General features: G+C 41.5%; 15 protein-coding genes and 2 long non-coding RNA genes across 34 annotated transcripts in view; 8 read left to right on the top strand and 9 right to left on the bottom strand.

Annotated features, from left to right (window-relative positions):
• The window catches only part of LOC137872964 (electrogenic aspartate/glutamate antiporter SLC25A13, mitochondrial), a 44,058-nt gene extending 35,094 nt beyond the window's left edge, over positions 1-8,964 (bottom strand). Inside the window, exons 1-4 of the mRNA XM_068711502.1 lie at positions 8,930-8,964; positions 7,892-7,945; positions 7,582-7,733; positions 2,059-2,174 (exon numbers count right to left, since the gene is read on the bottom strand). Coding sequence (XP_068567603.1) covers positions 2,059-2,174; positions 7,582-7,733; positions 7,892-7,945; positions 8,930-8,941 — 334 coding nt within the window. The 5' untranslated portion in view covers positions 8,942-8,964. The remainder of the gene's footprint in view (positions 1-2,058; positions 2,175-7,581; positions 7,734-7,891; positions 7,946-8,929) is intronic.
• A 14,832-nt stretch (positions 8,965-23,796) lies between these two features.
• Positions 23,797-25,855, bottom strand: LOC137872391 (uncharacterized). The gene is made up of 3 exons (XR_011102874.1): positions 25,727-25,855; positions 25,085-25,178; positions 23,797-24,002 (listed from the first exon to the last, which is right to left on the bottom strand). It is a non-coding gene; the product is annotated as an uncharacterized lncRNA (long non-coding RNA).
• Positions 25,856-53,477: 27,622 nt separating this feature from the next.
• LOC137872390 (uncharacterized) lies at positions 53,478-58,546 on the bottom strand. The gene is made up of 3 exons (XR_011102873.1): positions 58,457-58,546; positions 56,797-56,928; positions 53,478-53,632 (listed from the first exon to the last, which is right to left on the bottom strand). It is a non-coding gene; the product is annotated as an uncharacterized lncRNA (long non-coding RNA).
• A 1,541-nt stretch (positions 58,547-60,087) lies between these two features.
• dlx6a (distal-less homeobox 6a) lies at positions 60,088-62,641 on the top strand. The gene is made up of 3 exons (XM_068710599.1): positions 60,088-60,740; positions 61,393-61,586; positions 61,849-62,641. The coding sequence occupies exons 1-3, from the start codon at positions 60,434-60,436 to the stop codon at positions 62,086-62,088; spliced, it is 741 nt and encodes a 246-aa protein (XP_068566700.1). The 5' UTR covers positions 60,088-60,433; the 3' UTR covers positions 62,089-62,641.
• Positions 62,642-66,106: 3,465 nt separating this feature from the next.
• Positions 66,107-68,325, bottom strand: dlx5a (distal-less homeobox 5a). The gene is made up of 3 exons (XM_068710598.1): positions 67,745-68,325; positions 67,153-67,337; positions 66,107-66,958 (listed from the first exon to the last, which is right to left on the bottom strand). The coding sequence occupies exons 1-3, from the start codon at positions 68,100-68,102 to the stop codon at positions 66,644-66,646; spliced, it is 858 nt and encodes a 285-aa protein (XP_068566699.1). The 5' UTR covers positions 68,103-68,325; the 3' UTR covers positions 66,107-66,643.
• A 2,294-nt stretch (positions 68,326-70,619) lies between these two features.
• ago2 (argonaute RISC catalytic component 2) lies at positions 70,620-88,826 on the top strand. 3 transcript variants are annotated; one of them, XM_068711043.1, is made up of 21 exons: positions 70,620-70,840; positions 72,093-72,140; positions 72,803-72,829; positions 73,112-73,292; positions 73,381-73,501; positions 73,613-73,794; positions 74,176-74,312; positions 74,400-74,534; positions 74,807-74,894; positions 75,124-75,271; positions 75,369-75,488; positions 76,451-76,573; positions 76,707-76,840; positions 77,112-77,296; positions 77,714-77,873; positions 78,006-78,096; positions 78,213-78,407; positions 78,618-78,752; positions 79,177-79,278; positions 79,434-79,633; positions 79,725-88,826. In XM_068711043.1, exons 1-21 carry the CDS (start codon positions 70,822-70,824, stop codon positions 79,831-79,833), a joined length of 2,640 nt encoding a protein of 879 aa, XP_068567144.1. In that variant the 5' UTR covers positions 70,620-70,821; the 3' UTR covers positions 79,834-88,826. The 3 variants fall into 3 exon arrangements, with proteins under 3 accessions (XP_068567144.1, XP_068567146.1, XP_068567145.1); XM_068711045.1 differs by lacking the exon at positions 72,803-72,829; XM_068711044.1 differs by lacking the exon at positions 72,803-72,829 and having other exon boundaries at positions 78,612-78,752.
• A 1,029-nt stretch (positions 88,827-89,855) lies between these two features.
• pals2b (protein associated with LIN7 2, MAGUK p55 family member b) lies at positions 89,856-109,844 on the bottom strand. 3 transcript variants are annotated; one of them, XM_068711039.1, is made up of 14 exons: positions 109,737-109,844; positions 103,468-103,530; positions 100,208-100,471; positions 96,692-96,810; positions 95,964-96,116; positions 94,644-94,796; positions 94,203-94,430; positions 93,230-93,361; positions 93,031-93,127; positions 92,618-92,686; positions 92,365-92,526; positions 92,066-92,268; positions 91,766-91,894; positions 89,856-91,022 (listed from the first exon to the last, which is right to left on the bottom strand). In XM_068711039.1, exons 3-14 carry the CDS (start codon positions 100,344-100,346, stop codon positions 90,846-90,848), a joined length of 1,761 nt encoding a protein of 586 aa, XP_068567140.1. In that variant the 5' UTR covers positions 100,347-100,471; positions 103,468-103,530; positions 109,737-109,844; the 3' UTR covers positions 89,856-90,845. The 3 variants fall into 3 exon arrangements, with proteins under 3 accessions (XP_068567140.1, XP_068567141.1, XP_068567142.1); XM_068711040.1 differs by having other exon boundaries at positions 96,710-96,810; XM_068711041.1 differs by lacking the exon at positions 100,208-100,471.
• Positions 109,845-111,292: 1,448 nt separating this feature from the next.
• Positions 111,293-113,326, bottom strand: npy (neuropeptide Y). Its single transcript, XM_068711042.1, has 4 exons — positions 113,224-113,326; positions 112,752-112,939; positions 111,663-111,752; positions 111,293-111,573 (listed from the first exon to the last, which is right to left on the bottom strand). Exons 2-4 carry the CDS (start codon positions 112,937-112,939, stop codon positions 111,552-111,554), a joined length of 300 nt encoding a protein of 99 aa, XP_068567143.1. The 5' UTR covers positions 113,224-113,326; the 3' UTR covers positions 111,293-111,551.
• An 8,038-nt stretch (positions 113,327-121,364) lies between these two features.
• Positions 121,365-125,248, bottom strand: fam221a (family with sequence similarity 221 member A). 5 transcript variants are annotated; one of them, XM_068711034.1, is made up of 7 exons: positions 124,392-125,103; positions 124,129-124,302; positions 123,829-124,019; positions 123,656-123,729; positions 123,409-123,541; positions 122,637-122,723; positions 121,365-121,409 (listed from the first exon to the last, which is right to left on the bottom strand). In XM_068711034.1, exons 1-7 carry the CDS (start codon positions 124,454-124,456, stop codon positions 121,402-121,404), a joined length of 732 nt encoding a protein of 243 aa, XP_068567135.1. In that variant the 5' UTR covers positions 124,457-125,103; the 3' UTR covers positions 121,365-121,401. The 5 variants fall into 5 exon arrangements, with proteins under 5 accessions (XP_068567135.1, XP_068567132.1, XP_068567131.1 ...); XM_068711031.1 differs by lacking the exon at positions 121,365-121,409 and adding an exon at positions 125,191-125,248 and having other exon boundaries at positions 122,136-122,723; positions 124,392-124,613; XM_068711030.1 differs by lacking the exon at positions 121,365-121,409 and adding an exon at positions 125,191-125,242 and having other exon boundaries at positions 122,136-122,723; positions 124,392-124,665.
• On the top strand, positions 125,124-128,922 carry ccdc126 (coiled-coil domain containing 126). 4 transcript variants are annotated; one of them, XM_068711037.1, is made up of 3 exons: positions 125,124-125,213; positions 127,418-128,125; positions 128,300-128,922. In XM_068711037.1, the coding sequence occupies exons 2-3, from the start codon at positions 127,888-127,890 to the stop codon at positions 128,548-128,550; spliced, it is 489 nt and encodes a 162-aa protein (XP_068567138.1). In that variant the 5' UTR covers positions 125,124-125,213; positions 127,418-127,887; the 3' UTR covers positions 128,551-128,922. The 4 variants fall into 4 exon arrangements, with proteins under 4 accessions (XP_068567138.1, XP_068567137.1, XP_068567136.1 ...); XM_068711036.1 differs by lacking the exon at positions 125,124-125,213 and adding an exon at positions 125,358-125,517; XM_068711035.1 differs by lacking the exon at positions 125,124-125,213 and adding an exon at positions 125,358-125,643.
• Positions 128,923-130,510: 1,588 nt separating this feature from the next.
• tra2a (transformer 2 alpha homolog) lies at positions 130,511-135,668 on the top strand. Of its 2 annotated transcripts, none has more exons than XM_068711028.1 (9): positions 130,511-130,663; positions 132,056-132,189; positions 132,336-132,471; positions 133,065-133,121; positions 133,701-133,889; positions 134,297-134,412; positions 134,599-134,757; positions 134,848-134,918; positions 135,029-135,668. In XM_068711028.1, exons 1-9 carry the CDS (start codon positions 130,628-130,630, stop codon positions 135,037-135,039), a joined length of 909 nt encoding a protein of 302 aa, XP_068567129.1. In that variant the 5' UTR covers positions 130,511-130,627; the 3' UTR covers positions 135,040-135,668. The 2 variants fall into 2 exon arrangements, with proteins under 2 accessions (XP_068567129.1, XP_068567128.1); XM_068711027.1 differs by having other exon boundaries at positions 134,599-134,763.
• A 7,000-nt stretch (positions 135,669-142,668) lies between these two features.
• Positions 142,669-163,675, top strand: igf2bp3 (insulin-like growth factor 2 mRNA binding protein 3). Of its 3 annotated transcripts, XM_068711026.1 has the most exons (16): positions 142,669-143,175; positions 144,137-144,197; positions 149,773-149,821; positions 153,600-153,651; positions 153,898-153,961; positions 154,720-154,998; positions 156,581-156,715; positions 157,167-157,289; positions 157,483-157,618; positions 158,253-158,384; positions 158,579-158,633; positions 159,467-159,612; positions 159,754-159,831; positions 160,099-160,230; positions 160,346-160,459; positions 160,650-163,675. In XM_068711026.1, the coding sequence occupies exons 1-16, from the start codon at positions 143,001-143,003 to the stop codon at positions 160,749-160,751; spliced, it is 1,833 nt and encodes a 610-aa protein (XP_068567127.1). In that variant the 5' UTR covers positions 142,669-143,000; the 3' UTR covers positions 160,752-163,675. The 3 variants fall into 3 exon arrangements, with proteins under 3 accessions (XP_068567127.1, XP_068567126.1, XP_068567125.1); XM_068711025.1 differs by lacking the exon at positions 158,579-158,633 and having other exon boundaries at positions 159,493-159,612; XM_068711024.1 differs by lacking the exon at positions 158,579-158,633 and having other exon boundaries at positions 159,490-159,612.
• A 607-nt stretch (positions 163,676-164,282) lies between these two features.
• On the bottom strand, positions 164,283-172,664 carry gpnmb (glycoprotein (transmembrane) nmb). 2 transcript variants are annotated; one of them, XM_068710596.1, is made up of 12 exons: positions 172,508-172,664; positions 170,963-171,118; positions 170,721-170,882; positions 169,847-170,020; positions 169,588-169,749; positions 169,136-169,459; positions 168,446-168,508; positions 168,032-168,247; positions 165,949-166,054; positions 165,212-165,432; positions 165,007-165,097; positions 164,283-164,858 (listed from the first exon to the last, which is right to left on the bottom strand). In XM_068710596.1, exons 1-12 carry the CDS (start codon positions 172,575-172,577, stop codon positions 164,705-164,707), a joined length of 1,899 nt encoding a protein of 632 aa, XP_068566697.1. In that variant the 5' UTR covers positions 172,578-172,664; the 3' UTR covers positions 164,283-164,704. The 2 variants fall into 2 exon arrangements, with proteins under 2 accessions (XP_068566697.1, XP_068566698.1); XM_068710597.1 differs by having other exon boundaries at positions 170,742-170,882.
• A 6,021-nt stretch (positions 172,665-178,685) lies between these two features.
• On the top strand, positions 178,686-184,387 carry LOC137872679 (polypeptide N-acetylgalactosaminyltransferase 15-like). Its single transcript, XM_068711022.1, has 10 exons — positions 178,686-179,559; positions 179,701-179,867; positions 179,959-180,163; positions 181,088-181,255; positions 181,815-181,932; positions 182,937-183,131; positions 183,238-183,369; positions 183,530-183,631; positions 183,717-183,860; positions 183,963-184,387. Exons 1-10 carry the CDS (start codon positions 179,027-179,029, stop codon positions 184,152-184,154), a joined length of 1,956 nt encoding a protein of 651 aa, XP_068567123.1. The 5' UTR covers positions 178,686-179,026; the 3' UTR covers positions 184,155-184,387.
• A 7,418-nt stretch (positions 184,388-191,805) lies between these two features.
• kcnh8 (potassium voltage-gated channel, subfamily H (eag-related), member 8) lies at positions 191,806-243,353 on the bottom strand. The gene is made up of 16 exons (XM_068710595.1): positions 243,278-243,353; positions 225,397-225,630; positions 222,237-222,368; positions 219,345-219,472; positions 217,210-217,447; positions 216,717-216,874; positions 212,879-213,083; positions 210,218-210,427; positions 207,558-207,757; positions 205,865-206,114; positions 201,327-201,541; positions 199,991-200,029; positions 197,776-198,077; positions 197,373-197,488; positions 197,021-197,100; positions 191,806-192,546 (listed from the first exon to the last, which is right to left on the bottom strand). Exons 1-16 carry the CDS (start codon positions 243,351-243,353, stop codon positions 191,956-191,958), a joined length of 3,174 nt encoding a protein of 1,057 aa, XP_068566696.1. The 3' UTR covers positions 191,806-191,955.
• Positions 243,354-250,900: 7,547 nt separating this feature from the next.
• satb1a (SATB homeobox 1a) lies at positions 250,901-264,134 on the top strand. Of its 2 annotated transcripts, none has more exons than XM_068711020.1 (11): positions 250,901-251,306; positions 251,918-252,147; positions 252,242-252,418; positions 252,502-252,628; positions 254,079-254,202; positions 255,478-255,589; positions 256,102-256,640; positions 258,008-258,205; positions 259,358-259,513; positions 261,117-261,320; positions 262,101-264,134. In XM_068711020.1, the coding sequence occupies exons 2-11, from the start codon at positions 251,931-251,933 to the stop codon at positions 263,007-263,009; spliced, it is 2,763 nt and encodes a 920-aa protein (XP_068567121.1). In that variant the 5' UTR covers positions 250,901-251,306; positions 251,918-251,930; the 3' UTR covers positions 263,010-264,134. The 2 variants fall into 2 exon arrangements, with proteins under 2 accessions (XP_068567121.1, XP_068567122.1); XM_068711021.1 differs by lacking the exon at positions 250,901-251,306 and adding an exon at positions 251,367-251,556.
• Positions 264,135-265,998: 1,864 nt separating this feature from the next.
• tbc1d5 (TBC1 domain family, member 5) lies at positions 265,999-284,958 on the top strand. 2 transcript variants are annotated; one of them, XM_068711018.1, is made up of 23 exons: positions 265,999-266,082; positions 270,830-270,881; positions 271,392-271,510; positions 272,308-272,365; positions 272,591-272,699; positions 272,908-272,997; positions 273,345-273,419; positions 274,390-274,457; positions 274,566-274,668; positions 275,306-275,394; positions 275,539-275,589; positions 275,811-275,880; positions 276,851-277,023; positions 277,123-277,265; positions 277,806-277,912; positions 279,544-279,629; positions 279,953-280,263; positions 280,426-280,488; positions 281,287-281,495; positions 281,687-281,786; positions 282,498-282,577; positions 282,703-282,969; positions 283,379-284,958. In XM_068711018.1, exons 3-23 carry the CDS (start codon positions 271,411-271,413, stop codon positions 283,661-283,663), a joined length of 2,637 nt encoding a protein of 878 aa, XP_068567119.1. In that variant the 5' UTR covers positions 265,999-266,082; positions 270,830-270,881; positions 271,392-271,410; the 3' UTR covers positions 283,664-284,958. The 2 variants fall into 2 exon arrangements, with proteins under 2 accessions (XP_068567119.1, XP_068567120.1); XM_068711019.1 differs by lacking the exon at positions 280,426-280,488.
• The last annotated feature ends 1,298 nt before the right edge of the window (positions 284,959-286,256 follow it).

Here is a 286,256-nt window from a genome sequence, read left to right as displayed (position 1 = left end):
CTTCTCACTTATATTCCTCCGCCTGAACCCTCTAAGCCTCTGCAGCCAGCGGAGTGGAGAGACACTGAACATGAGTCCTAAATTACAGCCTTACTAAAGAAACAAAAACAAACCAATAGAGCGACCTGTTTCTTATTACCAAACAAGCCGCGCTGAACGAGTGGAGAAAGGAAAGGAGGAAAGAAACTATTTTTTTATAAAGACAGACAGACAGGGAAAAAAAAAAAGAGTGAAAGAGAAAGGTGATATTTACTTCAGCTCAGCCTTACCTTCTAAAGGAAGACAGCTTGTGCATTGTTTTTTTTACACTTTAATGAAGCAATAAATATACAGCCTTTAACTCTTTAAAGGAGAGGCCGCTCCAGAGCCCGCCGTTTATATTATCAGCTTTTATAGACCTGTCAGCACTCAGTCCTCTTTCGTTTTTTTTTCTGTTTTTTGTCTTTCTGGCTGACGCACAACTGCATTTCACATGCCATGTTATGTTGCAATTTTTATGAACTCCACATTCCACCAAATTATCCATTTATTTTTGTAAGTGCTAAGAATTCAGAGCACTGTGCCGCCCGTACTTAACAGAAATTACTCGGGTTATTATCAAATAAAAATGGCTTCATAGAAAATGACATAAAAAGAAATCAGAGTACAGCCATTTATTACATGGGAAAACAAACGGGCCTTTAATGCGACATAAGCCTGAGCTATTAATGTTTTTAATAGGTAATAAAGGGGAGTTCTTTATTTTGTGCCTTGGTGAGGCTCTTTAATCTGAGCAAAAGGGAGAATTCTAATAAAGTAACTAGTCTATAATCTCAGTCACACGTTATTTGCTTTTGATTAAATGGTAGCCCAATGCAAGTGGCAGACACTGTAGTCAGTGTTTGTGCACGGCATGATGTGTGGTATGTTTTTCATGCAATTTTCCACTTGTGTGCGAGTCTCATAACTCACAGGCATTGGGATATTCATTAACCTTTGGGAGACGCAGGAAAACAGCAGACCTTTTAATTGCCACCAAGACAACGTCACTCTAATTGATCCTTTTAAATATGAAAATTTACATATGTGCATATATAATCACCCGCAATGATCTTGCACCCTGTCGACAGCAACAATTAAAATGAAATTCACTTACTTCCCTGTTTGTTCGCGGGATGTGTGCACTGCATTTCAAATCAAGCCTAATGTGCTGACGCCTCGCACACCTACAGAAGGCTGGCATTAGACTTGTTTAAATCAATTAGGCAAATGTGAAATAAGCAACGAGTACAAATGTCTTCCCGTTTCACCTCGGAGCTTCCAGGCATCAGAGTAATGGTGCCAATCATGCACATGGAGCAACCCACCCCCTCCTCCAGCTTCATCTCCATCCCTTTAGTTGCCACCAGCCCTCTCCACCTCCAAACCTAACCTTATCTTCTTAACAAACCAGATACCGTACACCACGTACAGAATTTTTTGTTTGTGGATGCAAACAGAACAGAATAGATGAGCGGAGGTCAGACCCTCACATAAATAAACGAGGAGTTTGTATAAAAACTTTTTCAGAGGTGCATTTAAGAGGAGCATGCTCTGCGCTCTGTCAGGATTGGCTGACTAAGTATTTGTTTAATGTCAAACGCAAAGAAACAAAAGCAGTGTTGAGACTTGAACTTACATAATAACAGTGAAGTTATTAATCTTTTAAAAATCTTCTCACATTCCTTTTTATAATGAAAGAATATGCATTATCCTTATATGCTTGGTTTCTCTGGTCTTCGCAGCGGAGTATGAAATAGTTCTCTTGATTTTTGAAGAGAGATTAACTAAAGACAAAGTAACAAGCCTATATAAGGATATAAGAAAACAATGCTCCCAGAAGAGTGGAGGAAAGACATAATAAAAACCATAATACCAACATTTGAAAATGAGCACGAAATATCTTTATGCGACATAAGTGATCATGAGGTTCTGTGGTTTGAACTTTTCAACTACCAACACATAACTCCAGGTCCCTTGTAGAGCACATAACAGCACCTACCATAAAGATGCTAATTGTTCAGTAAGACGCTCACTTACCGAAGGTGGTCATTCCACTGCCTGCTTTATCAAACAGCAGGAAGGCAACCATAAAGAGGGAGTCTGGGGCACACAGCACCGACTCGAACGCGACAAACTCCTGAAAGGAGATCAACCTGAGAGAAGAGGGAAAGAAGATAGGGTAGGATTGTGATAAACTGGTAAACGCTGTCATTTGAGTTGATTTATTAATGTGGTATTCATGTTTCAAGGGCCCTGTATAAATACTTAATCAGTAACACATGTGAGAGAGAGTCTTTCATGTTCATTTAGTCATTTAATACATAATAAAGAACTTACTTTGCACTAATAAAATTAAATATTAAATTTAAAAAAAAACAAGCTAATGTGACAGTGCATTAAACTACAAACTCCATTGCAATTACTGGCACACAGTGGCAAACCGGCACACTTAGACAACCTATCAGTCTGTGCGACGCGCAATTCAAGAGGCCTTTTATCCGGTAGTCTGTTATTCCATATGTAATGTCATAAACTCATCGAGTGCGACAGCAAGAAAATAAAACAGTTTAAAAGGCTCAGTATGTGTTCCCAGTCTGAGCTGGCAGCTGGTAGAGGCAGAGAGAGTCAACTTTACACCAACAGAAGAAAAATGATTAAATATGAAGTTTTACATTTTAGTGGGCCATTTTAAACAAGTAGACAGGAGAGGAGGGAGTTGGCTGCCACTTAAGGAAATAAAACTCCATTCAATATAAATGTAATACAATATGAAATTTAGAGTGAATGTCAGGTTGAGCAGCCAAGGTGGAACATTCTTTTTGAATGGGGAACAAATCTGTCTGCATCAACACTGAGATACAAGCTACAAGTTGAAAGTAAACAGATCAGTTTTCCTATTACCACTAAACACCGCTGCCTCTCTCTCTCTCCAAGTTTGTCAGTGTTTTGATAAATACTATTTAATCTCCTGTCTCTCCATAGTAAAACACAAATGCCCACATGCATCATTAACAAGAAAAAAATAAACATCGCTATTGTGTGAACCCACTGAGAGCTCCCGTGGGAGAGTCCTGCTGTGGGGAACTGGACCACGCAGTCTAGCCTTTATTTTAGGCCCTGGTCCACTGTTGCCACAAGACCATTATGAATATCACAAATGGCTCCGATAATTACAGGAGGGGTCAGTGCTAATGAGCGGTCCCTGCGCATCCTTCTATTAAACCTGTTTCAATTTCCATGGGGGGGGGGGGGGGGGAGTACAAAGGAGGTGGGGGGAGCAATGATTACATTTTTAATTAATTATGTTACTGACAAAATGTAGATGTGTTTGTTTGGAATTTGAGTGTTTCAGATCTGTATGTGCATCCTCTTGTGCACTTATATGCTGGAAAAAGATACTGTATCGATGAAAAAGAGTCTCAGTCTTCCTGTCCTAATCAGAAGAGCCGTGCACTGACAAGAGTATTGTTTGTCAAAATAAAACCATGACTGCCAGAGATACCTTAAAAAGCATGTTTAGATTTTTGTCTTTGTTAGTCTGCAAAGATGTTCACGAAAAAAGACACTCGTAAGACGGCAAAACAGTCAAAATAAATGACTCAGATCAACGCTTGCTTTCAATATGTACTGGTATTATGCATCAATACCCTTACCGAAAATAGTAGACGTGTGTGTCGGAGAGAGCAAAAGAGATACTAAGAGAAAAACAGTGAGCACACAGTGGCAAATTAAATCAGCTGTCGTTTTAAAGGCATGATTAAAGGTTTTATTAACTAAGCAGGTAGTGCTTAAGAGCGGGGCCCTGCTGATGGCAAGTAGGTGGAAGTTGGCACAAAAGCGCACTGCTGCGACCGTGGATCCACTGCTAAAAACAAAGCTAATGCTGTTGCCGCTCATGCTGCTGGAATACTATCAAACTCTCCTATAATGATCATTCTTTTGTGACAGATAGTGTACACACAGAAATTAAACCTCAGAGAGACTCTAAAGGAGATTAAGCAGGAACCGGCTATAGTGTGAGGACTCCGAGAGCACTAGTGTTCCCAGACAGAACTGAGGAAAAAAAAAAATCAAGATTTCTTCTTTTTCACACGCATCATTTTACATGCACGCTGGTCTTCCCGTCTGCGTTTTCCCAGACGAGGATAATCAGCGTATTAGTGTAACTGAGAGGGAAGCTGATCACGAAGGGATTGGACCATGGTTTAGACCAGGGAGTCCAGACAAGATCCAGGGGGCATCTCCATAACACACAAAAGAAAGAAAAAACATTCCACGTACTCGTAAGCATTCACACACAGCTCCGCAGCCGAGGACGGAGCTTATGATGCTTGATTAGCAGCGCCATGACGGCTGCAAAATGATTACCGTGAGAGGGGGGGAAGCAATCGTTTTTGCTATGCGGACGCAACCCGGAACGAGACACTCAATAATCAAATCAACCAACAGCATCTCCCAACCATCAACTGTTATGGCACGTGTCCAGGGTGAGCCGATCCATGTATGCAGCCTGGGATGAACTTGGAGGAGACGGGGATAATGTGATACTGTAGTCTGGCATCTCTTCAGTGTACTGTGTACTTGCTTTACTCCACTGGATTGTGTTAAACCGTAAAACAGTCGCTGACATATCCGTGACATGTATCAAACTAGAGATGTAACACACAAGACGTAAACAAAGGCTTAATTCTAGCATGTGCCTCGGCAGATGACAGCTGAATGATGTTTTTGTTAGGATGCCAATACAATGCAATTTAAACTGTCTTCGGTACGTCTGTCTGGAATAAAAACTCCACCCTATATTCCATATATTTTTGGGGGTTTTATCTTATCTTCGCCACCCGGCTTTTATCTCTGTCTCCTCTCAGCGGGCATCTAAATACACTCCTCTGAACCAAAAATCAGGCTTGGAGACATTGTTTACAAGTAACGTAAATGCATGGTGTTGGTTAGGCCCAGCTGATAGAAAGACAGCTCTCCTTCGTTGATAGTAGTGGGAGAGAGGGGCCTAGAAGGGCTTCAATAATCCCTGTCCCTGGCATCTTGGCATTGTTACTGACAGCCTTCCACCCACCTAGAGCGTGCTCGCATACCGACACACACACACACACACACAGACAGACGCACCCCAAAAACACACACACACATACATGTACACACCAAGATGAATGCTAGCTGCCAGTATCAGTTCGTTTTTTCTAAGAGTGGACACCCACCAGTACAAGTCCAGAATACCCACAGCAGCTGGCAGACTGCTATTTTCCCAGCACGCTCCCTTAACAAAGTTATTTATTTTTTTTATTTTTTTTCAAACCTCCAAGGAGGTTTAACTTAAACTGAAGTGGTGTTTCTTCACACTTGAACAGATGCTTCTATCAAAATATCAGAGGGAAGAAGGGACAGAGAAGCAGAAAGGTAGGGAATCGGAAGGAGCCCAACTGAAACGGAGGAAGCTCAGAATGCATTATGGTATGTGAGAGGGTGTAAAGAAAGTGATGAGAGCGGAGGAATGCAGAGAAAGTCAAAAGCGAATAGAGGGGACATAAATAAGTCGAGTGAAAATCTTCAAAGCGTCTTGCAGCTCCGTATGTCAGTGCATACACAAAACATTTGATTCCTGGAAATTGAGACGTCTCCTCCATCCTCCAAAGTCTCTCTTCTATCTATTTATCTATCTATCTGTCTCTCTGTCTCACTGGGAGCGGCGAGAATAAGAGGGAGAAAAGTGATTTCCACATAACAGATTGTTACGACTGTCACTATATCTCCTGATTTACACAGTCGCAGAGAGGCAGACAAATGCATTTTCACTGTTTACATCTCCACACATACACACCGAACCACTCACATACACATTGGCATCCAAGTCAAATTTCTCTCACACAGATACACTCCAACAGAAAAGTAAACGAGCATGCTGGCTGCCATCCGACCCCCTGCTAAATCTATTACCCCCCGACTCATCTTGTTGAAATGGAGTCCTATCTGGCAAAAACAGCATCAGGCACACTAGCTTCGAATACACTGTGCTCATGTACCAAGCAGAACGTATTGTTTCACAAGCATATTTGCATGAGATCGTGCAAGCTAGATGAAAATACAGTCACTAAAGTGGTTTGTTTTGTCTTGCGCCCCGTTCTTTTCATAAGGTTTTCACAGATGAGCGCTTGAAAAACAATGCATTCGCGTTTCCAGCTACCACGAACGTCGCTGATGTTGCCACATCTCTACTTTCTAGATCCATTTGTTTTGTGTTCAGACACAGGTTTGCAGAATAATCATCCAGACTCTTTTGTCTCGTCAAATCATTTATCTATCAAAGTTCAGGTGGAAAATAACACATCACAAAATATGAGCAACATGAGGCCTTTACAAAGTCAACTGTAAAAAAAAATAAAAATATGAATCACATCTAAAACTAGGTCTAAACAGACTTTTTTTCCCCCTGTTTTGCCCCCATATCATTTCCATTTCCCTCCACAAAACCAAAATGAGGTTTAGATACAAAGTCTGGGCCATGGGTTCCTAATAGATTTACCCCGATGCCACGGCCACCATTTATCCTGCTCCAAAGCCGCACAATGCAACGGAGTGCTCCTGAATAGCACGGGCAATTACAGTGCATGTGTGTGTTTTTATGTGCATGTGCGTGTGTGTGTGTGTGTGGGGGGGGGGCTTGCTTTCTCTTTTTTTCAATTCCTAAACCCCCACTACTCCATCTCACCGTTTTCGGCACACGCACACACACACACACACACACACACACACACACACACACACACGTTAGAGCAGATGTAATAACATGAAGCTACACAGCCATGTGCACTTTGCTCTTTGTAGAAGCCCAGGTGGTTACCATGGCAATGTGTTTAAAAAAAATAATTCTTTTTTGACTTACCCTAACATTTTATTACCCATCATTATGTATCATTAAATACATACATATTAATGTAAAAAAAAAAACAGGGGTGATGGGGATGGGGGAGGAGTAAGTGTGACATGGGGGGGGGGTATCTACAAAGAAGGAAACACCTGAAAGGGGCCTTTGGTGGTTTGATGTCGCTTTGCTATATAATTCAAGTATGAACATCCTTCTTTTCTTTTTTTTTACACCAAAGGATGCAGTCATAGGTTTGTTTATAAAATGCAAAATACCACTAGAAAGGTAGTTGCACGAGATCAAAGACATAAATAATACATGTTCTGATAGCTTTGATAAGAGTCTTTCATAAGCTTACTACTTAGCAGTTGGCTTGATATTAATCAGCATAGCAATTTCACAGTCAGATCAGCAACTTCTGCCAGAGATATTTTCAAACAGTACAATCCTCACGAGACACTCGGTTGTCGATCCTCTATTTTCATAATTTTGTAAAAGAATATATGCTTATATTTGTTGTCTATCTATCGCAGTATGAGTGACACATCCTTGCACTTATAATAGCAGTTATTCCAGTACACCCTGCAAGGTGCCATGATTATCTAAAGAATTCTGTCTCCAAATTCAGTGTACCAACATCAGATCACCTAATATTAAAAGAGAAATGTCAGAACACCAACCCATCTTTCTTCTGATCCACCACTCCAGCCAGCAGCTTCGTGGCCTCGTCCGAAAGCTGTGTGGTCATGTAGTCTGTGTGGGCATGTAGGAAACGTCTCACAAAGTCCTGCGGTGACATGAAGCACTCGTCATTCTTCTCGACGCTGGCATACTGTAATGAGATAAACAGATGCAGACGTAAGGACGCACGCTGAGCTTTAGAATTTGACAGAAACAAAACAAACATAAATCGGTGAAAACATGAAAAGCTTTTTTTCATAAGAGGCAAAACACAAAGAGGACACAGTAAATATGTGGGTAAAATCTTACCTTTTCAAAAATGGCTTTTAACTCTGTAAGGTCAGCCCTCCTCGGCAGAACGGCCTGCAAGACAATAAGTGAACATCCGTGAGCACAACTTTCAGACACAATGCTCCACTCTGCATCCTGTATATCGTTTGAGGAACGCCGTTCAACAGTGGTTGAGATTGTTTTATATAAATACTTTTAGGAGCCTGAAGATGTAAACGTATCCAGTGATGATCACAAACAAAGAGAAAGACTACAAAAAACAATTACACATTAAACATAATTTTGAGCTTGGCCACTCACTCATGACCTTATTATGAATAGTATTTCTATCCACAATACAGTCACTGAAAAAGATGGCAGATTTAGAGTTTGTAGATTTTTTCTTGTAATTTTTCATCTCCTGTTAATCTCACAATTCCTCGGATTCATATTGTGACCACTTGTGGGTCCTGAACTCTTGGTTGGGATCCATCCTGTAGAATACAATGCTGTTGCTGGTGAAATAATGTTAAATAAATAAAAACAGAAAACAAAGTGGCTGCATAGGACTGTATAATGATCCAGATGAACCAGTTTCTGCCAGGTTCGATACAAACAGTGACAGTACCACCATGTTGAAAACGTCTTCCCAGTGGAAAGTTGCGTTCACCTGGATGTGACAGCGTGTAGCATGCTGCTAACCAAGGTTACCTGTGATTACAGGCGGCTTTTTTTAGACCCAGCAGTAAACTGGAGACGAGGCCTGAATGGAGCAACGTGGACAAAAAAGCAGCAACAGCACCGCGGCTGTGACTTTTCATCATTGTTGCAAAATGACAGTTCGGTCAGTGTGACTAAGAAACCGTGAGCCAACTTACACATCAAACTAGTCAAACGGCTACAGTAAAGCCACAATGTCATTGTCGTATGGACAGTGTCAACCTCTGTCACATCCTCTTAGCAGACTAACCGGCATTTAACTTGACCGGTGCACAGTTCCGAGGGGGAGAGACGCTCCCGGGACAGGGCACTTCTCCCCGGAAAGCTGATAAAGTGAAGTGGAAAAACTCAGCTTACCTTTGCTGCCATGCTAAGCGAGATCACTGTCAACCCGGTCCCGTTCACTTCCTCCTGCGTGACGGTGTTCCCGTGGAGGGACATGAAGGAGGATCAGCTGAGCACGTGGTGTGAGGCGCACGAGAGGTCAACTGGTCAGAGGCTTGTGGTATCAGATCCACCGATAAACCCACTGATCCAATAAGATGTGTGTGTGTGTGTGTGTGTGTGTGTGTGTGTGTGTGTGTGTGTGTGTGTGTGCGTGCGTGTGCGCGCACGTGTGTGTTTGTGTTTTGAGAGAGAGAGATCATGTTTCCGCGTACCTGTGTCTTTACCCATTCAGCGCCATATAATCTATCCTTCTGTGTTTAAAATGTTTAAAATATAGTCTGCATGTCTGTCCCATCACTGAGTGCTTAAACCATTATGGATGGATACAGCCAAGGGGCCTCTGTGGTGTCTCAAATCCTCTATTCAAAGTGACTGTAATAAGCATTTATCACCAGGACTCACTCTGTTTAATCATGAGCCTTCAGTGTTAACTAGTCTCATCTAGTATCTATCTCTTTTTATCATAGGCAATCGATACTTAGGCTACAGTAAACATGTATTAAAACTAGTAAAGCTAAATGGCTCTGCTATAAGAAATCTACAAAACAGGTTTTCTTTTGTTGGTTTCCTATAATATTTTTAATGGTATTCAACCAACGTTTGAGCCGAGAGTTACCAGTAAAATACAACGCAAAACATGCAAAGTGAAAACAAACAAAGTGTGGGGTTGATCTGGTATTAAGAGATGGGGCCTTTTTTCGCGTCTGTGCCAAGGAGCCCATTATCTCAGATCCATCCACGGTGATCATGTACACAACCACTTTCTTCTTGAAAAACTTCTATGGCAATTAATTATAACTCCTATATGATGTTGGATTTTTGCCCCCCAGTAGCAGCAAAGTATTTTAAAGTAGTAACTGCAATATTCCCTTCAAACTTTATTATGTATATTAAATGTGGTTATCTCTGTGTGGGTTTATTCTTATGCACATTGAGTCTCTACTGTAGTCTACTTAGGAACAGAGGTCTAATGGACGTCAGAATAAAAGCCTCAGTTCCTTCCTCACACCGATTCTTTTGTCGCTGTAAATGGTTCCTATACTTTATTTTCCAGCTTTTCCAGCCCATCTGTGCTTTGTGCCAGGAGGGAAAAAGGTGCAGAGAGAATTTCATGACTACAAAAGCAAAGGTTAACATTACTCACAGCATAAAAACAATTTAAAAGGGAGCAAAAGGGCTCTAATGGCCCGACAGTCTTCAAAGAAAATGTATTTTGCGCTCAAAATAATTCATAGCTTTTTGCCGGTGGCTTTTCAGCTTCCCAGAGACCCAGCATGAACCACTGTATTTTTCCCAGCAGGCTCTCTGCTCCTCGCAAAATGGCCTTTACTAGGGCATACCTCGCATCCCCTCCAAATATTGACAGCACTGAGTCCATCGCTTATTGGAAAAATGGCTGTAAGTAATGTTTTATCAGCCGATGCAATCTCCACACCTGTATTTTCCCCTGTCATATGACAATATTTGACAAGATTAATGATTTGATCCCGTGACATTTTATTTCCCATTGCTGTCAATCTGCCAGCAAACAACTCACTTACTTGTGGCATTTTGTAGGAAGCATGTAGCAGCATTTGCTTTGCTTGTGTATTATTCATAAGTGGCAAAATGGTCTTGAGTCATGTAAACTACAGCGTCCAGCAGCTTTTACCTACAACTCTTGGCTGTTTATGTAAAAAGAATCTTTAAAACTTACCTTCAATGCAATTATGTTTTTGTTTAGAGCATGTCTTTCAGCCCCTTTTTTAAGCAATTTAAACAACGATGATTCTGTCAGCCGCCACAGAGTAAGTGGGTAATAATGATAAACCTTGCGACCTTTGAACTTCATTGGCTTGAGGGGTCTCCTGCCTGCTTCCCCAAGGGCCCACGCGTCCTGACAGCTTTGAGCGATGAGTGGCGGACGGCTGTCTCAGTCTGCCGCCTCCTATTTTTAACCCACACTAAACACAGAGCTTCCAAAATAGAACCAAGCTCTAAACAAATGATTAATAGGGCACTTAGGGTCTCCCCACTGACCAGCAAGTCCCTATTAACAGCCAATAACGGAGGCCCGCCAGGGTCAAAAGGTTTAAAGACTTTCTAATAAAAGTAACAGAGACATGGGGATGTGTTTTAAAGGAGAAAAAGTTGTGTCTCAGTTTGAAATGCTGACAAGTTAATAATCCCTTCTCAAATGGCCCTACCGCAGTAAAATGGCCAGTTTGTTCTTACTTTTATTGCTATCATCTGTCAGTCACTCACATCTTTCTCTTTTTTTGCTGCCTCCTCTTAAGTGGACTGAAAGAGCTGTAACAGCTTTACAGTAATGTTCTTGATGGGGCTTTATTCTCATTCCCCACCCATTCTTTGCTTTTTTGGTTAAATGTGAATTCCTATTGTAGTTTTAGTCAGGAAATGCCTAATGGATTCCCAAAGACATATTCATGACATGGTAATGAAATTAAAATTTCATTTTTGACCTGAAAAAAGAGGCCAATTGTGGCGATGGCTTTGTCCTGTTTTACACAGCTCAAGAATACAGTTTCACATTGATTGTCACTATTCCTAATGACATTTTTAAATGTGTGAGATGGAGATACAAAGCCAAAGAGTTCAAATCTGGAAACAACTGAGGAATATACTGATCTGTCACTTACTGTCAAAACAGGTTGATGCAGAGCATGGGTCATGAGCAATTTTATTGGTATTATATTGTTGCACTCTCATCCTACCATAAATGTGTTGTTTTTAAGGTGCACAATGTCTTACATTTTTCAAAATAATATAATGTAAAACTTTGCAAAATTAACAGTAGATCACTGTTATAAAATGTTTAGTTTGTTTTTTTAAAAGCAATTCTTTCTTAATTATAATAAATAACAATACATTTAATTTAAAGCACCTTTTTTTAAGTGACTCAAGGACACATTATATAAAGAAAGCAATACCAGAGAAGTGGTTATTAGAAAGCAATTGTTAATTTCAACAGATGAAAAAATTAGTCAGTCCCACATACACCGCCCTGCTGCCGAAAATACTCCCAAAAAATTGTCCCAGTCATATGCACTGTTAAATATAACTCTTTGGGATTTTTTTACAATAAGAATAATATAAGATAATATCAAATGTATGTCTTTAAAAATTAGTCAACAAAATGTGGCAGATGTAGAACAAAGCAGAAAGGTTGTTAAAAATAAATAAATGCCAGTATGCAGAGTCGTGTCCAATCTACCTTCAGGCAAACAGGAATGAGACATGTTTTTAATTAGCTTGTTGGCCATATTAAGAGCTGTAGAGACAAAAAGTATGACCCCTTGAGTGACTTTGATTGAAAGCTCTGTGGGCACACAGAGAAGAATTATTCTCGAAAAGTAAAAAATAAAAAAAGTTTAAGAGTGGAGTGCGTTTTCAGATTTTATTCAAATTTTATTTTATGTCCCCAATTTGGGTGGCCCTGACCTAACCCACATCTTCCAACAATCACTTTTTTGTTTTGCACAATTTCAGCTGATGTTCTTATTCAGTCTTGCTCAAGGACACATCAGCAGGGCACATGGCTGTTGATGGACACAGTGGCTGCAAACCTGCAGCCACTTGATTATAACCACATTACTTCCCCTCTAATTAAGAATGTTTCATGTAAGAGCCAAGATTGATGCCAGAGTCGTTCCAGTTGTGCTCAGCATTTGAAAGATGCAAATTCGGAGATGAAAACGCCCCTTGTGCAATGACAAACCATCGCAAACTTCACACTTGCCAAAGTGGGAATTTTATATAACTTAGAAGTGTCCCCAAAACCACACAGACTGCCTGCCCAGATAGCGTGGTCCAACTCAAACAAATCTGTTTTGCATGAAGGACAAGAAGTTGGTGAGAAGAGAAATGATGGAAGAAAATTAGCCTTCTGATACATCCAAGACAAAAAAGTGATTCGTATGTCTATTTTGATGTTCTGTGCATCTTTTGTGCTTCTTTATGATGGACTACCTCTTCCATGAGAAAAACATAATTTGTGCTAATACATAAAAGCTATTAGCAAAATAATAGAGTTCTCTCTGTATGTATAGTCTCTGCTGTCTGTGTAACAACAAAACACTGCCTATTATAATCTACTTTCATTTCTTCAATCAGTTGGTTGTCAAACACTATCCTTAATCATCATACATAACATGCACTGCATTAAAGTGGCATTCTTGTAAACACCATATCTGTAATAGCGTGTGACAAGCCACTTTTGTTTACACCATAATAACTGGGTGTTTGAATAACTTCTCAATGACTTTAAGTAACCAGCCAGACTCACTCTGCTTCCATTCAGCCGTGCAGCCTGATAACCTGGACTGACGTTTGGCATGGAGTGGACTGCGGATTATACCAAACAGTAGGGCTGACTTCTCAGGGCATTTCACCTGCAATCTTGAGACATGGGAGTGCATTTCCTGCACACACATTGCGGATGCAGTATACATCCGCTTGTCTCATTATGCAAATGTTGACGTGTACATTCATAAACATGTGAGACACGTAAAGTTAATATCAGCCCCGCAAACACACACACACACACATTTATTTGAAGTACCAGCTTTGCTTCCTCTGCAGACTCTCCCTCCTTTCCATCTGTCAACCTAAACCTCAAGGCGGGCTGTCTTCTCTGAGGCTTCTGGATGAATCTGTTTAGTATCTTTCAGTTCAGATGAAGCGCTACACTAACCATGCTTCGGGGCATCTGGGATGGGCCGTGGGCCTGGCGAAGCATGGGAAGGGGTGGATGGGAGCTTTGAGATGGTCCAGACGGGATAGCGGGCAGGCTCAAGCTCTTCTCTTCCACAACAACAAGGACCCACACTGAAGCATGCTCAGACCCTGCAACCCGAGAGGGCACAGGGGTCCTCCAGCTTGCCTGGGTTGGGGATAAATGAACCCAGATGCTTCCCGCACATGCAGAGCGACCAGGCTGATGGAATGAGGGCGGGGGGGGGGGGGTCTTACCTCTTTTTTTTTCTCCCTCTTCTTCTCCGAGTTGAGGCAGTTATCTGTCTTGTGATTCCTGTGCTTTCTCATAACCACTGATCACAGAGGCCTCCATGCAAGGAGCATTGTGGGAAATGATCAGAGGGGCATTTGTCTTTGAAGGAGAATGAGAGCAGCAGCAAATCTTTAAGTCCTTTCCTGTTTCTCTTCCTGTCAAGCTGCCACCTGGACTGAGGGGAGAGGGGGGGAGCGAGAGAATGGTTGCATTCGTCTAAATTACTTAATTGAAGTTCAAGTTGGCGCAGGAAGTTTTAGAATGTAACATGAATAGTGTGATTAATTGCCTTTGAAGGATTTCTTGTATAGATAGATGTGGGTTAGGTGTTCATCTTAACAGCCCACTTGATCCAAGACGCTAAGCTGTCACTGCTATCTATAGAATAGCACCTGTGTCAGGAATAGTCTGTTTTTAGCAGAGAGTTAGATACCACTTTCATATCTGTAAGGTAATAATGATGCTTAAGCTAGCAGCCGGTTGGCTTAGCTTTGCACAAAGACTACAACAACATGCTGTTTTGTTTGTTTTGAGATATAATGTGTTAATTAGTGAGCTTTAGAGGTGCTGATAGGTAGATTGTGTTACCTTTGGACAGAGCCAGGCCTGCTGTTTCCAGGCTTTATGCTAAGCTAAGCTAACTAGCTGCAGGTTACGACTATTACTTTGAAACAACTATGTTTGTTTAGTATCACTCATGATCTCAATGTGCTGATTCCTCTCTCAACTGCACTGCATATAATATATAAGTCTTTCCATGCAACCTAACAGTAGGGGTTTACATTCAATGATTGGGGCATGGGCATCACTGTGCAAACATATCTTGGTTTTCTTTTCTTGACTGATTTTCACTTGTTTGTCATTTGCAAACTAACTTTCATTAGTGGTCCACCTGCCAAGTAGAGCTCTATCTTCAGCCAAAGGTGGGTGTTGCAATAAAAAACTAGCTGCATGAAAATATTGTAATGCAGATGCCTCCTTTTACTGAGTGGCGCATCAAAGCTCCTTTTCCACTGCAGACTACGGCGATGTGTTTCTCACCAGGGACCTCAGGAGTAACCTATGTCACTACCAATCTGCCAGCCTCACCTGATGCCATCCAGATGCCCCATCCTGGAACACACACCGGCCTCTTTGTTTGCTCCACTTGAGGTTTAAGGCCCTTTTTTTTCACCACGTTGGACACTAACACATATACAGATGCACATAGGCTTACACCAAAAATACACACTTTGAAACTAACACGATCTTTGGACACACTCAACAACACATGTGCACACACACCCACACTAACAAACCACCCCCTGTCTGAGGTAGATGCAGCAATGTGAAATGAACGACAAATTTCCTATTTTGTTTCATTAAGTCTTGCCTGCTTTGCCTCACTCCTAAACTGCTTTGCCATGTCGGAAGACCAAGAGTTAAATTAGAAAGGACTAAATTTCCTGAAATGAAATGACTGTCAACTCGACTTTGCTCCATCATCCCAGAAGAGTGCAAGAAAAATACCCCAGTCCTTCCATTCTGTTTTTGTGTAATGAACAGCAAACAGAGTTTGAAATATCAAAGGCAACCGTGGTAAAAGGCATCGCTCTCAAATGAATTACAAAAGAAAGTTGAGTTGTTTTAGTCTGCTTTTGATCTCGAGGATTTAGTGAGGCAGCAACATGTAGCTCCTGTATATGTCATCATGACCATTAAGAAGTGCTGACATCTATCTGATTAGGATAACAAAACAGCAAGCACCTGTGTGTGTGTGTGTGTGTGTGTGTGTGTGTGTGTGTGTGTGTGTGTGTGGCGTGTGTGTGTGCATCGCCAAATGTTATTCCTATCTGCTGTTGAAAGTGTCAATGCATTAACATGTTGTTTGCGCATGCATCTTTACGCTTTGTATGGATACATTTTTGTACATTTGCATGTATTTGGAAATGTGCACTTTTGTTCTTGTTCTCCCACATCTGTGAGTGTGAGGATGAGAGAGTGCATGCCTGTGTGGTGTGCTGGCTGGCTGTCCTGCCTTGAGGGGAGATAAATGGCTGAGTGTTGTTGTTGTCCAGAGAGCAGACACTCAGACAGCCGCTCACACATGATTAATTGTTTCCTTGTTGGGACTGGGACCAGTTGACTGTGGCTGGGCCAAGGCCTCCCACCCAGCCTTACCAGACATGTGTGTGTGTGTGTGTGTGTGTGTGTGTGTGTGTGTGTGTGTGTGTGTGTGTGTGTGTGTGTGTGTGTGTGTGTTTGTGTGTGTGTGAGAGAGAGAGTTATGATGAGAGTGATGAAAGGCAAAGACATAGACAGAGAGAGAGACAGAGAGAGAGAGAGAGAGAGAGAGAGAATGTTATGTCCTATTTTACTAGTTTGTCTGTCATTGTACTCTCTTTTTAAACATATGCGATTGTTTTGAACTTGGCCACACAGTGAAGTGGTGAGGTTTTCTTGGTCGAATGTGGTGAAAATGATCGATGTGAGTTGAAGGGATGATTTGTCCTGCAACCTTTTAATGTTCCTTATATGGATCGTGCAATGTTAAAGGTCTTAAATGGACTGCAATTGTTTCCCTCCCTTATGTAGTTACAATGCAGATACTGTGACATGTAATTTACAATGCTCTAATTACTTTATCAAAGTGAAGAAAGCTCTATAGCGTTTGCTTTGAATCATGGCCACACATTGACTTCACATAGGTTAACACTGCTCAGGTTGATCAACAGGGATGCTGGGTTTCATTGGGAGTGCATGAGTGAGCCTGATGATTGATTAATTACAATTATCAGAGGCCTGATAATTCACCAGAGATGATAATAACATCAAGTGTGCTTTACTGCTCTGATGGAAAAATCCTCTCTAGTGTCTAAATTGCCCCCCCCCTATTCATTTCTCTTCTCTCACTGTCCAATGCTTTTAAGTGCAGCAGGACAGGTGGATGACTGTTACGGTGTGTTCAAATATTGGAGGTTTGGGGGTAAAAATAAAAAACAAACACCCTAATTGCCAGGTATCATGGGTGTACGGGAAGGAAACGCAGTAGGGGGGTGTTGTTGCCACAGACGTCACAGTTAAAAACACACTGCCATCCTTGCAGGGCCATTCGGCTCGGTTGCACATTGTGGTTTAATGATGGCGTGAGGATGACTCACATGCAACACTGATTCCCTTTACATAAGTCTCTTAATCACAACATGTATACCCCCAATGTCCTCATAGAAGTACAAGACTCCACAAAACTTGTGTTGAACATTTACTGAGAATTTCAACATATGTGTTATTTCCAGTGTAGGCTGGTTGTAGACTATCAGCGTGGTTTATGACTGTAATGGGTTGCTTGTGGATGAATAAAACAGTATTAGTTTTGTTGGAGATATTACCATGGTCCCTACAGTGTAATTTTTCATAAATGCAGATCACATAACTCATGTTACATAACATGAACTGCATAAGAGTGCTGTAACTACAACAGTGAAGTTCAAAAAAACAATGTTAAAAGTTTGAGGGCTCTCGAAATAAACATTCATTTTTAATAATTGCAGCAGACCTTACATAAACCCTAAAACATTTAGATACTGCACTTGATGTTTGGACAAATGGAAAACACATAGCTCTTGCTTCTTCTTCACCTTTCTTGTTCATTTGAACAAATTACCTAGTTAAAGAAATTCACATTTAATTAAATATGTTTAAATATGGGATTTAAAGGTGGCCCGATCTCAAATCATCAGAGGCTGCAGAGAAGGCACTTACTGCTACTCTGCTAAGCTAGGTAACTTTAAGCAGCACTAGTCTGGTGTTACTTTTTTTGTTCAACTATGATTAGATTTCACACCTGTCTTATTTATGAGAAATAACCAAATGACTTACTAAGATGCCGGGGCATCAAAATTGTTTTTCATTTGCAGGAAAAAAAGAGTAGGTTGGTAAAACAGCTGTAAGGCTATCTAGATAGCCAGTCATTGTTTGGGTTTTTAACTTAGTTTTACGGTTCTTACAATTTATTTAAAAAATGGCAAAAGAATTACTCATTTCTGTGGCATAATGTGTTTTAGGTCGGACTTTGGTCCATATCCAATTGATCAAATATGTCGTTCTGGCTTTGTAGCACAGTGCAGAGAACTATATACATTCTCTGTGTTCTGTTTTTCGTCTTTGCGAAATTACACATTTATCTGTCAAAGACCTGCGAGATGGATCATGTCATAAACTGCTTGGCTGAAATAGGGCACTCATAATCCGTCCTGACATCAAACCAAAGCCTTGTGTTTTCATAGTGACTCAACCACCACGGATAGCGTTAAACTGAAACATACCCATCTGTTTCTTTCTCTATGCCAACATGTCAGATTGGGTTAAAATTTGGGCAGGTTTAAGTGACGGTGAGGCTGTGGCGTGATCCCATAGTGTCTCAAATGTCCAGTGTCATGTCCACATGTTCAAATGGCTTTATCCTCATTTTCAGCTGAGCTGTGATGACTATATCATAAAAACATGAAATATAACCCAAACAAGTTTTAAGGTTCAAGGTTATTACTGTCATTGTCGAACACACAACAGAATGCAGTTGAAGTCCTATTATGCTATATAAGAAAAACAAAACAGCAAAACTATTTTTACGTTGTAGTGTTAAGAAAGAGTTGATGAGTCTCAGTCTGAGTAAAGAAGCTGCTCTGTAGTCTGGTGGTACCGGCAGCTAATACTTCTATATCTCTTGACAGATGGCAGCAGGATGAACAGGCTGTGGCTGGGGTGGGTGTTGTTTTTAATATCCTTTGGGCTCTGCGCAGGCACCTCTTGTCACCAATACTACTGATGCTCTGTCGTCGGTGGATTCAAACACCCTATGTAGAGCCCTCCTTTCCTGGGTCGTGCACATCCAAAGCCAGTATGTAATGTTTCCACTCACGATGCTTCTATTGCTCCTCTGTAAAAGTTAAGAAGAACTTGGCATCAGGTATGTTAGACATTTCTAACCCAGATATTGTAGCTATCTGTTACTTACATATAACCAGGTGAAGTCAATTATTTCCATTTTATATATTTATGCTCCCCTCAACCACAAGTATAACATTTTAGGTTAAAGTGTAGTGCTCTTGCTCACTGAAGACCAAGTTAAGACTTATTTAGTTCTCTAAATAAACATAATAGTTTTTTCAACTTGTGTTTTTTTTTTTATTAGTGACTCAGAAGTTTGATACATCCACCCTCATATCTGTTTGTTATGTATAAGATTACAGCCAGTTGGCTTAGTTTAGCACAAAAAGTGAAATCAAGGGGAAACAGTCAAATGGTAAATCCACTAGCATCTTGAAAGCTCAAGGGATTTGTTTAATCCGTACCAAAACCGTAGTGAAAAAACAAACAAGTCCAAAAAATGTTCTGTGCCAGACATTTCTTTGGCAACAACCAATAACTTCTTGGTATCTTCGCTGATGTGTGGGAACTCAGAGCCAAGATAAAGTGTGACTGATAACGCCCCAAAAAACATTTGGAGATTATACTTTTCAAAAGGTGAGCTTTAGTCAGGCTGTTTCTGCTGTTTCCAGTCTTTATGCTTAGCTAAGCTAAGCATCTTCTGGCTGTAGCTTCATATTTAACGGAACAATATGAATTATTTTTATGCAACTCTCCACCAGAAAGTGAGTAAGCTTCATTCCCAAAATATTGAAATTCTGTCATACCACAAAACTTAAAGACTTATTTCCATTGTAGTCCTTAAAGATAGCAAGGATACGGGAGTTCCTATAGCAACATCAATCACACTCTATAGTACAACATGTAACCCCAGGGCTTCAGAAAGGCAAGTTGTCTGGATTTTAATGTATCTATTTTAGGAGAATATCCACGATCACAGACACCACATGGTATTATTGGTATGTTATCAGACGATACATATTCTGGGTTTCTTTTGATCCCATAGAAAGGGGGAGAACCATTCAAGACAACACGGGATAATTTTGATGAGAATGAATGGAGCTGAAAAAGTAGCCTGTGGTCAATCCATACTGGTTAATTGAGGCAGTTAGGATAGAAGCGACTTAAAAGCCCCAGCCCTCCTTGACAGTGATGGCTGTCCTATAAGGGACCCTCAGTAGGGCCCTCAGGTCTTTTGATAGGGTATTCGCCATCGTCCTTTGGGGCTGTTTCACCCCCCACAATAAACAGGCAGCTCTTTGTCAACGGGAGTAGGGGGGTCTGAAGGGTTGCTCCTCGTTATTATTTTCTAAAGTAATTATACCTTATTATCTGTGTTTACGTTAGCGGGGGTGCAAGCGTGCAGGTGTGGGCCATTCGGCAGTGGGTTGGCAGTCTCACTGGTGAACCGAGTGTCTTTTTTTTTTTTTTTACTCTCTCCCCTCCATCTTTACTTGGACGTTTTTGGGGGTTTTAGGCTAGTATTGTAGCCCCGCCGCTAATTTCAGCCCAACAAAAGAAACGTGCAATTAGGGCTATTATAGTAGCAGCTGCATGCTTCCTAGCTGTGCAGAGACAGCGTCGTCTTCTCCCTGGCTTAGTGGTGAAGGGATTGGAGAGGGAAGAAGTGGAGAGAGCAAGGCCTGCAGCAGTGGGGAGAGAGTTTGAATGGTCACAGTAGCTTCCAGTGTCTGCAGGAAAGAGAGGAAAATATAGCCTGGGAGGCTGATGTGCTTCCTCGGTGTAGACACAGCAGGGACTCTCGCCCACAGGCTCGTGGGCCTTGAGAACAATGGATCTGCCATCTCCCAACATGAAGTGTTATGAAATAGTCTTCGCCACAGTTCCATTGGCTGCTCTCTCGCATGGAGTCATGTGGTCTCAGAACTGCGTGGGCCGAGGGAAAACGATTAGCAAATAGGAAAATGCTTTTTGAAGAATCTAGTCTTTCATAAAGGCAAGAATCAGTTTACAGAATTTGCAGCAGTAGTAGTTCCCATACAGACTCATCCAGAATGTCATTTGTTGGTAGTGTTTTACATGGCATGGATTTCTGTATGAAGAACGTTGCCACCAGTAACACAAAGATAGCCCTTTTATAAAGTTATCCATTGTATACAAGATTTACAATAAAACCTTTCAATAAGGTCAAAGTATTCATTCATTATTCAGGCCTCTGTAAGTCAGTCAATATCAGCCACAGCGAGCCTTCTCGTACATGTCACGGGGAATCATGTGGGTCACAAAGGAACAACAAAAATCCTTCCACAAATTAAAGTCACGATTAAATGGGATCAAGGAAGAACTAATGTATAGACAATGAAAAGCCTGTCAGTCTGTGCAAGGTTGAATATTGAGGGCCCATCGAGGCCCTCATGGCGTCAAACACAAGGGACCAATCTCATGCTCTCAGCACAAACAAAATGGTCACAGGTCCTCCTCTGTTACTCTCACTTACCGATTTTCTCACTTCACCGACTTCCCAACCCTTAGAATAATCATCTGGCCCAGGGCCCTTAGTTTCAAGGGCATAAACAGATCTGAGTATCCCCATGTATGAGTCACAGCTCTTTGAGTTCACTTGATGAACATCTGACCTTGCTTTATTTTCCGCAGCATACTTGCGAACAAAATGTTTATCTTCTTTATCGACAGGTATATCAGTAGCAGCTGGATCATTGTCTTTCAATCCCAATATGGGCCCAGGGGAGCTGTTGGGCTGTGATATGCAGCTGATTGGGATAATAACTAGTAAACAGGGAGTTTGCATTTTCCCAGAAGAGAATGAGAGACTGTCAGATGCTTGTCAGTGTGCTTTCATTGGCCAACATTTAAACACTTGACTTGAACTAACAGATTTCCACTTCCACCTTTTCCAGCCTTAAATGCCAAAATCTGAGTACAACACTTTGAAGTGCAGAATGACTCGTTCCAAATATAAACGGATGATAAACAGCACATCCTGTTGATAATTCAGCACCATGAGAGGAAACGTGGCAGTGGTGGAAAAATGATTCCAAATGTGGCAAAAATGAATGGAAACATTATAAAAAGTCATAACCGGTAAGAAATCGGCAGGTTATAAAGATTTGCAATGTCAAAACTGGTCGTATCACTCAACACATACACATGTGGTCTTGTACCCTTTGGAAGCAGGAAGTGATGTGACACACAGAATAACAGCTTGGCTTAATTCACAACATTCTATACTGGATGACTAAGGCTAGACTTTTCTTATGGAATCAGATGAGAAAACAATCATTACAAATGGAGTACATTTGTTAATTGTATTATTGTTTCAGATATTTTGCTTAATCAAGTTTCTGCTGGAGTGACTTGTCTACATCTGTCATGTTTTAAAATACAGACGCTCAAGTTTTGGAAAATCCTCGGGACAACTTGATTGTTTTGGTAACCAGTTTAAAGTCTCTCACTGTATGGCATGACATTTATTGATCAGATGGGGGGTTTCTAACAACAAAATGTCAGCACAACCCTGTCACACACTGCATAACATTTAGGGAAAAAAAGCATTATTCAAAGTAACTAGTAGCTACATAAACTAGATATAGTGGATTAGAAAATTACATTTTCATCACAAACAAGTACAAAACCTATACGTAAATATAGTACTTGGGTAAATATATTTAGGTTTCTACTTCTAGGGGCAGAGGATGAATGTTGTTTAAGGATGAAAGCTGCTCTTGCAGCCTTGGTCTTACTGGCATCTATTTCACCTCATTAGGACCCTGGGACTGAGAGTCGACAAAACACTGAGAGAAATCATTTTGCCGGGGGAGTGTGGCGGGCATAAATTGGCCTCTGGTTCAGTACGAGAGTCCCTGCTGTGCCAAGCGGAAGAGAAGGGCCTGGCTGGCAGTAGGGGCAGGCCCAGGCAAGGCAAGCTGGGAGGCCCCATGCTGAGACCCCCTCCCTACCTCTGACAAACACGGCAGTGGATAATCTCTCCTTCAGGGACTCGGCCCAGCGCTGTGGGGCTGAGAGGGAAGGGGGCTGTTATACAGCACAGTGCAGAGGAACTGCCTCTGTATGTGTGCAGCATGCACCACAAACACACACACACTTGTAAGTATTGTGTGTACTTCCACTGCGCACTCTTATGTACATCTCCATTTCCCTGTGCACACTTTTTTTCACTCTTCCTCTTTCATGCAAGCATCACTTTGACAGTTTCAATAAACAGAGCCTTAAATAAAAGTATGGTTACTTCAAAATGATCACGAATATCTTGGATAAATTATGTTGAGCACACTTGAACTTGAATAATGTCATGCAAAAATCATGTAGCCCAAAATACATGTACGACGTGTCAGAGGGCAATAACAAGCCTTCCATTACAGGTAGATTGTGTTGACTTGGCAGGTGTGCTTCTGCAGAGATCAACAGCTCTTACAAAGACTGTAATTTGTAGATATTTTAGCCAAACCTTGTGTCATCTTCCATACGAACATAAAATAACTGCAAAGATGGATTTAGTTTATGCAAAGAATAAGAGTCGTCCAAGGACTAGATGAAAAAGAAGCATGCGTGCTAGATTTCTGGTAATGAACATTTCAGCATCAGGTTAATCTAGCCATTGACTATGTGGCATTAATTGGAGGTATGAAGGCAAATATGATGTTTTAATTTACCAATATAACTTGTAGAATTTCAGCAATGTTCCTGTAATTACTAAAGAAATGCAATCCAGTTTTTTTTCTCAATTTTGACCAGTCTGTAGATCACATTAAATATCACTAAGTAAAATAAACTAAAATCTAATACATAAACAATAGCAAAAGAAGTACCTATAAATGTCATCTAAATATTTGCTGTATAATCTGCAAGTAAAAACACTCAAAGAAACAGTTTTCCTCCAAACAATTTACTTCCATCAATATTTCTTACAAAAAAAGAAACAAAATAACATCCTCAAATGATTTCCGGTGGCGTGTGATCAACCAGTAATATTCAAATATAAATGTCCATATCCAATGTCATCGAATCTTGAACGGCCTCGTTAGCCGCTAAGACGTCTCCATCTTGTAGCCATGTTTTTCCAGCTCAGCTCTGCAGGGAGGAACAGGAAAATAGAAAGATCAAGTCAGTGGAGATGATTACAGGTGGGCGGTAGAGGCATAAGTACCCTCTGCTATTGATTGCGAGAACCATTAAGAGATGGGAGTGAAAAATACATAAAATATTGCATAATGTGTGAAGCTATGGATTTGATGATTACACATATATAAAAATGTATGTGGCAGCTGTGCCCTTTAACAATAATGATATCTTTAAGAAACAACTTAATAGCATGGCTGTCATAATTGGTCTAAATAAAACAATAGCATATTACGGTCTAAAATGTACTCGAATAAAAACAGACCAGCCACTTATTTATCATCCGTTATTGATTATCCAATAAGTGTGAATGTAAGCATGACGGATCTTATGATAACTTTGATGTGTAATGCAAAGTGTTAATGGCATAATGTCAGATACAAGTGAAACACGCAACAGCCAACTGTATTTAATAACCAACCTAAGCTATTAAAGAGAAGCTGCAGGACGGCTACAAAGCAAGAAACCAAGACAATTCAAGGTGTAGATTGGAGAAAACCCTCCTCCTCCTTTAAAGAGACCATAAGCTCTGCACAGGATTTCATTCCTGTATCATCTGGAGAGTATAGCAAGAACTTCAAAAGCAATGTTATATTTGTTTAAAACTATGTCACATTACAAGAGCCAAAACAATGTATTCAGTAGCATTTGTTTCCATTGGAACTGCAACAGTATATGTGGGCATATCTTGTTTAATTTCTTAGTAACATATTCAAGTAAGATATTAAGAGCAATAATTTTTACAGATGTAATTTAAAGTACTTTTAAGTCAATAAAAAACAAGTTAACACATGACACTGAAGCTAATCATAGAGTGATATTAGGAAGTCTTTTCAAGGACCAGTATCCTGTCATTCCATTACTGTGGTGCAAGTTAATAATGTAAGAGGATTTGGCCTCTATTGCATAAACTACTTAAAGCTAATTTTAAAAAATCCATCTGTGCCCAGGATGTTGACTGCTGACCTGCTGTACTAGATACACTGACAGCCTCTGAGGGGCTGCAGCTCAACATTGTGTATTTTAGTGATTACCTCAGTTGATTGGAAAAATCATCCTCTACGTTGTCATCATCCCAGTTGTCTTCCCAAACATGAGCGTCTTCATCTTCATCCAGCCCCGTCCAGTCTAGACATTATACAGTGGGATATCACCAAGATTAGTAAACAAAGTACTGTAAACAAAACCTCACATTTCAGGAAATAAAGAAAACATAATAGGTGCTATAGACTGTCAACAGCTTAACGCTACTGTCTACCTGAACGGCTAACACATTAGTTAGCTTGTCGGCTAACACATTGGTTAGCTTGTCGGCTAACACATTGGTTAGCTTGTCGGCTAGCATTAAGGGAGGGAGCTAACGCATACACGCTAGCAAAATAACAAATATGTACGTCAACTGCGAAGTAATAAAATCACAGTCTATGAAATCAGAAGACAACGAGCTCCACAAGTCGACTAATTCGGTTACGTTGGTTAACATTAAATCACCTGGCTGTGGCGTGTTACCAACAAACTAACGCTAGTTAACTGCTAGCTAACGCTACAGCTAGCATGGCTAGGCTAGCTGAGTCACTGTTGTAGGGCCCAGCACCGACAAAAACAAGATACCGACAGTCGGTAAAAAAAAGGTAAACAAGCGTAGTGTGACTTCAGACATTATCTGTAGGATTTACCCTCGGCTGGGAATTCTTCAAACTCATCATCCTCCTCCAGTAAGCCCAGGTCCACGGTCTGTTTCTTGTCTGACATGTTAGCTGTGTTGGCGCTGTGTTGCTGTTTGTTAATGAATGGCTTTCTATCGCAGGACGCCGAGGATGTTCAAGCGGCTCTAGGTTGCGTTGACTGCGCAGAAAAGCGCAGCATTCAGCGAGGCTTTTTTTTCCGCATGTAGCTCATTTGATTAGAAGTAAACTCAATGTGCTTTACATTAATATGAACGTGCACTCACTCAGAGAGAGTATTAAAATCGCCAAGACACCTTTTACACAGACAGACACACACATGTATTAATGTTATTAATAGCATATTAGTAGTAGTAGTAGTGTTATTAGTATTATTTAAATTTGTATTATTTTATTATAAAATACTGTAACTATTCAAAAGTTTGATAAAATGGAGGGCATTACAGTGTATAAACTACTGATTTTTTTAAGCCAGGTATCCCCTGACCTGTACAGCATTTGTGTATTCTTATGAATGTACCTCATTGATAAAGACATTTTAAAAAGCATGCAGAGTTTCATCAGTATAGTAAATTGCAGGTATAGCTAAGGCTACTGTAAAGCAAGTTTCCTTGTTCCCTTGTCTTCAGCATGGATGGATTTCAATAACAGTTGTTTGACATTGAAAGGGTAGAGCAAAGCAAAGCTTCAAATCTTTTTTGGGAAAACTATTTCTCTCTGCCCCTCTGAATTTCTCCCTGAAGGCTGTTTCACTCTCTCCCAGGCACACTTTTTCTCTCCCACACCACCACAAAAGCCTTGTGCAGTCCTCAAAACATATGCACACAAGTCAGTCAAATTTCAGCAAAGATTTTTCATTTAGGAACAAATGCACATTGTAACCCATGTGGCCTGCTCAAATAATGAAGCGGCAGCCACAGCTTAGGATGTATTTTAGATAAATGAGAGTGCACATTTCCCACAAAACCACTCACACCACAATGAAAATTGCTCTGCAGCTGTCATATGTTGACAGATGGAGCAAACCTCAACTTAGGCTCTACGTACTTATTCTATTTTCAAATTATTTTGTAATCATCCGAAGCCTTTACACATGACAATGCCACAACATTTAGAGGAAAGAGGAACAAGACATGTAGAGAAAGTGCAGGGAGTAAATGCCATTGTCTTTAAATAGCTCCATTATAGTTAGACATAGAAATGCATACTTAAAATTACAGGATTTAGGAATAACAGATCATAAATCAAAAGATCACGTCTACTATGAATTAAGACTTTTTTATTTGAAGTAATGAATGAAGAAAAAAAGTATGACATGTTTAATAATATTTTTCAGGCTGCAACTCACGGTTATTTTCATCACTGATTAAAATACAGATAACTTTCTCAATTAAATGGTTGTTTGACCAAATTTGAAATAATATTGAAAAATACCTATCTTTTAATATTTTGTGTTGTCCTACCAACAGTCCAAAGCCTAAATATATTCTGTTCACTGTCAAATTAGACAAAGAAAAACAGCAAATCCTTCCAACTGAGAAGCTGGAATAAAGGCATTTTTTATGGAAATAGCTGCAATATATAGAGTACGCATTATATGACAGCTATGATAGATTAGAGGCTCTCAGAGCCTGATTAACAATATTTTTGAAAAAAGAATAAGTTCTTGTCACCCTTTTTAATGAGACTATAGGATTGAAATGATGGGTTCAATCAGTGACAACCGCAGAGGCAGTTTCATGTACATCTTTAGATAGAGAATTTGATTTATGAATGGCAGCCTGTCTTGCTTTGAGCTGCAGTCTCTAGCTGACTCTGGTGCCCGCGTCACTCAGTCTCAGGTGCAGGTGAAGCCCTGGGAAGTGGCTGCAATGTCCGTTCGGCATACCTGAGACTGCAGTTACACGGCGCCTGGCGCCTGGAGTCTCTCAGTTCAGGAAAAATAGGGGGGGGGGGGGGCATAGAAGGGAGATACAACATGGCCACCGCAGACAGACTCCACCGCAACTTGTGTCTGAGAAGCAGCATCACATTTCTGTCCTTTCACAAAGCCCTCTGGGAAAGGACAGGTCGACAGCCGCTATAAGTACACTGAAAGAGACAGACAGGGCAGACAGAGGAAGACTCCAGCTGAAGCCTGCCCGGCCAGTCTGACGGTCTGCACCCCCCCATCACCCCCCGCCACTACTACCTGACTGATATGGCCTTGAGGCGGTGCACAGTGAAAGGTGGATGGCTGTAAATGGGTGGACTTTTGAAAGAGACGAGAGAAGTTTGTGTCACCAAATAATCCAGATCACCTCCTAGAGATAACAGACAAGACCTCTTCTTCCACTTGTCAGAGAAAGTGACAGCGCATAGGAAGACAGACGGCTGTCTGCTGAGTCGTCTAGCCGTATACTTGCTGTACCTGCGGACGCTTTGTCTAGACACCCCCTCACAACAATTACACTTTGCATTGCCATTTTCTCTGCCTCGAAATGGAGGCTTCCTATGGTGCCACTCAAAACTGAGCGTGTGCATGCCTTACAAAGTTTTGTTGTGTTTGAGCTTTATTTACTTGTGAAAGCTGTGAAGTATTGAAACGAGAAAGTAATGGGATACTTGAGCTTAAAGAAATGCCCTAAAACATACAAGAAAGTGATCATCGTGGATTAAGGGGACTTAACCAGCCAATTAATGAGGCAAATCCAAGAAAAAACATGTAAGCTTTGCTTCTAGGAAATCTGCAGAGAGAGTGATATGCATTCAGGATATGTCTGTCAAGATCCTGTATTAAATTTAATCCCAGCCAGTCAGTAAGTCTACTCCATTGTGTGTTGTGTGGAAACCCAGTCTCTCTTCTCATATAAATACTTACATCGAGTATAGAACAGTGGGTATTGATTATTTCAAACTTGATAATACAATCAATTAAATTGCCATAGGTGTCAAATGAACATAGAAATAAAGTATCTTTTTTACATTGTTTTGCTCTACAGAGCCATTTTTCTGGGGGTCTCATTCACTGAGATGTCTGTCAAGACGAATTTAAGTTTCATATTTTCCCCCCTGTCCGTCTTGAAAAGCTCTGTCATCTTGGGCTTGAGGTACAGTTTGCCAAGAGTCTAATGGCCCTTTATGACAGTACAATCTGATGCCTGTCCCGGCTAGCCTCCAGGTAATCCTGTCCACCTCGGCGGCTTAGCCCTGCTCGGGCTTAAGTTGCATATTTTGTTTTTATCAGGACACTGCTGATAAATGCTATCAGCGAGGGAGAAATGAAATATGGGGGGTCTATAGCTCCATTTTGCCTGAGCTCCTAGTTGAAATCCATAGAGTTGAGGAACAATGACACTTCTATTGGTGGAGCTAGACTGTCAATAGGGTTGGAATAGACACCATATGACTCCCAATAATGGCAGTAGTCATTTGCTGATACTATTTAATATTACTTAATATACTTTTAATATTTGTTACCAACACTAAGGTGGTACAAATTCCACTCAAACCATTTTAGATTTTAATTTGATTTGCATAAATGCATCATAATCCTGCCGTTCAACACATTCAATCACAATTACAACAACTTTTAGACCTCCAAAATATCATTTAATAAAATTCTAAAATTACATGCTAATTTATTTCCAGTAATGTGCGCTAATAGTGCACTACCTCTGTGTCCATGGTCCAATGCCATGGACCTATACTGTATGTGAAAAGCACTCACACACTCTTACCATAGGTGATACCCCCTCAGTGAAAAGCACTCTTATTGGAAGTACCCATTATCTGCAAAGTCTATCTTCATGCTGACACCAAGTCATTAGCTTAAGCTGTCCTCTGTGTAAAATCATTGTTAATTTCTTTTGGCGATTGTGCATGGTAAATTGACACATATTTTCATTAACTGCTACAAATAAATTATAGGTCAATTTAATAGTTGAATGCTCAGATACAAAAATATTACATCGTATATACATATAGGTATATTCAAATGACTGAGCTCTGTGATATTTTATAATTCCACATGAAAAATAAAATAATTGAATGGCAATATGGTTATAATAATTGTTTTGTTTAGGCCAAGAAGGTAAAATGATTCATGTACTCTTTACTTCATACTTTGAGCGTTTGCTAACTTGGGCCTGAAGTGCATCTATTGTGCTGTGACGTGTCCCAAGATCTGCCCCACAAAAGGGCTTTGTGAAAGATGACACATGTCACATGTCCATGGAGAAATGTTGGCTACCTGGGTTTCTAATCTTTTTGTTTGGAAAATGTCTGTAGTTTTCTCCCAATGTGCCTTATCCAGACTTTATTATCCTTCAATATCTTTGTCTGCTTGATATTTTAAGAGGACCATTACATAATGTTAGCTGCCTCCATATCTATCGTCATCCATGTGTCTCTTTTCTCTATTTTCCTCTCTCCAGTCATTTTGTATTTCTCTATCTAGCACACACAGAAACAGACACACCTACCTCTCCTTCTAGTTATAGTCATGCTATATAAAAGTGTGCATGTCCCACACAGCGGGGGTCAGGGGGGGGGAGGGGTGACACCTGTCATGGCCTCATCTGTCATCTGTGTGCAGAGATGGAAATGAGCAGGAGTGACACAACATGCCAGAGGTGACGTTGACGGCTCTCTCCGTTGGCTTCTCAATCAGTTGCACGGCTCACGGCTTGAGGGTTGGTTGGGTATCAATAATTATCTACTCCGAAGCTTCCAGATAAACCTTATTTGTAATGCAGCGATGTCACACTCACTTTGACATTTGAGTTGTGATGCCGTGGATGTGACGGGAGAAACGTGCACGGTCAGTGTCCGTCTGCACACGTTTGATCATGTTAAACTTCAAATGAGTTTTTTGAATTTATTCTGCCACATATATTGGTCTACATACAATCTTCTAAATGCTTAATGCCAGACTATGTTACTCTTTAGAGAAGAAATAACCAACTCTTCCTCTTACAAAGGAAAAGCTGTCCTCATAAGCAATAAAATGCACCATTGCCTTATTTAGTCTAGTATAACCAGTATCTTTTGGTGGCTAACGTTAGCAGACTTTAGATATAAATATTGCCGTATAAGGTCAGTTTGCGGACTTAATGCTACTGTTACAATAGCGTAGCATCTTAGCTAATTTAGCATTACCCAATATTGTTTTTTTGTTGCCTGTGTCTTAAATTGACATTGATAGGCGATACCCACTGCACATCGATCCAGCAGCAACTGTAGTGTAATCCAACTCTTTTCATTGTTGATTTGCTATAATCTCTAACTGACTAACCCGCCACAATTTGGTTGCACTGAATTCCGTGTGCCTAATCCCCAACATGTGGCCGTCTCTAGCCCCGGAAAAGTCTGTGATTGGTCTGATTGATAAATGAAGCCCTCCTTATGCTTTTGGGCGTCCATTCGAAGGGGGCCTCTGTGGGTCTGGACTATGTCCAGGAAACCTGGGACAGCCACTTATTAAGTAGTTAGACCCTCAAGACGAGGGCTGCAGACAGGGACCGCTGGTGGTCACCTGGGCTTGGATTTAGCTTTGGCATCGCGCAGCCATCAGTCAGGTCTGGAGGTCTGACTGTGGTTTCATGTTGTGAATGGGACACAATCCACTCTTCTGCACTAGGGTTAAAGGTTGTGTGTTTGTTTAGCCTGGTCAGGTGAAAAGATGTAATTATTACCACTTTATGAAAACAACCAGGAAACCATCCCGTGTGTTTTGAATTTGCATGTTAACAATCCACTTTGTCTACAAGATAGGATAATATTAAGTTTAAAATTTTAATAAGGCATTCTCATTCCTTGTTAACTTTACCCCCTTGGTATCAATTTAAATTCCCTTCACAGGTATTGCTATTTGTATTGGGGGAAGTTAATGATAAAACAGAGAGGAAGGTATGCAAGAGTAGGCATTGAACTCCCCCCTTTGTTAAAGTCATTACTGCTTCTTAATTGTTTCTTCTCCTTCGATGACTTTTTAAACAAAGATGCACAGTGTGTCTGTTCATCGTCAATTTCACAAGTTTCAGGGGGGAAAAGACAAAATAAACATCTTAAATTAAGCAGAGAGTAAAGGCTACAATATACTTCACACATGTATAAGTATTCTAAAGTTTCCTTAGTTTGGTTCTCATTCACATACAAATTAGTAATGAGTAAGAAATGGTTTGAGACATGTATGATATATCATTTAAGTAATAATGTCTGCAAGAGGTATTAATGACACAGAATCAATCCTCGCTCCACAACAAAATCACCACAGTTCCCACATACTTTTGCCAGTCTGCATTTTCAAATTGCGGTAACAGCCAGCGGTAACAGTAAATGTCAGTTTAGCACAGAAGTCCAGGCAGGCATAAAACCAAAAAATGTTTTCTTGAGAATATGGCCATGGGCGAGGCTTAAACGGCTCAGCCAATGATGTGGCGCTCAGGATGGGAGCAGAGCACCCTGGGTATAGCCCAGATGAAACACTAGGAGGTGAAAGGGAAAGTGGTGATTTGTCATTAAGACTTTTCAAAGAAAGGTCAATGCCAAGGGTCCAATTTATGCTTGCTATAATTTCACTCCAATCGCTCCCCCATGCCCCTAAACACATTCTTCTTCCAGGTATCCAAAGAACACCACACAAGTTGCAACCTGGAGCATGTGATTACATGCAAAAATATCACATTCGTCACAATGTCAGGAATGTTTTTATTATGTTGCCATACATTTTCGACTTTGATTTTTAAACATTAATTGTTGTAATCGGACTGTGATGGTATCCAGTTCTGCATCATTTCAGCAGCATTTGCACCAATGTCTGTCATGCAATTTGTTTGGCAACTGCCTCCCACTGTATGTAATCTACTCTGGCTGTTTCTGGGCTCATTAATACTGAGAGAAGGTGAGGAAAGCCTTTTTCAGTATTACTGCCAGGTATAGTTTCTCTTGGCCAGCGTAGCATTTGTAAAACATGCTCTCATAAAACCAAAATCAAACGCTCCAATTCTTGAATGGGATGTTGGAAAATTATTTACAGGCAAATAAAGTTGCGTGCGACCATGAAAAAATGCCAGCCAGTTTTGATGTATGGTTCTGTTTAGCAGAAATCATTTTCACTGTCGCCTGTGATTTGCTGCAGACTGTTAACACAGCTCTCTGCAGACAATAGGGTGTATGTGTATAGTGGGAGACACATTACCGTTTTATTTCAAGAATTCAGAGGAGGCATGCTGCTCGATACCTTTCTGCCCGCACACATAGACACAGATGTGCATCATCACTGGTTGATTGTTGGTGACCTTGGCTGATTGAACTGGTAAAGGGCAGCCAGTTGTGCAGCTGGGGCCGTCTGTCTGGCTGGTCAGGGCAGTGGGGTGCTGAGAGGAGAAATGGTAGCGTGACTGCGAGGCACCGCCGAGCAGCCATATCATGACCCCGGCAGACACACTACCAAGTCTGCGCACTGTGCTGCACTTGTTTCCCTGGAAGAGAAGGCAGAGACAAAAGAGCAAGGAACTTCCCCAGACCTTCATTTGGGGTGTTTGGACAACTCTAAGGCCCCCACAGTGCCCCCAGGGGCCTCTCAGCTGGCCTGGAGAGTGAGAGCGACCAAGTAATAAGGCAAAGCAGTGAACACTGAGCAATTACGAGGGGAAGTGTGTGTGTCTGACAGTGTGTGTGTGTGTGTTAGAAGCTGGGGTGATGAGGAATCTATGACATCATTGTTAAAGGGAATTTATAAAAGCCATTTGTCAAATGTATAGCTGCAGTAATTCAGATTTCTTATTATTTTTAACCAAAAAAGTAATTTAATCCAAAAAAAGCTGCAGTGTCTCCTTTTTTTTGCATATTGGTTGATGACATGAATTTAGAACATAAATCTATCCGTTTTTGAAAAATCTCCTCTTTAATCGACCATGTCTATGACTTTTATGAACATATAAAGTCTGTTCTACTCTATTATTATCGCTCAAGTATACAGGAAACATGCATAAAATCAAATATTTGTGTCGTTAAAGTGAGCAGGATAGCCATATCCAGTGTTTTATAGGACAATGACTCATGGTTTCTCCATTGCATGTTTATTTGTTTGTTTATTTGTTGGCCATATATTTTGGTGCATAATGACCCACCTCAGCAAACTACATAAAGCAAAAGGGGAAACATTTGTAATGGCCAATGCTCAGCTTTTTCCAGCAAAAGTAATTGCAAAAATCAGTGAATAAAACAGGTTGTGAACAGAAACAAAACCGTCAGTCAAGAGAAACCAAAGTGAGCCTACTCCTGTGGATGTCTATAAGTGTTTATTATCCTCATATGGGGTGACAGAAAGAAAACAATTGTAAAGCTTTTGGTAAAGACGCCTTAGTGAGTCGAGATGCCGAGACTTCAAGGAAGTAGACGAAAGGGCAAGTCAAAAAATCATCAAGAAAAGGTTTTTAGCGAGGGAAGAGGCAGAGAGGAGAAAGGTTTGGGTGTAGTTACATGAACGCAACTTGGCCTTGTCGTATGACAAATTGTCCGGCAGTGGGACAGGACGGTTCAGCCAGCTGGTTGGCCCCATCGGCGGGTTGATTGATGGTGTTGATGTTCTAAATCGGCCGCCAACACACCGAGTACAGAACTCGTAATAGCACAGCTTTAGATTGGCCCTGGAGATAGCAGGAAGTGGATGGGGGGATGCAAGGAGGGGGAATTGCAGGGGAAAAAGGACAAGTTCCCATACATGCATACTGGGATAAGAGATTTGAAAGTGCAGCTGCTGGTTTAAAGAGGCCTACAGTCCACAGAAGCAAATTTAGAGAGGGGAACCACAAGGGTTAGGTTAGTGAAAGTCTACGGTTAAACCCTGACTGTTTAACCATTCTGTTACTATACAAATGGTGTGTTGTACATCTTATCACCCAGGCATCTGCATTAGATCTTGCTTTGTCATGTCTCACCAAAATACATGCAGGGTCGTCATCACTTTGACAAAAAAGCCTGGGGTCAAGGCGCAATCATTACTGTCAAACAGAGGTCAGAGCCGATGCTCTCATGCCCACAATCGTCCGATCAACGCGACTACAAGACGAGGATGGTGGAGGGGTACCGATGAAGAAAGTACAACTTCCCACTTATTGTAACAGGAGCCCCTTTATCATAGTTTCAGGCTCTCTGAATAACATGCTGCACCTTTGATCAAGAGCAAGGCAGTCTGGGATTGTGTGGGAAGTTCTCCGATCTCGACACACGCAAAGGGTAAACGCAGGGCAGTTCAGGGTCGCACAGGATGCTTTCCGCCATCATTGCAAGAAAATGCGATTTTCCTAAAACTAATTTTGAAGTACAATTATAGTTCATTATTAGCAATGCTAATGGGACCAACCCACCTGCCAAAAAAAGATTGTTGGAGAGGATAACCTGGTCTTTTGATCTAGAATGAGTCAATTAATCAACATCAACATACTTGCTCTGTAGCTATCGACAAAACACTTGATGTCAGTGAATTTCCCATGAAAAAGTCTTTCATGAAAAAAAAGTATTAAAAGACAACATATATCAACAAATGTCAACATTGAATTTCAAAAAAATACAAAATAGATCACTGGCAACTTCTTTTACAAAGCTGCAGAATCAATATTCCCACGACACTCAAACCTAACCATGTGCATGCAGGTGTTTTATAGTAGTTTCCCAAAAATCCTCTCATATAATAGAGTGCACACTTTTTTAAATGCTTTTAACTCTGTGAAGAGATGCTAAAGAGTTTAGAATGGTGTAACTTTGAGTTGACCTGTTCAGTGAAACACCTCTTCTCTTCCATTATGTGAACATCCACAGCTCAGAATAATAAGCATTTTAAAAAACACACTAGGTAATATCATCAGTAGCACTGCACGCTGTACACAGCCGCACTGTGAAGAGGTTAGCCCCTAGTTCTAATGAAATAAAATCCAGCTGATTTTGGACAGTAATGAAATCAAATGAAATTAAAAACTACAGCAACCTGAATCATGTCTGATTGCTTGACACTAAAGGGCAAAAGCTTTGGGAACATCACTGCTTTTATTCTAGAAACTTTGCATGTTCATCTGTCAAATACTGTCCTGTTCATCTTTCTTTTGATGTGTCAAAAGAGTGTGTTACTTCAAAATAAAAGAGGACTATTGTCTACAAAGAGGGGTTCATCTCTTCAAGTATTTTCACTTGTCATTTTTAAACTATGAGCATGAGGACATATAGTGATCTGTACATACACCATCCAAAAGGTGTGAGGACACATCTACCTCTCAACTATACTTGGTGAGTAGACAGTCCTGTCACAGTTGTGTTATGCCCAGAATGGCCTTTTAGGGATCCTCATGTTTTGCTGCTGAGTCTATTCATCAGCCTTTGTAAAAGGCCACAGAACACAGAGTAGTGGCTCTGGCTGGCTGGTTGGGGGAAGATAATGGGCAAGAAGCCATGAAGTCGTCTGTATGAGCTGTTGATGGGCCAACGTCCTTCTGGCCTTGGGCCGCTTGTAGTGGCGTCTATGAACCAGTCCCATTGTTTACAGCCATACATGCGCAGACATAGGCCTACACACACACACACACACACACACACACACACACATAATGGCCAGTCACGAGTGCTTGCATACAGCAAGTAAAGGCCTGGGAGCAAGTCGACACACTAATTCGATAGAATATAATTAAAACTAAATGAACGTGAGCTGTGTTGGGAAACATCGCAAATTACTAAACAGCTAAATGAATTGGAAAGTCACGTTAACACACTAAATGTTCATACTTAGTATATCTGCTAAACATTCACTGCCAATGTATTTTATGTATTTTTCCTACGGTATCCTCTACTAGTAACTAAAGCATGATTGAGATTGTGTTGCTATGTTTTGGCAACTCAAAGCTCTTCAAGGTTAAGGTGTGGGAAAGATTGTGGTTCAATATTGAAAATATTGCTATCTTTGAGCGTGAGACCGGAGTCGTTGACTTTTCAATGTATGTCCAAAACCGCAACCTTCTCTAATGTTAAAGGAGATGTATTTAACATTCATTAATATAGCTACAAACGACTGATATCTATATAAGATATAGTGGAGTAATGTCTACCTGAGCAGAGAATGAAGTCACTCCCCTTCTATGTGGGTGTTGTTAGCATGATGTGCATGCTTTTAGTGCATGTTAGTGCATCCTCTGTCCTGCATTGCTCCCCGACAGCATCGTTGTGGAAGCACCCACAGTCCGGTTCCTCCTCAGGTAAAAATTGTTTGGTCTGTCAGCACTTTCGCTGTGGTTTGCATTTTCAGCTTGTTAGCACCGTTAGCTGTGCTGGTCAACATGTTGAGAGCTGTTGAGAGGCAATTGAAATGCTCCCAATCTTGTATCTTACTTGAACCAAGACCTAAAAATACGTGAGACACAAAATGTTTTTTTATATATATACTGTGTCAAATTCCTGGGCTTTGTTTAATTTGGTAAAGAAAATTAGCAGTTTGTAAATGGTGGTATAGATTATTTTTTTAAATGCTAGAGTTGTGAGATCCATCTCTCTCATATGTTAGGTCAAAATCTGATATGTCATGTTGACAAACAAACAAATGAACAAAGTGACACTGATCTAGAACACACACAAACACGCTCACACACTGTCTTCCCCTTTCAGAAGGCTTTGCAACCACCCGGTGTATGATCCACTCTCTGGACATGTGTGCAGAGGTGTAATTTCCACCCTTTCCTCCTGAATTAGGACACACACACACACACACACACACACACACACCGTTAACCCTGGATTCTTGGATAATTTTGGTCACTTTTCACCCTTGGCAGACTAGTGCTGTACAAATGACAGAGGCAGAGCAGGCCTTGCAGCTGTGTTTCTGAGACCTCACCCACCCCCTAAAGAGGTACACGAACACACACACATCTACACGCACACATACACACACACTTGTTCACACATACCACCTACTGGCACAGCAGTAGAAAAAAAGACAACTGTGGTTACCTCACTATTATGTTCTGTGACTGTTGTGTGTGTGTGTGTGTGTGTGTGTGTGTGTGTGTGTGGTTGATTGTCTCTGTCTCCTTTATCTCATTCTCCCCATGTCTCTCTCTCCCTCTGCCCCCTCCCTCTCCCTCCCTTGTCCTCCTCCTCTCAGATCCTTCTTCCTAGCCATGATTTCACAGACCTCCACTTACTCTATTGTGCCGAGGAACAAAAAATAAAAGAAACACAATCGCCCTGTCCTCTTTCTCATCTTAATAAGCAGCTCCAAGTTTGATAATTACACGTTCAGCCCGCCGCATGAGTTTCTATGCAGTGTTCACATCAGGGAGAAAGCCATTGACTCCGCTGTTGAGGGGAGCAACTATTAAGAATGACTGACAACTGTCCCCCCTCCCCCTTTGGTTGGGGCGGCTGTAAAAGTGAGAACAGCAATGATCAATTCTGTCTCCTCGTTAGGGAGTGTGCCCCTGAACACCACCATGCAACCATCGAAGCAGCCTGCGGACCACATACGTTGCAAGGCCCGTAATCCATTCCATAACCTATCACCATGTGCTGCCGATTAATGGGGTTTCTGCGGAGCAAGCGCCGAGGAGACGGCCAGACTGAGGGTTTTTTTCTGTGGCGGAAGCCAATCTGTTTAGGATTAGGGGAATAACTGGTGTGGCTGACACCGAGGCATCCAACATGCAGGGCTAAGGAGAAGAGAAGGGAAGAGGAGAAAGAAAAGAGGAAGGAGTGCAGTGAATGTGTTGACAGGGACTTGATAGTGTTTTGGCAGAGGTCTGTCTGGTCATTGATGGTTTGAATCTATAACTGTTGATTGTACAAAATCTGAGAGCCATCTGTGGTTGCTTAGTCCATTGCACTGCACCAAAGCATCTTCATTCTGTTATGTTCATTTCCATTTTGGTTGATTGCTGCAACTTCCAGGTACTCATAAACGGAACGGTTTTGGAGTATCATCTTATCCAAGATCATCAAAATAAAGGAAACACTGCACTCCTCATTTCTTTTTCCAGACTGTTTGAAGCAGAGACATACCTTTATCTGACTCCTCCTCACAGAGAGGCCTTCTTTTGTGAACCAGTGGCCCACTCAGCCATTATGATGGCAATCTTGATGATTAAAGACCCGTGGAACAAACTGGGCTACCTGTTGCCATGATGTCATGTCTAGTCTAGAGCAAATGCAATGATTACGATTTAAGGCCATTAGAGAACTTTATTGGATGCTGTTTGTGGAAAAATATCAATTAGCTCATGGCTGCAAAAAAAGCGGTTAATGTTTTTGGGTTTGAAATTCTGCCTGAACTCTAATAGGTGCAAATGTGGATTATTATTTTTTTGGGTAAGTGACGTATAAGAAACAGCTCTGTCTTGAAACCACACTTTTGTGTCGAGACTTGATGTAAGCAATTATCACTCTTGGATTAACAGGATCAGCTCTTTAACTCGTGGCTCTTGGGTTAGTGGTGGAAGGTTGGATTTGGATTCAATAGAGCATATTAATTAAAAATGAAAAAAGAGTGATATTAGTGATAGGAACTGGGCACATTTGAATTGATGACGTTTATATTTCAACCATTTTCCAATAAAGTTGTCTGTCATTACTCTCAAAATTCATTGAAATCAGTAACATAAAAACAAATAGTATGAAATGAAAAAAATTAAATTCCCCCTCAAATCTACACAGCATTTTGACACCCTTCAGCTCATTGTTTTGGCTCTCCAGCCCACAGCTTTAATGTTTTGGTTTATTGTCACCCACTTTCATCTTTCAGATTTACAAAAGCACGCTACCTGTTCAGTACTAAACTGCAGAAAGACACAGTTAGCGCTAGTTGGTGAACATAGCGGAGCATTTAGCAGCTTGAAGGAGTTGTTGGTGACCAAAAACTGAGCGAAAAAGAGAGTGAATATTGAGCAAACGTTTGCCTGGTGAGCAGAAATAAAGCTCTAAATGAATGCTAATGTTGCTCTTTGTGGGTAAACATCATTTCACCTCATCAAGTTGATGTGGCAGTGTTGAGTTGCTTGTTGCAATTATTTCTACTCCTTATCGTTAATAGTAACTAGACGCTTTAACTGATGTTGACTACCCATCATAAGCCACAAAAAGCAAATCTTATTAGGAAGTCAGGTGTTGAAAAAAAGAAAAGAAAAACATGGACATCGGCATATTAAGGGACCAATATTAGGCCCAGAAATGCTCACCTTTTTCTGTTTAATGTCGACTCAGTGTATGTTCACTTCACTGTGGTACGTGTACCTGTCACATTAGCTTTGCCTCAAACATCCAGAATATTGGCCACGATAGGTACGATGCTTCATGTTTACAACTTTTCTGTGTTTTTCTGTCATATTCACGGATACACAAGGTTAAAAACTGAGGTTAAGTCAAGCAGGACGTCATTCTTTAAAGAAAGAAACTGAGGTGAGAAGGAGGAGGTTGAAGAGATGCAGAGCAAACAGCCATTTAGCAGAAAGGTTGTCACAGATGTGTAGGCACACACACAAACACACACACACACACACACACACACACACACACACACACACACTCACACTCACACACACACACTGCTCTTTATGTGCAGAAGAAGCCCCTCACCTCACTGCACAGTTGATAGGGTTTATGGGACTTACTCAGCCATTACCAGAATCTACCACAGCTTCACCTCCACCTCTGCAAATCACAGTGACAGGCATCCATATGTGTGGATGAACTGACAAATTTAAAGCGGATGAAATATTCTTCTTTCCTCCACTGTCTTTATTTCATTTATCACCATATCCCTTCCTCCCTCCTCCCCCTCCACCCCTCTCACAGGTGGCTGTGCCCCGTCCTCACTCACATGGAAGGAGGCTTTTCTCATTGCCCGAGGGCCTCGGCCTCTGAAGCACTCCTCTGGGAGATTCCACCAGAGCACCAGGCCTGCACTCTTAATGCAAATGTGCAGACACACTCAAATTGAAAATCTGAGAGACTGTGGCCCTTGGAATATTTTTTTCTCTCTCACACAAGTAGCACAGAGAGAAACACACACACACACACACACACACACACACACACACACACACACATAGTGTGTAACACAGATACCTTAGCATGCAACTTTGACTCACAACAAAGCACACACCTTCTCCTCCTCGGGCAGTGTTATTTTTGGCTCGGGCTGGAACATATGTCACTGGGGAGTGCGTGTAGCGCTTGGTTAATTAGGGCTACCTCAAAACAGGCATAAAAACGAAGGCGATATTTATTAGGCAGCATTTTAGCTGCTCGTCATGAGTGCGTGTCAGCGCATTAAAACAAAGTTTGAATGAGAGAGTCAGAAAATGTTCTGTAACTAACCATCGCGACCATGCTGCTCACGAAGGGATTGACATTTCGAGTTTCTTTGCTCCAATTCATATAAATACATCCTGGTGTTGTGCTCTGTGTACACTCTCACGGAAGACGTATCCCTCTCCCAGTAGTATTTATTTGTTGTAATCAAGAGGACAGAGTGATGTTTGTCCACTCCTGCTTGCTGTACATGATTCCTCTTACAGCAGAGGTACAACACTGTTGCACACCAGAAGCGTGTGAGAATTTACGATGGCCATTTTGAAGTGGTTATGTAAAAGCAGACTTGCTTAATTTTGCACTGAAAGTCAATAAAACCCAGAGGTAGTGTGAGCTGGTGTTACTGAGAATTAGTTACACCCAGTAGGTGTTGATGTACTTTACAAGTGAAAAGAACTTTGGTATCAATGTGCGCTGGATTTATGTATTCCCCTACACATACTTATTTCTTCAGAAGGGTTAGAGTGTGTGGTCGGCCACAGTACAAACAGTTCCCTGTTTACAATAAAGGATGCTCATTGCCACAATGTCATAATGACTTATAGATGGCATTATATATATTATTCTTGTAATACTTTTCTGGATTTTTTTGTTATAAATATTGTCACATTTTGGTCAACAAATCAAATGACTCCTTTATTTGCAGAATTATAATAATAAAGTAAAGACAGAATATAGGGAAATCAATAAAATATATAAAAATGAAATACTAAAAAACACATGCTAAATATATATTAATCTGCACCATTATCTTATCTAAATTACGAGCAAGAAATTTTATTCTCAGACAGACAAAGAGTATGCAAGTAATATGTGCTGGAGTGTGCGATCACTTCAAGAGCTGTCCATATATATGGGCATTAGTATTTAGAAATAAAGCAATTTGCTGTAAAACAAATAGCTGTTAAGCTACATACCCCACTTTGATAGACATCTGTTGGTTTTGGCAATCTAACACAAAACACAGAATTCCGGCGAGAAACGACAGCCAGTAGCAGTGACAGCGCTAACCGAGATTACTCAAAGTTAGCTCATGCAATAATAAAATTACCTAGATATGCCTGCAACAATTAATGGGTTAAATGCACAATAGAGGAACACCTCATTTTAGACATTACAGTGTTTCTAAGCAAAGGTATACCCATAAGTCGTACACTGACAATCACTGATCATAACAGCCTGACAAATGTGCTAATACAGTAGATGCTAATAGCTAATTATGCAGTCCGAGCTGAAATTGAGGTTTCCTTCTTCTTGAGATTTTCCACCCATAACTTTTGTTATTCTCATGTTGATCTCCCCACAAACTCATTACAGTTTATTTTACAACCGAAACGTGCACACGCATCTCTCAATGATATCGCTTGAAAACATGACTTCAGTGCACTTGGAGTATTTGAAGGAGACTGTACCTTGATTTATAGCAACCCTCAGTACTGTTAGTGGCCTACAGAAGATTACACAGAGAATTACAAATGCTTGGTATCTCTCTGAAAAAGGGTTGAACATTTCCTATTTATTACAAACAACCTCCACTATTTCAAGTAAAGTTCTACTTTTTCAGTCTCTTTTTGGCAGTTGTTTGGCTGACGTAAAACACAGGAGTATTCACTTTTAATTTTCATTCCCTCTTAAGGGGAATTCCAGAAAGTAGTCCATTTGAGGAAAAGCAAACATCCGCTGTTTTTTTCAGATCCTTCAGTGTGACATTGATGTGGCGTGTCACACGCAAACTCTTGTCACATGTTTGTCTTCCTCCAGCAAACACAAAGACTATTGTTTTTGGCTGTGTATGGAGTACTTTGGTCACTTCACACCTGTCATTCACATCAGCCTGTCCATTCAGCAGCGTGAAGGGAAGGTCTTTTTTTCCTGTGAACTGCACTCATTTTCCCAGTCAATGGACAAAAATTTGATAATTGCATTTATACAAAACAAATACCTAATAATTGTTCCCACGAAGACAAATTAATGAATAACCAGCAGATGTATCCCTCCAATGAATGACTTCAATGTTAAGTTAAGTTTGAATTCTCACATCTCACCATATCTGAGAGTAGATTGTTGTACGAAAGGCATCAAATATGGTCTTGTTTTTTTTCTCACCATATTGCACATCTACGACATCTTCTGTAACATTGCTGTGTGAGCTGGTCGATTCAAGGGTTCTGGTTTCTGGATTCTTGGCCTGGAGGAGAGTGGGTTGTGGTTTATAGTAAGGGTGCCAACAGGGGCCATGTGATAGGCATTACCTCAGAGCAAGAGTCCATGGAGACGATTACACTTTAAGAGCTTTTTAATGCTCATTAACACTTCTGGCTCCTCTTAGGCCTCAACTTATATCATGGCTACTTCTCAGTGTAGCTTACATGAAGCTGGAAAACTGAAGCTGGAAAACTGAAGCATGAAGCTGAGATTAAAACTGTTAACATCCTTGTACAAAAAGAAAAAGATACATTTTCTAAATTGGGTTAAATTTGAATGTGAATTTGCAGAACCGCAAATTTCTGTGACATATTGATACATAAGTAAGTGTTTGTATTATTTTGACTTTTTTGAGCAAGTGCCACAATTTCTAGATATTATCCAGACCCTCTTAAGTCTCCATAAACATGGAGTTAGTATGCTGCTACTGGTATTTCTACAAAACCACTTAACATGCATTACATGAAGCCCAATTTGTCACAAAGAGACTGAAAGTGGAGCATTCACTAATAGATGTAAACATGTGTTTTGGCAATGTTACGTTCAAATTTACCACCATTTCCAAAGTTTTAAACAAGGATAACAATGCACAAGTTGCTTATTTTCCTGCAAGTTACAATTGTTTGTTGTTTCTGGGATTAGAGGCAAATATTAAACTTGTTGAAAGTTGTCAGACTCATGCAGCGATTGTCAGCACTGTCGAAATGGACTCGCAAATAGGTATTTTCTACCTTGCGTGCCTGCATAAATGTGATTATGGTGAGAGCAGCATAATCACCAACTAGAATTAAACATAGCTCCATTACACTATTTAAAATTATTACTCCATCTCATCATTTTATGAGCCACCATTCAATGTTTTTCTCCAGTTTTCTCTGTTCCACTTTATACCTCCTTGGCTCTGCCAAAAAAAAAATTTGGTGATGGCCACATGCTTCACTGCAGAAACATCATGCAGAAAGGTCAATGCTGCACTAACTCTAACAGGGAGTTAATGAAATGGAGGGCATGATTTTGGTAGACATGTTTCATTCATAAATATGATTATTTGCGCCAATCTTCTTGATCAAACCTCAAAAGCTTTTCCTTGATTTTACAGCAGTACAGCCATCTTGATTTTTCCTACTGGCACGATTTGGCCTTCACAGATTTTTAGGACTTAGGATACAAAATGTGGCTTACAAACGCTGGCAGACTCAAGAAATTGAGACAAAGGGCCTCACCAAAACCGTAGCACTGACCCGGACACTAATCACAGGTTTCTTAGCCAAGTTTTGATAGCTGCTGTATTTATGAACGTGCAACCAGACTAAGTGAAAATAGCCTTTTATCATTTTCCTCTGCCCCTTTGTTATTATAGGACACAGGGATTCATCTTGTCAGCTGTCAGAGATGCCTTATGTATGATTGTATCAGGTGTACTTTATGACGCATCATTCATGTTACCTGATATTTAGAACAAAGGCAGAGATAAAGTACTCTCAATGAACTTGATAGCACACCATTCAAAACCATGTAAATATCCACCAAGCGGCAAACTCAAGTGCTGAGAAATGAGGCCAACTCTGAAGTGCCAAAATCTGCAGATCCTCAAATGGCCACTTGAGGCTGGCTCCAAAAGCGAGTCAATCCCCATAGACCCCCATGTAAATAATGGACAACTGTAGCCTGGTATAAAAAAATGTTTGGTCGCTATATATCCCTGTTAATGACTGTAAGGGGGTACATTTTTATATAACTCACATGATACAGTTATATTAAAGCTTAAAGTTCGGTATAATTGAGGGCGTGGCCACTTTGAGTGACAGGTGTATGCCGTCTCAGGTCGCTAGCTGCTAGCTGTCTGCTCTGCTGCATCCCCTTGGCCCGCCTCTTTGCCCATCTCTAGAGTTTAGAGAAAATGACGACGGCTGGAGCTGGAGCTGGAGCCCACCTTGCTTATTTCCTCCATTAAAGAACAATTCAACATTTTATGAAATACATTTTTTTCCCTTTCTTTCCAAGAGTAGAATGATATTGATTATGTATTTGTGTTGGGTATGGAGCTGAAGGGAGATCGTGTTTACAAAGCTTAACATCAAAAGCTGGAAGCAGGGCAAAAAGCTAGCCTGACTCGTAAAAACAGGGAACAATATGCCTAATCTACCAAGAACTTTAAGGTGTCTAATGATGTATGTGTGTTTACCAGCATGAACAGAAATGTCAAACCATCAGTTTGACATTTTAGGGTGAGTCACGTCTTGAGCTATTTCTTGACAGAACAACAAGTGTTGCATATACACGTAGCATTTCTGGTTAACGTTATAGTGAAGTCGGCCAGCTTCTCTCGCTTTTGGTCTCTGTTGGGGCTGTCAGTTTTACTAATGGGGTGCTACTTGGCTGCAGTGAGTAAAAATATATTAATAGACTACAATGACAAATATGTTAAAAATGCTGTAAATTTCTTAGCTTGTGGAGGAGTGTTGTTAGCTTTGTCATGCATAGCTCCTCCAGTGTACTTACAACCCTATAGTGCTCATGCTATTTCCCTGTTCCGCCTGTTTTTTTGCATGTGCAGGCCACTGCACCGCAAAGGAGGCTTTGTTTATCAGCTGTGGTGCTTTGAGTAACAAGCTAACATTACCGTGAGGCAGTTGTTCGGCAGATACATTTATCAGCAATTTTGTGTCAAATTCAAACTGCTTCTACACAGCACCTCTCAGGGGGTTTGGTGTCATTCAGCACTTATTGCTAGTTTTCTCCATTGTTTTGTTAGCATAGCATCAGCACAGACCTTCCCCTGAAACCACAAATTGTCCTTCCATTTTATTTACAGGTTAAATGTACAATGATACAATGTGCTCATTTGTCAACTTTTGAGTTATAAGTTGATTTTCTCACTTTGGACAGAGCCACGCTAGCTATCTCCAGTCTAAGCTTGGTTAAACATGTTTTGACTCCGGCTCAATAGAAGACATGAAATTCATGTCTTCTCAGGTCCCTCTTGGAAAGATATACGTGATTCCCAAAATGTTGACCGACTCATTTAATATATTACTAATAACAAAGACCTAAACCTGACTTCTGTGAGAAGAACTCTGAAACAACATCTTCCATCATCAGTAAGTTTGGTTTATGTGATTAATACTTCTGGGGTTCATCAAACAGTGGTTTACTCTCCGAATTGGAATGGCCTTAATTAATTTGATTAATTGATAACACAGCCGAGCTGAAGCTTGCTGCCGGAGATTTATTCAACGCTCACGTCAAACATATTATTGAAAAGTAGAGGCTGAAAAATGGCAAAGGGACACATTGGTTTGTTTTGGCTCGGGAGCCATGTTCCATTCTACGAAATGGGGTTGCAGACTACTGGTGTGGAGCCGCTCTCTTTTATTTGACTATGTGCCTCGCTGTGAGAAAGGAAAAAATGGCTTTGTATAATCACCAACCAGCCACATGCCCCCCCACCCCCCAAAAAAAGGAAAAAAATGTTGGCAACTGTTTTTTGTGCAGAACATTAAAAAGAGAGCAAGAGCGAGAGAGCGAGAGAGACGTTTCTGACCGCAACTCATAAACCGCACTTTATTTAGACTGGCGTGCACCCATTATTTGTTCACAGGGGCTTTCAGTCAGTCTGAGGGAAATATGTTCCAGCATCTGGGGGGGGTGGGGGGGGAGGGGGATGATGGAGGGGAGAGGGAGTGAGGAGGTGGGATGAACTCTTGCCAGGTGTCGGCCGTTGCCATGGCGTTCCATCAGGCGACTCCATTGCGGCTCGGCGGGCTCATCAGAGACTGAATGCCAATGGGAGGGCATTTGTGGCGTGGAGAAATCGAAAGTGGCTCTAAAGCACTGGGCTCAAACCAGCCCCCCCCTCCACCACCCACCCTACGGGAATGTATAGAATGTGACCCGTTTGTGTGATGCATGATTGACAGGGAGAGTCTGTGTAACGCACTCAGGGCTGGCTTTCTCGCTTAAATGTGTCACGGCGAACGTTTTCTGTGACATATCGAAGAGAGTTGGGTTTAAAATAGGGCTTGATAATTCCGGCTAGGCGGGTGATTTGCTGGTGAGCAGAATGATGTGCATGATTTTATTTTTTTTTCTGTACCCCCAGGCCTTCCAAGTATCAAGCTTGTATGGATTTTATTTCTGGGTGGATTCTTCAGAACGACATGCTCCAGCTGCAGCCATGGCAGGAACTGGGATGTCATTTTTTTTTTTACACCCACAAAAGCAAATCTTGCTTCAAAATTCCAAATATCAGGAGACATTTTGTCTTAACCGCTATTCTGCTGCTACGGTATGAATGGTTTACATTATTATCCTCTCCACTACCCATGGTTCCTAGCAGCGATTCCATGCTCATGAATATGATGTGGCATTGTTGGAAATGTCACCATCGTCATCATTGATACACAAAACAGCTCCATCTCTATTCACCTATATTCCTGCTCAGCAGCAACTGTACATGTTCACAAACTGAATAGGCCTCGCTCGCTTCAACTCTTAGCAACTGTTGCTATGTGTAACATTGTTGAACTCCACCTCTCGCTCGCTCTTCAAACGCGAATGACTAATCCATCACAGAGCACACTGAAAGCTCTTGGTGAGGCCTCTGGAGCCGCTTGACGCCCCCCGTGACCCTCTCCTGGATGTTTCCTCATTACTTTATAATGTATTCACGCTTATGCTTCCATGGCGCTCGCCCTGGCCTCGTAATGGGAGGAAGCAGTGAGCTGTTCCAATGCATACGAGCCCGGCACAATTTGCACTTCATTTTATTAACAAAAAACAGCCAGCCCAGCTTCTGGCGGTGCCTTGCCAAAGCTCACCAGGCTCACTGTGCACCGCCGACAAATTCCCTGCAATGTGACGACAGGATAGAGTCTCTCAGCATCAGTGGGGTACCTCCGCTGGCCCCCGGGAGATGCTGTCATTATGCGTGTTTGCAATCATGGGAGCTGAATACCTTGGCTGGAAGTGAGGGAGAGGACCGACGGAGGCAGAGGGAGAAGGAGGGGGAAGAGATTGAGGGGGAGAGAGAATGAATGTTTCGGCTCCTCTGCGGTGTTTGGAGCTTTCTGAAATGCATGTGCTATCATAGCAATGTTGTGTTTACCACAGCAGGAGGCAAACACAGAGTCACAGAGGAGAGGCGCGGAAACGCCAGACACAGTAAAATGAGCAAAATACATACATTAGGACTCTCTGTATTCACCACACACGAGCCGAGCTGAGGGGAAAAACTCATTTCAATATAAATGGAAGACAAGCAGGGGAGAGTGTGTGTGTCTTTATATCAGCTTTTGAACATCTTTTTTTTTTTGCTCGCCCCATGGAAATATCCAGCAGAAGCCCTGGGACGAGTTGTGCTGGGAAGTCAGGATGTCAATGTTAATTTTCTCCCCGTTGCTAAGAAGACTCTCTCACAGAGGCCCCGGTTCCCTCCCCCATGGTCACCGCACTTTCAGTCAAAGAAGCCTTTCTGTTTCTAGTCTTCCTTGTGCAATCAGACATTGTGGAACATCTCCGCATCAGGCAGCTCCGTGGACCGGGAGACCCCCAACATCTGGGGGCTGTATTGATTTCCAAGGGAGAGGGGGGGGGGGGGTGAATGTCTCCCTAGTGAGCTATTCAGAGCAGCTACTTCTGCATACAGCCAATCTTTCAGCTGTGATTGTCATGCTTGTGTTTTGATGGCAGGGTGTAGTAGCCGCTTGTCTTACACAGGAGTAACACAAGCAAGCACTTTAATATATCAATACCATAACCCCCCCCACCCCCGCTTTGAGCCAGAGGCTTTAGCTGGTAGCCACATCAAGGGGAAATTGCTAATGTGAGGACAAGTTGCACGGGAAGCATTGTAAACACTAAACATTTTAGTCTGTCAACATCTAGTCAGAAGTAGAAATCACTGACACAAATAGCTGTTGTGTGACTGCCTCAAAATGATCCCTCTCAGCCGCCTTAGTCACCTTTGCGACTGACACGCTGTGCTGGTTATCATGTAACACATCAGGGGCTTAAGGGGGTTTAGATGATATGCTGTATGCACCGCCAGGCATAAACCCTGTTTCACCTTACCGGGCTTGTTGTCTCTCTGCAACGGCACAGAAACACCACAGCTCATGTCATTCAATCACATCCCATCCATCATACTCTGAGCTGCCTTGTTAGTAAAGCATTTTCACATTTTTGAGTCTAAATCAATCAATCAATCACAAGAGGAGTTTCAGGGTGGAAATAGCAAAGAAACATTGTACTGCTTTAAAGCCTTAATTGATTTCTACCTGCAGCATCATTTTCATTGTTTCCTTCATCCTGAAAGTCTCTGTTTATGTGATTCTTTAAAAAAAATTCTGCAACAAGTTCAGTTTTAGGGTGTCATTTGACAAATCGATACATGTTTAAAATAAACACTAAAGAAAGTGAGTATTGTGTGCTGTGTTTTATTCAGTTTTCAATCAGTGAGATACAGCCCAAAGGTTTCATTTGCACCTGATAGACTTATTTACATCACAGTTAGACAATTCTGCAATTACAATAAAATGACTGTACTTTACACATTTATCAATTTGGTTTAAAAACTAATATGAGTAACTCAACATAATGTTAGAAATGCATTATAATTCTTAGGCTTTATTTCACACTCAGAACTAAATGAGGACTTCAAGCTATTAAATATCAAAAAAACATTGAAAAGAGTGCAATGTGACATCTTCAAATGTGTTGTTTTATCTGACCAACAGTCTAAAAACACCAAAACATTCAGCTAACTGATATGGAACAGACAAAAGCAGCAGATGCAAACTGGAAAATTTGAATTTTTGCCTTGAAAAATCATTGACATAATGAATTGATTATCAAAATAGTTGCAGATAAATTCAGTTTGAGAATTAATACAATGTATATTATACATGCAAAGCACATACAGACTTGCACACCTGCCTTTAACATGGAAAATGCCCAAGTCATGAGACAAGATCTGCAACTGATTTATTCTTAAGTGCATATGCAGGCAACAGAGTTACTGGCTGAGGGCTAAACAGGGAAAAGACAAAAATGACAGGGATTTCACCACTGAATCCCTTTAGCGGGCCACTGACACATGAATGAGGGCAAAGAGAGAGAAAAGAGAGAAAAGAGAGAAGAGAGAGAGAGGGAGGGAGAGAGAGAGAGAGAGAGAGAGAGAGAGAGAGAGAGAGAGAGAGAGAGAGAGAGAGAGAGAGAGAGAGAGAAAAAGAGTAGACAACCAATTTGGGAGTAATGCAACTAAAAACTGACAAGTGTAATTTCATCCATCTGGGCCGATGTGTAAAAAGCGCTGCTCCGAACATTCCCCATGATTCCCCCTGATTGATCTTCCCCTGGTCTGAAACACCTATTATTAGCCACGAGCCTAATAGCACCAGGATGGCTCAGCGCTCTCCCAGGGGCCAATTCTCCGGTCATCTGCCCCTCACTCACCACAGCTGTGGAAACCAACCAGGGAGAGGGAGGAGAGGGGGGATGGAGTTGCCAAGAGAGGATGGAGGCGTACCTATTGGGGGAGGTAGGTGTGGGGTTGGGGAGAGGGAGCGAGGTTGAGGGGAGAGGAAGAGAGGGGTAGAGTGGGTATGAAGAGGAGTATGGAGAGGAGCGAAGGGGACGGGATGGAGGAGAGATGGAGACCAGTGGCTGGACATGCATGGGGGGGGGGGAAGGTGGGCGTGATGGAATAGCCAGGGAGAGATATTGGAGAGGGGGAAAACGGAGACAAAGAGGAAAAAAAGTTATTCAGAAGCATTTCCTGAAAAAAAACAAAATCAATTTCACCTTTTGCTGATTGAAATTGATTGTTAAAAACATGACACAGTATACTCACTATAGCTTTGTGCTCATTTTAATTACTCAGGTGTAAAAGGCCGTCACCACTACATGATGCCTGACTCGTGTTCATCTGTCCCCAGCTGAGGAGGCTTCTAATGCCAGACAATACTCCAGAGGAAGCTCGGCACAGTGAGCTTGTTTTAATTGAATTAAAACTGCAGGCTGTACAGTAGTTTCAGGTATAATGATGCAGACATGGTAATTTTTGAATTTATTTTATTTTCTTTACTTGAAACCTTTCAATTGTTTGATTTTAAACATATTGCAAGTAAGTTTTCTTTGATTAAGCTTATTTCAGATAATTGACCTTCAACTATAGCAATTTATGTAAAGTCCCCATATTTACCATTAAAAAACAGAATAAAACATTTTCGACATTTTTTGTAACCCACTAAAATTGTGTTTGTAATCAGATATAAGTGAATACCAATATTGTGAGACACAGTTGCAAAATTATGATCTATGTATTCATAGGAGAGGTTATAATTGTGCATAATTTTACTTATTAACTTATATCTGCTCACAACTAGCGTGTTATAAACCTTTTATTAAATGTTTACATACTGCTAATAAATGCTCAATAGAGGAACTTAAAGTACAGTGTTACACATTTATGTTGACGCAAACTTTTCATAAAAATCAGTTTGATGGACTCAAAAAAATTCAAGGATGAACAAACTTAGAATGAATGTGGCCAATCCACCTTCAAGGCCCCAAACCCAGAACTGCCATGATGATCCCCAAGGTTAGATGTCAGCAATAAGAAAGTTTGCAACATGAAACTGAGGGAGAAATGTTGATTGCTGTCTGACTCTTTTGGGTGATTTTGCGATGGATTAAGGTCAGAAGTCATCTGTTAATCGCCCCTTCAGTCTCTTTGATTGAGTGAGCCCTCAGGTGAGGCGTAATGCATTTTCAAGGGCAATGATGGCAATAATTGGCTACCTTCACTTCACTAAAATGGACAAAGTCCTAAAAAAATCTCCCCACTCGAATCTGACAGTTCAGAGCAAATGAAAATAAAGGCTCTGAGGGCTTTCCAGCCAACGAATTATTAATTATGATATTATGAGGCTGGCTATGGACACGATCTCCTGGCCAAATCATTACGCTGATCTGTGATCTGCGGTTTGTTAACTAAGAGGACCCTGAACTGTCTGTTTCACAGCAGTTATGTGATTCTGTTAGAAAACTAATATTTTAATTATCAAGGCTCAAGCGATGTTTATATGGACCTGGTTGATTCATAAATATATTTCTTATCAAAGTGCACGGCACAGAGATTTTGTCTTTTACTTTTCAATTGTTTATTTTCTCCAAAAATGCTAAAGTGGTTCGAACCTTTGAAAGAAGGATGATTATTTTATTATCAGTTTTTAGCTGTGAGACAGACCTAGAAATGGTTTTCCTCTGCATTATATGTTCATCACAATGTAGCCAATTTAGTGACTGTTTAGTACTTTAAATGTATAGTTTATATAATCTTGTGGCATTATTAAAGAGATCATGTGTCTGTGCTCAGTGCATTATGACTGCTTGTTTTAGAAACATCTTACAATAATCATAATTATGTCATATTCATTTTTTTGTACCTGTTCTATATTTTGGTGTTTTTTTATGAAAATATTTTAAGGATTATTGGCAGTACGATATAGCAAATGCAAGATTTAAACACTGTACAACGAACTGGAGAAGCAATGAATGTAATGATGATGATGATTATGATAATAGCAGCAACAGCAACATTAGAAGCACCAAAATAAACATCAAGAGCCGGCTAATAATAATAGTAATATTAATGGTGACGATGATGCAAGTAAGAGCTGTCAGGAAAAAAATAGCTTCATTGTTTTTTTAATACAACTATATGTTAAATATTCATAGAAAATGTTTTATTAATCAGAATCTTTGTAAAAGCAACAACTTTCAGCTTTAATATTTTTGCAGAATTAACTTGTGTAACAAAGAAAACCTTTTAATATGTCTTTCAATGAGACATGTCTGTACTTTTAGACATTAGTCGGCCTGAAGACGAATGTTTCCTTCTTTTCTCTTATCTTCAATGCAAAATAACCAGAAATGAATGTGGAGACTCAGGTTCGGAACATTCGATTGCAGGCCTATACTCTTAGTCAAAATGTAGGGTTATAGCACAAATGCACTCTGTAAATCCAACTTTCTGTGAGCAAGGCGACGTGTTAGCAGAGCCCAAGGCCGAACCAAAACTCAGCCTGATCTGAGATGGAGTTTCAGGTAGGAGTGTCTTAGGGTGCAGCAGACAAAGGTCCACAGCTATCACCTGACAAACTCCTACAGCCCAGCACAGCTCACGAGAACACGAGCAGCATCTCGTCCACCGCACCACAGCTCACCAGGTGTGACTCCCTTTCTCTGCACTTGTTTTCCACTTCGTTTCACACCGTGCTCTTAAATTTCAAGCTCCTTTTATTTTGCAGTCAGTGTTGTCTATTGTGTGCAGCACTTCCTTCAGTGGGGCATTCATCCCTGCATGAGACACACACACACACACACACACACACACACACACACACACACACTACTTTATTAGTTTGTGATGTGTGTATTGAGGATATGTGTGTGTGTGTGTGTGTGTGTGTGGGGGGGGGGGGGGGGGGGGGGGGGTTCTTGTGAGAGATGTATCTACAAAATATTCCCACCGAACAGGATTGTTCAGTGCTTTCACATAGGCCTATTCATAGCAAAGTTTAATCCTGTAAAAGATCAGTAGAAGTCTATATTTTCTCCAATGTCAAAGCACTTCATGAAGAGTTTAGTATTCTTTCTCAGTGTTTATTCCTCTTTTATATGGTTCATCTGGCTGCGTTTGAAGCTCAGATTCAGATCTAAGTGAGATTTTAAATAGGGATAGTGTTGTATTTATGCATCAGATACTGCTCCAAATTCTAAATCTCACTGTCATTATTACCCTTTAAAGACAACACTTAACACTTTCATGCAGGTTTATCCCATAACATGTGCTCACATCAGTCCACAGGCCTTATAAGGCATAGCACTATTTATTTAGATCTACAATATTACAGGATTCATGTGTAGTGTGAAACGAAGATTTGTGTAGCAAGTTTCATGTATTTCCTTTAATCCCTCGCATTTGTAATCGAGATTAGTATCGTTCGTACCAGACCTCATTAATAATCCAGCTACTTTAGTTCCCATAATTGCATCTTAATTAATATGCTCCTCCAAGGACTGACGCGGTTACGGTTGGATATTTAGTATCCTTGCACAATTTATCAAATCCCTTTTTAAGGGGTCACTATAATCCAGTGTGTCGGGTGTTATTTCTCTATCAGGCTCCATGCAGCGTGTGGCGCGCGCTGGAGGCGCGTTCAGAGCACTGTGGAGGTTTTAAACCACCTGCCTGCTCGGACACAGACGGTGACCCTCCAATCTGTTCTGATGATGGCCTCGCCACAGGATCTGCCTGTGTCACGGATACATAATCCTCAGATTGCAATTAATTATATAACCTAAACGAAAAATCCGTATAAGAGGCAAAGAATATCCTCCATCTTGACATTATATGCTTGTTTTTAACCTCCTATAATACGATTTATATTATATTCAGTTAAGAAAGATCTGTATTCTTCGTATAATAAGATTGTCTGCAGCATAAATACAATATTGAAACACTATGAACGAACTGTGGCGATAACATCAGTAACAACAACAGCATAAACATCAAGAAAAATAGCCTACTAATAATAACAACAATAATAAGCATAATGTATCGACACAAAGTGTTTAAGAATAACAAATATAAAATGCAAACACCGTGCAATACTTGACGACCATGCGGATAATTTTAGCTACACGGTGTGATCAAGTCCAAATGCTTTAAAAATTCTTCCCTATTCCGTTTTTCACAGCTTATTGCTCATTTGTGCTTAATGATTAAACATTTCAGGAGTTTGTTTAATGCTCCTCCTTGTCAAGCATTCTTTCTTAATTTCTGCATCTCTTTTTTTTTTTCTCGGTCACGACAGATGAAAAGGCGCTCTAATTAATCCAGGAGGTTGGGAAATAAATGATTGTCTTTGAAGTAGGCCCAGGCCTTGGACAGCATTAGAAGCCAAGCATGTGATTTGCAACTGTTGAAGTAAAACCCTCACTCTGCTGCAGGAAGAGAAGGAAAAAACGGGGGTAAAATGAGGAGGGTGGATTCTCGGCAAAAGAAAATGGTATCTTTGTTTGCTCTCCTTTGTTTACCAGGGGATTCTTTCTCATTTTTCCTCTTTTTTTTCATTTTTTACTAATTCATTTCAATGGCTTTCAAACAGGAAAATGGAAATGTTGCTCCTGCCCTCTATTTCAGAAGCAGCGTCCTGGCAACAGAGCAATTTTCTATCATCAGGGATAAACGGCATCGAACAGTACATTCTGATAAAAAAAAAAGAGCCCATGATTGCTGGCCTTCCTGTCTGTCATCTATCGACCAAATCCTCTCCTTCAAGACCGACCACTGTGCTGTCAGACCTAATAATGTCGCGTATTAAGTCGAGAGGGGGAAAAACGGGGGACCAATGCACGTGCTCCGCCACTATAGTCTTTTATGTCACCGAAAAATTCAGATCAACTTTTTGAATATAGCTCCTTTGTTATTGATTCGGTATACAGGATCAGGAGTGTTCATCAGGTCTTATGGACGTTACCCAGCAGCACTGAGCCCGAAATGATAAAAGATATATATTTGGACACTCTGGGCTTAAAACTGCCAATTTGTGACAACAAGTATATGTCAAAGCCCTTATATCTCCCTCCTTATTTCTCCATTTATTGTCTTAATAATACTGATATAATACAGCCAGGAATGTAAAGACATTGTTGTCGTTTCCACGCATTTCTGCTGATCAGGATGAACATTTTGTAGCATTTCACAAAACGACTGAATTCCAGACTGCTTCCGTTTTTTTTTGTGTCCTTATTTCAGAAACGAATGACAACATAAAACAACCATCCGACTGCTGCAGGAAACCGAGCGATGCAATCACTCAGCCGGACCTAAACATGCAGTGAGGGGAGGCGACAAGAGAAACAAGCAGTCTTAATTAGGACTCGGGCCCTGAGTGGGACCAGTGCAGCTTCAGTCTGCCAAATTAAATCCATTAGTCTATGAGAGGCTGTGGAGACTCGGTGCTACAGGCCTTTGCTTATTTGTGGTCATTTAGTTTCACAAGCAACACGCTACGCTGGGTCCATCTGAAGTCCCCCGCTCGCCTGCACCTGGGGCCATGCATATGCCAATTTAGCTATTTACCGGAGAGATAATGCAATCCCAATTTATGATGCAAAACTTATTGTAAACAGTCGTCCGCAGGGTGGGGGCGGGGGGACGCGTGGCTTTCTTTATGACAAAACCGCACTAATTTTTCTTGGTGTAGTTGCGCGCTTTCAGGAAACACATCAAAGCTTTGCATAAGTGGGTTTGCATTAGTGCGTAAAAGCGGCGCGCCACCATTTGGGCACGGATGAATTCTGCCAGCATTAAAGGCTGATCGGTGATCATTTTGGGCTGATGTGTGTGTGTGTGTGTGTGTGTGTGTGTGTGTGTGTGTGTGTGTGTGTGTGTGTGTGTGTGTGTGTGTGTGTGCGTGTGCGTGTGAGGGGTTGCTCCCTCTGAATGTAGTTACATGAACCGCGTTTACGCTGACAGCTGTGTGGAGGATGCATCTGCGCTTCTCCTCGCCACTTCCCGCCCTTCACACTGCAGACACGGAGAGCCGTCGACGCCTGGCTGTCTGTGAAGCGCCAGTGGCTTTGCGCTGCGGAGAAGGGAGACATGTTGTTTAAGTGCCTCCCGGTCTCTGTCTGCAGGGACAAGCCTCTGCGTCCCCCAAACCGCCCGGATCCCCGAGCAGCCGAAGGGGGTGGCTTTCCATGCGACCGAGTCACTAGCTGTTAGAGGGACCGACCGCAAACAACCCGGCCTCCCGCTACAATAATGGCCTGTGTTTTGCTGGAACTCCGTGTTAGCATTCATATATGATTAACATGTGTGCAAAATAGACAAGCAAATACGTGCAGACTTTAAAAAAAAAAAAAGAAACCAGTCAGTGACACACATTCAGAGAGAGGGAGAAGAGGACACTAGCTGTATTTAATATATTTTTGAACCGTTCTAGTGGAAAGTTGTTCATACATCCATGCGCGTGCTGATATTACCAATTTGGGTTAAGGTGCCATAGCTCGCCTTAATAATATCTAAACTGGCAGCGACAGTGTTAACCATACAAATAACGCCAGGTTACACCTAAACGCAGTGTAAAATATTCTCCGCTTTCATGTATCCCGACGCAGACAGTGGATTGTCAGGGAAATCCCAGGCCTGGAGTGATTTTAGAGAGTCATTCATCAGCGTTTATAAGACAGCTGGAAATAAAGACCACTTCTGCTAAACCGCCACGGCCATTGATTGTGCTGAAGGTCAATCATCTACTTAGGGACAAAGTGATTTCTAGATTTGCAGCCGGTTAATTTTGTGATTGACATTTAGACGGAGTGAAATATAAAATAATTTCTCTCCAGAATAAGGCTGTGAACTCATAATAGGACAGAGTACAACAGAGGGCACAGGTAGAGCACGCTTTAGGGGCACCACGGCTCATTTTCAAACATTTCAAAACATTTAGATTTTTAACGAATTCTGTCCGCTGATGTCCTGAATGTGCCGCTGGTTTCTTCATGTGTTTCTTGCAATCAGACACGGTTGTCAGCGTGCATGCATCTTAAACATTTCAAAAGCACCGGGGTCGAGTATGTCATGTTCTCCCTGTTCAAACAAATCCGTCCTTTCACCACTTCACTTAATCTCAGTGTGCTACAGAAACAGCCTCCCAAACACGCCTGCGGGACACCAAGACTTTGGCATTAACCGCGCAGAACACCCCGCAAAGCAATAACCAAGATGTGCTGCAATAATCCTGCGGTGGTTTCGCAGATGATGCCGCAAAACATGAAGGAAGACGTCTCATCCTAATCGAGCCCCAAGATTTTAGCCCGCAGGGGGGGAAGCAACTAACATCACTGCAAAGCATGTTCGTCTTTGTAGTAGCACTCAAAGGCGATTAGAAAAGGTATAGGATCTGGTTTCCCTTCTGCGTGTCCAAGTGGAACACGGGCAGGGGAATTGGCCACTATGTTAGATCACTGAGGGGTGACCAAGGTGTGCTGGCTCCTGCGAGCTCTGCACGGCCACACTGTGTGTGCCTAAAACACGGGATTACCAGAGGCAATAAAATCATTCATCAGTGTCAGTGAACATAAAAGGAGCATTCAAAAGGAAGCTCTTACCTGCCGCGCTCCTGACGACAACAGAAGCACCCTGTTTTTTTTGTTTTTTAAATAAAATTTAAATGAATAAGAGAATCTGGAAGCATAAAATAAATCCGTCTTACGTCCCTGCCTCTGTGCTGCTCTCGCGGTCCGCTGCTGTAAAATGATTATCCGGCTGGGTTGTGCACTTTTTAAATCCCCACAAAGTAAATAACAACCGTAACGATAATAGCAAGGTACCAAGTTCTGGTTACAGAAAAGGAGAAAATTGAAACTAAACGCTGCATTTAGACAACCATTTTTGATAAGAGGATAATTGAGGCGACACTGGCGTATAATTAGGGGATAATTTATGCTATATCCACTTTTATTCCACCCTCCCAAAATAAATCCAGTCCATAATCATTACAGGCGAATTGTTCTTAATTTTATAGCTGCAATTTGAGTAAAGTGTGGCCGCTAATCAAATAGGTTTTCGTAGTAACTTGATTGCAACCATAATTATTTTTCATCGCCCATTTTTTTTTGTTGGGTGAAATCCCTGAATTCTACATTGCAGCAAAAAATGTGCTGAAAGTGGTGATAAACATGATTTGAATACCTACTGCATTAATGTACGTGGACATATCATTTGAATGTTATATGCGAATCGAACATCGCAGCCCTCAGAGGCAAACTGTATAATTTACATATATTGAGGACCCTATCAGGCCTCATATTACAACAGGGATAAAAGACACTGTCAGTTTATCACGGTATCCACCCTTCTATGTGCAAAATAACCTATTGTACCTCAGGCATATTGTTATTTGATGTGTCACATGTACTGTATTTTCAATTGTCTGAAGATGCTTAATCATATGGTCAGTAGCCCGCAGGGTAAAGGAACAGTTATAATATACGTTACTTGCAGAGCAGAGGGGGGCTCAAAGAGCGACTGCTCATTAGGAGACATCAAAGCAAACACTGGCAAAAAAAATCATTTCATAAACACTTATTCTTTGTAAAAATATTTATAAATTTAAAAAAAACAGTGGAGTTGTATATGCCTTATACTCCTTTCCAAGGCGATTCCACCTGTTTCAGGAGTTTCCTTGACATAAAACAGATCACTTTGTATAAATAAGTATAGTGTTTAAAAAGTCTTTGAAAGTATATAAAATGCGACTATGATTATTCCACACTTTGTGAATGTTTATAAATTTGATACAAAATATCTATCCAATCTAAACGAATATTTTTCATATGTATGGATATCTTGTTAATAATCTATTGGTATGTGAATCATTTTCATATTAAAATCCATGTCGACTTTAATATTGTTAATAAGGATGTTTGTTGATGCTTTGCTATAAGTAATTAATTCCTAAAGAGAGGAGGAGTTAAAGGCTGAGAAACAATGAGGCACATATAGACCGCTGGCTCGTCAGGCTAAATCAAAGTACGCGCTATATGTTGCGCGTCGTGCGTAATTTGGAGGGTTTGGGGTAAAGAAACTAAACCGACTCGGCGATTCCAAAAGAGCTGTTTTTACGTGTGAAGCGTGTCTGTAGGAATTATGCGTCTTCCCACCATATATTATTCCCCCCATAGTTGTGGTGGGAGCTGGTAAGGTGGGTTAACTCCAGCTCAAGTCTCCGTGAAGCGCAGAGCACTGATGACGTTGGGTTGGATGACCAATCGGGAGGCGCTGCCCTTTGGAGACAAACCATTTTACTTGTAGTGTCTGCATCAAGTCTGGAAGCAAGGGCTCAATTTTAACAGAATCCACCTTAAAATCTCTCCCTTAACTTATTCCAACCTTCCGCCACTTTGAGCGAGAATATCACACAACACGGGGGAAATAAAGACGCCTCTGGAAAAACCCGTGTGTTAATAGGACAATATCTGCTCGCGGTGGAGAGAGGAGAGAGACAACAGCAGAGCGAGAGAGAGAAAACCGATTTGGTCTTGAGAGAGAGAGAGGGGGTGAGTGCTCTCAAGGCAGAAAATTCGATGATGACCATGACTACGATGGCTGACGGTCTGGAGGCTCAGGACTCGTCCAAGTCTGCTTTCATGGAGTTTGGGCAGCAGTCGCACTCACAGCAGAGCTCCCCGTCGATGGCCGGCGGCCACTACCCGCTGCACTGTCTCCACTCCGGCTCGCACGCTCACCACCAGCACGACAACACCGCGTACACCGGGACCAACACCTACAACAGGTCGTTACCCTACCCCTACGTGAGCCACCCGCACCACAGCCCGTACCTGCCGTCCTATCACAACAACACGGGAGGACAGACAAGGTTAGACGGCACAGGTAAGAGACCCCTTTTTGCACCATGCCAAGTGGAAAACGCACCGCGTCGCGTCCATCCCAGGCGGCTGACAGTTAGCCTACACCATTAGCGTATGCCTTCTCTCCCCTATACTGCCATTGCTGGTGTCAAGCCCGAGGCACCGCACGGCGACTCCAAATTCCGGACGAATGATCTTTCAGGTGGGCGATTACATCGAAGAAAAGTCGTGCGTAAATGGCACCGGATAATTCGCGATCCAGCCTATTACCTTCTCCGCCTGCTTGCTGTCCCGTTTAGCACTCCCCTCGCTTCCCACAAAACCTGTTTTAATGCCCGGGGTGTGATCATCACGACCGTGCAATCCTCACCAACTACTCGTGAAAATTAGGCAGCCCGCACGCCTTGAATGTTGTAATTAGCATTTAATTGACATGTCATTACCAGCAATATCCTAAATATGACAGCGTATGCAGGATTGTTGGCTGCCACGGCGCTTAAAGGCAATGTGAGATTTTTCAGCTTTTAAGACAGTTTCGTTCGGCACCTCGGAATTTACTCTTCGCGGAATATTTCTTCTGTTTAGACACGTTTGTGTTTCCCTGCACAGCGAAATACATGATGTGTCCGCATGGCTACAGATTTGAATACTAACATTGGTTGTTTTTGTTGCAGAGCAGCAGAAAACGACGGTGATTGAAAATGGGGAAATTCGTTTTAATGGGAAAGGCAAGAAGATTCGCAAGCCTCGGACAATTTATTCCAGTTTGCAGCTTCAAGCGCTGAACCACCGTTTCCAGCAGACACAGTACCTCGCTTTACCGGAGCGCGCCGAGCTGGCAGCCTCTTTAGGACTGACACAAACCCAGGTACGAGGAGGGATTCACTCTCTACATGTTGACATCAACGCCTGGAAACGTCTTGTACACAACTACAATAAAGATTAGGACATTATTATTATTACTATTATTATTATTTGGCTGTGTGTTTTCGTTTGGGTAATGATCATTATTTATATTACATTTAATAACTTGCAATTTTGCAGAAACTAAACCGAGCTTCACACAACTCAACACAGGCTCTTTTCTCCACGTCCTTCACTAATTACATGCGCACTTCTCCCCCTCGCAGGTAAAGATTTGGTTCCAGAATAAGAGGTCAAAGTTCAAGAAACTGCTCAAGCAAGGCGGCAACCCGCACGAGAGCGACCCTATGCCGGGCTCCATGTCCCTCTCCCCGCGCTCCCCGACCATCCCTCCGATATGGGACGTCTCGGCCTCTTCCAAAGGAGTAAACATGCCGGCCAACAGCTACATGCCCGGCTACTCTCACTGGTATTCCTCCCCGCATCAAGACTCGATGCAGAGATAGACTGACGAGACAAGGGGAAGCTCGGTGAGCTGTCTGGAGGCCTCCGGATCTCCGCCATGCAGTTTACGTAGCCTACACTTTGTGTGAGCGCAGAGGCTGGATGGAGAGGAGAAGGACCCCTCGGCTGCTCCTCTGCTGAAGGATAAAAAAAAACGCAGCCAAGCCTCGGTGTGATGACACAAACAAGGGAACTAACCATTTTTTTAAAAAGCGTACATGACTGTTCAATGGGCTCGCATATTTGTTATGCTTTCATTCATGTCAACATCTTGAACGTCAATATACCAAATATTATCAGTGACATTTCCGCCACTTTGGGGCAAAGACTGCGTAACTCCCTCCATGCGCTGTGGCGCACAGAGCCCGTCGCCATGGGGGCGACTCCTGACTGCTTTTTTTTTTTTTTTTGGGTTGTTTCTCCAACATGCAAAACCAAGCAAATTGTCTGTCTGTAAATATATTCTGCGATTTGAGTTGTACATACACTTTTTATGTTTTTGTCAGATTGAGTAAACCGTGACTCAAAACAGATGCCTGCTGTTGCATGATTTCATAAATTCATTTGAAACTAGGCCCCCTTTTTATGCTTCATATTGGGCCAACACCACATTATTAACGGGCCTATTTCCCGTCCCCCTGGTGTGTGCACGAGCCTCTAACAGACAACATGAGGTAATGACACGGTGCTCGGTGAAAAGCCCATTTCATCAGAGTCAACGTTTTTAAATAAATCCAAAGCGCTGGGTGGCTGATGAAGCACGCCACTGTATATAGATTTATCAAATGCACTCAACACCGGAGGAAATGAACTTACCCGGCCCCGCTGCGGTCTACATTCACCTCGAAAGACATTTGCTCCAGGTCCAGCTTATCTTGTCATTTCACCCTCAATTATTAGAGGTATTGACAAAATGTTTTCTCCCTTCTCTCCGTCCTAATGCAGGCCGTTAAATGCCAAGCTCCACGGGATCGATGTTGAACAAAGCAGCCAGCTGCAGCGGCGTTCAATATGAAGGAGATATTTGGGACAATTTGTGGGTTTTTATCCAAGTGAGGCTTTTTTTTCCCATTCTCATAAATGCAGGCATAATTAGGGTAATTTTTGATGTAGCCCGCTGATTACAGCGTTTTTACCGTCAAAGATAATTACCTGTAATTTTCTACCACTTTTAATACTAAAAGGCATCTTTATTTGGATTTGAGGTAGCACAGATGGAACAAAAGGGGAAATTATTCGGTTATTCACATACAAATTGCCGAGAAGAGTGAGCGCTCGGGATATTATCTGAAATTACAACGCTGAAAAGCTTCATGCAGCTGTCAAGACGCGGATTTCCCACTGGCGCACATTCAGCTTTATACCTGGGCCCTCAGACTGGGGGGCCTATCTGCTATACGGGGGCCATGTGCACCCTCATCTGCAGGCTGCAGGGAGCCCGAAGCAGCAGTCGAGTAAACATCAACAAGGCTCATAAATACACAGTTGGGTTATTCAGCTCCAAGAACTGACACGTTTCATCGTGTTTTGCAAATGGGGGAAAAAAAGGCTTTGATGAGCTAAATCACATAGATAGATAGATAGATAGATAGATAGATAGATAGATAGATAGATAGATAGATAGATAGATAGATAGATAGATAGATAGATGTAAAGTAAGGTGCAGCAGAGTGACAGATATGGGGAGGGGGAGGGTGCAGAGAGGGATGTGTCACTTCTTGCTCTGTGAGCTCTATCAGCAGGAGCTGGTGCACTATATGCAGCAGGCTTCTCCTATAAAAGCTCCTATACAGCACCTGGCAAGATCTCCCACAATGATCCCCACATTAACTGTACACCTCAACAGCGCCGGAGCAACCCTCACAACACATCCACAATATATATATATATATATATATATATATATATATCCAACAGACAAATAAATCGTTTTAGGAAAATGCTAAATGTTTCCATTTCTCTGTCAAGCCCAGACTACACGATTTAACTAATACTCAGCCTCCTTTAAGATCAGGAGTACTCACAGGCATGAAAATAAGACTCGTCCTTACCTTTCTCCGCTTCTCATAGATAACCCAAAAACAGCTCTGCACGGTTTTACTGCCGGTGGTTGAATAAGCAAATCCAGGTGGGAAAGTGTTTGCACACCCCGGTAAGCTCTTATATATTGCCTGCAAAATTAGCTGTTATTACTGTCACTGTTTAGTGATGGCGAGCTTGGAAAAAAAAGCCCTCTGCAATCAAGAACCAAGCGCATCTTTGCAAATTATAGGTAATTGTCAATGTCCAGATTATGATAATGGCAGCCCTAATCCTGGAGAATAATTATTGTGGAGTGTTACAGTTGAAGCTGTCCAGTAAAGCTAACTGTCATTATTTAGACTCGATTTGCAAAACGGGGGAAACTGAGTGGAAAATGTTCGGTTGGAAATAAACGGGGGCTCTCGATATAATGGCACCACTAGTGTGTGTGTGTGTGTGTGTGTGTGTGTGTGTGTGTGTGTGTGTGTGTGTGTGTGTGTGAGAGAGAGAGAAATTGATTGGGGGACATACAGTAGTGATGTGTATGTGTGTGTGTGTGTGTGTATGAGGGAGATATAAAGGCCTACGTGTGCCCCTGTGCACGAGGTTGAGCGCGCGCCTGAGTGTCCTTGAGAGCGTGCACGTGCAATGTGAAAAATCAAAATTTCTCGAGTGACCTGCTTCCATTGTAATTACAGGACTACCGTTTAGCCTACAGCATAAGTAAGTTAGGCAGAAAACTAACAAGCACGGTGGCGTTTCAGACTAAAAAGAACATTTTCAGTTTGCTCCCGCGTGTGTGTGTGTGTGTGTGTGTGTGTGTGTGTGTGTGTGTGTGTGTGTGTGTGTGTGTGTGTGTGTGTGTGTGTGTAACGTGTATTCAGTAGGGTGCAATCAGGAGGAATTCTGTGTCTGGTGGAAGTGGTAACATGCATGGGTCAGTGTGGGTCAGATACAGTGTTGTTTAGTGTGTGTGTGTGTGTGTGTGTGTGTGTGTGTGTGTGTGTGTGTGTGTGTGTGTGTGTGTGTGTGTGTGTGTGTGTGAATGTGTGAATGTATGGGGGGGGTTATATGTTCGTTTGCAAAAACTAACTTCTATCTCTGAGCATATGGCCGGGCAAATTCAATTAGATCAATTTTCAATTCCCCAATGTTTCCCACAGTGGCACGGTTTGTTTAGCGGTTTTTTCAGCGGCAGCGCTGGTATTACTGGCTGCTAATAGCATGGTGAATTTGTGGAGGATTTTCCTTTTCTCTTTTTTTCTTCTTCTTTTTTTTTTTTTTTTTTATTTCACCCGGAAGGTGGGCTGCGGCCGGGAGTGGCAGGGCTCTGGAGCCGGTCTACCCCCACAGGAATGCGGATTGTCTCAGATCTCCGTGCCGCCCCCCTCGCCTCCTCTCTGCCATTCAAAGCGGCTAATTGTAGGGGACACAAAGCGAGAGCGACTGCAGACTGTCTGCTGCGAGAAGCAGGCTTTTTCGCTACAGACGAGCTGGAAGCAACTGAAAGGCTCAATCAGGTTCTCCACTAAAATACAATACGAGTGATGAAAAGGTGATCATCCTGGTGGTGATCAGAGGCAGCAGTGAATAAAATCATAATAATAATAATAATAATACATTAGGGGAAATACACAGCAAAATACTGTGGAATTATCGTTGGGTTAAAAAAATAGGGATTATTATAACAATATCAAATATATATATATATATATAGCAAATGAGCCACTTGACTTCTACAGACAAAATATCAGTCTTTATAAAATAGTATAGGACCATTATGATATTTTGCTGAAATTAAATCAGAAATTTTAATGGATAAATCAATGCAGTTCAAGAAACACCGGTATTCAATATTGGTAAGTGTTGCTAATTATAAGGTTTACACTGGTAGCCATGCTTTTCTCAGAAATGTATTTTCAATAACACATGTTTGTTTAATGTCTGTTTAATAAAACCATACATTTTCACTGTAAGTATTTTCCTTCCATATCTTCATAAATGTAGATTAAAATGAGCCTGATCATAAAGGAAAATAAAGGCATATTCCTCACAAAGATATTTGTTTATCTCCTTCTCCTCGACGTCTGTCTGCGTAATACATCTAATAAAAAATAAAAATCACAGAATAAATATAAATTCTGGGTATTATGACTAATAATTACCATATTTTCTACATTAATCTCAATAAGGAACAGCTGTGATTTACAGCCTTGCGTCACCTGAGGCTCACAAACATTATTTATGTCTGAGTCTTTGTCGTGATTTTCAGTGTAAATAACTGAGGGTTAAAATAACAAGAGACTGCGGTGATGCCGGAGGTTTCAAAGTTCCATTGTCCATTTAAACGTTTAATAGTCTTCCAAAATGCAATAAATTACATGCACACATTTACACATTTTACACGTTTCTTCTATGACTGTCATCAAATACATTGCATATTCCTCTGAAATTTGAACACGAGTCCCATAGAAGGAGAGAAAAAAAAAAAAAAAAAAAAAGATCTGAAATGAACAACAGGGTTTTTTTTTTTTTTCAATATAACGTCCCCGCTCCAAGAGCCAACGAGTGCTGTATCGAGTTAGGGGTCTGGAGGTGGGCAGTCATGGAGCTGCCGGCTGAGGTGTACCATGACCCAGAGTTTTCCAAAAAGTTAGAAGCCGCCGTGTTGATGTTTTGCGGCTGTAGGCTGTGCGGCCTGGAGGGGCCCTGCGTGTCCCAAACGGCCGGGGACTGTGGAGAGTTGCACACCATGGGGTCGCTGGAGCTGGGGCTGTGCTCCGGGGGAAGCTCGCCGTTTTTCATGATCTTCTTCAGTTTTGATCTCCTGTTCTGGAACCAAATTTTTACCTTTGGAAAAGATGAAACACAGTGGCATTAATATCTCGTGTATAACCGTTTGGAAACAATGGAATTAGAGGAGGCACGGTGCGTAAAGGCGCACAGAAACAAAGCGGCAATACGGTCAATATTTCTACCGTAGAGGCGTTATAACCATGTACATATGCAAATGAGTGAAGACAGAATTTGATCTAAAATCTCACCTGTGTTTGCGTGAGTCCCATCGAGGCGGCCAGCTCGGCTCTCTCCGGCAGCGCCAGATACTGTGTGTTCTGAAACCGCCTCTGCAGGGCGGCCAGCTGGAAGCTGGAGTAGATTGTCCGAGGTTTCCTCACTTTCTTCGGCTTGCCGTTCACCATCCTCACCTCAGGCTCGCTTACCTCTTTTTCTGTTAAAATAACCATAACAAGCATAAGCATGTGAGCATTTTACAAATTGCAGTGTTTTTTTAAATTACATTTTGTTCGTGTGGGTTGTCGCCTGCTATCTCTTAAATCCTCACAAAATCCAATATCATAAACCAAATTAATTGCAGGCTGGCTAAAAAGGAAAGCAACTCCTGTAATACTTAAAAATCACATAGAATGACGGGGTTACAAATAAACATTTATTATCACATTTAGCTTCATATTGCACATTATTGGATATTTATGCAAGAGTAACAGTCATACAAAAATACGAAGGAATGATTTTATTTTTAAAAACAACATGTTACAATTCGGTTATTCGACAAGTAATTATCCAATAATAACTTGCTCTAAATGGTATCATAATGGACAAATCTGCGGCCCTTACCTTGTGGACTCGGCTGGGCTTGCACTCTGCTGTAAGTCCCAGCGTACTGGTGGTAAGCGGGGGTCGTGTACGAGCTGTAGTCGGTGTAGGATTTTGTCGAGTAATTTCCAGCGGATCCATTTACACCCGGGTACTGGTACTGGTAGGCATTGAGGGGCTTCCCGTACGAGGTGGAGCTGGGCGAACAGTAGCCGTGAGTGACTCCACTGGCGGGACTGTAGTAGCCAGAATCCGTGGCGGTGGACTCGGGTAAAGTAGGAGATTCCTGAGACGGGTGGTGCATTGTAGAGAGTTGAAATGAGCTCTGGAAGTCTGCAGTTTTCACACTCGGGATCCTCCGATCGAATACTCCAGTCATACTTCGAGAGGGAACGCGTGGGTTTGTTTTATTTGCTTAGCGAAAGACGAAAAAAAAAAAAAGAATCGAGGCAGTCTGACTCCAAAGTGGTGCGAAAACTACACTGGCATTGTTGAAAGGCTCTCGGGCCGTCGGGCTCTGGTGAAGACTGCAGCCAGCCCCGCAGCAAAGACTTGGTTAAATCCTAAATCGCGCTCTTACGCACTGCAGGGAGGATCTGGTTCCATTGGCCAAGGCGCACACACAGACACAGCTACACCCAATTCACTCAGCCAGCTTTCTTATAGGGGGGGAAACCACCCGGGCTATGAGGCTGCATTGTTGTGTTTTTATACGATCAATCAATGGGAGCAATTAAAGTGTTGGCCGTGTCACCAATCGACGTTTAAGGAGGATGAATTAGAGGGACAAAACTTGATTACCAAAACGGCCTCCTGCTGTAAGACTGACCGGTTATTACGATTGTCTTCATTATTCTGTATTCATGCATTTTTTTTTATTAAATCACACTCAACGTTATTTTATTCTTGTTTTTACCGCCAAACAACCGCAAATGACGTCTCCAAATCAGATGTTTCAATCATTTCACATAAAAGAGAAATAATGTACATTAAACAGAATAACTTATTATTGAGCACACTGGTTATTATTTTCTATTTGAACAGTCACACACAGGCTAGACCTGATTATATACTATATATTCCTGAAAATATACATCTAACAGTGTTAAACGTCCAATATGCCCAATATGGTAATCAGCGAATCCAATATATTTAATGTGCTATAAAATAGATTACACATCTAACAATAGTTACCCTCCCACATAAGTTTTTTTTCCTCAAATCTATGCCAACTGCACTTGGATTGGTGTGTTATAATGATGCTTTAAAATGCCATCGGATGTACCATCTTTCCCAAAGGGACCATGAAAGATTCATCTCATCTTATCTTAAAACCTGCTGCAGAGAATGCAAAATCAACGCTCAGTGACCCCAGCCTGCATATTCAGTGGTGAACAGCGCCGACCAGTGGCCAAACTGGAGAACTGCACTACACGCTCAGCCTAGTGGCAAACCCACAAAGAAATATAATGACAAAGAAAAATGGATGAGGAATTTAATCTCACCGTATTAGGCCACTTTTTTAAAATCAAGGTCAATTATGAAAACAAACAATTTTGACCAAACAGCTTCAGGAAAACAGGTGTGAAGTTAGAAATCACTAGATTACCAATACATTGTATCATATATTACCAGAATCATATCATACACTGGATACATTGTGTATCGTATACACAGTGTATACTATACACAGTGCACAGGATAAGGGAAGTACAACTGCATTGATTACACAGGTGTTGTGTCGAAGACCGTTTCCCCCAACCAAACAACCCTTATCCCCGAACCACCGACGGGGGCGCTGTCACTTTAACAGAAGAGAAGCACTATTTGACGGGGGAGCAGACTTCTACGTAACACCGGCTTTTTTAATTTCACTTAATTATCTGAAATAAGCCTGATGATTACACTCTCTAGTCTATATGTTTAAACTATTAGGCTACTAGCCCATGCTAGGCTAATTATATACACATTACACATAATTCCTTAACAATTGAACATTGTTTAAGATGTAACTTATATCATACCATTCAACTCCTACCTGTGTAAGGTACTTCACCTCGAACCCAATGCTTTTATTCCATAAACCGTAGATTCCTTGTTTTATAGTGCTTCAAGCCAACAAGTAATCGCAACAATCTACTTTTCCTTGTTGAACATTCTGCGCAGATTGTCATGCTTTTCTTATATCAATATGTGAACTAGTAAACAGGACTAAGTGTTGGAAGATTGTTTAAATACTTTCACGTTAGCTTACCTGACTTTGATATACCGGAAGTTTGACACGAGAATACTGTTTAATATTTAATATAATACTATATTACTAGAATCAATCACATTTTTTACTATGTTATATGGTTTAGAGGGACATGTTTTTTTTAATAAAACTACTTTTGTTGTGTTGTGTGGTTTTGAATTCGAGTCCAGACTGAGAGCGCGCACGTCGCGTACGTTCTGACGTCACTGATGAGTTCAACCGGCAAGATAGTTCCCCTCCGAATCATACTAACGTAAACAAAAATTGAAGCGTTTCTCGCATACGTAAAACATTGGTAAACAGGTTTGACAGTTTATCTTGACTGTAAATAATGTAAATTAAAATAAAATAATAAAATAAATAAACAGCACGTACCTGTTAAATAATAATAACAATGTTCCTTTACAGAAGTATTGAGCTTCAATAAATGTCACGGATATATATTTATTTTTAACAATTAAAACTACTGCATTGGATGGAAAAATATATATTTTGTAAGATACAACCAGAAAGTAAAAATATAAAGGTTTAGGCTGCTTAGCCGAAGCGACCGAAGCCGGAAGTATAAGGGAGGCATCCTCTTGGCCTGCATGGGTCTTGTCTGTGCTATCTTTTTTCTCGGCTCCCGTTTTGTGTGTTGGGGGGATGGGGCCGTGCCGAGGATGAGAGACTCCAAATATTTACCACTTGGCTAACTAAATATCTTTATTTCCTAACCGAGCTTCATCCCTCGCTCTTGTACATATACATACGTTTACGATCACGCATGAGTTAAGGTGGAATTTGGCCAAATCAAAGTGGAGTATTCTGTACGTCCACGACACGCTTAAAAAAAGTCGACAAAATGTATTCCTCTGCTGGAGGTAAGTGGAGCAGCTAACATTAGCATCGTGATGCTAAGTGATGCGGCTAGCTAAAATGAACACACTATTTGTAGCAAATTTAGCTGATACATCCATATTGCTGACACACGTACTCGACTCTTTTTATATTTAGCTAACTAGTTATTATGAATCTTAACCAAATGCTTTGATCACACGTCGTCCCTTTCTTAAGTAGAGGCATTAGTAGTAGAGGCTAGCTTAAGCTAGCGTGCAACAACAAGAAGCTGCTGTTAGCATACTTAGCTTCAATGCTAACGTTACCTCGTTTACCCAACTTGTTGTCGGTAGTTGCTCAATGTGATATGTTGTGGGATCGACTGGCGAGTGTTTTCTCAATGAGCCACACGAGTGTAAACACAGCGATCGTTGTTACGAGTGTCTCACAATTGAACTCTTAAGTACAGAAGATAAAGCGATGTGTAGCGGCCGACCATGCTATCTAATCTCATCACCAATCTTAGCAATGCTTAGCTAACAGTATCCAACTTTAATTTAGTTATGTTGCATCGTTTTTGATCCCGAAGCCGTCAGATCGCTCTGTCAATGTAACACGCAATTTATTGACATTGAACATATTAAGTAAAAAAAAGAGTAAACATAAATTAGGCATATGAAGTTTGACTGAGGGTTTGTACAATTACAGTGTACCGCAAGGGTTTACTCTTATTTGGAAATTAGACAATTACGTTAGAATACTGTAGCATGTGATAACTTTTTCTCTCTGTCAGTGGCTTTTTATCCCAAGTTACAAAACCGCACAAACAACAGCAACACTATATTGTATTTCTCTTTTAAATTTAGTCATGATTTAATAGTTTGTCTTCCTTGCTGCTGGAGGTATCTCTTGTTTTCTTTGTACTAAATATGAATTGGCAAGTTTGATAGAGTCATTTCCAGGAGAAATCATTTCCAGCAGTTGCGGGTAGCTTCAGTAGAGTTGGGAGGAATCGAGTAGGCTGGCAATCTGTTTGCATATTGATAAGAGTTTTAAGTGATAAGAGAGCAAGACATTCTGAATTCAAGCCTTTGCGATGGAAATGTTCAAGTAAAGATGTGTTGATGCCACTTCATAAATTATTTTTGCTAACTTGTAAAGCAGTAAACCTATATTTCTATCATGTGTTAAGCGACTCAAATGCATGTTTTTCATCTCTTTACGCGTTTAAGTACAGTGTGCATCAGATCAAATGGGTTTTTGAACATTCACAACGTTATTTTATGTCTTCTGTAGCCACCGAGATGCAGGAGGGACCCCGTTCCTCTGGGTCGACCGGCTCTGGTAAGCTTTTCCTATTTTAAGCCTGATAGTGGTCCCAACATTGGTCCAGTTTAAGGGGCAACATCTTGTATTTTTACACCATTCAAGCATGCAGTGTGTACTCATTTGAAGTACAATTAAACCTTCTGGCTGACTATATAAATGGTACACTTCCAAAGAAGACAATGTCGTTCTAGATAGTCAATTTCCTCTAAATGCACCATCATTTTGTGCTGTCAATGGCAATAGACTTTCCCACTCTAAAGGTTGTTCTATTAAAGCCACCATACAGTATGTTATTATGTTTTATGGGTGTTATTCTGTTTGAATGAACAGAGCTGGAGCACAAAGATAAGGCGCTGAGGGGAGATGAGAGTGGGTCTCACTCTAATATCTGAAGTTGCAGATATGAAGCTTCTAGTTTCAGCCCGTCTGCCTGTGATGAAAGCTTAGTGTAGCTTCTCCAGGATAATACCCCAAAAAATGGACGACACCTTTTTTTTTTTTTTTTTAACGTATCTGACTGGTTCAGATTTGGAGCCGGGAAGGTCCAAATATTCACTTAACACATTGGAGACTTGATTCTGTAACTGCGTGCTCACTTCTTCCCCTCCAGATATTCAGAAGCTTAATTTCCGATCAATAACTTTGACAACTGTAATTTTTCTTTCATTAAATGGCAGACGAACTTCAAGACTGCCCAGCAAACGGTATGTTTGTCCAACAAGATGTAGGAAGGGTTCATGATGAGGTCTCACTAGAACAGAGCACTGATGCGGCTGCCATGAAATGAAAATTCATGGCAGCTATATGGGTTTGGACCCAGTTGCTTGCTGAGTACACTGTCTTTTTATTTATGTGCACACATTACATTTATGTTGTTGAAGCATACTAATTGGGCCATTAAGATCTTGGGAAGTGTATGATGTTCGTGTAATGTGATCCTTATTTTGCAATTTGCCACTTTCCTACATTTGACCCCCCTGTTTTAGACCCGCCATCCTCCCCAGTGCCAGAATATGTGTTCAAGCCACCGTCACGGCCGGACTTTGGCACCATGGGCAGGACAATCAAGCTCCAGGCCAACTTCTTCGAGATGGAAATCCCCAAACTGGAGGTCTACCATTATGACATCGACATCAAGCCTGAGAAATGCCCCAGGAGGGTCAACCGGTATGTATATGTGTGTATACTTCATTCGCAGCCCCCGGCACATGGCAGATCCGTTCCGGGAATGTCATTTATTTGTTTCATTTCTCAGTGAAATAGTGGAGCACATGGTCCAGCACTTTAAAACACAGATCTTTGGTGATCGAAAGCCAGTGTACGACGGGAGGAAGAATCTCTACACTGCCATGCCCTTGCCCATAGGCAGAGACAAAGTATGTACACTTCAGGACAACCTGCCACAAAAACAATCTCACAATAAAATAATATTAACATATCACAGCAGTGCCTCTGTCTTTATCTGTTCTTTCCCATCTGCCACACAGGTGGAGCTCGAGGTAACCATCCCTGGTGAAGGCAAAGACCGCAGCTTCAAAGTATCAATCAAGTGGGTGTCCTGCGTGAGCCTGCAAGCACTGCATGAGGCTCTAGCAGGGCGGCTACCCAGCGTCCCCTTTGAGACCGTCCAAGCCTTGGATGTGGTCATGAGACATTTGCCCTCTATGAGGTGGGTTCTTTTATTATCCAACATTGGTTGATGTCTGGATGATTGAGTGTCCTGCCTGTTGTTGTCAAATGACCACAGTGGATGTTTTAGACTCGCAATACGAGTAATATCCAGTGTTTTATTGAAATAAACAGAAACCAAATTCATTTACCAACCCGATGAAGGCAATCTAGCCAAATGTAATAAACAAAGCGTGATAGAAAAATGTTGTACGACCTGTTTTTCACTTATTTGATTTTATGAGCATACTTCCAGGCTGAGATTGGTTTTAGTATGGTGTAACAATCAACTTGTAGAGACTTGAAGCTTACCTCTTTTTTAAATGTTTGTTCTGTTGACTCAGATGTTAATGGGGTTTCACGGCTGACTCCTCTGTTACAGGTACACGCCGGTGGGCCGCTCTTTCTTCACGCCTTCAGAGGGATGTTCAAACCCCCTCGGTGGCGGCAGAGAGGTGTGGTTCGGCTTCCACCAGTCTGTCAGGCCTTCCCTTTGGAAGATGATGCTCAACATCGATGGTAACTTTTCCTACTGATTGTACATCGTTGTGTCAAGTTAAGTCGTGTCTATGAACCTCGCTTCTGTGTGCTTGTTCTGTTTCCCAGTTTCTGCCACTGCGTTCTACAAAGCCCAGCCTGTAATCGAGTTCATGTGTGAGGTCTTGGATTTCAAAAGCATTGAAGAACAACAGAAGCCCTTAACAGACTCCCAACGAGTGAAATTTACAAAGGAAATCAAAGGTAAGAAAAGTTCAGGGGCTCACTCGGTAGTAGCTATTAAAGTCTTTGTTTGTCAATTAGATTGTTTTATTTTGGGTTATGTCTTGGGAAGATTTGATTCTGATCTCAATCTTCAGTTTAAAGTCGTAGAAGACCTTTTATTCTAAAGTCTGAAGTTTTATTACTTCAACAATTTAAACATTTGTCACTTTTTGTCCTTTTCTCCACTGTGAGGAGATACGTATTTAAAAAAAATATATATTAATCTGTTTTCCTTCATCTCCACTTTCCAGGCCTGAAAGTGGAGATCACTCACTGTGGGCAGATGAAGAGGAAGTACAGAGTGTGCAACGTGACCAGAAGACCAGCCAGCCACCAGACGTAAGACAGCCATTGTTTCTTATCTTTGTTCCCATTATATCATTGTTAATATTACATAAGATGCAGTCAATACAAACGGGCATGGAACGTAATGCACACATAGATAGGACAGCATAATAGTATAATACACTACAAATGATAATATAGACGGACTGTAAAGTTCAGTCAGTGTGTATTTTTGTTGTATTTTTCTTCCTCTTAACTTTGCTGTGTATGTGCTTCCCCTCAGCTTCCCCCTGCAGCAGGAGAACGGCCAAACTATTGAATGCACAGTAGCACAGTACTTCAAAGACAAGTACAAGCTGATCCTGAGATACCCCCACCTCCCGTGTCTACAGGTGGGGCAGGAGCAGAAGCACACCTACCTACCTCTCGAGGTAAGCGTCTCTAACCTCCTCTGCTTTTTGAAAAGTTACCCGACTCACTACTGATTTCCCCTCTAAACCTGTTTTTCTTCACTCGTGTCCTCTCCAGGTGTGTAACATAGTGGCAGGACAGCGCTGCATCAAAAAGCTGACAGACAATCAGACCTCCACTATGATCCGGGCCACAGCCCGGTCGGCACCGGACCGTCAGGACGAGATTAGTAAATTGGTAAGTCGTCGTGAGCTACAGTTGTGCTCATGAGTTTACGTAACCTGGCAGAATTTGTAAGATGCGTACCGTTATTTATAGAAAGCATGCGTGATCAGGCAAAACCCATTTCTTTTATTTTTTTATAGGATTCAAATGAAACTATATGCATTCATCTTGCCATCAATTTAGACTAAATTCCCTGTGCCACCGTAGCTCAAAAACTCCCAAAACATCAGCGATCCACCTCCATGCGTCACAGTAGGGATGGTGTACTTTTTGTCAGAAGCCTTGTTGACTCTTCTCCAAACATAGCGTTTATGGTTATGACCATAAAGTTCAATTTTGGTCTCATCGTTCCAAACGTTTTGAGGCTTGTGTAGGTGTTTGTAAGCAGGCTGCTTTGTGGTGGCTTTTCTTCTGGCAACCCGACTGTGCAGCCTATTTTTGTTGGTCTACATGGCCGTGGCTTGGTATCAACAGAATTACAAATTCCCCACTCCTTTATCAGAGTTTGAACACTACTGATTTGCATTTTCAAATATTTGAATATCTTTTTATATCCATTTCTTGATTTGTAAAGTTAAACTTCCTTTTCTGGCAGGTCCTCTAATAGTTCTTTTGCTTTCTCCGTGGTTCAGTGTCCAGCAAAGTCAGTGCAGCCCTGGATGAATTGTACAGGCGTCTCTCAAGAGCAAAGAGACTCATTGACTGTTTACACACGGACACTAATTACTTTTAAACAAGTCACAGGTGTGAAAACGTGCCCCTAATAGCCATTATGACCTGTGTGTATCAAGCCAAACGTACAACGCTATGTAAACCTTTGATCAGGACTATTTGGGTGATTTCAGTTATTATGATTTTAAAAGAGCGCACACACACAATTATGTGATAATAAATGGCTTCACGTGACCACTATACCAGATATCCAGATGACATTCACATTTAATTCAACTGCTGGTTTATTTTGTTTTTTCCAGATGAGAAGTGCCAACTTCAACACTGACCCTTACGTCCGTGAGTTTGGAGTGATGGTGAGGGATGAGATGACAGAAGTGAATGGCCGTGTCCTACAAGCACCTTCCATTCTGTACGGAGGCAGGGTATGTTGATCGCATGTGTTGATAATGGCCTTTTACTTTTTGTGCATATATCTGGTAATAAGTTTAGTTTGAATGTCTTCATCTTGTGTCCAGTGACGAGCACTAATAATGCTGCTGTCGTTACGATTCACAGAACAAAGCAATAGCCACACCAATCCAGGGCGTGTGGGACATGAGGAACAAGCAGTTCCACACTGGCATTGAGATCAAAGTGTGGGCCATCGCCTGCTTCGCACCACAGAGGCAGTGTACTGAACTGCTGCTCAAGTGAGTGAGATGCATGAAGTGCACGTATTTCATGTCATTGTGTGCGTTTGGTGGCTGGCAGCCCATGATTAAAAGGGCTGGTGGTAAAAAGTTGTAAGCATATTGCAGGGCCTGCATAGGTTGCGCTTTGTACCCAAGTGATACTGAACTGCTAAAAGTACAAGTTGTTCTTACTACGATGTTTGTCTGTCACTTTCCATTATTGTTTCGTGCGACCTCAACCGCTAAACTTCACTGAACTGTAAATAATCAAGTTCCTCACCTGTTCCAGAGCATTCACCGATCAGCTGAGGAAGATTTCCAGGGATGCAGGGATGCCCATCCAGGGTCAGCCGTGCTTCTGTAAGTACGCCCAGGGAGCGGACAGCGTGGAGCCCATGTTCAGGCACCTCAAGTACACCTACCAGGGCCTCCAGCTGGTGGTCGTCATCCTGCCGGGGAAGACGCCCGTCTACGGTGAGGGAGCCACTCTGGCAATCTGTTGTTGTGTCATTTAGTGCTGCATGATTCATATTCCTGCTGGAGAGATGAGACATCCAGGACATTGATATGTTAAGCCCAAGCAATCAATTTAAATGCAACAATTTCTTGTAGTCAAAATACAAGCTCATGTCCAACATTTGGTGGATCTGAAAAAGGAAATACAGACCTCTCTCTGATTCTTCCTACCCACTATGTCATTTAAACGTCAGTCGTAATTTAGTGAATTTCTGCATTTATATTACACTGAAGGTTCACCAGTGTGGTGGACCAAACCATTCTTCCCGTCCCAAATAGTTGTGATAGATCAGTATACCTGCACAAAACATTAATATTGTGCCTGATCATGTTTCATATTTTGATATTTCCTTATTGTTGCGATGTGTGTTGCAGCTGAGGTGAAACGCGTTGGGGACACGGTGCTTGGCATGGCCACGCAGTGTGTGCAGGTGAAGAATGTTCAAAAGACAACACCTCAGACGCTCTCCAACCTCTGTCTGAAGATCAACGTCAAGCTGGGCGGCGTCAACAACATCCTCCTCCCGCAGGGCAGGTCAGTGAAGATACTAATGACTATGTCCTGAAAAGAATATCTTTGAAATCTGTCAACTATTATCCGACTTTTGAAAATGCCTTTTCATGTGTGCTGAATTTCACCTGTCTACACTCTGCGTTCTTGTTCCAGGCCGTTGGTCTTCCAGCAGCCAGTGATCTTCCTTGGTGCAGATGTGACTCATCCTCCTGCAGGAGATGGAAAGAAGCCGTCCATTGCTGCTGTACGTAACCAACACGGTCACAAAAAAGTTCAATGTTCAAACCTCTCTGCAGCGCTTCAGCTTCTTTCAACTCACTGTTTTGGTTGATACTAAATATTTCCTTCTTTTTTCTTTAGGTCGTTGGTAGCATGGATGCCCATCCCAGCAGATACTGTGCCACGGTGCGGGTGCAGCAGCATCGGCAGGACATCATCCAGGACCTGGCCACCATGGTGAGGGAGCTGCTCATCCAATTCTACAAGTCCACTCGCTTCAAGCCCACCAGAATCATCTACTACCGCGACGGCATCTCTGAGGGCCAGTTCAACCAGGTGATACACATATCAGGGATGATGCAGAATAAACTATGAAATATCAGAAAATATAGACACGTTTGTTTAGTCAGTGGTAAATGTACGTAGCAGAGCTTAGTGTTGATGTTAATTCTGTGTTTGTGTCTGTGTCAATTTTGTACATGTTTACCCGGGTGGATTTTATCATCATCTATGCAACTTTTCATGTTATTAACTTTTGAGATGCAGGTCCTTCAGCACGAGCTGCTGGCGATCCGTGAGGCCTGCATAAAACTAGAGAAGGACTACCAGCCGGGTATCACCTTTGTGGTCGTGCAGAAGAGACACCACACAAGACTGTTCTGTATGGACAGAAATGAGAGGGTCAGTATTGTGTCATTGGTGGGAGTTTTGTAACCAACCTAACTATAAAAAAGAGAGAGAGCACACAAGTTTGAGACCCTTTTTTTTGGTACTTACTTTTAAAAGGGAACCAGCAGTAGACAAAGATGTTTTGACTTGCACAGATGGCACCAAGCCAGCTGCCACAGGTGTTTATGTTCTCTCTCACGCTATGTTCCTATATTGGGGACATTAGGTAATCCGAAGTAATTTGGTGACGCTAGCACGACACTAGCATTTAAATCCCTACTGAGAAATGGCATTCTCCTATGTGGAAATACCTGTTGTTGTGCATAGGTCAACATTTAATGTCGTGACTTTGCTTTGTACAATATTAAGTTTGTTATTCTAACCTGTGAGGAAACCGTCCGAGCTCACTGATGCATCTTTGTGTGGATTGTTGCAGGTTGGGAAGAGTGGCAACATTCCTGCAGGCACCACAGTGGACACCAAAATCACTCACCCGTCAGAATTTGACTTCTACCTTTGCAGTCACGCTGGCATCCAGGTAAGAACTCAATGAGCTTCAACTGTAGTTGAACTGAAAAGGAAGTGCCTGTGAAGTATTTTAGAAAAGGGGCAGATTTAATTTGGTTCTCACTATGCATGAAAAACAAACGGGCAGTGTTTGCAACACCTGTTATCCGTGTTCACTCCTTGCAGGGTACCAGCAGGCCGTCTCATTACCATGTGCTCTGGGACGACAACCACTTCACTTCAGATGAACTGCAAGTCCTCACTTATCAGCTGTGCCACACCTATGTGCGCTGCACCCGCTCAGTTTCCATCCCAGCACCAGCTTACTACGCCCATTTGGTGGCCTTCCGGGCTCGCTATCACTTGGTGGACAAAGAGCACGACAGGTAAGGGCTGTATTCTGGTAAATCCAACCTACGGAAAGGTTCATGAAAGCACTTTTTACACTTCCATAATCGTAACGTTCTGCCGTTTCAGTGCCGAGGGCAGTCACACATCAGGCCAGAGTAACGGGCGTGACCAACAGGCCTTGGCCAAGGCCGTTCAGATCCACCAGGACACGCTGCGCACCATGTACTTTGCCTGAGAGCACACAACTACAGGTTGGCGTGGGTGAGACCCCACTGGTGGAACACACTACCCCCTCGCTGTCTCACTGTCAGCTGTAGATAGCGTCACAGTGGTTTCACAAAGTGATCTCCCTACCTAACAGGCCTGTCAGTTACCCATATGTCTACAATTGTACTTCAGCCCCCGACCCAAACAAAGCCAGCTATTAGACTGTAAGAACCCCTATTAATTGGGGTTTTGCGCTGGAAGAGGTTTTACTTACATGTTGTGTGCATTAGTGTCCGTTTGTATTTGTCATGGGGGAATATGTTGCAAAGAATGAAAGGAAAAGGAAAAGTTTAGAAGAAGTTTCTGAACTAGTAGGCAGTGTCATTATACATTAGGGTGGTTTATAATTAAGAAGAAACCAATTACCCTCCTTCTCCTGTTTGCATTGTGTATAAGGCTCTGGGTGCTTGAAGGGAGAAGGATCAAATTCATCAAAAGATAAGGGGGCCTGTTCACTGTTTATATGCCTAAAGATTTGCTCCTCCGACAAACATTATTTATCAGCCAATCAAAGCAAAGTGCACTGACCAGAATGGGTACTTCAATCAGGACAAAAGTACTTAGTTTATTGAGGGTTGTGTGTGTGATCTTTCACATAGGGCACTATGTGATGAAAAGTGCCATTTGAGACCACCTTTCTGTTGTCATTTCTGTGTGAAACTATGAATTAGACCCACATCTGCTGGGTTTTTCAGTATTTGTCCTTGATGACCATTTTATGCCAAATCTGGTGACAATTTACGAAAAGGATTCTTTGCATCAGATTTGTTATCAACCCTTGAACCAACACTTAGTTTATTCTAGATGAGGGCTGTTAGTGTTCAGATAGAGATTTAAAGAACAGCAATTGTGTCCTCCTGCCTCTTGTGTTAGTCTGAACTGAACTAGTTCCACCAGTAACTCTATTCCCATGCCGAGACGTAGTGTATTGGGACCGGTTCCCAACAAGGACTTCATTCTAGTGTAGTCTGAGCCGTGTTGATGAGACGCATGATTTAGAAATCAACATAGACGGGAACTTGATGAAATCCTTTCTTTTTTCTTTTTCTTTTTTTTTTTTTCCTTCCTGTTTTATAGTCTAATTTAATTTCAATCAGTTTTGTAATGAATTATGCATGTAGCTGACTCATGTTTTTTAGACATTTGTGATAATAGTTTATTTCTTCCTTTTTTACACATTAACCCTTCTATGTTTTAATGTATATAGCAGCAGGATAGTGTTTTCTGCAGTGTCTTTGTCGGGGCGGGATATTTGTGTGGCGTCTCGATATCAAGGCATTCGGTACAGTGGAGTAACAGCTGCACCATTTCAGAGTTTAACTGATTGAAATTCCCTAAAAAACACACAACAACAAGGGTTTGCTTCTTGAATTGGGAGCAGTCGTCGCACAAAAGCTTGGGTTTTATGCAAATGACTTTTTGTGAGTCTTTATACTATATAGTAATGTTGGTAATGAGGTATATTTTGAATAAGCTTTCAGTGGAGGCTGCTGAAAATATTATTATAGATTTTTTTTTTTTTTTAATGTCTGGCCCACACGTAGTCTAAATTAACACTGTCTATTTGTATACAGATTTTAAATGCAAATATTATCTTGCCTTCTAAGACCTTCCGGTCTTACTAATAATTCTAGACATTTCCTAACACCCACCTAAGTTTTACTAAGTTAAGCTAGCGAATGTTCATATAGTCTTGATTGGAGGCGAGTAGTCTATATTTTCTAACTATGCATCATTTTTAACCAAGAGATTTAGCAGTGGGGTATTTCACATGAATTAGGGTCATTTATAGAGGTAGATAATCAGGTTTTTTTATTTTATTTTAAGCATGTTGCATTTAGTAGCGTTTCTTAGTGCTTATCAGCATCTTCATGCCTTTCTAACAGGATGAAGTATTTGTGGTCGTTTGTAACATTGTAGATTTTATAGCCTGAGTATTTGGTGTATCCTTTGTAACACAGTCTTTCTTAGCCAAACAAGATTACAAACTTTTACATGATTAATGTTCAAGAGACATGGAAGCACAAACGGCCATCTTGATCCTAGGTGCTAGAAGTTTTCACTGTAAGCCACCTTAAATCCTCACTGGACTGGTCAACGAGGCTTTTGAACTTGTACGCTAAAAAGATGCTTCATCGGTTTGAGGATCTTTTCTCTCCCTTCGACGGCCTCTCTGTGTTACTCTTTTTACTCATTACCTGTAAAGCAACTAGAAATCCGACTGACTGTGTTTGTGGGGCATTCTGAAAATCACGTACTTGATATTTACTGTTATGATGTCAATATTGTTCTTATCGGTGCTGGTCTCACAACATGTAAATTTTGGATGCACTTTTGATAGCAGAACGTTGGTATGACTTCTATAGACGTGTGTTCCTCATTTGAAACAGGAGGCTCGGCCATATTGCGTGACACCGGTGTAATTGTGTGGAAATGGCCGTGTGTTCTACCTCTTGTTACCTGTTCAAGTGTTATGGTAACATCACACTGCTGGCCATTTCTGTATAATTACCCCTGCTATCTATCTAATTGGCATTGTTTGAGTCTTGCATTGACATTAGAGGTTTTAAACGTTTGGTGTGCATGATGGTAAACGCGCTTTCTCCGTTTATGTAGTTTTGTGATATTTCATTTCATAGTTTACTCAATCTGATGAGAGAGAATGTGGGGTTTCTTTCTTTCTTTCTTTTAGGGGTTTTGAGCGTTGAGCTGTATGACCAAATTCCTGCAGTGTGTTTGTATTCGCACACAGCTTTCCCTTCTTTCTTTCCTTTTATTCTATGCACCAGTGGAATGAGACTTTCTTTTTTGGACACCTTGATTTTCCACATGAGCAGTATAACAACAAATGCAAAGCCCACATTAGCTATGATCATTGCATATCCTTCAGTTGGAGAAATTGTAAATGTACCCGAGTGGTGCCGTTAGTCAGACTGTTAAAGTTGCTTGCAAACTAAAAACAATACGCAGAGAACTGCCTCTTCAGCCTGAAAAAAGTCCAGCATGTATAAAAAGCCATGTTTTTAAGGTATGTGATTTGCTAAAATTCACCTAATTTGTAGCATCAGGCCACATCTGAAATAGGTGATCTTCTGTTGTGTTTTATGGAGACTGATGGAGGTGGAGCCCTGTTGTTGGGTCTGTGTTTGGAAACGTGAATGTCATTTTGTGTAGAAAGTGAATGGGTGTCCTAAATGATGGTGTGCTGAAATTCAGAAAAATCGGGTTGTCTTTTTGGTCTTTGTACTTGTTGTTACTGCTCCTTCCGTGTTTGACATTACCTATACCAGCACCTTAACATAGCGGATCAGAACGGCATCGCTTTTCCTGGAGATAAAACTCAAAACATTTGACAATGTTGTTTTTGCACTAAACAAGTATAGACTTTTGTAGCTGCTGCAGCATTAAGAGTATTTATCAGATGGCAGACTGGCAGCTTCTTTTCTTTTTTTCAACTTAGAAAGGAGTTGACAACAGTGGCTTTTCAAAAAAATACAAGAGGCAGCGCCAACAGGCTTGAGAGCCTCAGCGTGTGCACTTTGCCATTCAGAAAGCAAGAGGGATTCTACCGAGCTAACCAGCGTTCAGCGTGTCGTCTTTGAGAAATATGCCTTTTTAAATGTAAACAACGGAGTGAAATTTAGTTGCGTTGGTGGGTTGCCTTTGTACAGTGATGTTGGAGAAAGGTGCTTTATGCAAAACAAAGTGACAGGTGTTGAAAAGAGCTGATAAGCTATGAACAGTAAGGTTTCCGTAGAGGCGTGGATGCCAAAGTGCCGTGTGAGGATGAAGGTTTGACGGTCACAGTCCTTGTTCAAGACTGCAGAGGAAAATACTGCTAAAAGCAAGGCCTGTTTATGTGTCAGACACCACCTGAGACTATACATATCAAGATTCAGAAGAGGCTTTTCCTTTTTTACATGAACCTGCTTGATCATGATGAGCTAAATCAAGACTATGTATGGAACAAATACATGAACACACCAGCCTGGATGAATGTGGCGCTACTTTCCAAGTTTAATGGTGCCCGAGGTGCTTAAGTCAGGCATTCAAAATGCCTGCAGTGGTGACCCTCATGACATTACTTCACCTCAGTTTGGCTGTTTTTCCGTATCTTTGAATGTCCAAAACTAGGTCGAGGCAGGTTGTAGAATTGTCTGGTATGTAAACTAAATGGCATATCATCATAAGATAATTTAAGTGTTCAGTTTATTTTATTCTCTCAAAACCGTTTTGTTTTGCAAGTATCTTTTAAATGTTGGGTTAAAAGAGGCTGAGATAAAAATTACTCCAAGCTTTACTTACTTTCACTTTTGAATGGTGTTGTGGAATAAAATAAGGCCTGACTTCCAATGAAGCAACAACCTATACATCAGTTTATTCCAAACCCTAACCCTGTATAGTAACGTTTCTCCTCTTTGCCTCTCATCCGTCTCTTGTAGAGAAACTATTGCTGACATAAAGAAACCTCTTGTAGAGTAGAACCTATTTTCCTAGCTCCAAATAATAACAATGAATGTACTTAGAGCCTGCGTGGTTTGTAATATTGTTAAGGCTATCCATCCAGTACATTTATACTATATATATATATATGTTTGCTTCTTGTGTACAGCCTTTTGTTATATTTCTCTTATTTATAGGCTTTTAATAATTGCAGAAAGTATTATGTTATCGTCTTTTAATATTTCATTGATTTTAGATATCACCCACATCCCAGCTGATATCATTTGGATTAACAGGAGGTATAAAAGTCTACAGTTGAGATCTCTCGCGATGTTTGCTACTGTAGTTTTACGAGACAAACGTTATACACTGTTGCATAGAGTGGTCATCTTTTCTGTTTCTGGCGTCATGCTTGTTTGAGTTGCTGTAACATAAGAGGTGTGTGTGTGTGTGTGTGTGTGTGTGTGTGTGTGTGTGTGTGTGTGTGTGTGTGTGTGTGTGTGTGTGTGTGTGTGTGTGTGTGTGTGTGTGTGTGTGTGTGTGTGTGTGTGTGTGTGTGTGTGTATATATATATGATGGTTGCTTTGGTGTGTGATCTTTGTTTGCCGTTAGAGTTTTGGCTTCTGCTTAAGCCCTCTGGTCTGATATTCCTGTCCTGTAGAATCCTCCCAGAGTTCAGCTCACTAACTCATTAGCGCAGGGACACTTGAAAGCGACGAAGCTGAGGTTTTTGTTTTGAGTGTTGCTTGTGTTCCTTACCTTTTTGGTGATTGTATTACTACACGGATGTTTTTTTTTTTCCCAGATTTTAGAAAGCACAGTCTGAGATTGGCTTCAGCGAGCATATTTCTCCTCTTCCTAGATCACTTTGTCCTTGACAGACAGTCGTTATCATGCCAACGTCCACCCGATTACCTGGAGCCATGTGACATTTGTGTTGCGTCAGCAAAGGTCTTTCCAGTTACAGTTTAGCTACAAGTCTAAAATATTGAGCACAAATTCAAATGGGGTACTGGCAGACCTGAGGAAAGAACCGTTATTCCTTAATGTCCACCGGATGCAGCTACATCGCATTTAGGTTGTCACGTCTGGTCTTAGTTTTGGTTTCAAGAAGAGTCTTGAAGCTCCTGCTAGCAGTCCTGTAGCAGCCACATTTCTAGTAAAGTTACTTCGCCAGTGATCCCCGACCTTTACTCTAGTGCCACTAGCAGGTGAAGGTTTCGCTTCTCCCGTTAAATGTACTCAATGGATTGGAACATTTTGTGTTAAACATTCGTTTCCAAACGATGAATCCTAATGATTTCGGTGAGCCCCTAACTTTTCATCTTGTGCCACCGTCGGGTCAAAATTTTAGTTTGTCCAATACTTTGGTTTATGAGCAAATACTTGCAAAACGAATGACTTTCCCATGAGCCTCAGCTGTACTATCACAGAGCGGCCAACATGGCTGTAGTTCATGTTTCAGTAACATATTGAAAAGACGTTTGCAGCTCATGTATGATCAATGTGGTAACAAATCCATAAAACGGATAGGAAGGCATGCTGTGTACAGTAATCTGTCAGTTGTCAATGTGTGACGAGCATCAGTAAATACAGGTATGTATGTACATTCACCTGTGAAGTTCAAGCTTCAGGATAGCAGAGAAATCTGGCGTGAACGAGAATAGGAACCTATAATCACTGGCAGCCAGAATGCGTTCCAGCTGTTTCCGGTGTATATTTGAGGTTATCCACAGGGCTGCAGTAAATCTGACCTAACAGAGTAGAACCGTTACCAAGCTTCACCTCTCCAGACCAGTGCCATCCATCCGATCTACATGTCTCCAACCATGCAAGAATCATGGGTATTTGTGTATTTTCAAAGCATTTCTAGTCTTCACAATGAACTTGGCTTTTTATTTACCAACTTGGAAAAAAAAAAAAAACTACCTCAGAGCAGTGTCAGGTGCTAGCTAATATTAGCCCTCATTTATAATAATGGTATCAAAATCAAAAAATTATGACCAAACCAATACAAGCCAATATTGTATGAGAGCACTGTTCTTTTCTTTGACCTTATTAAATGGAAAACCAAGTAATCATGTACGACTGGTTGGTTGCTTTAGTTGGTTACATTTTGGGGGACCAAATATTTGTAATTGGGAGTCTCATTGTCTCATGTGAGACCTTCATTTTTATTTTTTTCAAAAGATAGCTACCAAACCAACCGAGGACATATTCGGTGATGTAAACTGTAATCATGACATCATCATAAAGTAATTACTATTCACGATGACAATGTGTTGATATTCCAGCAGAAATGTTGGTGATATTGAGGAATGTTTGTTGTGGCGGTGAAGATCTGTTGGAAAGATGTATGTACAGCAATAATGTTGTTGGGTGTGGGCTGTGGATCGTTGGTAATTTAGGTTGTCTTTACATCAGTCTGTCATCTGTGCGCAGGTCAAGGCAACAACGCTCAAACATTTTCAACTTTTAGTTTGCAAAAACAATACTTTGCAAATGGGTAGATTCATTTGTCTCAATATTTGGAAGCCGCTTTTTTTTTTGTTTTGTTTTTTTTCCCTGTTTTCTTTTTACCGGAATGTTGAAATGTTAAAGGTGTCATACTGGATAGAGCCACTCCACGTGATCAAATGCCTACATTTCTCTGCCGTGTTAACCCAGTACTGCAATAAAATCAGGGTGGATGTCTCTGTTGCCTACTCAGTTAATTTCCGCTGCTCCTACGATTAGCCAGACTCGACGGCATTTTTTGTTAAGGGTATAAAAATGTAGTTTTTTGCATGCAACAATTAACAAAGGGAATATACACATTTGAACATGCTTTGCAAGGTAACAGAACATTGTAAACTTCAGCGAAAAAGGTACATATGAGGCTTTGTGGCAATTAACTAAAGCTTGTTGTAATTTAGTCTGAACTGAAAACATCCAGTGTGTTTGTAGTCGTTTTATGTGTGCCTTTTGTCGGATCTCTCTCTTCTTCATCTGCCCCAACATTGGGTTTGTGAGTCTTTTCAACATAAAAAAGGTTTGACAAAATCTGCTGCGCCACACATACAAATAATTTCCATTTTTTGATTATCATGCAACCTTGCGTGTAGATGCTGCATAGAACGGATCAGTATTTGTGTTTTGCACTTTCAAAGCAGTCTCAAAAAGAAATCGCCCGCTTGAGGTTGGGCAGAAAGTAAAAAGAAATAAATAACTGACGAGGTATTTTATGCTATCAATAGGAATTCTAAGGAATAATATGACTTTGAAGAGCTTTTCTAAAAAAGGTTGATATATCTATATATATTCATGAAGTACCTCATAAGCCTGATATATGCTGCATTGACTTTTTTTTTTTTTTTTCCCGTAGTGTACTTCATATTGTCCAATACATTTTCATTTTTTAATTTTCCCCTTTTGGGAGGTTTGAATGTCACTACAGGCTGTGCACACGCCACAACCAGTAAATCTGATCTGTCGTAACAAAAGGAGTACGTTACACTTTGTGGCCAAATGATGTCATTTATGCAAATCTCATCAGAATATTTCTCACTTGTAGCCACATCATATTTCTGTGCTCTTGTCTTTTTTTGTTTTATATTGTAGGTGTAGCCAAAAACAATAGTTGACGAAGAGTTTGACGCTCACGAGGCTCTGTGGTTTAACACGACTGTTGACTCAGGTATTGTCGTGAAAGGGCTCTATCTGCTTACTGTGTCCCTTATCCCCTGCACCGCTGTCTTAAAATAGCCTTAGATCTACACGTGAGGTTCCTATTTGGCCTTAAAGTTGGAACAAATTATGCACTTCAATTTCACAGACTTGACAGAGAGCTTGATTCCCATTCAGACAACTTTTTTGCGTCTCATTGCCGCGTTATCTACCTCCTATGAATGTAGGGGCTGTCCTGGAGTTGTCGTCAACTCATTTAAGGAAAACAGACAATCATCTGTAGTTTGTTGAAAAAAATAAATAAAATATATTCCTCTATTCATTCATACATAAAACTGATTCCAGGACACTCCAATTTTCTTTGTTTTTTCCCTCCTTTTTGGCCATTTTCATTTTATACATTGTACTTTTTTTCCCCTTGTAAGCCATGATGGAGAAGCAAAGTGACCAAAGTCTCTTGGCAGCCCTGCACAGCCGTGTGAACTCAAACCTCCCTTCATTTGTGTCATTTTGAGCTGTTTAGTTTTTTCTTTCTTTCTCTCTTTTCCCTTATTTAAACCACGACATGCCAAAACTGAATTTGCTGTCATTCCTGTTCTGGTGAGGGTCTTTATGTTGCTGATTTAAATTGTTCACATCCACTGCTAAGCTCCTCGTTTCTTGTTGTTGTAAAAGGTGTAAGCTTTGATTTCTATTTTACATTTCCTTATTTTTGTTAACAATAATGCTTACAGAACACAAGATATGCTGTAAACCCTGTTAGGACATAATGTGAATACGTATCACTTAATATAGTTCACTCTTTGGCTTGACTGTAAGTTGCATTAATTAATAAAACATGTTTTAAGTTTTCCTGTGACTTTTCTGTTTCATAATTTGATGTTTGATTGAACTTGTTTGCACAATACCAGAATCATGAAACTGACAGGTAAATGGAATTCAACCATTACTCATTTTGTTATTTACACCTGTGCTTTTACTACTGTGACATCCCAAAATGTCAGTTTTCAAATGGAACTTTAAATGGATGCATATTAGTAAGAGAAAAAGGAATAAAATAGTTTTTCTTTTTAGCAATTATAGTCTAGTCCATCACAAAACTACACTTTTCTCATTTTAATACAAATGTAAATTACATTGTTTTAACATTTTGACCCACCATGTCACCATAAAGTATTATCAATGTAATTCAAAACATTTAAAAGGAGACATTACTTGTGTTGCTGCATTAATTAATATAGGTATTAATCAGATAATCTCCAACCCTCTTCCTCAACTTTTTTGATACCTTCTTTAATGGAATGAACATTTTGCCCATAGTTATTATTTTTATAAAAAGAACCAATGTCCTCGGATACTAAATGTTATTCAAGGACCCAGGACCTTTCCTCAATATAATAGTCTAAAATTGTCAAAAATATGAAGTATTTGCCAACTTTTGGTACTTGACAGATCTTGATACTTGATACACACACATTTTGGTCTAGGTGATTGAGGTTTCATTATGTCAGTATTTGCCAGTAACTGTCTTGTGATGTATACATTAAAATAGTATACACATTTAGTTAAAAAATAAACTATTTGGTGAGGTTTATTAAAGTTTATTCGTCATATTTTTTCTGATAGACAAAAAGGGTCGATGTGAAGACACTTGTTTTCTAAATTGTTAAATATATAGCAAAGAATATTAATACATGGTAATTTATTAGGGTTTTAAATGTATTTTAGTCCAAGACAGGTTTCAGAACAAACCTAATTTGAAATTATCATTAGTCAAAAGGCCAGACCTTAATGTCATCTATTCCCAGCCAAAGTTATATATTTAAATCATATCTTCACAAAGCCCTGCAGTTGAAATACCAATCACATTTAACAAAAGGGTGAATTTTAAACTTTATTTGGAGTATGATCAGGGCTTTGGCATACTGCAACACTTAAGAGAAGGACCATAAGGAGGGAGTCGGTTTGTGCCACATTCACGTATATAAAACATTAACAAATTGGCAAAGATGAGGGGCTCAATGACAATGTAGATGGTCATACTTCAGACAGGGTTAAAAACAAATCAATGGATCAAGTGTGACAAAACACTACACTCTACATGTATAAATCACCACACTGATGAAAAACTAGTATAAGAAAACAAAACTAGACAAAATGAACAGTGATCTTGAAAAAGACCATTATAAAGTATTTCTTTTACATACTAGAGGAGTTGTGCGCAAACAGGCTTTTTGTCTTTATTTCTGCCCAGTTGATCCTGTGGACGACACTGATATACAAGTTTAGGGCCGGCTACATAAAACCACTAAAGGATTCAGTTGTTTGGACGTGAAAGTAAAACAGTTACACAAGTTGCTCAATGATGTGTGACACTGACAGGTTTCTTGGACAATGACTGCTCAAAGAACTTCTCATCCATCTCTTTTACTTGTCTTCATATTGGAGCTTGGATGGAGATCATGAATCCTGGACGTCCACGAACACAGACAGACAAATGAAATCAAGGGAAACGACTACAAAATAAGAAGTGTAACTACTAACAATAAATTAATGCAAAAATATGGCCCGAGTACGTGACCAGATTTCTTTGTCTCATTTCTCAATGGAATTCCACATTGAATAGAAAGATCTTTCATAAAAAGTTATAAAATAAATAAGCAGTCCTTCCCTTTGAGTTTTGAGTAGAAAAAAGTTGCACAGCGTGCAGGCCCAAGAGGAGAAAGAGCAATACGATTATTTTTTTTTAACTATTTATGTTATTTTGCAGAAGTAACTCTGCCCTCTTCTCCTCTTCTTTGGCCTCTTTGTGGTCACAGACATGCTGGTGGGTCAGTGTGACCCGCTCAGAGTGGTCAGTGTAGCTGGAACTCAGTACACCCAGTTCACCGGGACCCACTGGGGTTCACTGCACAGTGTGTCCACTCCGGCATGTAACGCCTCGAAGGCCTTGTCCAGGTTGTCGTTGACTATGGTCAGGTCAAAGTAGTGGCTGTAAGCCCTCTGGATCCGAGCGCTCTCGTCCACCGTCTTCCTCAGGTCCACGTCCTGCCAACACACAGAGGAAACACATACCAGCTGTAGACCAGAGATCCCCTGCACACGTCAGAATTACTGCTCAGAGTAACGGAGGAATCAATGAGCAGGTGGGCTAATAAAGGGTGACTGCTGAGTATTTGATTGGACTTACTCTCTAGAGGAAGGAAAAAAAACAGCAGGTAGCATTCATCGTTTTGTCTCGGAAGTGTACGGATGTCTGATCATGACAGCGGTACAGTCACCAAGTACATTTACTCAAGAACCATTTACTTGTTCAGTTATACACCACTTTATACTTTCAATGCCAGTTCAGTAAAAAAATATCTGTACTCCTGTCCAGATTAACATTTTGTACTAAAATAATGATGGGTTTGTTATTAACCTACTCATCAATATATTAAGTGAGCCCAATCTCAACAATAAAACATGGAAATCCATGTTAATATATTAGTAATAATGGTCCAATAATAATATATAGTAATACTCTAAAAGGGGCATGTAAAATTCTAATTTTGACTTTACTTTTGATATAAATTTCTTCAATTTTAGTTTAATAAAACTCTGAATGTAGGACTGTATGTGTGTTTACAGTGTGTTATTGTTACTTTAAACATTCACTTGATTTGGCTGCCTCACCGCTCCATGGGGGTATGGATATGAATGAGTGAATGTATAATCAGGCATTAACAGGTCTGATTTTTCTATATTGGGAGGCTCAATGTGGGTAATGTGCATGGGAGTTGTTAACCTACCGTGAGTTGCTTGGTGGTGATGCCTGCGTCCACCACAGCTTTGTGCATGGCCTTGAGAGTGTCAAAATCTGGCGCTGCAATGAACACCACATAAGGCATGAACTCCGCTGTTTTCAGTACTTTCAGAGCCTGATGAGAAACACAGTAGGTAACATTACAGCCATGTCCAAACATATATAATTCTGTAACAGTGCGACGAGATTTCATTTAAAAACATTTCTCATTCATCAACCTCAAGTCCCATCTTTATTTTTCAAAGACACCTGACTCTGAGAAAACAATTTCCAAACCTCCCCTTACCTGTGGGTTGACATCCAGGATGCAGGTGCGTCCTGTGCCCACCACCTCGTGGATGGACTCGATCTTAGTGCCGTACAGGTTACCGTCGTACTCGCCGTGCTCCAGGAACCGGCCGGCCTTCACGTCCACCTCCATCTCTGTCCTTGAAGTGAAGTGGTAGGAGTTGCCGTCCAGCTCATCGTCACGGGGCCGCCGTGAAGTGTCTAAGAAAACATTGTTTGTAAAAGTAAAAAAAAAAAATAAGTTTGTGTCAGGGAGTGACAGAATTTAGAAATGGTCGAAACCCAAGCATGACGTACAGGGCATAGTGGTGCCGAAGCGTGTGGGTTGAAGGACCATCAACCGATTCTTCAGGCTGCGTCGGCCCACGCCCTGAGCACCAATCAGAACCAGCGTCTTTCTCTGGAATGCTGGCACCTTTGCCACTTCTTCATAGATCTGCAGCTCATGTCTGTCAAACTCTGTTTAAGACATAAGTATTAGCCAATGCAAGAAGGAGATACTAAAAATGTCAGATTAAAAAAAAGTCAACAGCATAAAAAGTCTTCTGACCTGCATTCTTGGCTGTCAGGTACATCATCTTCTTCTTCTTTTTTCCAGCTATGGTCCCACAAAGGATCCCTACAAAATTAAACGGAACATTTATGCACTTGTGTGTCTTTGCTATAACATCATTTGGCCAGATGGGGGCAGGCATGGAGCACTTTCTAAGTGTTGGAATCATTGACGACCCGGGCCTTTCATGCCATAAATCAGTTTTAATGGTAAAAGCAATAGAGAAATGACAGAGGTCTGACAAAAAAACAGTTGATAGGCTTTAGGCCAATCCATATTTTCAACACCAGGATTGCTTAAGAGGGAAACAGGAAAACTTGTGGATGTTTTAGCTCCCCACTAAAGCACCATTCAGTGTTTACTCAAAGGTCAGGTATCAACACCACTGAGAAACACACTCACTAACATACCTGATCCATCAAAGTCTCGAGGGACAAAAGCTTTCCTCTTCTCTTCCAAGAACTGACTGGGTATCAGTCCCGTGGCCCCAGCGACCACATGGCACGCCTGGCACGGATTACAGATCAGATTCAGTTACGTCTTGAGATCTTTATGTCTCTGTGATTTAAATGGCAGACACTCACAGGAAATAAATGGAGGAAAGCTCACCTGCCACCAGTTGGGATCCTCTCTGTTGACAATCTGAAGGATGTCGCCTTTCTTGAAGGCCATCCCCGCCTCTCGGCAAGGGATCAGGTTGTCATTGGCTGGGTTGTAGTCAAAGTACGGGCGCACATACACCTGTGACGAACACATGCACAGCTTGGAGTATTTGTGGCATTAATTTACACTCATTGGCTCACTTAGAATTTTAAAAAAAGTTTATGGATGAAACACAATGACATACACAAAAAATTAGAAAAATTAAGAGACTTCAGCTCAGCATGCTGTCTCACACACTGACACAGTAACATTGGCTCATTATGCCCTACGTCCCACACCGCACCCGACACAGCTGTTCACGCTGTGCCAACAGTGGAGGCTTTTGCCAAGAAGGGTAAGTGCTCTGGCTGATGTATCCGATTAAACAAGCAGCCAGAGGAAGCAATAAAACAAGCCAGTAAAATATACCGTGCAGCCGACCTGAGCCACAGCCTAGAATGGGATTTTGCATTATGTCTTATTCAGTTTTACTGCTATTCATCCAATTTAAGCATTATCAGCATTTTCAAGAGCACATCTTATTTAGTCAGGATGCACAATGTCTCTTTTTTACTCAGGAGCCATAACTTGTTCGAAAAATCGGTGGCGCATACATGGGGGGAAATATCTAAAAATATCGTAAATTACTGTACTTTCCATGTGAGGGAGCATGCGATCACAGGAAGCATGCGCGTGTGTGTGTGTGTGCGTGTGTGTGTGTGTGTGTCAAAGACAGAAACAGCTAGTGTGACCCAGATAGCATGTGGAGTGTTATTAATAGGGCTCCCAGGGTTCACATTCCCGCGCAGGGGATAGTGGGAGGGCTGAAGAACACAGATCACAAGCCCTGTACCACTGCCCAACATCTGCCACTCATTACATGAGTGTATGTGCTTGTGGTTACATTATCATCTCATTTGAGATTTCCGTGTGTGTTCACCTGCGGAGGTGCGGGAGCGTCTCGGTAACTCGGGAGTATTTTCAGGGTGATCCCTCCGCTGCAGTCTTTGAGCATCTCCTGCAGCTCGGTAGGGTTGTTGCCGACGTCCTTCCCGTTCACTTCCTTTATAATGTCGCCCACGTGGAGCAGACCCTGTCTGTCAATCATGCCGCCATGAAGGATTCTAGCAATGACAAGGTCGTCTTTCTCCACACGAAATGTCACGCCCTGAGAAGGAGAAGATAGCAAGGTGATGTTTATCCTCTGATATCTGATTTTAGCATGCACACTCACAATCATACTGACATTTACTCATACATACATACATACATAAATCTTAGTGATTCACTTGGTCAATCATGTACTCAACCACTCCCCTCCAGCCCGTATCCACATGCACACACATAAGCAGATACACTCAGGCGGTCTTTCTCTGCTCACCAGTGGCTCTCCGGCCTTCTTTCGGATGCCAATCATGCGCACAGCATCTGCCTGCATCAGAGCGTTGTTCACTGCCGCATCATTGGTCGTCTCAGTCGGAGGCGGAACTTCGTAGCACTTCGAAGCCACCATGTCATGTGCCTCCAAAAGAGACTGTAGGAAAGAGAGGAGGACAAATTGAGAGGGAGAGGGTAATGATGAAAGAAGAAAATTCTTACTCTCACTAATGAAAAGTTAATTCGCCATAAAACACACAATTGTTCAACTCAACACACTCAGTGGTTTTGCTGCTACAGCATTACTTCTGCTTAGGAAGCTTTAGAAAGATATTGCTGTGTAAGTAACATTACCGAGCCAGTTTGCACTCTATGACGATTTTCCAAAAAAGTATAAGAATCTAAATGTACACACCAAGCTGTTAAAACACTAAACTAGGAAGTCTGGCTGTCCCTAAATAGTGGCAAAAAAAACAATTATCTAATGGCTCAAAACCCAAATATGGATTAACCCCAAAAATCTGATCAATTAATTGTTGGTTTGCTGACTATCCATCCACAAACTTTCATCCAAGCCTGTTTTTTGAGACGCTGCCAGCACTTCTTTTAAAAATATCTTTTAAGACAAACAGGCAATTTATTGGTGAAGAAAACAAGTCTGTAAACTCACACTGTGGTGTATTTGATGTAATAATTGTTTCCCTCATATTCTCTCTTTTTTCTTCCCAACTCGTCTCTCCCTCCCGCTCTGTCGCTCTACTCTCAGTAGGTCAACAGGGTCTTATCCTTCAGCTTACAACAGAAAGGCCTCTGATTGGTGCAAAAGCTTTGCTGGGCTCTTAAGTCTGAATCCTATTGGTCGAGCTTGTGTAAAGCCCCTGGTAGGTCTCAGGATAAAAAAACATCAGCTCTGTACTACTGTATCTACAGTCAAAATATTACAACTCTAAACTGAGCTTAAAATTCACCCTACTATAAACTTCTGAATAAAAAAATATCAAGACTAATCTCTTCTCCACACATACATAAAGTGACGTAATACAGAATTCTGGCATTAATTTAGCTTTTAAAAAAAGGCACAATTTGAAAGCTTTTGTGAGGTGTTGAATGTAATGAAGTGACAAAAATAAAAAGTGGTTCAAATAGTGTCATCTCCCACCTGTACATTACTTTCCAAACTCAATATTCTATCCACAAGCAGGACAATTACTTCCATAAATCATGTCCGTTTTACCATTACCTGTGTGTGTGTGTGTGTGTGTGTGTGTGTGTGTGTGTGTGTGTGTGTGTGTGAGAGAGATTGAGTGTTTGCCCCCCGTCTCACCTGGAAGTGTGGCTCCTTGAGGATCCTGGACAGTTCGGCCGCGCTGTCGTCTTTCACCTGGAGATTGTTGATGTCGCCCAGAATATCCGTCACTAGCTCCACATTGTTGTCCTGCACCGCCTCCAGCTTCACTTCCTCCAGCTGTTCGTGAGCCTGGGGGAGACAGAGAGGCTCAGGGAGGGTACATGTGGAAAGACGGCAGTAGTGTTTTTCCTCTGTTATGCTCTCTGTGTGTTATGTTAGTATTTATTTGGATGTCATGAATAAATAAAACCACTATAGGAACACTGATTATATTGGATTGTACATACAGGTAAGAGCTAATTTACTTTAGTATTATTTTGCTCCGCAAGCCTCGTGTTACAATGTTAGAAGTCAAAGGAGTATTTGTTAATGTTTAGTCATAAACTGAATGGTGGAAAATGACAACAGGTGCCCTCAAACTAAACTCACTGGACTTGCTACAGCAGTGAGGATGTGTGTTAGAGCAACCGGTGTTGCAATGCATGCAATGTCACTAAAAATAAAGGCCCAGCATGCATCTGTGCAATCCCTCTGTGTGCAGATGCAATGATCACTCTGTTAGTCAAAGCCTTACTGTTCTTCAGCACCTCAGCCACAGCAAGCAAAGCACTGCTCGGAGCAGAGTGAGGGTGAGGTGGTGCTCAGAGGTGGCTAGCGGTTAGTCCGCTCACAGCTGCTCACCCTGAGCTATGTGTGTGTGCTACCTTAGCCAGGGAGCGTACAGTGGGACTTTCCATGATGCCGCGCAGGAAGAGCAGGTCGATGTCTTTGGCTCCCGTGGAAGTGGGCAGCTCACCCAGATTATCCAACACCTGCTGCATGGCTGGATGGACGGGTCGAATGATAAGAAAAATACAGACATGAACAAAGAGAAACAGAGATAAGGAGAGTTAGCCAGGCGTGAAAATCACACAAAGCATAAACACACACCTACCATAATATATTGGCTTATGGATATCAGTACCAATCTCTAATTCATGTTTCTTAGTTATTACAAAACTAGGCCCAAATGCTTAAAATTAAGAGACATACATACATCATATAAATATTATATAATGATGTTTGGAGTCCATTCGCTCTCTTAATACAGAGTTCAGCACACCGACCACACAGCCTGGCCCCCAAAAATATCTAATTAAAGCTCCATCAATAAGTAACTTAACCAATAAGTCTGCTCCATTCAGGATGAACATATGTTCAGTTTGGAAAAAGTCCAGTGATGAAACTGTGTCCCCACATGCTCCTATGATTTGTATATGCTGAGGCACAAAAACTCCAGGATTCAAATGTTCTCAGTTGTTAGAAAGAATCGCAACAAATGAACTGTGCTGAGTCTTGGATTCTGAGCACACAAACAGAGAGAGGGAGAGGTGTGCACCGTAGGTATCAGCCAGCTAACGCCCTAATGCCGGGGTCTCAAAGCCCATGTAAGCCCATTTAAGACACTTAAAGGCATGGGAACGTGCGTGTCTCTCTGTGTCATCATTCCCTTATGTGGGTGGTGAATATGTTCAGTCAGCACGTGTATACAGTTGGTTCACTCTATGATTAAGAGCCTATGATTACCATCTTTAACCTTGACTCATGTTCTGTGTCATGAAGTCACACTCTTAATACCTCAATATGCTTTTTTGTTGCAAAAATATTATTTTTTTGGGGTGTCGTATGGTGTTTAATATATGTATTTCTAAAATGTGAATCAACTTCCCTATGCGTAAAAAACGTGTGAATTTATCACATCATTTCACGTGTCATAAATTCCTCTTGTATACAGTCAGTCACATGATATCTGCAGTTTCAGCTATTTTACATGTGAAATTTAAGGCATCATATACAAAAATATAAATTGAATGTGTATTTTGTAAGGATACAATCAGAATCATATGAAATATCTTGTGTAAAACAACATTTCACATGATCAATTCATGTGTTTTTAGACATACCATAGACTGTACATAACATGCTGTATATAAAAATATTAATTTAGCATTTACTTTGTTTATAAGGGTTGGTTAGTACTTTTCATCCACAATTGATGCATTTCTGTATTTCAGATAGAGTCTCATTTAATTTTTTTCCCCAGCTTGGAGCACACAAATTGTAACTTCAGTTAAATTACAGCTTGACCGTGTAATGTTTAATCATTCATCATACATACAAACGCCACACAGTTGTATGATGAAGAAGGAGGCGAGGGAGACTGCAAAAATGAAAAAAAAAAATGCAATTTACCTCACAATGCAGCGAAGACCTCACTGTGGCTTGATAACCACCGAGCACAAACAGACTGCATAAACACAAGGCTCCATGCAAAAACAAACCTTAAATATTTATGGTACTCTTAAAGAAGGACAAAAAGGGGCGGGAGGTTAAAAACTGCACTGCAGGCTGTTAAACCTGTATATCCATAAAGCAATATATTTACTGCATGGCGACACAGGACACATGTAGTATAGTATGTATGAGCAGGATATGCAGTTCCTGTGGGGACCCCACACCATGTTTCACAAGCTAGAATAAGCACAAAGTCTCACAGCAGAGCTGCAATTGTAGTAAACACATCTGCACGGTAATGTGCAGACACATAAACAAGCATTAAACCACCATGTTGATTGCACTACTCTCACTAACAATAAGTCACTGTAAGACCTCCTGAAATTTAGCAAATAATGTGTTTTCAATTTTCAAAAGACGCATCAAACTGACCTTACATACTTGAACTGATCTGACTACAAAATCTAAAAAATATAACAGCTGGATCACGAGTTGTTGTGCTCTCTGCGTTGACCTTCGCCCACTTGGTCAGTTCATTGTGTCACTGCGTCCTCGACCACAGGAATGTTTGCTCATCCCAGCCCGTCCACAGCCCCCCTGCCACGTGTACTTGTGTGTATATTACTCAACCTAACAGCAACTCTAAGATGCTTTTCTATCCTGTGAGAAATTGGAGATGAACTAAAGCCTCCTACCTAAAGTCTCTATAATCCAATGAAATATGGCATGGAGATACAACCACCTACGAGCCTCTTACTAAGCCTGGCCTGAAGAAGTTGTAAAATCTAAGAGTTTACAGCACTGGACAGCTACAGTAGAGTGTTTGTTTTCCAAGCTGGTTCATTCATGTATACACAATGACTCATCCTGCTTACCTGCGCTTAATTCTTCCCTCTGTGGTCGGTCTGCAGCCACTCTAACCATTTAACCACCGCCTCTATATGTACGCCTACCAGCACTGTGTGCTGTGAATGCAGAAACCTCCCTGCTTAAGAATTCCTAACTCTGTTTCTCAAGTAAAGCCGAGACAAGATGGAGATCAGAGGGGCACCTTGAATGGCACACAAGTAACATCACCCAAAACAAATTGTATTTAAGTGTGAGTTTTTACCTGTTGCATTTAAAAGTGCATGAAAACTAGCTGAGTTAGCGAGGGAGCAGAGGTCTAAACAGTTAGCTAAAAGTCATGAATAAACTGATCAAATTGTCAGCTAAGATAATGGATAAACAGTTAAAATACTAAGCTCATAGATACATGGTTGAGTTGTCTGAACTTCATAAGGCATGAATGGTTTCAATAGATATCTAGGGTTGAAATAAATAGTTGACGTTAGCTAACAGAAAAGGGTCAACGGTTGACTTGTTGGCTAAAACTTTAAGATAATGAATAAATGGTTGACACAGTTTACATTAGCCAAAATTCATTGATAAATGGTTGAAATAGACAGTGAATGAATAGGATAAACTGGTAAAATAGCTAAAAGTAATACATACAGGGGCCTACATGGTGGAATGGTTGAAGTGGCTAAAAGTCATGGATAAATGGTTGAAGTCAAGCTTTTGCCACTACCAAGTGGTAGTAGTATGAACGTAAACATGACCAAATCAACCTTAACATTTACAATTTAATTCAATGAATATACTGTTTTGTAAAATGAACAGTGTTAAAAAACATCTAATTATGACGAAGGGCTAATTAAATTAATCTGACAGGGCTGTGGAGAGACATGAGACAATTTTGAGAGTTTGGGAACCAGTGCTCTAAAGGATTGTCAGATCTACATTTAAACATAACTGAAAAATCTGACAACCCCTTCACTCTGTAGTAGTTACCTGACCAACTATTCTGCCTTCTATCAATGCCTCCATTCAAGTTTTAAAACAAAATCAAAGCGTACAGTATCTCTCCCCTCCCAGGTGACACCTCTTCCTCCTCCTGTCCTCACCTCCAGACGTATCTGCTTCCTGGGTGGACTGCACCGCCGGGGGCCCCTCCACGCCGAGCTGTCCCGGGGGCGTCACCTCCTCCTCCTCCTCCTCCTCCCGTACCCCATTGGGACAGGCATCCTCCATAGCAGTGACCATTGCCAAGACCTCCTTCTTCCTCTCTGCTGCCACAAGAATGCTAAGGCTAACCACTAGTAAACCACCAGTAGTTCTGCAACTATGTCTTCTGTCCTCCAATCGTCTTGTCTGGCACTGCTGACCCACTAAACTCCCAAAAACAGAGAGAGAGAGAGAGAGAGAGAGAGAGAGAGAGAGAGAGAGAGAGAGAGGTTTGAGGACAGAGAACGACAGAAGCAAAGAGAGCGGCAATAGAGCGACAATAGAGTGGGATTAAGATAAGGGGATGCTAGGTGACAAAAAGGGAAAGAGGAGTGGAGAGGATGAGGAAAGATGAGGGGGAGCGAAGAGGCTAATGTTAAGAATAAGTTCAGAAAGACAGCTGTGAAAAGAGACAGAGAGAGGTAGAAAGCTGGATAGCACACACAGATGTGGACATGCGTTCAATGCTTGTCAGTCCCCTCCCTCCACTCTGGCTTTAATACCTTCCCTTCCCAACCACCATCAACCCCCCTCCGTTGATAACACACACACACACACACACACACACACACACACACACACACACACACACACACACACACACACACACACACACACACACACACACACACACACACACATAATCCCACAATCCTCTCCTGCTGTTGAGGGCTTGCTTGAGTACCCCTCCTCTTGTTGCTCAGACCCCACCCAAAATTGAGTTGCCCCACTTACCTAGACACACACACACACACACACACACACACACACACGCACACACACACACACACACAGCAGTTGAAGGTGTCATTATGTAAGTAATCTTACATAAGTGTTACTGAAGGGGGCCTGACCCTACATTCCCATTCTTTTCCTCCTTCTTTCTCTCATTCACTCGGCTCATGCTTCGGACACCCCGCTGCAGCAATGTGCAGAAATCCTCAGCGTGTACAGATTGTGCTCGTACGTATTCCCTCAGCAGTCGTCCACCTCCTTAACACAGCATGTGTACGCCTAATGGGAACTCTTTCTCCCTCTCATTTTTTCTTTGGCCTCTCTTCTTCGCGTTACTTCTCGCTTAATCAGTGACTGCATGTGCTGACTGGATTATGAACATTTTGGGGCTGCGTGACTGAGCCTAAATACTTTTGGGGAAGCTACTGGTAGTAGGAACCTTGTTATTTACTTACACACCTATTTTACACCTCTTTACCTCTATTTGTCTAGATGGTTGTCCATGTAGCTTGCTGTAATTTCTATTTCTGTACATTGAGAGAGATGCAAAAAAATCTGTCAAATTCCTTGTATGTGCACACACTTGTGATTCTGAATGCTATCGTCAGTATGATAACATGTTCAATATGCTAACCTGCAAATGTTTACCAAGTATAACGTTAACCATGTTCACCATCTTAGTTTAGCATGTTAACATGCTATTATTTGTACAGTAGAGCTGAAGCCAATGGGGCTGTCTTTAGTATTGCAGGTATTTGGATTGAAACTGAAATATTGGATGAATACAAATTTGGACCTAATGATGGCGCTAGATTATAAATTAGAAGATTATGGTGAATGTGTCAAATTTTGTGCCAATTCATGCAGTAGATGTTGCTATATTTCATTTGATAAGTGAGACCTTTGGCCTGCTAGTGGCGCTAGATAAAAGGTCAGAGGATCACCAAACTATTTAGCATTCATCCTCTGGGGACAACGAAGGACTGTATAAAATTTCATGGCAATCAATCCTATACTTGTTGAGATACTTCAGTCTCGACCAAAATGATGGGCTAACTAACTGAAAGGCCGAATAACAGAAGGGAAGACTGAAGTGCCATCCAAAAATGTTGGGTTGTCCTTGCAGATAGCAAGGAAATATCAAGGCTGTCAAGATGCAGTGGAAACACAAAAGAGTTAGCTAATACATCCCAGTGTTTAGAGTCACCCAAAACAGGCCCCTCCCACAGCGACACAGCTGTGCAAGTAGTAGATCTGTAGGCTTTAATCCGCCCCGCCTCTCCCTCCACCCCATCCTCAACATGACCAGTCAACCCCTCCCCCAATCCGCGACATGGGATTTTAATCCGGCCACGAAAGCACAGGATTACAGGATCTCTCTCTCTCTCTCTCTCTCTCTCTCTCTCTCTCTCTCTCTCTCTCTCTCTCTCTCTCTTCCTCTCTCTCTCTCTCTCTCTCTCTCTCTCTCTCTCTGCATATCCTGTATGATACACTATGTCTGTTTTGGTGATGGTTTGTGAATGTACTCTAAGGCTTGCTAACCACTGCCTCTGACTCTAGAGTGAAAGAAGAATTTCTCTTTGGATATCAATACAGTGTTATAGTATATTTCTGTTAGTTGAAATTAAGACCCACAGAACTAAATGCAGTTCATTACATGAGTTTCTTCTAAAATGACTGCCTTGTTCCTCTTTAGAAAATAGTTAGATAAGAGCTGACAGCTGAGTTCACACAGCTGTGTGTTGTTTTCTCCAAAACAAAGCATCATGGGAAGTTAACACAGACTTTAAGAAAATAGCTCCAAGACTATAATGAGCTAAATAAGATTGCACTGTTTGATTAAAATAAATTGAATACTCAGCAATAAGCCAATTTCTGTATGTTATTGAAAGCACACTGGTATTTTTAAGGCAGGAGGCCTGTATGAGTAAGAAAGCTGTACCCTTGATCAGACTTGAATATTTATCAGCATATGGAGACTCATGGAGACAAAGTCAAAATCTGACAAATATTATACACTATATTATACACAGCAGGGACAAAATTGTAACCAAAAACAACCAATAATGAAAAAGAAGTGCTTTCTGCCAGCTATAGTTAGGTAAGCTTCATATTCATAGGCAGTAAATGTTGATATACAGATCAGTTTTATATAAAACTGAAACTTCAATTTCACAGTTTTAGATTAACAGTAGCATGGCCCTTTAAATACAGAGAAAGTATTCTGTGTAACAGTTGTGTCCTTAATTCCTTAAAATGTTTTTTTTGGGGGGGTTTTAAGAGCAGTGATCAGCACATCCTTGCCTCTAAGACAGGCAGTCCTCCCACTGACCTGACAAAATCATGTTAGCATGCAGCGCGCGTTTGCCTAAACGTCTCTAGTGATTCAGTACTGAGAAAGAGGCGGGGAGGAAGTTGTGTTTACCTGTGCCAGTCGGTGTAGCCCAACCCCGGTCCTACTGGCTGCTCATCAGTCAACTGTGAAGACCTGGAGAGACGGAGAGATGTGTGAACGTTTGTTCATCCTTATGAGACACAAATACTCAGTCCTGCTTGCATTCTTGCACACCGGTTTTCATCATTCCTCAAACGCAGACTTGCTTGAGCGTGCACATTCGTAATCGTGCTCATCCCTCACACACACACACATCTAATGACTCTGTCTTTTTCCCAGTGGATTATCGCTTGCATCTATCTATGTCATCCCCGTCTTCTGCAAGATAGGAGCCTCGTCTGCAGACTGAGGCTGTTGTTGGTTCAGAGCGATGAAGAGAGTCATCCAGGACGATTCATTGTCCTCAGCCATTCAAGGATGCCTGCATCATAAACTGGCACTGTGCCGTCAACGTAGTAAATGGCCACTATTCTCTAAAAGGGATGACAAAGCACTATCCATTCATTCCCAGGAAGACTCGGTTCTCACTTTCAATTGTAAATACAGGCATACTTCTATATGTCTATTATGTAGAACAAGACCTGTATATTGGAGGATCAATATCACTAGCTAAAACTGGGTTATCAAAGACATCTCTGTATCATTGTAGGTGTTGGCTGACGTGCAAAAACAGATGTGGTGGGCAAACAACAACAAACAGTCATCCCTACATTGTAGAGCTAGACCGAATCAGCCAGGACAACATATCAACCGATATTAGCTTATTGAAGATGTATCGCTATTGTATATGTTGGCCGATAAGTAATGTTAATAATAAAATGCCCTAGAGAAATACCAAACTAAGTTTGAGGTTAAGTGTCCTCATAGTTTGTCCACCAGAGAGCAAAAACAAGTAAAACGTATGTATCACAATCACAATTCTTAAAAAAGAAAAAGAAAACCTCTATTGTGAAAATGTAAGGATCCTTGCAAAAAATATGCGTTTAAATCATAAAATAATATCAGCCAAAAATAATTATCTGAATTAGTTGAAAAAATAAATCTCAAATCAAGGTCCACTTAGTTGTTCTTGAGCTTTTGACAGTATAACATAGTTTTCATCACAAACAAAATTTGATTTTTATTTCTATTCATAAGTGACTCTGACTGTGGATTAAAAGGACCTTACTCCCGATGTTTAAAACATGATCTGTCTCATAGAACTGCAGAGTCTGGCATTGCCAAACCCATGTATGTTGCTCTGAACAGCCATTGCGAAATAAATGGACCATTAGAAAATGCAAGCCAGCAAAAAAACAATGACATAGTGTGATTACAAATAACTGATGCCTGCAACCACACACAAAACAATAGGTTAGCACTCCTCAACGCTTGAAGAGTGCTTCAAGCGTTTCTTTCAGCCTCTTTCTCTTTCCCTCTTTCTCTTGCCCTGAGGAAAGGAGGAACAGCAAGGTAGCTGGAAAGATGATCCTATAAAAAAAAAAAACACAGGCGATACCTGCTGATAAAAAGTGCATAAAAGCATCCACTGGATTTGCTACAATTCAGAATATTAATATATTAGTATAAACTCTCAGACACACTCAGGAGGATATTTCACCGTCCACCTTTGTCTCCAAGCTCCTCTCTGATCTCTGTCATATCAACCCAGTGTCTCCTGGAAACAGTTTACAAGGTGATTACAGCACACGGGGGACATCTACTCAACACCGCTTTGCTAAAATCCCATGATGCTGTTTTGGGGTCTTTTCACCCGTCATACTGGAGCGAATTATCGGGAGAGGAAGAGAGAGAGATGGAGAGGTCGATTCATTACGCAACGCAGATTACAATCAGGCTCGGCACGCTCATTGGAAATGAAAGATATCCCTTAGAAGAATGTTAATGGAGGCAAAGCCACCGGTGCAATTCTTCACCAAATCAGCAGGAGCCGGGCCGGTCCAATGAAGGGTCGAAAAAAAGGGAGGGAGGAGAGAATAGAGGAGGTGAAAATCCTAGCAGTATAAGTAGGGAAAGGTCACAACTTGATTTTAGGGGAATAAATAAAAAATGGGTTGGGGGAGTTGGGAGACTTTCAGGGGAGTCAGAGCAGAGAGGCAGATCAAGAGAGGAAAGAGGAGATAAAAGGCACATTGGGAGTCATGAAATATTAGATGGAGTTGTGGGAAAAAGCTTCTCAAGTCTTTGGGGGGATGAGAGGGAACAGATGAGAGAGAGAGAGAAAGGGTTGGTGTGAGTCCTCGTCGAATGCAGATACCTCTGTAACTGCCAGGTAATGGTAGTTCCTCTTATGATGGTCGCACCAAATTTATATATTTTTGCATCTGAATGTCCATGAATGCGTTCTGAGAATTTGTTTTTTGGAGGGATTGTGTATATGTGCACTTGGACTAGGAACTGGGTTACAACACGCAATAGAATATTTCACCAGCCAAGTCCACCTTTTTTCACACTGATTTAAACTCTGAGCATGCACTGGATTCAGGACTCCCCTGATGTCCTTAAATCATCACTGTGGGCCACTCTTTCCTCCTCTTGGGACCCGAGGGAAAATCACAGGAAGTGGTCATTTTGCGATCTCGCCTGCCATTGGCTGGTGTGGGAAAAGGACAAGCCAACAAACGTCCTCTGAGTGCCCCCTGGTTGCCAAGCACTCGGATGATGGATGGCTCTACGGATTATGGAAGGATCAGAGGGTTTGTTTTTGTACAAAACATCATTGCTGTCTCACACATGTAAACCTGTGTGTGTGTGCATGCTATTAAAAGCACGGACGAGCATCCACAGGCTGGTTTTAATTCCTCCAGTTCTAGTCACGCTATAGCGGCGGGAAATCTCACTCTACCTCAGACTCTGTGGATGTGGCGTACTCAGATGGAGGACGCCACATCCCAGATGGCCATGAAAGAGAAATTCACACACACAGAGTCAAGCCCATAGGGCGTCCGACCTGGAGAAACCATTCAACCCGTGTCTATATATTCTCTCCACCTCTATTCTCAGCCTGACAAAAACTTTTCCCTCCCGTGCACCACTGAGCCGGGGGCACAGGGCAGCCGTCGCTCTCAGTTCCTCTCGATGACTTGAGAATCACAAAAGAGGCCAGTGAGCTCTGTCCAGCCCAGATGTCACTCCATTGGCCGACTCCAGGGGTTAGCAAAGGGCAATTATTAAACTTCCCTGAGCGCTGAGCTGGAGCGTACTGTACGACACCAGTGTGGTAGTGAGTGATAGCGGGGCACAAGAGATTCAAGGGAGCATGCGTTCAGACGTAGATGTGATCACCGGCAGCAATTAACCAACCCCATCTTGTCGTGCATCACACCCATCACCCTCTGCCTCCAGACAAACCCTATCTAGGTCACTCCTTGTGTTAACACGGCCGCCCAATATGAGGATTACACTGCTACCCCCCAAGATGGCCGTTGTAGCAGATTAATATCTGCAGAATATTTACCATAACCATGTCCTCTAACCCGTCACCACCCTGTTGTTGCAGCTGTTGATGGTGCTGTCTACAGAAAGGTAATTAAATCACCTGTCTCTCCAAAATCTCACACAAATTAGTTAGAATGCATCTTTATCCACCTGTTTTCTGCTGAGTCATGCTACCTCTCCTCCTCACCTGACGCTGCGATTTGAATTACCCCAATTTGACACAAAGGCATCAATTGTTGCATAATCCGCATCACCGAAAATGACCTCGTCGCCTGTGATATTGTGGCTTGTTGGGTGTTTGTGCTTTGCCACGCAGCTTGAGATGATATAATTACACAGCTGTCCGTGGGTTGTCAGAAACCCTTCTGCACCGAACGCTCTGTGATCTTAATAAAGAGCACCTCCTCCTGACATAACCTAACCCGCCACATGACTGCGCCTGCTTCCTCTCAGCCTCCCGTTACTGATCATTAGTATTAGGGAAAGATGGGGAAGGAATGGGGGAGGGCGATGTGATGCAACAGTACTTAAATTAGATGGTGGTGAAAATGTGTGAGAAGAGAGAGAGAGAGAGAGAGAGAGAGAGAGAGAGAGAGAGAGAGAGAGAGAGAGAGAGAGAGAGAAGAGAGAGAGAGAGAGAGAGCGAGATAGAGATAAGGAAAATAAATGCGTCTCAAATGATTATTATACTAGCTGGTGCTGCTACAAGTTTAAATGACCGTGACTTTGGGCTGCTTACATCTTGCTCTTAAATAATCTCATCAGCAGATGACTTTTCTGCAGAAATGATGATGATTATATCACATGCATCATTATTTGATCATCTTTATCTGTCTGTTAGGTTGTATCAGAGCATTGCATCACTGTCGCATGTCTTCATTTAGGAGATGAAAGACAAAAGGAGGTGTTTCTGTGTCAAACTAAACTATTATGGATAGTGTTATTGTTAGTCTGCAGTGCTGTGCCTCTTTAAGGCTTTAGTGATGGACAAAAACATGGTGAATCAGCACTATAGGCTACAGCAAAAAAACTGCCAAAAACATCTGCCTCCGACACAAAGTTTCCTCTGAGATGTTCCTCGCTGTAGTTAGTCACTTAGTTGTGTTCTTTCCTGACAGAGAGGCAATTAACTCGTCATAACTGTGATGGGGTCAGAGATGGGTTAACTGTAGGGTAGTGCAGCCTGATGCAGGGAGGGTTGATTTTAAGGTGTGTAGATAGCGATCCTCTTGTTCATAGCTGGGATGTGTGAGTCACTCCAGTCCGTGTGTGTGTGTGTGTGTGTGTGTGTGTGCTTTCCTTCTTCTCTCTCTTGCTCAACCCCTCCCTCCTTTTTCCTGTATACCATCCCTGCGTATTATTAATGGAAAAGTATAAGCTTCTAAGCATTGGATTTAGTCTCTGAATGACTCACTGACAACTCTCAAACAGTATGTTCTAACATTGGGAGCGTGTGTTTTTACTTCATGTTTTCCTCTGCTGACAGGAAGGGGAAATACATACGAGGGCTGAGAAGTCTATTTGTGCCTTATTCCACGAACTTCAGTCAAACAATGAAGCTCATCCTTACTATCCTGCCCAGTGACTGCAGATCAGACTATCAGACTGACTCTAATGCACTCAAACTGTCTCTGTCTCCTTCCCTTCCTCCTTTTGTTCCTCCTATTAGATTCAACAAATCCAATTATGGCTTATTGCATGATTGGAAGGAAGAGAGAAGGAACCATAAAAGCACGATCCACGCTGCCCCTCTCAGTGGTCTGGTGGCCTAGCACCTCCCAGGAAGGATCCCCAAGGATGTTGCGTATGTGCATGGGCTTCCCCCGCACGTGCACGAGACTTAACGTCTTATAAACCCTTGCCAAGTGACCCGGTGCTACTCCGGTATCGGAAGTCCCACGATTCATTGAGAGTTATCTGTTGAGAAGTGGTTTCATGTTTCGATTAAGTGCTCACATAAAGTGGCTTTGACATAGTGTTAGTACATTAGTATTATTAGATGATGCATTCATACATCTCAGTAGACAAAAAAATAAAAATCAATAGGACCGTCTGGCTGCGTCTCCGGTCGGCCAGCCTGTGCCAACCACCCCCCCCCCCCCCCCCCACATCTCCGCTTCCATTCAACATCAGCTCAAAACAAACAAAGCTTTGCTGATATTTGTTGTGAAAGTTTGTCTAGACTAAATAAACAATAATATAGAAAATGTTCTAACTGGAGCACACTGTGATGGCAAAAGCGCGCTGTCTCTCTCGCTCTGTCTTTTTTTTTTAAGCCCACCACCCTTTAGATGTTGCACACTATCATTGGGACGGTGGCGCTATCCAGCCCCTTACATCCTGTCAGAACTAGAACCTGCAGCTATTTCCCAATATTTTCCCAGTCACGGATCGACGCTACGGTTCTGACGCTTGGCCACATCCGTGCGCCAGAAATCCGTGCGCTTGGACCGTGCGCAATCCGTGTCAAACGCTTGCGCCGTTCCGGGCTGACCAGACAACTATACAATTCACACCGATCTCGCCACACGTGCGGCCATTTTTTTGTTGCCCATCCGAGCCATTGTGGCCGTGGCGTGCGCACACTTTACGACTGGGGCTACAACTCATCCGCTTATATCCGTCCTCGTGATATGCAGGAAAAAGGACTCCACTATGGGCCCCAAAGCAAACTGAACTGTGTCTGAATAAAGCCTGTTCTCACGGCAGAGCGGGCTCTATTGGGGGCAAACATGCCCTTCTGTCAAACTCTACTGCACCTCAAACACGGCAAAGTGCCTTTGTCTCCCGTTTGAAAGCCAGAGGAATGAATGAATTCAAACACCTTCAAATCACAAATATGATCACGAGCCGTGACTTACCTGTGAATCGTGCGTGTGCGGTCGAGGTAGTCCACCGACCGTCCCGGTTGGACATTCAGGCCCCCCCCTCAGCTGTCTGTCCTGGTCCCGCGGCAGACTACCAGAGAACACGACGCCAATCAAACAGACACGCCCCGCCCCCTCTCTCTGGCGTCATAGAGCGATTACCAATGGCAGCGGAGGTAAAACCCTCGCTAAGTGAATGCATTGTAGCATGTAGTAATTTCTTTCTGTCACAATGTCATACGCTCGTCCATTCACAGAAATACTTGTTAGTGTTATTTCAGATGCACCACGGAGGCATTGGCTGTGAATGTTAAAGTGGGAGAGAAGTATTTGTCTGAATGGGGCGCTGCACTTCCATAGTCTATAAAGATAACATAATCGGGCAGCTTACTACCATAAACGCCTATTTAAAAAAGTATAGTTTGAGATTAACGTTACTCGTTTTGACAACCACTAGGCCCCGGGCTATATGCCGAGCTACACGGCTACATTTATGCTAACACTAAGAGAGCTTTGAAGTACAAAATGTCCCTCTAGAGTAACATAAACGTTATGGTAAACATATAATGTTAATATAAGTGTAGGCTATTGACACGAGACTAAATAGTCAGTTCCCTTATTAAACAACACACAGAAAGTTTTACCGGACGCCATGTATTTATTTTTCATCTGCTTCTATCTATTCATCGCAGCCTTTATCTGTGAGAGGGAGCCACGAAGTCTTCAATTCATAGTTTAATGTCGTCAACGTTACTAGCTCACTATTATTAATGACTGAATGCTCGCTCCACACTTGGGATAAAATGTCTAACCACCACATGAATACCAATAACTGTGTGAATGTGTGTTTTAGTCCTCTGTGTTATCTCATTTCCCATGCAGACTGTGTGTCTGCAGCGCCTCTTAACTGCTTGATTTGTGCTCTATGGGGCCGATTAGATGTCAGGTTGCGGTAGACTAACCACTGGTGTAATTGCAATAATGCTACTGGAAATGCCATTTCTCCCTTCATTTAGTTTCAGAGTAGCTACTTATCATTATGGCCACAAGAGAGCGCCATTAGCTACACAATTGGCAGCTTCAAAATTGACTGACGTCTTCAGACCATATTCGCTTTTACTGGACCATTCATGCATGCTGGGCCCAGTTTAAATGGGCCTTTGCCCCGTTACCCAGTGTCATAGAGTTACATTAGCTGCTACATGGATTTCAGCTGGATGGCGAGGTGCGGCACAGCAAGTCCCAACTTGATCTCATCATGAGGGAAGATATCAAGCCAGCAGTGCCTGGGATGTGTCAGGAGAGCAATTCTAAAAACGATGTTGACATCAGTGAGGCATTCAGGACCAATTTTCTCTCTAATCTGACATCTTAGTGACCTTTTATATCAAATAATTAATCACATAGACGATATAATATGTCAGCCATCAATCGTTGCTTAATTTGCCCCCATAATGTGCTCAGGTACTTCTGACATTTTGAAATAGTTTGAGTACAGCTTCTGCAGTTTAAAACCATTTCATCTATCAAAACAGAATCAAAGAAATACGTTCCTTCAAACAATTAATCTTTAATAGCACAATTATACAACACAATCAACATTCCCTCCCCCACTTGACTTTTATGTTTCACAGATAATAACTCTGAATAAACTATTTACAATAGTATAAGCAGTTGTGACTGTAGCTGATGGGTAAGGGAGGAGGGGTTGAATATACGGCTCATAAAGGTAAAAGGGGCAGAGGCAGGGTGGTCATAGAGGTCAGAATATCAGCGGCAGTGAAGGTGGAGACAACCCTGTTGACAACATCACCAAAATGAAGGGTCATATCTGGAGAGAGAGAAGCAGAGGACAAGGTCAGCTTCGTGCGAGTTACGACGATGTCACACTGACAGTTTTACACACACACACACACACACCTTGACTGTGGGACCGTGTCTGTGCTTTCCTTCAACAGCAGCTCTGAGACCAGCGTGTCCAGAATCTCAGGACTGGACCTCTTTCCATACCTGAGACAAAGAAAGAGAAGGAGTGACAGGCATTTAGACGGACAGAACTTCAAAGGGCTTAGGCATCAACATGGAACCTTTTGGTTGTCAAAAAACATCAGAGAAAAAGAGAGAGAGAGCTGAATTGAGCACAGGGAAATACATAACGTGACATATTACTTTATCATAAGTCCAATTAAAATCTCAGTGAAGACTGAATACGATCAGACCGAAATCCTGCAGGGGCAGACAGGAGTTGCATTGCAGGTGGTCATATTTCCTTCTCTGCCCCTCAGATGATAAGGTGTGCGGCGCGCCTGACCCCCTGGGTGGCTTATCGCCTGCAGCCGGTATGTAAGCCCCCTGACATTCAGAAGAAAGCTGAAAACTGTGGGTGATTGGACACACCATGCTGGCATGGCAGTCATTCCCCCTCAGGTTTTTTTACAGGTGGTAAATGGGCAGCGGGTGTTCTCTGCTCTGTCACAAGTTGTAAAAAATAAACTGCAGGCAGACCTGCAGGACATATTCTGGCAGCTCCAAATAGCAAAACTTTAGTTGGGCTTTGTTTGATGTGAAAAGTTTGCAGTTCATTTTTTCAGATTGCCATGTCAAAAACATAATAGAACATGCCAAATCTTGGGGAAAGACCATTGTTAGTAAACTGTAGAATTTATTATTTTCTCAAATTAAATATATTATTTTTTTTGTATACCACGCAGCCATGATGATACACAATCCAACAAACTCCTACTCTGCAGAAATTGTTAGCCGGTACAGTATTAAGGGCTATAGAAGAAAATGGCTAGAAGTGTAACAATATGAAGCACTTGATTAAAAGAATGTTTCATCTGATAGCAGTCATCTCATATATTCAATGGTGGTTGCAATTTAGTTTTAGAATAACTATTAAGTATTCCTTGTAATCGTTATAAAAACGAAAGTTAAATCACTCCAGCTCTGTTAATGAGCTCTCTGTTCAATTCTGTTCTTGCAGAGAGGTGCAATTAGTCCGCCTACCTCTGTCTTGTGATGAGGTTAATGTAGTGTCTCAGGGCTGAGTAGTACTTGGCCAGTTCATCCGCCGGGGCGTCATCACCAGGGTTCTCCGGTTTCACCGGGTATCCCTCCGTCAGGGCGCCCAGGCAGAGCAGCGCCCACAGCAGGAACCCCAGAGTCCCCAGCCAGCTTACCACGTTAGGATGCATCTGGTCGAGTAGAAACAAGTAAAAAACTGTAAAGTCAGTGCCACATCTCTGGACTCTTGTTCCACTGTGCTTTAAATGTCCTGTTCTGTTTTTAGATGAATTGTTATTTATTAAGTTTAGGTTTCTTGCAGAGGACATTGCTTGATTGATAAACGTCTTATACAAACACATGTGTAAATAAGACTTTTGCAGCTGCAACCAGCATATTCATGTCTAGAGACTTTAAATAAGTTTCCTGTCAATAACAGTCAAGGTTTTTGTAAGTCAAATATCAAGGTACTTACATTTCCCAGAGGATTAGAGGGAGAATTGCGGCTGTTCTGAGGTGTCTCTTCTGCTCTTCTGGGCGCTTGTTGCGCGGTGGGTTTTATATCTGTGTGCGCCAGACGCGCATGCAGAAATACGCGTCAGAGCTGCGCTCCGTCTAGCGCAAGTCTCTGCCTTTCTTCACGTGAACGTCACTAGTGATGCTGTCATCAACGTGCTTTACAAAAAAAAAGGTGTTTACACAAATTTAAAAGACGAAGAATAATGCAAACTAAAATTAGAATCAGTTAATAAATCTTTTTTCCCAATGAGTCAAGAGGGATTAGGGATTAAGTCGTTTTTTTTAGAGAATGTGGCCAATCAAGCTGCTATAATAATATTTTAGGATTCAAACCAATAAGACTAATGTCCTTATTGGAACATTGCATATATATATATATATATATATATATATATATATTCTATATCGAAAGTATGTTAAATTCACAACAAAATCACTGTTAAGCATTGGAAATATTACTGAACTAAATTACTGTGTTGTTAATACAACACTTGTGTTGACGTATGTAAGATTATATTCTATGCCTCAGATGCTGTGTGTGAGTGTGTGTGTGTGTGTGTGTGTGTGTGTGTACATAAACAGGCACAACACACACACATATCTGCCAGAGACAAACCCTCTTAATAACTGTGACATTCAAACGCTCACTGCTAAACAGATTGATACACACATGCTGAGTGTGATGTTTTGGTGTTTATGAGGCGTCCCTGTGAGGAAGACGGTGAAACATTATTTCACAATCAAGTAGCGATTCTTCTGCATAATGAGATCAATAATCCCACCTGAGGTCACAAAAGAATGGCAGTGATGTGACACTTTGGGCGAACTTCAAATGAATCCTCCCTACCAAAAGACGCTCCAATAAGGGAATAAAAAAGATCTCAAACAGACTCACATGCACATGAGCCCCCATTTTTTTTTGACTCGCTGTTCGCCTGAATCGGTCCACTAATTTCGTTTTGCAGCTCATTCCATCAGGAAAGAGAGACTGGGACACTCAACGTGAACAAAAGGCCTAACATGAATATCAAGACACGTCAGTGAAGAGCCCAATCTCCTAGAAACCCTCTTAATAAGAAAACCCAAATAGCACTTCAAATGAATCTGTACCACCCAGTGCTTCATTTACATCCTATTCATAATCCTTTTGTATATCGGCTCGCAGCCATATAATCTATCAAAATCAGCATTCTTCAGCAGTGCTGCTTTTTAAGTAGCGCAGAGGATGCGTTAAGGGCTTTTTGTATCACACAGGATGTTAAGGGGGAGATGAGGAATGAGACACGAATGCGAGAACATGGAGCACAAAGTCATGACCGAATCATGATGATCGCAGGCAGGAATTACAACTTCTAGTCCTCTTCAGGAGATACACACACACAAACACACTCGGTGGCTCACTTCAATAGGTATAACACCTTTTTAAAGCAAACAGCTTGCGGCTACGAAAGTGTCTGAATGAAGCAGATGCATGAAGCACGGAGACGAAGTTGAGAGGTCAGTTCATGCTTGCTTAAACACCAGACTGAGTAAAGTGACTTTGAACTCGGTAGTCAAATAGATGTATGAGCTCCAGTGTTGAAGACACAGGTGACAGCTTAAGGTTGAACTAAATCTGCACAACTCATCGATCCTTGAAGCAGAAAGGCGAAAATAGAAGTGGCCATGTTGGTTTGTACTTGTGTCAGCTAAGAACAAGTGATAGGAGTCTTCACTCTTGTAGCTTTGTGAGGCTGTCCTCAGGCAAAGTGGTGCATTGAGCTAAATGCTAACGCTACCGTGGTAACATGCGCAAAATGACTTATTAACGCATATAATTGGGCAGGCTATTACGTTACCATGTGTACCATCCTAGTTTAGCATGCAATTTGCAAGTAATTGGAAAAATGTAAATGTTAAGTGAACGTGAATGTATTCTAATCCATCAAGTAGATGTCAACCAAAGTGGAAGGCCGCACATTATCACCCCAAGAGCCCCAGCACTCGCACGGCTGAAAGTTACGGAGTGAAAATTTGCTGACAAAACCTTGTTCATGTTGATGAAAGGGTCAAAAATTTGAATTTCCAGACCATGTGTATTGCTGCATGGTCACAGTCCTTTCACTGACGCTTACAGCAAAATAATGCACCACATCTTTATTGATGGATTACAGCTTTCTGAACAGATCGTTGCCACCATTAGCCAAACAGTTTTTAGACTGTCAGAAAGAGAAGCTTAGTAGATAAAACAACTTCAGGAAAATAAAACAAATCCTAACCACAGAAACATAACTTACGTCAGAGCTGCTTTTGCAGATTGAATGAACTGTTGAAAGCTAAACGTCAGTGAATCACCACATTCATTGTGGTACGTTAGTGAAATTATTGTGACCATAACACAACCTTGACCCTCTTCAATGCATTTTACAGCGTGAGCCCTTGGTGGGTCTTATCCTTTAAAGTATGTATTGAAAGTGAGTTAAAAAAGTGTAAAAAGCAAACAGTAAAAGAAGATAATCAACCAAATCAATTTAAGACCATGCAGTTGGAAGATGCTTTCCCTAAATTTGCAGTGTTTGCAGCTTTTTCCTGAGTTAATCTACTGGTACACATACAGTGGATTAGTCCATGCTTGGGGTGGTATCAGTCTCAGCTTGTATTATAGTCATTAAAGATTTAAAACATGTTCTATAATTAAAATGGCTCTGACAACCAGGTCAGATTTAGGGAGAAATCTGCTGGATTTCTGTGCAGCACAAAGAGGCTCTCTAATACAGCCCTGGTTGTTTACGCTAATTTGAATAATCTAAATACCTACAATCAATGTAACAGAAAATATATTGCTGCTCTAAATCTAGCACCTTTTCGGTAAACGCCGTTTAAAATAATTTCTTGGAGCTTGGTTTGACGTTATCAGAAATGATTTCTGTGGAGAACGAGTCCTTTAGAGCAAAGCTGTTTAAATGCAAATCTGTCTTCCCCTCCTCCCATCAGCCTCCTGGTTTGGACAATAAGTTCTCTTCCCAGATTTGTTAAGATGAAAAGGCCCACTGTAATTTTCCGCCGCTGTGAATCACACTTTTCAAATTTACAGTGTGTAAAAGCAAAAATACTGACAAGCAGGCAGTATGGTCTCTATCAGACGGCTGCATGAAAACGGACTGGGAAGACAAGTGAAAAAGGCTAAATCTCATACAGCTTTGGTACTTTCTTGGCTATTACTCCTCTTTTACACAGACGTCTGACATCTAAATTGCTGCTTTTTACTACGCTATTGTGCTATGGTGATAATATGTTACTTCTGGTAAGCAAGCACTACTATTACTTAGATAGAGCATCGGCAGCCCCCTGTTTGGCTACGTGGGCTGCAGCTTCAAACTGAAGGTGATTCGAGTAAAAAGAGGTCCTTATATTAGGTTCATATTTCAGGGATCTTTGTCATTAATTAAATCAACTGAAACAATCACATTACCAAATATTTTATCTTGAGTTGAGCTGTGTTGCGTTGTTAAATACAATTTTAACAACAGTAAGTCCCCGAACTGTTTTTCCTTTGTTTTGGCTTTGACATTAATTGACAGCCTTCACAAGCAATTACTGAACCATATGGCATCTCAAAGAACACAAGTTCTCTCCTCTCCACTCTCAGTTCAGAGTAAATACGATACTGACAACTGCTCAATGAGGAAATAACAAGAAATAATGTCCCAGTCCCAGCGTCTTCTCTCAATGTTCTTCGCTGTTTTCTGTGATCTGTGTGTGTGTGTGTGTGTGTGTGTGTGTGTGTGTGTGTGTGTGTGTGTGTGTGTGTGTGTGTTTGTCTGTGTGTGTAATGTGTCTCTGCCACATCTGCTCCTGGGGCAAACACAACACAAATGTCACGTCAAGAGTGACATCATAGAAGGTCTTTTGATTGACAGATGAACAGAAGGACGAGCCACCACGCTGTGACAGGTTGGTTCGGCTCAGGTGTGCAAGTCCAGAGCCTTGATGTTAGGAAACCTGATGAAAGTTGTAACCACGTCAAAGGGCTCTAAACTTTAGTTTAATAACGTTTGTGACCTATGTGAGACCACAATATTGTGGATGTGACATGGTCATGTCAGAGTGTCAGCATGTTTGTTGAACCTCCATGACATAATAATAATTAATATACATTCAGGTGCTAATTAAGCTTATATAAGTGTTGTTTATCAGTATTATTACATCTGCTCTGTATTCAATTTAAATACATTTTTAAATATACTAGTCATATAAAACTCCTGAAAAGACTCCAGACCTCTTTAAAACATTCATCACTTCACATACTTTAATGTTTATGGAGAAATTTGTGTATTTAAACACAACGCAAGTGAAGAAGGATGTCACGATGGCCAAAGTGGTTCAACATTTTAATGTGCCTGCTGAATAAAATTGTATGTATGACAGCCCTTTTTCAGCTATTTAGCAAAGGTCTAAAGAGTACTAGGATGTTGGACACCATGCGAGATGCAAGCTTCACCCCCGAGGGACCTGTTAATGGAGGGAAAGTATGATTTAAGCAGTCCAGCTAATTAACTGCAGTAGAAAGCGGTTGAAAGCATCAATTCTCAACAGTGTGTCGCAAAGAACACATTTTTTCCACATTGCTGTCAATCACCCATTGAGTTTTTCCAAATACCTGTTTTGATAAATGCAATTACAGATTTAAATGTATTATGCAGGTGCATAATGTTTAATTTCTGTGAGCAGAAACACTCAAGGACATACTCACAAGGAGAACACTGCACTCTCACACTGAAGCTGCAGCTATTTTAATTACAAGTGCAGTATTATAATTAGGGATAGCTCTGAAGTTCAAGTTGTAAGTGATGTATTAATGCTTCACTGATCAGCAATTGTATTGATTAAGACCCTTTAAATTCTTGAGACAAGACGGATATTAATCATAATCTAGATTTATGAACATAAAGACATGCTTTGAAAACAAAGTTTAAAGTGCTTTAAAGGAATAACTTTAAGATATATTATTGGCTGCTTTCTTACTGAGAATTAAATGAAAAGATCAATACCAATCTAGTGTGTGACGTAATGTAGAGGCACATCCAGCAACCTGTTAGCTTAGCTTAGCGTAGCATAAAGCAGCTAGCCTGGCTCTGTCCAAAGGTTATACAATCTGCCTACCAGCACCACTAAAGCTAATTAACATGTTGCATCTTGTTTACTTAATAAGGAGCTTTTTACTGTGTTCAGGCAGAGCGTGAAGGGAATTTTAGCGGGGTGAAATAAATTTATAGCTAAGATAAGCTAACTGGCTGCTGCCCGTAGCTCTTTATTTAATGAACAGGTAATGACTGTGATGTGAAACTCTGTATTTACATTTCATTGATAAGTCGTTCAAGTATTTTGAGGTAATTTTTAACATTTAGCAGGATTCTAAACTAATATCCAGTTGGTGAACTCCACACCAGGTCCCGTCTTTAGGGTGAGTTAAGGATCCATCAAATGTATGTGGTCACGGTTGGCTGTTTTTTTTGGGCTGCTCTTAAATTTAGTTTACAGAAGCTTCTGAAAAACGTAATAACTTGATTTATAACAGCAGATGTGAGGCTTGTGTAAAATGGAAACCCTACGACTCTTATTTCTTATTGACTTTGTCCTTTTTAAATAGGACAACTTATGAACCATTTACAAGCACCTTATAACTAAGTGGCACTGATATCACTGCTCTATACAAACAAGAATTATTAACACTAATTCTTCTCTGTCAAACCTACAGTATGCCATGTGTGTGTTTCTGGTCATATGAACTCCATTAGTGTGTGTATATGTGTAAGCGAGTGCACGTGGCTGCATGTGTTTAAACACACTTCTATTATGCAAACATTACTATTGATTTAACTTATACAACATCCCATTCTGTTTGTTATCACTGTGCTTTGTGAAAAAGCAAAATCTATTTCTCACGACCCGCTCTCCATCCCCCTCTCGGAGTCTGTCGACACCGGAGGGGATCGAAGCAGAGCTGCTTTGTCAATTTCCCACTGTTTCTACCACAAAAGAGAGGCAACACACACACACATACAATGTGTCCAATGTGTCAAAGTCATACGGAGGATTGTGCTTCGCTTTTAGGAGTTTGTGATGGGTTTTTTGTTCTTCTTAGAAACAGAACAAGCTGTATTTTGTTTGTGTAAGATCTGTCCTAAATAGGAAACAGGCGGTCTCTTCTGATAATCAGAAGAGTGTGCTTGGAGGAAAGAGAATATTGGGATTTAAGTCTGATTTGAAAATTTGAGTTGACGACTGAAAGTAGCATAGTGGTTCATATTGAATGAAAACCTGATTCAAAGTTTGGCAACCAAAGAAAGCTGTGACGGGAGAGGTTAAGTAATTCAGTGGAGGTCCAGTAATGTTATATGTGCATAATAATTATTACGTTAAAAACAAATGCATACTTGCATTTGGAAATAGTATTGTGTTACTGTCGGATAAATCCTGCTAGTGTTAATTATTCTGTTGATATGGTATTGTATATTAGACTATATAAATACACCCTAAAGCATTATGTGACCTTTAGGTGATTCAGATATTTACTTATTTCCTAACTTTTTTTTAAAATCTGCAATAATAGATTCTTTTTTTGCCACTTGGTAACTAGTTGTTAACACAACATGACCTTTTAAGCCCAGTAGTGAGAGTAACATTAGTGTTTGTGTCTACCTGACGGTTTATTCGTTCACTCTCTTTTAGCTCTGTTTTAGGTCTCCACCAGCTCCTGAGGAAACGGTCGAGCTCTTTAACTGCAAAATGCTCCACTACGTTCACAAGCTAGCTGCTACCCTCTACTGCAGTATACTGAACTTATGATATTTTCTAAATCACAATGAAACTAATTTGATTCCAAAGGGATTTTTTGGGGTACTTTGAACATAACTAAGGTGCCAAAGTGCATAAAACCCAAATAGACTAAAAGATCATGTTTATCAAAAAAAGTGCCAGGACAGGACCCCCGACAGAGGTCCGACCAATTAACTATTAACTGCTGTCTTTTCTCCTGTATATTTTGCAAAAGCAGCACCTTGGCAAAGGAGTTTGAGTATCCTTGCACTACTACCTGCTGTTTGATGCAGGCAGGTAGTGCACAGTGTGTTAAACATAGCTTTTTCCTTAAACAAGTGCTACTTGCTGCGTTAGAAAACCAAGGTGAGAGTGAATCAGAACACTAAAGTTGCAAGTTGGAAATGCTCCATAGAGCTGTCGAGTTGGGTAATAACTATCACTACGAAAGAATAAAAGCAAAGGGTTTGACACCCAACAGATTTTGTTGACTCGCACACTATTTGTTTTGGCTTTCACATCCACGTGAGCTATACAAAATTTGGAAATTATTTTTCACGTTGTACTTTCCGTCTGAGTGATCTAAGAGTTTCAAGTCATTTGTCGGTACTTAATAGTCTGTTGTGTCTCTCTGTGCCGCTGAGCTTTTGTTGCCTCCGTCTCTCTCAGTGGGTAAATTAGGGGAGCGTGTTCTTCGTCTCAAGGTGTGCCTACCGCAACTTTCACTGGGGTATTTAAGTGTTTCCTTGCACAGTAATTGCCAATTTAATCTTTTGTGCTCTCGTCTTGATTCGTAGTGTTGAATCTGTCAGTCAAGCGGGGCGTGGTTTCCATGGGGATAGGGGAAGTGTAGTAGTCATTCGCTCCAATTAATTGCCAAAGTAATTTACCTGTAGTCTACTAAACAGGGTTGCTATGGAGAGGTAATTATTCTAAATTGTAATTGCGCCAGACTAACTGTCAGGCCTTCACCTCTTAAATTAATTGGATTTTTCCTCTGAGAGTAAAATTGTCCATGAGAAAGCAGTAGAAATAGGTCAACTGTTTCTTTATAAGATGCTTGATTCTATCAGTCAACAAAGCTGTTCTAGGGTAGCAAAGAGGAAACATGTTTGGTTTAAAGTATGTATGCCGCCGTGAATGTTTGTGTACATACTTTATGTTGCGGCAACCTGATACCATGGTCATCGTAGAGACACACTGAATCTGAAGTGTCAGCTTTCAGATGGGATCCCTTCCAATTGCTTCCTCTTCAGCACCCGGCTGCATGCAGAGACCCAGGTGCATCCATGCCAACCTTCAGACGTAGCCCTTCCTTTCCCTCGAGACCACCTGTTCATCTCACTAACACACACACAAACACACACACAAACATACACCAAGTTCCCTCAGGTAATGTTTACATTACGACACAGGTGACTTGAGATGCACTGGCCATCACCAGCGGAGATGCTGATCCAGTTTGTCTTGCCATCCTCGCAGTGGAAACATTTGAGTGGGAGTGAGTCCTCATTGAGATCCCTGTTAATTTTATTTCTCAGTTAAAGACGTTAGAAAGTGGGCCACCAATGGAGAAAACATGACCTGCTTCAATCTCCATTCACTGCGTGGATTAAATCAGCTCTCGTCACTGCTGATCTACCGTGAGAAATGGGATTAATCAATCGGAGACAGTACATCTATCTGAAAATTAAAAACGGCGCTCATCACAGAACACATACCTCCATGGTTCTGGTGTTATTTTGGTGACATGGCTAGTGGGAGGCTTTCTCTCAATAAGAGAACACCAATAAAACAAACGTCAGATGTGTAAACTGGCCGGTTTATGGAACGTGTATCAAGAGAGAAATATGAGGCATTAATCGGAAAACTGCACTGAATAAAAGTATGGGTTAGTTAGGGTATCAAATATGACTGTGAGGAATTATATATAGAGATGACTATGTGTTTCTATGTTGAACTGGTTATGCCCTTGTAATTCAATACATTTATCCTGAAAATTTTAAAGTTTGAAATAACTCATTGTAAAATTGTTAGGATTTCATATTCTCAATCTCATATTTTATTGTTTTTTTATCTTACAGATATACAGTATGCATGAGTTTATGCATGGTATTTCTGCAGCTCACACGGCAGCCAAAAAACTGAAAATCTCCTAACTATGCTTTACCTCCAAATGTGATTTCATCTTGAGAATGTCTTCAAATGTATTCAGGCATTGTCAAAGTGTCAAAAAAAGGTATCTTAAAATGTGTCTTAAAAGTCATTACCATTGTAATGCTCTCCATGCTCTGATTGGATCAATATATTTTCAGTTGATTGTTTAGTCGTTAGGTGGGATTTAATAACTACTGTTGCTGACAGTTGGTTGTACCCCTTTGTCACGACACTAACAAAGACAGACACGTCACTGAAAAAGAATATACTTAAGCTGTGAAATGTTTTTAAGCTAAGATTAAATGTTACAGATCAGAAGAAGTGTATGATTTATTTGCATGGTAAATATTGCCCAGTAGTTCATGGACGGTTTGACAGATGTTGCTTTTCACTGTTTGTTGGTCTCTCTCTTACGGTGAACAGAGCTTGATGCTTTAGTAGACGTTACTTTGATCCTTGATGCAGAGCATCTCTGCTGGCAGCCATTTTCTCTGTCTTGATCTGAAAAACACAAGACAGGCAGAGATTATGAAGATCATGTGATGGGTAGCAGCAGCGAATACTGTGTGCCTCACAAGTATGAAACTTGTGATTCCAAACTCTTAACTCAGAACCACTGAGTGTGATAAGTAAATGCTACATTGTGGAGTTATCAGTCAAAAGCCTGTTAAATCATACATAATTAAATACACATAAATGGTTAAAACAAGTGTAATTAATGATGTACATTCAATCATTAATTACATTTCCATTGTTTTCAGAAGGGATGAAAATTACTTCTCAAAAGCTGCAGCTGTCCACTCTTATTCAATTTACAAATTTAACTTGGACGTCCATTAATTACACACGTTCTCCTCTGATCGTCCCATTTATTGAAGATATGTCTTAAAAGAGGTACATCTTAAATAACCTTGCAGCGATGCAAAATGCATGGACCTTTGCATCATCATCATCAAGTCTCTGCTCTGCAAACTTGCTTGTTCAACACTGACGCTGTGCTGCTCTTTGCTGCCCTCACATGCTGCTTAAAGGAACTTTCTTCTCCTTTGGAGCAATGCATGCAAACACACACACCTGCTCCAACAGTCTAACTCACCAAAACAGCCCATGAATCAAAGATTGTCTGTGCTAGAAAAGGGCTTGTATTATTAAATCGTCACATATAGGCTACTTTTCTGGTTCTCACCTGAGCCGCTGGCTTCCAAAGCGAGATAACCATCCAATAAGGAGCTGAACCCCGTCAGCCCCCCCATGGCAGCATAAGGGACATCCCTGCCTATAGGCTGACCACGCACCTCCCTCTCTAGTTTTGTCTCAACCTGACAAAAAACAAAAAGTGATTTGAGTTTAAATGCTGAACAAATAGTAGCAATATTGTAAATCTATGTCCAGCATTAGCCAAGGATCTGTGTTTATTGTTTGACTCTACTCACCAGCGTCTGATGGGCAGAGCTGGGCTGACCACACCCACATGTGTAGGGGCTCTTGAACCCAGAACAGGAACTGCCTGAAAAATGTTATTCTCATCTTGAACATGAACTGCATATATGTGACTCAATATGCGTAATGAAACTGCTCTCTTTAAATGTAGTCATTTCATACTCACATTTTTTGCACAAGTGGCCAGTAGCTTCACTGTGATCCTGAGGAAAGTGTTTACACCTGCAGCGGACAGGATTTGGCCCAATCTGGGGAACATACTGGTAGGCATAACAATGGCAGCCTCTGACCTGGCATGGTAGGGCTAGGGGCCGCTCAGAGGGAACCACCTCAAAGTCTGTCTTGTGTTGCTTGTACCTGAACAAAATTACATTAATCACAAATGTGTTTATGCATGCAAGTCTATGTGTGTGGTGGCGAGAAGGGGATGACACTTGATTTGATGTGTTATCGAGAATCGCACTACCTATGTGTACAGAAGCACCGTGTCTCAGGACCAATGAGTTTGCAGTCGATGCCTCCTGGAACCCCAAAGCTGACATACAGCCTGTTTTTCACTCGTTGAGGGAGTGACTTCCTCTTGTACTCCTCATATTCCTCTGGAGTGAACAGTTGTCCTCCATCATCATCACCCACAATCCTTGAAAAGACAAACCACCAATACAAAAAGTAATTATTATGGGCCTATAACATATTACTAAAAACATACAGTCTAATGTTGAGACAAACCTTTTGTACTCCCAGTAGTCATCGGCCGCTTGTAGAGCTGATTTATTGAGACATATTTTCTCCATTGTCAAAAATCCGTAACAGATAGATGTGGGTTTTGTTCGTTTTTGTCTTGCACAGCTGGACACTTCTGTTTACAACAGTAAACCTTAGTTGCCATGGAAATGTTTGTAGGCGTCCCTCTAACGGTCGTAAAGTGAACTGCAAGCACGCAAATATACACTCACAGGGAGAGAGAGAGAGAGGACAGAAGGGAAGTTAAACTCAAACCAAGCTAACGTTAACATTAGATAGATAGAGAGACAGAGGGATGGAGATAGAGAGATAGATAGATAGATAGAGAGAGAGAGAGAGAGAGAGAGAGAGAGAGAGAGAGAGATAGTTACTTTATAATAAAACTATCAAATGCAAATATCCTAATGCACTAAATATACAATAAGAATAACAGAGTAAAAATATTAGATATAAAAATGCACAATACAATTAAATAGAATAATATTAAATGAACTAACTGATTAAACAGTAGTGCAAAGATTTAACCAAACGACAGAGTAACAGTGTTATAGTGTGTGATTGATTTGGCCAGAGGTGATTTATTGTACAGTGTTATTGCAGTGGGCAGGACTGTTCTCCTGTATCCTGTATCTGTCCAGCAGCAGCTAACATTAGCAGCCATGTAGCTCAGCTAACACCCTGAACAAGTGTCCACAAACTCTACAAGTTCAAGTAACGTGAAATAGTGAGCGCTTTGGTTTTGTTGTTTAAAGTAAACCGGATTAACTGCAGTTTAAATGATTACCTGCACTGAAGCCAACTAATAACGTGAGTACAACTTGTAATGTTTACTTTCGTCTTGGTGTTAAATCGAAAGAGAGCGAGAGCAGGCAGTGTAACTACATTTCCCATAATGCCACAGTAATGACGCATTTAGTAGACGTTCAGGGACACCATGACAGTATGCACAGTTGCACGCTTGGAATTCTAGCTACCGACTTTTCGCTAGGACCTCATCGTCTTCTACACCGTGTAGGAGCGAGAGAGGACGGACACCTCAACGTGATGCTCGGTAGATAACGTTATTGAGGGACTGCACAAGATATTTCCCCCGCGTGTGTCCCCAGCGCAGGTTTGCTAAACAACAAAACATTATTCAGTGTCAGCCAGAGGTAGCAGCAGCTGAAGCTCTTTCTCTGGAGCGCGTTAAGTCCTGCAGCGACCTCAAGGTAGCTGCTCAACAGACAGCACTACGGGGGTAAAGTATCTGTTTTTGATGGGATTTGCTTCATTTGCAATCAAGTTTGAGCGTTGCGATTTATCGTGCACGTCGAGCTAACCTCAGTGTTGGTGGAGTTGGGAGAATAGCTTCAACTGAGCTTGAGCGGCTGCTAATAATGATGCTAAAATGAATTTTAGGTTTAAAAAAAAAAGTTATATAGTGCATATTTCACGTGATGGTCGAGTGTTAGTTTACTTTCCACATGTGTAACTTGACATTGTGTACATATACATGTCCTATCATGCACATTGTTTAAGTCGTCATATATATTTAACGTTATCGACATTTCAGTTTTTAGTTTCTACTACAGGTCAGGTGCTTAAGTCTGTCTGCCAGCTGTTGAATCACACGTGACAGCTGTGACAATATTTAACCTCTAGATTAGATATCTTGAGTGACAATGTGTGCCTTATCATTGTCAATCCTCCCATTAGGTGCACTACATCCACACAGTCTCTTAAATAAGTGGAAAATTCAATGTCTGAGGTCGCAGCTCTAAGTGGTGTGCCTGGTGAATAACCTGATATGACAGTAACGAAGGGACAGTGGCTAAATACCCCAAAAACTCTTCTGGTTGTTGTCAATTGTCAACCCTATTAATAAATAAACATGGATGTGATCTGTTGCCTGGCATATGAAAGGCACAGCAAATCCTCCTAAAGATTTATTTCCCCCATTGCTCACCCATATCTGTTGACATAGCACCCTACACAGAAAGCAATAATCCCCTGTGTATCATGCTTTGTTTTCTTTGCTTGTTTTCTTTTAAATGTACAGCACGGTTCGAATGGAGTTAATGTGTCTGATGATGAAGTTACATATTTGTCAGCCACAATGTGTTTTTGCATCCTGATCATTTTCAACTGTTACTTTCATCGAGTCTTTCCTCTAGCGACCGGGTCATAGAAAGGGCGTGTGTGTGTGTGTGTGTGTGTGTGTGTGTGTGTGTGTGTGTGTGTGTGTGTGTGTGTGTGTGTGTGTGTGTGTGTGTGTATAGATAGAGAAAGGGAAGCATTGCTAAACGGATTCTGTTACATTTCTTTTTCATAATTGATTCCTTCAGTCACTGTCCCCTCTCTGGCTTCAATAGGAAGTGACACTACCACACCCAAGAGAGCGCGGAGAATGAACTCGGTGAAAATGTTGCGAAAACTGAGAAATGATCTCCCAATTTCCTCTGCATGTGCACAGTGCACTCGCAGGCTATTTGTCGGTCAAATAGCCATTGTGGAGGTGGGATTAGTGAATGAATGCCCTCTGTGCCACTGGTTGTTGCTTTGTCGTCTATCTGAAGCTTGCAAAGTGGGTCCCATGAAATCTAAACTGGTAATCGGGTTTCTGGGCTCAGAGGGCTGAAAAACATTTGTTGATGAGTGGGCTGTTGTGCCCCATGACCGAAAGTAGCAAAGACATCCATCTTTAATAATAGCTAAATAATATATATATATATATATATATATATATATATATATATATATATATATATATATATATATATATATATATATTTGATGTAGCCACCAGCTCCTTACCAATGAAGATGAGGTGGATTTTTCTCTTCATCCAGCACATGCAGTGGTGTTTGTTTGTCTGTTGGAAGATCTTGGTGTATTTGTTCACCCAGAAAAAAAAACACAATGCTCAACAGAACTTTGAAGAAGTTTCGGACAAAACAAATGTCTCTCTGTGTTTCTCTCTCTTTTGGTTAATCATATCTCTTTGTTTATCTTTGTATGCTTCTCCAACATAGTCAACGATGCCGGCGGACCCCCTGCCTGAACGCCCAGTCTGCATTGGTGATTTGACGTTGGACGTCCTGCAGCCGAAGCACCTTTTCCAAAACCCCTGACTGCCGGTGTCTGCAGGTGTTCGCTTCCTTCTGGTTCCACTTCCTTGCCTGAACACCTTTTCTCACCTCCTCTTAGGAGGGGCAGGGTACCTTAAGTGGTTAGAGAAACTTGTATTGCTGGATGTGTATAATGCAAGCATGTGTCCTGCTGGAGCTCACTTGAGTGAGGCACCACATCCCCAGCAGCTTTAGGAATGCTTCGCACCAGACTTTGACCTCTCTGTAGATACAGACCGTATTAAAGAGAATCTCCCCGCCAGAATCAAGTAATTATCACTCTACTTATCAATTTATTGGCATATCCACACCCAAGGAAAAGACCTTCAGCCTAAGACCGGGCCTCTGCAGTGCCCCTTCGCCAGCCCAGTACCATGCTGGGTGCACTCCTGCGGAGGAACATGTCCCAGAAGCTGAGTGTGCTGCTGCTGGTATTCGGCCTGGCGTGGGGACTCATGCTGCTGCGGTACACTGTGCAGCAGCCTCGCCATCAGAGCAGCGCCGAGCTACGGGAGCAGATCCTGGAGCTCAGCCGGCGATACGTCAAGGTCCTGACGGAGGAGAACCAGCATGCACCGGGTGGGCTGCAGGGAACCTCCATGGCCGGTTCTGGTAAGGATTCAGGAGGATGTTAGAAATGCGGTGCCATAAATGGATTGTTTTTTTTATTACTGCTCTTCTTCTTGCACATCGAATCACTTACTCCTGAACATTTGGGTTTCATTGTTTAATTTTCTTCCTTGTGTTTATTTTCTCTCATTTTCTTCGCCTCTCACACATACACAGCTGATCTGAAGAGGACTATCGCCGTGCTGCTGGATGACATTCTGACTCGACTGGTCAAACTGGAGGGGAAGATCGAGGTGGCGGTCAATGTCTCCTCCACGAATACCTCCCACACAGCAGGGGGCATCCTTGCCTCTGCTGCTGCTGCCCTGCAGAAACCCTCAAAGCAGGACACACCTGGCAGTCACCCGGGAACGTCCCGCCTCCACCCACACATCCCCAACAGGCCGCGGCCACATCAACGAGCATAGTCTTAATAGATATATCCATTTTTTTGGAGCACATTACACTTTCCCAGCATTTATCAATGATGTTAGCACATCAGACAAATGAAAAGCAATAGGGAGACATATAGAAACTTTAAATGTGGGATACTTCTCAGAAAAGTTCAGCCAGCTCTGAAGGAAGGAGGACTTTTCTATGCTGATATTTATTTATTTTTTACCGAGACTGTCTAGCACACTTTTTTTTAATATTTTCATTGCTGATTTTGTTTGGTTTAGATTTAATGCCATATTTGAATCTTGTGACTTTTTTTTGCAAATGCAGAGAGTTGTAAATACTCTTGAAACGGAACCAGATTCTCATATGCTTTATGATAAAAACAAAAGGCTTGAAATGTTCATCCATCTACATCGGAAACTATTATACAACACTGCTTCAATATATCAAAATGCTGAACTAAACAGTCCACTCATGATTGGCAGGGCAGCTGTTTTTGTTTTGTCAATGTTTAGTTGGTGCAGTTGCTAATTACTGTATAAGAAGATTCTACTTTGAGCTTACACATAGTCTTAAGAATACTTAAATAGTATAGTTAGTCTGTGAGAGATAATCCAAAGAATGTTATTTGCACTCCATCTGCAGGCAGTGTAATTGTTTATTTACAGTTGCTGCAAGGCAGTTTGAGGTTTATGCAGAATATGATTGGATGATGCCTATTTGCCACTGTAAACATGAGTGTGAGTGTGTGTGTACTTTGTCTCAGTTGAAATCCAACGGTTCCCTTGCTGAGCGTTGATAAATGATTTAACTAGTTGTGTAGCACATTGAATGTACTTTGTAGTCAGTCTTAAGCCCGTCAGTGCTGTTAGGATGACTGACCTACTGCTTATACATGTTCAGGGTTCATGTTGCACTGTGACTCTTTAGAGATTTTCTAAAAATACTGGGCCGTTCCAACTTTGACTTGAGGGATATTTTAGGAGGGTGGACGTCAGGCTCTGGAATATTAATTCTTGCAGCCTTTCTGCTGGTTCTGAGTATGATTTCCATTATACTGAGAAACTCTGGCACCTGTCCAGAGGAGGAAGATCTTTAGTTTGCTCATTAACGTGATGACTTTGTGCGACAAGAAAGATGGGCAATACTTTCATCAATACTACTTTAGGATTGTATAAGACAAAGTCAATGTGGTTGGCAAAACATGAGGGGAAAATGCTTCAAAATGTTGCTTACACATTACGGACCTAAATATACACAAAGGCCTCAACTGAATTATCAAACTGGTTTGACTGTGTCTGCATTAGGTAATGCCATAAATGTACTTTGCTTCCGAAAGTAGAAAAGTTGGTGAGCCAGACAGCTGCTGTGAGATAGCTTTACTAATAAATTGACCATATGGAAAATATAATCTATCCTCATTTAAATCCTTTAATTTTATTGACATTGGAAAAATATGCCTTTTTTTCAGGAGATCATGTAACACACAAGACAATCCAAATGTTTAGCCAGTTGGTGTGTGTGTGTGTGTGTGTGTGTGTGTGTGTGTGTGTGTGTGTGTGTGTGTGTGTGTGTGTGTGTGTGTGTGAGAGAGAGAGAGAGAGATGAGTTTTTGTTCATTAGCTTTTACTGAACACACTGCAAAACCCTAAGGGACATTATATATTTATTCAAGGCACTTACTGCTATTTTCTACTCCTATTCCACTGCATTTACTTCACAGCTGTCAGGTAAAGTAGGCGAATAGTTATCAATTCAATTAATATAATTTTATGAAATATAATCCAGTGTATTAAACTCAACCAGCATCAACATGTACATGGTTAATGAATACATTTTCATTAATCATATTTCAATAGTATTCTTATATAATATGTAGTTTAAAGCTTTGGAGATTTTGAATTATGAGACATTCCCACTGAAGAACACTATTGAAGGGCCGTGTGAGACGACACGGAAGTGACGTCACTTTCTGCAGCACATAAACATACCACCTACCTCACGCGCCCGCCATCTTCTAGCTAATAAGCGGACATTGTGTTGAACCTCAAGTACGGGTTTATTTTCTACCACAACATACTCGTGTTGTGTTTGCTACACTGAACAATGAGTGATATTGAGGACGGACACTATAAAGGACGGGTGAGTAGTTGCATCGTATGATATCAAATATATCTCCCTTTTCTTCAAAATTCCTTCCGTGTGCCTGTCGATTAACTTGAGGCCAACTAATATAACGCGAGCTAACGTAACGGCTAACGTGATAGCTTACCGTTGTCGTTACACGCTTTTGTCCGCTAACATTACCTGTGTTAAGATAGGTGTTCTGGTTTTGCGTCGTCTTTGGCGAAAATAACGCACATTTTATACGGACGGTTCTTCACAGACCGGTCGAACCAGCCTCTAGCTAGCATGCTAGTTACTGTTAGCTTAAGAGCCACCGTGGTGTAGATCCATGTGTTCACGTTAGACCTTTTGCTAATTGTCCTGTTGTCAGTGGAATGCATCGCTCCTGACTCATGCTTATGAAATTATACACGATATATCTGTGACGTTTGTTTTTCCTGAAACTAGCAATCGGTTATATGAGAGGTAATTTAAGTCCAAAGCATCTCTTCCTTCCCTCCTTTCACGCTTTTGTGTTGTCAAATTGAAAAAATGCTACAAACGTACATCTAAGCTCTTAACTTTATAACCTTAAATTGTTGTAACTTTGCTCATTTTCTTAATTTCTGGAATATTTAAAACTTAATGTAGCAACAATGTAATTGTACTGCATTCAGTGTTCCTTTTCATTTCATTTAAAATTCTCCTTTTTCTTAAACCTATGATCTTAATTTTATTGAATGTTCTTTTTTCATTAAGGTAATTGATCGTGAAGGATTTGAAGAGTTTTATCCAAGAATGATGAAGAAAATGTTCAAGATAAAAGAAGGCTAATGAGAACATGTACAGAGCAGAACATAGAAGTGGAAAGGGAGGAAAATGTGACGGAAGAATGGTGTCAGATAGAAGCGCTTGCAGTATAATGGCTATAATGAAAACTGGGTTCAGTTTTGGGTGAAGAGAGGAAAAACAGACCTGGAATCAGAAAATGAGAAAACTGAAAAAAGAAGAACGAAGAAGGATAGAAATCCTGAGAAAAGGGAGTAGCGTGTAAAGAATCTGGAAGAGTGAATGTGTCCGTAGGTTAAGTAAATATACTGTTTGTGTTCTTTACTATGCTCCCTTTCTGTAACATGGAAATGCATGTTTTATTTCCCCCATGATGGTCCAGGTGGATATTGAAATAGTTCTGTATATTTGATATATATGGTTAATAGTAGGCCTCATTGTAAACCAAAGATTAATTTATTGGACTTATAAGATTACTAACCCCTTCTTCCACAGTACATAAATCTGTACATTTTTAGACAGGTGTACTGTATGTGTCCAACATACCCAACCACATCTCACTACTCTTGTTATTTTCAGTGTGTAGTTATGTGTGTATGTGTCCACGAGAGAGTTGTTAACGTACTGCTGTGGCAATAGGGGTCACGCTCCCCGTCTAAATCGGATCGGGGGAGTCCAGCTCGGGTGAAGTCGGAGAGCCGGTCCGGCTCCCCGAGTCCAGCTCGGGCCGCCAAGCGTTCCGCTTCCAGATCCCGCTCGCATTCAAGATCTAGGTATGTTGATGCCCTTTTACGATGGCACATGTGATACTGTGATCACATTATAATGTTCATTAGGGGCTGAAATATGGCAATTTTGCCCCTTTTGTCCCCACAATTATTTGTGACATTGGCCTTTTCTTCCTGTGCTGCATTCTCAGGTCTCGTTCCAGGCGGCAATCAAACCGGCGCTACAGCCGCTCGCGCTCTCGGTCCTATTCCCAGCGGAGGAAGTCCCGCTCACGCTCCTACAGCCCAGAGTACCGCCGCAAGAAGAGCCAGAGCGCCGGCAGCAGGGTGAGTGAGGTTGAAGGTGGGGCAGTACAGGAGGCGGTGTCGGAATAACCAGAGAACACGTCTGTGTGTATATTCAGATTTTTGGTGGAGATTGGCTGATTGCACGCCGTAGCCTGTAAATTGTCAGTATATGAACTTACACGGTATGACCTTTTACTAAATAGAGTGAATGCAAAATTAGTCCCACTCAAAATGTTTTGTGAAGTTAAAGTATAAGGAAGTTAAATCTGTAAGTGAAAAAACAGTAGATAAACTTGGATTTAAAGCTGCTGCATGCTTTAACAACCACCGGACTAATCTCCTCAAAACTTAGTTTTCCTTCTAGTATGTTGTCAGTTCTTTGTTTTAGACGGATCACTGTGGTTCTAGCAGGAAAAATGACATGACTGTTTTTAAATCATTATCTATGTGGCTTTGAGTTGAATTTGTAATCATATTTACAAGGATTTTATGATTTTAGTATCACTTTAAGTCGAGAGCATGTGCATTTCTCATTCATTTGTGTGGAAGTGTGACTTGTGATTAATGCTGCAGGAAACCATACTTGTAATAACCCCCTAACTAACCTTCCATTCCTTTCATTATGTCAACAGAGCCATGACTTCACAAAAGAACCAAGCAATCATGGCGGCGGAGATCCTGATGTGAGGGTATGTCAACCGTCTGACATATTTTAATGTATTTATGTGTTTATTTTATTGCATAAATATAGTGTGTAAATGATTTGAGATGCTATGCATGTAGTTTTCATGTGTTGTAGTTCTGTCTTGTATGTGTTTCATCATGACAACTAGCAATACATGAATGGATAAAAGTATACTAAATATATATACTTCTTAAGTTGAAACATTTTAACATTGAAATAAGCCTTTAAAGCTTTGACCCGACTGCTCGGGGGGGAAAAGCCAGATCAAATGCGTGGCATCCTTTTGAAAGCTGGAAACAGCTGGAGATGATTGAAGGGAAAAGTTACTCCGTTGGAAAAATGTACAGAAATTCTTACCTTTTTAGTAGTGTCTTAAGCCATAATGTAAGAAAAAGTATCAAATGTAGCTGGAGGGTAACGCATCCTCCCAGTGAAACGGTGAAGCTTTTGAAACCACCAATATTCAAATACGTAGGTTTTTTTAAAGTTCTAAATTAGTCTGTGATAGATGGATTTTGTATGTAAATCATTTGCTGGATAAACCATAAAATCAACTCTAACCTTTTTATATTGACCCTTCCAGGCGAACCCTGACCCCAGCACATGTTTGGGGGTGTTTGGGCTGAGCCTGTACACCACAGAGCGGGACCTGAGGGAGGTGTTCTCTCGCTACGGCCCTCTGGCCGGGGTCAACGTGGTATATGACCAGCGCACCGGTCGCTCCCGCGGCTTTGCGTTTGTTTACTTTGAGAGAATTGATGATTCCAAAGAGGTGGGTGTTTGTGGTTTTGTTTATTGGTAAAATGCCTTGTTTTATGTCTAGTATGTGCTTAATCACATTCATTTGGTGTTTTTATAGTGTAAAATATTCCTTAATTAGATGGCTTAAATGAAAAGTGTCATGGCACGTTTTAGATAACTTTTAAACTGTTCTGCATCCATATATGGTCAGCTACATATTGTTTGGGACTTTGTTTCCATAGTATTTGTCTGTCATTTATTGATTTAAGGTGTGATTACATAAGTAAGCCACTAGGTGTCTGCCTTGCCATAAATTCTCTAACCTTGCTGTCATGCGTCTCATATCGAGGGGGTTACAGTGTGTACTGTAGGTGGGCCTTTGTGAAATAAGTAAGTTTCAAAAAGCAATAGTCTGGTAACATCTTTGTCGTTTCTTAGGCAATGGAGCGAGCCAATGGCATGGAGCTGGACGGGAGGCGCATCAGAGTGGATTATTCCATCACTAAACGCGCTCACACCCCCACACCAGGAATCTACATGGGCCGACCAACTCAGTAAGATCAACACTGTCCACATATCGCTTTACTTCTTGTGCGGAATCCGATATTCATCTCGTGATTCCCTAAGAAGCATAAATGCACATTTGAGCCATCGGAAGACAAATAAACTGGGATGATCAGACTGCGCTCGTATACATTTTGTATCCAACTTGGGTTCTATTTTTTATTTTTTTCCAACAGCAATGGCGGTGGAGGAGGCAGTGGTGGTGGAGGAGGAGGTGGCGGTGGTGGAGGAGGAGGCGGCGGCGGCGGCGGAGGAAGCAGCAGCCGGAGGGGGAGAGACTCTCATTACGACCGTGGCTACGAGCGCTATGACAGATATGACGAGTACGACTACAGGTACAGGTGAGCAATAATATGTGAGAAGAATGTCAATGTTGCAATGTTTTTACGAGTAAATGTTTTAAATTTTCCTTGTCTCTTCTGCAGCCGCAGGCGCTCTCCATCACCATACTACAGTCGCTACAGGTCTCGCTCACGGTCTCGCTCCTACAGCCCGCGTAAGTGTTAAGAGAATGCAAGCAACAGAAAGCTTGCCTAACTGCATCCACACTGCTGTTAGTATGCATAGTCAAACATGTATGTACTAATTCATGTTTTCTTTTTGCAGGGCGATACTAAGTTCCTCCTCTCGACGCTCAGCTTCCCTCCAATAATCGATGGTGTGTGTGACTCAAGGTGTTTCTGAGGGGAACATTTTGAATTGGCATGTCTATATCAACAGAACTCTAATGTTCGAGATGGTTCTTGTTCACATGCAATAGGTGTCTTCATTTTTAGACGTTTTGATGCATCCACGTTGAGTGTGAGCAAAGAACTCTTTCTTCATTCTTAGACTTGCATCCTTCCTTCCCACTTCCCTTTCTGCAGTGATGCCGCCTGTTTTTCCTGTTAGTTGATCACCTGTAACGTGGCCCGTGTCATGGTGGGGGAGGTAAACTGGGTTTTTTGTAAATAATGGGGACAGTCAATTTTACAACTTGTTTTAAATAAATGGAACAATCCTCTCTGTATGTTCAGATCACAGATTGATCTCAATGTTACCAAGCACGAACTGAGTTTACTGGTAAGTAGCAGGTAATTCAGGCTTTATAATGGAGCGCTATTAGTGGTTAGTTCTTTGCTCACATTCATTTTTTTTAGTCAAGGAAGTCATCATTTGAGTTTCTCTAGTTTTATTCTCATGTACTACCTTTTTTTTATTCTTTCTTTGTATGGAAATACAAATATATGAAAACTCCAAAGTTTAATGTGTTTTTGTGATTAATGTGCATGAAATTTATGAGTTTTTGTCGTATAGGTGGGAGGTGGTGCTTTAAGTTGAGTGGGTGAGGTGGGAAAACGAGCTGGGAGAGTTTCACAGAACAAGATCAGTGCCAAGGCGATGCGCATGATAAGTTTATGTTCGCAAAAATTTAAAGTAGCTGATCAGGAGCCACTTTTTGAAACTACAAAAGTTGAGTTTTCTCTCATTCAGGCTACACCACTGAACACGTGCAACGGGCTGATACCAAGCTTTTATTGGGTGGCTTTCGTTACATAAGATACAAAGTTCACATGTAAGAAACAGGCTATTATTCAGAGTATTCTTTAACTGTACATAGTTTGTATAGAAGCATTTTTCAGTACATGTTCACTGTAACAAAAAGAGCTTGTGCTTTGCTCAAATGTGACTGTTCTGTACTTCATATTAACAATGACCGTACTAGAACACGTCTTTTCTTTAAGTAGCCAAATGTATGCTACAGAATGCGGTGGGTTGTTCAATATAAGGCAATGTTACCTGTCACATTTCCCTGCATTAAACAAAACCTTGCAGATCAGTTTTTGTCCCAGATAGACATAAAAACATACCGTGATGCTTATTGGTTAATCACAAAAGTAAACCTGAATGGAGGGTTCTTTATCGCTACACCTTTTATTAATAAAGAGGCAATTTATTGAAATGGGGTTAATGGTCTCTGCTGACATGTCATGGGGCCCCTCAGTTATGTGTTCATTCACACAAACTCAAAGATAATTCTCAAGGTTCCAAGGTAACGACTCGCTGGAAGGAAACAAGGGTCAAAGTATGAGATTCGACACTGAAAGCTGTAGTCGGCTGTTAATCGTATACATTGTGCTCATTTCAACCTTCATGTTCAGTGAACTATCACTGGAATTCCATCAGAAACATTGTTCCTGTATAAGTGTTATAAAAATGAAGCCAAAAAAAGTCAACTAATTCATAGTCTGGATGTGTGTTTTTCTGTAGAGAAGAGGTGCAGATTGAAGACTATGCACTTGATCGTATGGTTATCATGTGAGGTTGTGATGTATTGGGACAGCGTCATATTTTTGGGATTGCATGTAGCAACATCTTACCTATAGTACTTGCACTCAAACGTTCAGATATGTTAGTTCTAGTTCAGAGAAAATAGTCTACACCTACCTCACAGAAAAATCAAAGATGAGCCAATTTATTGTTGCACTCTGGGGAGAGACATGCATTGCATTTTAGTTCTACATTGAATATACTACTTCCATCCTTCTTCAGTTCTCATCAACTTTACCACATAGTTATTCTGTAGAGGTCAATGTTTTATAATAGAGAGCCAAAGATCTACTCCAGGTGCAACCTGTAGCTTTAAGTACATGTACTTCTGAAGATAACACTGGGAGCATACACTCCTAATGTACAGGACAATGTCTGAAGGTTAATAGGCAACACATGCTCATGTATTCTGTAGGGTTTGAACACAGGCCGACTGGTGGGGGGTGTAGGCTTGAATTCCCCATGCATGTTCATGTTGGAGCAGTAAACACGGGGCTCCACTTAAAAGAAGAGACATTAACAGCACATGATTATCTTACTAATCAGAGTTCTGATGGTATAGATGTTCAAAATAAATATCACCTGAGCTTTTTAATCATTTTTACTATGGGATAATCTAAAGTTCTTGATCTTAGAGGAAGATGTGTTCTGTAAAATTATATTTTAGGTTAAAAATGCATTTAAGTTTATATCTTAAAGAAAAGTGTCCAAATTTAACAAACAGTTCTTTCCTGAGCAGAAATGTGATTTTATTGGGGTTTTTTTTTTCAACTGTAGGCTAGTTTGTATCAACATAATAAAATGTGTAAGTATCAGTTTAAAACTTGTGATCAATATTGTGCACATATGTACCTCTCTGATTGTAATACAAGTACAAATCCAGACAGCAGAAATGTTAATTACTTTGCCACAGCATTTTATATCCAAATCAAATGAGTGGACAATTTTACTGAAATGAATTTGTTAAGTTGATGGATGATTACCTCTAACCTAAAGTCAATATTCACATGCAGTAAATAAAAGCTATATTTTGAACAAGAATTAGCAGAAACCTTTACTCTTGAGAGAATATACTGTGTAGTCCATTGCAGATTCAACAAATCATGCCCCTTATTTTGCAATAAACATGATTTAATGTGAACTTCCAAGTTTGAAAACTGGGAGCACAACAATCCATGTTTCCTCTGCTTTTAGAAAACGAAGTATTGCTTTTGAGTTATTTCAAGTGCAGTTTTCTCACCACAAATCCTATGGAAACTAATCAATCAAGGTGCTGAAACTAGCAAACAGCAGCAGCCAGAAATAAATAATTCATTTAAGAGAGACAATGTGTGAGCAAGTCTGCAAATATTCATGTGACTCTGCATGGAAACACTTTTCTTGACTAACATGTGCTATTAATAGGATCACATGCTAAACAACAATTAAAAATGAGTCCTCTCAAGATCACAAAAATGGCAAAAATCAACAGATATTTATTAGAAAAATAATTTTATTGTTTAAATACTGACAAATAAAAACATAAGAATTACAAGCTATTTCTTAAACACACTATGCATAGTGTGAAATGCAACATGTGCAGAATTGAATCAAACAACTTGCAATTGAAGAAATATTTCATTAAAGACATAAGGATAGTTGTGAAACGAAACAATATGACGGATGGTGTATGTGTGGCTGCTATTAATAGCTTTTAAGAGCTGCTTTTAACAAAACACAGCAAATATTTCCTTTAAAAATATCCTCACATTTAAATAATCTTTTCTGTAACTGTAGCTCTAGATCAAGTAAACTTTCTCAAACTAATTCCCAGGATTTGGCTTTTGTTTTGAAAGTACGTAACGAGAAAACGATAAAAAAAGACTGCAGTTTCTTTTGTTTCAAATAACAAATAACAAAGACATCAGCTTGAAATATATTTGTCCTTTTGATATTTCACCTGTTAGTTTTAACTCGTTATTTTTGGCCTGCTGTTAAAAAGAAAGACATCTTCTTTGGCTTTAAGGGGGCACAAACCGCCATTTTCTAATGAGATGGAGGGTGTCATCACACAGGAGAATCTGTGGAGAAAACCATGTTTATGTATTGGAGGCTCCATGAAACTCCTGGATCTAAATAGAAAACATATGTCTGGACTGTTAAAAAAATAATAATGGCGTTAACATCCATAGGGACATTGTTTCCATCAGTTAATGTTACTGTAAGGCTCTGGATTCTCCTCAACATGGCGTTCACACCACTGTGTTCCCTGACTCTGTCCGGAGCGGTCAGTCTGTAGTTTAATGCTTACAACTCAAGTGGAAAGAAAACATTGTGAGAAATTACAATCGCCTCGCAATAAATACGAAATAAAGCAATCTCACCGGAAAACCGAATCCCTTGATTGAGTGTAGCCTAAAGGGGGTTGTGCGCTTGGCGACGTAGACTATGTCTCTTGGAGTGAGGCCAGCGGCTCAAAGTTGGGCTATAAACTGCGTTTTACTTAAACAATCTACCTCCCCTCTCTTCTCTCCTCTCTAGAAATATCCCAGACTATGTTTAACCAGATCGATTTTGTCAGTTCTTTTTTTTTTTCTTTCTCCCCCTGTGCCGACTTCCACCGCAGAAATCTTCCCACATAGGATGCAGTCTAGTCTGAAACTTTATGGCAGTTCGCCCCTATGGAATTTGACCATAGCGAGGAGTCCTGAGACTGGGGGCGGGGAGACTTTCTGTACATTCCTCAGCGATACATTCACTGCTCCTCCTGCACAGCCTGCAGCCACACACACACACACACACACACACACACACACACACACACACACACACACACACACACACACACGGACAGGCTGCAGCCATGCATCAGTTTATTTGAACCGGCACAGTCAGGCGAGCACCCACATGGCTGCTGTCTCTATATATGTATGTACAACTCTACCATTCTACACGGTGCTGTGCAGCAGGCAGGGAGCACCAACTGCTTTCCGTTTCGTTATTTAATTTCCAGTGGAAATCATTAAAGCCGAATATTCTAGTTTATAAAAAATTGTACGCGCCTAACTAGGCCGACGGAAAGCCTCCATGTTTAATACATGCCTTATATTCGTCCATACAGAAATAATGGGCCTATATAGATCCAACCACTGAGTTAAAAGTTATTAAGAAACTTTTCGAGAGTTAAAACAAATTATAGAATGATTAACAGTCTGCATAATGTGCACTAAAGCGGAAGTTTAAACGCTTTCTTTTTATTCCCTTTTATTTTAACTTATTTAAATTAGTGGTCCACGGATGTAAACACAACCTAAACTTCGTGAAAAGTTGAGAAGAGTTCTAAAAAAAGTGCCGCAGATATGGCCACTTGCTTGCGTTTCGATAGATCTTTATGGCTTATGACAAAAAAGCCAGCAGAGGAAACACGGGGAGAAAATGCATAATTGGCGCGCTGATTCATATAGAATAGTCGAGCCCGAGGAGCCAATGAATGGACGCGTTGAGGCCGTGCCAGCAGCACTAGTACGGAGCGGGGCTGCAGCCCTCTGATTGGACAGCGTCCCCGACCAATCAGAGGGCTTTGTGTGTTTGCTCAGCAAGCAGGGGAGTAAACCCACTGAGACAGCCATGGCCCCAGCCCGAGCTAGTGACTGAAGGGCCCACTAAACCAACAGTCCCTTTGTAACCTGCTTTATACGAGCATGCACACCTAGGCCCACTCGTTAGCAAACACTGCAGGGACATAGTAGGCTGCTATCGTTTCAGCTCAAAGCACAGCTCTTTGCACTGGCAATTGCAGGGCTACAGTGGAGGTTACACCACATCTTATTTTATTTTTTCAAACTCCATCTGTTTAGAGGCTAAAATACTTAGCAAATGGTATATGATATGTAGGTTGCAATGGAAAACGTACATTTAAAGGAAAATTAACAAGCTAATGCTATTAATTAACTTTTTTTTAGAATAGTTTGTGTTGTTACTTTCTGGCAACAATTAATGCTCAGTTTTTTATTTGACATTCATTACTCATATAGGACAACTCATAATTATTGGAATTAAATTATGCCAATATGTATCCATGCTCACACATGATCCAGAAAAAAACTGTCTAATGGACGATACACCGATCTGAAATGATAGAGGCTACTGTCACACCTGCCGTGTATTGAGCACACCTAAACAATTGTGTAGCCTATGCCTTCGGTCTGGAGATTTTGGGATTGAACTTTAACTTTAGTCTTATGAATATGCTAAATATAGATAAACCCAGTGGCCAGTATATTAGGTACACACATCTTAGACTGTTGCAGCCTGATACAACAATTATGCAATAAATTCAACCTACATGAAGTTGTTCATGTTTCGTTTTTTGTTAAAACTGTTTAAGAGAAGTATTGATTCAACTTAATTGTCTTATTTTCAGCTATTTACAGTGCCCTTGAATTATACCACGTTACACTGAGTACAGTGTGCTAAGTGTTGCTAATGTTTTGTCCACCTTAGAATACATGTTAGAAACACCACTCAGTATCACACAATGCAGAACACAGCTTCCAAAATGTATATAAAGTTGAATCAAAATCTCTCTAACCAAACAATATCTGAACATTATGACCTTCATGAGGGTAGAATTTATTGCAGGACTGTTGTAATACTGCATTGAATCGATAGATAGATAGATAGATAGATAGATAGATAGATAGATAGATAGATAGATAGATAGATAGAAATAAATTCATTGTTTCACTGTTGTCCTGTACAAATCCATTGTCAGAATTGACCTATTGATAAGCATGTGTACATTTTCATTTTGCTCTGAAAGCATACAGACCTTCCCATCAACAGGTATGGTTTCAGTTACACCCTAGTCCTGTAAATACGGCCAGTGTGACGCAGAGTGACCTATGTGCGTATACTATCGGCCTTTGGCTGACTGACAAAATATCTTAATGGCAGTTGCGTTATATTTAAGACGTGGATTCCACACGCGATTCACTTGGGGTTGTGCGTTACATAGGACGCTAGGGGCACTTTAGTGTAGGAGACCCCTCCCTCTCTGAGAGAATGCAGATCCATACCGGAGGTATAGCAGAGAGGGAACTCGCCATGTGCATTCGGTCCACATGGCCAACGCCTCCTCGTAGTGCCAAACGGTCTGAAAGTTGGAAAAAACAAGTGGCGTGGCACCACTCATCTCGCCCAAAGACTCCCCCTCAATATAATGATGTGTGGCCACTGGCAAATCGGGCCTGCTGTTGGACTTTGAGTCGTGGATCAGAGAAGGCATGGCTCCACTCTAACTTGGGAAGATGGATGCCGTCATGTGGATAGTAGTACGTGTCACTCCCTTCGCTTACGCAAAAGGCCCGGGGAGCGGCGCAGGGCACTCTCATAGTCAAATTTCTTAAAATTAAATGTGCAATTTAACAATATAGTGCAACACCATTTATGAATGGCCCCTCCTCCTGTGTCATCAGCACAGCGCACTTTACACGACCGTGAGCACAAGCCCCCGCAATATCAGCGTCGTTCCTGCTATGGGCGTGCGTTTAGCGCACTGTCGTTTTACTATTCCTCAACCGACCAATGAGAGTCAAGGCTTTGCAGAGAAAGGCATACGAATGTGATTCTAGTAAAGATACACTGGGTTCTCACGGAATCCCTTTACGCACATAGCTCGCCAGATTTTTCCCAACACCAATCCACTCTTCCCCTTCTTTTTTTATCCACTCCCCTCTGCTGTCCCCACCCCAGATTCCCGTGCAATTTTCCCCAATCCCAAACACTTAATTGAGCAATTGGGATTCCTCACGTGTGGGCTGATTTGTAGTTTGAACACGTGGCCCATTCAAAAAAAAAAAAGAAAACGCCGGAATAGCGGAGGATTTTTTTTTCAACCCCTTCTTCTTCTTATTCTAGGCTCCAGACTTAGAGGCGGGCGCCAGCCTTACCGTGTGTGACATACTCTGTCTCTTTGCCAAAGGGGTTTGGAGGAAGACACAAAGTAGTTTCTCCTCCTTTTCACCCAGCCCGCCATCGTTTGGAGACACGAGATTAATAATTGAGCATTTATTTATTGCGCGATAGAGACAGACGGGCGAGGGGAGAGCGAACGAAGTGAGGCTGCCAGTTTAAATCTATCTGTGGCTTGAACGACCGGGAAGCACGCCACAGCCGCTCCGTAATAGTAACGGTGATTTGGGCTACTCCAAAAACACTGCACATCCGCGAGAGCAACTAACTATCTCTCCCTCAGCGTGAAGATTGTCCCTCTTTTTCGGCGCAGAACATGAATAAGCTATACATTGGCAACGTGAGCGCTGAGGCGAGCGAGGAGGACTTCGAAGTTATCTTTGAGCAGTGGAATATTCCGCACATTAATCCGGCTCTCGTCAAAAATGGCTATGCGTTTATGGATTGCCTGGACGAGAAAGCTGCAATGAAGGCCATCGATCTTCTTTCAGGTGAGAACATTTTTTGAAGCCAAAAGTGCCAATTGGAAAGACGCACGAACTGCTGCAATTGTGTGAAGATTGCCTTCACTTTAGTCCTGTAGTGTGTGTGTGTGTGTGTGTGTGTGAGAGGGGGGGTGTAACCAAGCGTCTCTTTCTCTCACACAACCTTTACTTGGCCTTTTGACACTGTGCGCTCACACACAAAAAAAAGCTGCCACTGGGTTTGAGTGAAATTGTGCTCTTGTAATTTCCGTAAGTGTGGCTTGATAAAATGGTCGAGTAAACACAATCACGAGGATGAGAGATACCAAGGGCTTTTCCCGATACGTGCCGTTCAGGGCAGCGAGGCGCACGGGCTGTGGACGCCGCTGTGCGAACGCCGTTAATGTGAACCTCATTGTGTGCTTCATCACACGGCCCACTTTGGGCAACATATGGGAGCAGAGACCGTGTGTGCGTTGCTGCTTTTACCAGCTTCAATTTGAACTTACACTCTTAAGCAGGTTTCAAACTATAAGGCCTCCTCCGCTGGCCACAACTCCCTTACGTTGTGAAGCCATTTTCGCCCATGCTGACACACCAGGTGGTTTAATTGTGTTGGTCAAATGTAGGCCAACTAACTGAGCCACACGTTAATTTGTGTTTTTGTATAGTATCCACCTCGTCTCATGTTTTGTTAAATCAAAGCTAGGCCTGCTCGTGACCGGACTCGTAAAAAAAATAGTTTAGCTCGTTTTATTTTACGTATTGTGCTAGTGCCTGTGTGCTCGTGCGTGGCTCGCACAATTTCTGCAATAGTAGTATGACAATAAGCTGCAAATATCCAGGACGTTGCAATGTGTACATATGTGCCTGTTAAGGTTTTTTGGCCCCTGCACGAAATAAGTCGTAAACACTGACCCTAAATGGCAGAGAAGGAGGTCAAATGATTCAATGACACTAATAGTTGTTTTTTTGTTATTTTTTTAAGGTAAAGTTGAACTTCATGGGAAAGTTCTCGAAGTGGAGCACTCGGTCCCTAAACGTCAAAGGTAGGTTGAGTTTTATTTTATATATATTTATATAGGCCAGTGCTTCTTGGTTCAACTAGTGGGAGCTGCTGTTTTTTATTCCTCTAACCATTTTTCTTTAAGTGGCTTTTAATTTTTACCAAGTGATATTTGCCGGAAATGTATTTTCATGTTGTAATTCAGTATTTGGGTTAAATGAGGTGTCCTTTTCTTCTTCTTCCGAATGCTCTGGGGGTCAAATGAAAGGGGCGTATGGTGGTGGAGCCTACTCCCTCCTCTCGCCATGACTGTAGGGTGCTGCTCCTTAAACCGTAGTACATTTGGGTTTAGCCAGCGAATGCCTGTACTTTTTCGCTCGCCCACCCACTAGTGTTTTTTTGTTTTTTTTGGTATACATATAGTAAAATATCTGAGCTCCAACTTCAGAGGCGATTAGTAAAAGCCCGAGTGTGCTGTTTTGAAATGAGTGCAGGCTGGATTCGAGGCGCACAGGCCTTGTGGAGTCGTCCATTTGAGAAGGATCTGCCCGTTATTCTCCCTGCCTGCCCTGCGCTTCCGCCCTCCTCTGCACATTGTGCTGCTGTTGCATGAGATGGACTCCCACACGCGAGTGGAATGGGCGGTTTGGGGCCCAAATCACGAAAAAAAACCTTAGTTTCAGTGTTGGACCCCCGTAGCCACCCAGTCGCTCGTCTGTGCGAATGACACCCCACACTGTAAACATTTTGTAACGCATACGTAATTCTGTGCAGAGGACGTAAAATGCCGGAGCTTTTTTTGGCATTGTGTGCGTATTTTTTGGTGGTGACGCAATTCGGTCATAATTAATCCGTCTCTTAAATTGAATTAAAATGACTCTGGCTTGGTAATTGGTGTAATGGTTTCTAATAAGCACAACACGTAATATGCTCGGTTTAACCTCCTCTTTTAAAAAAAGTTTGATTGAATGATCTGTTTTACGCCAAATACATATAAAAAGCAGAAATACGAGATGAAACGTGAAGGCTTTTATGCGATTATACGTGACATAAATGATAGAAAAGTGCGTAGAGTTGAAAAGGGATCAAGCAGGGAATTTCTGACGCCTTTACGTGAAATGTATTTTCCACCTGGACATCACGCCAAGTTGGGGGGGGGGGGGGGGGTTCAAATCTTGAGACGTCCCTCCAAATTTTCCTCATCAGGAAAAAAAAATGGCGAGGTTGCTCTGTCTTTTTAGTGCAGCCTGCTGTGGTGGCTATGGCAGCAACAGAGTCGAGTTTCAGCCACACTTAAAACAAGTAAAACGTGCCCTCCCTTTACAACGTGGGACATGGCAGTAGTCAATGGGAACAGTATACTGAGTATAGGCTGCACACACACACCTAGGCCCCTCTTTTGCATTTCGACCTGCAAATATCAACTGGGGGCTCAGCCAATCACCGTGGCATAACCTATGAACCCATCAGCAAGGGGAAGTGCTACAGCAGACGCAGATCAAGGCAGGATGGCTACAGTTTGGTGGACATGAAGATAGAAATGTGAAGGATGACATGTAGTGTGGTGATTCACGTTGGGCAAAATAGATCATGTAATCAAACGATCCAGATGTACATTCCTCTGAATTAGTTTTGGATGTGGCCAATAACGTATAGTTGCATAAGATGTTAACTATAAACCATCTTCTGCGTTCAGTAACAACAATAAAATAAAATGATTAAATAAATGTGTTGTCCACAGATGCATTGTATTTAGTTATTAAAACGTTCAGCTATCTTATGGACATTTACATTTCACTGCCAGCTTCTGAAACGTTTGTGCCTTTTTTTTAATTTATTTTTTAAAATCTGGCATGTAAATATGACACCCACTCGTTCTTGACAACATTTTGAGCTTTATTTTTTTCCTAAGAATGCATGTTGATTGTGCAATATGAAACCGAGTATTAATTAGAATCTTACAGGTGTATTTATATTTCAGTTAAAACGGCTATATTTTACTCAATTGACAGATCTCCTTGAAATGGCAATTATATTTTCACCTTTGACCCAGCTTTTTACAAAAATGTATTGAATTGCTTGTTAGTGCTACTGGGTCATGTTTAATTTTGCCAAAAGATACTAATGAGTGTTTATGTTTTTTATATTTCACTCCAAATATTTTATGTAGTCCTTAATTGTAAGCCAAACTGAGTTTCAGTGGTGTCATTATTGTGCACACTCTGACTTGACATCCTGCATCAGATGATGCTCCTTTTTATTGGATAAATTAATCCAAAAATAAATGTAGCTTGCCCATCCCCACGTGAACATGTGCAGAGGGAAATAAAAGTGTGTGTGTGTGTGTGTGTGTGTGTGTGTGTGTGTGTGTGTGTGTGTGTGTGTGTGTGTGTGTGTGTGTGTGTGTGTGTGTGTGTGTGTGTGTGTGTGTGTGTGTGCCGGACATTAAACATACTTTGTTCATAGGTGCTTCCTGCTAACTTGGATAACATGCATAGCATAACATTTGTTTTCAGTAAGTGGTGTAACGTTTCTTTTTATATATATTTTTTTCTTTTCTTCTAAACAACAAAAAAAAAAAAAACTCAAACTGAGACATTGGTGTAGATCGTATCAGTGCTGTTTGTAGACCCCTGTCTCGTATTACAAGAATTCTGGGTCATTGGGTCACTGTGGGGCCCCACCTGCAAAAACTGGGTTTTGGGACGGAGACTTGGGGTGCCAGAGAATTATGAATGTGGCCCCTTGTTTTACCAGACTACGATCCTTAACTCTCCATCCTGCAAGGCTCAAATCAGAATTACACTGCAGTTTTTAATCTCTTCAATGTATAAACATTGTATTTTGTGTAGCTGGGAGGTAGACACAAATGTGTATTGGTGTTTGCAGAAGTTGTGTAATTTGTTACTGATAGTCAACAAATGTAAATGTTGAAGTTAGCTTATGTGTGCACGTAAGGCCTGTCAGAGGGTGGCAAAATCCAGTCTGTGTAGAGTTTAGTCATTCAGAACCTCCTGCATACGGAACAGTCAATGGATGGGCGTTGAGTTCAGTTCTCGTGTGTCCCACACCGTCCCTGATGGTGTTGACTGAGTCAGTGACGATATATGATTAAGAAATGGAGGTGAATACAGGTGTAGTCTCAAGCTGCTTGGCTTGTAAATCCTCCTGGGTATTAATGGGTGCGTGATGTCCACGGTGCAGGCCCGTAGGTCTCAGCTGGGTGGCGAATGTGTAGAATGTTTTTTCTTTATTTTTATTTTTAAAAAGTAAATAAGGAGCCCGGCCTCCTCCAGGCCATCACATGACGGGCCAACCCCAGTCACTCCTGGCACTCCCCTCCTTCCCCCTCCCACTTTTAACCTCGCTCTACATGTTCCTGTCAGTGGACTTGTCCGTGTCCATGGCAACAGGGCCCCACCCCCACAGGGCAGAGAGGGCCCTTGTTACCCTTGCCTGAAACAGGGCTACACACACACACACACACACACACACACACACACACACACACACACACACACACACACACACACACACACACACACACACACACACACACACACACACACACACCTCCCCCCCTCCCCAAATCAAAGGCTTGGACTAGGGAATGTATACCAACCCCCACCCCACCCAATACCCTGGCTGACTTCTGTGTGTGGAGCTATAGGTTAATCCGACTGGAAGTGCTTGGTGCATTTGCACATTTCGCATGGCGTTCCCACCGCAATGCAGAGCATACAGAATGTGTGGGGAGAGGGGGCCGGATCAGCCAGGAATGGCACTGTGGGCCGGAAAGGGCTGGAATTCCTCTTGAAAGTTATTTGGGAATTTTCTTTACAATTTGGCCATTTAGAATTAAGAGTTTCCCAATGTCTCAAAATTAGATGTATAGTTGAGCTGCTTTAGCTTGATTCTGGTTGTGGTGGCTAAGCTGAGGAATTTCAACTACCGCGGCCCTTGTTGCACATGTGCAGTACGTTTTTACTGCGTAGATGAGCTTGTGTGTACTTTAAAAAAATGTAATAAGAAAATCTTTTTGTTTCTTGAATTTGAAGTGCAAAATGTGAGTTTATAAATGCTGCATGTTGTATGGTGTTCTCTTCTACACAGCAGATTAAAAAACAACCACCAGCAGTGGGGCCGTTTGTACAAGTGGATGAGCCGCATTTCCACGTCTTTTAACAGCTCAGTGGAGCTTGAAGAAGAGAACAAGCTGTGTGTGTAGTATCACTCTATACCGTAACGTTTTTACACAGAAGATGGGAAATAATGTGTAAACACAGTATAGCTTAAATTAGCTGCACATGTATCGGGTATGTGAGCGTAAGGCTGGTGTGGAAATGGGTTGGTTTGGGGGGGTGGGGGGGGGTCAGGGATTGTGATTCCACATTGTGTGAGCGTGTTCACGCTCCAGCTCCTGGCCATGTGTACATTTTGTTCCTTTAGATCTGTGCGTATCAACAAGGCGGTGAACTTTGGAGTGGCCTGCACTTTTCTCACATTTTAGACAACGTCCGCACGCATGCGGACACTTGCGAAACTCTGTGACTCATTGATCCACAAGTTTCATTGTCTGCGTGACCTCCACTCACAGCCAGTACACCCATGCTGCTGTACACAACGTGCAACTAAATTTGGGGACCTTTTCAAGCTAAAAAGGATGAATTGGGAATTTCTGTCCCTGTTGTTTCTGGTGCTTGAGCACAGCAGCACCATTGTGACGGCTAGTCTCCGCTTGCTTCTGCTGTATGCACTCGGTCTATGAACAAGCACGCAATTTAGATTCTCCCCATTTAGTGTGACGCGGCTAGTGGAGTTTCCCTTTTTGGGTTCCGTTGGGCACCTTCAGCACCACTCCCTCCCACCCTCTGTTTTTGATACAACAGCTGGATGCTCCTGGTGAAGTGTCTATTTTAGTTGGGGGGGGGGGGGGGAGTGGGCCTGAACCTTGCAGTGGTTGAATCCTCATTACGCAATGCTACAGGACACGCACTCGCCTCGAACTGTGTTTACAAGACATTCAGATGCATCCTCACCTTTCCAATCAGTTTTTTTTTTTTTCTCTCCCTCTGCGCTCCCCTTGATGCTACTTCTTTCTGCCACTTCACAATCCTGCTTCTATTCCCCATCTCGTTCTTCGCACTCTCTGTGACACAATTGGTGATTTGGGAAAAAGGGCATGGTGCGTTTTAGGGCTAATTTTAATTTTGAGCGCCCACAACTCAATTTAGGCCACCCAGTGGTGATTCCAAATCACCCCTTTGCCTGCTTTTTCTCCATCACTTTCTCCCACGGTTTTCCTCTGGGTGTCTCCATGCACCTGCTGGGTTGTGAATAAAATTAAAGCAGAAGTTATATCTGCAGCCTCTCCACCCTGGTCGCTCTCTCTCTGTCTCGCTAGATGGTGGAGAGAATGAAGACCTACTGTGTTTGTTTTTTTTGTTGTTTTTTTAATTAACGTTTTGTGTCATTGTACTCTTGGTATTGTCAGCAACTAACTGTCTCTCTCTCGCCCCTCTTCTCTCCCATCGTTATTCCCATCTTCCTTCAATTTTTTTTCTCTCCCTCTTCCTCTATCCACCCCCCACCCTTTTCCTTCCTTGTTCTCTCTCCAGGAGCTGTAAGCTGCAGATCAGGAACATCCCGCCTCACATGCAGTGGGAGGTGAGTGCTAACAGGCTGCTAACTGCTTCCAGGGCGGGGTACCAATTGGGCAGCCCAAGCGGGCTCTCATTTAGTGGCCTCTGGAGTCACCTCGCCTCCCTTTTGGGTTTCAATTGAGCATGTGCTTCATGATCCGGTTTGAACACGGCTACAAGCCCAAGCCAGTAACGCACTTAGGACCAGGGGATGGATCTGTGATTGGTAGAACAGAAAGTATTGCAAATATCATTAGTAATCGGTGGTGAAGATTTTAAGGTTGAATTTTTATAATTTAGCTGCACAGAAACTTGTGGAAGCCGGGATAGGTGGTCACAGTTTGCTAAACAAGGACAATGGAAGATTTTAAAGAGTAAGGTCTCCATGTGGTTTAGCTGGGTGAGGCATGCACATGCCACACAATGTGTTTTTCTTGAAAGAAAGAAAAAAAGATGAACCATGTTTGTTTTTTTTGTCATGTGAGGCTGGCCAGCCCAAGTCTGATAATCCTTATATGGTTTATGGGATATTTATAAAAAATGTAATCTACCTCAATTTGAGGTAGATTTGTTTGTGTGCTTAATTAACAAAATTAGTCTGGAAATGAAGACATTTAAAAAAATAAAATAATTAAGAGGTACATATTTGAGTTTCCTTGACATGTAGAGAGGGTGGAGAAAATAAAATCAGCACCTGTATAATTGAGGGCAATGCATGCACTCACTGACCATGCAATAAAAAAGTGACCAAAGAAATTCATAGTCAATTAAAACTGAGTTTCTCCACAGAGCATCACACAAGAGTACCACTTTAAATCTTGTGCTTACCAGAGATGTGCTCATAAGTTTATGGGGAAAAAACATAGCATTATTAATTGACTTAAGAAATCTTGGTTGACTAAGACTAAAGCGACAGATTAGTCGACTAATCAAGGGGTGGCAGCTAAATGTTTGAAGCTTTAAAAAAAAGTTTTGATTCTGTAAAGATTCAACTGTATGCCAATTTAAGGATTAAGGAGTTCATGGTGTCCAAGAATATATTAAAAGGCATTTTTTATGGTAAAACTAACAATTACAGAATCCTTTACTTCAAATTACTGTATACTCCTGACACTGTTAACTAAAATACGACGAAGCATACACCCTACAGAAGTACTTGTACAATTTTAATGAGATACAGTACAATAATTCAGAATAATCAGTTTTAAATATGCCCATTGTGTTGTCTGCTAGCTAAACTCATATGCAGGAGGTCATACATAAAGAGAAAAAAATAAAAACAACTATTCCAACACACGCAACTGCACAAATGATTTGCCTTGATCTTGGATTAAGCTTGGAACTGACCCTTGGTATTTTAGGCTAAAATACACCCACATATTGTCTGACAAATTCATTAGAAAAACGTGTCTGAATTGATGAAGCAAAACTGTCATCGGCTGCATTAGCAGAACTCGGATGAGTTCATTGGATGTTCTCATGTCAGGTTTCTACAGAGGATTTAAAGTGAGTTGAAGCAGTAAAGGTCTGTGTTGAGATTTCAGTCCTGGTTGGTTTTAATTTTCTGTTTGATTTAAAACCAAATAATTGTGTTTAGAGCAGTCTTAAGTCTTTTTGTTGATGTATGAGCTTCAAGTTTTCAGAATTATGTGCATACAGTGGAGAAAGCTGTAATGCAACATTTTTTTTTTTTTGTTGCCATGAATGTCACCACTGACGCACAGTTCGTAATACTACAAATATATACAAAGAGCAATACTTTCATCAGTGGCCTTATATCGCTATTGTTACCTCTTTCTGAGATGGTGACTTCACATTTATTTAAATGAAAACCTTTTGAGATTGCCTCTTAAAATCTTAAATGCAATCTACTTATTTTCTATTACATTAAGGGTTAACGGGCAAAAAGATGTCACGTAAAAATGAATATCAGAAATTATGAGCTGTAATATGGTCAGATTTCAAGGCCACTGCCTGATGGAAAGAAAGTGAGTGTTGAGCAACATTGGTGTGTGTCTCTGTGCATTGCATGTCTCTCTTCCTCTGCATGTGATAAGCGTTTAATTTAAAAATGTTTGGTATTCAATGTCGGCTACACATTCTACTCTGATTACACACTAATCTGCTGGCCACACGTAATTTATCTGGACTTTAGTTTCAACATTTTTAAAGTTGTATGACACATTTGACTGTAGCTTATTAATTATTGTTTCAAATCATGTGTCAAACTCAAGATCTCATTGTTGACCTCCATCTCATGTGGCAGTAACACAGCTTTACGTGACTAGTTTTTTTTTTTTTTCCTCTTCCATCTGCAGAGGTTTAGCTCAGACAACGTGTGCCTGTAGCTTTGTTCAGTTTTTAATTTTCTGCTCCATAAAGACTATGGAAGGCTAATGAGAATTTTGTTAAAATGTTTCAATATTCTAAATGGCAAAGTTAACACATGGCTTTAGATTTCAGCCTGATTCACTCGGTGTGATCAAATGGCTGCGGACAGACTCAGTGTTTTTGTAATGGTGGGCTCGCTTTGCCTACGCACGTCCCTCAACTGCAGCTCCAGATCCACCCATGTTCCTAGTATGTAGCGAGCGAGCGAGCTGTTGGCTTTCTCAAAAGGTGACATGGAGGTTTCTCTCCCCCAGAGGGGGGGGAGGGGTTAGGAGAATGGAGTAACATAGTAGAATGGGCTCTTTTGCTACGAAGGCCTTGTATGTATCTTATCAGGTAGATAAGACAATGGGTCCTGGTGTGCGTAGCCCTACAGCATTAGAATAGTGTTGAGCATAGTAGTGTGTTTCACAAGCTGTAGTGGGTGGGTGGGCCTGGACTGCTTCCCCTTCCCTTCCATGTGCGCTGATTCACAGAATGTGTAGCATGAACTCGCACCCCTCCCCCCAGCCACTGCTTCCTGCTGGAATGCACCCCACCCTTTCCTGAATGGCCTGGATTCCCATTGGCTGTGCTTGGTAGACAGTCAGGCGAGGCATCCAGCCAGCAGCCAGCAACTCTTTGGCTTCAGGGAACTCGTATCGAGCGCAGAAGCAGCCAACGACGGGGAGCAGAGATGGCAGGGAGGCGGGATGTCGCATGGTTGGTGGGTTGGTGGAGTGGGGAGTGGGGGGGGGGGGGCAGGGACGCCTACTCATTGGCTAGAAAGTGGGGTTGAGCTCTTGGGGGTGTGGCCTTGGATTTGACTGACCATGGTCGGATGTCTTAGCTTAGTTTAGAACCCTCGCTCCCCCTCTCGCCCACATTTTGATCACATCTATGAATTGAAATCCCGTGGTCTCTAGATATGGGCAGGTGGCCAGCTTGGTGTGGCTTTCTTTTGAATGTGTTTTTAATAAAGCAAAAAAATTGTTTTAAAAAATATATATTTGTAATACTTTTGTAAAAGCATCTTTTTTTTGACATGGTTAAAAAAATCTATGCATATTGTTTGAATAGCGGGCTGCTTATAAATCTTAACATTTAATGTGTTTTTTTTAATTATTATTTTTTTAGAAAGGGTTGTTTTACTATGAATAATGAGTACTTTTAAAAAGATGTCATAAAACTCAATCGGCACCATGCAAGTTACCGGAGGGGAGAGTCATAATTTGAGGTAGACAGGCTTTTACAAGAAGGTAGCAAATGTATCCATGTAACTCAACATTAAACTCTGGGGTTCAGAGTTAATGGCCTGTGTCCTGGTCGTGAGCTGGGCTGGTTCCTACAAATGAGCTTCTGCTCACGAACAGGTTCTGGTCAAAGGCCTTCAAGGGCTCTGGATAACCGTGGCTTTTCTTTCTCTCTCCCAGGTTTTGGATGGTATGCTTGCTCAGTATGGTGCAGTAGAGAGCTGTGAACAAGGTAGAAAAATACCTCTTTATTTTGCTTAAAATGTAATTCCACCACCTTGCTTCAACTCGCCTTTTTTATACTGCATTCAGAATTTGTGTGACATGCTTTAGTAAAACTACAAGTACTTGTATAATGCATCATTGCAATTTCTGAAGTATTTATTGTTACTGTGTAACCATGTAAAAGTAGCCCATGTTGGTAGATTGTGTCAGTGCCATTGAATGTGTCGATTGACTCTGCTGTGTTCTCCCACAGTAAACACTGACACAGAGACTGCAGTAGTCAACGTTCGATATGGAGCCAAGGACCAGGCCAAGCTGTGAGTACACACGCACATGCAGTGTATTCACATCATTAACCTCCAGCTCATCTGTCTTGATGTTTTTTGACATGGATCTGCTCATTTTTTTTTTTTTTTTTACTTTAGCTAGCATTCTCTGTTGGAAATTACATCAAGCTCCTCTGTCTGGTGTTCTTACAGTGCACCTGATTTCATCTTTTCAAAAAACACTCAAGTTTAATTTGACATGCAGTGATGACAGGGAGGGGGGGAGGGGTGTATGTGCTAGAGAGGGTGTGGTTGGGGGGGGGGGGTTAAATTAGCCATCTGGTGCCCCCTGGTGTACATGAATCACACTACAATGTTTTCTGCACGAATGGTTGTAGGATTCTCAGGCATAATTGATTGTTTCACTACAAATTCTTGAGGCAGGCTTGTATGAAGTGTGAATGCTATCTTGAGGGTGAATTTCTCGCAGCTCACGAGAACTGATGTTTTGCCGATGCCCTTCAGTATGTTGGGCTTGTAAGGACTTCTTAATTCCTCGTGCCAATCATTTGAGACATGAACTGTTTCAATTTAGACCTAAGCCCCTTGATTTTGGCCCCACTGCTTGGATTCTACCATTGATAAGGAAAGGATCCAACCTGACGCTTTGTGGATTCCAGAAATTAGTTTGGCCATTCAGAGCATTTCCCGTCATGATTAACGTCTAAAAGCCTTCCTGTGTTGTTAAATCATACCTGCACAGAGTCTATCCAGAGTTTTCTAGACTGACATCTCTGTATTCTCCACAGGGCACTGGAGAAGCTGAACGAATCTATGATGGAGAACTATGCCTTGAAAGTGTCGTTTATCCCAGATGAGCTGGCGGCACTGGAGGGTCCTTCAACGGGGGGCAGGAGAGGCTATAACGCCCGTGGAACCTCTCGCTCCGGCTCTCCAAGTCTGGGCGCCCGGCCCAAATTGCAGTCGGACATCCCGCTGCGCCTACTGGTTCCCACGCAGTTTGTAGGGGCAATTATTGGCAAGGAAGGTGCCACCATTCGCAACATCACCAAACAGACCCACTCAAAGTATGTACACAGAGGTCAGGAATTATACGAAACCAGTCAGCTGTGTCCTTTCCTTTTTCTGTACCGTTGACTTTCAGGGTTACAGTAGGCTGATTTTTAAATTGTCTTTCCTATTCTCCTACTTGGATAAAGGTAGTGTCTGTGGGGGGAAAAAAGCACTGTGGAGAAATGCCATGCTTGTCAAAATTCAAAAGTGTCTAAAAGCTGAACCCAGGTGTTGGAAACCAAATTTCCAGGTTCATAATGACATCTAATAAGAGACTGTGCATTTATAGTATAGAACTGTGTAATGTAAGGCAGTTCTTATCTGACATTATTGCCAAAAACAATAATACACATGCCTTTATTGTATTTGCTACTGTTGACAGTCTGACAATCCCTGCTGTGTTAGTAACCCCTGAACTCTTAACCAGCATGTATTTGTCTGGTTTTCTGAAATTCTGCCAGTAAAGAATAGGCCAAACGCTCAGTTCCTCTATATCCGGTATAGGTTCTGCATTGTCCTTGTGACCAATTCAAGTAGCATGACACTATTTTATCCCGTCAAATGTATAACATTGGATGAAATTGTGCAATATTTGAAATTCTCCTCCTGCTGCCTTGCCTCAACTGTTTTTCACTGCATGGCATCAGATCTTTTGCAAATAGTCAATACTTCTTTATTCAAGCTATTTCCCACAGGCCCTGAAACTGCAGTTATTAAGCCACAATCTAGACAGCTAATGAACAATTACAGGCCCATATCAAACCTCCCATTTTTCAATAAAATAATTGAAAAGACACCCACTTGGCCCTAAACAATTGTTTTGTTGTAGTTATAATTTTGACCACTGAGACTGCTCTTGTTCAATGACATTCACCGAAAAGTTTCAGTCTAAGTATCATTTGACCTAATTGCTGCATTCAACACACTCAATCACAACATTACTAGATAGACTGGAAAACTGATTCAAACCAGTTTAGTACTCTGCCTATTTGAAGGACAGGGACTATTTTGTATCTATCAGTCATTGCACATCTGAGCATTAAAAAATATGATGTGGAGTTCTCCAGGGCTCCATTCTTGGGCCTCTTCTGTTCATTTACAACCTCCCACTAGTGCAGATTATGGAAAATGACAATATCACACAGATTTTATAACCATCTCAACAGGTGACTGTGGTGCTATTCAAGCCCTGAGTTAGTGCAATGATTATTTAACCGGGGAACATGTTGGCACCTCTGAAGATGAAACGGAAGTAATTGTTTTTGGACCCAAAGAAGAATGATTTTAAGAATCGGTGCGCACCTTTTTAATTGCAAACATTAAAGACTACAAACCTGGCCGGACAATCTTGCTGTAGTCATAGAACGTAGCTGCTAGAGTCCTAACTTTGACCAGGAGAACGGTTAACTTATAGGTTAACTGATTCTATTTAAGTTTATCTTACTTTTTTATTCAAATACTTTTGAATTCAATTTGGGAGTCTTTTTTTATTTTTATTTTTGTATATATCTCGTCTTAATTCCTTCCTGTCTTCTGATTTATCTTGCGTTGTTATTGATATGTTCTATACAAATAATTCTCTCGCCTTTACTCCAGGATTGACATCCATAGGAAAGAAAATGCAGGTGCAGCAGAGAAGCCTATCACAATTCACTCCACTCCTGAAGGTTGTTCGAACGCTTGTACAACAATCATGGAGATCATGCAGAAGGAAGCCCTCGACACAAAGTTGTGAGTTTGCCCCCAAACCAAATGAGAGGGACTATTTGCCTTAGTTCAACCTAATTCTTAGTATTTGTGTGTCGCCTATAAAGTTGTGAAAGACCATAAGCGGGTTTGGTTACACACTTGGCCCACCCTTTCTATTTATGTAATTCATTTTGTCTATTGAAATTCCAAAGCTCTTTCTTAAAATGCCATCAGTAATTTTTCCATGTTACAATGGAGTCAAAAAATTATTGTTATGCATGTTTTGAAATAGTAATGTAGGCATGATGTGGTGCACAGCTGTCTGTGACATAATTGACAGATGTGGATGGATGGATTGCAGGTTGCACAGCCTGTGTATAGAACGTGAAAGAAATGTCCGTAAGATACTGTAGATAAAACCGACATTTGTAGGAGCGGTCCGACCTGAATGTTGTAGGAGCATTAAACTAAACAATCCATCTGTCTTGTGCAGCACTGAGGAGATCCCACTGAAGATACTTGCACACAACAACTTTGTAGGAAGGTTAATTGGAAAGGAAGGGCGCAACCTGAAGAAAATCGAGCAGGACACGGAGACCAAGATCACAATCTCAGCGTAAGACTCTTTGATGCACTCATAGTTCACCGATGGCTCTTTTTATTGACTCTATTTGTGGTCTGTGCGGCCCATTCATAAAAGTGCCACTTACCAAAGCATATATTACATTAAAGACGCATGTCATGCCATCAGAATTTAGTCTGACGCCATTGTTCTCATGGCACTTCTCCCCCTCCATTTTTATTTTCAGTCTCCAGGACTTGACTATGTACAACCCAGAGCGGACCATCACAGTGAAGGGCACCATCGAGGCATGTGCAAGAGCCGAGGACGAGCTGATGAAGAAGATCAGGGAATCGTATGAGAGTGACATGGCTGCTATGAATGTAAGCATTTTTATTTGACAAGGAAAAATTATAATTATTCAAATGGTTGTCTGTTTTTCATTATTTTATAATGGAAAACTGCCACCAAGAAATTGCTTTAAAAGTTAAGTAGACGGTCTGCTCCAGTAGATGATTACTGTCACTAAGTAAATGCATGTATAATACATAGAAACAGAAGCCAGATCACAGAAAAAACTATTTTAGGAAGAAAATCAGCAAATAGTCTTTTTAACATGCACAACAGTGATCTGGAAATATTGCTGCCACAGCAGCCCTTTTCTATCCTGAATCAATTTCATACAACTACAAAACAGAAACAATAGTTTTTCTGGGGGCTTATATTTGTGTCAACCAGGTTTCTGTAAATGCCGAAAGCTGATAAAAAAGCAAAACAACTTTCAAACTTTCTACAAAGTTCTGATTGGGGACTACAATTCCTTTTTCAACTGTCAGAATTGAGTTTACGGTGACCGCTGTCAATTAGGAGGTTGAGAGTACTGCACCTGGGGACATTTTTTAATTTCTTATCTGAAGTCCTCACTTGTGTGTTTTAAAGAAAAATACAAATATAATGGATTAGTTGTGTTGACACAACCTATAATGTGTTAATGGAAATGTTCTCATTTCACTCCAGCTCCAGTCCAACCTGATTCCAGGCTTGAATCTGAACGCTTTGGGTTTGTTCCCCAGTGGAGCACCAGGCATGGGTCACTCCATGTCCAGCATCCCTCCTCCGGGAGCCCACGGTGGATGCTCGTCATATGGGGTAAGTGACGGCCTCCTTGTCGCATACAGTACGGTGGTTTGCCCCATACGCCACCCTCTCAAACCCAGGACTGGCTGTGTTTTTCCATTTTAAACTCTGTTCTGCAACTCTTGGGTCAGGGTAGTGAAAACTACAATTAATTTAAAAACATTTAGTCTTTAGCAACTCGGCTTCATGTTTCTTTTTTCCTTTAGTGCAGTCCTTATTGGGGTGAGGGGCCATTTTGGGCCTCTATGCTGTCGGCGAGCAGCCAGCCCCTTGCTGTAAGTCACCCATCCCAAAGTGCTTTGCACGGCTTGTGGCTGCTCGCTGCGGGATTAGGGCAGCGAAGTTCTTCTCCAGCTGCCCCTTAATCTTTGACCTTTTTTTTTTTTTTTTGGAAGGCCCTAGTCTTTGTGCGTGTGGAAACTTAAATCCTCGAGGGCAACATTAGTGTGGCTACTAGTCATACTTAAGATCCCCAGATGGTTTACAGTGTTATTTCTGCAAAAATTGCTGCATTAGAATTATGTTTTTGCAAGGGTAATGTTTTTCAAACGGCACTAAAAGCCCTTCTCCAGATTTGGAGGCTGCCAAAGCAAGTTATTAGTGTACCTTCAGCTGACATGTTGACTGAAATGTTGGGCTTGATCCAAAATCATCAGTGCTACTTGTTGTCCCTTCCAGAGCTCGAGTCAATCTCACACACTAAAACGCAAGTGATGTGGTGGAGCATTTTGCAACAAGGTATCTGTAAATAGTCTTCTCTGATGAAAAACATGGATTCCATATCCAAATGCCACTTTCAACCTGGTTCTTTTTCAGATGGAATTACTAGTCATGCCTGTGGAATACTATGTTTTATGTACAAAAACATTTAGTAACTGGATTCTCAGTTTCGTTTTGAGCGGTAGAACGGATTCAAAACTCTATGGTGTTGGAACATACAATATGCTCTCTTTCAGAAATTCCTACTAGAGCATGAGCTCCAATGTAGCTTAAAGAATTGGAACAGCTTTTGCTTGATCCACTGTCTGCACTTGCGCATAGGTGGCTGAAGCAAGTAGTCCGCAGTTACTGTCTGTGAGAACTCCTGGTCACAGTAGCACTAAGTGTTTACTCCCAGCAGGGACACCCGGAGTCGGAGACGGTTCACCTGTTCATACCTGCTCTTGCGGTCGGAGCCATCATTGGAAAACAGGGTCAACACATCAAGCAGCTGTCACACTTTGCCGGAGCCTCAATCAAGGTGAGTGACAGACAGGAAGTGAAGTTTGAAATCTCAACGATAGTGTCGATGCTGGCTGTCTACGTGCTGTCCCTGCCTTGACTGATCGTTTGCTGGTTGCGTTTTTTTTTAATCGTTTTATTTCATACTGCCCTCTTTCAGATTGCCCCTGCAGAAGAGGTGGGTGCTAAACCACTTAGGGTGGTGATCATCGTTGGACCACCAGAGGCTCAGTTTAAGGTGTTGTACCTCTTCAGTTGTATAAACGCCCAAAACACTGTTTTAGAAATAAAAGGGAGCCACTTAGGTAATCTTAATGGTAGCAGTTGTTTAGCAGCTCTTGGACTTATTTTGCGCTCAGAATATTCTTTTATTTTTGACTTTTATTTGTATGTTATTGACTCTTCCACTATGGAAATATTTTTCTTGGGCTTTTTTTTCTGGAAAAATTGTCCCATTTCTTAAGTGAACCGTGATTAATCTACATTTTTACCTGTTTGGCTGCAGGCTCAGTGTCGCATCTTTGGCAAGCTGAAAGAAGAGAATTTCTTTGGACCCAAAGAAGAGGTGAAGCTGGAGGCTCACATCAAGGTTCCTTCCTTTGCTGCTGGACGAGTCATCGGGAAAGGTGGAAAAACGGTAAAAAGGACACCCAACTTGAAGTTTGTTCGAACAAATGACAAATGAATAATTAAACAGTGGTGTTTACGATCCAAGTTAGTTGTAACTTTTCTATTATCTCTTGTGGCTGCAGGTAAACGAGCTGCAGAACCTGACCTGTGCAGAGGTGGTGGTGCCCAGGGACCAGACACCTGATGAGAATGACCAGGTTATAGTCAAGATCAGTGGACACTTCTTTGCATGCCAGGTGGGTTTTATCTAAAGGAATTAAAGCTGTATGGTCTGGTTCTCCAGAGGCATATAAGAAGTTGTCTTTCTTGATGTATTGATCATAAGACATCACTTGAGGATATCATGATCAGATCCTTTTTTAAAGGACTCTTTATTTGACTACTCTTCACTGTGATCTGGTCTTAACATGTTATCATGTCATCTAGCTGGCTCAGAGAAAGATCCAGGAGATCCTGGCCCAGGTGAAGAGGCAGCAGCAGCCTAAACCCACATCTGGAGCCCAACCTCCCCAGCCCCGCAGGAAGTAAAGCTCCAGCAGACCTGGAGGAATGGTGACTGAATCTGCCAGAAGACTCGACGGATGGACAGATGCAGCAGAGTCCAGGAGGAGAAGAGGAAGACAAGGAGTCGTAAAGCTCATCTCAGGGGTCACAGGTTATCAGAACCCAACCAAACATCCACCCCTTCTTGTCCAACTTGATGAACTTTAAAGTGTGGCTAAAAAAGGCCTCTAAACCTCCACCCACCTCAGCTCTGTACATCTCTGAGAAAGTACTTCTGAGGGCTCCCAACAACGTCACCTGCCCTCACATGTACGCACCACTCGACCGCTCTCCTCCTCCCCCCACGGGTGTGTTGAATTATTATTATTTTTTTTTTTTGGTCCTCTTTTTACACTAGAATCACAAAGAAGTAAGGATCCCCCTCCTATCGCCTCATTGGTGTGGTACTTCAAACCTGACAGGATGTTTTGGTTGACTTCAGATTTTTTCTTTTTCTTTTTCTTTTTTTTCTTTTAGTGTTTAATTGGTTGATGAAGCTTTTTCATGAGTTTTCTGTGGAAAGAAAAAGGCATTGCTATCAAGGTCCTGGTTGGACCAACAGAGGTTTATTTTGGGGGAGGGTTGGCTCTAATTGGGTGGGCCATGTTTAGGTGAAAGATTCTTGTTTCAGGACAGGACCCCTGAAAGGGTGGATTATATTGGGCGTCCTGCCCTTGTAATGATAGTGGCATTTTATAAATTTGGATGCATTTTATAGATAGACCTATATACATAGATGAATATATATTTAGAGGTGAGGGCAGCGCCATGACTGAAACGGTGCCGAACTGCTGCTGCCCAGGAAAACCAATTTAATATGCATTTTACTTAACTACCTCAGGATCTAGTACCTCAGAAGAGAAAAGAAAATGATTATATATATGAAAAAAATGTTCCTTTCTTTTTTTATTTTGCTTTTGTGGTATTTTGTATACTTTATAAAGCTGATAGTCTTTGAACATTTTTATTTTTTTAAGAAAATTTAAAATTTGGTCAGCTGCCAACTGACCTTGCCTTCAACTCTGGTGCTTTAGGTGGCATTGTTCATGTGTATGTGTGACTTAAGATGACCCTGTACATAAAGTCTATTTGTACATAGAAGCCCCGGAGCAAGAGTTGGCGCCCCCTCAGCTGGCGGCTGACAGGAGTATCGAGAGAAAATCACCTCAGTTTTTCCCCTGAGGGTCCACCATTTTCTGAAAATAAGTACAAAACATCGAAGACATGCAAATAATGCCAACCGTACATAATTACAGCAATGCCATTTAGTTTTGGGATTGACATTATTGGTAATGGTACTTTAATTTGTCAAAAGTCCTTTTTGCCTTCCTAGGAGGGCCGTGATCAGGGCAGTGCAGTGTGGACCGTAAAGGTCTCCTCTCTAGCTGCCCTTCAGTCAGCAGAGCATCTTTTTTTTTTTTTTTTTTTTGTCTGTTCTGTTCCCAGGCCATCTGCCGCCTTCTTGACGATGGTGTCTTAGCAAGGTCCAAGCCCGACTAGGTTTATTTTCATAGATACAAGCTTTGTCAGTTCGGAGTGGCCCTTGTAGCCAGGCCATTAAGTCAATGTTAACGTCGTTCACTGCATGGTGAGGGTAGGGGGAGTCACACTGATAGACACATAACTTTTCTTTTTCTTTTTTCTTTTTTCTTTTTTGCGCTATAAGTAAATGATTTAAACAAGACATTCTCTGTCACCCACAAATGTAACTTGATGTTCCAATTTGTTGTTCAAACAGGGAAAATAGCCAGAAAAGGCCCAAAAAATACTGAATGAACCCTGACTGGGGAGGGGGGGTGGTGTAAGGAAAGAGGAAAGGAATCCAAAACGTAAATATACAATTTATTTCATTTGTCTCTTCATGCCGAATGTAAATATGTTGATTGTGGCAAAAGTCGAGTGTATCCATGCTTCCACAGTAGAACGCCGTCTACCTCAGCTGAGGGGGTGGGGGGTTGTTGAGGCACCCCACCCTGCCCCCACTGAGCGCCAGCCCGCATTGATACCTCAGTCCCCCGAACATTTCTTTCTACACTGGCGCGCCATCCTAACACCGCGCTTAACTGAGGGGGCACAAGTGATACTTAAAAATATCCCCGACACCTCCTAAATCCCTGCTTCCTTCCTGCCAAACCACCCTCTCCACCCCTTTCCCCTCCGCAGTTTGTTTTGATCTACCTCTTTAGACACGTATTTGAAGTAGAGGCATTCTTCTATTTGTTAGAATTTAGCCCCCCACCCCCACAAACCCTTCTTTATGGCTCCCCATGCTTACCCAGATATGAATGAAAACTTAAACTAAAATCATGTACTCTTTAGACTTGAGAGAATAATCAAAAGTGATCAAAAATATTTTCTTTTGCCAGTGTTTATGTACTCTTTTTGGCTCAATTGAAATCCTCAACCGATAATTATTTCTTTCTGCTTTCTATTTTTGGTGGTGTGGCTTACATGTATTTGAACTTTTGCTTGTTTTTTTTTGTGAAAAAGGTCAAATCACGTGTTTGATTTTGCATTCAATAGTTAAAACAAGAAAATACAGTTTAAAAAAAAAAAAGAAAAAAAGAAAAAAAAAAGGCCTGCCTTTTTTTGTTGCAGATTTGAAAGACTTCAAAATAGATACAAGTCCTGTCTTTTTTTCCCTTTTTGTCTTTCACAGATGCTACACTCACTTGCTGATTCAGTAGCTTTTTCTTCTGTTAGCATTTCTTGGCTGTGTAACGTGGGAAATCTTGGTATGAGCCAGATATGAGGGACTGGGGTCTCTGAGTTTTTTGGAAAAGTGATCTAATTTCAGCATGATATTCCCTTCACCCTCTCTCGGCAACCATGCTTATGCCCCTTCACCTCCCCATCACACACAGCTCCACTTGTCAAATGCCTCTGAATAAAACAAAAAAATAAAATAATTTGTGGTGTTTGTACCTTTTTTTTTTTTTTTTTTTTTTTTTTTTTCTTTTCTTTTTTTAATAAAGAAATGACTGATAAAGTCAGTTATTTATTCACAGTTTATGGAACAGATCCGGAAGACTGTGCTCGATCAACGATAGAACCAGAAATTGCACAATAACTGAATTATTTATATTGTAACCCGCTTGGATTGGTTCCTTCTTGGTTAAGAGAAGTTCTGTCGTGAAGACTTAATGATGTCTTACGTTGTTAAAACTAGTAAAAAGTACCTGGGAATCCATACCACATAATCACACTCAATATACCACATACTCATTCAATTACCTATTTATTTATTTATTTATTTATTTATTTATTTTTTTACACAGTGAGTATGCAAGACGAGCAACATATTTGCACTATACAGGAATAATATATTAAGTGTGTGGCATGCAAAGTGCATCAAACTGACCCTAATATGGAACCGACATTTAAACGTTGCAAGTCCACATTTCATTTGGGATTTTGGGATCACCATCCACAATACACTTTTCAGCTTTAACCTCGATTTAAAATCATTGAAGTGAATAGTAACAAAAAAATATATATTGAATCATCTGTGGGTCATTTGTGGTTGTACTAAAGCAAGGTTAAGATAATTTATATGACAAGACATGGAGAGAAATGACAGTCTTCAAAAGAGAGTGGTTAGTTCACAACCTTTTTTTATTAGTCCTCAGCTCAAGTTTTCACTACATTTCTTGAATTAGTTTTTTTGTCGTTTAAAATTCTATCAATTAATTCAGCGGAGGAAGAGAATGCGATGTCACTATACATTTTATATTGAGAACCATCTCACTGATTTCATACTGAACTGTTGATTAGTATCACGATAAACAGTATAAACTGTACTGCAAAGCAGCACTTGGCACAAAATTTGCAATACAGCAATTATTTTTATTAGAAAACAGCCATGATTTGAGCCTAATTCATCTCCTAGCAACTACCTCATCCAATGACTGCAGAACAAGGAGCTGGAGCTATAGAGCCTACACAGGGCGTCTCTCAGTCAGCAGGTGATGGTTCTCCTCGCTGGAGGCGAAGAGTGCCTCCCTCAAACGGACCATGCGTCCTCTGACCCCAGCATGGCCGCTGGCATCCTCCAACAGTGACCTACGAATGGGACGGTACACCTTGTAATGCCTGGGAGAGAGAGGAGCGAAATAAGGGATGAGAGGATGGATGAGAGGGGAGTGTTTGGTGGGAAAAATGACACGGAAAGAAATGGCAGAGACATTTTGTGTGTATAAGGAGAAACTTTAAGACTAGTCAGTTGTACAGGACTACCTACTTGCAGACCAGATAGCCAACGAATGCAAAGACAGCCACCAGCACAGCGGTCGAAGAGAGCACCACCTCTGCAGTGTGTGAAGTCTTGGACACTACAGGGACAGAGAACAGCAGTGAGACGGAGAACATCAATCTGTCCAGCTTCTACAAAGCTGTATGTTAAAGCTTGCGCAGGATATCAAAATAAATGTCTTTGTGTAACTGACCAGGTGTATCCTGGGACTTGTTGATGGTGACGGTGGTGCTGGTCAGGGTCAGGCTCCTGGAGTCCTCCAGGGTGATGTTGACGCAGTAGGTGCCCGGCTCAGGGAAAGTTCGCTTGAGATGCACTTCACACTCTGTCGATGGCGGCACGTCATCGCACATAATGCTGCGCACCTGAGTACAGGTGGGGTCTGACACAATGGTGCAGGCTGAAGTGGGGATGCTGAGGATGAGGGGATGGAAAGATGAAGGGTTGAATAAAACCACCAATCCTTTTCTTTTTCTGAAACCTTTTTCCTTTAAGAATAATTTGAATGTGCTATAGCACAAAATTACTATAAAATCTGTTATATAGAACATGTAACATCTAGACGGTTTTCAACTCTTCACAATAAGACTTTGAATTGTGTTATGACTTGACTAGATTATCTAATAAATCTCTAATTTCCTAGTTTACTTATCGTGATTGTGGGAATTTTTAACTGTGATTTTGTATCACTACGATATAATTCAAATAATATGTATATCACTGAAGTCCAATATAACTGCATGTTATTTACTTCTTGTTGTATTGATTTGATAAAACATTTTATTTGAAAAAGGGCCACTTCATGACAATTAAAAATCTCTCTTTCTGGAGACACAATTTTGGATTTCACCGAATAACAGTCGAGAGAAGCACTAATAAAAACATAGACTTTTATATTTAAATTCAATAAAGCAATAAATGTATACTTACTTGCCCAGACATTTCACCAGGAAGCTGATGTCAGTGTTGGTCACTCTGGCAGCCGACACATCCACAATGCGACTGTTTGACTGGCTGTTCAGAGCGTGGTTGGGCTCTGCGGAGAACAGATTCAAGCAGTTGGCCTTTGATGTGTAATCATCTTCTTGTAACATTAAAATTATGAAGCTCAGTGTCTTTTAGTGGAGGGTGTGTGTGTTTGACTCCACAAGTAGATCAATTTATAGATGAGTAACACTTTTGATATTACAATCCTTCCATTGCATTAAAATGTGAATATAAAAACAGGTTTTTTTTTAAATTATTAGATTTGAGCATAAATCACTACAGAATTAAACCCAGGACACAAAAGGCCAGTTTCACATGACTACCACTGACTGGCTATTTGCCGTGCTGACTGGGAGACTGGAGCTCTGTTCTGCTCAGTGGAGCTGGACAACACAGTCACTTGTTCACTCTCTATGGTGTCTACTTGTTTAAAATTACAATGAAAAGAAGGAATGAGAGTTACATTTGACTTTTGGCATTTGACTCTGTGAAAACAATATTTTATCCCACTGAATTGATTTTGTGTCATCCTCCAAAAAAAAAGACCAAGAGTCTACAGCCATGCTAGCAGCTCAGTGAGGGTGGATACATTTAACCATGTTTATTTTCTTAGTTTAGCATTTTTAGCCCACTAATATTTGATAATAGCCGCCATTTGTATCATATTTGATACGTGAGTTTCAGAGACCTCTACGTAATTAACATGAGCAATACTTTCCTGAAAAAACTGTTGTATACAATCCTATACATGTCTGCTACCATCTGGTGGAGTTTCCATGCACTGCAGTCAGTAGCAGGCATTTAAATTCCATTTCCAAAATGGCAACCGTCACGAAGTGACTTTTTCGTTTTCGGCAGGGAAATCGTTGCTAATTTTGAAACAGTTACGGTAAGAATAACATTTATAGTGTTACTAATATTTCAATATGACTATTTACTGTATTGAAGCAAACTATAATTACTTAATTTTTCACTCCTTATTTTATAGTAAAATCGTGTTGAAAACATAGGTATCAAATATGATACAGCAGGTTTATAAGGTAATAATTCACCTGTAAATTCTTGTATTGTATTTAATTATGCACTCTGGATTATGCCATATCACAATGCCAAATACACTGTTTTGGTCATTTAATTAAAGTAATTAAAGGTAGTAAGCTAAATTGAGTGAAAATTTATGTTTTTTATGTATAAAAAAGAAAATCCTTGGCTATCATAACCTTTTTTATATTGTTAATTCATTAATTCATTAATTTAAAAAAAGAAATTCAGAGTAAACAATCAGATGCAAGCAATGCACAGGCAATCACTTCTCCCATGTCTACTGTGGGAAATGTAAAGTCCATCTTTGCCTGAAAAAGGACAGAAACTGTGCTTTGCCTGCCACGAGGCGAAACACACAGGTTGTAAAAAGGTTGCTGTTTGGGAAAAAATAAGAACCAAACCAACTGAAATGTTCCAAATGTCCCAAAAGCAATGAAAATCATTAGTTATTGTTTCTAAAATAAACATTGTTGTGATCAATAAATTGACAAATATGCCTGATGTATCAAATGTGATACAAAAAAAATATCATATATGTAAATACAATTTTTTTTTTTTAATTTGTTTTGACTAAAGGTCCAATAAACACTTCAATATCAAAAAATCAGAATTTTCTGAATATTATATGATGTGTCAGGCTTTACAGGGTTTTAACACAAAGTACAGCTGAGGATGATCTCATTCGCTTTGCAGTTATTTGGTCATAAACCAATCAGACAATGGACAAATAGAAATGTTGAACTAAGGACTAGAGGATCACCAAAGTCATCCTTACACTGTAAACAGTAAACTGATCTATAATTTCCTTTCAAAAGGATCATATTATTATAATAATCCACCACTTTTTTCCAAGTATATCTTAAAGCCACTATGTGTTCAGTTTAAAATTGTCTGACTTTGGCGTCATCTGGTGTTACTATCATAAAAGACGCTGTGACACACAGCCACTCGCACCGCTTTGAAAGTGCAGTCTAACACCTACCGATAATGGTGATGTTGCCCGTGAAGGTCCCATAGGCGTAGCGGTAGCACCCGTTGCTGTTGAGGTTCCTGGTCCGGAGCCAGGCCAGGGTTGTGGGGTTTGACTCTGGGGTTGCATTGGCAACAGTAGGGGAGAGGGTCTCCGTGGTGGGCTGGCCTGTTGTCATGGCAGTAGGAGAGGAGGAGGAGGGAAGGGGCTGACTGGTGCTGGGTGGCACTGAAAGAGGAAAAAAGTGACAAGATATAGACTCACTGGACAAGAATGTGAGTGTATGTGATGCAAGTATTTTATGTTCAAGTTATTTGGTCTTCATTAATATTGAATGAGCTCCTGCTCGGATACACACACTTCCTCAGTCGCTCTCTTTCTCTCTTATACACACATAACAAATACACTGTTGGCTATGCAGCTCACCCTGGGTTGTCTCCATCTTGACAGTCCCAGCATGAGTACCAGGAGGTGGAGGAGTGGGAGCCTCTGGAGCAAGAGACACAGGAAAACATTTATGGCACATCTAGTTTTGTGAGGTAACGCTTCAACTCGCTCTGCAGGGAAAGTTGCTTCTTGCTTTGTCTTGTCCATCAAGGACAGACTGCAGGACTAGTTGTGTGACAGCAGTGATCTTGTGTCCTGCCTGAGGTTAACAGCGTAAACGCTTCAAATGACAAATCATTTATTTTTCTTACTTACCTCTTGTGGTATGGACCATGCTGATAGTTTTGGTTCATTCATTTTCTGCTCAGGTCGACATTACTCCACTTCATCTTTACATAGCAAATAGTTGTTATCTGCTATACTATATTATATTATATATTATATTGCTCTGACAATCGTATATTGCCCCTCCAAAGGCATTGAAAATGACATAAAAAAAAATTCAACAGTAGCTTGTGTTATCAAAAGCAGTGCTGCAAGAAACTGACTCTGAATAATCGCTATATGTTTGTTCCAGTGTGACTACATGAATACGTGAATGAATGAAGCACCTCCAGATTAACTTGCTTAAAATTGTTTATGGCATGATTAAATATAGTTTAATGAATTTAAATGAGTAGAATGGAAATGTTTCACCTTGGGTCAGATCTAAGTGTCTGTGCCCAGTACCTGTGGGAGGTGATGACGTGGAGCTCCTGTGGGTCGGGGGGGCAGAGGTGGGCGGACACTCTACAGGGAACGCTGCCTCTACCACCAGCTTCACACTCATGCTCCCCAGCGCACTGTAGGCGTGTGTGGTCACATCGTGGTGTGTCACCAGCTGGTTGCCATCTCTGAAGTCCCAGATGTAGTCAATGGCGGCTGCGGTTTTGAGGTAGCCGCTGGGGTCATGGAGCTGGACTTTGAAGACCACGTCCTCGCCACGAAAGAAAACATTTTCAGACTGGTTGACCGCAGCCTTCTGGGAGATGTTAACTGCAACTGGGATCTTATCTAAGAGAGAGTGTGTAGGGGGAGTAACAAATAATGAATTCTCAAGGTTTCTCCTTGTGTTTGTATCTGTCTGTTTGGCTGAAACATGTTAAAAGTTGCATGAGCTGCATGTTTGAGTTTGTCTCCACCTGTGACGTAGAAGATGGTGTTGTCAGTGGTGAGGGGGCTGTACTTCCTGCGCTCACGTTTCCTGTAGACCATGATCTCCATGACCTCTGCACCCAGAGGGATGTTGGTGGTGTTGATGGTCAAACTGGAGGAGGAACCGTCACATGTCTCAAAGTACTGGCCTGGGACAAACAGAGAAGACGGATTGAGGGTTAAACAGTTACTCATTTTGTTTGTTGCGCGTGCAGGTGTGCGAATCTGAAAACCAGCGTGTCTCACCCATTGCGTGCCACACGTAAACGTAGCTCTTGCGGCTCCAGTCGTTGCTCTGAGGGAAGGGCCTCCCATCGGGGAACACGTTGCATTTTTTCACGTCTGTACACTTCCCAAAGCCATAGTCGTCCAACCAGGAAGTCCAGTTGTACACGTAGCCAGAACGCACTTGTCCATTGGCTGCTCAGAAGAGAAGAGAGGGAGGTTGTGTTATTTAAAAACTAAAAAATTGTCTCTGCTCTAATTTATATTTTATATCAACGATAGGTCAAATGACTACTTTTAATGTGAAAGGGGTTGCGTGCTGGGACAAATCCCATAGATAATCATCTCCCACTTTGCAGCTCCTCTCAGCTCTATGGACCTTTTTAGCCTCTTTCAGCCTTCATTGTTTTGGTTTTACAGCCTGCAACTTAAATGTTTTGGTTCGGTCTCACCATCCTTATTTCTAGCAGGAGCCGGCAGTTGTTTTCAAAAAAATAAAAATAAATCCACTCGATCAAACAGATAGAGTAGATAGACTAAGTCAATGGTTAGCTGGTGAACATAGAGCATTAAACTGCTGACGAGCAGGGTTTTTCCCTCAGGAGTTGGTGGTGACCAAAAACCAAACCAAAAGGAGAGTGAGCATTGGACTTACATTCACCAGGTGGACAGAAGCATAACTCCAAATGAATGCTAATGTTGCTCTTTGGCTGCTGGACGTGTAAAAAGGCATATGCATCTTCACCATACCAACTTTATAAATTGATTATATGTCTGTTCTGTTTGTTGACCTCAAAAAAGTAATTATTGCTGTCTCATGACGCAGTTGTGTTTTGTAACGGACAATGATGTAATGTGTTGGAGGGCGTGGCCTGGCCTTGCTTTTTGGCAGCACCTGAGGCCTCGAGGTCCGTACCGTCCTCACAGTGCTCATTCCAAACAATGTCCCCGTTGGCATTTTCCTTCTGGCATGGAGGGTAGTCCAGCTTTGCGGTGAAGGAGATGCAAGAGCCATTGAGAGCCGGGCCATCGCTGGTCAGATGAACTTTTGGTTTACCTGAAGAAAAAGTGGTATTTCATGTGAAAAATTCAAAACATGACAGGAAGAATCCAGAGGACAAAGATGACGTTACTCACCTTTGTGGTGCATGAGTTCTTTTGGCTTTGGGTTTAATGGAGGGTAGAGGTAGTCATCCCATGGGTTGGTGTCTGGATCCCAGCCAGGGATTGGTGGAATCGGAAATGGTGATTTCCCTGATATCATATGCTTGTGGGGGAACATGTCACCATATGCTGGAGAGAGAGAGCAAAGCACATTTTAAGAATCCCAGGTCCCTTCAAATATGCTGTCAATATCACTGAGGGAAAACTTAAACTTGTCTATCCCTTTGTGAAACTTTTTCGTTAATCATAGTCTTGTATTGGAGTTTTCCTTAATCTTGCTTCTAAAAAAGTTCCAGAAAAAGTCTTCATTATTATAATACAAGGTCATTTCTAATTAAGTTTATCTTGCAAACTTGAAAAGCAGCTCAGTTTTCTGCAAGCATTGTATGTCTTTGCTTTGAATGAAGGACTTCTCTTTTTTTTTAATTCAGCTGTGTCACCTGACATGCAGTGTAGAAAATAATGAAAACCTAATCTATTAAAACCCATTTGAAATTAAATCATCTGACTTTGGAATCCTTGAATGGAAAGAGTATTATGTGAGGATCCTTTTGAAGCTACCAAATGATAATCATGAGATCAGCTTTTCTCTAGATGATTTTAAATTAAATATTTCAGAAATTCAACACTTGAGATGCCAAACACTTAAAACAGAAAAAGTGTGGAAAATTTTGAACAACTTTTTTAACACCAGCTGTTCTGTAAGGGAGATGATCACGATTTTGACACCAGATAATAATATCTGGTCTTCTCTTGAGGAAAATATAACTGATTCAACCAAATGTCTTTTATTTATCAATTATATTGTACTCTAAATCATACCTTTGTCTCATGGCTTCTGTCTTAATTTAGATTTGAGAGTGGATGACATATTTTACCGGATGTCAGATGGAAACAACAAATTCCATCTATGTGATTTGATTAAAGGAAAACAATCCAGATATTTGTGGGAACATCAGACATCTATGCAAAACATAGACATTTTAAACTAATTGTAATAATGAAAACAACGTTATGTTATTTTCACATTGATAATGTGTAATAGTGTTGTTGAATTGTTTGATTCTTAATTTTTCCCGTTGGAATCGTGACACCAGCTGGACATTATTGTGAATTATAGGCCTTTATTAAGATAAGCATGATTTTATCGAGATATTTGTATGGATTTACTCTTAGTTTCTAACCGGAGACCGTCTGTAGTGCTCAAGTCTTAATTAAGCTCATGGGACTCTGAGCGGGTGACCAAACAGGTATGAAAACAGAAACTGTGAGACAAACATCGAATATCAAAATCCTATTTCACACTTAATAAATACAGCGACATCAGACTTTTAAGACAAGGCCCATACGATTAAATCATATCTGTGATTTCAGTGTGAATATTATATAATAGGACATGTAGTATGTATGATGGGTCTGCAGTGAATATTTCTATATCAGATATCGTCCGACCTACTGTTCAAAGAACTATATCATAACTTCAGTTCAGCTGGATAACTTTAAAGCAGCACTACTTACTTTTGCGTCCATCAGCTTGATAAATAAAGCAGGCACAAAGCAGGAGAAAAACGTATCGCAGGGCTTCCATTTCCACCGTTCAGCAGGCAAAATTGATTGTCTATATATTTGCAAACAATTGCCTATATTCACATTAAAAAAAAAAATCTAATACTATGAATGTGTTCACCGACAGACAGAGCTTGTCCCTCTCTCTGCTCGTCCAGCTCTCTCAGTACTCCCCCCTGCTTGTCCTGATGTTTAATAATTCAATCTGGGGGCCGCTGTGCGCAAAAACATGTGATGTTTCTTAACAGGACGCACCTCATCCCTTATTAGTCTGCTGGACTCAGGAAACTCATGAGCGACGAGATGCGCGCGGACACACTGTTTGCGCACGTCCCCTTTCCCTTTGCCCTGATAAAAAATGATTAAGGCTTTTGATTCGAAATAACACTTATTTATTCCGTAATCTAAAGTTATTATCAATGCCAATTATTTATTGTTTGCTTATTTTGATAAAATGTGATGATAATGTTTGTAAATGTCTCTTATACAAAGTTACTTGGTCCAGTGCGGTGTCGACGACACTATTTTATTATTGAACTTATACCTTCATCTTGCAGGATTTGATTGTGAAACTTGCTGGACTAACACTAATTATTGTTTCATTGCATATACGAAAAAAACATCTCATGCCAAATACATTTAGTCAACATTTCAAGAAGAAGTCCCATATTTTGACCCATGGCTGAATGGAGAAATATGATAAATACAAGGGACAAACATGGGACGCAACGTGCCTAAATATGTCGAATCGTTACCCATTAAAGGGAGGCTGATATAATTACATAATTACATTATATGGATATATTTTGGTTGGGATTTCTTTTTCTGAACGCCTGATAAACTTGAATGTCCGCGTGTGGCAGCTGAGCACATGACTGCATTATTTGATACGTTTGTGTCATCGCGCTGAGTCACGATGAAACGCGCCCGCACACGGATGCGTGAGATGTGAGGGCCGAGCGGGTTATTGCGCCACAGCTGCATCCCAAAAAAGCAGAAGAGAAGCGTATGATGTTGCCATTTCGTTTTTCAACACAGTCCAACATGTGATTAACGTCATTACTCCAGCGGGTCGTCTGCTGCTATCACAAGGAGAGTTTGGAAACTGCAACAGAGGGCTCCCAAACAGCAAACAGACATCTTACACGTTTAAATGTCTGTTCAAAAGTCAAAGAACAAATGTTTTCATCAATCCTACAACACAGAGGAAAAAAGTTGAAGTTGCGTTGTGAATAGCCACAATATTGGGGAGATATAAGCAATTATATGTTACTGATTTAAAGCAGGCTTTTAATTCCAATTAGAAACAAAAGAGAGGAAAGGGGAGACTTTCAGACTTTGAAACAGAGTAGAATACATTGCAATGTATTTGAATGAGAATTAAAAAAAAATAATGTCTGAAATTCATCCACGACTTTCATATTAATTAAGAAAAAGCTACACTGTTAATCAAAAATATAATATGATTACAGATGATAACTTTAAATTATTCCTTAAAGTCCAGCTGTGTGGAAATCAAATTCATATCTGTAAACTCCCACTTTGCGATCTTAAGTTCTGATAGAGTTTGCTGGTATTTCAGTGGCTTTAGAGTTTTTCCTTAAGAGCTGATAAAGTCAGTCAGGTAACAAAAGACACAATTTACTAATAGTTTCCATGAGTGATCACGTGTTTTCATCCACGGTGTTGGGAAACATGAATGAATGTCAGAAACAAAGCATCATATGTTGAGCTGGATTCGTTCAATCCATCTCCATGAGCAAATCCACTGATGGAGGCCACGAGATGTGACTGATAGCTCCAGAAGCAATCTAGTAAATGGACTCTGAATTAAGATTATTTTGTTGTCAAATGAAAATGAAATATATAAAAACTGTTAGTTGACATCAGTCCTGTTTATACCCCAGTAGGGGGCAGCACCTCTCCGCAGATTCTAACATGTTGGAAAACTGGAGGTTGGTGGGGCTCCTCCCTAACACACACACACACACACACACACACACACACACACACACACACACACACACACACACACACACACACACACACACACACACAAATCTCTCACTCCCTCAAATCCAATCAGATGGTATTTATATTAATGTCATTCATTTCCAAAACTAATTTATGTATTATTGTATATACTCCCCCCCCAATATAATAAAACAAAACTGACAAATCACTATAAGACAACAAATAATTTAAACATCTGCAATCCTATAGAACACATATAAAACTGCAACTAAGTATTATTTTAAATATTGATTCATTTTATGATTATTTTCTTGATTAATTGATCAATCTTCTATTCTAAAATATGTCAGACATTTCCCAGAATCCAAGTCTGTTTCAAAACTGAGAACACTACATTGTAATATAGTTAATTTTGGGTAAAAAGAAGGAAACAAATAAAACCAGTCTTATTGTCCATGGAGCAGATCCAGACTGTATAGGCTACTGGACAAGATCATAAGTTTAAGACTTGTGAGTGAGAGCAGAACTCCAATGTGTTATTTCTATGGCCTAAGTTGAAACGTGAACTTTCTTTGGCCTTAGAAATAACACTTGGAGTTTAATTTAGGTGGTGTTCCCCTTTAAATGACTAGTCAAAGTTAATCAAAACTGTTACATGTTAATTTTCTGATTTAGTTTTAGAGTAATCAACTATAGTTTTGGCTTTATACAGCAAAGAATCTCTGTCTGTCTTGACGTCCTTCGCATATCTCGAGAACCGCTCATCTGATCTACTTGTGCATTGCTGCGGAGCTAAGGGAGTGCTTTTGTTGGATTTCAGGCCTCCGCAGACGTCCAGGGCGTCGTCTGCAGCGGCAAGATGGTGTCTCATTGACTGCGTTCACTCTACTCAACTGACATGTCTTCACCTTCCTTGAGTCAACAGGAGCAGATAGCCACCTGGAAGCAGACCCAAACCAGAATGTGACGTTGTGAAAGCTGCTCCTGTGTTCCCGCCGTTTATAAGACTGGATGACTTGATGCTTACTTATAACACTACTGATGTTACTGCCAGCAGAATAAGTTGGCTAGAGTTATATCCATGCTCTACTCTAACCGAGGTGGTTAGGTCAAAGCAAGCCACGAATACGGCTATATGGAAATTACTAAAGTGTTGGCTATTTCACGATGTTTATGAGTTTTGGTGACCTGTGTGTGTGTGTTTCAGGGGTGGAGTTTGTAATTTGAGAGCTTCAGGCAAACACTGTGTTTACTTTTCACCGTTTCGCTAACTGGGAAAGATGTTTTTCCCAGTTATAGAAGAAGAAAATCAAATCAAAGATGTTGCAACAGTAGAATTATAAACTATCAATAGTAAAACTATCAATAGCGTACAGTAAAACTTCTGCATTCATATTTTTACTTCAAGTGAATAGTGGCTAAGTGGAAAGCAGGGCCGTCGTTCAATCAGAGGATCGGCGGATCGATCCCGGGCTCCGCTAGTCTCATGTCATTGTGTCCTTGAGCAAGACACTTAACCCCAAATTGCTCCCGTAGCTGCATCTACGGTGTGTAGATAGATACTGAGTTGTAAGTCGCTTTGGATAAAAGCGTCTGCTAAATGACTGTAATGTAATGAAAGAGGCTAAAGGTTAAATTTACTTAAGGTCTGTTCAAGGTGGAGCTTTGAATTTGAATAAGATGGATCATATTTTAATTGTTATATTTTGTAAGTCAAATCTGGATCTCCGACATAAGTAACCATGTCTCTACAATGTTTTCCTCTGACGTAGAAGTACAGTTGAGTTGCATATTTTTTACGTCCTTCGGTGGCCTTTTGTAAGTTATTTCGGGGTACAATGAGTTAGAAGAGTAACATAATACAATACTTTTCAAAGCTGAACATCATGATAAATATATAGCTGTTAGGGGCCCTTTTAGTTTGGGGCCCCCAAAAAGTGAAGTCTGCTTCTGGTGTTTTTTCCTGTGAACCAGACTGTAGCCTTATTTCACTGGTGTTTCTGACCGTGAGCAGATTGATGCAAATATGTCATGGCAGTTGTATTGCTGAGGACCCAAAGAAACAGTGTTGAGTGAGAAGATGTTGATGAGCGGTTCTCTAGAAAGCTGCAAGCACCAACAGCGTAGTCCAAGCATTTAGCCCATTCTGAACAAGTGTTCTTTTGAACAGGCAGTGCACTGTAACTCTTAAAGATGAGTAGCTCCAAATATATCACAGCTTGTAAAACAAAAATATGAATGAACAACCACCCGAAATGCATTGTGCTGCCAAAAGTCAATGTTATTCTCTCTCTCTCTCTCTCTCTCTCTCTCTCTCTCTCTCTCTCTCTCTCTCTCTTCTCTCTCTCTCTCTCTCTTTCTCTCTCTCGCTCTCTCTGTTCTCTGTTCTCTCTCTCTCTCTCTCTCTCTCTCTCTCTCTCTCTCTCTCTCTCTCTCTGTGTGTGTGTGTGTGTGTGTGTGTGTGTGTGTGCGTGAGAGATGATGCATGCGAGTACTTGTCGTGCCTTCTCATTTACAGCTCTGGCTTCTAGTCGAATGGTGGAATGCAGGCACATTCCTGAGCATGTGGACTGGACCTTCATGTGTGTCTATGCGTGTGCGTGTCCATAAATGTGTGTGTCCATGTTCTCTCGGGTGTTCATGTGTGTGTCTGCAAGTGTGCTGGCAGTGGAAACTTCGATTCAGCGTGCGTTTTGGCAGCAGGATGGAACATATGGGAGTCTTCACTGTGTAGCGCTGGAAATACATGAAGACTTTCTTCCTTTTCAGTCTTGAGGCCTCTATAAACATAATCCCACAAGGACACAGACATCAAACTCTAGTCTCTTCTGTCTTTCAATCTCTGTGATCTTTCATCTCTCTTTCATTTCCATCCTCTTTGCAACACCCTCATCTTGTTGCTCTTTCAACTTCCCAGTCTGACTCTCCAGGTGTCCCCTCCCTTCTCTGAGTGTGGACAGTAATCATAATCATCTGAAGCCCTTCTGCCCTGTCATCCTGAGCAGAGGTGAGTGTCTTTGGGTTTGATGGGAGGGAAGCAGTGAGCTGCTAATCCCACCCTCTCACTTAGACACAACCAGACAGCCACAACCACCACCACCAGGATGTACTGGTCTCTGACTGCAGCCAAACTGGCTTCAAAGTGTCCACTGCTGCACTGCCATGTTGTGCATGCTGTGCTCTTTCACAGCTCCAATCGACCACAACACAGAACAGAGCTTGTGAAGCAGGCTGACACAGATGGTCTTCATTTCTACTGATGTGGTGAAGAAAACCTTTTGTTGGCCCTCACCGTCAAGAAAATATCACCCTGAGGTCACTTGGAAAATGCATTAAGAAAAATATTAGACCGTTTCCATTGAAATCCTCATATGACTTTTTGGGCGTTTTCCCTTAAAATCATAATCGATTTGATGCCACATGTAGGTTGGGTTAAATTCACTGTGATAAAGTAGGAAAAACAATGTTCCACATGTCAAAAAAGAAAAGAAAAGGAAAAAAGAAACTTAAACCGAGGTTTTTGTCTCCACTCAGTTGAAAACAGAGCCTAGGCTGCCAAGATGGAAGCTGCGACCGCCCCGCTTCCCGGCACCGACAGACGGTCATGGGACTGCGAGGCCCGCCGCCAGCTGGCCGGAGAGAGCCATCTTTGATGTGTGACGCACCGGGGAGACACGCCTGTACCAAGTCGACTCTCTCACACACAGACATAAAAACACGTTCTCGTTCCACAGCACTGTGGCCTTATTAAACATACCGAGTTCAGGAATTCTGAGTTTTAGGATCCTGCACAAGTCATGACAGTTATATTAACTACTGAGTCCCACATCCATTCAAATCCCTAAATAGACTCATAAAAACATAAAACTGACTGTTTGAATACAATTCATGTCTGGGAGCTGGAATTTTAGTATTTTCCCATTATAGTTTGTTTTATTAAATGGTGCTTTAATCGTTGTTATCAGTGGAACTGTTAGGATTGCTTTGAGGATCAACTCAGCAGGTGTAGGAGCAGGTGGATGCATCAGGTGCATCCTCAAGCCGCTGTGAGTCAAATCTGCCCGGGCTTTAGGACCGCGGGATGAAAGGCGAAGTCTGCGCACTTCCACCACGAGAAGAAGAAGAAGAAGAAGAAGAAGAAGAAGAAGAAGAAGAAGAAGAAGAAGAAGAAGAAGAAGAAGAAGAAGAAGAAGAAGAAGAAGAAGAAGAAGAAGAAGAAGAAGAAGAAGAAGAAGAAGAAGAAGAAGAGGGATCGTCTTGAACCTGCTCCGTCTGTCACTCGTGTCCCAGGTCTGCTGCTCTATGGATGCGGGGCTTCACTTCAGGAGACTAATGCGCGAGTTGTGTCTTTTTCTACTTTTTGGGGATAATCCCTGTCAAATCTCATCACTTTGGTGAAATTGAATCGACTTCAAAGTTGAGTCGAAGCTCAATAATGGGGAAGTCAAGACGGCACCGGGCCAGCTTCGTACCCCCCTCTCCTCTGCACGCATCGTCATGAGGCTGTGGGGCAGAGCCACAGCTGTCCGGAGGAGGATGCTCTGCCTCTGGCTGCTGCTCCTCGGCTTCGCCCTGGTTACTCTGATTATCTCGGACCTCTTCAGCAACCGGCGCCGGGAGCACAGTCATCAGCAACCTGGCCCTCCCCGCCGCCCCCTCCAGCGGATTCCCAATGCACCGGACCTGGAGGTGATTGTGGACTCCCGGGACCCCGCATTGGAGCTCGGTATCGATCTCGCCCCGCTAAAGTCTCTGCAAGAAGACCAGCTCTTATTGGTGCCATCGGCGCAGGGAACCAAGAACCCTTCGCAGAGGAAAGGGAGCTACAAGGTGCTTCTCCCCGGAGCGAACAAGGATCTCCGCGCGCCTGCGACTCCGACGCACGGCGACATGGGGAAAGCAGCGCGGTCCCATCTGGAGGGTATGGAGGGGGATGTGGGGTTTTCTGCGGTGCAGAAGTACGGTTTCAACGAGGTGGTCAGCGAGAGGATTTCACTGCATCGCAGGCTGCCCGAGGCGCGCCATCCCGAGTGAGTGCATGACGCAGTGTCCAAAGCGCACGACTGAAAAGAGTCAGCAAAACTTCTGCTCTGAAATGACCCCACGTTCGTACTGAGAGGCGTTCAAAGTTACAGAAGTTGCCTCTTTGACGGTGTGAATTTGTTTCCCAGGTGTTTGGGGGAGCAGTACAGCGAATCTCTGCCGTTGGCCAGTGTCGTTATCTGTTTCCATGACGAGGCTTGGTCCACGCTCCTGCGCACCGTGCACAGCGTGCTGGATACTGTGCCCAAACAGCATCTACAGGAGGTTCTGTTGGTGGACGACCTGAGTCAACACGGTCAGTTGCTCTATCTGTCCACATCCATCCATCAATCCACTTGACCTGTGCGGACCCCATGCCAATGTATTTGTCTCTGTTCACTTCTCAGGTCACCTGAAGAGCGTGCTAAGTGAGTATGTGTCTCATCTGGACGGGGTGCGTTTGATCCGCAGCACCAAGCGCCTGGGCATTGGAGGGTGCCGAACTCTGGGTGCTGCCAGAGCTGCAGGAGAGGTGCTGGTGTTCATGGACTCCCACTGTGAATGCCAGAAAGGTTGGCTGGAACCACTGCTGGAGAGAGTGGCCCAGGACAGGTACTATTTATTCTAATTATGTAGCCTACAAAAGCAATGAACAGCTAGTGCAAAACTCTTGTTATTCCAATGCCCAATTCCTAATGTAAGATAGCCAGAGTTTTGTAACAATGACTAATTATGATCTAAACATTTGGGCTGGAAAAACCCAGCATCCGTGCCCAAGTCGGCCTGCTCGGTTCTCCACTGTGTTCTGCTGTTTGACAGAACCACTTAAGAGAAGTGAGAAGAAGGAGGGTTCAGAGTTGTCAGTTGTCCGTACTCGTTAGTAAACCATGGGATACATGTGCTGTGTGTGTATACGAAGCTGCGGCTCTCATGATTTGACTCTTGGGTCTCAGGCTGCCTGCAGCGTAGCTCTTGTTACACTAGGTAATTAGGCTGAACTCTCAGACCTGCAGTCTGCAACCACTCAACTCTCTCAGCCACATGTTTGACCCTTCGCCCATTTCCTGCTGTCTTTAATCTCTTCATTCCAGTTCTTCTGAGCATCACATCACACATGGCGTCTTGGGAGAAACATTGCAAGTAACATGTGTGAACCAGAACAGACAGTCTGTCTCTGAACTTGACTTCAGTGGCATTAACCAACATATTCTAACGCATATATTTGCAGTTATAAGCGCGCGCGCACATGCACACACACACACACACACACACACACACACACACACACACACACACACACACACACACACACTAGGAAACATTTTCCCTTTCACACACACGCTTTGAATAATAAGTGAAAGTATAACCAAGGGAGGATGGTTAAGAATTTTTAATGTTCTTATTCTTCAAAATCTTTGACTGACAGGAGCGTGCTTCTTATTCAGAACATACACCTCGGTTTGAATCACCCTACTTGATAAATGTCAATTAAAAAGTTCACATGAGTAAAAAAATGGATGTGTTGTCTCCTTGCAGGACCAGAGTGGTGTCTCCCATAATGGATGTGATAGACTGGCAGACCTTTCAGTACAATGCCACCCAGTGGCCAGTCAGGGGAGTGTTCGACTGGAGGCTTGACTTCTACTGGGAATCTAACCCTCAGCTGCAAGATAAAGACCCAGACTCAGCTGTTCGACCTGTGCAGTGAGTTTAATGTCAGTTAGTTGTCCTTTTTAATGACACCAGTATGTACGTATTTACTCTAAGTAATGTTGTGTGAGGGCTAAGAAGAAGCACTGATCAAGTTTGCTTATATCTTTGTTTCTGTTTACGTGTGTAGATGTGTGGACTGGAAACACACCATTTTATTTTTCTCCTGTTGGCCAATGTTTCCCATCATGAGGGTTGGGACCCACAAAGGGGCAGCAAGATTGACAGGAGGGGTCATGAGATGATAAATAAGTTAGAAAAGATTAAAAGAAAAGAAGTGTTTATTTAGATTTTATCTTTTCAATGTGTAGTCAAATTCATTAGGCCTATAGGTAAAGTAAGGTCCTCTTTAATTTAAGTGCTGATAGCTCAAGGAGTCACAAGTTAGCCAAGAGCGATGGTTCCTCAAGTTATGTGCTGTGATCCGTTTGTCCTTGCGAATTAAGACTGTAATACTCTGAAGTTTGTAATGTCTCTCTGCTCCTGTAATACAGAGTTAAATTCCTGTGTTTGTTCTTGGCCAGTGAAGTGATGCTGATTTTGTGTATGACAGGAGCCCAGCGTTAGGAGGCGGAGTTGTGGCCGTCGACAGACATTTCTTCCAGAGTGTGGGAGCCTACGACCCTGGGATGGTGCTGTGGGGAGTGGAACAAATTGAGCTGTCAATCAGGGTAAAGCATTAAAAAAAGGATACATTTTCCATCCAAATCTGCAATTCACCACAGACAGATTGCGCTTGTTTTTCATCTTAAACCACGTAAGCCTTTTTTTAAGGATGCTTTGGCTGATTTAGTTGCCGTCTGTCAGGGCCTCAGGAATGTCTTTCTGGGACATGATGCCTTTTGCAAATGGAACTCTCTGGTTGAATAGTGATCTGGGAATGTCTGGGCCGGGTGACAAATGCACAAATAAGAGAAGAAAATGTTACGTGGCCACTTGTTTTCCTATGATGACCATTTAAATGAATATTTTGGAATTGTAACATGTTATGTGACAGATTGAAATGGAAAATGGTGCAGCGTGTTGAAATACAAATCAATGTGCAGCTTGCAAAACAAAACATCAAAATATAATACTTCTTTGCAATAAAATGCACACAAACTACAGGGAGTGTGAAGTATTTAAAGTTAAAAAGCAATGTTAGTGTGTTTAATAAGCACACCTAGTGGTGGATATAATGTTATAACATGTTTGTTTGGAAAAGTGTTAAATCATAAAAGTATAATCATTCTATGTATCAAACTATACAATATAGTTACTGAATGTTTTGAGGGAAAGAGAGAGACCTTTGAGACAGGCTTTTCAGATCTGAAAACAACTGTATGGTAATGAGATGAGTTTGGTGAGCCGACTTCAGGAATGTGAGGTGTTAACAGTGGGGGAAGGAGATGTATTGATCAAGCAGAGATGTTGATGGAGACAGCCCTAGGAAAGCTTGGGATCGGGAACATGCTGTTTTATGAGGAGGAGGACAGGTCAGACCAGAGGACACTATTCAGACATTATCCGGATCATAAATACTTTTTCATTGTAAGCCGGATCCAGCTGATTTTGCTTAGCGTGACTTCGTTGCTCAAACAACAACGAAAGAGCGAGAGGTCCACGGCCTCCTGCGAGCAGAGGTCTCACTCCACCACAGGATACAAACCTGTTTTCACTGTTCCCATCATCCCAGGTGTGGTCATGCGGGGGCACCATGGAGGTGGTTCCTTGCTCACATGTTGGCCACCTAGACCATCACCAACTGCCTTACCGCTTCCCAGACCAGGAGCTGCTTCAGAAAAACAAGATCCGGATAGCGGACACCTGGATGGACGCATACAGGAAGATCTTCTATAGGAGAGACACACTTGCTCATTTCATCAGGCAGGTGTGTATGTTTGATGTGGGGACTTTGGCAAGAGATTGGCTAATGAGTGTACCAAATATATAAAAAAAAGAAATCGAAGGACATAATTGTTATTTCTTCTGTGCAGTCTGAGAGCCCTAACATCACAGAGCGTCTGCGGCTTAAGAGGAGTCTGGGCTGTCGTAACTTTCAGTGGTACCTGACTACAGTTTATCCACAACTTTATATCCCCCAGGACAGACCTACGCTGTCAGGCGAGGTAACACACACACACACACACACACACACACACACACACACACACACACACACACACACACACACACACACACACACACACACACACACACGCACGATTTATTCCATTCAATGATGGACATGACCGACGACTGATGTGTCCCATTTGTGCCTGTCCGAAGCTGTACAATGTCGGCACTGGCAGCTGTGCGGACTACCCCCGAGGGCTGGGACCACAGGGTGGGGCCATGAACGCAGCGCCGTGCAGTGGGACGGGCAGCCAGGTAACCATGAAAACAGTTGTGAAATTAAATCGAAGACAGACAGGTAAACACACAGTGGCAAAGATGATCTCTCTTGTCGTTGCAGCACTGCGATCTGAACTCTGAGTTTGAGGTGCGTTGGGGTCCCATGGGGGCTCTGTGTTTGGACGCCAGTGGAGAGAGGGTGACCTTATCTCCGTGCCCCACACACCGACCTACCACCAGAAGACTCCAGTGGAAGTTCATAAAGGCAAGACAGAGAGTTAAACTTCCCTGTTATTGATATCATTATATATATATATGGTCACAGTAGGCGTTTTGGCTAACTCACTGCGTCTGTTTTCTGCTTCAGCTGAGCGGTCAACTCGTTCACCAGCAGTCCCAGTTATGTCTGGAGGTTGTGAAGGAAGGAGGTCTCACACAGAGCGGCCCAAGAGAAGTCAACACCCACGCAAAGACAGGAGGTCTCTTCCTGCGCCCCTGCACCCATCACCCCAGACAACAGTGGCACTTTGAGCAACTAGTAGCTCCTAAAGGTGCCTGATACACAGAGCCCAGGGTGATTCATGTTGTTAATGTATATTATCAAATACTATGTGCTATGCATAGTGGCATGCAGGAATGAAATGGTGCAGAAAAATACAAAAACGGATGCCTTTTTTTGCTCCATTTGCCACTCAGCTTTTTTGCTCCTGTTTTAAGGATTGCAAATACAATTTATTGTTAGATAATAAACAGACTATCTAAAGTAATAAAATACATGATACAATGATTTATTTAATACTGTTTATTTAGTTATATGTATTGTATTTATGTACATTTAATTATATTCAGTGTGGAAACATGTAGTGAACATTATCTTAAATGATTTTCTTCCTTATCTACTGACAGAATCACAACTTACCTGGATGGAAGTGATGAAATAATGAGTAGTATCAAGTACTAGAGAGGACCAATAATAAGTCCGTGGTATATTTTTTTGATATTAGATTAAAATACAGATAGATTTGTTCCGGGCAAAGCTTTAACCCCGACACCACCATTGCACCCTTCCTCTCTCTTTATCCTGAAGTAGAGTTAGAATAAAATAAAACAGGTTGACTTAAAACCAATTTCACACTCTGAATAAGAAGAGATAAGAAAAATGGGTTATTTTTTCTGAACAGATCAATTACTTGTAGGGATCAGGTAAAACTTGCACTGAAAAGTAACTTCCCGTAGAATACAGGCCTGCGGTTACACAAGCTAGTTACAGTTACTTTATGAAGGACCTAAACGTAGACTTATTGTAGAAAAAGATGTTTAAAAAAATCACATAATATTCAGACGTCTACATACTTTTGGCTTTGTAGTGTAGTTCTGTCCCTGCAAACCCAGGTGTTTTTAATTATTCTATTGATTAGTAGTAGGAAAATCACAGCTGCTACTAATCACTAACAATGGCTCTGTTCTATTTAGTGTCCCAGTATAAGACATGACAGTGTGACAGTGAGCCAGCATGCACAATACCCGGCACTGATCAGCTAATGGAGTTTTTTAAATTTTTTATTATATTATAAAATCATTCATTTTATCATTTAAACATTCACTTTTGTCAAAATGACCTCTGTGAAAACCTTAGGTGCAACAGAACTCAACAGGAGAGTAAGAGAGATGCCAATCAGGTGGTCTGAAAACACCTCTGTGAGAGATTCAGTTCCACAAAATGTATTATTCTAAAATGTTTTATTGTTTCTTCATGCCTTTGGGATCATGTTTTACAATGCATATTGACCAAAATATATACTCATACATTATCAGCTGCCATCAGCAGAGGGAGCCATCTGCCTTAAAAATCGTCTCTAAATCCCCAAAGGATCACTTTCTTATTGTTGTGCACAATATGATTTACTTATGAGGATATCCTTAAAGATGTCCTCATAATAAACATGATTATGCTACACAGTCGGCCTACCATTTGACAGTAATATCCTGAAGTGCATGTGATTGAGAGGAGTGGATGCTGTCAGTGATTAGCATCCAGTGCCATGTGTGTTTTCGTGTCCTTGTGTCTTCTGTAACTCATAACCCAATCATAAGTGTGGCCGTTACTCAAGCCACAGAGGTTAGGATGTCAACTTGCAGGCAGGAGGACGCTCTCCTTGTCCCCAGGCATTGAGTGCTAATAACCGCCTATTCTCTGTCACGGTAATGCTTTTCTTAACCCATGGTGCACTTAGCCCAGTCAAGTACACAGCACCTTTAGAATAAAAAACAGTCATATGGTATGTCTGCAGCTTCGAGGCATAGGTCAAACACTTGGACAAAAAACATGTTGTTGATTAATACGTCTTCTCTCTCAGTTACATAACTATAGGCTACTGAGCCGTTGGACAAGAAGGATAAACATCTCTCTGCTTTAGATCCTCAGAGGAAGTCAAGAGGACATAGAGTCATTGTGTTGCTATTTTCACAGTAACAAGCAATCCGTGTTTGCCCAGAAGACTGCAAGACATAGTAGCCTATACATATAAAGTATAATGAAGGAACAGAAAAGGTCTGACAGTTTAACCCTTATGTTCTGTTTGGGGTCCAGGAGACAACTGACCCGCTATAACAGCTCGAAACATACAAGATTGATTTATGAGTATTGCTTATAGGCATGTTTCAAATGAGCTGTCATTTCCAGTTTGGGGCCTCGCGACACAAACTCTAAATCATGATTAAATACAACGGATTTTAATAATGCTCTATATCTGTGATAGAAATGACGCTACTTTACTTTCCAAATCACAAACAAATTGTTTTTGGATTTCTGTTATAACTCCTTGGGGTGCAACCTCATCATAGGTGACTTCACAATGAAGTTAAAGATTATATTATTTCTTTGCTTGTGAATGACATTTTGTCAAATGAAAGAAATACATACTTGTTCATGCCCTTATTAACATTTTAAACAGAAAAATAGTTCCTTAATTTGATTTAATACCAGTGCTTTATGGTCATTTCTATATTTTGTCAGATATGCAAGTTCAGTTTCTGACAAAGGGACGTGCTACCGCTTCAATACATTTCTGCATTATGGGGTTTAATACGGTCAGAATAAAAGAAAAAAGTATCTGCAGAGAGTAGACTAGCCCACGATTCATTCACCTGTCATGGAGTCAGCACCCAATGCCACACTAACACAAAGGACCTGTGAAAACAAAAGAGAAGTGAAAGAGAAAAAGGACCTGAGAAATGTCGCATTCTCACAAGCACACACATCTTCTGATGAGCCAGTGAGACTCAGATGGATGTCAGCTGCTGCGGTGCATGGAGCCGTGGCCTCCTTATGAAGATCCATGGGGCTATTTCACTCAGGACGGGGCTGGCTGTACTTACTGTGTGCGCCTTTAAGAGCCTTGGGTGTTCTTTACACAGACACTGTTGTTTTCATTCATTTGTTATGTGCTTGTTGTGCAATTAGGTCTTTGTGGATGGGCCTCAGGAGCCGCGGCTGACACTGAGTAAAGATTAAGTGCATTAAAATGTGACAAAAACTTCGCTCGCAGCAGCAATTAAGGTCAGAAACAAAAACGGCTCCTGAATGTCTCATTTAGAAAGTTCCTGGTGACACAAACACTTTATAAGGGCACCCTTTAAATTGTGAATCAGTGTTTCAATGACATCTGTATTTGTGCAAAGCATCAAAAACTTAAAAACACATTTGGAATTGCTGTAAGGAGAAAATAATAGCAGCAATCATTCTTATTTCCCACCTTATATGCTGGGTGGCGTGGCTAAAAATTAAGGGTGCGAAACAGGGTGTTGAGAGTATGATTTAATTATTTTAATTTGATCATTAAATTGAAAAACAATGGTGGTGAAATTAAGAATTAATAAGATTGCTTTTACATTCTAACTAGATTAGATACAGATTGATGATGTTTTGATTAAGACAAATTGGATTAAAAGAAAAAAGAAATAATTGTTTTTTGAATACTAGTCATCTGATTCTGTGAGTTGATAATCCATCGATAGTCATCCTGCAAAACACACCGGTGTACAACAGAATGGAAAGGTACCTCATCTACCTCTGCTGTCTGTGTTAAATGAGTGAAATCCTGCCAGGTGTTCAAATACAGAGGACTGCTTTTTATCTTCTTCTATAAATGAGTGGGCATTTTAGTCTAGACTTTTAGAAAGGGACCCTTACATCACTGCTACATCTAACATAATGGAAAACAACTATTTCACTGAGCTCTACATGCTGATGATCCTCCTGTCTGCTGCTTTGAAAATGCCAGACTACTCTCTGACAGGTGAGCAACAATGGAGGTAATTTAGCCGCCTTTCCAGTATCCTCTCTCGATGGGCAAAGCCCGGCCTACACTCTCCAGAGCAGAAACCACCATTAATCTCTGACATGCGCATTGTTCTTCCACTGCTCCCACCACCACCAACACCACTTGTACCGTAGCACCCAGGGGAGCCGCTCAGACTCATTTATCAAACACACAAGATGTCCTGCAAGCTTCCCCCACCCTTCCTGCTTTACGCCGATGCAAATGTAACCATTTGGATGTGCAGCAGCATCGGCTGTCTCACCCAGAGTGGAACAGATAAATGTAAAGCCCTTGTGTGGAGAACTTTCTCCACATCTGACATGTGTATGTGTGCTCTCTTATATGCAAACAGACACTTGATATGTACGGACGTACACCCAGAAGCACACACACATTCAAACACAAACATAATGTGTCCTTGGTTCAGCAAACAGCTCAGCTTTTCTTTTTGTTTGCAGGCAGCCTATCAGGTCTCAGTAAGGGTTGAATGGAGACACCTCACCACAGCTGGCAGATTTCAACATATCTCCATTATGTCCATGGAGATGAAAGAAGAGAAAGGGACAGATTTTTGTTTTACCCGAGAGAGAAGTTCACACCTCCTGCACAGCGATGGTGTTTTTTAGTACTAAAATCTGGGATGAGGGACAAGTGAAGAGGCTCTTTTCACTGGGATAAAGTGCTCATTTGAATGGAAGAGTGAATGTGTGTGTGTGTGTGTGTGTGTGTGTGTGTGTGTGTGTGTGTGTGTGTGTGTGCTCACACAGCATTTTTGTGTACAAAGAGTGGACGGGGATGAATAGTTGCTGTATTTGGGTCAGGGCCATCATTAAACAATGTGAAAAGAGCGGATTAGACAGACGGCAATATAGACACTATGAAACACAGTTCGATGTTTTTAAGTATAAAGATGAATGCTCATACATCATGAGTCCACAACCCACCTCTTTTACTGTAATCCTGTTTCCACCATATTTGTTTCCGTCTCTGTTCCTTTCTCTTCTCGATCCCTTTGAGTCAGACCCCACTTTAATCAGAAATCACAAGTGGTGGGAAAGAGGAAGGTAAGGGTGCAAAGGAGGAAGGCAGATGGGCTTCAGTTAGCTAATGACAGATTGTGGGAAGCGGTGAATAAAAGATGAGTTTGCTAGCAGGTGGATAAAATGATGCATAAGCAGCCAGGATGGGATTGTCTGTACACCATTAAATATGGATGGGTCTTCAAGACCCCAGGCTAAATAACAGCATTCCCACAGATGTGCTGGAGGCGCTGCTAAACCCACAAATAATCATCCTCAGTGTAAACACACCCCCACCCACCTGCAAGTTTCTTCTCATGAAAAAACACACAAGAAATTATCGAAGTAGGGGATGTTTTGACCGCACATATCTTCATTTTCACTTTCCCTAAAAGCATTAGGAAGTGTAAGCAAACACTTGAAGAGAAAACACTGCCACATAACCATAAAGTAACCATAAAGTATATCACCCGCATCCCCACTGATGTATGTATCTAATTCAGACAGATTCAGTATTCCCCTCACTCCACTTCCTGCAAACACACACACACACACACACACACACACACACACACACACACACACACACACACACACACACACACACACACACACACACAGTGGAGCAGCATTTTGCCAGGTGAGAGCAGCTGGACCTATGACAGACGTGTCAATGTGATCCACAGCACGCATACTTACTCATTTTTCACCCAACGCCCACGTCAACAATGCATGAGGATTGCTGCGCTTTCACCTCAGATGAACCGTGGCAGCAGCTAACAAAAGACAGACACACACATGCATGCACAAAAAAAAGTACACACTACATTACAAACGATGTGGACAAGCAACAGTCTTGTATGACAGAGGTCTGGCATCACTACCTTTGTGTGTTTTTGGTGGACATGTATTTTTCTTGGTGAGTCCAAGAACAATTAATTCAGCAACAGCTGTTAGAGGGATTTCCATAAAACTCTGCACACATATTCAAGTCTCCCTCACGATGAATTATTATAACGTTGGATTTCCCTAAACGTTTCCACTGCCGTCATCATCAGTTCAAAGTTTTAGTATATCCAATACTTTGGTATATGACCAAAAACTCCAATAATTGACATTCCCATCAGCTTCAGTTGTAGGCTACTTATTGGTGGGTGCTAATAAACAAATGTTAGCATGCTAATATGCTAAACTAATATTGCGAACATGGAACATTATACTTCTAAACATCAGGAAATAAATTTTATTCTGCATGAGCAGCCATTTTATCCACGGACTTCCAAAACACAACAACTGAGTGAAATTAAGGCTTTTGATAGCCATCATTGTATTGCATTGTACATGTGGGTTTTAAGGAATACACTTTTATCAGTTTTGTAAAAGAGATAAAGGGGGAATCCTGGATGAAAACTGAACAAAAACAATAAGCCAGGGGCATAACAGTCATATTTGTCATTTATTAGCATAACAGTTTTTTTGTATCTAATAATATCAAAATGTTATGGGAAAAAAGATGTTTTATTACAGTACATTCCATTTGCAGAGAAGCAGACGCAAACCAACATGAAGTCAAAAGAGTACAGTAGATCTGTCAGGACAAGAGTTCGGATCTTTTTCCTGGTTTAAGATTGCATTGGCTGGTACCAGCAAACAGCACTACTATAACTTCATATACAGTAGCATCATTAACTGCCATCCCACACTCTTGCATTACTTGAGGTAAAAAAATACATCTTTAGTATTGATACATTCATAGAAATATAAAAGCCTCTTTATTTCTTTATTGTGCTTTTATATGGGAGTATTGCCTTTGCTCTGAACAGCTGAGAAAATGGATCTCAGAGACGGTATATCGGGGATATGGCCTCCATCGTGGATCAGGAACCGATTTAGTATCGGAATTTGCTCCAGGTCACTTCACAACAGGGGCGACTACATTGTCCCTAAATTGCCCAGTGTTAGACTGAGCCAACAAACGTTAAATATGCATCAGTAAATGCCAGGTTCAGCTAATAAACGATTGAACCGTGGTTCCTTTAAATAGATAGATAAATGGCAAGCTGGATTTCCACAGGGTGACATGCAGCATGTTAATGTGTGTCTACAGGCACCACTCAAAAGGCTTGGAAAGGCATGCAGAGAGCAAGAGAAAGATAAAGAAGGAGGGAGAGAGAGTGTAGGTGTGTGGAGAAAAACACTGGAAAAGAGAAGCAGAGAGGGAGAACGAGTCCCTGTGCTCAGTGTGACAGACGACAGCAGGGGCTGTGCTGCCTGAGGCATAACATACCCCCAACCCCCCCCCCAATACCTCCATAACCAACTTCCCCTGAGGGCCAGTGGTAAGGAGCACAATACGTCCCATCTCACTCCATTCTGTGCTCCCAGTCCAACCAGCCTCAACAAGCCACGCACTGGCAAACACGCAATCCAGAGCACCATGTGGGGGTTGAGTGCGCAAGAAAAGAAGGTTTAAAAGGAGAGGAAAGGCCAGAGATAGGAGGTTGGGGCATATATGCTAAGAGCCCCCACCCCTCCCACCCTTGTCTACAAACCCCATCACAACTTACGATGCTTTTTCCTCCTCCAACCAGACCAGCTGACCTGAAACCATCAACAGCAAGGAGCAAAAAAAAAAAGCCAGAAAGAACTCTCTCGCTGCATCTGTTTTGTCTTCCATTATGGCACAATCCCACCTTAAATTGGGGGGTGTTGGGGGTGAGCTGTGCCCAGTGAGATGCCACGATAGAGCTCCTCGACTGATCCAAACCTCTGCAGCTTGTCTAACAACACTACATTTTTATAAGGTAAAGCTAATGCACCTAAACCTTCTGTACTTGTTTTCATGCAACAAGATTTTTAAACACGTGCCTTTAAAACAAAAGGAATCTAAGTTGAATCCCTGCAAATGTCCTCCAATAATATGATATGATCAGCCTGAACTTCAGTTCAGGAACATATCCCCCAAAAAATATCCTGGATTGAGTCCTGCACAGTCCAGGAAAGTTCAGATGGAGTGCTGCTACAAACCCTTAGTTGGGTTGTGGTAGGTGCCCCCAAGTCCAGTTTGCAGAGAGCACCCAGAGCTCTGATGAGGGCCCTCATCTCCCCCGTCTTGTGATGGTGGATTGTGTTCTCTAGAGCTGATGGAGACAGAGACCCCGTGTTTGTAGTGGGAAATCTCTGGTGAGCTGAGGGGTGAGGAAGGCAGGTGAGGCTCTGAGATGACGGGCTGTAGTTGAAGTGCAGATAAGTTGCGAGTTGGAGGGGGAGTTGAGCTGTGGATTGCAGAGTACCCCAGCTGGAGGTCCTGGGATCTATGTGTGAGGAAGTCTGTGTGGCATATCGCACCATGTTGCTGAGGGATAGTGAGGGGAGAGGAGGGCAATGAGATGGGCATGTCCATCCAAATGGAGGGAGTCTGAGAGGAGCATGGTGAAGGGTAAGACATAGGAGGGGTAGGATGGGGCAGGTATGTGAGGTGTGCTGGGGAGTAGTGCGTTGGGCAGACTACTGTCGGTTGCGGCGTTGACGACATGAGGGTCTCCATGAGTTGGGCCATTCTCCTCATGACTTGTCCAAGGTCGGCCACTTCCCTCCCGAGGTTACACACCTGCAGACACAAACAATTTATATTTTTAAAGAAGAAAAATAAATGCCTCGTGCCTCCTCATCCATGGGTGGGGTGTGGCATAAAAATGTAATTCTAGGCACTCAAGTGGATGGTTAGCAAGAAGGAAAGAAGAAGAAAGCAGTTTTTGTTGGTAGTCCATTATTCCGGCACTGCTCATTTTAATACATTTTAATTCCTGCACTGCTCATTTTAATGTCATTGAAAACAGCCTCGCTGTTCGCTCTTTTTACACCAATTAACTGCTGTTTGAAATGTCTGCTAATGCAAACTATTTCCTACTGCCGCTGCTGTATATTTATCATTGTGAAGCTAATGTAAACACTTCACAAACTTTGACATTTTCTAAAAAGAAAACTCAACAGTGAATTAGTTTTAATTTTAGTTTACATTTGTGCAAGAGTTGCAATAATCTTTTACTCATTCCTTATATCACAAAAAGTAAAAAAAATACTTGTTTCTGCTCTACAGGTATTTGCTTTAGTATCAAATTGCTTCTATCACTTTAATCACTTTAATCACTTTCTATTACCGTTATTTCGTCAAAATCAACCAGGACTCAAACCAGGGTTACAACTTGTATAAAAATGGGCTAGTACATTATAAAAATACACAAATTAGTCGAGGCAGACTGACCCATAAGTAGTTTAATTCCTTGGAGGTTGTAAAGTATGCCTCTCGTTGCTTATAGAGTTTGATTCTGTCACCACCTCCGGTATCCAAACCTATGGCCTCTACTTCTATAACTCTCAAAGTGGATTCACTGCCACATACAGTAGTTGACGTTTTTGGTTATGTAATCAAGACAAACTTTCTAGGAAAAACATACTAATTAGCAAGAACAAAAAGCCACAGGGTGTACTTTACATCATCATGAATTTGGTATTTTCAGGTCAATCATTTTGGGTCAAAAATATTTCTGTCTCCTTCCTGTCGTTTAGCATGTTATCATCGTGCTGCTATAATTGGTCATTACACTGATGAAGGGGGTGGGGGGGTGGTGTGTGTGTGTGTGTGTGGGGGGGTGATGATTAGCTGCTCTCTGCACGTGGCGTGTCCACAGAGGGCACGACCAGGAAGCCCTGCCAATGTGCCATCTGCTTCTACCAGTCAAAGCACTCATGACCATTCATCAGGCCAATCATGCACATCAGTGCTACTGGATAGACATCAGCCCTCAGCAGGACACACAACTCCAGGTGGGAACTGCTCCAGTCGCGGTGAGAATACGACAAGAGGTGATCACGACAGACCAAATAAGGCTTCTCTCCTCTTCTCTGGGTAACATGGACACACAATGTTAGGCACTGTACACATATGTGAATTTTAAAATGTGTTAAGAATTCATTGTCTTATATCAATGAACATTTAATTGTAAACTCGATTACATTTTTACATTCTTTAACATCAAGGTTGTTTAACTTTGATCTACCATACTGAGTCACACACAATAGTTTAAACAGACACATATAGATACATATTCTCTCTCATCTCTCGCCCTCTCCTCTTCCTCACGGAGTAGCTGATAAAAGCCTGGTTCTAAACTCTGGCTCTGATAAAAATAGAAAAGCTGAGAGCGACAGGACAGTCCAATCTGACACGCTGTCAACATGATTCCAGTACTCCCACCTCAGAGACAACCGTCTGTGGAGATAGTCAGACAAAACAGCAGCCATGGATGACGAGAACTCACTGCAGCTACAGGTATGTGTTACGCCCAAAACATATACAGTAGTATTAGCATCTTTAGATTATACCACAAGAGGTATAAAAAAAATATATCTGACTCTGATTAAATGATTCTAAGTATACTACAGTACATAAATATAGTAATCCATCATATTAACAAACTGGGTGTCAGGTGTATCACAGAGGAGCCTTTTGTTTGATAATGGAGGGTTTTGATGATAGTAGCTCTAGAAATTGAGGCACCTGAGATTACCAATAATGAGGAATCAGCTGTTGTGCCTTTTGTAAATCTGATCATTTACAAAGCAGAACTAGAGAATGAGAATGAAAAAGCTAGCTCAGACGATAAGAGCTCTGCATGTGAGAGTCAAGTAATTGCCCCAAGAGAAGTTAGGGCTGGTGAGGGATCCTGATTTAGTTACCTCAACTGTCTTGACCTTGCTGCTATAAACATGCAAGACGTTTTCCTGGCCAAATTTCCAACTTGGGAAGCCAGAAAACTCACTTTCCTGGAGAACCTTAGCTGTTGTAGTAATCCTGGACATAGAGGTGACGGATGCTCTAAAGTCTAAAAAGTATTTTTTTTCAGAAATATTGTCCAATAGTGAGCAACCTTTAGGGAATTATCACCCATCAGCTCTACTGAGTGTTTTTTGCATCATTCAACTCATTGTTATCGTTGTATGGCATGCAGCTTTAAGATTTTGGTTCACTTTCACCATTCTCATTAACCTTGTTTACAGCTACTCGGCATGCTGTGTATGCAAGATCGGCACTAAACAGCAGACAAAAAAATAGCTACTTGCTGGTTTCTAAATGCTGATGGAGCATTTAACAGCCTAAGAAGACAGAATATTTTCTACAATTGGTGGAGACCAAAGCAAAGCAAAAAAAAAGAAAGAATAATGAGGACATTCATCAGGTAACCAGAAACATGTCTCTACATAACTGCTACTGTTGCTCAGTGTCAGATGTGTGGATAGATAACACATACATGATGTGTCAACACCATTGTGGCTTTCAGTGTTTGATTTTGTTTCCCACTGTTCATTTACTAAAGTAGGTCACTACTGCTGTGCATACGTGTGTGTACCTATGTCTCATTGTCAAGCCTCTTCTTGCAATCATGAGTGCAATTACTTAGACTGTTCAGGCAAAAGCTCTCCTTCCTCCAGCTCTCCTGCGTAGCTGCACATTATGATTTCCATGTACAAAGGCCACCATGTTAGACCTCTCTTTGACTATACTAAGTGTACTCATTCGTCTCCCACTAGAATGAACCCTCCAGTGGTATAGATGTAGCATAAGGTTAAAGGGTAAAGATGAGAGGTCACAGAGCATTGAAGCATTTATTACAGTTTTCACACATTTTGTACTTCATTAAAATACTGCCACTTTTGTGTGTTCCAGGTCAGAATCAGCAAAGACATTGACCTTTACAGTTGGTGTTTTCAGATGGCAATAACTCATGTTTAAAATTGCAGTTTGTTTTATTTACAGGTATTCTCAAGGCCCTTGCTACATGATTTTCATTGAAATAATTGGTACTGTTGTATTTGTTTGTTAAGAAAAATAACCACTAAATTGCATGTGTTTTTTTGTGAAGTTAAGTGTGTCTAATGGATTTCTACCTACAGTTGAGATGTAGCAACAAAAACTGGAGTGGAACATTAGCTGATTTTCAATGCACTTGATGAGAAACTCTACATGAGTTCACCACAGTACCAAATAACAGTAATTGGGACAATCAATCCTTTTTTCTTTGCAAATCATATATATTATGAAACTTCCCTGTGTGTGCTAAATAACAATGGCCTCATTTGTCATTCATATTTGATTTTGTGTAGAATGCATGCAGGGTCTAAACCAACACAACCCTTTTCATCTCCAACGGTGATCTGAGTGGATGGATCCAAGAGAGGATTACTACCTACAAGACCATGCTGAGAGACTTCCTGTCAAACACCGGTAACCCGCAGAGACACAGACAGGACAACAGAGCCAATGAGTGTAACTGTAAAGATGCTGTGCCATTGTCTGTGTCTTTTTTCATCTCTCTCTGATTTGCTTTTTGTTTCTTTTCATAAAACTGCCTTCTCCCATTTCTCCTTCCATTTCCTTTTCCTCACGTCTCTTTTTCTCTCTCTGCTTCTATCTGCTCATCCCAGGACACAGACTGAGGCTTAGCGGGAGGAAGCAAACACTCCTTCTCACCTGCTGAAAGTCTAATGTCAATTTAGCCACCCGCCAATCAAAACCATAGGCAACAGCATGAGAGGCTGTGTGTCTGCGTGAACGGATTATTTCAAGCTGGACAATGAACCACCAAAGCCTATAAAACCTCAAAATATTATATTATACAACGTGACTGACAAGGCCCAGTAGGTCTGGTGTCAAAAGAAAAAGCTGCAAACGAGACATTGGGGTCAGGATTTCCTGAGATTCATGAAAACACATAAATGTAGGTTTAAGTATTAAAAAATGATACCAGTAAGGTCTCATTATAAAACCACATCCTCGACCATTACTCCATGGTCGAGGATAATTCACCATTACTTCTCTCAATCCTTTTACCTGTCTTGTGTCTGACATGCTGAGTCAGCCATATGGCTCATACTTATTGAGCCCACCTGTCTGTCTGCCTGTCTGTCTCTCTCTCTCTCTCTCTCTCTCTCTCTCTCTCTCTCTCTCTCTCTCTCTCTCTCTCTCACACACACACACACACACACACACACACACACACACACACACACACACACACACACACCTGCTGGTCGAGGTTTCGCAGTTGTCCTCTTGTCTCTTCTGCTTTAGCTGCTAACTCTGCTGTGCTGATCTGCAGTATATCTGTGACACAAATCAGCAAGTTAAAAATCACTCCACGGATAAGAGGTACAAATTTACATCCAGCAGATATTGCATCAAGGCAGCTGATAAATACTGTTGGCCTTGACAGGAAGTGCAAATTCCCATTAATCACCCTCATTATACAACAGTACTGCAGGCATGTGGATGTGAAAATGTTTTCACTTCCCAGAATGTGGGAAGATGAATGGATTGTAGATGGCATTAGGTCATATTTGAGAGGTAAATTGCTGAGTAGTGTAGTATGGGAGGACCTGTGGCGGACGCGGAGGCACTGGTTGGTTCATTGACAGGACAACCTCGGCTGGTAGAGAAGGGGAAAGCCAGGGAACCCTCCGTCCCCTCACTGTCATCAGTACCGTCCACTATACTGCAGAGAGACAGAAATGTGTGTGTGTGTGTGTGTGTGTGTGTGTAGGAAGGTAAAGTTTGTTACTGATGATGTAATTGGATAATTTAGAAACAACATTAACATTACCAATTCATAATATGGTTATTGTAACATTGTTGTATTGTTTAAAGTTTCATGGTCTAAAAGTATCATAGTTTGTACCAAAAGTACTGTGCTAAAGAATGACAGAAAATCGACCCAACACAGACTCGCAGAGAGACAGACCTACACAGGCAGACAGACAAATCAATGGCGATCAAACTCACCTGGGGCTGAGGTTGGACGGGTCTAAAGTGGTGAGAGTAATTTCCTGGATCTTCCTCCGAGACCTCCTAGAACTCTGTACCGAGGTCTTCTGGCTGGATCGGCTCAACTGAGACTTCCCACCCGTGTCCCCGAGGTTCACCGCTTGTTTCCTCTCAGATGACAGAGACACAGACATGGCCTCATCTTCCTCCTCTTCCTCCTCCTCCTCCTCCTCCTCCTCCTCCTCTTCCTCATTTTCCTCCTGTGCCTCTATGATGTGTGGATAGCCCTGAACCACTCCTCCATTCCTTTTCACCCCAGACTGTAAATTAAATGAAAAAACAAAACAAAAAGAATTGTTGAGAGTCAGACATGAAATTAAAACCAATTCATGCTGTTTTAATCCTCTTATCGTGTTCGTTTCTCCCCCCTTACTTTAGTGTTCCTGGTCAAATTTGACCAGTCTGGTGATGATTAATGGTTTTTGTGTTAATGTATAACACAAAAACCATTAATCATCACCACATTTTATTTAACACCTTTTTAAGCTGTAAACAATGTCTCAGACTAGTGGTTTACATGAATAACTGCTGTGAATATCCAAAGAATAGACACAGTATCGCTAAATTAAATGAAACTGTTATAAGGACATTGTTGACCAGAATATAGGCCTCCTGGACTTCCGCATCCCACAGACTTTTTGTAGCCTCATTGTTTGACCGATATACTCCTGCTAGAATCAACAGACCCATGTAGGCTTGGAGGTCTACCTGGTCCAATGCTCTCCACGTGTTCAAAAATTAGGTCCAGAGCCTCTCTGACAGAAAATCTCCACATCAGTCGCCTACTCATTGTGCTCACAGAGTAAAATGAGAGCAAGGCACAAATAAAGGTTTATACTGGGGGAAAATGAGAAGGTATGAAACATTGTTTAGTCTGGAAGGTGTGGTTCACGTGGGGGGATGGACACATAAGCGTGGGATAGAGATGGGTTCCCATAACAAACACCTGATTTTTTTGTTTGAAGTTTGAAATGTGTACAACTTTATATATGGGGCTGTGAACAGGTGTTCACACAAGTGTGTGTGTGTGGGAAGGGGGGGGGGGGGGGTTTGGATGTGTATGGGGCTGTTTTTCATCTGATGAATGGACATAATCTAGTGTTTCCCATTCATTTCCTATGGAGGTCACTTTTGACCGGGAACACCATGGGTGTTACAAAGTTGACTAAACCACAAAGAATTCAATGAAAGTGGTCATCAGCAATTTTATATGTTCAAATGTCTAGTGTGGAGGATATCATAAGGTCTTGAGGCAATCAGATGTAAAACACAATATTTATGATTGATTAAAGTTGTAAATCGGTCAGATTTGACCCGAACACGACAGGAGGGTTAAGTCATCTGAAGCATCAGCCTTAATTATGACAAACGCCTCTTTTTGTTAATATCTGTGTTCTGTAATCTGCTTGCTCTGAAGAGGCTGAATACTCTAAGCTGTATTTGCACAGTTAATACCATGACCCTGTTTTGAATAGGTGTGCACTTACTACTCCCCAGACCAATATTTTAGACTGAAACTGTGACCTGCAGAGTAATGAACTCTTACATCAGTCTTGTGCCCTCTTTTGTCATGGGTCTGCAAGTTGAGCAAAATTGCAAGGACGCTGATCAATCATAAGCTGAGGATACAATTAGGAAATAACAGAAATAATGAAGTAACTTGTAACAGTAACCTAAAGATCAGCAGGCACCAACTCTCTCAAAGGAAGCCAACACCTGCGTGAGGTTAATGGCTCCGACAGCTGAATTGATCAAAGAGCAGCCCAATAGCATATAGAGCTATATCACCCTTTATTCTGAGGAAGAATGATTTAATGACTGTCCACAAAGAATTGATCTTTCTCCTCCCTAAACCTACCAACACAAAAGATCTCTATATCTAAACCATTAATTCCAAAAGAGTGATTGAGTCCATCATTAGCGGGTCGCCCTGCAGACTTTTCATAGATTTAGAAAAATTGATCTGCGGTTGAATGTTAATTTGAGTTTTATTATTTCCTATTGCGGGCTGATTAAAACGTTGCGGGCTGGCATCAACAAATAGGGGAAGGTGATCGAGGTCGGACAAGCCTTTTGAGTAAATGGTAACCCTCCTCACAGCAGGGTGTATTGCCTTTAGATTGTTAATCATCAATCAGTGTTTGAGTGTGTTACAGTGCTTGCGGTGCATTACCTGAGTATCTAGAGCTGCTGTGGAGAGTCGGGCCTTAATCTGGAAGAGAGCCAGAGAGGAAATATACAGTAAATGAACTGCAGGAAAAAGCAATCAAGATGTGGCCTTTCTTCTCTCAGTGTTAAATTACGGAGGAGCTATTTCGCAACGCCCAGCAGTAAATTTGACAATACACTATATATACTAAGACTATATGGCTTGAGGTGATCCAATGATGGAAAATAATTCCCCTCAACACACTGATGCTGGTGTGTTGTGCTCATGTATCGTACAGTAATATTCAAGCAATCTCACCCCTCTCAGCCAACACATCCTCTGCCTCCTTTCTTCATTTTTTAACTCTACTCAGTCCTGAGATTTGGGCTGCCCCTCTGCACATTAGCTTCACCTAAAAGCCCTGCGGCAGGTAGAATGCATACGAGTGTGTAGTTGTGTGTGTGTGTGTGTGTGTGTGTGTGTGTGTGTGTTGGTGTAAGTGGTCCAGTTGTGTTTGGGCTGGAGAGACAGAAATACCTGAATTACAGCAGCAGAGCTCCTCCAAGTGCCCTGGCTATTTTTCTCTCTTTCTCTCACAAACACACACACACACACACACACACACACACACACACACACACACACACACACACACACACACACACAACTACACAACTACACACACACACACACACACACACACACACACACACACACACACACACACACACGCACACCCTCTTGTTTACTCCAGCCACCCTCAAAGTCCATTTCTTACCCTCCAAACTCCAACCCTTCTTGCCTTCCTCTTTCCTCTCACCCAACTCATCAGTCATTCTCACACATTATTGCAGTACCTTCGTTCATTATAAAGAGAAATTGGCATGCGTATAAAGTGCTTGTCATGCATTGGTGGGCTTATAGGGCTCATTCATTTCTTTCTTTTTTTCCAATACAAAAAATTAATATATCAGGCAGGAATCATATAAACAGGAACGAGTTTATGCAGATTATCAAAACAATGTTAAAAATCCAATGAAAAAAGTTAAGAATACAAAAGTGAACAAAATGACATTTGATTTTTTGTTGTTGTGTTTCTTCAAGAGTTGGGTGCATAATCAACACCTCATTTATATTTACTCCACTCGACACAGTATAATTGTTGCTGCTTAGGGACATGAAATCAAGGTGAAAATGTGATTAACCAAGCTGCTCATTTTAAAGAATCTACAAAAATCTGCAAAAAAACCGACAACAGTAAGCCTCAGTTATACTGTATTGATACCATTCAGAGACAGCAGCAACTTGGAGACTTGGAGAATTTCACATTTGGTAATCAATACTTATTGGATGGACTTACATGGGTCTCATGTCCTTCCCTCAGATTGTATGTGAGGTCCTGTTGGATGTCCTGGACAAAGCGGTGCGAGTATTCAGGGTAAAGATCCAACACCTCGTACAACCCCCTGAGGTTAATACACTGCAGGTCACAGTAGGTCAGGGCTTTCACGTCCGCGTTGGTTTTTATCACTCGGTCATCTAAGGACAGGTTCGCCCCGATCAGGTCGCCTTTACCTGCTCAGAGAGAGAGACATGGACATGGGTCAGAGTAAGGGGTCACAGCATACAGATTTATTTCTGGTAAAAGGGGATGAGGATATAGTCTAGTTTCTCTAATGTAGACTCTGCAACATGTTTCAGATCTTCCATTTATTAAAAAGCTTCTCTGGGAGAGTACAGGTTGGAGCGTGTGAGGGGGTTTGGCTCAGCATGATGCTGTGGCATTAGGAAGAACACCTGTCCTCCTGCCCTCATGTCTGCACACATAACTAAGCTATATTAATTCCACAGGTTTGTCACTTTCCAATGAGTCAACAGGAAAAGTTATTAAGTCCTTCACTATGATAAATTACTTTAATAAAGGATTTTTTTTTTTTGCAATTCACCAAGTCTGTAGTTGTTAATGTCAATATGATTTAAATAAATGCATTTTGGTTAAATTAAGTGGTCAAATGATTCACTGATGAACTAAAAAGCTACAAAGACAAAGCTAGTGTAATGCTAGAAGAGGATAAACACCAGCCTGGCCACCCAAAACAAGTTCATATTAATCGTTTAAAACTGACCAACAAAGCATTAATAAAAAGATTTATCAAGCAATAAATGATACAATTCTTCTCTTGGGTCTGCCATAATCTGCCCTGCCTTTGGGTTATGTTTAGTTTGTTTCAAGTCACTCATTCACGTTTTATTTTGTCACCTCAAAATTCATATCACCTCACTTCCTGGCCTTGATCGTCTGCCCCGCCCTGATTAGTTTCACCTGTATTTTCATTTATTTATATATATCAAGAACTTGATGAAGCAAAAGAGATGAAACTCATGAGGCATTGTTGGGGAATTTTTACAAACTACTGAAAAAAATAAAAATAAGAACAGAATTAAGTATTCTGTACATGTACACTTATATTCTGTACATGTACAGAATATTAGGATTTACAGACTATTATTTAAAAAACATAATCACTCTTACTGTTTTTAGTAAATTTGACTCTTTGAATGAAGTTGTTCTGACAGCTGTTTCCTGTTCTCATACAGGACGAAGCTGTACGAAGTACCACGTTAGTGTTAATGCCCCTTAAGCAGTGATAAAATATTCATTATGGTCATTGTGAACCGTGAACGTTGTTCAATTACACGAAGCTGATGGAGCGGCAGTCGTGACTGTTCTCCCCCTCCCCCCCTTCTCTCTCCCCCTCTCTCTCTCTTTAGCGCCTATCTCTCAGTCCATTCCTCGCTTCAACCATTACTTCTCTCCCTCCTCTCCGTTTCTAGGTTCCTCTCTCCTCCTCACTTTCTCTATTGTCCGTCCTTTCTGTTGTCTCTCTTCTTTCCTGCCTCTTTCCTTGTTTACATTCCTTTATTCTCATACTTTCTTGCTTCCTTCCCTGCTTTGTGTTTTCTGTCCTCTTACTTTCCTTCTGCCTGTTTCCATTTCATTCTTTCTTTCCTCCATATTTTTCTTCTTTCCTCCAGTCCTCCTTTCTCTTATCCCTGTTTCCTCCCTTCCTCATTTCTCTACTTTGTGTTTCTCTTCCTTACTTCCTTACCTTCTTCTTTTCTCTGGTTTTCTTTTCTTTTTTCCATCCCTTCTGTTCTACTTTCCTTCCTTAATTTCTTCCATTGTCCACGTTTGCATCATATCTTCTTTGCTCACTGCGTTCCTTCTTTTTCCGGTCCTCCTTCATTTCACTTCTCTTCCCACTATGTTTCCCATGTTTCTTTACTCCACTGTGTTTCCTTTCCTTTCTTCTGTCCTTCCTTCCTTCATACCTGTTTTCCTATTTTTCTTCCTCCTTGATCTTCCTCTTTCATTCCATTCTCAAATATTTGCCCCCGCCTTCCTCCCCTTCTTTCTATCCCCTCCACATCTTAATTCAGCTGAAGTCTCTTATGTATTTCAAATTCACTCTCAACTTTCCTCCCTCCCTCCTTTTTTTCTCTTATCCGTTTCTCTCATCCTGCAGCCCCTCCTCCTCTTTCTTTGATGCTATCCGTTTACCTTCAATCCAGTTGTTTCATTTGTTTCAGACATTCTACTATAGTCATTCTCTCTTTTCTCTCCACCAACCCCACTTTCTCCTCATCCTCTCTCTCAACATGGCCTCTCTAGCTCTCAAACACTCTCTACTAGGAGGTTCTGCGCTGTGGCTACAGACTTGTGGAAAGAGAAACAGAGATGATTTCTCCTTCAGTCAGACACTCGATGCCACCTGACCTTCTGCACAGTCAACAGGCAAGCACACAGACAATGCTCTCTGCCTGTCAAGCCTAGACACACACACACACACACACACACACACACACACACACACACACACACACACACACACACACACACACACACACACATGCACTCTTTACACCGGTAAACAATTCCACCTACTACATGCAGGCCTTAACATATGCACACTTTGTTTTGCAAAAGGTGAAATAAGGAGAGAAAGCAGAAACAAACAACAAACACACACACACACACACACACACACACACACACACACACACACACACACACACACACACACACACACACACACACACACACACACACACACAACAGAGATAGAGGTTTAAGTGCTGCACCAATAGAGACAAAGTGATGAATGGAGGTTCAGATTCAGATATTTCTTGCTTTCTCTTACTTTCACTTACTCACACACACAAACGCGCACACACACACACACACACACACACGCGCACTTTCCTGACACACATGCTTGTGCCAGATTGTTCTATAACTCTGTGTCATGAAGGTCAGATAGCAAAAGCCATTAAGGTCGTTGTGTTACACAGCAGATGGGAGTGGTTGGAAATATAACTAGACTGAGGGGAGTTCAGCACCAAGAGACCTGCATGATGGCTATGGGGCTTTTCATTACATTCTCAGACTATCACACAATTTGTGTGCATAACATAAACAGGAAATTCTCCACCAGTTAGAAATTTGCGCAGATGTATTGAAGGAAGGGTGTGATGATGACAGATCATTACTAAATTACTAAATCACTAAATTAGTTCCAAAACCAATTTTCCAAGTAGTTTTTTAATGAAGATGAGAACAGTACTAAAAAGATTCTTCTGGGCAGAGCCAGGCTAGCTGTTTGCCACTGCTTCCAGTCTTTAGGCTAACCTAAGAGCTTTTGATATTACAAATATGTATTTAGTTGCTATCACTTTTGCACTGGATTTAGAAACACAGTGACGAGATTATCATCTATTCTAAGCAGTCCATCTGCTGTGGGCAAAGTGTCAGCTGGACCAATTTCTTCATCTAGCTTAAATATAAATACGTCCTTTCTTCCAAATATCTAATTACATTTCCTTTCATTAGAACTGCACACAATGACCTCTACTGCATTAATAGCATAACTCTTTTTTTATCATCATAATTATTATAGTATAATGACTAATGACACCCAAACATATTTTCTTTGTTTGAGCTGAATTGCAGCTTTAGCAAATGTTTTACAACCTCGTTTCTCCATTAATGAGAAGCAAATTTCTATTTTAGCATCACAGTAATCTGGAATTGCTGATTCCAGAGTTATACCACCACTGAAATACACTTAGTAAGTTTTATATTATTCTGTTTCTGTAGAAAGCAAAACAAGGCAATGCTGGCAGGTGATATAGTAATTAGCTGCTGCCTTTGAGAATCAAATATTCATTTAACACTGCAACTGAAAATGCATCCACATGTGGCTTTGGGTAGCCTATAAGGACTGATTTCATCAACAATGGACTGGCCCGGACAGCACTGAACTGGCCTAGACTGGATGAAACTGAAATTACCTGACTCCGATGAATTGGACTGATGAAATGGACTGGACTGAACCGGACAACACAGATTGAACTGGACAGGACTGAATTACAATGCAGTAGAACAGACTTGACCATATTCTGCCAGACATAGACTGGACTGGCTTAACCTGTATGGGATTGCACAATCATGGGATGCTCTGAATGGTGTATATAACATAATATATACTTTATAATAGAACACAATCTGTGGTTGAATGTTTGTCTGTTTTCAACATCTCACCTAATTATTAAACCAGCTCCCCCATCTTGCATGCAGAGGTAAGTCTTTGACTAACTGCTAGAACATAATATTGAAATAAATTTGTCTATCTATCTAGGGTTGCTTTTCCAGGAGTTTAATAACAATAGGCTCTAGCTGTAGCCTTTAGGCTATAGTGATGCTCCTAGTTCTAAACAATGATGCTCATTTGCCAGCTTTATCACAATAAGCCGCACAGAGCTTTAATATGAAGCTTGCTGCCAGGAGTTTCTTTGTAAAACTATAATCCTTCTTCCCCTCCCATTTCTTTATCGTACCCAGGATGGCCAGCACCATGCCATCTTTCAGAACCTCCATGGATCCGGAGCAGACAAAGAAGATGGCCTGGAGTGCGTCGCCCTGTCGGAGGAGGTACTCTCCAGGAGCGCAGAAGGACGTCTTGATGTGCAGTGAGAGGGAGCGCAGGCAGCCACGACTGGCGGAGGCAAACAACGACAGCTCCAGGATCTCCTTGTTAAGGTGCATGGTGATGTCGGAACGCAGCTCGTCCGGGAAGTCCTTCAGCAGCTGTAAAGATGATGGGAGGAAGAGAGAGAGAGAGAGAGAGAGAGAGAGAGAGAGAGAGAGAGAGAGAGAGAGAGAGAGAATGAGGCAAGAGGAGAGCACGACAGCTGTGAAAGCACAGCCATGCTGCAACTCAGTGATTACATTTCCAGCCTTGGTTGCCTTTGATTTGATTCCTAAGCTATTGTACCACAGGAAACATTAGTGTCAAGGCAAGTTTATTCACATAGCCCAAAGTCAATTGTTTGCCTCAGAGCATTTTTTTACAATCTACACAACACACAATACCCCATATATTTTCTTAGACCCTAAGATAGCAAGAAAAAACTTCCTGCAAAATGTAAAAACCTCCCTCTTCCAGGACATTGTTGTAAGCAAAACAACACGATTGGTTTTCTATCTGCTATAGTAAATATACAGTACGTTTAAGAACAAGTCGTTGGAGCCTAAAAACTTGATATTAGCTCAGAATAGGCATGTCGGTTAAAAAATACTACGAATCACAAATTTTTCTAATATGCTACTGTATAAATCAACACAAATACAAAGTTGCTACACACACAACACGCAAATATGATCTGAAAAGGCCCCTCTCACAGTTAAAAAAAGACAAGTCAAATCATTGAATATCATCAATCTGTACGTCTCTTTGACGGGACTAAGATCTGGAGCTCACCGTCATATAGACTCGATCAATGAGTCATCAGAGCCAGGCTGACTTTAATCAACAGGCCCATCTATAATTCATCTGTCTGGGATTCATCATCATCACTCCATCTCAGCGCTGGTCTGGGCTCTGACAGCTGTCTCGCAGGCATTCACAGCCTGGAGGGACGAGCTGCTATTAGACTACTAACTGGTTGCCTCCTTTTCCCTGGGTTTTTCAAGAAATGGCGTTGTTCCCCCTCCTTTTCTGTTCGTCTTTTCTCTAAGCTGTCCTCATGCCATAATGTTGTTTATGTTGTTCTGTGCGATGTCCTGTCGTCCCAGTTTCATGTGTATTGACATGGTCCTGGAATCATGTCACCTAGATCCCCACACATCTCCAATTTCCCTACATTCATTGTACGTTGCACTCAACACAAGTGTCACTTCAACTACAAGCAACCTAGAAAAAACCTCTTCAAGGATTTAAACCCCCAGGTTACAAAATATCCTGTCATCCACAAATGACCATCTAAGACCGTTTTTTGTTCTTGTCATCTGTCCCCTCCTTGTCAGTCATTGCTGAGGGAAACATCATGCTCTTACATTGATGAGGATCATGTAGTATTGATCATATTATCACTTGTATAATGGGTTTGAATGTGGATGATGAGGATTGAGAAGTATGTGATCTTTCAGATGAATTATTGATCCTTATATGCTGGCAAAAACAGGAGTTAACAGAAAAAGGAGGGTGAGGATTTATACTAATGTAAGTGTGTATATGTGTGCGTGTGGTACCTCATTACAGTCGATGCCGTTGTTGACCGACCAGGTGGTCTGAAAATACTCCAACATTCGCTGCTTGACGCTCTGCGGCAGGTGATGGACACGTATGAAGTCCTTGAGGTCTTTGGTTCTGGTGTGGTACTGGGACCACCTTGAGTACATCCTCTGGATAATGGCTGTCACATTACCAAAGACCAATGCATGCATCAGTGCTGCAGGTGTAGAAGGAGAGGACAGAAAATGGATTAGGGAGTTAGAACAGGGGGGGGATAATGGAGCGTCAGCATGAATGAAACTGTGAAATAGACAGCGATCCAAAATATGTAAAACCTTTTGCTGTTTTGATGCCAGAAGCTTGGCACCAGCAGGGAAATGTTTTTTTGTGTAGCTTACTGTAAACTCTGCAGAACCAAAGTGGAGGAAGAGGAACAGCAGGGGTTTCAGTAACGGTAAAGAGAGCAGTGCAACATTAAAGGGATGACTGGGATATGCTTAAACCAGAGGCCTGTTTTATGAAGCAGGATTTGGGATTATTTAGGTTTAACTCTGGATTTTCAGTTCCACGACGGAGGTTCACGTCTCACCTGGATAGTTTACCTTGGTTACATGGAACTTGCTCCGGAGCAGGTTATGTCGGAGATAACTAGTATAAATGCACCACCTACTGACCAATCAAAGCTCGGTACGTAGATAAAGAATGTATATGACACAAATACAAAGAAGTTAAAGTCATAAAACAGACTAAAAGCAACACTGTTTGAACAGACACATGCATAAAGACAGCTGGCAATAAATCGCTGACCATGTTGAATGTGTAAATCAACAGATTTATAATATTACTGTGTCATCTAGAGCACAACATCTGACTATAAACATATGTGTATTATGTTAAGTTTATGTGTTGTAGATGTATTCTGATGGCCTTTGTGACAATATTTGAGCCTTATTCTTTCATCTGTAACCCCAGTGGTGTGAAACGGACTTGGTAGCAAAGTCACACCGCCAGAGTGCAGCTGAAAGAATAAGAATGCATCCAAGCAACATATCAACTTAACAGAATACACACATGTAATTATGATCAGATCTATTGTGCTCTAGATGTGATATTATAGATCTGTTACTTTACGTATTCACACAGTAGGCGATTTTTTGCCTACTGTCCTTCCTGCATTTGACAGCAATTTGTCTGACTTCACAGTTTTGTCTTTATTTTTAAAATGCGCCGATCTACTGACAGCAGACTTGTCCGTGTTTGTGATTGGTCATATGCTGCAAACAACGCCTTTTTATGTGAAGGCTCTCACAGCCAGATTGGAAAAACCTGGGCTGAATTAATGAGTTGATAACCAGCTTGGTGGGGCCGTCAAAGTTGTTAGGGTTAGATAAACCTAACATTCCCTGGCTATGTTGAACTCGCTTTGTGAAACAGGCTTCTGGTCATGGTGCAGTGAGAGACACAACAAGGAGCTGTTTGCACTTTGAGCTACTCCCCCTGTATGGAAGGTACTATATAGATAAAGTGTATTATTATTCTTATTATTTCAATTATTATTATTACTATTATTTTCATATCTTTACACTCAAACACCTCTCCAAAACCACACAGACTCCTAGTATGGTATGCTTGCAGCCATATTGCCAGAGTTAAAGAGAAATGAGACACCTTTGCACTCAGATAAGTGCTGATTTTTACATCTTGTATCTTATATCTTCTAAAACCCTCTTTGGATAATCAAAATAAATATTTCTGCCATGTAAATATGATTAAAAGTAATTCCAATTGGAAGCTGTGAATTTACGCGATGAAATAATCAGACAAACCAGTCAACCAGCTAAAAATTGTATTTACATTCATGTCTTGCAAACTCCCAGATGGGAACATCAGTGTCAAGACTGAGCGGAGCTGATGTAATTGGTATGACAGATACCTGCCTTTTAGACGCCTTTAGATAATGTATTCTCCTAATCTCATTCAGTTTCCAGCTGCGTCACAGGTACATTGCACACATCTGAACACAGACTACATGTCGAGTGTCACTGTTGTGTCACTGACTCTTTTTTCTGACGTGCCATTAATCCTCTTTAGACATACAGTTACTAAATTCCTTCCACAAACCCATTGGGTTTGACCTATCCTCTGCTGGTGTTTTGTGTTGGTTTTCATTTTGTGTTAAAACACAGGGACGGCATGGTTGTGTGTGTGTGTGTGTGTGTGTGTGTGTGTGTGTGTGTGTGTGTGTGTGTGTGTGTGTGTGTGTGTGTTTGTGTGGTCTGCATCTGCGACTTCTACTGCCCCCGGGCAGCCAGAGACATTTAACTTTTTAGCCGAACCAGTGTGGGGAGCGTCCACAGGGAAAACCCCGCCACGACAACCTCTATTTATCCCCACAATCCAAACTTAGAGTAACGATCCAGTTTTAGCTGGATCCGACAATCTTGTAAAGGTCTGTTTAATACTTGCCACTGGAAGAAAATAAAACTGTCTACATGTCTTATTGGAAACTGATTGTGTCCATATTACTATTGAATCTTTAAACCAAGACATCATGGATTAGCAGCAGATGTAAATATAATTACACAGTATGATTGTATATGCTGTAAAAAATAAAAAATAATTTGATTTTTAGAAAACACAACATACATGTGAATGCTAATGTGTGCATTCTGTGTACCTCCTATGAGCATGACACAAATAGAGAAGATCTTCTCGATGTCAGTGTTGGCCGACACGTTGCCAAAGCCCACGCTGGTCAGACTGCTGAGGGTGAAGTAGAGGGAAGCGATGTAGACGCTGCGGATGGCGGGGCCGCTGCCGGTCCCATTCACGCCTCCTATGGCATAGTATGGCAACTCCAGACGCTTCCCCAGCTCATGGAGCCATCCTGTATTTAAATGGGGATAGTGATGGATGGAAGGAGAAATGGATGGTTATAGCTGGTATCTAATGCACTCTCATTGTGTTTTCACAGTAACTTGATCACAAGAGTATGGTCAGTCAGAGGCAAACTTATAAGAATATAAGGACACCGTGCCCTGAGTATTTACAGTAATTTTAAAGAATGAAAAGGAGCCTTATTACTACACCTTCCTTTCAAAGTTTCCAATCTTCTAGGATTACTGAAGGTCTCAAAGCTATCACTTGCACCACGTGATTATTTTTACTTTTTTAAATGAGCTGCAGTGTTCATCTCAAAGCTCAGTGCAGTGAAGCATACAGATGCAGACAAAGCTAACAGCATTGTTGTGGTGAGCAGTGCTTTCCTCCGTGCTACATCTAGAACGACGTACTTAACAGTGGAAGCAGATCAGATGCTTGGGAACCAAAACTGGTCCCTGGTCAGAGTGGTGTGCGGACAAGCAGCTGATCCCAGGAGAGTCTCCTGCAGACACTGATGAATGGTAATTGGATGGAATTCCCTCATAGCTGCCTGACTTCAAGGCTCAGTTCAGCATCAGAAATGCACAATTAGGATACAACACATTAATCCTGCCTCATGCACTGACCTGTTATTTTATGACACAGAAATGCAGTAATTGGTGGAGAAAAATCTGCATTGTTCTCATGACCCAGTCAATGCTGACCCGGAAACTGTTATGAAGATGCTGGGGCGAGGTAATTGCAAGCAGTGCAGCTCATCGATACTGACCAGAGATCATCCCAGGGTGCCTCATTATACGAGGGACCTGGATACTGAGGGGGAATTACGCTCAGTCAATTTTACAACACACACAAACACCTGCATGGAAGGGCGCACAAACACAGCTGATGTAATTGTTGCTGTCATATTTTACATCCAATACGGATTTTACAACACCCACTCAACATGATGAGGCATGATGATTCCATAACATAGTTATTAGCAATATTAGCTCTCAATATTTCAATATAACTTGGGGTCAAGTCGATTGCTCTACGAGGCTTATTATATTACTAATAAACAGAAACATGTACATAAACATCTATCATTAAAAAAAAAGAAAAAAGAACTGCAGGTTTCAAGCATTGATCGCTTTTCAGAACCATTGTTGTTTTGGAAATAATGAGCTATGAAACTTCACCAGAGTACTGACATGTCAACGAGCCCAACACATGAAATACATGAAGCAGAAATTAAATCGGAACACACAAAAATGCAAGGAGTAGAAAAAGGAGGGGTCTCTTACTTAGACATGCAAGATTTATGTACTAACAAATGTAAAAAAAATAGCATTCTTTTATTAATGCCAGAAGATCAATAAAAAACAACATTTCCTCTTTACAGCCTTTATTCTGAGCCTCAAGCCATGAGTCATTTATTCTATAGATTATTGCTCATAAAATTCAATACAGAGCGCGGCGCTGGTGCAACGCTGGATGATAGATCCTTCGGATAGAACAATGGAGATGAAAGGATACCACATTATCTGGCTTCATCACTGCATGCATAAAGTAAAACAAAACCACAAACAACTACATGTGTATCAAGAGCACAACATGTCTGCATGAGTGCCCATTTAAAATCACTATTAAAAACTGCCACTCTTGCTGCGGGACTGAGGTTGAGCCCCTGCCTTCTACAAAATCTCTCATCTAAAGCCTCAACTGGTTTTCAGTGCCTTCTGTCTCAACCCATTGTCCTCATGGATTATTTCTACAGAGTAACTGCATTAATTGTTAATGTCAGAATTCTGTATGATAATGCGGTCAAGTGTCTCTTGGGACATTAGTCATTTCATTCATTATGTGTCATGTTTTGTGCTGAATCAGCAGATTCACTTCCTTTGCAGAAGCAGAAGAATGTACTCATACGCGTGTCAAATTGCATAAGATGGCTTTCTCGACAACGTGCGGCATTTTTGTAAAGCCTGTGGCATGCGTAAAACATCTTGAGCGATTTGGTTTGCCTGGAACACACTAAGAAATAGAGCCAGTCTGTATTGTTTTGATTTCTTCTTCTTCTTCTTCTTTTAATTTCCTGCAGACTAGGCACGGGAAGTGGATTGCAGCCTCCCGCCAGTTAAAAACAACAATGCATTTGGTCTTTGCAAACAAAATGATGCACTCGTGTATCTGCAGCAGGGAAGTGACATCTGATCACAAGCGGTCCCTCGAGATGCCTTCGAAAGCCATTCTTAGAGCTGTCCACTTGTGACCGGATCACCAAAGATGCATTCCCTACCAACACTAATCACGAACACTAATCTAAGCTTCTGGAGATACACTTCCTGGTTTTGGTATGGTGGAAGAATGGATGTTGTGGATCACACTACATTTCTCCATTTAGTTTTGAAACATCAACAACTGAACTTGGAGGTGTTTTTTGGACTTCTTAGCATCATTTTCCTTTACTCACCGATATCCCAGTTGTAGGCGTTGGCCTCCATCTCCATCTTGCCGATAATGTACCAGATGCAGGCCATCCAGTGGGCCAGCAGGGCGAACATGGACATCAGCAGCGTCAGGACCACTGTGCTGTGCTGCGAGTAGCGGTCCATCTTCTGTAGCAGCCGCAGCAAACGGAGCAGGCGGACTGTTTTTAACAGGTGGACCACTGACACCTAGGGATAAAGAACAAGCACCCAAGGTGAATTTATTCTAAGGATGTTATCATATACACGGTTATCATTTGTGAGGCATACATTGAAAGTGCCACTAAAACAAAGCATTGTCTTCACCTCCCTCTCCACAACTACAGCTCATGAGGGCAACATGGTTAGTATTCTTTGCAAAACAGTGATTCAATATCACAACTACATAACTCCCTTTTCATTTCTTGAGATTTGAAGGTGTTCTGCTGAGGGCAAAGTCAGAGAGACACAGATATATGAAGAGAGTGAAACAGAAACTGCGAAAGTGAGGAGCAGGCGCCGATCCTCTCCCCGTTTTACAGACAGTTAATCTCAGGGGAAGAGTGATAAACCAGCACACACACACACACACACACACACACACACACACACTAATAATACTGCCTGAAGTGGTGAAAAGCTCTTAACCATGCTTCATGTCCTCTCCAACATTAGTGGCTGCTCATATTCTCTCATATTCTATAATTAGACCTCGACAAATGCTTGCAAATACATCAACATTATGATCTATATGAAGATTTCCTGACAAAGGAGTCCTTGATTATAAAATGACCAATTAGAGCAATCAGGCGTTGCTCGCAGGTGTGTTTTTGTCGTTTTCGTTTTTTATCTCCACTGCTCAGCATCACCGTACAGTATTTCTCTACTCGTGTTTCCTTCATTTTCTGTCTTTGCTCACTCATCCTTTCACTCGAACAAGCTGAAATACTTTTGCCACACTTCCCTCAAAGTTCCCTTTTACTCCTTTCCCACTGTAGATGTGATGTGAATGTCATCTATTGTGCACCTGCTCCTCAGGCAATCTCCATCGACAGTCTATCATTTGGGGCTTGCCATCGTGTATTCCCATCGGAGATACACGCACATATACACTCACATGGATGTATGTCGCGTGTGTATTTGTGTAGTGTGTGTGTGGAGGGGTGGTGACTGGGGACAGGTGGAGACTGAAAAAGTGGGGCGGATATTCTTTGCAAAAGGAATATATAATGTAATAACTATAATAAATGGACAGGGAAGTTAGACATGGGCAACAAAGGAAGGATGACAAAAGAGGAGAGAGGAAATGTGTGTGTGAGAGAGAGAATTACACAATCAGCACGTTTAAACAAAGCTGAGAGGAGGAGATGTGAGGATAGTCCTTATCAGAGGTCGTGTCTGTGTCTCCAGTATGTTTTGCGGTGGGTTTTACACACTCTGGCTGTGAGAAATAGAGAAATAGTGCAGCACGAGGGGTAATGAAGCCTCCTGCTGTGCCCTAGGGAGAAGCTCCATCTCCTCTCTCCTCAACACCTATGGAGAGAGCAGACTGCGCCACGTCCCATTCTCCTCCAACAGCACAAGCAGTAAGCAATCCACCCAGCAATACATACACACCGCCTGCTACTTTCTCCTTCAACTTTTTCCCCCTACCACTTCCATCCCACCCCTGCCACTCACATTTGCATTTCCTCTTCTCATCAGGTGTGAAATTTACATTTAGCTAGTTGATTGACATACTTTGCCTCTGCTTTTTAATTTGAGTTTTTTTAAGTATTTGTGCACAAGACCTAACAGAAATGCTCATTATTTCTGCCCCTGTAGCCTCGCTACAAGCCAATCAGAGCAATGTGACTGATCATGTTTGTTTTAATTTCATTTATTGATGCAGTAGTATTGGGCCAATAGGCTTTCATAACACTGTTCTCCAATTGAAGCTATACCTGGAGCAGGACAACCTCAACCATGACACTTCCTGCATTTTCACCCTATTTAGTTTTGTTAGCAACGCTGGTCCTTAAAATACTACTTTAGCACCCTTAAACTACTTCAACAGAAAACAAGCAGATACATATTAATTAAATATTAATTTTATTAAAAACATTAAATATTTATTTATTTGTATTTATTTATTGTCAAAGGGATGACTTTATTCAAATGAGCCTTTCACTATTTTTTCGTGAGACACTTGTGCAAATGTGCAGCAGCTCACACAAAAAAGGAAGAAACCTGACGGTCAGGTGAGGGGATTATCTGGGAAATAGGAAAATATGACGGAAAAGAAAATATGACAGAGATACGACAAAAACAAAAGTAAGACGAACACCAGGGAGGGACAGCCCTGGGGCCCCTTGGCTTATTTTTGTGAAAGATGGCTTCTGTCCTCAAAGGGGACATCAGTTTAAATGCTCCGTCCTTAGAGAGGACATCACGCAGGACGCTGAGGAACTACTGGCCACTGGCGCTCTGTCTGGCGGCAGCAGGGGAACTTGTGGCCCAGTCGCTCTACACCCGAATCCCATCCTACTGGCAACGCGTGGCATTTCCATTAACAGAGTCTGGAACCAAACAGGCACCTTCGCCTGGAGCAGCCTGTCACTGTGACCACCCCTCCGCTCACAGCTTCATTTACAATAATAACTTTACGTACTGATATGTATAACTATTTTCACTACATACGTTGCAGGAGGGCAGTTTATGTTGCCAAGAATTAGAACAAATATCGAGCAATGTATGAATGGAACTCAATCCCTCAACTGATTGTTCATGGAAATAGTGTGTCTTGTTTTAAAGTGTAATTTAAAAAGCAACTTCAGAAAAGAGACTTTGTTCCTTTTAGTCCTTGTCATCTTTGTTATATTTTTTCTGAGCTTGTCTGTGTGTGTCTTTTTGTGTTGTGTCTAATGTTGTTTGTATGACTTATATCATATACTGTATATTATAGGGATGTCATCTCCAAATTACATTTTGTCAAGTTAATGTCTATTAGTGTAACTGTTGGATATTGTATTACAGTTGTGAGTTGTGCGTAGTGTTGATTTGTTACTGCATGTGTTTTCATATACATCCTAGTAAGAATATGACACAACAGTTAATGTGGATCCAAATAAACTTTGATAGCTAGCAATTGTATGAGATCCAAAACTGTATATTGGACATTTTGACTCACATTACAGGGATTGAGTCAGTGGAAACAGCCTCTATTTTCCTACATTAGAGGCTGGAAAGCAAAAACTTCCATAAGCAACCCATCAAACCCCCTGACTGTGCAGTGGGTGATATCACTCAGACAAGACAAGTATGTCTACCTAATTGCTCCAGATCTCCGTTTCTTCCAACATTCAAGTACTCTTAAGGGGGCCATGTAGTCAACCAGAAAAGAAAAAAGGTTTTAATGATACAGGTTTGATTGTTTTCTCAGCCCTTGTACAGTTTGTGGAATCAATACGCAGAATCAAAGAGGCGCTCGAGCAGCGCTGGAAACAGTCCATGCAATCTATTCTCATGAAATGTCAAATGTGCTGGAGGTGTTGCTCTTTATAACGGATCTCTGTTGACGGGGATGATAGACTGTTACTGTTATTTAGATTTTTACATGTCATTCCATTTATTTGTATATATATTTTCTTCTTTATTCTTTCTTCCTTCCTTCCATGTTTCTTCCTACTTTTTTTTTGTAATTTAATTTTTACATGAAATATTGTTTGATTTAAAATACAACTTTTAATGATAACAAGTTATATCCAAAGAACTATTAAATCAACAAAGTGAATGTGCAGTAGCCGACTGATTATGTTCTGTATTAAACATTGGGGGTTAAGCATCAAGCCAATTGTTACTCACCACGCTGACTTTGAAGGCATAGAGCAGGTCAAAGGGCAACGCGGCCACCAGGTCAATGACGAACCATGTGGTCAGGTAATGGATGCAGATCTGCCGAGCGTCAAAGATCACCTGGCCCGATTTGCTGACATAACTGGTGCGAAAATTACAAACAATGTCTGGCAGGAAAGACAAATCAGAATCAGAATCAGAATCAGAACCATTTATTGGCAAGGAAGTTTGCACCTACAAGGAATTTGTCATGGCGGAAGGTGCATAACATTAAACAATAACAAATAAACAATAACATCAAACAATCAACAACAATCAAGACAGTGCAAGAAATAGAAATAGAAACATATTAAAATTTACAAAAGAATATAATAGAATATATAAGATGGAAATGGAGGTGAGGGTTTGGTTATTGTAAATTCTGGTTGTTATTTCTCTATAGTTGCACTTTAATTAGATTGAATAGCTAGTTTATGATTCTCAGGTAGATTGTGAAACTAACCTATGATGAACAGTATCTCCACTGCGATGTCACTGACAGTTGTGCTGCGGGTCAGGTCGTCATCATCGCCGATGAAGCACACATTGTAGGGCACCGTCACAGCCACGTAGAAGGTGGCAAGTAGAATCAGCCAATCCCAACCAGCTTTGAACGTGCTGTAGTGGAGTAAGATGAATTTCGATTTCTTGGCATCTGCTACCTTGTACTCTGGCAGAGCAGGTGGATCCCCAAACACATTCTGGATAAGAAAACAGATAAAGTAGCAAAAAGTTACCTCCACTTACTTTGTTTTGGTGGTCCAACCCCATCATGGAGCCACCCAAGGCTAAACCAAGATAAGGCCAGTAGACATAAAAACATAAAACCAGCTTTCTTTGTGTAACTGGGTGGTAAATCTGTTCATATATATTTTTCACTTAGTATACTTCTCAAAGTGTTCTTTCTCGTTTTCTTCTGAGTGAAATATTATTTAATTCCAGGTAAAAGTAAAAGTAAAGCAGAAGGCCGTCATGGTCTCACTTGCTATTTCATACATCAGCCACAAGGCAGCAGCACTGAGTAACATTAAATTTACTCTGCCAAGTGCATCATGGTCGTGCTTCCTGTTCACGTGCGCACAACTTGAAATTTGCAGAGTGGACGTTCTGTGAAAGTAGAAGGTAAAAAACAGTATTCCAGTACAAATACGTATAAAATGTTAACTGAGGATATGGTTTGATTTGGGCACTTCTGGGATTCCCGTCCTGAGTTTTTTTCTGCATTTTGTTTATTATTTGAAGCCAAAAACCTGAATCTATAATAATGATAACTGTGTGGCATCTAATTCCATAGGCTACATTTATAAAATAATTGAGAACTGCCAACTGCTTTTTTTATTAGCTGGTTAAACTTGTGGTTGATTTGTGTTCAATTGCAGTTCAAAGACATGCATTCAAATTATGTTTAACTGCAATGTAGCTATTAACTAACATACTGACTGATATTCAACAATATTAGTGGAATAAATTACAAAAGGCTGCAAAATTAAGCACCTCAATCACAAAAAATAACTAACTACAAGTTATTTAAGATAATGCTATTTCTCTGGGAGAAAAATAACCTTGTGGGGCCCAGGACTTTTTTTTTAACACACTGTCCCGGCTCTCGTGCTACCTGCTTAGCATCAAACAGCTGACATAGTGAGCGACTAGCGAGTGAACACGCTGTAATGGACCATTAGGCAGCTTAACAGCCAAGTGTTTCCCTCAGAAGTAGGTGAACACCAAATCAGGGCTGAAGGAGAGTGGATATCAATTCATGAGCTAGACGTAGAGCGGGTCGTCCTCTAATCAGAACCTCGATGGTTTGATCCTCGGCTCCTTCAGTCTGGATGTCGAAGTGTCCTTTAACCCCAAATTGCTCCTGAAGGTTGTGCCATTGGTGTGTGTGAGTGTGCATTAGTTTAGATCCTGGTGGGCAGGTGGCAACGCTTTTGTAGTGGTCGAAAGACTAGAAAGCTAATAAAAAAGCAAGACCTTTTGCCAATATTAGAATGTTCTCATTTGTCAGGACTCTAAATCACTGCTAAAGTTGCTTTGTGTCTTCTTCCAGCAACAATAGGTAAAACATGTTTGTCATACTAATTTACAATATGATAATATGTTGTGTTTAAAGCTTGTTGTGCCGCCCCCAAGTGGCCAATAATCATTTAAACTTCTGGCTCTAAACATGAGAAAGAATGCATTTCACTTGTGAGAGCCAGAGACATCACAGTAATGCTAGCTAGACCTACTATGTCTTTAATGTTTCAGACATTTGGACTGTATCTTAATGAATATCTTTTTTTCTTCTGGTCACTTTGGTTTGGTTTGCTTAACTTGATGCTACAAACACTTGCTGATGTTGCTCATTTAATGTAATCTGTGATGAAGAGCATCAGTCAGTGCGACATGTTCTGTTTACTTAAGAGACCGTCTCCAACTATAGACACAATATTTCTCAAGTTTTGGCCCTTTAGTCCATTGATTGTGTCCATTGTGCTTCAAATAGCAGCATTGAGCTTCTCATTTCCTATGTTACGGTCCACCCACGACCACTCTAGAGTGATCTTTCTTCCTGGTAAGTCTTGCCCTGTTGTTTGAAGAGCCTGATGATACCTTATTGAGTTTAATCTTGCTCTTCTCTCTGCTGTGGAGGTGACCAGAGATGTGGTAGAGCACCGTACTTCTCCGCAGACGAGCCGAGCTGAAATGAGAGCCTGTTTTCACCCTGCCGCGCCGTCGCTCTGTAAACACACACAAATACACAAAAGTTAGAGCACATCCCCCACTACGACAATACTTTACCCCCCAATGTTAACTCCTGATGACTGAATCAGTCATTATGGTGGATGAAATACACAATATCCTGCCCTGAATGAGAAAACATGAATATGGAACAGGAAGAATGTGTCATATCTCAGCAAATTGCACAATTCCTGAGTGAATTTTCTTTTCGCAAATGTCAAAGAACATCTGTTACCTGTTGTGATTTACATTATTCAGCCATAAATATTGCTTATTGTGTAAAAACACGATCTCCAGCTAAACAGTGCAATTTTCAGCTTTGATAAGTCGCTACTGGGGCAGAGAAGCACTTAAGTGTAGTGTGGTAGATTCTCTGTGGTTGATTGCCACTCGGGTGGCTTTGTGTGTGCGCGTGCTTATGGGCTTGCGTGTGTATTTCTTCCAAGTGTATTGTAGTGGATAAAAAAGTGGATGGTGTAGGAGTGAAGTGTTCAGAATGAGCAGATGGGTAATGGGAGAAGGCACTTTATTGCTGCTGGGTTCTGGGCCCCATTCTGAACCCACAGGAAAGGACTAAGGCCAGATTGGCTTGAGGGGGATAACGGCAATAACAAAGCTGGGGAAAAGAAGTGATAACTGCGTTTGAGTGTCCTTTTGGAAAGTGTGTACGCGGACCCCAGACTAGGCGAACAGACAGGGCCCATCCATAACGCGGTGCAGCCTTGGGGGACGCGACACGGCAGGAGCACAGAGACAGAGACGAGCTTATTTTTAGATCTAATGAATTTCCCTACACTTTAATAGTCCTTCTTGTAGGGGTAGAGGAGGGGAGTATAGGTGGGGAGGGGTGGGTGTTATGTATAAGGGGGGGAGGCCATAGGCGTGTAGGGCAAATAGGGGAGGTGGGAATGTAATGTAAAAGCAGCTGTAGAGGAGAAACAGAGGTGATGGAGAGAGAGTGAGCGGGTGAGGAAAGGACGGAGAAAGCAGAGAAGGTGAAAAAAGAGGAGACTGGGTTTCCCCCTTATGCACACACTGTACACCCTGTGTGCCCTAACTGGGTCACATCCGAGGTGTCTGTCCGTCCTTGAAAGGCTTCCCCAGTGCAGATGGAAACGCCCCGCTGATGCCATAGTGTCGGCATATCTCCAGGTTCTTCATGTTTCTCTTTTTTTAACACCTTTAGTGAGTTTATATCTGTCCGTAAATCATTTACATAATTCTTCTCTACGCACTTTGTAACTTTGGCGTTATACAAGCCAAGTTTAGTTATTAGGCATGAAAATGAAAAGCATTTCATTATGGGGGTGAAAATAACTTTCTGCTTCCTGTTCTCCTTTATTTACAGTAATGAGAGTAATTAGGCAAATCAAGGGGAGGCAGATGAGAAAAGTCAGGTTTGCTGACTCCACATGCACACATTGACCTTCCCTTTTGCTTTGTAGGAGGCTTTTGGATTTAGCTTAGGAGGTGTTGCCCTTAAGCTAAACCTTTTGAGGAAATCTTTGCTCTTTGTGTTAACATTGATGAAAATGATTAAAATACTGGAAGGAAGGACACAATACAGAGGTGTGTGTTTATAATCTAATCTAGTGATTTTGACTCATCTGGCTGTTCATTTTGAACAACCTTGTCTCATAATTGTGTTTATATACGTTCCAACTGCAGCTACATTTTGAAAGACATTTAATGCAACCTGTTAACATCACATCACAAAATATTACTCCAGAACATTATGGAAAATGTTCACTTTTTCATGTTTTCTTACAATATCTGCTTTTTCAATACAACATCCACTTGTACACATAGCAGCTTAAGTATGTTCATGGTTTTTATGGTTATGTCCGAGCACTTTGGTCAATGTTTGTGCACTTAGTTAAATAAAGAACATTTCAAGAGACAGGATGTATTTTTGTTTAAGAATGTTTCTTAAGTTAAAGTACAAAAGGTATTAGCATCAAAATATACTTAAAATACCAAAAGTAAGAGTATGCTCATTCGAATATATTTACGGTAAGCCTTTATCACTGTATTGTTATTATTATTATTGATGCTTTAATGTATTTATCATATAGATCTAGCCTTATAATTTCTTTTCCCCAGGGATCTACCCACCACAGTCTCACAAATCACTGTTGCAATCATACAGACTTTGTATTACAATGGACACTTAGGATTGTTTTTGTCCACAATAGCCAGCACTACACTAGCAATTTGGTCTGATGGATAAAAAAGGGTTCACACTTGTAGCACTTAGCAGTGGCCTTAATAACTAAAATCCACATGCTGAAACAAAGACTACACATTTGAGTGCTTTGTATAAAGAGTGGACATTCCCCTCTCTCGTCTGTGAACCATTAGAATCCATTCAACACCAAACACAACCCATCTTCTACAAGATGCTCATACTGACTGTAGCGGCAATCTTCCCTCTGTCCGATGATCCACATTACCACTACTGTTACAGTCTGTTTGGCAATAAGCTTGACGCAAAATGAGTCTTCTGAGGCAGCAACTCCATTTAAAAAGGTTTACTCAATAAAAATAAAGTTACATGAAACATTCTGTGCACAACTTGTCACAACATTAGCACAACGTTGGCACAACGGTCAAAAAACTGTCTTGCTCCGCAGACTGATTAACCTCAACTGAGGGCTGTTGGCTGTGACGTAGTCAGTAGCACGACTAAAGGAGCATTTCAAAATTATTTTACACAAATCACTGAACACATCTTACTAAGTCTCATATGGCTCTTACACTGACCTTCCTTCTTGTCCTCGTGGATGGCTTTGGCTTTAGTGTCAGTGATGTCCTTAAATGAAGCCAGAAAGAGCACCACGTCTCCCTTCTCATTCTTAATCGGCACAATGTCCAGCAGGCACCAGAACAGCACAGCTGAAAGAGAGAAACACACTTATTAACATTTTTATACACCGTCTCTGATTACCCTCAGAGTAGATTAACCATGTGTGTGTAGAGCAGAACTGTTTTCATCCCCAGATGTATTAGTAACCCTATCTACAGTCGGAGGTCCCTCGGGAGAAGCATATCTTTAAATGGATCGAGTCGCTGTTCCCCAGAAAAAGATCAGCCCATCTCTGAGGTCCCGTCTCCTGCTCAATGGATTGCTGTTCAGAGGAACTGCAGGTCAGCATGTGTGTGTTTCTGCACCAGCGTTCGTGTGCTTGTAGCCATTAATGTGTCACTTTGTTTTAGTTTGATTCATCAGAAAGATATGAAAGGAAACTGATTATGTATTATCATTTTGTTTATCATTCAGTTAGTCTATAATACTAATACAAATAAAGCTGCTATAATCAATATTTTATATTAACAGTGGATTAAATGACGATGTTTAAATGTAAATGTGGTGGCTTGTAGTGACCAACCCACTGATAACTAACACCAAACACTGCAGTTCCCCTCTGCTCTACGGAGCATTTTAACCTCTTTAAGCACATTGAAGCTCTCTTTATCCTGGTTTACATCAAGTTAGTTAAAGCGACTAGCTGGTGAAGTTAGTCGAGCTTAGCAGCGTAAGAGACAGATGTTCTAACATGAATGCTAATGTACCAACGCTGGTGTATAGTGGTGTAACAGGCCCCCTTACGGTTCGGCACGCATGTGAACTGTGGATTAATTACACAGTTTAACCATCATAATGTGAAATAAAGTTTGTAATCGGCCAATGTTCGGTAAGAATTTGCTGCCGAGAATCTGCCTTGTGATTGATAAGTCGCTACCACGGTGTTCTCCGGTCTGGGATTTCAGATTTTGGTTGCATAAAATGTCTTATTCAGCGTTTGCTTGTACTTAGCTCCAACCTCTCGTATCATTTCTGGTTGCAAAAATCCAAGATGGCGACGGCCAAAATGCAGACCTTGAGGTTTCAAACCCGTAGTCCACCAGCCAATGGGTGACATCACGGCGACTAAGTCGACTTCTTATATACAGTCTCTCTATACGTTTTGAGATGTTCTAAATGGGCCACCATATTATAAATGATTCACCTTTTCAATTCTGGGTAACAACACGGCCTGACTTCTGGGCTCAGAGGTTGAAATTTAGTTTGATCGGCATCATCCTGGTAGTTTGATCAGATGTTGAGTATTCTTTCAAGTTTCTTCTTTGATATTTTGTTTATTTAAGGAATTCTTTATTCGAAGGTCAGCTAATATTTTTGTCATCTTGTCACCGTTTACCTTTACCCTCAAATACTTGTTATGTAAGATGGATGTCCTCAAAGCAGCGGTCATGGTCTACCTTTCATTCTTTTCTATTCAGAGACTAGAAGTAACTTGCTGATTACAAGGGAATTCCCACGGAGTTCCCTCCCATCACGACCACTCACTATATCTTCCTTGCCTGGTGATGACTCAATCACAGCGTGTGTGTGTGTGTGTGTGTGTGTGTGTGTGTGTGTGTGTGTATGTGTGAGTGAATGTCTGCACGCCTGTTAGACGAGGCAGCGCTATCAAGCATGCAGCGAGAGAAAGAGCGTTCCTGATTGCTCAGGCTGACAAACGGAGGACAAACCGTGTAAGCTACATTTACTTTCAGGACTCCGCTGTGACAGAAAGAAAGAGCGGAATGAGACATAAAGAGGCAGGGAAAGAAAAAAGAAAAATAAGCATGGGAGACAGACAGACAGACAGACAAACAGTACTACTGCATGTAGAAATGGTAAAAAGAACAGAAGGGAAATGGAGATCTGTTGGGGGGGAAAGACAGAAAGACAACAAAGCATGAGACAGAGCGGCGTCTGTGGTGGTATTAGCAGAGCTTTCTCTATGCAAACTGCACTGAGTCATCTACAAAGAAAACTCTTAAAACGTCATATTTCTTTGATCACAAATGAGATGCGCAACCGCAAGCAAAAATGTATGTAAGAAATGTATTTAATCAATTTAATTGCAAATGTTCAAATTCAAATTTTTCTGAGCACTTTAAATACTTCTTGTCCGTGTCGAGATTGAAAAGTAAAAATTAACTTTTGTTAAAAATGATCAAAAGCTTGAGTGGACCTAGTAGTGAAAGTATTTTATCAACATATTTCCAAAATCAGGAATGAACTTCCAATCTCAATGCTTATAGTTGTATCTCTGCAGAAATGAGAAAGCTTGCAATGTTGATACTGTATTACAAATAACTGGTTTCTCTTGATTTATGACAAAGCAGATGTAACAAACAGAAACGCAGTCTGTCGCGGTTAAAAAAAATACACACAACTGCAAGAACATGAAGCATAAATGTGAAGAAAACTAAAATAATCATGCAAGGGCACATGGCACCATCGCACATCACAGCGAGCATGAGTCCACTGATGCCGAGATGTGCTCATTATTTTTGGCTTCATTTTGTTGAATGGCCAGCTGACTAATCAGCGAGCCACAAGCCATACCAAACCATACCACACCGCACCGCACCACGGCGAGCTACTGCAGGGCTCAGTGTAATCAAAGGAGACACGGGTTGAGGAGTCACGAGCTGATGGCTGTGAAAGTTTAATGTGTGTCAACGTTAAATGATAATAACTGGAGGACTTATGTGACTAATTGCTTCCTTTAATCGCCTTTTAATGAGAATGAGCCAATAAAAAAGTTATGCACTCATTAATCCAGCCATTGCTTCATCTATCCATGGGTCCATCTCAGCCAATTTAAATGTGGCTTCCCCAGAAATAGCCACAGAGAACTGCCATCCATTTATGGAAATACACAGGCAAAGTCCAACATGGTACCCGCTCCGTCTGTGTGCACTCTAATGACTTTCTGTGCCTGTCTACTTGCCTCGGTTCCAACACTTAATTGGTAAATGGTATAGGAAGACTAGGAAGTGACTAGATATGAGCACTAGAGAGCAGCAAAACGACGACGACAATTGAACCAGCAGCTAAAAGCAACACTGTGTTTCCACTGCCTACCTGTCTTTTTGTAGAACATGATCTCATCTTTAAACTCCTTTCGCTCCTCCAGGGAGTCGTCGATGCTGAGGATGATGCTTTCGCTGCTCTCTGGCCCGTACAGGAACTTACAGGCACAGCTCTTCTGCATGACCTCGGCCCGGGAGAAGCCTGTAAGCTCGCAGAAGCCATCGGAGCAGTAGACAATGGGAAAGCCCTTCAACACCTGTGCGTTAGCCAGGATGAAGTTGCTGTCTGCAGGAGGAAAAGGAAGAAGAGGCGAGTTGAGAGGACAACAAGTTGTTGAGGTAATTACATCAGTGTTTAGGTTGTGGGGGACTGGAAGTACGGTGACATCATTTTATCTCTCCTGCTTGAACAGAAAAGCTAATGGATGTTTACTGTGTCCCTGATTTTAAATGAATAATGAGCGAGTATGGCTTGATTCCCAGTTTCTCTTAAAATAAAGGAAATGCATGTTTAACATATCTTCACACTTTTTATGTCACACAGTGGCATAAAAAGATAACATCTAATATGTTTTTCTGACTTTAGCTAAAAAGGAAAAGTAGAAAAACTCCCCACAGACCAATCTATGATTTTATATGAATCATTATTTTGCTTCTTTTGATCCCTGGAGGTCCCAATAATAACCCCTAGACAACCATAGACCCAAATATCTGTCAAAGCAACGTATAAATAGGATTAATTAACACTGGTAATAGTAATTGACATTACCAAGAGAGGTTGTGTTTTTAAACTTCAACTGACTAAGCATGAAAACGGCTATACTTTTGTTTTGGCCTCTTGGGAGCAGCACAACAAGCTGTAAACACAGCATTGACTTCATCTCAGCAGAATATATTTAGCTAATGGTTGCATATTTTCACCTCCAGCAGACATTAACATTTGTATGGAGTTGTGTTTGTGGTCGACAAATGTAAGTCAAATGGTCACTTTCTTTACCAGCCAAAATGTGATCCTGGAGACACCAACTGTAGCGGGAACAACCACAGAAGCAGCTTTGAGTACTTTGCCATCTGTGGACAGATTTTGTCACCGTGATAGTGTCACAACCGTTCAAGATGCAGTCACGAAACTGTACAGGTGTGTAGTTGATATCAAAATGAAGGCCGATTTCGAAGATGGACATGGTCCGAGAAAGCACTCTGGAAATAGATCAACGCAAGTTGGTCTCTAGTTTAGCTCTGTTTTTGGTTTCCACCTACTCCAGAGAAAAATATGTCTCATTTACTAAATGCTAAACACTCTTTAACTTTGTCTATTTTTGTCAGTGCTCAGCAGGAGACTACAGTGGGTTTATCAGAGCTTTTTGCTGAAAACAGCTGCCTGCCACAATATGAATAAAAAGGGAGTTGATGAGAGTGAACCAAACAGTCAATTTGCAAGCTGTAAACCTAAAAACAGTGAACTGAAAGATGCTGACATGCTGAGGGGAAAAGCAGAGATGGGTGGTAATTTACTGTGGGTTGGTCAGTAATGGAGACACTTATGCATCGTAATGTGATTGATCAGCGCAGCTTTAATGGGTTTTTTTCAGATGACTTCAGTTTTCAGCTTAACTTTAGCCATCTAATCTATTATGTTGTACCGCCAACAGACCACTGCCCTCTCAGCTCCCACCACCCACTTTTTAAACTTCAGATCGTCCTAATGGAAGCAAATTCAACCGGTCAATTTAAGTAGTAGCTCTGCTCTTTCACTGAATTGCTCTCAATATCCATTGGGGCTAAAATGTGACTTTTTAACACACCGATACACAGACTGATGAGATCCTCAGCTCAGGTAGACGAAGGCCTGTGTGGGCTGCAACATGAAGGTGATTTACCTCAATAAATGACAGATTTATCTGCAAGCTGAAGAGCAATAGAACCCTACTCTTGAAACTCATTCCCTCCAGTCAAGAAACTGACCTTGAATTCATAACACTTTTAGTGAGAGTTGTAGAGAGAGGTTGGGAGTTAAGGAGGAATGTGGGTGAAGAAAATAGTGAGACAATAAAGCACGAGTGGAGAATGGGGAAGGTGCTGGAGTGCTGACAGTGAAAACAAAATGCTGAAGTCGATCACAATTAATTAGACTATTAGTGTCTAGCTCTAAATACGCTGTTGAAGTGGACCAGCTGTTTATACCTGAATCCATCTATAATGGCACACAAACACAACCACCCACCCACCCACACAAACACCCACAGTGCCAATGAAGTGCAGAACGATGCTGAGCTGTGCTGATAGACAGCTAGTGTTTACAGTACAATGCCCATTATACAAGACTGTAGATCATTATGGTTTGGCAGATTCTATAATGTGCATGGATGTAGGTGTGTGTATTTGTGTGTGGACCTGCTCAAACTAGCCCCTCACACACACACACACACACACACACACACACACACACACACACACACACACACACACACACACACACACACACACACACACACACATATTTAAAGATATATGCAGCATTTACAAATTATACCCAATACATTTGGAGACATTGGTATAATCACAGTAAATAATTGAGTCACACATATTGAGCCACACACAGAAAAACACAAAGCGACGTGAGCTTGTTTATAATCATTGCTTGAGACATTTTGCAAAGCGACTTGTTTCAATTACATTTCATTACAAAAATCAATTTTCTGCATCAATAATTCCTTTTTTCCACCAACCCCAGTGCTTAATTGTTTCATGTTATATGTCAGGCTTTGTTGAAGGAAACCACCTTAGAGTTGAACCGGGAATACAGCAGCGGAGAACGAAACCCTTGTATGCATCCCTCAAGAGGAATGAGCAACACGTCCCTCTTTAATATCCCATTCAGCGATCAACAACTGTTTCTGTCGCCTGCTGGCACTCACTTTCAGGAAGATGGGACCAGAGAAAATACCCAGGGATTACACAATTGCAAATAAATGATGATTCTGTTTTATTTATGCTTGGGCGTTATCGTCATCATTTCTGTTACACTCAGCAAAGTATTTGCTCAGAATGAGGAACATAGCATCATTGCGAGTTTGGCTAACTGGGGTTTTAGACTCGCCATTTTTGTCTAGTCTCAACAGATTCCATGAAAGAACCAAAACCAACAATTACATTACATTACATTACAGTCATTTAGCAGACACTTTTATCCAAAGCGACTTACAATAAGTGCATTCAACATTGGTAATCAAAAGAACTACTAGTCACCAGAAGTCATAAGTACATTTCCTTTTCCAAACAAGCATCTAAGAGCATGAAGCAGAGCATAACTCAGAGCCAAAGTACAGGGCAGAAACAAGAAAAACAGTTAGTGCTATAAGTAATACGAATACAATAGGTGCAATAAGATAGTATGAAAACAATAAGCGCTAAGTGGAAGGCTCAGGGTAGCACTTCCTAAAGAGGTGGGTTTTCAGCCTGCGCCGAAAGATGGGCAGCGACTCCGCTGTCCTGACGTCAGTGGGAAGTTCATTCCACCACTGTGGGGCCAGGACAGAAAACAGCCGTGACCGGGTCGATCGGCCGCCAGGACCTCTGAGCGACGGGGCAACCAATCGCCCCGAGGCAGCAGAGCGAAGTGGTCGGGCGGGGGTGTAAGGCTTGACCATGGCCTGGAGATAGGAAGGAGCTGTTCCTTTCACTGCCCTGTAGGCTAGCACCAGAGTCTTAAACTGGATGCGAGCTCTTACAGGGAGCCAGTGTAGAGAATGGAGAAAGGAAGTTGTGTGGGAGAACTTGGGGCGATTGAACACCAGGCGAGCAGCGGCTTTCTGGACAAGCTCCAGAGGTCTGATGGCGCGACGCCGGGGCTCCGGCGAGTAGAGAGTTGCAGTAGTCCAGGCGGGAGATGACAAGAGCCTGGATGAGAACCTGCGCCGTCTCGTCAGTCAGGAAGGGACGAATCCTCCTGATGTTGTAGAGCAGGAATCTGCAGGAGCGTGTAATGGATGAAATGTTTGCTGAGAATGACAGTTGGTCATCCAGGGTCACACCCAGGTTCCTCGCAGTCCGAGTTGGCGTCACCACGGTATCATCAATGGTGATGGACAGGTCCCGGTGCGGGCAACCCTTCCCCGGGAGGAACAGTAGCTCAGTTTTGTCTAGGTTGAGCTTGAGGTGGTGTGTCGTCATCCACTTCGAGATGTCAGCCAAACACGCAGTGATGCGCGTCTCCACTTGGGTGTCGCCGGGGGGAAATGACAAGACCAGCTGGGTGTCATCGGCATAACAATGGTAGGAGAAGTCATGCGAGCGAATAACAGAACCCAGAGATGTTGTGTAGAGCGAGAAGAGAAGGGGGCCCAGAACTGACCCTTGCGGAACCCCCGTAGTCAGCATGCGTGGTTCCGACACGGCCCCCCTCCAGGTCACCTGGTAGGATCGACCCGTCAGGTAAGATGCAAACAGGGAGAGTGCAGAGCCTGAGACGCCCATCCCCTCGAGGGATGAGAGGAGGATTTGATGGTTCACAGTGTCAAACGCCGCAGACAAGTCCAGGAGAATCAGGACAGAGGAGAGAGAGTTCGCTCTTGCGGCGTGAAGCGACTCTGTCACCGCAAGTAGGGCCGTCTCTGTCGAGTGACCCACTTTGAACCCGGACTGGTGAGGGTCCAAAAAGCTGTTTTGGTGGAGATAGGAAGACAGTTGGTTAAAGACAGCACGTTCAAGTGTTTTGGATAGAAAGGGTAGAAGAGAAACCGGTCTGAAGTTCTTGACATCAGAGGGGTCAAGTGATGGCCGTGGGAAAGCATCCTGAAATAAGAGATGTGTTGATGAGGTGGGTGAGGAAAGGAAGGAGTTCAGTCGCAATAGACTGAAGAAGAGGGGAAGGGATCGGGTCAAGGGAGCACGTGGTGGGGCGGTTAGATGTAACAAGGTTGAGGACCTCGTTAGGGGAGAGAGGAGCCAGAAAGGGTAAGATGGGGCGTGGAGATGGGAGGGAGAGCTGTGGGGGCAGGATTGGACAGGGAGAGAGGGGCTGAGAGAAGGAGGATCTGATATCGTTTACCTTCTTGTCAAAGAAGTTGGCGAAATCATCAGGGAGAAGGGAGGAAGTAGGAGGAGGGGGTGGGGGTTGGAGGAGTGAAGTGAAAGTTTCAAAGAGTTTTTTAGGATTGGAAGCAGAGGTTAGGATTTTAGAGCGGAAGAACGCAGCTTTAGCAGTAGATAGAGAGGAGGAAAAAGTGGAAAGAAGAGCTTGGAAGTTAAGAAGGTCCTCCGGGAGTTTGCCTTTTCTCCATTTACGCTCAGCCTCTCTTAGGCTCCGTCTATCAGTACGCACTGAGTCCGACAGCCATGGGCAGGTGGAGTTGGGCGTGCAGGCCTGGAGGTGAAGGGACAGAGTTTGTCCAAAGTAGAAGTTAGGGTGGAGAGGAGAAGATCAGTAGCAGTATCAGGGGATAGGAGAGAGAAGGATTCAGGGTCAGGGAGAGCAGAGGTGACAGAAGAGGAAAGATCAGCAGGGAAGAGGGAGCGGAGATGACTCTGGGTAGAAACCATGTGGGTAGGTGGAGGAAGTGATGGAGCAGAGGATAGGGAGAGGGAGTAGGACATGAAATAGTGGTCGGAGAGCTGGAGGGGAGTGACAGAGAGGTTAGCAGTAGAACAGTGCCTAGTGAAGATAAGATCCAGCTGGTTGCCGGCCTTGTGGGTAGGAGGAGAAGAAGAGTGGTACAGGTCAAAAGAGGAGAGGAATGAAAGAAGAGGTTCAAGCTTATTGGTCTGGATGTTGAAGTCACCGAGCAGGATGAGCGCCGAGCCATCGTCATGGAAGTGCGAGACTAATGTGTCGAGCTCCTCCAGGAACTCACCAAGAGGCCCTGGTGGGCGATACACAACAGCAATGGTGAGCTTGACTGGATAAGTGACAGTAACAGCATGAAATTTGAAAGAGGACGGGGAGAACTGAGGAACAGAGACAAGAGAGTATTTCCATTTTGGGGAAATTAGCAGGCCAGTACCACCACCCCGCCTCGCAGCTCTGGGAGTGTGAGAGAAAGAGTACACATCTGACAGAGCTGCGGGTGTGGTGGTGTTTTCTGGTGTAATCCAGGTCTCAGTTAGAGCAAGAAAGTTAAGGGAGAGCAAGGAAGCGTAGCCTGAGATGAACTCAGCTTTCGGCACTGCCGACTGGCAGTTCCAGAGCCCCCCCGCCACCACTCGCTTGCCCCGAGCTGAGAGAGTAGGAACAATGCATCAGTCCGTCTCTCAATCATTTCTAACTTTGCTAACCTGTCTGTGGCTCTCAGCCCCAAGTCTGTTTCTGAAGGCGTACATCCTTAAAAATGGATCATAAATATATACTTTAGTTACTTAAAAATGCTGAATACTTTCATAATGCAGCTGAAAAACTAGTTGTTGGCAGACGAACAAATAATTGTAAATAGTGTGTTTTTCTATTTCCATTTGGTGCTCGAGTGAGTATGCTTATTAACAAGTTTTATTAAGTTTTTAGACGACGATAGTGGCTCAGAAAAGTAATATCAGACTTTGGATACACATAAAATATTTATTTGTTGGATAAATGTCTTTTCCTGAAATTAGTTGATATTAACAAAAAAATATAGATTATCACCAGACCCATCCTTTAAAATATATTTCCAATTTAGAACAATTTATTATGATTTAATGTTGGTGATAATCCTTCACTGCACAGGGAAACTGTGCAACTGTGATGGATGTTTCTAATAGACAGTTAGAGTAATTATTTAACAGTTCACCTCCATTTCCTCTTCTAAATAATTTGGCTACCCTGGAGGTCTTATCGTCTCACTACTCATTCTTGTCCCATCTGATTCCTTTTTATTTGCGTGGACGTTGCTTTGTTCGCTCTTGTTTCAGCCATTTACTATCAGTGTGGTTTTGAAATCACCAACAGGAATGTTGACCAAACTATCAAAATCAAACCCAAGTTGTAATAAACTGGAGTTATGTTTTAACAATGTGTTTGGAATCGACACGGGTGAACAAAACGCATTGACAGTGATACCCGTATAAGAAAACGGAAAAACACAACGAGAATGTCATGTCAGCAGTTCTTCTCTGACTGCACGGCCCAGACAGATGGTCAGAGCAGGTCTCAGCGTTGGGACCGGCTGTCAGACTTTAGGGCCCCTCAGGCTCGTGGTAAGCAGGAGAGAAACCGACAGGACTGGTGGCAGCTCCCTAGAGCACTCGAGGATGGTGTTGACGGAAAACGCATGTTTACAGCCAAATACACAACTGTGTTTGAGGGTGGATTACTTTGGTTGGATATAATTGACAGATGTGCTGTGCATTGTTTGAGGGTACTTAATTAATTGTGTGTATGGAGGAGAGGCAAGGTGTATCTGTCTGACATCTTGTTTTGTGATGCAGGTTATCAAATGTACAGTGACTGTATAAATGGACATACAAGGACACTGCAAGCTTGGTGTTTTACAAAAAGGCACATTGCACCCAAGTAAGTGCTGGACTGACATACAGTATAAATACATCTCCATATTGCAGATTATTGTGTTGTAGTGATTTGACACTTTAACATGGTTCCTTGTATTAAAACCAGGCGTCAATCTCCGATTCTGAAAAGTGAAGCCAATGCAGAAGTGCCTTAAAATTGGATTCTTTCTAAAAAAAAACATTTAAAAAAAGAAGGGGGCGACTCCTCTGGTTGCAAAAAGAAGTCTGATTGTATAGAAGTCTATGAGAAAAGGACTCCAATTTTCACTTGATTTAATACCTCAGTAAACATTGTAAACATGAGTTCATGGTCTCACTCACTATCTCAAGTATTCTTCAATGCAGTATGAGGTTTATTTAGTAAATTATGGTCCATTTAGTTCCAAAAGACCATAAAGCAGAGTATGCTTTAGGGCGTGACTACCTTGTGATTGACAGGTTGCTGCCACGGTGTTGTCTAGTCTGGGAGTTGTCCGTGTTTTCGGTTTGCAACCTTGCACAGTGTGTTTTCAGTTGATGAAACTTAATTGTAAAAATTTTTAGATCGCCTAAAATGTCTTGTTCAGTGTTAAGTTCTCTTAAGCTCCCCTCTCTTGCTTCTGGTCCAAAAGAATCTAGAAAAACATGAATTTTAAGGATGATCTGAATGTTCATTGCGAATTTTAAAGGCCCTAAAAACTATACTAGCTTCTTTTATGAGTGATGATATTACATGATCATAAAACTTTATTATGGTTATTTCACTTGAGAGATTTTGGCATTAGGGTTGTCATTTGTGTATTCTCAGCCACACTGCGGTAGGTTGACACTTGTCTTTGGTTGACAAGGAACATGATTAACATTTTCTTAACATTATACTATCTTTTGTTTTTGCTTTGTCCTTTCCACCAAATTTCCTCATCCTTCCTTTTCTCTAACTTTTTGTTTCTCCTCCTCCCTCCTACTGTCCTACTTTCCCTGGCTCCTTCCCTTCCTCCTTTGCGAACCAGCATTACACCCCCCTTCTTACCTCTCCCAGCCCTCTAATATTCCTACTTTTGCTTCCTTCTTTCCTTCCCTCCTTATATTCCTCTTTTCTCTCAATCACTCCTTCGCTCCTCTTTCCTTCCCTCCCAGCTGTTCTTTATGTCCCTCCTAGCGCTTTGGATCTCTCCACCTAATTACTCTTCATCTCCTCTCTACCCTTGAAATTCCACCAGACTATCCCTCTTTCCCCCGATCCATTTATTTCCTTCACTCTTTGCACATGTTCAGCTTTTTCCCCACCGCCTCTACAAGTGCATTATCTGTGTACTTTGACTATCTTTTCCTCTGCACTCAAAACTCTGCTAAAGGAGAAGCCTGAATCATGTCTCCTTCTGAGTCCTTTTCAGATTTCATCTCACCGTCTACCACTCTACCACCTCCCCTTTGTCTTTCTCTTTTGTGTCTTTTTTTCTCCTCTGGATCTTCTTTCTCAACCTCTTTGTCACCTCCCATGTATCTCCTGTATCTGTCTCCCCATTCTGAATTTCTTTTGGATAATTGCTCTGTTGTAGAAGCCCATAGATCACCTCCCCTCATGCTCACACTATTGCATGACAGCTGCTCAAGAAACCCCACAGGGACACAAGGGGGGGGGCAGAGAAGGAAAGACTGAGACAAAGAAAGAGAGAGGAAGGGCAGAGGAGAAAAGAGGGCAGTGAGAGAAGGAAGAGAGCAAGAAGGGAGAAGAGAGATGGTTACTGAGCCTTTTTTAGGCAATACAAGTCAACAGAAGTGCTGTGTAATTGTTGGTGAATGAGTGGTTTGTGCGAGCTATAATAAAAGATAATTTCAAGTGTAATTATACCATCAAAACACCAGCAAGAGGGCTGTTTCCTCCTCTCAAAATGCATTTATTGTAGTGGTTTGGAGAGTGATGTTTGAACAGTATTAGCTGTTTGGTCAGACACATAAAATGAAAGATGTTCACACCTTCCTGGCAGGTGACCATTTGTGACAAAGTAATGACTTTTCTTTTTTAGCCAAGCTTAGTATTAATTACTAGCTCATTTAATCCAATCCAAATCACTTTATACAAAATGAGGATTTTGTTTGAGGATTCTTTTTGAGCGATAACTTCATAAACTATGATGACAGACATGTTCAAATGTCTGTATTTGTTATAGACATTCATGGCCCCCAGTGGATAAATCCTACAAACTTTAGTGATCCTGTGATGTTTCATCTAGTGCCACCACCAGGTCAAACTTATCACTTGTTGAAAAAAATATACCCACATCTACTATTGATTGGCTAAAATTTGTGTAACAACAAGTACAGCACTTGTTCAGAGCAGCATCTCTGTCTGAGGTAAAGTGTTGAATAACCTGAGCTACTGTAAGCTATTTCATTTAGTTTTCTTTTAGTGAAATGCTCTGAATGAATGTTAGTTCCCTCTGGTAAACAGCTACACAATGTACATGTCTAGGGCTTTTACTTTGAAAGATAAGAATGGAAGGAGTGGATCTGGTATACACTGCCTATGTCAAGGTTGAAAGGAGTGATAAAGTTTGCCATCTTGGTTCAGACTACGGAGCCTCCCTATTTTTGCACACTATAGTGTACATTGTGAATATAGTGTCCATTCCACTCAACGTAATTGGTTGATGCCTTTATTTGTGGTGCCAAAAAAAACATCGCTTTTGTGTGAAAGCACTCAACAACAGTTTGAGAAAATATACAGAAAAACACGCCGCCGGTATTTAAAGGTAAAATCACACAAAGAACAATGACAATGTGGTTTAGATTGGAGGACATGTTGGAGTTTACTTTCGCAGCAGGCCAGTTCTACAATAACTAGGTGGGTCAGAGAAAAGTCTAAGGCAGAAATTGCACCATCAGGTACATTCCTTCACTACACTCTCCTACACAGATGGAATAGTGGGGCAGAGGTGAGTGTTTGTTACCTTGTGTACACACTGCTTTGTCCCAGATTTGTGGGTTTTAAACACTCTCACAAATGTTCCACATGCACATTCACCAGCTCCTAGACGGCCCCAAAGTAACCACTGAGCTATTTACAGCACAGCAATTCATATGATGGGTGAGCAAGCATATTGAAGCAACGGAGACATAGAAAAAGAGGGAGAGAGAGAGAGAGAGAGAGAGAGAGAGAGAGAGAGAGAGAGAGGAAACTGACACAGCAGGGGAAAATGGATTGCAACGCAGGTAAGAAAGTGAATGATGGGGTGATCAGGTAAGGGGAAGAGAAGGGGAAAGTGACACAGATGAGAGTGGGGAAGGAGACGCAGGGTGATGTGGTGATGTGAGAAGTTGAAAGTAAGTGAGATGGAGCCCTGAGAAGTGGAATGACGAAAGATGGAGATGGAGTGTGGTGAAAATTGGCAGGGAAGTGGCGAGATGGATGGAGGGACCTCTCCACCTCTTTGCCAGAATCCATGGCAGCCTCTCAGGAACCGCTACAAAGCCGTCACATAACCACAAAAAAAAAGTCCCTCTAGAGTTGCCATAGTAACCGCTGACACACACCATAGCAACCAAGGTTACAACTGTAAAGTGTCTTGTATACTTAATATAGTCGACACTGTTATTCGGTTAATGTAGCACACCAAAGTCGCTGTAAACAAATTGAAGGTATCAATTTATTTGTGTTGAAGTCAGATTTATGAATTTGCACTCAGATGCAGTAATAGGACACATTCACAGAGCCATCCAGTGGTAATCCTCTCACTCCGTATAACTGAAGAGAGAAAATCATTAGACAAATCCACAGCCTTAATCACTTCTGTGGCGTTTTATCACACAGACCCCGAGGCTCTCACCAATTGAAACATTACACCAGTACATTTCTGTAATTTGCAGGCCTGTCTCCCAGCTTTCCAGATCTCTTTGTCAGTATATTTTTCACCTCTCATTGTCATTCTCAAAATTTCTGTCAGAGCCTCTTTCTCTCTTTCTCACAAAACCCAATCCTGTCATTTAAAAAAATGAATTGAGTCTGAAGATGGCCAAGACTTCTAGTGGTGAAACCCTGTCTGTCGATCGTGTTGGACAGGCCATTAGAGACGTCGATTAGGAGCGGAGTCTCGCTAATTAGGCGGTTTAACAAGGCAGAACGTCCACGGTAACGAGGAAACACTCATACAGAAGTCCCAGTAGTTTGGTGGAACAGACGAGGTTCTCTGCACCTTTAAGTGCACAGTAATAACCAAGTTTACGGACCTTTCAACGAGTCTGTTCTGATGATGATGATGATGATGATGATGATGATGGCTGTATTCTCTTAATAAAATACTTTGTCAAAGCAAAGCCAGTGGATACTGCTGGGTCGTTATTAATTCAAAACACAAATTTACATTTTCCACACTAAGCCAACTTCTCTAACTTAGTGGATGCTGAGGATCTTGTTACTTTTAACAGGACATGTAAATGATGACGTTGTAGGAAACCTTGTTCTGATTGATACAAGATAAAACATGTTGTCTCGTGGCAAGTAGTTGTTCTTTAGGTGTATACACTGGAGCAGCAGGCAGCTATTTTCAGCAACGAAAACAGAAAACTCTGGTAAACCCACAATATGAAATCTACATGACCAGAACCTTACGGTAGACGGACAAAGTTAGCAACTATTTGGTGAAACATTTAGCTAAAGCACCAGTTATTTCTCTCCTCAAACTCTAAAAGAGAGCTTTTTGTCAAGATATGAGTCAGGCCATCTGCATCACAGCCTCAAATGAGCGCAGTGTCTGCTTTATGTGTCAATAGACAACCATTTGCTAACAAGTTGATATGATAAAACACAACATGACAAATCAATATTTGTTTACAGCTAAAACCAATTAATGCATGCTTAATAATATAATAATTATGCATATCTTTCGAATAAACACTTGACTTTTTGTCCGGTTAATGTGCAAGCTAGCCAGCTTGCAGATTGGTAGCCAGTTAGCTTAATGACGTTTTTTGGCTCTAGCTAGCAGGATAGCTAGCTGTTACCGATTAGCTCACCAGCTATAGCTTAAAAAATGTCTACGTCACCAAGCTTCCAGCACCACTTATTTCAAGAGGACACATGAATATATTCCCCTGTACTACTTTCTGGTGTACCTGGGTACCAGGGCTGTACTTTGATATATGAATTCATAGAAAGGGGTCCTCTGTATTCTACATCACATACATACAGCAAAGCTTCATCCTTTCTGCTTATTTTTACCTGAAATAAAACAGTCTCGATATTAAGTGGGCTTTGGAGAAAATGGGAACAGCAGTGCCAATCCACTGGCAGTAGGCGAGAGCCCCTCTGCACCCTGCAGCACTACCGTCAATGATGATTGATTACTCCCTCACAGTCTCATAACTGCATTCATTACTTCTTTCATTCTTTTCATTTCTCAAGCTGAGGACAACATTAGACCTGCCTTTTCACAACTTGGCATAATCAGATTGTTAAATAACAATGTGCTAAGTGTCTATTAAGGACATTAAGGAGTTGCTGATGTTTTTGATACTGTGACATATGTAATCCTGGCTGTTCCCAACAAAGAATCCAGCTTATCTGCTTTAACAAACCTCAGTGAAGCTCATGTGCGTCAGCATTTGGTCTGTGGTCTTTCGTACTCAGTAATTAGCTCCCTGGGTCTTACTCCAGGTCATGAAGTTTTCTGGTGAAACTGATCCATAGGGACAACAACAATATATCCTCTGTCTTCTCTGAGACAGAAGCTTGTGAAAGTCACGGCCCCTTCTATTGTGTGCGATACTCGGATAAGTTTTTAAACACTCACAAAGTGGTAATCACCACAGCCACTTTTTAACAGCTCAATTAGATTTGCTGCATTTAAAGAAAGTTAGTCAGTGGAGAGGAAACTTCTACTTAACTATCCTTATGCTCAAAAAACAGAGGCAGCTGAGCACACACACACACACACACACACACACACACACACACACACACACACACACACACACACAGAGTTAAACACTCACACACAAAGTTCTGTGACAAATCAGCAAAGTGCTGAAATGCTGCACACTTTCCGTTTCTCCTCTTGCTCTTCCTCCTCTGTGTCTTTGTCTTTCTTACACATACACATGTATATATCTCTCTCTCTCCCTCCCTCTCTCTCTCTCTCTCTCCTCTCTCTCTCTCTCCCTCTCTCTCTCTCTCTCTCTCTCTCCCTCTCTCTCTCCCTCTCTCCCTCTCTCCCTCTCTCTCTCTCTCTCTCTCTCTCCCTCCCTCCCTCTCTCTCTCTCTCTCCCTCTCTCTCTCCCTCTCTCTCTCTCTCTCTCTCTCTCTCTCTCTCTCTCTCTCTCTCCCTCCCTCCCTCTCTCTCTCTCTCTCTCCCTCTCTCCCTCTCTCTCTCTCTCCCTCTCTCCCTCTCTCTCTCGCTCTCTCTTAACATACCGACTTAACACACAGCTATTGTAAGTCTTGGCGTCAGTGATTGTGACAGTAATTATCTGCCTAATGGAGGTGGAACTAGTGTGTGCTGAGAACTAGAAAATAACAATCTGGAAGAATGGTGGAGGATGAGGAGCATGCAGCACACGCTGGGAGACTTTGCACAGCCCTCTGCTACAACTCTACCACCAAACCGTCTGCTTAATTTGGCATAAGGACATCCCAGTACTGTCTCCATCACGCCAACGGAGGCCGTCATTGGTTGACAGAAAGGCAAGTCAGCAAGTATTCTGAACTGGTGATGAGTTCAGTTTAGAGGTGTTAAGTGACAGTTCGCTGCCCGTATAAAGGCATGGATCCATTTTAAGTGCACTTCAGTGATGATGAGCAGTGGTGGAATGTAACTAAGTACATTTATTCAAGTATTATACTTAAGTACAGTTTTGATGTACTTGTACTTGAGTATTATCATTCTATTTTAGTTTATAGCTCACTACACAGAGGGATTACATTACATTACAGTCATTTAGCAGACGCTTTTATCCAAAGCGACTTACAACTCAGTATCTATCCCACACACCGTAGGCACAGCTACGGGAGCAATTTTGGGGTTAAGTGTCTTGCTCAAGGACACACTGACATGAGACTAGCGGAGCAGGAGCTGGGGATCGGACCACGACCCTCTGATTGAAAGGCAGCCCTGCTCTCCACTTAGCCACAGTATATATTGTATATTTTACTCCACTATATTAGTGTGCCACTTTGTGTGTTATTTTTTACATATAAAAACATATGATATGCTTCTTTTACACGATGAAGTACTATACTACTAATCTACCCAGTAGTATACAAAGTATCTCAATTTGGCTCCACATTGATGCACTACAACATTAAAATGCTCTTGAATGTATTGATTATTGATAACAATTAAAAAACAATAATATAATATTCTATAAGAATACAGCTCTGTCAAAGAGACATTCTGCATAATGTGTACTTTTACTTTTGGTACATTTTGCTGATAACTACTTAAGTAACATTTTTAATTCAGGACTTTAAGATGGTATTCATTACTTTTACTTAAGTAAAAGATCTGAGTACTTCTTCCACGACTGGAAATATGGTCACCTATACAGAAGGCAATTAGAAAGATACTGAAGATATTTACTGTACATTTATATTCCATACTTGAAAAAAAGATGAACATAATTGAATACTTTCAATCTTAATTGATTTTAGGAAAATTACATGATGTTCATATTAAATGTGTTGTAATATAGTTTAGGTCATGTTGTTTTTCTCAAAAAAGTATACAGAGCTGCAACTATTAGCTGTTTGCTTTATTAATGGACAACTATTTAGTCACTTTTTTCACTAAAATGGCAAAAATTCACAAGTTCCAGCTTTTAAGTATTAGAGAGTTGCTGGTTTGTTTGGTCTTCTATGATATTGAACTAAATATCTTGGGGTTTTGGTCTGTTGAACATAACAATTTGAAGAAGTCGACTTGGGCTTTGGAAAATAGTAAAATAGTAAATAATTGCTAATTAGATGCAGCCCTAAATGTACACACGCTTCAAATAACTATGGCTTAGTGACAATGTGTGTGATTGTAATGAACTGCTCCAGTGATGGACAGGTGGTAAGATTAGTCACCTGGATGGCACACTGTTGTAGTGATGACAGAAGGTGTCACAGCACTCTCACACAGTCATCACAGTGCAGAGCCACAGACAGATTCTGTTATTTCAGTTACACTACGGGCAAACAGGGACACACCGATCCTCACACAGTGATCACAGGTGTTTGTGTCTGTCAACCGATAACTCGACAAAACACACAGTGAAACACACACACACTGTTGGTCTTTTGAAAAGTCATGAAATGAATTGTGAGATGACTTTGTTCAAAATAAACAGCAACTTGGCCAAAGTCAGCTGTGGGAGGCTGTTGAAATATTAAGAAAATTATTTAAAGCCATTTTAGGTCTTACATCTGAGCTATTTAAATGTAAATCATACTGAAAGTTTCCACTAATTGCCTCTGTAACCGCTATGCTTTGGACGCCTTGATTTATTTAGATAAACCTGGGTGTGAACATGGATACCTCTCTCTTTGTAAGCACTGGAAACGTTTAATCCATTTCAAAGGCCAGCTTTAAATGTAAAAAAAAAAAGACTTTTCTATGAGTACAAATCAAGTCAAAGACTTGCTGACTTTCACTCTCATCCATTTATCACACAGTGTTTCCAGGTTCGTCCTGCCTGTCCGGGCTTTGGATGACGTCAAAGGGGATCACATAGCAGTGAACCCAGCGTATCCCTTTTATTTGCTCCTGGCCAGGCCATCAGAACCAATTTGTCCAGTCGGGCTTCGCTGCCTCCAGTCTTCCCTATCTTGCAGATGAAATCCAACGTTAATTTCCTCTACCTCGCAGCTCAAGGACAACCCATTTGTGCTGTACAGTACCACTCCTATTCCCTTGTGTTAGAACAGAGCTGCTGCTCAGGTAGCCGAATGTTTGTTGCCACTCGACATATAGCCTGCTCTTACTCATACAGTGGTGCTCAACCTGCAGATATGGGTACTGGAATAAGGGTAGATGTCTGTGGTTATTATAGTGCCTCACTGAGTGCTATGAACGTACCAGACAAAATGGAGAATGTCCCAAAAAGAAGGGTATGAGTGGGGTCAGGTGGTGGGTTTGGGTTGGAATGAGCCACTAAATGCAGGATGTATTATTGCCCTGATGTCTATGATTAGGATTTTAAAAATAAGTGGAAAGTATTAGTATTACACCGACAGAAGTGGGTTTGAAGAGGTTGTAGTGGCTTTTTTAATGCATATTTAAAACACCAATAATGGCAGTTTGTGTGTGTTTTTGACAAAAAGACAATATACAAATAGTCTCCATACAATATTACTTTACTGACCCCCCACCTCTAATTAGATGCACTAATACACTGATACATGAAGCTGCAGATATTAGTGCGTTGATCGATTAGCTGGCAGCTAATTTGATAATCAATTGCCAAAGATTCATTGGTTTCAGGTTCTCTAAACAGCAAACCATTAAAGAAAATACATGACCAAGGAGGTGTAAGCTACCTAATTAAGATGTAACCCTTAAAAGCCTGAACATGAATTCAAACTGGGCGTGGAGAGAGGTATAGGCCTGGAGAATCAGAGCAGGGCAGCTCAGCTTCACTAAACCTGAAGCAAACGTCAGCTGTAAAACATTGCTGATTTCTAAGAATCCTCCAAGAGAAAAAGAGAACGATCATTATGAAGAAAGAAAGTCTACTAAGATGAAGAGGGCAGAGTTCAGACAAAAGTTGTCGTTCAGAAATCCCTCAGCCTCTCTGCCTCAGCCCGGAGGAAGACTTGCTGTAATGCCGCCGCCGACCAATTAATTTTGATAAATGCGACTGCTGGTTTCAGACCGACGGGAGGAAGACTGTACTCGCCGCTGGACTTGTCGGGCCAAAGAGCAGAGATAATAAAGGTTAACTTCACGGGGGTGAAAAAAAGCAAGGGTGGACAACTCGGAAAAGTTGGATTTATTCAGGTGTGTTCACCAATATGTGCATCAAATATATGACACAGGCTGCAACTTGTGAGCAAGTTGTCAAATGTGTGGTGTTTGTCTTGGAGCCAGCGGGAGCGGCCAGTTCAGCCTCTGTCGCTGCCTGTGGTGCTTTCAGCTTTCAGCACCGCGGACAGCGACAGACTCAGCCTGCTCATTGTTGTGCGAGCGTCTCTGTCTGCTCCTCAGACATGGAACGATTTTGAGTAACCGTGAAGTTAAAGTCTGTCTCAGCAAAAAAAAGAAAGAAAAAAAGAAACAGGCTAGAGATATCTGGTGCCCTGCTGTCTAGACCATTTACAACAAGTACAACAAATCGAGATATTTCTTAGATGTTTGCAGGCTTTTAATCTGCTCAAGGGTCTCCAGGAAATGTGCAGCAGTTACACACCTGAGGATACAAGTCAACCGAAAACTTAAACCAAAAGCTATACCTGCAAAAAAGATTCGAGTGTTTAAAATAAAAAATAAAAGCAAACTTACGAGTGCCATCAAACCGTGTGGCTATAGTGTCCAGAAACGTGTTCTGCGGCGCTAATAATCCCTTCATCACAGGCATTTTCCCTGCTTGATATCGAAGTCCCCATCAAAGTTACTGAAGAGACGGTGCAAGTCGTCCACATGTGTGAGTTGATCCCATTTAAGCCGCGGAGCCTATATGGACAAGGAGCTCTCCGGTAAACTCGTACAATGCGATCCCCAGTTGGCGGAGAGTGCACGCGGTGCGCGCACCCGCGTGTCTGGCGCTTTTGTTGCGTGTGTAATTGACAAGAGAAGATGAAGCCCACAGGTGCAGTTCAGGTAGAAGCCAGGGCCGACCGTGAGAGAGTGGGACTCTCTGTCAGCGATGCCATTATTATGCCGTTGGATTCAATGATCATCTGTCCACAGCGAGCAATGGTGGGAGACATCAATCACTCTCAACAGCAACTGTGATCAAGCGTGGGAGTCTCTCCGTGTGGAGACACAGTGAAATCACAAGGCAGAAACTTTTATTTACATTTATTTATTATTTTATAGCTTCTTGCAGAAGTCAGCTTTCTTTGTTAAATCACTGCATCAATGAAGTAAATTGTGGAATTATGATTGTGCAATTACTCAATAGAACAATAGCCAACTAATTGCTCGATCGATGGAAATCCCATTTAAAACAATGCACGTGGAACATTGCTTTTATGTATAAATCATTGTTGCCTCGGACCCTGTTTCACGAAACAGTACACTCTATAGAAAGTGAAATTCATGAAATGAGTCAGTTGGTCTGTAATACCGGTGCTATTTTCTCCTGCAGAAAATGTGTAAATAGAAAAAAAAAGATAGTTGTCCAGGCATTATGCAAAAGAGACAAACAAACAGAAAGGGAGGGAGAGGAAGATAAATGTATAAACAGCATGTCGTCCTACCATCACCCCAAACCAAAACCAATTATGCACAGGACCTGCAGTTGCACAACCGTTTATAAATTAAACTGAAACAAAACACACTTTTTTGCACACATAGAGTAATTGTTTCCGGAGACACATTCAATTACCCATTTTGTGTTGACTGTCAACCTGTCCACGCTGCTCTCTCCAAGCGCACACAGTGCTACCCGTCAGCAGGCGCACAGCTGGCCATAGTAACACGCGAGTTTTTAGCGCCACCTAGAGGTGAGATTAAGGAACGACCTGCATGAAAGACGTGTCTAATATGGCTGGAGTCAAAATACCATGATCAACAGAGAAATGTTCAGCAGGCCTATCTGTTGCACCATAGCGCCCTCACGTGGACAGAAACGTGCCAAACTCCACCACATCAAATTACTGTATTTCACATGTGACTTTAGCGTCATTAATCCACATATAGCCTGAACATGCAGATTATACATACATCCATGTTCTTAGTAGGATTTACAAGAAATGTGTTAAAATGGGGTATGAATGAGTCAAATGTACAAACCTGAGGATCTCTGCTTTACACCAGAGCAAAGTATAGTATCTTTTGAATATAAATATAAATGCAGATTTATGGTTCAGCTCAAAAAGTTCTCTAACAAAATCCATTTTATATTGAAGGTGTCAAATCAGCTCATTACAGATCAGAAATACAATAAATAAAAGTGAAATCTGTGAGCTTTTGGGTGACACTAACACAAACTGATCCACTTAAAACAACCTCATAACAAACAACTCCTTCCTCCAAGAAAGTGGGAAACAACCAAACCAAAGACATCATTCATTTTGTTCATAAGGACCAGAGCTGTTGACGTGTTGACAGATGGCAAGATGCCATATTGGTTAATGTACAAGCCTCACTAAAATGGTGTACGGGCAATGTTGATGTAATAATACAAATCATATTGAAATGAACTCAGGTACTTATAAAAATGTCAGTTTGCAAACTCTAGTTTGTAAATCCACAAATGGGATTGCACCCAAAGTTTTTCAATTACACGCATCATGTTGCAAGTGAGAGACACCTCTAGCAAGTAACGAACCTGGAGAACATCCACACACACACACACACACACACACACACACACACACACACACACACACAGGCAAAACATATCAGACAGAACCAAACTCGAATCTAGGCCAATCCCATTACCATCAGTGCCACAGCTACACACCAAAAGTCAGGAGTAGTGCCTCCTACTCAGATCCTCCACAACTGTGCAGCAGCTGTTACAGCTGTTATGTCATTTAGACAAAGTGAGGTCATCAGGTGCTCTAAGGCAGACTGCTGTGAATCATATATCACCTCAGTGGCTTCAAACAAGTACACACACTTTATGTGCCAACATGTACTCATACAAAACACATACATGATACAGGAAAAGAAACATGTGAGTCATGTCCCTGAGGTGAGGCAGCGTGAAACCGAGAGATATACTTCCATAAATGTGTCGGCTAATAAAATTAGAAGAGACAGCCAACGCACAGTGATGCTTCACCTGAGTAATTAAGTGCTTAATGCATCATTTAATCCTGATCACCGCTCGAAAGTGTGTGTGTGTCTGTGTGTGTCAAAGTGACGTTCGTAGGGAAGTGACAGTTGAGTCAAAGTGAGTCACTGTTGCTCACAGTGTTACCTCACCAGAAGCTTTATTAAACCTGCATCAACATATTTACTTTTTAACACTTTTTAAAAACAAGATCACAAAGTTCCTTTTCAACACAGCCACGACTCAAATGCAATTAAAAGCATCAATAAACCAAAGCACTATAATTTAAATTAAAAAAAGACAATTTTCTTACACTAAACAATGTATACAAATATAATGAAAATGTGAAAATATAAGAAGGGAACTTAAGCAAAGACAATAAAGACAAACTTAAAACTACACTACATCCTTAAGTCTACCATTACAACCTCAATGTGTATTATTACATCCACACACAAATGTAGTGTGTCCTCATCTTCCAGAGTTAGAGCGGGACGAGACAAAAGCATGGATCCCTCTTTCTAGAAAATTGAAAGTTGGAAAGCGTTGTACTATTTTGTTTAATGAAAAGTTCTTAGATCATAATTGCTTTCAAAAGAAAAGTTCAAAGATGTTGATTTACTAATATCATTTAACTGCCATGTTTTGAATGAAGGAAACTTAAAGCACTATAAGGGTATCATTGGGCTTCATTGAGTTGTAAGAGATTCTGCCCGATTAAAGCCCCTGTGAGCGGAGTATTACGTGTTTGTACCAGATACACAAAATTATTCAGATTGCATCCATATTTGTTAGTTGGAAAAATGAGACATTCGCAGTGAAATTTGCTGCAGTCTTTGTTTTGCTTACAGCTGTTCATTCTCTTCTTGGTCAGATGTATTTCTTTATACAACCACTAAGAGTCGCCAGAGTTTTTCTTTTTTTTTTATTGTGCACATAGGTTCAAGTTTAATTTATTGTTATTGTACAGCACAGGGCTGCACAATGAAATGCAGTTGCAGTCTTTTTATGCTTCACAAAATAACACAGTAGGAGGTTTAACATACACAACTTGCATTAAACTACAAAATAAATACACATAAAATACTTTCATTAGCATCATTCACACCTGATAGATTTATTAAATACATATTAACAGTCGTGCATAATGACAAGAACTGTATGTTATTTTTTACCTGCACGCTATATGACTTTGGTTTTGTGGTTTTTGAGTGACGTGCTGCTCTGCTGTGATCTGAACTCCATTCCTCCGTCTCTCATGTTTTTATTGGTTTCATTACAACAGTCTTGGTTAAACTCTAATCAGATCTGGCCTTGTGTCTGCATACAGTCATGCATTTATGCTTTAAGACTCCCTTGCCGAGTTGCAAAGGAAACACTGTGCGGGCATTTTAACTTAATGTTTTTTACGATGCCCTCGGGCGCTATACAGGAAGTGGGCATGGCTGTTTAAAGATACAGCTATAAGTTCATTTTACTCAGTTTGACAGAGCTAATAGCCCATATTGTATGTGCAGCATGTACACAGTCACATTCACACACACACACATACACAGACACACACACACACACACAATGTAGTCATCGCTCACAAACCACATTGCACAAGCCATCCTATTACAAGCAAATATAAAAATGGCACATGACTTATCATGCTGTCTTCTAACGCAATGCTTCCACCTTCTATCTTTTGTCCTGTATTCTGTCTTCTCACCCTTATCTCAAACAAAAGCTCAAGACATTTATTTTGCTTCTCCCTACAAAACAAAACCCATACAATTTTTCATTCTACTTGGTAAGGAGGGCACACCTCACGTCTGATCCCGAGCTCACAATTTCATCTGAAATCTGGAGGTCCCTGCATTTACACGTGAACTTCTTTTGTCGAAGACTTTCTGATTTGTATACATACAACATAACCACCTTAACCTGAGGCAGTGTTTTTCTCCGACAATATTTGATACCTGTGCTGGTACATTAACAGGCCGAGTAGCCGAGACACACCCCAGGGCAGCAGAAACCTGAGGAGAGACAGTTGCTTTCAAGCCTGGGTCTGGCACAATGTCAGATAAGATTATTGTATGGATATATAATATGTCTGTAGAGGAAGGTTTCTCGGGTGAGGGTGATTCTGATGAGAGGCATGAGAGGACAGTGGGGGATAAAGTACTCAGATCCTTTACTTCCATTCCAGTAAAAGTCTTCCATTAAAATCATAGATAAAATGCACTTAAAGTATCAAAAGTAAAATGATAATAATAAAGCATTTTATTTGTAACGCACTTGTCATTCAGAAAAACTCAGAGTGCCACAGAGCCAGTACATAGTAAAAACATAGTTAAAACATGGTTAAAACAAACTATAATTAAAAAAAACTAGTAAACATAAGCATAATAGAAAACAGGCCATGTGACTGTTACTGTATTTTATTGCATAGGACATAATAATAATGTCGCTGATGCATCAAGGTGAAAGTAACATTGTAGTCTTGTAGTGGGTTGAAATGGAAGTTGTGTTACTTACTATATAGTTACAGTTATTCTAGTGGTTCCCAACCTAGGGAGGGGCCTAGATATCTGAAGGGTCGTGAGATGATCATTCAATTTGTATTTATTTTGAAATAAAAATAGAGTTGTTAAAATGTTCAATATTTTCTCTAAAATATAATGTAGTGGAAGAATAAAGTAGCATAGAATGGCAATACCCAAGTGTAATACAAGTACCTCAAAATTGTATTGAAGTACAGTACTTAATAACTTTCCACCACTGCACAAGGAGATAAATGGCTGTCTACACTTAGAGGTGACTAATCATGTGTGTGTTCATGTCAGGTGTTTGAGTTTGTCGGTCTGCACAAACACATTCATGCATTTGTGAGTGTTATCTATTACACTTCAGATTGTGCAGTCAGTGTCTGTGTGCATCTTCAAACATACTTCAGAACACGAGCAAGAGAAACAGAGATGTGCAATACTGAGTGTTGGCAATCTATTTCCCCTTTAACGCACCGACATGATGCCTCCACCCAGCTAATGGCAGTAGGCTCACTAACCATATCATGAGTTTATAATAACCACATCACATCCATGGCGAATGAGGTGGAATGAAAATCTAACCTAATTTGGGGAGATACACGACTGTGTGAGTAGTAGGGTGTCCCCTGAGATGAGGCTCCGATTGAAGGAGCCGTGTGCTGCACTGGTAGCATGCTCTGTGAGCGTGTAATGGTCTTAATTATCATTTAGCATGCCAGCCTCATTGACGACGTATCAAGCCAGTGATAAAATAGTAGAGCGCTGAGAGAGAGAGAGTAATATGAACATATCAACACTTAAAGGCACAGGCACACACTCAACAGTAGTACATATCCCTGAACACACACACACACACACACACACACACACACACACACACAAAACAGTGAACTTATATACCATCATACCCAGAGGTGCCATTGGAGTGATACACACACACACACACACACACACACACACACACACACACACACACACACACACACACACACACACACATTTCTATCCAGCTGAGTGACATCTCTCTCTCTGAATTAGTCACGATGAATGATGTGTAACCAGCCATGACTCGTTCTGGCTGGGGAGATAGCTAATTCACTTTGTTTAATTAGTCAAAAGTAGTAGAGCATGCTCTCTCCCCCCAAACATACACTCTGATTGCGCAACATCCACCCATCTATGTGCCCGTTCCCTCCGTAGAAAAGGCAGACCTGTGATCACACCGGTGTAACATTTCATGGGGCAAGTCTTTGAATCTTATCTGGCAGAGTGAAGGCTCTCTGACTCTTCCTCTCTCTTTCGCTTTCTTTCTCTCACAGACACAGTTCACGCACACCTGCCACCCTTTGCTTTGTGATACCTTCACAGTGATTTCAGACACCATTTTAGGGATCCCAGCACAAGAGGTGCGTCTCATCAGTGGACTGCGCCGGGGAGATTGGCCGGTACTTGGCTGAAAGTTTCATGCGAACAGAAGACAAGCTGTGTTCTCGGCTAAGTATCAAAACTTTGAGGTACAGTGATGAACATGTTTCCTTTCATGTCTGTTTTGAGGTTCGGTTACTTTTTGGTGGTCCTACTTTGACATATTTTACAGTGTGATTTAAATTGGTTAATTATTAAAGTCAAATGATCATTTTTGAGGATTATTTATCACTTAAGCTTGCTGTCTGAAGAAGTTGTATGTGAGGAACTACCATGCTGTGTAATAGATAATATTATATACAGTAGAGTTAAGGCATGCTATAATACAATAATGCATAATACAAGCTACTACAATATCATGTACCACATATACTATACTCAAGTGGTAGTGTGTGTGTATATATATATATATATATATATGTATATATATGTCTTACTACAATATTCTACCATTTAGACTATATGAAACTATACTTTTCTATATAGCGTTATGTATATGTAGCCATTATACTATAGTATAGTATAGTATAGTATAACATAGTATAGCTCTAGAATTAGAGTAGGAGTATAGCATAGTATATCCCATAGTAGGGCAGATGTACCACTACAATATACTGCATACTACTTTACTTTATTATGATATACTACAGTCTATTTACTGTTATATATGCCCCAAAGTATCACTCATAGCCTATTATAGGCTACTATGGTATAGAATAGTATAGTGAGTAGGCCTGTATTATAGGCTACTATTTGCTGTACTATATGTAGGCTGTAATTGCAATGGGATATAGAGCTTTGCTGCATACAATAAAAACTCGTATTATCTTCATCTAAATCATAAGCCATAGATAATCTTGTGACAGTAAAACATCAACGTTCAAAAGTTAATATCAGTCAGCCAGTTCCTCCTTGCCCTGCTCCACTTTGTTACCATGGAGAGCTCCAATACCCTAAAGACAATAATAAGTGCGTGCACAGCATGCGGCAGAAAATAATAAATAGATTTATGCGCAATTGTCACATTTAATACATTTACGGAGCGCGCTAGTGAATTCATTATTACACCATATGCTAATGCAGCTGGGTCCGCGTATTTATGAGTCTGTGTGTGGGTGTGTGAGTCTCTCTCTCCTCCTCTCTTTCTCTCACTCTCCCTCTCCTCCTCGCGTGCGCATAGGGCTTTGAAGTGTAACCAACAACTGCTGTCCCGGAGTCAGTGCTGTAGCCGAATATATGTGATAGGGGATGTACTCCAACAGCTCCAAGCCGTGTATTGTTCTCTCTAGAGCTTGATCCACAGCAGCAGCATGTGCTCTGGATGGGAGGTCGCTCTGAACTTGCGCTGAGGCCATTTATCGGTACACCGGAAAGCGAAGCGCGGTCGGAGAACAAGGAGGGATCAGAGGCAAACTACTTAGACAGTAAACACGACATCGTGTAGATGGTAAGGAGACGATTGGTGTAAGGAAAAGGACGCATACCGACAGCCGAGAGAAACGGGTCTGTTCCTCATCTGGAGATCAATGGAAGCGAGGATAACATATGGATACAGCCGATGTCTTCAGGGACGGGCTGTCGATGTATGATGGCAGGTCGGACATGCACGTTGTGCCGACTGAAACAGGTTGGTTTCGCCTCGATCAAACTTCAGCGGGATCAGACGTGGGACGATTAGCGCGCATTTAGGTGCTGATGATGAACTGAGTCACTGTCGCTTACAGCGGCGCGTCTGGAGATGACAGCAGGTTTATTATGGGAAACTGCGCTCTATCATTCACTGGACTTTTACTGGATTTAGATGGTCGTCCTTATCGCTGCATCTGGTTGAAGGTCGTCCACTATTACTGATCCGGATATCCTTCAGATCTGCGTGTGTACGTGTGTGTAAAAATTGTGCTTTCTAGTTTTCTTGTTGGACACGGAACTGTAAATAACGGAGACAGCTTTGTTTCACACTCTCTAGACGCTCGCCAGGTTTTCTAATATACTCCTTGCTGTATTTATGTATGCTTTCATTTTATTATGGACGCATGTAGCCTATTCTGATGAAAACATAATGTTTCTCATTGCAAAATCTACTTTTAAATATGTCATAGTTTCGTGGAACATAATAGGAGGCCACCATAAACTCACCGTTGACCACCACAGAGATACTATCAAGATAATATGAGGGAATTTTATTAGGGTATCTCATACACTGTTTGATTTTTTTAAGCATTTGTGTCTCTGTATTAGTGTAAGACCACAGATGGACGCCTTGTGTAATGGAGCCAATAAACCCGAGGGCAGTGATCCCGTTGTAGACCCCCGGCCGCCTCCTGCCAAGCTGGCTCGACTGGAACAAAATGGAGCGGGACCCTCGGCCCAGGAGAGGAGCAGTCAGGAGTGTCCTGTGGCCAAAAACCCCTGTCTGGGCCAGAAACCCACCACAGTGAGGCCACAGAGCAAGAGCTGGCACAGCAAAGGTACATGGGCTGAAACGTGATAATTTCAGTACAGTGATAATAACCCCCATGTGTCATCCGACATGTCTAATAGCTGTCCTTTTCAACACCTCAGGGAGCCTGCTGCCTGTCTTCTGTGTGGTGGAGCACAAGGAAATCCCTCAGGAGGGAGAGAGGAGAGAAGAACACGCTGAGTTTGTGTTGGTCAAGAGAGATCTGCTGTTTAACCAGCTGATAGAGATGGCCCTGCTGACACTGGGCTACTCACACAGCTCTGCTGCACAGGCCAAAGGTACACAACACAAACTTGCACAGAGAGTCAAAAACAGAAGTCCACCGTTTTCTTACAGTTTGCACACTTGTGTGTGTTTTCAGGTCTCATCCAGGTGGGCAGGTGGAACCCGGTGCCTCTGTCCTGTGTAACAGATGCTCCTGATGCCACAGTGGCTGATATGCTGCAGGATGTTCACCACGTTATCACCCTTAAAATACAGCTGCGCAGGTAGGAGGCTGGCATCACATCTATGAATATGTCTGTCTACAGTAACACTCACGTTATATTCCTCGTCTTGTCTGTGTGGAGTCTACAGACTCTAAATTATCTGTATGTGTCAATGTGAGCGATGGACTCAAGACTGGTTAAGTACTTCTCAGCATTTTGCTCAGTGCATGCTGGGAAAGACTCCAGCCATCCACCATCTCTAATTTGTATCAATAAAAGAAAATAACCAAAGGGCATAGACCAAATCAGACCCAGCAGGGAATGATTAAACTCTTATATTTTATCTTATCTTAATGCCATTAGATTAAGTTTAACGACTGATTTTAGAGTCTTATTGCAATGAATATTGATGAGCATTTTAATGGTGTATGACATCAAAAGTCATTTCCTAGGGTAACATTTTTAAATAATCAGTGTCCCCTTTTCTTTGACAGTAGTCCTATAGTTGTGTTACATATTGGGTCTTGGGTCAGATCAATCATAAGACATAGGACAGTGCAACATATTTATTATCAAAAGATACAAAAGATAATTTAACACAGGCCTTTTTTTCAAAGGAGAAAAAAAGTGGAAAAAACACAGGTGTTACTAATAACATTTATGATGGAAGCAGCATCATTCATTTTTTTATTTACACCCGAAACTGTGCTTTTTCTACTGTGACATGTCAACATGTCTTCCATTTAAAAAAGGCTTTTGGCTCAAAGAAAGAAGGATGTGGCATCATGTATGTTTTTCTTGTGCTCATATGAGTTAATTTATTTAATGTATTAAGTGCTTTAGTTTCCACCCACAGCCCAGACTTTCATTCACACCCTTGAATGTTTGACACTGGAAACTTGCCGACCAATCACTCATGCTCCATATGAGTGAGTAAAGAACTGTTGGGGAGACATTCTTTTTAAAGCGGCACTCCACTAATTTTACACATTAAGTTCTGTTTACTCGTCACAAGTAGTACTAGTCAGCCTTTGAAAACAGTTTTCTGCAGGGTTCCCTGGCTGGTAACTGTGTCAGTTTTTATTCTAATATTGTTCTGTGATCAATTTCTTAGACTGTCTTGTAAATCAGACTTCCACAGAGAGGAACACGTCGGCATACCAGTTAGATCATCACTAAAAATCTCCTGGAAAAGTCCTGGAAATAATCTCTAGAAAAGAGAGGGGACCCTGTTCTGTCTTCTGTGTCTCTGAAGGGAGCTTTCTTGAGTCTGAGAAACAACCCTTGTGATGTCATCAGGGTCTAATAAAAGATGTCATAAAGTTTCATTATGGGACTTGTGTCCCATATCCAGTGTTTTTGGAGCTTTAAACCATTGTGGGTACTAAAAGTATGGTTGTCAATTGTGAGTTCCCTAACTTTATGGAAGTGCAATACTAAATTACTGGACCACCCCTTTAATATATCAAACATATGCAATTAAAGTGTTTTTAATTTGCTCTTTGTCTAGCTGTCCCAAATTGGAGGACTTGCCTCCCGAGCAGTGGAGTCACTCCACAGTGAGAAACGCTCTGAAGGAGCTCCTCAAGGACATGAACCAGAGCTCCCTAGCCAAGGAGTGCCCCCTTTCCCAGGTACAAGACACACAAGCACACATGCACACACACACACTTAGAGCATGCATACAAGAAGAGAGAAGAAGAGAAATTGGACTGAAGTTCAAAGTGTGCATGCAATGTCTTTGCCCTTCCATGCCCTGCAAATGTTTTTGTGTGTGTGTGTGTGTGTGTGTGTGTGTGTGTGTGTGTGTGTGTTTCTGCCTCTTTTGACGCATGATGCAGAGTAAGTGTGTGTGGTCCAATAGTTAGACAGGAAGTCCAGATGCAGAGGAAGATAAGGTGTGGGGGCAGAGCGGGAGGAAGAAACAGATAAAGAGAGATGGTTATCTCTTAAAAAGCCTTCCTGCCTGGGCCGCTGCCTATCTTGATTATTTCGACTGCCAACCTGTCTGCCTGTCACTCTATCTGTCTGCCAGCCTCACCCGCCGTCTTACTCTCTCTTACTCTATCTATCTATCACTCCCCCTCTTTGGTATTTAGCTTTTTCTGCATTCTTGACTGATTCAGCAATAACATCCAAATCTGGTTTTACGATCTTGATCAATCAAGCAAATACAGACACAACTGCAGAAATAATTTCACATTAATCATGCTGTATTTGGGGACGGCCTTTTTATGAATATTCATAATTATCAACTTAGTCTATCTGTTATTTTGCCGGAGGGACATCTACAAATTGCTAACTATCTCTCTCGTCTTCAGATTCCTTCCTTCTCTGCAGAACTGATACTCCCCAATCCTCCCTCCCCCATCTCTCTCTCCCTCTTTCTCTCTCTCCTATCACTCCTTTTACCCCCTCTCTTGTTTGCAAGAAGCAGATTAAAATAAATATGAGAAGATTAAATCTTATTTATCAGATGTAAAGATTGCACAGGACAGTCTTTGAGGAAAAACTGTGTGTGTGACAGAGACAGACAGAGAGCACTAGTCTCTGATGACCTCTAGTGTTTTGTTTGATCGCACACACACACACACACACACACACACACACAAACGCATGCATGCTCACACACACACACACACACACACACACACACACACACACACACACGCTTGAACGCATGCATGCTCACACACACACACACACCCGCTGTACATGTGCGCACAAAAGAGCCCACACCCTGACGCACTCATCTGTCTTTATTATCCTATTTACCTGGGGGTCTTTTTAATAACACAGATCTGAGTTCATTAATATCAGATGTGTGAACAGCTGAGACACCCAGGCCGCCCATAGCAGGAGCTTGGAAAATGTAATGAATTTCTATTGTCTTTTCCCCTCTGTTTCAGAGTATGATATCATCTATTGTAAATAGCACTTACTATGCAAATGTCTCAGCTGCCAAGTGTCACGAGTTTGGTCGATGGTACAAGCACTTCAAGAAGACCAAATGCTTCAAAGGTGAGGGCTTTCAATCAAGTCTGCAAACATGAAGTGTGTCTAATAAGTCTTACAGCATGTCCCAAAGCCATACTACATACTAATTCTATAGTGTATATAGTATGTACTAATCTTGACAGTGTACTGTTTTAGCAGTTAGACAAACCATTTCATACTAACAAGAATTTATCAAATATGTACAATGTCAGACATTAAGATGTTTCCAGGGTTGTTTCACCGCCACCCACAATTTATTTATTGAATTTCCAGCTGTGAACAGCCTCTCTGATTAATTTGTGGATTGCATTGCGGGAAAATAATGTTTTTCTGCAGCACACTCAAAAGTCAACCGTATTTAGTAGGCTATGCATGCTGTCTGTTTTGAGTATACTTCATTTTGACACTTTTCCAGTGTGAACCCACCACATACTCAAACGCTGCTTAGAATTAGAATCTAGTGCGTATTTGGGACACACTGTATCTGGTGTGTTAATAATTGAACATCTGCCTTTGCTTTCCTTTTCCTGCACCAGAGATTGACAGCGTCTCTGACCAGTCCACACACATCACCCTCACCCAGCAGTCAATCACAAGTAGCCCAGCTGATCAGAGCTCAACCCTCTTTTTCTCTCATGGAGAAGTAGCCAACATATGTGGCCGTTCTCCCCTCGGCATGTGCCCTCCCGGGTTGGTAACCCAGCCTCTCAGCTCCCAAATGGTCAACCAGCAGCTGGTGATGGCCCAGTTCCTCAACCAGCAGTATGCTGTTAGCCGCATGCTAGCTGGCCAGGGTCTCTCACCGTCCCCACAGCAGTATCTCAACCACCCGCCTGTAGGAAGGGCTCCCCCCGCCATGGTCTTCTCCAAAGCCCCTGATTCTCAAGCCCCACAGCAGGCACAGTGTGGCCCAGGGGGAGGCCCTGTAGCCGGGCCGCAAACCCAGACATTGGTTGGGTCTTCTGTGGGGCCAACAGATGTGCCAAATGACATCTACCACGGTGTGAGGGAGGAACTGAAGAGAGCTGGCATCTCCCAAGCCATCTTTGCCCGGGTGGCCTTTAACAGGACCCAGGTATGTAAGCAAAGAAGGGGGGGGGGGGGGGGGCTGTAATCTGCATGAGAGGTGTTGAAAGTCAAAAAAGGTTGCAGGTGATTATCTTTTGGAAATGTTTTCTGGTGTTGCGGTTGTAGGTAAGTGTGTTTTGTGAATATGTGCGTTTGATGGTTGGCACATTGGCATGGCCTTTGCCGCAGTGCCCCCTCCCCCCGTTGCATGTGTGTATGTATGTGTGTGTGTTGGTGCCAGCCCTCTGCAGCACAAAGCTGGTGCCAGCACTGAAGCAGCTGCTGGGCCAACTAATCACAAGCCCTTAGAGAGAAGCTGTCTCCCTCTCTACCTCTTCTTCTGTCTTACTGTCCCTCCATCTTGCCACCTTTCACTCTGGCAGCCCCGATATCTATTTAATATCTACCTATGATTGTCAATCCATCTTTTTTTTTTAATCTTTCCCTTTTTCCTTCCATTGGGCTCCCTCATTTCATTTCCATATCATCCTCTGCCATCGCCTTTAACACTAAAATATCACATTATCTGTGTCTATCATCTTACATTCACCACCACACCCGCGCTCAGAGGACAGGCTAAGCCTATTGTTATTATTATTATTACCGTCATTATCATTTTCATCACAATGGGCAGAGCTAGTTATTATCCACCCCCATATTTCCCCATTGCCAAGTCCAAGGTGCTTTGGTGCCAGCCACACAAGTTGGGCGTGATGCCAAGATGCCATATAGAAGTGAGGGGAGCATTTATCATTTGTCATTTCACGTAAAGCTGCCATCTATTTGGAAGGAGGGGTTTGCTGGGTGGATCCAAAGATGATCCATGATTTGAATAAGAAGGCTGTTTCCTCCCTTTCCATTTTACTGCCAGCGTGAAATCTGATTTCTTTTCAGGAAGGAAGCCCTACAATCTGCATGTGATGTTTGAGGGGCTTTCCTCTATACACAGATACACCCAGAATAATGCTAGCTCTACAGGCGAGCAGCGTTCTTAGCACTGACTGGGGAACTGGCTCTGTATCATCTGTGAAACACTAAACCACAGGAACTTGATAGCGTGGCTCTTTGAATGAGATCCAAAGTTGGATATGAGGAGCTTTTGCAAAATTCCTTCAGGCATATGAGAAACTTTATAGTTGCCGTCTTTGCATGTAAATTATGGGAAAATCCATATTTCACAGCAAGATTTTTTATTTGGAAGCACAGCAAAGAATTAAACTATAGCCTTAAGATCATTTTGATTGTAATTTTCACAATATTTTCACACTAGCAATCTAGCAGTGAATTTGACATTGCATGAATGTATCCTTGTGTATTGTTTGCTTATACTAATAAAGAAATATTGACTTGTGTGTTTGTGTGTGCCTTTACCAGGGCCTGCTGTCAGAGATTCTGCGGAAGGAGGAGGACCCTAAACACGCCTCCCAGTCTCTGCTGGTCAACCTGCGGGCCATGTACAGCTTCCTGCAGCTGCCCGAGGCTGAGAGGGAGCGCATCTACCTGGAGGAGAAAGACAGAAGCCTGACTGGATTCACACCAAGCTGCAATAACACACCACCAAGATCCACACAGGTCAGCCAGCAGAGAGATAAAATCAAAGAGTCACAATGCTGCTGGGAAAATGTGTTAACTGTCTCTCTCCATGAAAGAGCACTGAAATATCGTAGAGGGAGTACTGATAGTTGAATAAAAAACATTGACTGCTTTGAAAAACAGTCTTTTGCATATATTGTGCTAATAAAGAGAGAAAAGTGATGGAATTTAGTTAATTTAACAAAGACAAGTAAAGAACATAATCAACAACAGACTATACATCATCATATTAGGGAGTCGTTACCCCTGACCTTTCCTCAACAGCACCATGAGGTTTTGAGGGATATGTTTTAACAACTAAGGATATATTGCCAAAAAACTATATACATTTATGCTGTCCTACCCTAGCTAATAATGTTATCATCAAGTCAGATCTGTACTTTGGTTTTTGATCAAATATATCCAAAACTAATGTCATTTTTATCAGCCTCAGACGAACATCAGCATGGGAAGATTGCCACTGTGTGCATGTAAACGTAGCATGCTGATACTGTTTCAAAGTACAGCTTCACAGAGCAGCTTGTATGTTGTCTTTATTTTATCAGTTTCCACAGAAAGAAAGTATTGGAAATGACGACCCACTAACCAACCCTTGAAAACAAATTACAATATGGATTTTTCTGTTATTTTATCCTTTATTTTTCCAGTACTGCAGTGCAAGAAAGATGATATGAATTGTGTCAGCGGCAGTAGACTGACCATAGCTTCCTCTCTTGCCATGTCTTTACCCCCCCACCCCCACCCCACCCACCCCCTTCATTTACTGGTATTTCCAATCTGCCTCCCTGTGAACTACACTGCTGACTCCCTCTGTTAGCCCAGAGAGGGTACAGACTGCCACATGTTTCCTTTCATTTACACAAAGTTGCCAGCTGCTTCTCCTGCAAGGGAGGAGCTTTATGTTGAAAGAGTATCATGTAGGTTGGTTCATGCTGCCTCCCCAGATCACACACCCCTTTGTACAGGCACCCCTAGGGCTACATTAAAGGGCTAGTTCACAATACTCGTTGGACAAAGTGCGTCATTGTTCAATCTGTATGGGATTCATTTCACTTTGTTGCAAATGCCCAGTACTTAGACACTCACTGTGGCTCGTTTGTCTATCTGTCCTTCTTGTATGTCTCTTTTTAGTCGAGACTGTCCCCAGTTACAGGAGACATCGGGTTGAGGACAGACAGTTGTGTTCTCAATGTCAGCGCTTCTATCTACGAGGACATCCAGTACGAGATGAAGAGAGCCAAGGTGTCTCAGGCTCTGTTTGCAAAGGTGGCCGCCTCCAAGAGTCAGGTACTTACTTGCTTGCTGTTGTGAATCTGATGAACATTTCTAATCTTAAACACACATATTGCACCCAATTTGTTGTAGATTGTTCAAATTGAACTTTGATGAATCCATCTCTCGCTGAGGGATAACGAGTGTGTGTGGAGGAAACCTAGATAATCAACCCAGCTGCTGTACTCTGCAGAGGACTATCATCGGTGCATCAGACTGCTATTGTGTCCTAAATTATCGCTTTAACAAAAACACGTGCACCCATACACGCCACTTCTGCACATAAACATACTGCGTGAGCACATGTATGCACACACACACTCGATACCACAGACACACACAGGCAAACAAATGCACTAATACACATACACACATGCATGATTCGAGTGTTTATTGTTCTCATTTTTATGGCGGCCTCATAAGCTTGTTATTGCCTTTTGTTTTGAGGATAATTTCCCTTCATGGAATGGGGGGATTTCAGCTGTCTCGTTTTTTCTTCCTCTTGTGTATGTCTCCAATTCTCACTTTCCTTTTTTTTCTTTGTTTCTTTTTTCTTTGTTTCTTTTGTTCATTCTTTCTTTCTTCCCCTTTTTTTCCCTTCTCTCTACTCATTTGGAGGTCATTCCGCGGTCAAGCCAGTACAGACAGGTGGTCCAAAACCCCTGAGGTTTTTTTTCTATCTCTTCGCTGGCCTCCCGTTTTACTTTACTTTCCCTATGTTCTCTTTACCTCTCTCTTTCTCTCTCTCTTTTTCTCTCTCTTTCTCTCTCTCTCTCTCTCTCTCTCTCTCTCACGCTCGTTCTCGCTCTGTTTTACCCGGCTGTTTGGCAGGCACAACCATGCTGGATCTCTCTGTTCTATCTGCACTGTGCATCTGGATAGCATTGTGTGCTAGACTTGGGCTACAGCCAGGTGTGTGTGTGTGTGTGAGTGTGTGAGTGTGCTTGTGTGCATCTGTGTGTGTGCATATCAGCCTGCTTGCAAACGGAATCATGCTCCAGTTCATGAATCTGAAACTACCTTTGCTTTACGTTCCTCAATCTGTCGCAAGTTTCTTCCCTTGTGAGGCAAAAAACATTCTAGCTAAAACAAAATCTCCCCGTCATCTTTTGGCTCTCGCTTTACATTAACTCATTTTGAATCAATTCTTTTGAATGTATAGTTTCTAGACTAAGGGAAAGCTGAATTCAGACTTCAACGTTGGAGTTATTACCACGTATATCTCCTTAAATTCGAATAAGTCACTATATGAATAGGAGAGTGGGTTTATGGGGGTGACATGAATCAAAACTCATACATGTATGATGTTGCTATGTTAGCCTTATACTAGAGGTACACACTATAGAATAGATCAAATTATTTGATTTTTGGTGCCAGAGAAACTTAGCCTTTTGTTTATGCATTAAGTGTTTAAAGATATGTTGCATAGTGAGGTTAGCTTAATACGTGGATGTACCCATAAACCTCTGTAGAGATGGATACCTTGTCTATCTATGGATACCTGATATGTCCTTTTATCTGCACTATAGTGTGTTATAAACCATTTATTAAATGTTTATTCTTCTTCTAAATGCTAAATAGAGAGACGTAAAGTAAAGTGTTGCCGTTCCTCCTGTAGGGCTGGCTGTGTGAGCTGCTGCGATGGAGGGAGGATCCCAACCCAGAGAACCGGACCCTGTGGGAGAATCTGTGCATGATCCGTCGGTTCCTCAGCTTGTCCCAGACCGAACGAGACGCCATCTATGAACAGGAGAGCAGCAACGCGACAGCACAGCAGCAATGCGCTGACAGGCTTACACTGCTCAACAATGACAATACACTGGTGAGACTGAAAAAACAAGATTAACACAGATTGCTGTGCGCTGGTAGATCTTGCTCGTCAGCTATAGAAACAGCAGTTTGGAATGAATATGAAAAAACCACAAGCAGCAAAGGCAGAATATTATCTCTTTAGAGGGGAGCCTGTCCTTGTGACCTGAAATATGTTTCTGCAAAGCACTTGAAAAATCTATTTAAGAGAACTGATCAAAAAAAGTTAAATATAAATTTCTCCATAAATTTGAAAGAGAGTATATCACATTGAATGCCAAAAGATCTCTAGGGTGTCCAATGGAAAAGCAGCACGCTAAATGCCACAAACGTCAGAAAAAAAGATGATTACCACGTTAAGCGATGATCCGTGAGGCTGATTAGTTTTCTTTCACTTCCATAGCTCGTGCATGGATGGATGGCTTGATTAAAGCACAGACTCACAGTTAACATAGAAATTTACAGTATGTTATGTGGAATACCATTACATTAATAGCAAGACAGAAAGACTTCATATGTACTGATTCAGAGCCTGAACAGACATGGACCCTTGATGGTTGCATTACAGATCACCTCACATGTGAGATATCTATTTTAAATAGACTTATCACTTCAAATCATACAAATATATTTCTGTTTAGGCTGACTTCACTTTACCATCTACCGTTAAGTTAAAGACAATAATATCCAGATCAACACAATAGAAATTAGTTGGCGTTGAAAGTACAAAATCCAAAAGACCAAACACAGCTTTTACTCTAATTACTTCTGATGTCTCTTTTTCTCTTGTCAGTACCAACGCAACTCTCCGCTGCCACAGCAACACCATCTTCAACCCCATCAACCCCTGCAGCCAGAGGCAGGACCGCACCTGTCTCCACGGCAACCATGTGCTGCATCACCAGCGGAGTGTGAGGTGGGGGGCAACTGGGGGCACATGAGAGTACGTCTGCAGGGCAGGGGCAGTAGTAATGGGGAGAGAGGAGATAGTAAGGACTGGGTTGAGGGGGGACAGGGAGAGAGGAGCAGTGTGGGAGGGGACTGGGGCTGTACTGGTAGGGTGAGGGATGAGGGTTCAAAAAACAAGGAGCAGGTGAGGGATGGTAGTGTGGGTGAAGAAGAGATGAATGAAATCATAGGAAACAGCAAGGAGGAGAAGGAGAAGCTTGCTATGAAGTGGTGCGGTGTGAAGGATGAGGACCGAGGCGAGGTTCGGGTTTGTTCAGATGCAGATAATGAGGCCAAAGGTGCAGATGAGGTCCAGGATGAGGGGTTAAGAGTCTCCCACGAAGCACTGGGAATCCTGCAGAGCTTCATTCAGGACGTGGGCCTCAACCCAGACGAGGAAGCCGTCCACACCCTGTCGGCTCAGCTGGGCCTGCCCAAACACACCATCCGAAGATTCTTCAACAGCCAGGATCATGACCGGCATCCACACAACAGTCAGAGCCCAAGACAGAGTCGAGACGACCAGCATGGCTGCACGGACACAAACCTCTCGCAGACGGACATAACTGCAGAGGAACAGAAGGAGGAAGGTGATAGAAGGACTGAAACAGAACAAAACAAGGTGGAGGAGGAGGAGGAGGAGGAGGAACAAACGGAGAGAGATGACGCAAGCAACATTGCCGTTTTCAAAGAATCTGACGTTGGCACTCAAACCATCTGCTCTTTGAAGGAGGAGCAGGAGAGCTACATCTAACCCAAATCCATGCAGTGACATACGAGTACTGACTCGCAGTGTTTTGGTGTTTTATAGGTGGGTGTCCTCAAATGCTGTGTAAAGGCTAAAAGCTGACTTATTGTATATGTTTATACCACAGCTTAGAAGGATGCTGGTGTTCCCACACAGTACACCTGCAATAGAAAGCTGAGACAGCATTCCTACTGCAACTTGAGACAGAACATAACTGTGACTGTGTGTGCAGATAATGTTATAACACTTTCTGTGTAGATATATGTGTGAATGGTACCCAGTACAAACAGTCTCAGATTACATATCACTGTTTAAAAAAAAGAGTAATTATAGTTGGTTGACTGATCTAAAGTTTGAGAAAAGTTCATGCCAGAAATGCCTTGTAGAAAGTGGCACTGCCGATCTTTTTTTTTGTGATTTCCATTGTTTTTGCCTTGTGTTTTGGATCAGTCGTTTTAAACTGTTTCCTTCAGGAATCTCACTGTTATTGTATCTTACATTGTTGTTTTTTGTCACATTGTCGTAAATATCAAGTTTCTTGATTCTGTTTTAAAAGAAATGATAGTTGAATTTGTAAATTATATATAGCAGTTGGAATCAACCCTTTCATAAATGACAGGGTATCCTCTGCATTTTTTACTGCAGTATGTAATAAATCAATCGGTAAAACATTGAGTTACTAAACTGATCAACATATGGACATCTATAATGTTTCTTCTGCAAATGAGTCCATTTTTATTCTCAACTTGAATCGCAAAGTTGTGTTGAGATCTAATTTGCTCCTGAACACATCATAGTTTACATACAGTGTTTCTATTGATGCATGAATCTATAAATCCCTCAAATAGCTACGTTATTTTGGGAAGTGTTATGTTTACACATCTTGTGGTTGTCATATTGTACTGATTTACATACTGTAGCAGAGGCACGAAGTGTGCTGTATGGAGTGCACAATGTTTAATGTTTCCTCATGAAGAAAGATTGTGGACTAGAAATATAAGACTGAAGCCGTGCAGTGTGTACATGAAATGTTCAAATTAAATGATAGCACTTTCATTTGTAAAAAAAAAAAAAAGACAAATTCATAATTGTACTGTATGTTCATTACTTAAATCTGTTACAGTTGGAAATGTTTATTTCACAAACAATCTGTGTGAAATATATTAAAATGTTTTGAGAGTCCAGAAGCTTGGACGATCACTTTTAATTTAAAAAAAACTTTCCATTTAATTGTATAAATTAACATGCAAATAGAAGGTGGAAACGTTTATCACGCATAAAAACAGTTATGATGTTTTTTCACCAAGAAATTCAGGCTTAAAACCTCGTGATGGAATCGGCAACAACACACAGAGGCTGACATAGCTGGGAGGTAAAGTGCTATTTTTGCTTTTTTATTTTGCTGCTTCTTAAAAAGATGGTTGTTTAAGTCGCAAAATATCAGCGGATGACATTTCAACTTTGAAAATATTTAGTTGGGATGTGTTGGCAACGTATAAAATTGGATTTGGGACAGTGTGTGACATTGATCATGTCAGATAGACTTCTTGAAACAAGTAAATAAGAGATGAAGCTCATTTATCAGACTGCTATTTTAAGACAAGCAGAGGCCTGCTGTAAAGGACCCATTCAAGATTAAACTGGTTCTGATGTCCACTGAAGTTAGAGAGTTAGATGATTTTTCCTCGTATATAACTGTGTCTCTGTTGGTGAACTGCTGTCATTGTTCGGCCATCAGACAGTATTCTTCTGTGCCGATCACCATGGCTCTCTGTACCAGTGGATCTGTGTCTGTACAATCATGTGCCCCTCAGCGCTGACAGTGTTTTCTATCTCCCGTCTCTTTTTATTCTTCTTTTATTTTATCTGTCTCAAATGCTATTTCTATCCAGGTTTCTGTCTGCCTCTCTGCCCATGATTCTCATCTGTGTCTCCCGCACTGTACTCAGACAGAGCAACATTCAAGCCCCATTTGGTCAGAATAGCTTCATAGAGTAATTCAATAAAGCTATGCTCTTTTTCGGTCATCTGTTTCCATGACGATATCTAAGTCAGGGCCAACAAGAGGCCATGAAAAACTCATCGTCAGCAATATTAGCCATGGTAATGATGATAATGGCGCTCTCAAAATGCCATACCTGGTGTGATGATGATGGTAATGGCAATGATGGTCATTATGACTGCTTTGTGTTAACCCCCACCACAACATAAACACACACACACACACACACACACACACACACACACACACACACATCACTACCACTGCACACATTTGACTCATTAATGCTATTTAATGTCACCTATATATTTTCACATGGACTACTGCCTCTTGTATCACGACCTTCCTGCTGCTTTCGTTAATCTCTGTTTAGTCTGTGGAAAGCACTTTTTGATACAGATGTTTGATAATTTGATGATTATTTCTCCTTGGTGGTGGGGATATTGTAAATATGGACAACTTCATTAATTCAGATTATGTCCCTGACTATCTCCCTGACAGTTCAAATATCCAGCTATACTGTAGCTTTGCCAGCAGAATGTAAACAAGTAATATATTATACGCATTAATAATAACAATTGGGTTGCAAGGTTTTTAAAGTCCTATTGATTGGTTTTTAACCCCCTCCAGCAGGTAAACTCTGACCTAATGGGAAACTAAAACAGTTTAAATAACAACTAATCAACCGATAAATGCAGACTTGGGTTATTCTATAAAATTCCTTTATTGACTGATGAATAAGCAAGTGTCCTGCTGGAGGAGGTCCTCTACACCTGAGAGTCTCCACAACCTGGCAACCCAAACGGTCTTATTGATTATTAACTTAAAGCATCAGAGCATTACTTACAATTTACTATCACCTTGAATTCTTTTTTTTATTTCTGCATTAAAAGCTGCATTTTTGTTGTTTCTGTTGCCCATTTGAGTTTCTGTAAACTCGGAGCCTCACGAGCGACAGCCAGTGGGTCACATGATCAGTCAGCTGGTCTTCAGCACATCCGCCTGACCCGCTACTGTTTACAAATCAGCAAACAGTCCGAGCACAGCAGAATGAGGAGTCCTGCGTGACCTGAACAGGTATCTCAACCACACTAGGAGCCCATAGCGGGTTATGATGACTATGTGGCATTATTTACACATATATTATCCTATATGTGTGTGTGACAGAGAGAGTGTGTTTTTCTCGTGGCTTACAGCAGTGTGTCGGAAGTAAAGACGGGCCCGTGCATCGGGTCGGTTACAACTTGCTAACAGCCAGGCTAACATCACTCTACCTCACCTGCTTTCCTTCATATGTAGTCACATAATGTCGACACTGACAACTACAGCGTGCCATCGTACGTGTATTGAACTAGCTTAGCCTTCCTTTAGCATTATTAGCTGACAGCAGGATACAAGCTAGCTTAGCAGTTGTTTGGCGTTTTGCCCTCCTGCCTGTCTGCATCGGTAATCCTTCTGCTTGTCACCGGTCCGTTGCTGCACGAAAGACGGACACTGCGTGCGTTTTACGTTAAAAATTATAGATGCATTGTCAGTGCTGGCTATCAATTATGGCGCCAATACGGTAGAAATATCGGTTCCTCGAGGTGGCCCACCCTGCCTGACAGACTCGGTGATGGATTCAGTGCAGTGCAGAGGTTTGGTAACAAATAACACTGTTAAAAATGTGGGTTCACACAGCTCTCCATACTTCCACCAACCAGTTCAGTACACATTTCTGTGCAGGGGATAGTTTAGGCTGCATTTCTGCAGGCTTTTTCGGATTAGAGGGAAAAGCCTCTTAACTAGAGACAAAAATCAAGAGCTGCATTTTTGAAGGAAGGGGCACTGTCACACATAGGTGACCTGGTTATTGAGTTAGGAGACAAAGGGTGACGTTTACTACACGTGTGTGCATTGACCAGTGTGAGGATATAGGTTGTAGGTCAGTCAGGTCTGTTCCTGCAAATTACTGAGCATTCCTGCATGTTCAAATGTTTCTCCTTTTGTTCTTCCTGCAATGCAGGTCTTCCCCGGCCTACTGCAGTGAGTCCAGACCCTTTGTTGCTTGTGTTTTGTCAGAATAAATGTACTTATGATCTCTGGTTGCATAAGTCCGTGAGCTGTGAGCAGCTCTAATGAATGATTCTTCTTTAGAGGTAAAAGCAGCGATTCGCCACAAAAAGCTAAGATTAGAGTCTGAAAAGATATTGTTGATTGTATTACATTCCCTTAGTTTTATCTTCTGTGTCCTTGTGTAGGTCTAAATTACTTGTCCTTTCTTAACCAGTTGGGTCCCATTGAGTCCTGGTCAAGATGGGCAGAAAAGTAAAAAAAAAAAAAAATCATACATGCAAGTACAAACCGGGACAGATTACGTCACAAAAACAACGAATAATGGCACTTGTTAAAACTGACTTTAAAGTACGTTCAAACATGTCGAGCCTAGAAGCCCCACAGGTCAGGAACCATTGCTCTAGTTTTTCTATACAGACGTGTTTGTCAGGTTTAATCTCTCGTCATGTATTCGGTAATCGAATCAGTCGAGACCCGGCGAGTTCACAGTATTTTTGCCGAGGTCGAGGTCGAGCTTGTTCCCAGCCTGTTGCGAGCATGTGACCGTGAAGCCTCCTGGGCTCTTGCTGTGTGCTGATGTGGAGGCATGTGAGTTTGTTTAGCTGAGTTCTTTCACTTTGACTGAACTGCAATCTTTTAGCGCCGACTGTAGCTGCCAGTGACGGCTCCCCTCATCGCCGTCTGCAGAATCCTGTTTGAATATTCATCCACTAAAGAGCCCATGTACTGATTACTTTTCTGAATCTATTTTACATAAGACTGCTCTGACAATGGTTCGTGGAAACGAGGACAAGTGTACCGGTTCATCAAATTACTTATATTTTATTACTGAATAAGAAATAGTTATTTCCAGAGCTGAAAACAAGGCCTGTTGATTTCAGTGGAGCTACAGTAATTTAGTCAGATGTCTCCAAATGTAAATTCTGCTGGCACTTTAGCAAAAACATTTAATGCAGTTTAATCTGGGTTTAGTTTTAGAATAGTTTAGCCTTTGTGCCTTTAGGCCAATGAGCTTGAAGCGGGCTGAAGCTTTTGTTTGTGTCAGCTCAGCTTGAACGTGGGATGTCTAGCATGTGGTTGTCCGGCCGAAGTATGAAACCTGCCTCTGCATTTTTGAAGAGGAGCTGAACGTGAACTTGTGTGCTGTGTTGAGGTGAACCCGCTCGCTGATCAGCTGATCTGAGGCACTGAAATATTCTCAGGAAAGAATGTGATGCTTGCTGCTTTGATCAAGCGTGAAAACCGTGGGGGGGGGGGGGATTTTGCGGCTCAAATGCTGTGATATTTGTGGTCGCTTTCCGATTGTGTTAAAGTAAAGGGAAGTGAAATGTTTTGTTGCACACATTCAGGATTAATGGGTTTTAAGGCGAGGCTGTCTGACTTGATGATATGCTTCCAGTTTACTTCACACAGCCCAAAACATGGCCGTTGCTTCTTTTTAAAATCACGTTTGAGGCAATAACTTTGAAAAAGAAAGTGCTCGAGAAACCTTAATGTTTGTAACAAGATAATGCAATGGCTGCAGTTTGGATTGAGCCTCACAGGCTGCTGTTGTAAATCCCAGCAACACATCTTCCACCTCAGAACAGATGGACGCACTGTTATTTGTCTGTTGATTTATTTATGCATTTCATTATGTATTGATTTGATTATTTCATGAAAAGATACGTGTTTTGAATTATTGAGGTGTCTCCAGGTGCTGAGCTTTAAATTATGCACAAGCTAATTTGCCTTGATTATTATGTAGTAAAGTTAGGGTGTCGTTCATTCTCTGGGAAGAAGTAATGAAGGCAGCAGGAGGCTAAGAGGAGACTCGCTTCAGGCAAGACTGTGCTAACACGGCAAGGCCTTGACTCTTTTACCCGCATCGTCTTTCATTCGCTCACGAAGGCTTACGCACACAAGACGTGCCTCCGCAGAGGCACAGGGGACAGTGGGAGATCTGAGGAGGCCTCTTTAGAAAGTTTAGAGTTACTTTTTTATTTTTGGAAAGAAGGGACAAAAGATGTGGTTGCGGGCCTGTAGGGAAAAATGTTCCTCAAAATATCTTTTGACGGTGATAATATGAATTGATATTCTGTGTGAGGTGAGTACGGTTATATTTGTAGTTCCTCAGGAGAGTTTGATAAATCTTTCATGTCACTCTTTTCAAAGTAAAACTAAGACAACAGGCTATTATTGGAGATACCTTCCTCCTTCCTTCCTCTGTCTTTCCTCATAGTTGTGGATTAGATACGATTATTTAACCGGATAATATCCTTTTTATGAGGGAGAAAAAGAAACCCTTTGACTTAAAGAGAGCGTTAGTCTTTGAGGAGAACAGATGTTTCCTAAGAAGACAGGCACATACATTATGCATATAAAATTATTTCTATTTTGATGGCATGTGTAGCTGATTTATCGAGCGGTGTCCCATTCACATGGCTAATAGGTTTAAGAGATGCCTTTGTTGTGTTATTTCCACAATTAATAAAGCGAAAGGAAACATAATGCTCTGTGGAAGCGTGCTGTTCTGTAGGCCTGTGTATTAGACTAACCATATTCATCAACGTGGAATAATCCCAAGCCGGATAAAGACTGGGGGAAGAATTGTTTAACCTAGATAGTGATGTCTCACGGAGAAAGTTAAACTTTTCTCATAGCTGTGATTGTTGGCACAGTGGCATTGGATCAGGGTTTACCTGCTACAAACTAGTACACTGTTTATTTTTAAGTCAATTATTCTGCTTTGTCTGCTGGACAATTAAAGCTAAAATCATTATAAATACATTTTAACATTAACCTCTCACGATGCACAAACTGCCGATTGTTGTACTGATTTATAGATTAATAGTTTTATCAATCTAAAATGTCAGAAAATAATAAAATAATTATGATTTCCCTGAGCACAAGATGGCATCCTTATATGTTTTGCTTTGTCTAATTACAGATAAAAGAGTCACACATATTTGAAAACCTGGAACTTTGATTATCAGAATTGTTGTTGAGTAATTTTCAGATGATTAACTGGTTTTTAGACTGAGTCTAAGTTCCTAAGTCTACAGAGAAACAAATATAAGAACATCAACAACCCTGGTTTTAATATAATTATTAGGACTAACTAACAATTCTTTTTATTAATTAGTAATCTGTTGATTATTTTCTTGATTATTTGATGAATTATTTTTCTGTAAAATGTCAGAATATGGTGAAAGGTTCTTGTAATCATTTTCTTTTCTGTCTTTTAAGGTTTTGTTTTATCTGCTCACCAGTCCTAAACCCCCGAAATATTCAGTTTACTCTTATGTAACACAAAGAAAAGCATCAAATCCTGACATTTCAGACGCTGTAATGTTTGCATTTTTCAAGCAAAAATGCCAACATTAATGGATTAGTTGATTTAATACTTATGGAGCTCTAATGACTGTTAATATTTAAGTATTTTTAGTATATTTTTTGACTCGTATGTTATTGCCTTTTCAGTCATACCGTCATGTAGTAGATGCGTCTGGTCTGTGACCAAGTTATTAGTTATATTCACTTATAACTGTGTGTGTGTGTGTGTGTGTGTGTGTGTGTGTGTGTGTGTGTGTGTGTGTGTGTGTGTGTGTGTGTGTATCCCAATCCCAGTTTGATCTTCATAATAATGGTATTATTAAGGGAATTAGATATCAAATATTTATGAAAGAGCTATTCTAAGAGAGAAGGTGAGTTTACGCTCCACATTTTCTTTATTTCCCTGTGTTCTGAAGGTGTTTAATTGTATTATTGATTGTGCCTCTTTCTGCAGAGTCATTCTTTTCTTCTGAGTCTTGGTGGAGAAGAGTCAAGAGGCTGTGACAGTAAGTTCAGAGATTTAACAGTTCATCAAATGTTAGTAGTGAGGCGGACTTCAGTGATTGCAGTAGATAGATTTTGATGCAACCCTTCATGAAGAGGTCAGAATAAGAGCTCAGAGGTTTTCAAAGCGTGAGGCGGGCCCCCCAGGAGGCTCCTAACAGTTTCAAGGGAGGTGAAAAATATTATTTATCAAAAGAAGATCACATAGAATGGCCTAAATCTGTGTTTTTCCAACTTTACCAGAGTCATAAACTAATAAATGAGACAGACCTTTTATTTTTTATTTGGTGTAGTCTGAACTTATGTCAAACAGCAATATCAGGCTATCTTGGCTCAACTGTTGAGTGTCTGTGGGATCAAATAACATAATCATGATCCCGGAGACATCCTTTAATTGAGTGACGCTAAGGGTCTGAGGGTGCTCTAGCTGATCTGTTCCACTAACCTGTGATTTAATTCCACTTCCTTTCTTTTCTTCTGGGTTCTCTCTGGTCTCGTATTACTTGCTCCAGATCCGTCTGGGTCGCGGCCATGCAGCACCCCAATTTCGAGACCCGCCACCCGCTCCAGACAGACGAGCTGCAGGAGACGGGCTTCGACCCGCTCAATAACTTCAACAAGAACCGCAGCAGTACGTCAACTCTCACAGCAGACTAGACCGGGACTTAAACTCTCAAACACAACCTGTGGCAAAGACATTTTAGATCCTTGACTTAAAACATGCTTCTGTTTCTGTGATTTATTTGGTCCTTGATGCCAGCCTTTGTATATTTAGTTAAATCACTTCATGAAAGCACACCAGTCAGTATTAAACCTAAAACTCTTACAGTGATGGATACTAAGGCTCTGACCAGTAGACGAGTCATAGAGTAGAAGAGAGAGTCACAATAACTTGATAAATTTGGAGCTCATTGTGACGTGTGAGTCACAGACATGGTAGGCCGACGCCCCCGGGCTGAGGGTGTTTTTGTGTTTTAATGTTTACGTGTGAGGGAGAGAAGATGTCGGGGGCTGGCATGTTGTGGAACTGATGAATATTCATGCTGAGTGTCCCTGTGGAATGATCTACTCCTGTAACTAATGTTGATAGACAGCTCTCCGACTTGAATGCATGTTCACCTGCAGGCCAAATTAGACTTATTACCGCCAATAAAGAGGAAGAGGAGCGTGGTGCTTCACTCTCTGTCGTCACTTTCCCTGCTTCTGGCCCATTTTGCCTCACTGCACGACAGAGAAAAAAAGCTCCTAAAAATTACTGATTGGTAATTTGAAAGTAGTTAAGAGACCAGTTCCTTGTTATGGCAGTTGTCAAATGTTATATTTTTGTTTATTAGAAAATGCTTGATTTCTAGTTTGACTCCTTTGCACTGGTTGTTTACATTGCCCCCTTGTGGTTGTGTGTGTGTGTGTGTGTGTCTGCTTTAACAGGAGGCTCTCTTGACAGCAGCACTTACTCACAGTCTCAGTCAACCTTCCTCTCATACAGGTGAGGTGTGTGTGTGTGTGTGTGTGTGTGTGTGTGTGTGTGTGTGTGTGTGTGTGTGTGTGTGTGTGTGTGTGTGTGTGTGTGTGTGTGCCATAAACTCTTGGCCCAGCTCGCTGCTCCAGCCTCCTGCTTTACTGGCTGGATATGACACATTAGATGGAATACTGTGCCCGATTTGGGTTGAGGAGCTCATAAATCTCCTCTTCCTCTTCCTCCTCCGCACAGGAAAGAATGGGACGACTTGTTCCTCAACAGTAATTACCTGGCCAGGATCCGGCAGGCAGGCATCAATGGTCGACTGAGGAGCAGCCGCTTTCGGAGCGTGTGCTGGAAGGTAACTGCCAAGTGGATCAAGCGGTCCTATCGAGTTTGATTAAAGTGGCTTTGGCAATTTCCCTGGCTCATGAAAGACGGCACTTTTGGCAGCTTGCAGACCTTCTTTGGTGGAAACAGGGGGCCTAGAGTTTAGTTTTTTGAAAGTGTCAACTGTCTGTGTATGACTTCTAAGAGCATGCACTAACCTGTGTGCTGGCTGTCTGCAGTTGTACCTCGAGGCTCTTCCAGAAGACAAGGGTCAGTGGATCAACAAGACCAAGGAGCACCGGGCCCAGTATGAGAAGATCAAAGACACGGTGAGTGCGCCTCTGTGTGGCCGTTTCCCTCAGCAGGATGAGAACATGCTTATACAGTCACCTGCACAGGTTGCAGTAGCCTTTTTGCGTTTCTGCAGCCATTTGTTGAGCATTATGGCTTAATTAATAATCTACTAGATTTGTTTTTTTCTAGATATGGTGTTCAGAAATAATTGTGTATTGTATTTAATTAATTTCATTATTAAAAATTGTGAGGAATTACTCGCTGTTTCAACTACCACCAACATTTAAAACAAAACAGAACTTCTAACTGCTTACAGTTAATGCTGCTTTTCTGACAGTGTAGCCCTGTTATTGACATCTTTGTGGTGTTATTTTGATCACAGCACATCACTAACCCTCGCAAAGCTGCAGGCCAGCAGGACCTGGTTGTCAACAACCCGCTGTCACAGGATGAGGGGGTGAGTGTGTGTGCGTGTGTGTGAGAGAGAGACTCTGTCCCTGTGACTGCTTCTCGTTATTCGTCAGTTGCTTTATATTTGCATGCAAAATGTGGCCCTAATGCATTCCCTCCAGACTGTTGCTGCAATAATTATAAACTATTTCAGTCATTCATTAATGTTGATTCATTAACATATATATATATATATATATATATTTTTTTTAAGTAATTATGAAGCCATTGAATTGATTTTGGATTATGCAATTAATAAAGTGTTTAAAATATTGAAAAACTAATTAGTTTTTTTTTATTTTTCATCTCACAATTAATTTACCACTTTTCGCTTCTGATTTGTTGATGCCATGCACTCAGAAAGCCACACTGATAATAAGTAGACAAGAGCTGTTATTGGACTTCTAGGGAAGTTCCTCAGACGTTTCCTAGAAAAGGAATTATGTAAGTTAGTACAAATTATAGAGAAAATGGAGACGGTGGTCAATCGGTACACTTCTTGTTGGTTCATTTAAATGAAATGCTAGTGTGAGTATTTTAGTCAGGACACAAAAATATATAAAACTGTAAACAAGGAAACAATTAAGTATATATGATGAATACAATTTCCAATAATGAAAAAATATTTTATACATAAATGCAAATAACTGTCAGAACTTTGGAAGTAGCTACTCATTATATGGAGAATAGTTATTTTGTGGAAACCTCAAAGGAAATTAGGGACAGGAAGTTTTAAATACATGAAAGGCAACTGAATTACAACGTCAGAATGTAGTTGGGGAAATTGAAAAGTCGTAAACAACAACTTAAAATTCTGCTATTTGACAGGCACTTTAATCCATCTGTCCTCTATTGATTAATGTTTCTTGTCAATCACAGAATGGCCACTATGTCTAATTATTGAGGTGTCGCAGTGGCTCCTTTGTGTGTCTGAATAATGTTTTTGTGTATGTCTTGTTTTTTCCTCTTCTCTACAGAGCCTCTGGAACAGGTTTTTCCAAGATAAAGAGCTGAAGGGGATGATCAAGCAGGACGTGTTGAGAACGTCAGTAACACCATCATTCTGTTTGTTTTATTAAGTTTAAGACATCGACATGAAGTGAACCCCTCCTTTCTCTCTTTCTATTTGAATTCTACTTTCATCTTTTCTAAGGTTCCCAGAGATTCGTTACTTCCAGGACGACGACGTGAGGACCAAGCTGACCGACATTCTCTTCTGTTATGCCAGAGAAAATGAACAGTTACTGTATAAACAGGTACAATTGATGCATTGTCCCAACTCACTACTTTCCAAACACATGCATCTTTACAAAAATCTTACTATCTTAAACACAGGCTCGTACGGACAAGTAGCTGCTGTTAAACATGGCCCCCATTTACTTCAATTCATCAATACGTTTATTTATTCTTCGTTTACTGTGGAGGCATGTTAGAAAAACTAAGGATTCAAGGTAACGCGTTGTAATTGAGTTACAAATGGTCATGTTGTGGGTGAAGTATTCCTTTAAATGTAGAAGTTAGACATCTTTGTTTTCACTCAAAGGTCTTTGAAAAATAGGTCCTTTTGATGTCAGATTGTCTTTTTTTTTTTACTGAGCCATGTGTGTGTGTGTGTGTGTGTGTGTGTGTGTGTGTGGGCCTTTGTAACCTAATCATTATCAGTGTCTGTAACAGGTGCCAGCGTGTGAATAGATGCCCAGTAAAGCATCTTTTTTGCAAACTGGAAGTGACACACGGCCGGGCAGTGGCTAACAATATCTAAATTAAACCTGTCATCGCAGATTAGAAACCTCGTGCATCACTATTAAAGAAAGACTGACCACAAATGAACCATCATTTTTCTCTCCCCTGCCCTTTTTTAACGTCTTACGTGCTCTTCTTCTCTGTCTGTAGGGGATGCACGAGTTGCTAGCTCCCATAGTGTTTGTGCTGCACTGTGACCATCAAGCCTTCCAGCATGCCAGCGAGACGGCCAGCCCCAGGTCACTTCCTCATAACCGGGAAATATTTCACCCCTTTTTTAGTTGCCTTAAAACACCTTTTAAGACCTGCCTTTTACTTCTGTAGCCTGTGCTGAATATTTCCACATCTATCTGGGGTAAAATCGATTTTTTGTTTTCCCACAGTGAGGAGATGAAGTGTCTGTTGAACCCGGAGTATCTCGAGCATGATGCCTAGTGAGTACTCTCCTAAAATCGGACAAATTACTAGTGTTCATGTTCAGAAATTGTATTACTTTAACTGGAATTGGCTCACATGTCTGTTTCCATTTCACAATATATTCCCTCTTTATTTGCTCATCATTTATCTCTCTCTCTCTCTGTCTCCCCTCTATATACACACACACACACACACACACACACACACACACACACCCCCCCCCCCCCTCTGTCTATAGTGCCTTGTTCTCTCAGCTGATGGAGACAGCAGAGCCGTGGTTCTCCAGCTATGAGAGGGAAGTGAGGAAGGTCAGTGTGATCTGAAGAACTGCTTTTGACACTGTGCTATAATGACTGCACAGAAGACGTGACATTAAACTTGGTGTGCTGACGAAAGGCTATTAACTGTTTGATTTGACGATCTGGGTAACAAGTGTGATGTAATGCTACAGCAAACACTTGAGCGGCTACTTTGTCAGCATTACACCAGAGGAATGCCCCGCGTATCTGTTTAGAGTGCAGCCAAACAAACTTGTGATGTTTTATAAAGAAGGCAGTCAATAATAATTGCAACAGTAATCTGATTTCGGAGTAGTTTTCCACTCAACAGCAGGTCACAGTGAAGAGTTTGTTGTCGATAAGCTGGCGGAGAGCAGCCTGTCGCCTGCAGCTCTTCTTCTTCTTCTTGTGCCATTACTCCCTGCAATATTTAAGACTGATCAGGGTTACCAATACATGCATTTCCTGTGACTGCACCACAATAAATGCCATCCCATGTTTTGCCAGTTGGATGCTTTCATTTTTTAACTTGCAGCAGTGGGAAATTTTGGGTTTATATTAGCAGTAAGCGCTCAGATGTGCCAATAGGAGAGTGAATAGTAAACGCTAATTTACTGTGAATCATTCAAACTCAGGAAGGCAATTTGAATCCAGCATGGGAAGGGCTGCCACTAACAATCTAAACATCTGTACAGTGAGGTAATTACAGAATGTAAATAAATTGAGAGGCTGATTGCTGAAAGAAATATGGTTTGTTTTCATAATTATTAAGGATTATAACTAACTGAATGTTCCAATATATAAATAGAGTAAACTGCACATTTTGGCTTAAAATAAGCTTTTGTTCAAACTCTGAGAATTCTATGCCCTCCTTTTAAAAAAAGAAAAGAAAATAAAAGTACTGTATTTATCACTTTTGCTCTTTTTCAGCATATCCCGTAAATGTTGATCATATCATTATAGAATGATGTGCTAACTACGTAATGATCTACTGCTCCAGGGTAAGGAAGAGATGCTGACCAGCATCCCCTTCGCACGGCCCCAGGACTGTGGGCCATCTGTGGCCATAGTGACCAAAGTCAACCGCATCCAGGACCAGCTGGTGAAGAAGAACGACACTGAACTGCACATGCACCTCAACCGGCTGGAGATTGCCCCGCAAATTTATGGCATGTCAGTATTTGCACCTGTATTTCAGGGCCTCTGCTACTTTGACCCTTAGCTGTACACAAACAGTTACCCTGTTTCCCTTTCTGTCCGTCTGTCCTGCAGCCGGTGGGTACGTCTGTTGTTCGGCCGTGAGTTCCCGCTCCAGGACCTGCTGGTGGTGTGGGACGCCCTCTTTGCTGACAGCATCACTCTGGACCTGGTCGACTACATCTTCGTGGCTATGCTGCTGTACATCCGAGATGCTCGTACGCTCCATTTATTACTGAAATAATCCAATAACGCCATGTATTGTCTTCGTAGCATCACTTAACTGGAAGAATGTGATTTACTCCACCTCATTTAATCTGATGGAGTCGTATTGCTTTAAATAGAGTACAGTAGATATTTGCTGCCATACTAGATGGGGTTTTAAGCTCTAATGTTGGCAAACATCCCGTATTGTCCCTGCTTACTATAAGTGTCTTTAAGTAAGACATTGATTCCCTGCTGCTGTAGAACCGATGCCAAGGAACTACATGCAATTCAGAAGACTTTTCAATCAATCTTAACTAAAGCATAAAATAGTTGCAAACGCTGAACACAAAAGACAGTGATGATGTTGGTCAGTAGCACTGCGGTGCTGTTACAGCTACTGTAAGTGTCCAAATATGCTCATCAGAGAGGTGCTTTTCTGAATTGTACCCAGAAGAAATGCTAGAATTGATAGGAACGCTTGGAGAAAATACACTTTGACTCACTTGATTTGTTTCCAGCATCACTAATACTGCATTTGTTGTCTGTTTCAGTCATTGCTAGTAACTTCCAGACCTGCCTGGGCCTGCTAATGCACTATCCTCCATTAGGAGACATCAACTCCCTGCTGCAAAAGGCTCTATTCCTTAGAGATCCCAAAGTAAGCAAACCACACTAGCAGAGGTAGTTGGAACATCATTGTTCTGTGGTAACTGTACATGCTGATTTTGTTTCCAAGATCAACAGCTGTGTGGTTTAGTGTTTGTGTTTGTTACTCTTCAATTTCCCCAAAAGTCCCATTGTGGTATTTAAGCACTTTCGTTATGCCTGACCGGTCACAAGTTAAAATGGAGAAGAGAAAGTGAGGATTATTCAGTTCTTTTCACAGGAGGTACTGCTCTTGTTAAATAATTGCTCTTTTTCGATGCAGAGATGGGAGAATATCTGCAGAAGTAAACACTTACCACACAACACTGGGCTGAAATCCTTGAACATCATGTATAGGGTAGACCAGAAAGTCTTATTGCGCTGTGAAAAGATTCTAGGGTGTTAAAAGGGAAGTTAAAATTGGGGGCAAATGTTTCCGTGTCACACACTTCAGTGGTTCCATTAGTGATTTTAAGGCACTTACTGTAAATACATGAAGCACAGCTGCAGTCAATGAACCGGTAAATCCGGTTAATAAGAAAGAGGAAGTTGCACAGATATATACATGTTTAATGTTCATGTAACACATGAATAAAGCGTCAATTCATATTTGTTGCCGTTTAGCTTTTTATCAACAACATTTTCACTGCGGTCAAAAACTGTTTGCTCTCTGTCTTGCCCAACACAAATGGAGGCCTGCACTTGTGTTAACGGGGCGTTCTTACAGCACAGTAAATTACATTTATATTCAATTTCAGTTTGATGACAGTTATTTGACATCTTTTGCCTTCCTATTTTGTGTGCAGCTTTGTTTTTCAGCAGATCATGAATTTGAATATAGAATTAAAAAACTCGGAAATGTCCCCAAAAACATGTTGTGACTCTAAACATGAAGAAATGCTATTTCCTAGTTAGGGTAACTGCTTCCTATTACAATAATGTCATTATCATGTGTAATGTTAGACAGTTGTGACGCAAGACAGTGAGACTGAAAACAACAATCAGTGTCGACACCTTGAGAACTTCTGCTACCTTCGTGAAGGTTTTTGCCGGTTCTTGCAGCTTTCAGCATATTTTTCCTGTCACACGTCATTGTTGCTCTCTCACTCATTCACTCACACACACACATATATGTGTGTGCGTGTGTGTGTGTGTGTGTGTGTGTGTATATGTATGTATGTGTGTGTGTGTGTGTGTGTGTGTGTGGACTCCAATATTACCCCACCGTCCCGCTTCAAACCATCTTCTGGTTCTCCTCTGACTTCACTGACCCGTTCTTTATACAAACACAACTCGCCACACTCCTGTCCACTACTCTCCTGTAAGGACAAATCCAGGAAGGTGCTGATCCAACATGACAGTCTCCCCCAGGTGCAACGTGACGTAGATGTGCAGTGACATGGTCTTTCACCTGGGGGGAGGGGGCATCATCCCTCATGACAATGGGGCAAAGGGGGAGCAGGAAAGATGCTCATTGCTCATATGTACTGACTCAGAAACATCAAGACACTCATAGTTGCTTGTTTATGTAGTCAGGCGTGCACACAGGTTGGGTTGACGTGTTTACTGTTGTTTATCACGCACACCGGAGACATTTTTTCTGACTTAAAAAGAAGAAAATGTTTATTGTGTCCCCCTTTGTAGAACTATCCACGACCGGTTAACTACCAGTTCCAGCAGAACCTGGATTACTACAAAACCAGGGGAGCTGACCTGATGAACAAGACACGGTAAAACACGCACACAATTGTTCTTCTCCCCAAGAAAAAAAAGTCAGTGTACCCTTTTAAATAGCCCACTTTCATCTGATAAATACTTTGGTCGTAGTTTCAATTTGGTTATGAAACTCTAATCCTCTTGTAGACTTTTTGAGTGGCTGTAAAAAAAAATAGGTTTGTAGTTTCATCCTTCACTGAAAACAGGTGGATTTTTATTGGTTCATAAATGATTTCACAGATCATCACTTTTCACATCAGAAAAAGTACCAAAATGTCTAAAGGTCTGAAAGTGTTTGTTTTTCTTTACTCACCTCAACATACTTGTGTCTTTCCAGCTCTGGTCCCAGTACAAAAACGGCCCCTCTCAACATCAACAAGGTCTCCAGCAGCCTGCTGAGCTTTGGCAGGAAGCTCATTGCTCCGGCAATATCAGGCGGGTCCGCCGGCATCTCGCCAATCAACAGCGAGGTACATTCCTCCTCTTCCTCCTCGTCAACGTCCCCCGCGTCGGCACCACCGCCCGTTCTGTCTCACCCGCTGGCCGAGCCCCCGTCAGGCCAAGCTCCACCGCAGACTCAGAGCCACGCCCAGACTCAGCACTACCGTCTGCTCAAGTCCGAGAGCATGCCTGTCCACCTCAGCAAAGGTTAGCAGCGGGACACACACACATTTGCACTTTAGTTCGCTGGTATGTAATTTGTAGATTGGCTGCACATACAGATTAACACCAGTGTAGATTATCTGAATACCTGCAAACGTTGGTTTGTGTGGGTGTGGCAGCATCAGCTTTGACTCTCCTATCTGTTAGATGTAGTTTCAGGTGGAGTCTCTCAGGACTCTCTCCCAGCCCAGACTCACACTGACACACAAGGTAACTGCTTTAACTCCGGCAATGGCTTGTGTCACAACCCCCCTCGTCCATTATTGTGTCGTCGTTGCATGTCTGCAAACAAAGTTCGTCATTCACTGTTCCTGCTGCTTTTACTAGCAGCTAGTTTGGTCCATGTTGCAGTAAATGGACATTAGTGTCCAGAGCATGTAATAGTAAACTTTGACCAGCAGAGGGAGATCACAGCTCGCTACATCAGTGGAAATTATACTGATAACATAAACGTCACGGTTGTGTTGTGCTATCTCGCTGTCAGCATTGCTTTGAACATGTACTCAAGAGCTTGTCCTGTGTGTGTCCAAGACACAGTTTATGTTGTTGTGTGTCATGTGTTTGCAAGTTTGCCTTTTTAAAAATGCAAAGAAACATGGTTTCCTCTTATCCTTCTGTTATAGAGGCTTCAAATCCTTTTTAGTCATAGTTACTTACTTCATTTAAACAAATGTTTTATGTATGATTAATTAATGAGCATCATTCCTTTAGCTATCCCATTTTAAAATTCAGTTATTAATGCTTCATTTAAATTCAAATGTAAATGCTTTTTTACAATTCCTTTAATTATTGCACAATCAAGGCTTCATATTCTTACTGTATCCTTCTACTCCTTAATTTAAAATTAACCTGTTTATGAGACATATTGATCCCACGGTCACGAATGCACATCGATGCTCAAGCAGTACTGTACTGTAGTAAAAGTATGTAACAATTTGAGGTGATATATTTGATTTCTTTAATGGAAGCTGTGGACATATTGTATTTTTTTTCTTCTCTCTTTCTCAGGCCAAAGCTCCAGGACAGTTAGCTCCTCTCCCAGCATAGAAAGCCTCTCCGGTGTGCGGCCTCAATCCTCCGCCTCCCCGCCTCTTCCCCCCTCCAGAGGGAGTGACGTCAGCACTTCATCTCCTCCCCTCTCGGCCACCAAGAAAGAGTCGTTCTTCAACATCACTCGCTCTCGCTCCCACAGCAAGTCCATGGGCAAGAAAGAGTCGGTGAGCAGTCCGACCTGTAATCTGTTCTCGTAAATTTTCTCCTTTTTTTTTTTGCTGACAGACTGTCTGCATGTCTTGTCCTCTGGTGCTCTCCCTTCTTAATCTTCTCTGTTACAACCCTAGGTCCTCTCTGGGTTTCTTGACCCTCTACTTACCGAGCTCTCCTTTGTTATCCTCTGCTTTTGCAACAGGATGAAGACCTGGAAGCCCAGGTGTCATTCCTGCAGGGCCAGATCAACGATTTGGAGGCCATGAGCAAATACTGTGCCAAGATGATGAACAGTCACATCTGTGAGTAGCTAGAAATGTACACCAGCAACAAATGTTCAAATGTCCATGTTCATTTTCAGCATGTAAAACATTTTTTGATAGACAACAACAAAAAATGTCTTTATAAATATGAGGACATTATGTGTTAGTGTTTGAAATAAATGAATCCAGCATTTTATTTAAATAAATATTGACAAATAACATTTAGGTTTGCGTGGAGAATTTTATTTATGGACACAAATGCCTGTGTTTTGTTCATAAAATTATATTCTTGTACTTAAATTGGATTAGATTGACTTTATTGTCTACCTTAGTGGAAATATGTCTTTTTCTCAAGTACAGCAAAGGCACATACAATACACAACAACCCGTTAAGAACAAATATACACTATACAGTATGCAATAGTCCAAATGACCAGGTAGCAGTAAATATGCTCCCATTCAACTTTAATTTAGTAATTGTTTTATTTTACATTTTTTGCCTTTTTTTTATAGAATGTTTTAAGTTATTTGGGTCTTTTTTGTCATGTAGGTCAAGCACATTGTGTTTTAAGCAAGAAATAATTGCACATGCTTTGGACACTACATTCTTTGCTCAAACATGGGACTTCTGATGGTACTAGAAAATACATAACATCTTAGAAATTTGTTACAATACTTCATTCAACTGATTTGGGGATTTTGTTGCTGTTTGTATAGCTTGGTGCGTGACAGCTTATTACATGTCCACAGGTAATATCCAAGAAGTGATTCTCCAAGAACACCTGGAGAAAGAGGACGAGGTCCTGGTGTCACTGGCTGGACTCAAACAGGTGAGTCTGAGCAAGTGTACATTGTCTGTGATATGTTTTTGTACTTTATACTACCTTAACATGTGCGTCTTCTTCTCTGTTTGTCTGTTTCCATCCCATTGACGTGTCGCCCCGGATCCTGTCAGATCAAAGACATCCTTAAGGGAGCGCTTCGCTTCAACCAAAGCCAGCTGGAGGCCGAGGAGAACGAGGAGATCTCCATCGCTGACGACCACTACACCTCCACAGCAGCCGCTGAAACGGCTCTGAGAGCCAACAATCCCCACGGTGACCACCACCACCACCAACAAGGAAACAGCAGGCGGAGCCGGCTCTCTGATCTGGACGGGAGGATCGTGAGCACAGAAGAGAAGGAAGATGAGGAGCCGGCGATGGCCCCACCTGAGCGACAGGTTAATTTACGATAATCCATCTTCACTGGAGCTCTGCACTGTCTGCATCTATCAGTATTATCTACAACACTCAGTTCAGACAGGATTAGTTTTCAGTTGTTTGGTCTCATTCATTTGACCTTTTGATCCAATGTTCAGTATCTTTTAAATCCGATCATTTTCATTCCAACAAATTGTACCCTGTGTGCGAAAATGATCCGATATTTATACCAGGACTGTATTCTTTAAAGCTTTCCATTAGGAATGAATCACCCAGAGTTATGCTGCTTTATACAGCAACTAAATTGTTGCATTTGAATACATTGAGCTTTTGGGCCGAAGACGCAGCAGACAGTGCTTATGCAGTTCATGTACACATCTTCTACATCCACTTACTGCACAGACGACCCTCACCATCTCTCATGTGCAGGTGGCGTCTTGCCTCGGCTCCGAGGGTAAGAACTGGGACGATTACATCCTTGTGTGCCAGGACGGAGACCCGGCTGCTGCCGACGGAGGAGGAAAGGCTGCAGCCGAGCGCACCCCTCCGATCAGGCGAGGTCGCGGCCTGGTGCGAATGGAGCCCGAGGGTGCCGCCGGGACCTTCCACGACCCCCTGATGGCCGGCATCACCTCGGGCTCTTCCAGCCCGGACGAGGGCTCCACCAACAGCAAGGACTCTGACTTCACCATTGTTAACCCGAACGACCTGTGAACGAGCCTATCACCCCTTCCTCTGCTCCTCTTACACGTGTATCATATCCCATTCACAGGATGTGGTTTTAAAAAGAAAACTGACATGGGATTAGAGGGTGGGATCGAGCAGTTTTTGGTGGAGCACTGCCGGAGCTGCTGTCGGCTATAAAATAATTGCACATTTGAACTGTGACACTTCCAGTCGTAAATACCGTATAGTCTGTCTCTTTACCTGTCTTCTGTGCCACTTCAGCCCCATCTAAGCTGATGCCATCTTATTTACCTAATGCCTGTCTCCTCATTACGTTGGGTCCTGTCGCTCATGATATTTAATTGTAGCACCCTACTCTACCAGAGAGGGTGCCATTGAACTGCTTACCCTGTCACTACATGATTACTCTGTTGGACCTCAAACTGCAATTTCTATCCAGGGGAGGACTCTCTCCTCTCGAGATTACTGTAAAGATTGGGAGTGTGATACTCTGATTCTTCTGAATGTGGAGATCTGGCCATACCTCTGTCTGTGTCTGTCTGTGTCCTTACAGAGGAAACTCTATTCTCTGATACTCAAAGGAAAGGATGATGTCCTCCTTATCGAGGGCAGCCCCCCCCCCCCCTCCTGAACCAGTGCCTCTGACCGTTATTTGTCTCTCAACCAAACAAAACCTAACTGTGATCTTGTTTGTTTTGTTAGCTTTTTAATTTTTAAGAAAATATTTTTAACCCTTAGTTTAATTTCCTTGATGAAAATGATTAAATCATGGAGTAAGTCTCTTTTTTTTTTTCTTCCTATTTTTGTTTTTTAATTGATTCCAATGTGGACCTTTTTAATGTGGTAATTGACAGTTTGCTTTTCTCACATAACTGAGTTGTTCTTGTGTCCTGTGGAAACCATGTAAAGCAGCACACGCAAAGAATGTCCCTCTAGCTGCCCATTCAGCATCATTAAGTCAAGACCAATAAAACTGCATTGCTCTTACTACAAACTGAAGTTATTGAACCTGTTTGAGAACGCTGTGCTTGCTTTTAAGACGTTGATGTCAACTTTTATGCGTACTTGTGTGAATATCAGGGCTACTGTATATTATATTTCAATACTACTGTCAAAGCAAATGGAAGCTGTTGAGGTTTGAGAAAAATATTTGACTAAAGATCAAACAAAACCACATCTACTCCTCGCCCATCCTCCTCTACCACTCAATAGACTTATTTATAGCTGATTGATTGAGTTTTTACACCGATTAATCTGGCAGGAACATAGTTGGAAATAAAATGGTGTGTGTCTTGCTGCTTGAGGCACCTCATGAACAACAACTGTCAGTCATCTGTTTTTTTATTTTGTATTCTTATTAAATGTGATACAACTTGCCACAAAGTCTGACCATAATTCCTAGAATTGTAGTCAGATGCTGGATCCCAATGTCTCAGAAAAAGGTAATTTAGTGTTTCCTTGCTTCCTTGTTGCAAATTAGGACACTTTTATTCGTCTCACACTTAAAGACATGCAGCCTCAATGGATGACATCTGGAAAAGAATAGTAATATTATACAGATCAACTGAGACAATAATTTATCTGCGCTGAAGCTCTGAGGTAGGCTATTTTTTTTTCTCATTACCAGCTGCGTTATGTTTCATGTTGAATATTGAATGTGTACAAAAAATGTTGAATTCATTGGCCTCTTTCGCGTCGTTGTGCACTTGAACTTGAAAATCCATTAAATTATAGGGTATAGTCTGTAAAAGACATGGGCCTTCAGGCATCATTCAGTGTCTGTGATGTCCAGAACTCCTGAAGCTGACACTTGTGGTGGAAAAAAAAATCCTATACCCGCTTTTCGTGAGTCTTCTAATGCTGAAATACATAATACCAAAAACCAGGTTGTCTTTTAAGTATTTATTCTCTGCGCAGAGAAGGTTCAATCATCACAACAGAATGCGTACAGTCTCAGTGAGGAAGAACCTCGAAAAAAGTGAACAAGCTTTCTTTATACAGAATGAGCAAAGGTAGGGGCCGATGGCCAACGTTACAGACATTTCGGTCTCAGACTTTTGGTCTCAGACTGATGGGAACAACAAGCAAAACAAACGGCCAGCAACCAAAACAAGCGGCCCAAAGGCCTTAGCATGGAACATTCTCATACAACACAGTTAGTTATCTATGTGAACAGGCAAGGGAGAATTATTCTTTTGCACAACAGAGACACGGTGAAGTTCAACAAAGTCCAGAGCAAAATGACTTATGCATGAATACAATATACTGAGTAGAAATATATACTACGTAAAAAATTACCATTACACACTGCAGTCGATTTAAGGAGCTCATTTGTCTCCTCTGTTGGTTCTCAGGGAAAAGACACAAGGTATTGTGGGAGGAGCAACAGACTGGATGGAGACGAGGACTTTGAGGTGAGGAGAGAAACACCTGTAAAAGCAAAATAGTGTGACGATACTTTGATTATTGTTTCAGTAAGTATAGTATTCCATGAGAAATGTCAAAATGAATGTCATTACAAATGACCTTCAAAATGTCAAAGTATAGTGTGTCATAAAAATATCATAGTAGTTATAATATAGACAACCGTTATGTTGTAAATGGCAAAGCAGATGTCGTT

This window comes from Cebidichthys violaceus, unplaced genomic scaffold, assembly GCF_023349555.1.
Source record: "Cebidichthys violaceus isolate CVI_PGR_0920_01 unplaced genomic scaffold, fCebVio1.0.p SCAF_16, whole genome shotgun sequence".
In the NCBI taxonomy this organism is placed as follows: domain Eukaryota; kingdom Metazoa; phylum Chordata; class Actinopteri; order Perciformes; family Stichaeidae; genus Cebidichthys; species Cebidichthys violaceus.
This window is presented reverse-complemented; position numbering and strand designations above follow the sequence as displayed.

Bases quoted from the DNA above. Each gene is read 5' to 3' on its own strand.
- dlx6a (XM_068710599.1), top strand. From the start codon at position 60,434: ATGATGACCATGACTACGATGGCTGACGGTCTGGAGGCTCAGGACTCG. The intron at 60,741-61,392 runs GTAAGAGACCCC...TTTTTGTTGCAG, and splicing joins GACAAGGTTAGACGGCACAG to AGCAGCAGAAAACGACGGTG. The intron at 61,587-61,848 runs GTACGAGGAGGG...TCCCCCTCGCAG, and splicing joins TAGGACTGACACAAACCCAG to GTAAAGATTTGGTTCCAGAA.
- dlx5a (XM_068710598.1), bottom strand. From the start codon at position 68,102: ATGACTGGAGTATTCGATCGGAGGATCCCGAGTGTGAAAACTGCAGAC. The intron at 67,338-67,744 runs GTAAGGGCCGCA...TTATTTTAACAG, and splicing joins AGCCCAGCCGAGTCCACAAG to AAAAAGAGGTAAGCGAGCCT. The intron at 66,959-67,152 runs GTGAGATTTTAG...TCTTTTCCAAAG, and splicing joins TGGGACTCACGCAAACACAG to GTAAAAATTTGGTTCCAGAA.
- ago2 (XM_068711043.1), top strand. The intron at 73,502-73,612 runs GTATGTACACTT...TCTGCCACACAG, and splicing joins TGCCCATAGGCAGAGACAAA to GTGGAGCTCGAGGTAACCAT. The intron at 79,634-79,724 runs GTAAGGGCTGTA...CTGCCGTTTCAG, and splicing joins GTGGACAAAGAGCACGACAG to TGCCGAGGGCAGTCACACAT.
- pals2b (XM_068711039.1), bottom strand. From the start codon at position 100,346: ATGGTCACTGCTATGGAGGATGCCTGTCCCAATGGGGTACGGGAGGAG. The intron at 94,797-95,963 runs GTGAGACGGGGG...TCTTTCCTACAG, and splicing joins TCAAGGAGCCACACTTCCAG to TCTCTTTTGGAGGCACATGA. The intron at 91,895-92,065 runs GTAAGGGGAGGT...GTTTCTCATCAG, and splicing joins TCCTGGATGTCAACCCACAG to GCTCTGAAAGTACTGAAAAC.
- npy (XM_068711042.1), bottom strand. From the start codon at position 112,939: ATGCATCCTAACGTGGTAAGCTGGCTGGGGACTCTGGGGTTCCTGCTG. The intron at 111,753-112,751 runs GTAGGCGGACTA...TCTTTGTCTCAG, and splicing joins AACCTCATCACAAGACAGAG to GTATGGAAAGAGGTCCAGTC. The intron at 111,574-111,662 runs GTGTGTGTGTGT...CTCTCTCTCCAG, and splicing joins GACACGGTCCCACAGTCAAG to ATATGACCCTTCATTTTGGT.
- fam221a (XM_068711031.1), bottom strand. From the start codon at position 124,456: ATGGAGAAAATATGTCTCAATAAATCAGCTCTACAAGCGGCCGATGAC. The intron at 123,542-123,655 runs GTGAGTAGAGTC...GTTTTTTGTCAG, and splicing joins GCTCTGCCCATCAGACGCTG to GTTGAGACAAAACTAGAGAG. The intron at 122,724-123,408 runs GTGAGAACCAGA...TGTGTTTTTCAG, and splicing joins TTTGGAAGCCAGCGGCTCAG to ATCAAGACAGAGAAAATGGC.
- ccdc126 (XM_068711037.1), top strand. From the start codon at position 127,888: ATGCTGGGTGCACTCCTGCGGAGGAACATGTCCCAGAAGCTGAGTGTG. The intron at 128,126-128,299 runs GTAAGGATTCAG...ACACATACACAG, and splicing joins AACCTCCATGGCCGGTTCTG to CTGATCTGAAGAGGACTATC.
- tra2a (XM_068711027.1), top strand. From the start codon at position 130,628: ATGAGTGATATTGAGGACGGACACTATAAAGGACGG. The intron at 134,413-134,598 runs GTAAGATCAACA...TTTTTCCAACAG, and splicing joins TACATGGGCCGACCAACTCA to CAATGGCGGTGGAGGAGGCA. The intron at 134,764-134,847 runs GTGAGCAATAAT...TCTCTTCTGCAG, and splicing joins GAGTACGACTACAGGTACAG to CCGCAGGCGCTCTCCATCAC.
- igf2bp3 (XM_068711026.1), top strand. From the start codon at position 143,001: ATGAATAAGCTATACATTGGCAACGTGAGCGCTGAGGCGAGCGAGGAG. The intron at 157,619-158,252 runs GTAAGCATTTTT...ATTTCACTCCAG, and splicing joins GTGACATGGCTGCTATGAAT to CTCCAGTCCAACCTGATTCC. The intron at 158,634-159,466 runs GCCAGCCCCTTG...TCCTGGTCACAG, and splicing joins CTCTATGCTGTCGGCGAGCA to TAGCACTAAGTGTTTACTCC.
- gpnmb (XM_068710596.1), bottom strand. From the start codon at position 172,577: ATGGAAGCCCTGCGATACGTTTTTCTCCTGCTTTGTGCCTGCTTTATT. The intron at 171,119-172,507 runs GTAAGTAGTGCT...CTCTCTCTCCAG, and splicing joins TCAAGCTGATGGACGCAAAA to CATATGGTGACATGTTCCCC. The intron at 169,460-169,587 runs GTGGAGACAAAC...ACTCTCTCTTAG, and splicing joins CACCATCTTCTACGTCACAG to ATAAGATCCCAGTTGCAGTT.
- LOC137872679 (XM_068711022.1), top strand. From the start codon at position 179,027: ATGAGGCTGTGGGGCAGAGCCACAGCTGTCCGGAGGAGGATGCTCTGC. The intron at 179,868-179,958 runs GTCAGTTGCTCT...TTCACTTCTCAG, and splicing joins GGACGACCTGAGTCAACACG to GTCACCTGAAGAGCGTGCTA. The intron at 183,632-183,716 runs GTAACCATGAAA...TTGTCGTTGCAG, and splicing joins GCAGTGGGACGGGCAGCCAG to CACTGCGATCTGAACTCTGA.
- kcnh8 (XM_068710595.1), bottom strand. From the start codon at position 243,353: ATGCCTGTGATGAAGGGATTATTAGCGCCGCAGAACACGTTTCTGGAC. The intron at 207,758-210,217 runs GTACACAGAATG...CTACACCTGCAG, and splicing joins TTGTGTCATGCTCATAGGAG to CACTGATGCATGCATTGGTC. The intron at 197,489-197,775 runs GTGAGTTTGATC...GTCTCTCTGCAG, and splicing joins CCGTCCAACCTCAGCCCCAG to TATAGTGGACGGTACTGATG.
- satb1a (XM_068711020.1), top strand. From the start codon at position 251,931: ATGGACGCCTTGTGTAATGGAGCCAATAAACCCGAGGGCAGTGATCCC. The intron at 252,148-252,241 runs GTACATGGGCTG...TCAACACCTCAG, and splicing joins CAAGAGCTGGCACAGCAAAG to GGAGCCTGCTGCCTGTCTTC. The intron at 252,419-252,501 runs GTACACAACACA...GTGTGTTTTCAG, and splicing joins CTCTGCTGCACAGGCCAAAG to GTCTCATCCAGGTGGGCAGG.
- tbc1d5 (XM_068711018.1), top strand. From the start codon at position 271,411: ATGCAGCACCCCAATTTCGAGACCCGCCACCCGCTCCAGACAGACGAG. The intron at 272,366-272,590 runs GTGAGGTGTGTG...TCCTCCGCACAG, and splicing joins TCAACCTTCCTCTCATACAG to GAAAGAATGGGACGACTTGT. The intron at 274,458-274,565 runs GTCAGTAACACC...ATCTTTTCTAAG, and splicing joins AAGCAGGACGTGTTGAGAAC to GTTCCCAGAGATTCGTTACT.